The 288,358-nt window shown below is 37.6% G+C and overlaps 3 protein-coding genes across 5 annotated transcripts; 2 read left to right on the forward strand and 1 right to left on the reverse strand.

Annotated features, from left to right (window-relative positions):
* The first annotated feature begins 8,459 nt into the window (after positions 1-8,459).
* On the forward strand, positions 8,460-185,874 carry ADAMTSL3 (ADAMTS like 3). Of its 2 annotated transcripts, XM_030456757.1 has the most exons (31): positions 8,554-8,636; positions 9,952-10,043; positions 36,752-36,871; positions 87,580-87,707; positions 90,093-90,138; positions 96,626-96,862; positions 112,018-112,144; positions 120,138-120,212; positions 125,081-125,238; positions 126,216-126,327; positions 128,960-129,098; positions 130,657-130,707; positions 134,788-134,992; positions 135,846-135,993; positions 137,369-137,453; positions 143,624-143,910; positions 150,831-150,960; positions 152,045-152,237; positions 152,934-153,113; positions 153,895-154,048; positions 158,476-159,556; positions 161,640-161,767; positions 162,057-162,185; positions 172,470-172,652; positions 174,796-174,915; positions 175,659-175,871; positions 178,268-178,451; positions 180,995-181,199; positions 182,074-182,183; positions 183,183-183,397; positions 183,928-185,874. In XM_030456757.1, the coding sequence occupies exons 2-31, from the start codon at positions 9,969-9,971 to the stop codon at positions 184,032-184,034; spliced, it is 5,325 nt and encodes a 1,774-aa protein (XP_030312617.1). In that variant the 5' UTR covers positions 8,554-8,636; positions 9,952-9,968; the 3' UTR covers positions 184,035-185,874. The 2 variants fall into 2 exon arrangements, with proteins under 2 accessions (XP_030312616.1, XP_030312617.1); XM_030456756.1 differs by having other exon boundaries at positions 8,460-8,636; positions 183,183-185,874.
* A 3,047-nt stretch (positions 185,875-188,921) lies between these two features.
* On the reverse strand, positions 188,922-197,457 carry SAXO2 (stabilizer of axonemal microtubules 2). Its single transcript, XM_008491987.2, has 4 exons — positions 197,280-197,457; positions 192,939-193,118; positions 191,524-191,726; positions 188,922-189,904 (listed from the first exon to the last, which is right to left on the reverse strand). The coding sequence occupies exons 1-4, from the start codon at positions 197,318-197,320 to the stop codon at positions 188,922-188,924; spliced, it is 1,407 nt and encodes a 468-aa protein (XP_008490209.2). The 5' UTR covers positions 197,321-197,457.
* On the forward strand, positions 197,425-256,655 carry EFL1 (elongation factor like GTPase 1). 2 transcript variants are annotated; one of them, XM_030457325.1, is made up of 20 exons: positions 197,425-197,502; positions 198,108-198,208; positions 198,848-198,915; positions 199,093-199,177; positions 200,470-200,603; positions 201,240-201,377; positions 202,217-202,431; positions 205,743-205,866; positions 206,572-206,648; positions 206,775-206,911; positions 207,700-207,822; positions 208,182-208,281; positions 214,781-214,932; positions 215,541-215,719; positions 216,418-216,553; positions 236,327-236,458; positions 238,721-238,868; positions 241,926-242,926; positions 245,831-246,015; positions 256,104-256,655. In XM_030457325.1, exons 2-20 carry the CDS (start codon positions 198,118-198,120, stop codon positions 256,290-256,292), a joined length of 3,414 nt encoding a protein of 1,137 aa, XP_030313185.1. In that variant the 5' UTR covers positions 197,425-197,502; positions 198,108-198,117; the 3' UTR covers positions 256,293-256,655. The 2 variants fall into 2 exon arrangements, with proteins under 2 accessions (XP_030313185.1, XP_030313186.1); XM_030457326.1 differs by lacking the exon at positions 197,425-197,502 and adding an exon at positions 197,806-197,946.
* The last annotated feature ends 31,703 nt before the right edge of the window (positions 256,656-288,358 follow it).

Consider the following 288,358-nt stretch of genomic DNA (forward strand, 5'->3'; position numbering starts at 1 on the left):
TCAAGCTTCAGTTTATAGGTAGGCAGGCATTTAACAGGAGAAAAACATCACTGGGCCCAAGATTGTAGCTGGAGATACAGAATTAGGTTATGGGCGTGCCTGGATACAAAGTTACAACGTAGATGAGAATGTAGAAGGTTGTATACTCAAGTTTGTTTATTTTTTTCTAAAGGTTCTTATGCATTTGTATAAAAAACAAAAGACAATTTCAAAACATTTACACTGCATGCAGCATGGTAATGGCATGTGGCCAGACTGAGTGACTCTGGTTCTAGCTCTAGCAACAACAGCAGGAAATTCTTTTCTCCAGAGCAGTTCCAGGTTTTTATTTTGATAAAATGTGTACTTACTTGTTCTTAGTTGCCAATAGAAAGCTCAATTAGGAAAAAGAAAAAAGCGTTATTTAAATCTGAATTATGTACCTGTAAGACCAAGATGTGTGTGTGTGTGTGTGTGTGTGTGTGTGTGAGGGTTTTCTTCATCCTTGAAACTTCAGTCCTCCTCCACGAGCACTGTGATTGTCATTGTCATGTTTGATGGTTGGATGTTACTGGCCAGCTGTTCAAACACAATTGCATGGTTTTGGAATAGATCTAGAACAAAGCACGAAATCTGCTATTCTAAGAATATTTTCCTTGCCTGCCAAGACTTAGTAATAGTGCAAACAAAACCAGCAGAAAGAAATAGCTCAAAAATAGTCAAATAGTCTGAGCTAGTTTTATCTTCTGTATTCTTTGCTTATTCTCCCCATGCAAGAACAGAAAGTGGCAAATTAAGAAGAGTGCAATGGGAATGTGTCACTGATTCTTTTCTTTCTGAATTTTTTTCTGACTTTTTCTTTGAGACTGTAGTCTGTACTGCTTAGGCTACAACTGTAGCAAGGTACAGAGATAAGACTGTACCATCTTTTCCTACCATTTCAAATATAGAGATATCAGGAACATTTCAGGAAGAAGAGTGATGGAGGATATCAGGAGAACTAGTTCTTTTGGCTAGAAAGTGTAGATATGGGAGATTTGGGCTATATTAGCAGATTCCACAAAGCTGGAATTAAAAAACCCTGAAACTTCTAGGGTATTTTTCAAATTTTTTAATCAGGCCTTGATCTTAAGCTAGTGAAATTAAGTGAAAAAAATACACTGATACAATAATACTGTGAAACCCAGGAGAAAGTCAGCTGAACTCTTTGCTGTCCTCTTCCTCAGGTACCTGCTAATTGATGCTAACCATCTGTGATCAATTAGTATTGGTTCCAAAATGTTGTCAGGGCTCTGAGTGAACAGATAGTCCTTAAGGACTTTGATCAGCCTCAGCTGGTGCTTCTGCTCACACACATGGGTGCAGGAACCCCATTTAAGCTCTGGCCTGGCCTTCAGTCTCTCCTTGGTGTTTGTTACAGTTGTGCCTAACTATAAGCTTTGTGGGATAATAGACTAATTTTGGGGCTTGACTTTTTGCTTGTCTGGTTCTGTAAGTTTACCTGGGCTGTCTGTGTATTCTGGCTGCCATCTCTGTCTTGCCTAGAAATGGGACACAGCCCTGGGTGGTGTGATTGGTGTGGCTGCTGCCCTGCCAGCCTGGGTTCCTGACTCAGCTCTCTGTCCATTAAGAAGCAGATGGACCTTGCCACTTCTTGGATGACCCATGGCTCAGTACTTAGGTAAGGCCAAGTTTCTTGATAGTAGTAATTTTTACACTTTTTTTGTGACCTAATATGGAATGTTTGGTTTTATATTACTTTTCAAGTATTAAATGCACATTTATGTGAGGCTACACTTAGTAAGTGAACAGGCTTGATTAATGTGAGAATATTGTATTGGCAAATAGAGGTATAGATGCAGAGCCAGCATGGACAACAGAACAACTTTTGTAGTGTTTCAGTGTTTGTATCTGATAGCCATCCTGCCCTCTAATTTTTGAGGATTTCCTCCTAAAATATCCATTGGGAACAAAACAAGGCACAGCCTTCAGCCTTTTTAACAAATAATAACGTGCACAAAATAATAATGCTCTTTTAAATAGTATTATTTGGATGCATTAAAAAATATCAATAAATACTTTGCTAAGCAGCCTATCTACAGATGTTAGCAACTTCCACATGTCCAGAGCTAATGAGGACAGATTGAGTTCTACTAATCTGATGATGGTTGCCACAGAACTAGAGTAGGTATGGAGGCTCCATAAGAAAATCAGAGCTTGCCCACTAGGAAGGTTAAAAGACAGATTCTCTTTCCATATCATCAGATGTCGTCCACGTAGATGGTTAAGTCCTTTGAAGAATGTGTAACTGCACAAGTGGTCTTACTGGTTAGTACTTCAGCATACACCCCTACTTAGCTAATTAAATTAAGCAGGAGAAGCCCATTAGCTTACATCTTGCCTGCGTTGGAACAACAGCCTTCTATAAGTTTGGAATCAGTAAAAAAATGAAATTACTTGTGGCATTACCAGATATAAATGTAAACAATGGATTTTATCTGATAAAACATGAACTACAGAAAACATACCTGTTAGGAATATTTTGTAGGTGACACTAATAAGATTCTGTGTTAGGCTGTCCTTGTTTCCATGAACGGAAATAGGGAAATAGTTTCCTATTGTAGCTTTTTCTGTATTTGTATTGACAGGCAGACTGTATGTGACAAAATGGAAATTTTGTTACTCTTACTGCACAAGTTTCAATACACAGTGTCATTTTTTTGAAGTTATTTCCTGGTGACCTCACTTTTATTTTGGGAATTCAATTTTTTAATCTTTTACAACTGTTAACCCACTCTTACTCTTTCCTCTGGTTGATGTATCACTCTTTACTCCCTGCCTATGTTCTCCTGTTTCCATACTGGTATACATCTTTAGGGACTCCTGTAGTGATAGGTACAAGTCATCTTGTGAAATCAAGTCACCTTCTTCACTCTTCTTGCTTTTTCCCAGTCACCCAATACAGTGAAGACAGTAATTGTCTTGCTGACCTTTGTCTGGTGTTCATGACTTGCAATATAACAGATTTTCCCAGAGACCCTTTTTATTCACCAAATGTTGACTCTTTCACATAGCACTCAATAGCATTTTATTTTTAACAATCACAGAAGCAAGGGCCACCACAGACTGAGGAAAACAGATTGTTGTCACTGTTGTATGGAAAAAAATAGCAGACAAGTTCAAGAATTCAAATTTGGTGCATCCACAGTACTCAGTGGGGTTGCCTTAACTTGCAAACTAGGAAAATAATCTGCTGAAGGACACAGTTAGGTGTAAATAAACTGAGGCTATGTTACTTCTGTAATGAATTTTTCATTTTGCATTATCTGCATTCAATATCCATCTGTACAAGTTCATATTTTCTAATTATGCCCCCAATACACACCTAAATCCTTTTGAAAAGATATGTTGCAAACCCACAAAATGATGACATAACTGCATTATAAATTAATCTCAGAATGTCTGCTCTAACACTTTTATCTAAGGCTGTGAACACTTAACTCCAACAGGAAGTATGTGGCATCCCAGTTAGGATGTGTTTGTTCTGAAAAGTCAAGAAACTCTTTGCATCTGCTACTACGGTATGGGGTCATAAATATGTAAATGAGACAGAGGTTGTTTTGCTTGAGAGTAAAAAGAAATTTGAGGGACAAGAAAGACCAAATATTTCTTCAAATACTAGAAATAGTGACCATTTCTATATACTTAGTTGGTTAATGCCAGATTCATTTACATACAATTGGAGAAGACAGTAATTTTCTTCTGTAACGTTTAGATCTGCACTTGAGTAGTTTTCCTTCCTTAAAACTACAGATTTGTTTTCTATTTACTTTGTTGATGGAGCTGTTTCCAAAACCCATGACAAAGGTAACATGGAAAGCAATGGGTTCCATAACACCAAGAAATCAGATCCAGTGCTGTATCTGAACTTTATACCTTTGTATTAATAGAAGCTTTACTCTTCATAAGGTATAACAGATTTGTGAAGTGGGACAGTGCATGATTGCTCTCTACCCCAGAGAGCTTGTTATTTCAGGGTAAACAAGCACCCTGTACAAATACAATGCAGGGCCAGAGAACTGATTACACTGGGTCAGGGTTCTCATGACTCTGGTTACAGGAAATTTAACGTTTTTCTTTCATTAGTCAATCAGGTGCAGCTCTATTACTGATAACTTTGAGGCCTCAACCCAAAATTTTGTTTCTGCATGGGGCCTCAGCAGGATACTTCCAGTTTTGGTATTCGTTAGACGTAATCTTGATTTATGAGCCAAATGTTGTTCTGCACAGTTTCAATGGATTTTAAATTCGTGGTTTAGCCAAACATCTTTTTTCCTGAATAGTACAGACTTTTGTTATGATGATAGAATGGCCTTCATGATAATCAGATTTGCTTAGCTGAACTTGTTTTGAGAGAATATTTATATATAAGTGCAGCCTAAAGAGTTATGTATACCTGCATTTTAGGACCAAGAGAAATATGATTTTACTCTTTTAGACGTGAAGAGATTATATTAATGTTCACTGAGGGACGGAAATCTGGTGGTTTTCATGTGATAGAACAGAGCTTTTTGTTTACCAGTCCAGAGATTTAATTTTTTTTAATTTTGCCCTTAGCTTTATCTTGTGGAATGTTTTTTTCTCTTCCTTTTCTGTCTGCACTGTTGAGTGTAAGTCGACATTTTCTTTTGTTACATTGGAATGTAAATCAATGACAAAATATTTCATGGTTGTGTTTGGTAGTGAAGACACATGATCTTAAGTCAGTATAAAAAAAAACTGGTAAGACCATCATATTTCCCACCAGCTTCCTCATGAAAGCCCATGCCAGCTGTACAGATGGACAAGATCATGATTATGTGTGCAATGAAATAATAAGTGCAAATGTCCATATTTCACAATTTTATGAAGAGTAAGGGCTTTATAGATGTCATATTTAATGTCATTTAAATGATGCATATTTTAGAGAGCAGCAAAAGGAAAGCATGTCTGTAATAAAACAGCATTATTAAGAACAAGATACAAATACAGGAATTAAGCACGTGAACTTGGATTGTTAAGAGCATCCTTATGGTTTCCTATTCAAAAATCTTACCCAAGTCTGTCAAGTTAACGTGGCATGAGTGGCAATTAGGACTGTGTGCTAAAATTGCTAACAAGGTAATACCTAAAGGACTTGACACTAGACTAGAGGTTGTGCAACCATAGTGCAATAGGCAAAGAAGAAGACTTGAAGACTTTTTAGTCCATACAGTAAAAAACAGAAGGGGCAGAAGGCCAGTTAAATGTTGCCTTAGAGAATGGCTATTTCTTTTAATCCTTTAAACCTCAATTAGTTCTTGCAGAATTGCTGACAAACTTGTCCAGTGATGACAGGCATCCAAAAACTGTAAGTTTGTGGCCTTTAACTTTAGGGTGACTCTTGGAGGACTCTGCTATGGAGCTGCAGGTGCTGTGAATTTTGAAGTGTTTTTTTCTCAAACAGATATTGCTTGGCCACCTGAGATTCATGCAGTCTAAGTAAAATTCCCAAAGCTTCCATCTTCATCAAAAGTCTAGGGAGAAAAGAGTGAAGGGGTGGGGGTGTGGAGTGGAGCTAAAGTGAACAAATTAAATAATTTATAATTATTTTAATTTAAATAAAATGATTTAAACACTGATTTAAATAGTTCAGTTTTCAATGGGAATGAGCTTCCCACAGGAAAATGCCCTGTTAAAAGCTGTTCAAAGCCCTGTAGAGTTGTCATGAGTAGACTGAGGCTATTTTATACTCCAAATATTGTTTTTTTGTGGGTGCTCATCTTCCTCACTAAACCGGATTATTTCAATGTAGTAAAAGCAAAAGCAGACTGTAGATGGTAAAATGGATTAAGCAAACTACAATTTCACAGAATCACAGAATCACGGAATTAACCGGGTTGGAAGGGACCTCAGAGATCATCTAGTCCAACCCTTGACCCACCGGAGCAGTTGCTAGACCATGGCACTGAGTGCCACATCCAGTCTTTTTTTAAATGTCTCCAGGGACGGAGAATCTACCACCTCTCCGGGCAGTCCATTCCATAGCCTGATCACCCTCTCCGTGAAGAAATTCTTTCTAATATCTAACCTAAACCTCCCCTGGCACAACTTAAGACTGTGTCCTCTTGTCTTGTTGAAGGTCGTCTGTGAAAAGAGTCCAGTTCCCACCTCGCTACAGCCTCCTTTCAGGTAGTTGTAGACAGCAATGAGGTCTCCCCTGAGCCTCCTCTTCTCCAGGCTGAACAGCCCCAGCTCTCTCAGCCTCTCCTCATAGGGCCTGTGCTCGAGTCCCTTCACCAGCCTGGTTGCCCTCCTTTGGACCTGTTCCAGGACCTCTACATCCTTCTTAAACTGAGGGGCCCAGAACTGGACACAAGTGAAAACTGCTATTTCACTAGGTGTAGGTACCACTGGGTACTTGCATGATTTATTTTAGTACTGCTTTCTGAAATGCTCTGGTGACTAATATTTGCCAGAGCTTCTCTCTTTTCTTACATGCTGTATAAATTCAGACATAGAACCTATAACCTGGGTCTGAGATCACACAAAGAATGAAGTGTGTAAAAGAGCAGCCTCAACTCAATTGCTGAATCTGACATGAGCTAACCTAGGCTCCTTCCTATTACACAACTTTTCTATGCTGATTTATTGCAGGAGACAAGAAAATGTTTCTGAGACTTCTGTATATGATGTTTGATTATCCTTTATGGTTAGGGATGTGCACAGCCAACTGAACTGAAGTAAATGACCAGGAGCAGCGTTGCAAGGAGATATCCAAGTAAGCTGGGATATGAAAGTAGATGAGTAGCCCTGAAAAAGGAAAAAACGAAGAAATGCATAATAGCATTTAAATTTGGAATATGCTACAGGAATGTCAGGACCAAACCTTTCAATGTAATCCATTACTAATACCAGTTTTAGGAACACAGCTAGAGATATTTTGTTGAAATATGCCCATCTGACAACCAAATTAATATCCCAATCTGGAGCTTTTGCTTCAGAGACTCAGGGGACTGCCTCACTATTAAGGGGTAAATAATTTTAGTAGAAGTGATACTCTACACGAGCTTGATGTAAATTGTGTACATTCCTAATTAGAAGTGCTAAGGACCAGCTTTGCTGTCTAGTTACCATCTTTTGGTTTTGTTCTTGTAGTTTTACCAGCCATAGTTTTGGGATAGGAAACCTGATTTTCTGCATCAGTTGATTTGATGGATAAATTCTAGCTTTAAAGTTGCTTGTGATAAGGTCTGAAATGTCTGCTTACTGCTCCGGTATATCTATTTTGAAGATAACAAATTGCAGGGCTATCACTGAAGTCATGCTTAAAGGACAATGTGGTTGGTTTAAGTACCTGTAGCTACTGAAATAAACAGAAAGCAAAGCTTCTCAGAAAGCTGATAAACTTTGAGCTAATCACGTAATACGTAGGCTGGAAAGAACAGATTGCCTCGGGTGCCGGGATGGAGCTGCAGAGAGCAATCCGAGCCTTACAGCGGCGTGGAGGGGGCAGCCCGGGCATCGCAGCTATTGGGGCGCAATCCGTGAAGTCCCCGGGACCCTTCGTGCCGGGTCTCTCCGGGCCGTGCAGAGCCCGTGGCCGCCTGCACCGTCACTGGTTTCAGCAGAGGGCACTCTGCTCCTAACCATGGAGGAGGCGCTTCCCCGTGCTGGTGAGAAACAGAAACAGATTGGAAAACTTTCCAGCGCAACATATTTGAACAAACTCTTCATCGGTTATGTTTAGTTCACTGGATCATATTTTTAACTTCAGTGGCAGGGATAATAGGCCTTTTTCTGCTTGTTGCCCTTAGAGGACTCGACGAAAGCTTGGGACACCAGAGGAAGCCGCGGCTCAAAGGTAGAGGATTTTAGTGTTGCTCTTCAGCAGCCCAAAGCTCAGAGGGAAAACGAGAGCAAAGCTGTCGTATGAGACATACTTGTCAGATTTACAGTAGGAAACCTAAAAATATCGTAGAGGGCAGCATGATTAAAGACCTTCGCGGTGCGTGAGCAGATTTGCAGCTGTATTGTGAGAGTTACTTGGAGATGAGACACAGGATGGTTGTGGTTTGGAAGCTGCTTCGCATCAGATTTGGGAGCTGACTTCACGGTAGCCTTTACCCCTCGGGGGAAGACGAACCACTTGGTCCCGGGCTGCGGGGGTCTCGGCCGCCGGCATCGGAGCGCCGCCAGTGCCTCCGCAGCCGGGGAGACGCGGAGGGGGGCTTGGCCCCCTTGGCCGCCCGCCCGGTTGCGCTGACCGGGAAGGCAGCGGCTGCGCGGGGGGTGCCGAGCCGCCGCGGCGGAGCGGTCGCCGGGCCGGGCCGCAGGTGGAGGCGCCCGGGCGCCTTTGGCCGGGACCGGGCTGCGGCGGGCGGGCGGGGGCGGCCCGCTGCCAGCTGCCTGTAGGACCTTGGCTAACGTGCGGCGGTGGGCTGGAGCCTGGCCTGAGGGAGGGGCTGCCGCTGGTGATGCAGGATGCTGTATCCCCGGTGCCGTGACAGGCAAGGCTCGCCCCTGCCCTGCAAGCGGGAAGGAGGCGCCGGCAGAGTCGGACCCGCTCCCCGCCTCCCTACCGGCCCCAGCCCCGCTGAGCTCTCCCCGCCGAGCCGGGAGCTGGGACACCGCACCAGGTGGGTGAGCTCGGAGAGAGGAGCCAGCGGCAGCCATCCCGACCCGATTCCCCAAGCGGATTCCCGGGAGGGAGGAGGCGGCGGCGGCCGGGCCCCGCAGGCGGCTCCAGCGGACCGGCCGCATAGGTGCAAAATAAACGCAGGCGGCCACGGGGCTGGTTGAGGGTCGTCTGGGAACACAGCGCGGAGAGGGTGGGTTGCTGAACACTTGGGCAGCCCGGGCACCGACACCTGTGAAGTACCGGGGTCCGGTGTGTTTGGCCAGCTGGGGCTCTCGGCAATGCCTGGCAAAGAGGAGGGAGGGAAGTTTTCCTTCTGTTATTGCCCTAGTTAATTGAAACTTTTAAATGACAAAAGGATTCAGGAGCGGCAAAGCTTTTGGGAGGGAGGGGAGCTTTTTAATTTTTGAGGAGGGAGGGTATAAATCACTTATTTCTGTAAGGAACCTTAATTATGTTTAGTTGACAGGTGCAAGAATTGTTTGAATATATCGTTTTCCTTTGGGATATCTGACCTTTTAGGAAGGAGTACTTTTTTGGAAGGAGATCTGCATTCACTGTGGGGCTTTGCAAAATAGTGGGGTGGTGGCTGGGAGAAAGGAAGAGTAGGGAGGGCTGTTTGTGTGCATGTGTACTGGGGTTGCATGGAACCTGTGCTATTTTGAGATAACTAGTAATGAATAGTCTGAGGAAAAAAGATACATTGACACTGGGAATTAACAATGATATTTTTTCTTGTTGGCAATTCAAAATTAAAAGTTTTAGTAAAAGTGACTGGCATTTTTGTGTTGGGACTGTGATGGTGACTAAATCGATGAGTTTAATATTTTGTTCTCTGCCTTGATGAATTTAGCCTCTGCACTGTTAGGGTCAGAGCTTTCAAAGGTAGTGCAAATGAATTTTGAAGTCCTAGGGCTGGGCTCTCGGCTTTGGGTGGGTGAAAATGCTATAACAGTGCACCAGAAATCCTATGCTCCTTGGATTTTACCTTCTGGAGATCAAGATGGGATGGGTTCCCAATCTGATAAAGTGACCTACATTCAGGAGATGATAAAACTTTCCCACTATCGTCACCTTCCCAAATCCTTCAATTTCTCCCCCTTTCTGTTCCCTAATTAGAACTACCTCACCCTGCAGGCTGTGCTCATGGCATGCACTGCACGTCTGCTCCCTCTGGCCAGCGCAAAGCTCCGGTGTTTGCATTGCATTGCTTCCAAAGCCTGGTTCCATGCCTTTGACCAGTTTGCTTTAGTCGTCGAAATTTTGGCAAAACCCACCTGATTTTGTTTGTAACATGAAACAATTTCTCTCAGCAGAGCCTCAAGGCACAAGGATGGCCAGCCCTAGAGCCACAGGGCTCTCCTGGGAGATCACTTGGCTTGCTATTGCTATCTATGCCCATCTACAGGTAGGTGATAAACTTGTAGCTGTTGTCATGCCAGGTCCTTCATTAGATGATCTTGCTACACACTTTGCATTACTGTGTTTTAAACAGAAAACTGAAGAAACTGCATTGTAAGTGAAAGGTTTCCAATGAGAAGGCTTTCCTTTCACTGAACAGAATTTGAAAGACATCCATGGGGGAAATTAATACTCTCTCTGTTTCTGGTAACACTGTACCTGACATTACCACATAACCAAAGGGAGATCTTTCCAGAGGTGGGATGCCATGGATCTTTCTAGGCAGTACAGCTGCTCTTTGTCCCCAGGTGTTTTAGCACCTGATAATAGTTAAGATACTGTAAGTGACAAGGATTATATAAATACCTGGCTAGAAACATCTAAAGTGTTCAAAGTCAGTGTTCGAGGGGCAAAGTGGTCCAAAAAGGTCTTTTACTCAAGTGTTCAGTGAACACAGGAACCATGGAGGAAAACCATAGCTGCCAACTGATGTATTGCCTGACACATGAGCCTAATCAGTTCCAAGAAGTGAGTATTTCAAGAAATATGGTGTGCTGGCATGAAGCAGAGATGTTGTTTTAGTATGTCATTCTCTACAATGATGGTTCCCACAGCAAAAAAATATATCAAGGATGATTCTTCATTCCTAATTATACCTAAATACAGAAATCCTTAGAAAAAGACTGCTAAATAAACCAGAGAATATTTTTTTAATAAATATTTTTTTAAAGTATTGTAGTAGTTTTTGACAAAAAAGTAAAATCTGGATTTTAAGTAAAAACAGGGTTGTATATTGTTTGTCCTATTGCAATGCTGAGAAAATGTGGTTTCAAAGTGGAGCCTGGTTTACTGGGCATTAAACATACATTGTGAGTAAGTTTTGAAGTGAAGGAAAATAGAGCAGACAAAAGTAAATTCCAAAGGAGTAGGAAGAACTGAGGAGACTGTACTAGACAGCTGAGTAAGCTACGAATGATTTAGGGTAGACTTGTAGGTTTCGGGAGTAGGGCTCCAACCTATCCTCAGTAGCACTGATGGGCACACTGTTTGCTATGAGCCACTTTGAAGCTACCTGTTCATGAGCACCTCCTGTATCTGAATTATGGTTGTCATGAAAATACACTGGTTACTTGAATAAAGAACTTGCTATAAGAGAAAAAAATATTAAATTTCTTATTGATTGTGCAGTAAACTGAGGTAGATTCAGCTCATGTCCAAGCAGATAGGGCAGCAGTGGGATCTTCTTTTTGCTTGCATGTTTCTTACGTAAGAACAAAACCATTATTGATTTGCTCTGCCTGCTCAGCTTGTGTTTTTGTGGCAATTGAGTGATGGTGTAGTGATCATCCCTATAAAACAAGAGGAATATGTGAAGTTCACTTAATAGTTTTATTCAAGATGAGAACAGAGTTTCAGAGAAGGGAAATGTCAGGTTTTTCTATTTGTGCCTTTTTATCATGAAGAGACGCTTTTTCTTTTTTTTCTTTTTCTTTTTTTTTTAAAGTTTCTTGTATTTTTTTTCTTTCATATTTTTCTTATTGTAGAACTGGAACCAGTGGCAAAGTTTCCTCTTCTGCAGAAATGGTTTGGCATAGTTTCACTTGTCACTTTATAATAAAAACAACCCAAACACATTGTAGTAATCAATAGGCAATTGTGAGCAGCTTTGTGAACATTTCAATCCAGGTCAAATTTTTTGGTCTTGTTTGTTCTTTGAAATTCTCTGATCTATTTGGTGTATTTGAGTCATTAGCAGTTAACCCCAATCTTGTAGGAGGCCCTTCTGCTCCTAAGTTTTAGGTATTTTATCACAATTTTAGTCACATTAAAGGTATTTTATATTCTTTAACATAACATTTTTGGTATCCAGTAACCATTAATTCTTTAATTGGTTGCTTGGGGCCATGCTATATAGACCACACACAGTCATTCTACCCTACTATTGTACCATAGCTTCCACTTTTGTTGGTTTTGGCTATTAAGGTACTTATGTCTGGAGCTAATCAATTAGAAACAATTGGATGCTGGGCAAGGTCACAAGTCTATGTCATGGCACTTAGGTGCAATTGATTAATTTCATCCTGCTTGAGGCAGGTACAGCATAAAATAATGACCATTTGAAAAGAATGTGGTGGAAATGTGGTATGAATGTAAGGCAAAGAAAACTTTCACATGAGAAGTTGTGAAAAAGAGGTAGCTGTTACTGAGAAGAAATGGAAGTTAACTTTGGTTAAAGGAGTTTTTCTAAGTCTGTATAGCAGGGTAACAGGCACAGCATGATGTTTAGCTGGGCTCCAAAATGAACTCTGCCCTTCCAGATACACAGCATCTCAGGCTTGACAGAACTACTTTGTCAAAGGCAGATTAATTGCTGTACTGGTCTGTGAGTATAGGACAACCCAGTGAATAGTTTACCACTGAGTATTGTTGAGCTGTGTGCTCATGAAAACACATCTGTGACCAAGATGAGTGGCAGAAACTTGACTCAAGATGGGACTGCTTACAGGTTGGCTGTGGCTGTGTTCTTTTGCATACATAGAGCCTACTTTCTCTGAAATGTGCCAATATCAAATGTATGGAACTGCAGTAGTCTAAACCCAATGGTAATCCAAGTGAATGATACCTGTCTGTTTTTCATAAAAACAAACAAGAAAACCCAACAACCCACCACCAAGTGGTAGAAGCAATGTGGATTAATTAATTATTTCTAAATACTTAAATGATTAAGTAACTATCCAAAGAAGTTACTGTAGTCCGTGGATTGTATTTGTGAAAATTAATTAGATTCATGGCCTTAAATGTAACTACTCATGTGTATTTATTGCTAAATATGGTGTAAAAGGCTCTGCATTTCTCTCACAATGTAGCAGATGAGTTATCAGTACCAGTGACTTTAGGAGATGGTTAAGCTAATGAACAAAATATAAGTTCAAGTCCAGTTTTGTTGTTTGAAGTTATCTCTTGAGCACACAAAGGTCCCTACTGCTAATGGCAAAGACAGGATGTTCAGCCTGGTAACCCACTCTCTCTTAAATTTGTGATAACATTTTATAGCATCATTCAGCTAGGTGGTGTTATATTTGTTATGGAATGCATGCAAGACTCTATATCTGTATATTCTTACTAACAGATTAATGGCAGCAGATGGCTAACAGATTCATATAGACAAATCCATATCATCAGGAATTTTACACATGGATGCATTTTAGATTTATTCTCTGGTATGTTGATTTCACATCAAGAATACACTGATATTTTCTTAGGTTCCTACAGTCCTAGTTAAACCCTCTACAAGTCAGTCCATTCCACCTCCAAAGACCATGGGGTTGCTAATGTCTGAAGAGGGAATAAGAGCAAACACACCATGTCTGGATATTAAAGAAGCTCTGGGTTTCTGTGGGAGGGAAAGCTTCATAGGTCACATATTCATTGAATAAACTATTGGTTGCTCCCCTGATTTATGGTCCTACAATCCCTGCCTGCATTATGTTTTTTTCTAACTATCTGTGATATTTTGGATGTAAAGTATATACATGCTGAAAACATTATCTTATTCAAAATGATTCTGCCATAACAAATCTTCCAAAAACTACCAACACAGTAAATGTCTTCAAGGTTGAGCTCAGCAAGGCCAAAAATCTGATGTCCATTACACGACATACTGGACTTGGAGACCATCTTTGTGGAAAACCTTTGGAATATTGTTTTACAGTCACTGAATGTATTGCATACTGCTGTTCAGAAAATGGATTCCGACCTACATGCCGCACAATAGTAGGGGTTCTTAAATCTCCAGTAACTTTAATCAAAAATATCAGGATGAGATTTGCAAGTTCAGAGTTAAATCTGAAGCAGCTTCAGATTTTTTGTAGGCAGGTTGTAATTCTGCACCCATCTGGAGTTCTGCCATCAGCCTCAATAGGTCTGTGGTTTTATTCTTAGTTTGAAGGTTGAAATGCCTCAGCTGCAGACAAATAACATTTTTGAGTCTCTGTAGAAGTGTTCTGACTTTAAATATTCATTGTTATCGACAAGGTTGTAACTCAGTGACAGCATTACCAGAAAAGTTGTGTAAGTTTCTAAACTTGCTTTGAATTTATGACTAATAATGATTGCTCAGCCAGTGCTCATAGGATCTGAACTGCTGTTACCCCCAATTTACAATCCAAGAGAGGTGAATTGCCAGAAAATTGTGATGAATCTGTCTTGTGACTTGAGACACAAACCATGTATGAATACTTATTTTAAAAAATGTACTCATAAAAATTTAAGTCGGCTATAAGAGATGACCAAGAGTACAGATGATATCAGTGAAAGTATCCTTTTGCTATTTATTTGTTTCTTTTAATTTTCTCAATATTTTTATTGTAGTTATTATGACTGATGCTTGCAGTGATACAAATTAGGAAAGGCAGCTCAAGCATGGTCCAAACCCATACATTATGATGTGGAAAAGGTGGTGTAGCCTCCACATCCAGCCAGATTTAGAATTCTGTATCTGCATTTTCAGACATGAGTATGAGTTATCACTGTGATGTAATTTGCATTGTTTACACTAAAAATTGGACAGAGATTCTCAAGTCAGTTGTGCACAATGCTATGGATTGCTCATTCCTAAATCAGATGGCCAAGGATTGAATGCTTAGAGATGCCTCACATGTAGGAAAAATCTTTCACAACAGCTGATGTTATCTACCTTGACATAGTAGTGAGGAAATGAAGGAATAGCTCTAGGATAATCTGAACAGATATTTGAATGCTTGGTCACTGATAATTACTGATTCAGGTCTGCTTGGTGCAGCTGGATCCTTCATACTCCTTCCCAAACTGGGGCAGAAATGGCACTGAGGTGGCAGTTTCACTCTGTGCACCCAGTTCCATCCCAGCCTTTGCATCATGAGAAATGTACATGGTTGATTGTACTGATATCAAAGCCCTTTACCATTCATTTAAAAATCATGATTTTGCCACCCAAAATAATGAGTTTTGCTTCAAAATAACATAGTTTAAGATCTGACTCTTTATTTGCTTGTACTTCGAGTACCTGTAGGATTCACATATTGATGTATTTATCTGTAATTTTTAGACCTGAAGCTTTTGAAATAGTTCTCCATGCTCACCTGAATATAGGATCTGGGGATTAAGCACCAAATGTAACATAGCTTGTATGAAAGTAGTAAAATATATTCATTTCAGTGATAGGGGAAGCAGATTTATAATTGCACCTCTCTACTCTTTTGTGCTGTATGGCTATGAAAGAAATTTTTGGACAGGAGTTATATCAAACTTCGCACTTTACTGTGAAGTCAGTGCATTGTTAAGACTTTATTTTGTTGATAATTACTCCATACAGTCCAACACAAACAATTCCAGTGTAATTCTTATTAAGAAAAATCTGTGTGAAACATGGACTTTATGCATGGTGAAAGAGTGGGTTTGTTTTCTGAAGTACAGTTTGCTGGGGAGCTCAGCATTCCAGAAGAGACACTGGATACAGCCATGGCAGCTCTGGAGTGACAACTAAGACCCACGTAGGAATTATGTAGCACTGCAGTTCTGATATGGCCTCTAACACACTTTGTCACTGATGGATAAAAAATTCCTTTAGGCTTTGAAAGTATGTGTATAATTTTCTTTCCCATAAGAGGAGATATTGATATTAGCTGAAGTATGTACACTGTCAAGTGCTCTTGAACTTAAGGGTCATATTTTCAAAATGGCCTCACTCCAGCTTCTAGGAGGAAGTACAGCTCTCACTTTCTGATGACTGTCAGCCAGACAAAGATGCTAAACTTAATGCAGATATAGCAGCATTTTCAGAAAGGTCTGTGTGATGTGGAGCCTTTGTTTTGATGATTCTTCAGTAAGACTTATGTCTCAAGTCAAACACAAATGCTGTTAAGTACTTTATAGGTAGGTGGCTAGCTAGATTGTTTTTAAACAAGTAAAATAAGTTTCAATTAATCCAGTGGGAGCTACATCCAGAATTCTGGATCAGAATATATGTTTCATCAAATTAAAGCTGATTAAACCGAAACTTTCACCTGTAAAAGGCTTGAAAGAATAGGTTTCTGATGTGTAAATTTTAGTACCTGGGTGTGTAGATGAGAAGTGGAAGTACAAGCATCATGTCTTCATAAAGGGAGGGCAGTTCTTGAAAACTTGGCCTAATATATCCCTTCCAGACAGCATATTACATAAATTGTTGAGGAACAATATTTTTTCTGTTTCTAATTTTGCATTTATTAGATTTAACATCATTATGGAGAGAAAATGAAAACAGTATTCTCAGTCTGTTTTGAGAAATGTGGTTTCCAAGAATTGTCAGTTTGTCATGCTTCTGGATCCACTAGAAACACAGTGAATGCAAGTCAGCTCGATTAAATTGTGAGACAATATTAAAAATGCATTTAGGATTGCAATTACTAGATAGTTGTTGTATGGTAACTGCTATTTGTGTCATGGTGGGAGGTCCTAACTGGCTAATGATGCTGTTTTGTAGCATTAAATAAGCAGAGTGTTTGTTTATATGGGGAAACATTTATTTATGTAATGTTTTTTTTCTATCACCAGGTGCTTTGCCAAAAATTAATGCTGCTTAAAATTTATAGGAATCTCTTTTGTGCAGGCAAGCAGAACAGGGTATGGTTTATAGTGTGTATATTTGAAAAGATGAGTTTCACTCTATAGTAAATGCAGACATAGAGAGTTTTAGCTGCCTGATCTATTGCCTTTTGGAATCACAAAAGTAAGATGACATGGACACACCTGCACAGCTACAGAATGTGAAGAGATTGTCTTCTCTCAAGCTCTGTTTGGCATTAAATGTTTCCTGGCCTGCACCTTGCAGAAGCTCTGAGAAGGTTGCAGGAACTGGCTGTATTCCCAGCTGGCTGATTCAGCAAGAAATTAACTAGATCCAAAAAAAAAAAAAAAAAATCCCTCCCTTTTGGTGCAATATCCCTGCTTGTGGCTGCTCCAGGACATCTACTGGGATGGAGAAATGTGAAAGGACATTCCAAGTCCTGGTTATGGTATGTTCAGACTTGACTTTTCTCATAGGGTTTTTCTTGCTTTCCCAGCTTCTGCAGCCTCTGGTTGGATGCAGCAGTGATGTGGAAGCAGAAGGCTAAACAAGCTCAGTGCTCTCTGTGGATGTATAACAAATGAAATATGCTAAAGTATGGTTTGGCTTCCTCTCTTGAGAGTCTGCTTTTATTAGATGTTTTCAAGGTCTCATTACTCATTTGCTGTTTTGTTTTCTTGAGTCTCCAAATAGTTTTAAACTGTTCCCTCGTTGACTAACATGGATGTTGACTGAAAAAACCAATAGTTTAGTAGTGTCTTGAGTATTGCCTGCTTGGTAGATGACATTCTAGTTGGAAACTGCCAGGTACATCTGAAATACTACTGATTCTTCCACCTGATCACATCAACACTTATGTTAGAAAGTGGAAGAGGAAATACATGTCTCACTGGAGAAATGTCATGTATGTTACATGCTATGTAGGTGTTATCTTAATGCCAGGAGCTGATAAGACTGCTTGAAGAGGCTCTGTGACCTGATTCCATAACTTTATATTAATATAAGATGGTTTCTCGACTAACAATTACACTTTTCCTGCATACTGGTGATTCTCTAAGGAGTTTTTTTGCGAAACAGCCAGTTCAGAGCTTGGAAGCAGTTAGCAGTGCAAATTGAATGGTAGAAAATGTTATGAAGGGAAGGTTTGAACAAAGCAAAGGGCATCATCCTTAATCACACTTGAGTGCTCTATACAGTTCTGGTCCCTTTACGAAAGGTGTGGAGAAGGTAGACAGCATCAGCTGTTAACATTTTTCTTTCCAGCATAAGAACTGAGTACCATTAATTTATAGTATTAAGCAATGAAAAGTGTTTGTCCTCCATGTAATGATCTTTAGCACTCCTTGTCATAGGTTTGGGGTTTTTTGAGTAGAAGGTTACACAGGCTTCAGGAGGCACAGAATGAGTACTGGAAAGATCCACTAAGTACTGCAATATAGACAATATATGTTTGGCATGGATCTGCACCAGTGTCTGAGCTTCTTAAGTAATTTTGATTTTCTTAGGGGGGCTGTGCTTGAGTATCCTTTAAGCAGAAGTTAGAACTAATGCCTTGACCCACTGTAACTTGTGACTTATCTCTTTAAAAGTCTCCAGGTGTATCTGGAGGTATATCCTGGATGCAGAGGAACTTGCTCAAAACCTATGTAGGTGTCTACATTGAGTTTCTTCATGTCTGCCTGGAGTATTTATTTTTATGACATTGTTATTGATTTTGTTCTCTACAAACATTTTTGGTTTTGGTGCATTTTCAAATTTTAAGGCTTTGGAATTATTTTTAAAGTGTGCAATGGAAATGGGGTCATCTTGCTTAATTGCCGGAGTAGTTTCTTGTTTTTAAACAAACACTGGTATTTCCTTGAGCAAGATAAAATAGAGAAATGGCTTCTGATATTTTACTAAATAAGGCTTGGCTTAAATTCCACTTTTATTATATGGTCAGTTCTTCTGTAAGACACAAATATTTCAGACATTTTCCCTGCATGAATGATCACTTGCCTTCACCCCAGTGTAAAGCTGTGCACCCAAATTCTTTTCCCATTTCCCACCTCTTTTAGATAAATCTGGAACACAATAGGTTGATTAAAACTATAAGAAAACCTCCAGAATGCCATCTTAATATATGGGTTTTTACTATGCAGCTGTTTATCTTCTACTAAGAGGAAACTACAAATGTATTTTTAATGCCAGGGGCTGGGCTTAAAATGCCATTACTTATCCAGTGGGAATAGATCTGAAAATTAGTAAGCAATTAGATCAGTACGCAAATACATTTTCCTTAATGTTGCAAGTCTTGTGGGCCTTTCAAATATCCTGTTAGCATTACCTGTTCTTAGCTTGCAACCTTTTAAATCTTTACCTAGTCTTAAATAGCAGTGTTACTTTGAAAGGGAAAATTTTCTGTATATTTTTAATATTTAGTTAAGCTGCATTTTAATCTTTTTTTAAAAAAAACTTTCTTGGTTTCTCCAAGGGCAACAGAGAAGTACTGGGAACACTAAGCTTTTCTTGGAGAAAATTTCTTCCTCTAGATAACCATCTTGAGAAGGGCCTTAGCTGGGATAACAGAATATGTGGGTCTTGTTCTGAGCTTTTGAACTTGCTTAAATTATGTCCATAGCAAACACCAATGATGTGTTTGTTTATAATTGCTTATTTTTCTTGCTCAATTAGACTTCTGTAAGTCATCTGTCATATGCCATACAGAAACTACTGTTTAGAAATGGGAAAAATACAGGACTGTTGACTTTATTTTATTTAAAAATGTTAAGACCAAAATTTGAGAAAACTGAAGAAGACCCTTGTCCTCTTTACCTGTATCACAGGTCTGCCAAAGTTCAGATTGAATCAGTGGTGGTATGAGAGCTCAGCCTAAGCACAATGAAAACTCAGTCCTGCAAGGGATCCAGGCTGAGGAAGCCCCTGGACTTGATTAGGTTACTGTGGCACAAGTGAAACCTTATTTTGTAAAATTCAGGCTCCCTACTTCCCAGGTACAACGTTCTGCACTTGCCAGTGCCAGCGAAGTCTGCAGGAACTATGCCTGAGACATCAGTGGGAGTTTTTCCTGTGTAAGACCTGCCCATAAGAAGCAAACAGGCTGAATTTCATTAGTGCTAACTAGCTGGTTATTATATTTCCTGTTGTGTGGTGTGAATCACTTAATTTCTTCTTCATGTAACTGCTAGGGACAGATGGCATTTAAATCTGTGTCTGCAGCTGTTAGTTTTCTTGAAAATTGGCTGCATTTATCCAACTGGAAAAAAAAAAAAGCAAAGATAATTGGAAAAATAGTTTGCCTGTTGTTTATAAACCTTGCAAAATTTCAAGTGATTTCCATTTTCTATGTAACTTTTTATTGTGTGTCATTGAAGACCATTTTATCAGGTGTTCCTGACCATCCATGTTGGCAGAAATTTCTCTGAACTACTGCAAAGGGAATCATCAAACCCAGTCCTTAAAGCATGTTTGCTATTTGAAAGAAAGAACTGAAGCAGAACATGGAAATTAAGTTTTTTAAAATTTGATGTGATTTTTTTTTTTTTTTTTGCCCATTTACTATATTCAGAAGATTCCTTTGAACCTTTTGAAGGATTGCATTCTCCATGGCACGGTGCAGTTCTGCTAATGAAAACAGAGGGACAGACAAGCACACCATAAACAAGAGAGGGTTGATTTCTCCATGTAGCATTTTGTCTGTGCATATGAAAATTGACATCATGGTGTTGGAATGTTGACCGTGCTTTGCATTTTGCTAGCTGCTTTTACTGGAAAGCATGTGTTTCAAAGGGAGTTTTCAATTTTTATAAGTCTTTGCCTCCATAATAGTCCAGTCTTATTCTGAATACAGACTTCAGCTATGAATAAAATTTAACTGGTGAAGTAAGAGATTCCTCTGGCACAAAATCTGAATGAATTAGGCAAATGCTAACTGAAAATGTACATTTCTGGATCAGAATAGTCAATCCAGCCTTATGTTCCACTGTTATCACTCAACATTGTCTTACTCAGTTCAAGAATACCTTACTCTGAGAGTTCTGAGGATCTCCTGTCAAGAAAAGCTGCATTAAGCATGGAGAAAGCATAGCTGGCTGCACAAAACCAGTCTTCTGGTTTCAAACTTTTCACTTATGTGGTTTCTTAGCTCCAGATGGACTTGTGAAAGAAAGGAGCTGAGAAGTGAAGAAAACAGATGAGCAGCAATGAAAAAGTGGCAGTAGCTCTTCATCTTAAGAGTAATCATCCAGATAAAACTGGCAACATTAATTTAGATTATCTTTGAGTAATGAGCTTGTCTCTCTCTTCAGTTTTCATAATCCAACTTGTTTTCCCAGAGTTTGTGTTGCATGCTCTGTAGAAAGTTGGCAACCCAAGTTTCCCATGTCATCAACTCTGTCCAGTCTCCTGAGAGAAGAGTTTCTTGGTACAACATCCTTGCACCTGATAGTTCTTCCCCAGCTCTTCTCAAAATCAAACCACAGTCAACCCCTTCATGAAATATTCTATGGTACTTAAGCTGTTTAAGAATTTTTATAATATTTTTTTATTCTCTGAGTGATATGGGACAGATCCTGTTCCATTAACCTGTCCTTGTGATGAAGGACCCAAATTCTTGGTGATATTGTCAGTGTCTAAGATTGATGGGTTTGAAAGAGCTAAACATTTATGGTACCCTGAGTAATTACATCTTCATCTTCAAATTAAATCAAAGCTAGATGATACCTAGTACCTGGCAAAGTGCTTATTCATCTGCAAGGATGGACTAGCACTTTATTTTTTTTTGTAAAGAACATTTAATACCCCTAAAAATATACAAGTAGTCCCACCTTTTAGGTAGTCATGTGCAATGCTGAAAGCCTTAGCTCACTGCTAGGTTTAGGCTTTATTCCTATATGTATGCTATAGGGAAATATGCGCATATATATGTGTAACTGTACTAACAAAGTCTCAGAAATGAGAATGTCTGTAGTTGAGTTACTCTGAATCTGAGTTAGCTGAAGGCTGCTGAGGCATTCTGCTCTGCTCAGTATGAAGTGATTTACCCTTGTCTTTAGTTGAGAAAGACACAAACAGATCTTGCACAGCCAAATGAGAATGTGGATCAAGAAATACAGGGAGTGATATTTCATGTGATGCAGCTTGCTAGGTTGAATACTTTTGTGAACTGGGGCTTGCAGTGGCCTGATTGTCTTGTAAAATGGGTACCAGCTTTCCTGATCTATTTATTATGTTGGAATTGGCTCTCTAAATAAAGTAGCTTGGCAGAGCTGCATAATTAACACTAGATATAGGTCAGGCACAGAGTGCTTGAAATAAAATTTATATTGGTGGGGTTCTGACTCTAATGGATTTTGCTTTCAGAAACTGTTATTACTCTTTGTGGAGGCATTTGCATTGATACTTTTCAAATTCTGTTCAGTTTTAAAAATGCTGGTGTAGCTCATCCATCCCTCTGTTTGGAGGGCTGCCCTATGAGCCCATGCTGTTTATATGTGCTCTTGGTACCAGATGGTCTCAGCTGCAGTACTTCTCTCTGTGGATTTGCCTGAGGTTTGGTGTGGTACTCAGTTCCTCCCCAAGGTGCTGGGGTTGGGAAGGCCTCTCGATAGCATCAGTCCATTCAGGGCTTCTACAGAGGGCAGAAAAGAGCCCACATTTTTTTAGAGATATGTAAACTGCCTCAGAGGGCTCTCACCCATCTGTCACTTTCCTATGTCTTGTAAATGAAAAACCCATAAAACTCTCAACTGATTGAAAAAAAGTCAGTTTTCCTTAGTATTCCATCAGAGCATTTTGATGTGAACTGCTAACTTTACATCTGAAATGTTAGGTTATTAATTGTCAGGATAGTTATCTATGACTTTTACTGTTTATTTCTAGAATCCTATTTCAAGCACAGCAAGATTTGTGCAAGCTTTATTGTTAGGGGTGAAATTTAAGCTTTATTAGGATTAAGTGTTTAATAGTATAATTTGCTGCACATGTTGCAAATACAAATTGCTATGAATAGATCCTCTGTAAAAAAAAAAAAAGGCATTTGATATGTTATGTATGGATTTAAATCCAATATGTTGGTTTCTCTAACTAAAGGAAATTATAAGAAGAGATTTAGAGAGAAGGGTTTATTCTATTAACTTCAATTTCTTTAAAACACTTCTTAAATGAAGCTGAATTTGGTTTTTGTATTTGGACTTTGTTTAAAAGGTACTGTACATAACTTCCTTTGTTCCTTGAATATTATCCTGGAAATAGTACAAACTGGCTGTTTTTCATATACATGAGAGGAGAAAAATATTATTAGTAGTAAGTGGAATATTTATTTAAGTGGGGTGCCCTGTTTTTCTATTTGTCCACTCACAGTAGACTTGAGGATTTAAGTGCAAGGTTTCCTGTTATATTACTGGAATTTTTAAATGTAATTTTTGTACCTTGCAAAGAGCAGGGAGAAAGGCTCTCCCTTTCCTACATGTCCTCAGCCCCCAGCCTCCCAGGAAGCAGTAGTACAGACCACATTGATTTAGATTAGGTATCAGGTTTTTGCTAAATTCTGAAGAAGCAAGAACAGGAGGGCAGCACAGGATTCTGTTTTCCCAGTCTGCATGAGGCATTTGACTAATCCATGAAATGGTGGTGATTGGTTTGGAGTCTAAAGGCTTTTAGACAATTTGGAATGATTGTGTTTGCAAATGAGAATAGTTTTGGTTTGAGATTCAGAGACCATATTAAATATTCTTGGCATAGACATTCTGGCTTGGAGATTTTATTGTTGTCCTGTACTTCCTTTTAAATTGTGTGGTTGGTTCTTTGTTCTTTGAGGATTTTATTTAAGTAGATAATCAGTGTGGTTTTTTAATTATTTTTGAGAACTGGTTGTATTTTTAATAGAACAATTTGCAGTCAGCCCCTTCCTCTGTTATTAAAGCAGGAGCAACACAAAATGGGGGAAATTGCTGCATACATCAACTTAACTCTGAGAAGGGAAAAGCACACAGGGGGGAGACAAATCTCACATTCAGTCATTTTTGAATTTTGTTTTTGCAAGAGGGCAACAAATTTCAGGCCTTGCATGGACGCGTAGGATTCCCTCCAACATTTCTACCAGGAACTATAAAAAGCTTTTATAAAGGCACAGAATAATTACAGCCTGAGTCAGGCCAGTAAGTTGGCTTTTTTCACTGTAATCAGAATAAAAGAACATCTCCCTTGGCAAAAAGGACTGGGCTCTGAAGTAGAGATGTTCTGGACTGATAATCCCAAGTATAGCCAAACTTGCAGAGTTAATACAGGTTAAGATTTATATTCGGGTCTTGTTATTGAAAATGGATGCTGTTTAGGCTTCATATTCTAACATTTTACTCTGTACAGAGTGCAGAGGAAGTCAGGCCTGTAAAAGTTGCAAATGAAAATAGGATTACTGCTGCAGTTAGCCTCAGCATGGCTGAGGGAGTGAAATTATCTTGTTTAAAATTTGTATACCAGTGGAGAATGAGAAGATATAATTATGCTGGACAAAAATACATCAACTGAATCCTTAAGAGCACAGTATTTCCCTAGATTGTGTAGGTTCTGCTGCAGTAGTTTGTAGTGTCATTGTTGTCTTCAGTCTGAGGAGTCACAGCTTTCTAGGGCAGCAGGAATGGTCTGCAATTAAAAGGGTAGATGAATTTATTTCCCTGCCTTTGCAAGGTCCATTGTTCTTGGATTCCATCTGTATTTTGAAAAGTCTTAGAATGCTAAAGACAAACATATGAGAACCTGGAACCATGCTAAAGCTTTAGATACTGAAATGTTAGGATTGGCCTCCTAGCTCACATCAGCTTGTACTGGCAAACTAAGAGCTGACTGTGGATAAGAAAATTCAGGGGAGGTTATTGCCACAGATCCATCCAAAACTGCTCGGGAATAGTTGAAAAATATTCTGTCTGAATAGTGCCCTTCTGTAAATCTTTAAAATTAAGCTATGCTGTCAAGAATTCTTTTTAACCTTATGTGCAAATGGTAGCAGTAAAAGAGAAGCTGTTAAATATCCAGAAATAGGTGATTTTGCACTGCTGTTATGATGGTATTGGGAGCTCTCTATTTCCCTTGCCTTGCTGTTTTTAAAAGTAGCCTCTTGTTCTACAAGAGGCATGACAGCTTTTCAAAAGAGAAGGTCAAGTGGACAAACCAAGATTATGTGTACTCTTTTAGAATTCAGTATATAAAAGCTGCATGTGAAAAGCTGTTCCTTAGTAGCTGTCCTGCTTCTGAGAAAAACAGGGGTGCTTTCCACTTCGCTAAACTGGAGTGTGGGGTTGGCTGAATGACTCGCCCTCTAAAATCTGTCCGTGTCACTTAGAGCTAATTACTCATTTTGCATGCAAAAAAAAGGCTTTAAGAGATTTGATTGTATCAGCAGCAACAATAAGAGGCAGTCCCTCCATGACCTCTCCAGTATTGGTCAAGGTAGGAGAGCTTTTCAGTAGATTGACTACAGCCTCTACTTAGTGGTTGTGACTAATTTTCAGCTTCTGGCAGAGTCTGAACTGCCAGTAACTGGGTACATGTTGAAAAGTTACCACCCCCTACAGTTAGATTCTTTAAACTGCCAGAAAAGAGAAGGAACTAGACAGTACATCTTGCTAGCCATCTGCTACGCCACCATAACTCCAAACCAGTATGCTGAAGGAGTACAATTATTCTGTTAAATTTCCCGTAGAAAGATACTCAGTACTGGAAAGTGCTGCGTGACTTACGACATGTCTCAGTTCATCTGTCCCAGGAGCCATCCGTTGTATGTACACATCTGCTTCTGTACACCCACACAGGATGGGAAGATATTCCTCCACAGGAAGGTCTTCCGTTCCCTCAGTATGCAGGTGGTATGTTTTGGCAAATCACATATTGTGGATGTGGTAGCCAAGTTCCCAGATTAATGAACACGTAGTAAAGCAATTCACTCAACTTCAGCTGTCTGAATGAGAATACAAGATGGGTGACTAGGGATATAATCACATGGCCTATCTTTCAATGTTTCTTCTGTGATATGTCTTTAAAACACTTTTAAACACTGCTACTGGTTGCATTTGAAATCTAAACAGCTAGAGGGTTAAATATGGTATGTGAGTGAGATCAGTCACAATGAAGACACTTGGTGCAAATTGCCGCTTTGGCAGTTTAAGAGGGTTTCATACTTTTAAAAATTCCAAAACACTAGGCAATGTCTTGCCTCTGAATGACAGTTTTCTTCTGTATTTCCCATCCTTCACCCTTTTTCTGTTGTCCTGTTCACTGAATATCTTTCTGTAATCACCTAGATAATTTTAAAGCTGCTTAATGAAATTTCTCTGCTGGTCATGTTGTAGTTGTAGTTGTAGTTGTAGTGCTGAAACCATCATGTCTCGAGCAGGCATCCTGTTCCCAATTAGCAGTTTCTATTTTCATTTCATGCCTGACTTGCTCAGCTGTGTCTTTTAACATTTCAGTAATTCCAGTTCATTCGGAGGATTTATTCCATTCTTTCCAGCAGCAGATCTTGTGTTTATCTTTTCTCACCTCACTAAGAGCCCTTTCCCCTTCACCATATCAGTCCTCCAGCATTACTGTACACATCATGTAGAAGAACAAAAATGAGTCATTAAACTAATGGCCATTATTCTTAACAGTTGTCAGTGAACAGATGCTTGCAGTGCCTGTCACGTGAGCTTTTAATTGCTCTGCTTTTTTTTTTTTTACAACTAAAGCACAGTTATCAAAGGAGTGGCTTACTGGTAAGTGTACATGTGAAATATTGGCAGTTAATGCTAGTAGATGGATTGTGGCCAGGAAATGGACAGTCTCTAGACTAATGTTGTGTCCTCTTTCATATTTAGTCTTTTCTAATGTGGAGACTTCAGTGGTTTTTTTCAGGGTGTTTCTGTTGCATTATTTGGACTGAAGGGATAGTTAAGCTGACATTTATATGTCTAAATTAAATATGTAACAGTGTGGATGTGTGCTTGGAGAAGTGAGTTTCAGTGTTTGAACAGTGAGCATTGGTCTGGGAAGTCTTGTCAGCAGCAGATCAGGTGGAAATGACCAAGATAGTAGAAGTCAATGGTAATAATCTCAAAGTGGTAGGATGACAACAACAGAGATGCTAATAACATAAAGGTAGTATCTTAGGAAAAAATGGCTTGCTAGGAAGTAGCATGCTTTACCTGATGGTTGGCATAGAAGTATTCTTGACATCAGGAGAGCATGAAGAGCTTAAAAACTTCTGAGTACTTGCAAAAATGCATTTGAGACTTTGAGGCTGGGTTCTGTGAACAGTTTCTTTCAGGAATTTCTCTTTAAAATTGTGCTGAAACAGGTGTGCACATGTGGAGGGCACTTGGCTGAAAGGCATTCACCTCATGTGCCTTATTAATAGCCTTAAACCAACATTCCTACAGCAGAGCCATGACCATTTAACTGCTTCCTTGTTGTGAAAATGTGCCTGAGAGTCAGTATGCTAGACTGCTCAGTCCATAAACCCTGCAAAGAGACTTCCTGCAACAGAGAAAGAAGAGTAGATGAACTGGGTTAATATCACTAAAATTATCAGAAGTGGTGGAAAACTAAGAGTGGAAAAAATATTTTCCTCACCATGTGTTGGAGGCATTCACATGCTGAAGTGTTGTAAATCATGGTAGCCTGAGAGTCAACATCTGGCTCTGGCATTCTCTACAGTCAAATTTATTTCAGGTGAGAAGGGATTCATCAGCTAGAGGTAGCACAGAGAACCATTTTGATTATTTACACTCTTATTCAGGGTGGTCTGTAGCAATAACACCCCTGCCCTCCCTGCCCCTCTCCGAAGATGTGTTGAGAAGATTGTAGCAGATGCTCTCCAGGCTCTGCTGGAATAGGTGGATGAGGAGCAGTGTTAGCCCAAGCTCTCCTCTTCCATGGGACAATAGTATCAGAAGTTTTTTTGTTGTTTGTTGATGCTGCTCGTCTACTGCACACCAACTTTCCCATCGTGTCTGAGGAAAAAAAGAAAATAATTTCTGATAAGGAACGCTAATATAACACAAAAAAACCCTACAGGCCCACCCAAAAGCCTAGATCAGAAGCCAGGCAAGTTCAGACCAAATATATGTAGAATTTTAGCAATCAAGATAATTAAATGGGGATATAATCTACATACTAGGTATGTTTTCTTTTCCTTGATACACTCTAAAGTGAATCGTTTAAAAAAATGTGCTTCCTATTTTAAAAAGAATTGATGAAATTAAGGCAGCAATTACCTCACCCATTTCTGAGACCTGTGTAGTGTGGGTCGTATCGGTGCCACCGGAACGTGCAGGAGAAGTTCTGGCGCCACTGAGGTCACTTCTCCATTGACTGCAGCAATTTCACTCCCTTAATCTGTACCTTCCCAAAGCCTTTACACAGCCTTATCTACATATATGCTTTGTGGAATTCACTGAAGTGGGTCAGCAAACACGGCGGATCAATAGATTGTTCTTGTGTCTTGGTGTTATTTTAGGCTTAGTTATTTTAGTATAGCTGGGTGACCTTTGTGTGTGACATAAGTGTATTATTTGTTAGAGGGATATTTATAGATCTGACAGGAGACTGATTTGATTCTTCTTGGAAGAGTAATATTGCAACCTTATTCTTTAGATTACTGGATTATATCTGTTTATATGGTGTTCGCAGGATTCTCTGAGGGTCTCATTTAGTGAGACATTGTGTGAAGGAAGATGTTGACTGTCAGAAACTTTCTAGCTTTCTAATCTATCAAAATTGTTCAATTACATGCTCTTTTTGTTCTCCTGCTTGACTTTTGGGCTGTTTACTCTTCAAAATAATTTCACTGAAGGTTCATTTTCTTATTGAGAAATTATTCCAGTTCATGGTGGCTGAGAGTTTGCCTGTTTCCAGGTCTGTCCGTGCTATGAGAATTTGTAGTCATTTACAGTAGCAGAGGAATTCCATACATTTCCTCTACCTCTTCAGTCATGATAAATACCATAATGTTGCTGATGACAACATTGCATAAACACTGAGCAATGAAGAAAATTACTAGTGCTAGGGTAGGCTTTTTCTGGGGCTGAATACTTGCCCATTTACCCCTGCAGCCTGAATAAGATGTGATGAGACTGAGGGCAATGAAAGGGATGGCAATGCCCAGCAGTATGTGATTAAAGAGTCACTGTTCAGCTTTCCCCCATAACTTCTCTGTTTATAATCATACCTGTGAACATCTTTAATATCAAGATCTTCAGTATTCAGCTCTGAAGCACGTAAGAGTTGACAATTTTTTTTCTTTCCCCTAAGTGCCATGGTTTTAATACCATTCCATTGCCCCACACATTTCCTTTCTTTGTTTTTTCATTCTGCAAAAGGAATTCTCTTAAAAATCTGGATCTGCCACTACTTTTAGCAGGTGTTTGGTGTTAAAGTGCCGAAGTTTTTTCCCTTATGCAGCTTATGGATGAGAATTTCACTGCCCTTAGGCACAATTTCATCTGAAGTATATGAAAAGCATGTTACCATGTCAGTTCAAATTATATCACTATTTAAGAAAAAAACTCAAAAGGAAATGAAATGCAAATAATCACACTAACATAACATTAATAACATTAAGGTTGTAATTTCAATTAAAAAGAATTGGGAAAATCTGAGTCAGGAGTCCCATGTCATTCTTAGCCAGACTCCCCTGAGAGCAGCCATTGTAAAATGAGCATAATGACAATATCAAGTCATATGAGATCTCTTGATGATTAGTATATATATAGTATATAAGAAAGAAGTGTATTTTCTAATTCTGTATAAATACTGTATAGGAACTAAGTATTGTGTAAAGTCTTGTATCTTATTTTCTCTTATCATTAGCTTAGTTGTCTGATAATGGCTAGCAATGGTTTTGTGTTTGTTTTTTTTTTTTTTTTTGCAATACCTAACAATGTGTTAGGTCCCATTTTGTTCACGTATAAATATGTGAATTGGAGTTGTCTTCTTTGGTGTGTTTAAAATGTCATGTAGAAACTTGGGTCATCTAGCTGAGGATATTGTTCATTAAATCCTGAAGTCACATCAGAGGGGGCATATCACTGTGGCCAAATGAATAAAAAGGGTGTTTTGCAAGTGCTGTGCAGAATGGCTTACAAAATGGTGCCATCAGGTTTCCACTGCCCCAAAATCCTAGCTTTATATTAGTTTTTAGGAGACTGCCTGTTTAGATGCAACTCTTGGTTACCTGAGAGCATTGGCACTTTTTTGTGTCCTTTCTTTAACATTATTAAAGCAGTTATCCAGTCTGGTTAGTGGGGTCGTGGATGAGAAGGAAATAATTGATTAAAAGAGGATGAGGTTGCCTTTGCAAACCTATTGGGTTTTATCTGCCTCACTAGTAGAGGATTAGACACCTGCAGCCCATTCCTTGCTGCAGGCTCTCATTCATCTTACGTGGCCTACAATAATAAACTTTTTTGTTTTGTTATTATTGAATAATCCTGAGGTCTGTAGTAATGCCTGACCTTCCACAGCTGCTAACATCTTCCTTACTTCTCTATGATAGAGACTCTTGGTGCTTAAGGAAAGAATCACATTATGTCCTTTCTCATTTAATTTTTTCTTTCTTTTGCTTCTTAAGCAATGTGAATCTTCATGCAGTGCATGTATTAAGTCGTTGGCCTTCATAATTCCACTGCATCTGACAGGAATTCTACATATCCTTGAACTGTGCTACTCATCTTTTGTAAATGAATTGTCTTTTTCTCAAAGATTACTTCCAGTCTCCTCCAGTATTTTACAGTTGTATCCATAGATAAGTGAAAAAAGATTGTCTATTTTTTTCTTGCAAATGAGTCTGTCTAGTTGTTGGTAGCTTCTCACCTAAGGGGAGGGGGGGAGTTTCATCACATGGTATTCATGATAAAGGACACTTTAACAAAGCTTTACAAAAATATTGCAGATTATCCTGGTTCCTTGTCTAAGGATGCTGACTGTACTTTGTTAGCATATTTTTTTCTATGGAGATCATAACGATTTGGGCTTAAATCAGACAGGTCTGAAATCTGTGTTTAACTACTTAGCTAATAACTTTGAATGTGCTAGTTTAGAAGTTGGGCTTGAGTATATTAAGGGCCTTTTTTAACCTAAATGATTCTATGGTCCTAATGGAGAGAGTGCACCATGGAAAAAAAAAATCCTTGAGTCACACTTGAGTTCTTTCTCTGGAAGAAATTTTGGCTTAGTCTTTCAGATTATCTTGTCATCTCACTTGTAAGCTTCCTGATGAAATCAGACAGTCATGTTCAGTGTTTCAAGATTTTTTAATGAAGAAATGCTTGACTTTAATCAGTGGAGCCCAGTTTTCTTTTTTCTTTTTTTTTTTTTTTTTTTTTTTAGAAGAAATTACATTTATAGTTTACTTCTGGTTTAAAAAGTTGGCCTCTTAGCTTAATATTAATAATTAAACAATTGGCTTGGTTTCTAGAAATGCTGAGCTGCTGGCAGCTTCTGTGGAAACTCAGTTCACTTGCGAGTTCTTTAAATGCTTCAGAGTGTCTAGCAGTAGGAAGATATTTTTGTAAATTTTGGCCATGACAAAGGCTAATCTGGGTCTTACTAGATATTTATTCATAAAGATTGCTTGCACTGGCGTTATCTGAAGTTCTGCACTGTTAATGTGACTTTGTTTATCTGCTAACATGCTTCTTCATGTTGTAATGAGACTGGAGTGCCATGCTCTAGCTAACATTGTTGTACTGGAGTCCTTGAAAACCCATCAAGCTGAACTGCTACTTAGCTGGTATATTACTTCCCTGGGGCATAAATCATATGCTGCAGCAGCTTAGTAGACAGATATTTAACTTGAATTCAATTGGAAGGCACACATTTTGGTATATGTTTGGACTTGCCATACATATTAATCTGAAAAACATGTTTTTACAAATCATTAAGAGTGCAGATAGTTTTTCTCACTTGATCTACCCTTACCATCTTTTTCCCTAAAACAGGGATTTTTGAAAACCTACCCTCTCAGAACCCTGCCTAATTTTCCCCTTCCAACAAGAATGAATACAAGAGCCACAAAATCATTGGAAGCAAATGGCACTCCCTGTGCTGGTCTTTTTTCCTAGAATTACCTTGGGGAGGATAATGCAGTTGTGCATAATTATAAAGCTCTTGGTAATTGTACCTTATTATTCTTTTTAAAAATCGGGTATTAAGGCAGTTTCAGGTAATGTGGTCATCTTTGGTATTTAAAATAGGTAAAACAGAAGTCTTCATTTTCCTTGTTGCACAAAACAGTTTTTTCTCATTATATTTATAATGTTAGCAAGCATGTGGGCTTACTTAGGGAATAATTGACTTAGGTCTAGGTAATGCTGATTTACTTTAAGAAATATAAGGCTACAGTTTTCATTTTTCTCTTAATGTGGTTCTGGATGCCAAGAAACTCTAAAATTAAAAATTCCTCTGTACCTGAATTTAGTGCTTTATTTTAATTATCTTCAAGTCATTTCTTCGAGACATTCCTTTTTTTTTTTTTTTTTTTTTTTAAATCTCTCATCTTCTTGACCTTCACAGCTCAGACTTAGCAGAAAGCTCATTTTCTAAAGCTGCTGCTGTTTATATATAAATATGGAACAATTATGTTCCAGTCTCCTGATGGTCAAGATTAAATAGAATAGTGACATGTTATTCTGAGGTTTAATTGAACTGTTTCATAGTCTTTATATCAAATGACCACTAAGAACTATAACTAAACTACATTTCTTGACTTACCTGAAACTACTGCCCTTAGATGAAACTCTTAATCTTAAACCTTGGAAGAAATGACCAGTGATTAGTTATTTTTAGTCAAAGGGAAACTACATTTTAGTTAGATTTGATAACTGCAAGTGACTAGGGTGGCAATGCTTAATATGAACCCTAGGTATCAAGGAAAAAGAGCAGTCTAAGTGGCTTGTGTTGCATACCAGTTTCAGAGTGTACTTACAGGATTTGTTTTGGGTCAAGCTGAACCAGATGTGGACCAGCAGCAGACCTACAGTGCTCCAGTCTCTAAGAGATACCCAGTCCATGGGGCTGACAAGAACTGGTTAAATAAGAAGCCCCTCTCCTTCAAATATACCTTTGGTCCTGCACACCACTTGTATCTGCAAATTTAATCTGCCTCAGACATGCTTCTCTCTGATGTCAATACTGGCTGCCAAGCACTCAGTAATCATTCCTCTTACAGTAATAAAATAAATTATTAAATCCCCAAATCCAGCAGCTTCAGCTCAGACAGGTGCTTCTAGTCAGGGTAGTATAGGGCAGAGTGACATTAAACAGCATTAAAAATGATAAAATTCAGTTCTCATTGGGGTAGATGTAAAAACCAGAGGCTTGGATATGAACTAATAATTTTGTTTTCTGCAATTGCAAATGGAAGAGGAATTTAATTTTTAAGCACTCAGATGAGGAGTGATGGGTATGATGAAGCAATCCCAACCTGATCTCAAAGCTCAGAGGATAAGCGTTTGAATAAGAACAGTGGCATTTTACACTTTCCAGAACGTGGGTATGTTATCTGCTTACCATGATACCTTTTCTTGATCACAAAGGTAGAATGATGTACTGGAGACCTTCGTTTTTTAGTTTATGCCTAATAAGTTACATGGTCAGATTAACTGATACCGAGAGATTTTCAAACTCTTTCTTTTCAGCTTTTCAATTTTTTTGTCAGTACAGTGGCACACAATTCTTTGGTACCTGATATATTAATTTCAATGCATTTTATGCAGTTATTGCTATTGTATCTGGTTTGTCTACTTTGTCACCTTGTACTGTCTTCATATTCTTAAGAATATAAGAAAGGCTGATGTAAAATGTCCTTTCTAAATCTTAAGTGTACATCTAATTTGACATCTTTAACTTAAAGATATTAATATTAAACCGGCCATTAAACAAGACTTAAAAGACTAACATGAAGTGTAATTGTGTTCTTAAACTTGCATTTGCAGTCTTTAGTTTAAAGCATTAATTTGTTAGATAAGCTACGTCCTTCAGAGGTGATCCCAAATATACCATAAACCCACAGACTGCTGAAATTTGAATTATGTTTAAGCAAAAGTGCCCACAGAAATATAAAAACCTCACAAGGACGTCGGTAGCTTCCTCAGTGGGGAATAAAGTGGACTGAGCAGAAACAGTACTTTTTGTGTTCAGTGCTAGATGGGAATGAAAGTGCATTGGACTCATGCAGTTTATTTAAGGGACTTATTTCCTAGAGGTAAAAAAAGGTTTTTCTGCTACTCTGCGGTGATTCAAGGGCATTCTTAGAGCATTTGCAGCTCTGAATTATTTTTTAAATTAACTTCTTGATTTGAGTTGTTTATAAGCTCTATTTCCTTGGCTTCCATATTGGTTTGCCATCACAACTCATAATGTGTTCTTAGATTTTTATTTATATGTTTTATATGCATTCTTCCTTACTTTAGTTACACTGGGTAGGTAGCTGTACCTTTTGCTGTGGTTAGCAGATCAGTTTCCACTGTAACCTCCTGTGTAACCTTATAAAACATTCATCTTTTATATTGAATTTTTCCATGCTTGGAAGCCAGACTTTGCTTGCCTTAATCTAGCAAGCATTCTTCTGCTTCTCCAGTAGCAAGCTGCTCATTAGCTTTTAATATGAAAATTGAATGTGTGTGAGAAGCCCTTTGTTTCTCACATCACATTTATTAAACTGTTATTTCAGCTTCAAATGTTGGCATCTTTTATATTCAGAGCATAATACTGATGAATGTCCAAAGACTTTAAATTTTAACTCTTGGTCTTATAAAGATGAGAAACACAAGCGAGTTAATCACTACATATCTTAATGATAAATTTGTTTATAGGAAATTAAGCAACATGTGACATATATATTTATGTAAGAAGTGCAGTGGAGTAATCTGGATTCTCTTTTGTCCATCAATGAGGCAACTTTTTCAGAAATTTTATTATAAATTACTAGCACGTAACATTATTCTTTTCTGAAGTATTTTACAAATATAAACTAAACCTTACAGCACATCATTAATACAGATCTGTTGGTGTTGTAGTTGTCAGTCACCTGGGGAAACTGAGGTGGACATGTTAAGTACTTTAACCCAGGCCACTGGAGGTTTAGAACACATCTCTCTTACATGTTAGTGCTGTGTTGAAATCATGGGATTACATCATTGCCATATTCCCTCACATAGGATCTATTGATAGCCCATTGAAATTATAGGGGGAAAAATGCCAGATTATGTCAGCCAGTTTCATGTCTGGGTTATGCTTAACATGTCAAGGCTTGCATCATCTGCAGCCAGCTTGGATTCAGCATGAAGCATAACTGTGGACCTCTCTCAGTTGCTTTATGGGGAAACTATTGTTATCAAATGTAGATTTATTCTCCATATTTTATGATTCTGCTGAAATAAATTCACTTGGCTAAAACGTGCAAGTGAGAGCACTGCTATAATAGGCTTAAAGAGATGCCATGATAACATGATGTAAACATGATTTAGTCTTATAGCAGGCCTGATGAATACATCCTCTTTAAAATCGTGCTCAGTCTTGCATGCTGAAATACAACCTTTTACCCTAGTCTAGGCACGCCCTTTGCAAGCTATTTCTAGTTTGTATCAAGATTGCTTGATTTTAAACAAGTATTTAAATTTAATACTGTCAATAGTGACAGGGTTTACAGCTGCAGCTGACAACTTCTTTGCAGGACAGAGTAAGCAAATCAATGTAAGGTTCTCCAGACCCATACTGCAAATGACATATCTGCTTTTTATGAGATAAGTTGCAAGGTTCAGAAAGTGAACTCCCTGCAAGAGAGAAACTGCAGAAGGTCTTGCCTTCCTTTCCCACAATAAAGTGATTAAATGATGTGGATTATTTTGAAATCTCAATTTATCTGGCACTGAGATTACACACCTACATTTGGTACAGTTCTTGCCAAGTCTGGAAACATGTTGATGGCAACGGCTAGCTTTTATGTAAAATGACTATGAATATGTCAAAATATAACAAAAAGTTCAATTAAACCCTATTTACTAAGCTGACTCATTGGGAAATGTCCAACAGTAACCTGTATGTTTTAGGCCCTGTTTTTTCCCTGTAAGATTTCAACCTCCTGGAAGGAAATTTTCATCTTCTTTCCCCTTCCACTTTCCCCATACTACATCTGGACTCAATATTCTGCATTCAGAAAGTGATTGTTTATTTTCTGTAGTATGCAAAGCACTTTGCCTCTTGGATAGAGACAATACAGTAGGAATAAGGACACAAGTGTCTGTGCAGTACATTTGCTGTGTCTCTGGAATGCTTTAGACCTACAATGCAATGACAGGGTGTTCACGCAGTGTGTGGGTGAACACATTAAAGGTGTGTTACAGTTATTGAACATCCATAGATCAGTTAAGCAAAAGCCATTTGTTTAATAAGGGCCCAGGTGCCAGACAGCCCAGTTGGAGGTACTGACTGATGAGGATTATCTGTAGCTTGAATTGGCCCCTTCTTCCTCTCCAAGTCAGTTCTCAAATGCTCTTCACCAATTTTGAACAATGTAAGGAATTTACATGGACCACTGCATGGTGTATGCTCCAGTCTATCCCTGATCCCTTTCATTTTCTTAATATTTTCCTGCTTTGAGGAGGCTGGACTAGATGGGCTTTCAAGATGTCTTTGAAGCAGGATTATTCTATGTTTCTATATTTTTGGTATCTTTCTGTAAGAATAGATAAACTATATTCAATCAAAGGTTGATTATCTGCAGCAGCCAGTAGCTGTCCAGGGAAGTGTATAAGAAAAACGAAAGTACAGCTTGATGTTGCTGTTCCAGTGAGGTTTTTGGAGTGTATTTCAGCAGTGGTGGTTGATAAGGCAGAAATGGCATCTTTATGTCTAATGGATGATTCTGCTATTGAGGCATTTTGTTCGGTTTTAGACTCCACAAGCATTTGGCATATCCTTGTCACAGACCTCTGCAGCGAAGTATCCACCCAGAAATTCTGAGCCTGAAAACACATTACTTCCCTTCCCCCCCCCAGAAATTCATGTCTGGTCTTTGTAATTATATGCCTAGAGTTTTTTAAAATTTGACTTGTGTTTGTAGTAGCTGTAATGTGACCTCTCTGAATCTCTTACAGACAAGAGCAGAGCAGTCCCAAGGTGCATACTTCTTGCCTGAGTTTGCACTTTCTCCACAGGGGAGTTTTCTTGAGGACACCACGGGGGAACAATTCCTCACTTACCGATATGATGACCAGGTCAGTACCCTATGTGAAAATGATACAGACTGTCACGTTTATGAAGCTCTGAGGTGTACATTGCTGTGAAACAAATGAGGAAACAAAGAGAGCATTGTGTTTTGAAGACATATCAAATTTAAAACAAAGTGAATGATAATATGCTAAACAAAATGAAAATTCAGACAGTTGTAGAAACAGTAGCTCAAAACCACTTGCAGAAAACAGTAACAGGATGTAGTGGAGACTGAAACAAAGTTTCATTAATAGTGAAATTAATGAAATTAATGTTTTGTGAGGTTTCAGAAGGTAATGTTGAGTGAATTATAAACAAATGAGAAGTATAATAATGGATGAAGCAGAATGTTTAGAAAGCAACAAATTATGTATTGTAGTCAAAGATCTTTAATGCTTTCTCCAGATCCACAGAAATATTGTTAGACATGGAACATAGATATGAATTTAAAGAAAGCAACATGAAAGAAGTGCTGTTAATCTTGGCAAAAGCTCTAAAGTAAGCCTAGGAAATGTGTGGCATGCTGTGGGAATTGACTCATAACACAATGTGTTCCAGAAGTCAATTAAACTTTGCATCAAAACTGTCTAAATTACATTCATAGACACTTACAGTACATTTCTTATTGTAAGTGGAGGGAATTTCTTAGGAAACACTCCCTGTAAAAATACAAGAAGAGCCAAACTTGCCCTGCAGTCATAAGGTATGTTTTTGTCAAGTGATTGGCAGTTTATTTTGAAAGATAGTCTCTTTGTAGGAGTTACTTTGAGAAAAAAAAGTTTGCTCATCACTACTCTAAAGAGAAAAGAGAATGAGATGAGTTTATTAAAGCTTTAGACTGAATATCTCTTCAGGAGGACAAAAAGAAGCAGAAAATATATAGTAGAAAATATGTTAAAGTATTGTAAATTACTTTAGTTTTGAGTATGTTTACAATAAGTAATATGTTTGCTACCCTAGAGGATCTTGATTATTGATAGAGAAGGTATTTAGATAAGATATCCCCTGGACCAATTATATGAGAAAGCAATAACTTACAGGACAGTAAAATGCAACTGCTACTCAGGCTGCATGGAATGCCTGTAGCTGAAAACCTCTATAAAGGTTATACATTTTGATCAAAAGAGCTTGCATTAAATGAAGAACCTTTTAGAGAAGATAAATCAAATATAGCAGAGGGATAGTCTGAGTCTTTAAATAGACGGAACTACGTGGGTAGCACATCTGCTTAAAAGCCAAGATGAACTCCCTCAGAATACCCCTGAACTACCATCACACTTTGTACAGAAGCTAGTTCCAAGCATAATTCCATGTGATGGAAGGTTTTCCATTAATTCCATTGGGATCTGAGTTGGATTGGGGATATGATCAGCTTCCTTTCTTTCACAAATGTGCTCTGGCTTTCAATGCTGCTCTTCCCAGACACTTAATAAGCAGTGTGAAATTAGTTTGAATTCTTGAAAGTGAAAATTGTGCTAAAACACCAGGACATTGAAAACCAACTATATTTGAAGGAGTTTATTTAAAAAGGAATTTCAGTCCTTAAAAGTGTTATTTACTTAAAAATATTAATACATTGAATTCAGATGGGAACTGATCTAGATCCTTAGTTTACTTTCTTGGGAACTGACCAAGAATCCTTTAGGAAATAGATTATTCTCTTTAGCTTTCTAGGTCTTTAATAGATTGTAATAATGTGCAGTTAAAATTTACTTACTTGTTTTGCTAAAATTTTCATACGAATCTCACATTTATCATGTTGTCAAACTGAACTAGGAAGCCTGGATTTTTCTTGTTCTGTGTTTCATTCTGCTCTTTCATATGACATTTACTGTGTAAACAGAGGAAAGTCTTAAACCAGAGGATGAACATCCTTCATCAGATAATTTCCTGAATTTTTGTAAGCTTGTATGGATGGGCTTGATGTGTCGTAGATGTGATAAAGATATGCAGGAGAGGACATTACACACTGAGAGGACATTATTAATTACCCAGTGTGTCCAAGGTGGATACTGAATCACTACAGGAAGTTTACCACATAATTAAAAAAAAAAAAAAATACAAACAACAACAAAACACAGTAGGATCTTCTCACACACCTTAATTAAATTTCAGCAATTCACTTTCTATACTGCCCTGCCCTGAGGGAGTGCTGGTCTGTGGGAAATCCTTCATTTCCTGAACACCAATATCATCCTGTGGCCATCCCTACAGACTACTAGTGTTCCTGTACATCCTCAGTTACACTAATTCAGTTGAAAACTGGAAAAATGAAATAACCTGATGCATTTCACCCCAACAAAATAAGAGATCTGTCTTACCTGAACTGTTGTGAAGATCATACCTCTGTTTTTATGGAAGAGAGCAGAATATATAGAATGAATAAGAGGCTCCTAAGGCAGTGGGTCAGGAGGGTGGGTCACAACCTCTGTTCTTTTGTCTAGCCAACAAGATATTTCCACTTTGCAGGGAAAGTGACCCTTCTCTATCTTCTGAAGTGTTCCCTTCCCCCTTGCACTATTCCTCATATCCAGGCAAATAAAATTTCCAGTTTGTTGGGATAAATCAGTATTATTCTTAATGCAGCATCATCGGCAGCATCATGATCCAGGATTAGTTTTCTTACATCCTCCAAACACAGGAATGTTTCGAAGGGGTTTTCTTTGGCTGTTGTGTGTGATATTTTTCAAGGACAGAGCCAGTTTAATCAGGATCATTCATTCCTTTGTTAGTGAGTAATCTCAGTAAAACAGAACTAGCTGTTACTTAAATATTCAAAAGTATTTGCTATCTGAAGAGACGAGCTTACAGTTTGAAATGGAAGATGAGTAAATATTAATGGGAACACACTGTACTTTGTTTTAGCCTAGCAAAATTACATATGGATTCATGCTGTACATGCAAGATAGTACATTTTGTTCTGGTTTAATCTGGCACGACTGCTCTCATTTTTGTACAGGATTGCACTAAGCCCTTTGCATATTCAGTTGCTATGTGTGTACTTACGAATTACATGCAGATGAAATTCTTTGGCTAGACATTTTCAAAGATCTGTCAATATATCTTTTCACCCCTTCTATGACTACAGAAGAAAATACCTTATGGGACCTGATGAGATACTACCACCTTTATTTCTTTAACAGGATAATACTTTAAAGTTTTGAAACTTAGTGCTTTGTTTTCAGTAAAAAATGAAAAAGTGGTTCAGAGCAAGTACTTCTGGGGACTCCTAAAGAATAGAAACATAGAAGTATTTATATTGAGCATTTTCTTATAGTTACTGCATTGTTCACCAAGCTATTTCTTGCAACAGTGAACTGTATACTGAATTTTAAAAATTCTATTGAGTCAATGTTATTTAAATCTAGCCCAGTACCAGATTTTGATGCGTAGCCAAAGGCTTCATTTGCCATTTGAAATTTGAGGCAGGAAACAGTATGCCCCTCTCCTATCATTCTTGCTTGAGTTGTAAAAGAAATATATAAGTAATGTCCTTCCCCCCAGCTTTGAGATATGAGTTGAACTTTGCTGTAAGGAAAAGTTTCCTAGTTTTATTTCTGATTTATTTTGGCTTTTCACCTTTTAATCTAGTAAAAGGAATTTTTTTCTTTTCCAGAATACTAGTAGTACTGGAAAGCTTTCTTGCAGAAATAAAATGTTCCTGTTTTCTGACACTTAAGGTACTGGTTCCAAGTATTAAAACCATTCCATATGACAGACCACCAACAAGGACAGCAGTGAAAGCTTGGTTGGGCTGAATGTTTGAAGTACCTTTCTACTTTGATTGGCTGGCTGAAAGAGAGAGCTCTTGGGGAGGGGAAGAGAAACAAAAAATAAGAGGTTATCTTATTTGAAGTGAAAGAATGTTTGCTTGAGCAGCTAGCTTTCCAACTGACTTTGCTTCTTCTAAGTTTTATGATCTTTACCAAATGCGAACAAGGATGCTCTGATTCCAGAATTAGATATGTACCACTAAGTATCCAATCTTGGCAAGAAAGTGTAGTGTTTCTGAACAAATACTTTGTTTTTAAAATGGACTCAGGGAGAGTGGTAAATATTATCTTGAAATGACCTGCCAAGCAATTAAAATAATGAAAATCAGCACCTTTAGACTTGAGTGGTTAGATGCATGAGGTGAGGTACCAACTAGTGAGTCTGTTTTCAACTAGATATGGAAGTTGTAAATCCCCAGGCTGAGGCTGGTGCAGTTCTTTGATACAACGAGTCTGGTTTTGGGTTTGCTAGAAAAATCTTCTATAAACTGAATGCCAGAAGTGGGAGAGTAAATATTCTGATATATCCTTCATCCTCCACAGAGAGAAATACCTTGGCTTGGGTTTTGGGGGTTGTTTTGGTTTTTTGTGGGGTTTTGTTTTTTTTTTTTGGTTGGTTGGTTTTGTTTGTTTTTTGCTGGGCTTTTTTGTTGGTTTGGTGTGGGTTTTTTTGTTTGTTTGTTTGTTTTTCTGGAGGGCGTATAAGATGATTGCCACCCTCCCTGTCTGCCTGTGGAATGGGATGTAAGACCTTGCCTGATCTTGGGTATCAGCTGCTTGCCAGCTTCTTTCCCCAGTCTGAGCGTTTTTATTCCATTGCCAGCTGGTTTGCATGTAAATCACCAGTGAAAAGCACCTAGAAACTTTTGGTCTTGGAGATGAAGCATGTAAGGGACAAACTTACTTCAAATTAACACAGCAGTGAAAATAAGCTCTAATCCTGAGAGGGGAATGAGATTTGTAGTTAGTGTCATGCCTGCTACCTGAGTACATAAAACTCTAGCACAGTCCTTTTGAGAAGGGGCCAGAAAAATGCATTACACCATGACATGACATTTTTGTTGGTACCTTGAAGACCTATTCAGAACTATTAAAAACAATTAACACCTTGAATCTCAACATCCAGCTCTTCATTTAAAGATGCTTCTTGGGATGAAACAAGGTGCTCGCAAGGGGGCATAAACTTTTCCAGGTAATTTTCTACAATACAAGCCTTGCACCTAGAGACACCACTGGTGGTTTCATTTCTCTATTCTGAGTGAGCTGATGGACTTTGTTTTGTCTAAGGACAATACTTTGCTACCTGAAATTCAGTATTATGTTAGAAATATCCCTCTTCAGCTAAAAGACTGACCTTGCAGTCTGTATTACACCAGTGTTCTGATACTGGAATAGTAAAAATTCTTGACTTGAATCCTGCCATTAGTTAAATTCTCTTCGCTGTGACATCTTGTGTGAGTAAAAAACTAAGGTTAGGTTTGTGGCACTTTGTACTAAACCTACAGGTGTTAATAAGGAGTTGTAAATCATGTTCAAAGAGTTGAGTGTCATGCTTTTGTGACAATAAAATGCATCATTTGGTGCTTTTGTGGAAATCCAACTGTAGATAGTGTTAGGTCCTTACTATTTTCAGATCTTTCACTTTTTTTTTTCTTTTTTTTTATATCTATAGTATTTGTTCACAGGGTTTTTAAAGCATTTTTAAAAGAAGTATTACTTGAGTAACAAAATTAGCTCCATAATCAAGTGAAATGTGTTTCTGATTTAGAGTGGCAGAGAGGGAAAGGAGAGAGGGATTGAAAGCAAATGAAAACCACTTGACAATTTTGGGCAAAACTGCTCTTACAGAGTGGTGCTGTGTAAGTCAGTAGGCATGATCCTATTAAAACAATACTTTTGTTTGGGCTTAATTGCTTACTGGAAGTGTGTGACTAGCATACGGATAAGCAATTATGTAATTACTGACATATTCTGTGTGTAATAGATGACTTAGTGAACGGAAAACTGTGTTAACATACTTTTGTTTATTGTCAGACTGAATGGGGAACTGGCACTTTGTAAAGCACCAACTAATATTTCAAGCTCAGGGTGCTGTTCAGAGAAAATAGTGAAAGTGTTGTGTCCAGTACCTTTTTTGTGTGTGTGTACTAAGAACCACAGACTTTCTTGTTTTGTTTGTATTACTGTGTTAGTACCAACTGTGCTGAAGGTCTCGTGGTGTAAATTGAACTTCTAGAAGCCAGTAGGTCTTCACCTTGTGTGGGATGAGTGCCTTCAAAAGAAATCCATAATAATACAATTTCTGCAGAAAACACATTTTATATCATTTCAAGTCGGATCAAATACCTGCTATGAGGCTGTAATTGTATCCCACTAAATTCTGTGGTAAAACTCATTGGCCTGGATCCCTCTGTGGCTGTGATAATACTGGCCTCAGCAGCTGGCAGAGGATTCCCAAGTACCAGAAGCAGCCCCTCATTTGCAAGTTCTTCCCCTAAAATGACTTATCAAGGAAGAAAGGAGAGTGATTGTCAGCTTTCAGGTATTTCTATTATTCTTGTTCTACTGTGTGCTGGACAAGTAGTGAGGCTGCTCTAAAGGATGATAGAAGGGATGCCTAAAGCTTTGCTATGTAACCCTGCTTGGAGCTGTGTTAAGAGCAGCTTGGATGCAGTGACTGAGACCCCTGACTTGGGTAGAAAGAAGATACAGATTGGAGAAAATACTTATTTGTACAGACTGAATGAGAAATAACAAGGAGTATCTTTGCTATTAATTGAAAATAGAACTGTGTTAAAACACATTCCTTTCCAACATACTTATTTTCTTCCTTTATCTTGGACATATCTTTGGGGACACAATTACATGCTTATTCAGTTTGAGTTTGATATATATATATAAAAAAAAAAACCAAACAAACTTGAGTATTAGGTGCTTTGTTTTTGTAGTGTCATGCACATTTTTTCATAAAGGACTGAATTTTTTTAACTCATGTTCAGTGTTTCTTGTTCAGAGGTTTTCAGTTTAGAGTTTTCCCAAATAAATTTTTCAGTTCTTAGCAATACTTCTCTGGTTGTCTTTTTTTTCTCCTTTAAACCAGAATCAGACAGAAGGATGTGTACTTAGGCAAATACTCTACCGTAAAGTCTTAACTACATTGAAGTAGTAACAAGACACCTGATGAAATGAAATAACAATATACAGACAAGACATTAATTTGACATTCTTTACTGGAGAACAATGATTAAATAGTGAGAGATGGATACAGTGTAATGTCAATTTACCACTGACCTCCTCATGCCCCTCAGTGCATCCGCAGCAGTTGGCACATGTCCTTATCCAAGAATTTTGACATTGATAAAGGCTTAGCTTCAGGCTTCTAAATTAAGACTGAAAGGTCTGGAGGTAGCAGAAATGGTCCCATGTTTACACAGCTCTGACGCAGCACTGCTGTCATCTGTCAATAAGAGTTCATTGAGATATAGTAGAGATGTGCTTCTAAATAAAAAAGGCATATTTCAAGTACTGCAGGAAACACAGTGCTTGGAACTTGGAAAGCCATTCTTCAGATAGTACATGGAAGAGAGGAATTTTTAGGCTGATAAATCTTAGTGGTGAATTAATCAATCCGTTTGCACAATGCAAATACAATTTAAAACTACTTTGTCTCACTGGTCTCAATCAAGACCAGAACAGTTTTTCTGTGATATTGGAAAACTTACTGAACTTAAGCTATTCAGAACTTCTAAGCTTTGCCCAGATGGCAAGATAAAATTGTGTATTACTGAATTATTAATGAAGGATGAATGGGATGATCTGGATGTTTTTCTTTTGTTGTTTTACAAGGACAATTAAATTGAATTTGTACTGCAGAGCATTTGGATAACATCCTTCATATTCTTGACAGTCATCTTTTCTGGGCTGTCCAGCATGGAAAACTACTTTATAGTACAGGTTAAATGTCACAATGACCTTGTTAATGCAAATATGCTTAGGTCTAAATTTTTCCCAGTTTGTATGCCACTAATATGAAGGATGCAGTGAAAATCATTCTTTAAATATCTGCATATCTTGGCTTTGTTTCTAGAAATAATTAGAGTGGTCCTTGATATCATTAGCACTTGCGTAATGAACCAGTCTTGGGACAACTAAAGAACAATCTCTATACCACTTCAAATAGTTATTTCACTTCACACTATTTCAACATAACTGTCAGCATAGCCAGTAAACCTAATTTATTTCTACTGACTATTAGACTTCAAAAGCTCTTTGCTCACAGGGAAGAAAATGACGTACATTAATTACCAATTCTGGCAGTAACAGCAAAAATCGTAAATGTAGGTTATTGAAATGATCACTGCTGACAACTCTATTTATTATTTTCAGGGCTTAGAAAGTGTTGCAGGTTGTGATGCTGTAAGAGCTGAAACCTTTTAAGGCTCCTGATGTGAAACAAACTGGACCAGGCTTCACAACCCACATTAATAATGTGCTGTTAATTTAATGACAAAATAAGATGACTTTCTCTTCTATTTCCCAGCCTTTAGCAATTGTCTTTTCTGAGATCTAGTTTAACAAAATTGTTTTAATATTATGTTGTCAAGTGATCTGACTGCAACATGGCCAGGAAGGATGTGAGCTCTGACAGGTTGCTATATTTTTATGCTGTTCTATAAACAACTGTCTCAGTTTGCAAAGAAGACTTATGCCCTTTTTGCTTGTTTTTCTTAAGAGAATGATAAGGTGTAATGATTAATGAATAGGAAGGTCAAACATCTCTTAACAGAGAAAAATGCAGTTACTGTTTCTGTTACAGAAAGCAGAACTCATTTGCAGGGTAGTTCTTAGGATGGGCAAGAATGATTGAGTTTCAGTATCATAACAAGGATAGGTGGAACACATGAGAAATAACATCTTCAGAATTCGTTTGGCTTTACAAAAAAGCTGCATGCATGTAACCCCTGGTTAAGCATCCTGGTGCAGTCTGTTTCAAGTGTCAGGCTGCCTGTGCAGCAGTTCCCACCAGCTCAGCCCAGCCAGGTTGTCTTACCAGTACTTGACTGAAGGGTACAGAGGATGACCACGATTTTTATTAAGAGAACTGTGAGACTGTTTTGTAACTAAAATGAATTTTTAAAAATAGATAAGGAATTTGGTTTTCATTCTTTTGTGTTCTGAATTTCTGTGATTTATTTATTTCAATTTTCTTCTCTGTTTTATGTATGGAAGTTACTTGAATTTGTTATTCCTTTTATTCCTAAAAAAATACTCCTTGTTTCCTAATCTCTTGAAACCATTGACCTTGGGAAATCACTGAAGCTTTGGGTGAAGCTTCCAATATGCAGGATGTCCTGCATGTCAATAGATCTTTTTCTGGGACTGGAAATATTTAAAGAAATAATGCTTGCATATGAATTAAGGCAATGGCTGAAGGTGCTTGATGCTTTGGTTGAGTGTTTAGTGTGGTTTTTGGTAAAGAATAACCTTCTACTTGAAGGTAAACATTCAATACTGTAAAGTACTTGACACAAATTGTAGGTTCTGTGTTTTGTGGAATGATTGGCAAACCAAACATTCCTTTTCATTCTGCTTTTTCTTACACCCCCCCCCCCCCCCCCCCACTTTCCTGTTGGCAACAGTTAAGCTGATTCTGGGTCTAGAAGCAGTGCCAGACTTCTGAGGGTTGGAAACAATCTGGGCTTTTTTCAGTTCTCTGAGACTCTTAAACTTGACCTCTTGCCACTTGAGCCTGTGTAATCTAGCTTTACAAAAATATCTTATTGCTAGCAAAATATGGAGGGTTTTTTATGTGTTATCATGCCATAAGATAAAGTATTTTAGTGCTTTGGTATAAGCTTTTCTTCTGTTAACAACTTTATGTTGCACAGTAGGAAAAGGGCTTTCAAAACTCACCAAATCTTTACTAATTAGCAGATTCATAAAGCTGACTAGAGAAAACTTAGTAATACTCTGCTGACGTCTGATATTGGATATTTTTTTAAGCTTTTAAAATAACCTTTGGGGGATGGTGGCACTTGTAAATACAAGGTGATATATTCTCCTTTACCCAATTATTTAGAGTTTGGTCTAAAAATCATAGTAATTTCAACAGGAACTTGATTAGCCCTGCATTTTTTTAATGCAAAAGAAGATTTGTCATTTATTTCAGACAGCCTGGATTTAGATACCCTGTAAGAAATGTGGCAGTGTGTTAGGCTAAGGCATTACTGGAAATGGGGTGGATGCTACAAAGCACAAGCATTGCTGCAGCCTCAGTATTCTGTAGAGTGATAATGTTGTTTTCAAATTTGGTGTCAAAACAATGTGCAAAGAGTTGCTCTATAGTGAACTTTGTTAGTTTGAACCCACTTCTGGTAGATTTGGAGAGAATTGCCTATGAGAAGCAAACACCATGAGCAGTGAAACGAATTCTGTTTTGAAAATATTTTATCCGTTCTATTAATCTGATAAAGTGGCAACATGTGGTTTACTACTCTGCTGTTGTTCCCAGTCTAAAAATATGCACGTTTTCTTAAATGTACAGCATATAGGACAATGATTTTTCCATGTCTAAATATAATGTTTTTATACAGTATCATCTGATGAAAGAAGCTGGACTCTTTCAGCTCATATAGTGCCTCATAACACTGACGCACCATATCACAGAAAAATACCTTTTTTATTCATACCTTTCGGTAAAAAAAGGACTTGAAATAAAATATCAGTTTCAATGAGTGAATTATACTTACAAGTAATGCAGCATATTGACTTGGGTTTTTTTGATGTTACTAATGAATAGGTGATGTCAAATATGTTAAAATATCAGACTGTAAACTCTGAAGTCTTACCACCTTTGAGTGCTGGCTGCAGTGGTAACTACTTGGAGTAGGATAATGCACTCTAATATAGGATTCAAAATTATATCCCACTTATCTTATGTATGTCCTAGAGCTACATTTTTAACTTGCCGTGCTCTTTTTATTCCATTTGAAAAGGATTTTCTTCTTTTTGCGTATATTTTTATACTTTGCAATGAACTTGCCAGTTAAAGTTTGTTCTGTTCCTTCAATATTGAGGCTATAGGGCAGTCTGTTTTTCTCATATTTTCAGCTTTGCATTCTAATGAATTTGAGGCAAAGAAAATGAGGTTGAAAATATGTCTTATAAATAGTCCTTTTTCTACGTAGTTGTGCAACTTCCTTCTAACGAATACTTTTAAAAATTCATTTTATAAAGCATGTCTTTAGAGTGTCAAAAGAGATTATGATCCAACTAAAATATAATTGTAAATGAAATGTTCTCCAGTACTTTGCTATATTAAGAGACCAAGGTCTTGCATACTAAAGCGAGGTTTTGCTGGCAGCACCATGAAGTCTTTCAGAGAATTGGTTCTACATATGTTTGTTAATATTTTGGTGAGTGTAGACAAAAATTTGGAATGCTGTATAGAGCTGATAGGATATAGATGACCTCTCAGATCTTACAGTCTAGGGTCCAAGCACTTATGCACATGCATAACTTAATTCTTGTGAGGACTCCCATCTACATCAGTGAACTACTCGCTTAAGTAAAGATGCACATGTTCAAGAGTGTTGGCAGGATCAGGGCCTCATTTCCAGCTCTGTTCTTTGGAATCCCATGCTTAAACTCCTGCAAGACCCCAAATAGAGAGCACCTCTTGGGAAGATCTGAACATCTCCTGTTCATATTGCAGTGAGTGGAAGTTGAAGTCTTTTGTGTAATATGATGGGGCCAAAAGGTTTTTCTTTTTCATAGCTCAGATATATACTGATTTACTAACTCCCATTACTCCAGCTATGTCAAAAAGCCTACCATGAATTGCAATCAACCTAGTTTACATTTTAAGCATTACTTTTTCTTAAATGAGGGACTTGAATCCATTTTTGCAGATTGACGACATCAGAAGGTTTTCCAACTTAATGAAAAAATCCAAATGACAGTGTAATATTTTCAAAGAACAAACTGGTGGAGGCTGGCCTGTTGTCAGAAAAATAGTGTACGAATTAACTTTGCTACATTTATGATTTAATTTAAATTAACTTATGGTTTGTTGACAACATTCATATTTCATAGAAAAGGTGTAGGGTGCAACTTTTCTGTATTTCCTACCATGAAGAAAAAAGCCCATTAACTCTGACATCTGTTTTTAGCACTTTCCTTCATATTTTTGGATGAATGCCTGGCAAAAGCTGGAAAGTGACTAAGAGATCAACCAAAGATGGCCTAAGGGCCTGTTCCCAGCTGGTACGACATCTGGAATGTTACATATAGTGGATAAATTCAGAGTTGTAGTTTCATAAGATTGGTATTCAAGCATTCGGCCTACAGCAAAGGAAAGGACAGTGAAGCTGACAGTGTGCATGGTGCATAATATGTCAAGGTGTCTGAAATATAATTTGCTGGGTTTTCACTTTCATTTTGGCAGGTCCCTTATGCTTATATATAAACTTTAGTCTAGTATTGTTTTGAGCCCTTACAAAATAAAGAGTGACGTCATATTGGTATTATATCCAGAATCTTATCGTTTCACTAAGCTTAGAGTATGTCTGGGTTTTTCTTTTTTCTTAGGAAAAAAAGTGCTAAAGACAGATTTTTATGAGCTGACTAGAAATAACTTAAGCTGCTACTTTTGTGAATTTTAAGTGTATGCACTCTTTTACAGTGATGATTTTACTGAAACAAACTATGCAGGAATCTGGATTTTATGCTGTATAGAACCATACTTCTAAAATTTATGCCTCAGAAGACCTATTTTGTTTCTTTTTTCTATTTAGGATTTAATTAATCCTCTGACTGTCCTAGCTTCTAATTTAATTATAGGTGTTTCTAGACAAGCCAAACTGAGTTTCAAGCAGGGATTGGTGGAGAGCCACCTGCTTACAACAGCTCTGAACATGGTAATATTACGCCAGAAAAATGAACTGAAGGTGATTTCTGTTTGCAGTCCCACAAGTTCACTAATCAGAGAGCATGCCTGCAAGTCCCTCTACCCTTGCACTGTCTTTTTTCATCTCAGTATAAGGTGAGGATTACATATGTTCTGCATGCAGCCCAGAAAAGCATTTAATCTGTATAACTTGTCCTGCTGTGTGTAAATCAGTCTGTGACTAGGGCCAAGCCACGGGCATGGTTGCAGATGGGAGTTTGCTGAAGTTTATCTGTGTGGGGCTGAGCTGCTCTGCACATGATCCCTTTCTTTTTTGCATCACTATGGTCTCTCTTCAGTCTGCATCTTTCCTGTAGGATGCTGGAGCAGGGGAAATCTGTGAAATTGCCCTGATAGTATGGAAGTACAGGATTGTGGCAAGGGACTGTAAAGTGGAGTAGGGTAGAGTGTTTGAAAAGTATCAGGGCTGTAATTGATAGAGGTGTAATTTAAGGTCTTACTCCTCTGTTTTTTTTTTTTAAAAAGTGTTTTTCTGATAATTCCTCACCACATTGTGGTTATTTCCATATTATTTATTACTATGCTAGATCTTATAGGTGAAGACAAGGTACTTGAGTATGATTTGGCAGCAGACCAAGAAAGTCTAGGAGGAGATGGACCTTGAGTAGGAGGAGAGATGAGTTTAGCAGCTGCAGTTCAGTAGTGATTTAGATTTGGAAGTGGGAAGGCTGGATGTGAAGCAACTGCAGCTGACAAGGAGATGGCTGATTTGTTTGCAGGGTAGTGCCACTAATTGATGCTCAGGTGGTGGGGATGTCAGCAGCTTGGGCATGTGCATCAGTATGTGTGCATCTTCAGAGACTGAGATTACCCAAAACAAGAACAGTATTTGCTATTCACTCTACAATAATACTAACAAGATAGCAATATTTAGTCATATAATGACATGTAGGAAAATGGAAAAAAGGGATGCTTACCTTGCAAATCTTATGCCTCTCTCCTTCCTATTCTTTCTTGTGCTCAGCCTTTCTTGGTTTGTTTTACTGAGTTTGGGGATACCCACCAAAATCCCTGTTGATATCTATTACATTATTCTAGTATGCAAAATAATGGTAAAAAAATCTAATTCTAGGTGATGCTTACAAAGTGACAAGCTTTAAAAGAACGGGTATTATTGTGAGAGCAATTTAGCACCTCCTGACACAGAATGTGAAGTTTTGGTATGAGTTCACTTCTATAGTATCTCTCCCTAAAATATTTTCTATCTAGCAGTGTTCTGAAAATATTCAGAGTCTTGATTGATTGTTAGCCCAAATGCTCACATTTAGCATTTCTGTCTATAGATTGGTTATAGAATATTTGCATTTGACTCAAAATTCTTCAGACTGAATAGCATGAATATTACCTTGCCTTTGCACTTGTTACCATTGTCTGGTTTGACCTTGCCCTTCCCTGGTTGTTCTGTCTTTCTGTCCAGTAGTGTGTCCCATGCTTTCACAGGCAAGTGGCAGCTGGTTTTCTACTTTTACTTTTTCCAGACTATAAATAATGCATATCTAGAACAACAAAGTGGCCACCTAAACCAAACATGATGTTAAGGCGTTAACATGATGTCAGCAGCACAGTCATGTGTGGGTTTTACAGTAACATATTGCCCAGTCTCACACTCTTATCTCCAAACGTAAAACTGGTATAATCTGATAAAAATAAGAAAACAAAAAATACAGTGGATTGGAAATGGGAGGAGGGGCTCTAAATGACAACTTTAAATCTCAGACTTCTGATGGTTTTTATGACCCTGTGATCTGCACAGTGAGAGATTATGTGAATTAAGTTAAAGCATAGATATCAGTTTAAATAAAAAATGTAGATTTAGTTGGAGGAGTAGTTTCAGACTGAAAATGAAGGATGTGCTTGTTTCTTGATTGGAGTAATGTTAAAGGAGCTGTACAATTTCTAGAAGGAGTTTATAGTTATTGTCAAGGCTATCTTTAAACACCATGCTGTATAAGATATTATAATGTGTTATACTTTGGGTATGAAATATTAGTTCCAGGAACAGAAGGTTTTACTCTTTGGTACAAAAAACCCTATGTATCATCTTTGGTAAATGTGTTACATGATAAAATATAGACATAATATTTCCAGATCTAAATAGTTTGTCCCTACAATGTCAGAAAACATTTATCTACCTCCCTTTGTGTTCATTGCACACACCTACCTGGACCCTTACTGTGAATGAAAATGCTATCTTGTTTATTAAGGTATTGTGTCTATTTTTAAATGAAATGGCACTACTAGTCATCATGTAAACCACTCTGTAAATGGAATTTGACCAGGGGATGATATGTACTCTTTTCTTCAGGAGTTGACTATTACTTAATATTCAGGAAGGTAGCAAAGCTCATAGAGCTTCAATGCAGTCACATTGAGGGATGTGATAAGAATTTGGTATAGAGTTTTGAAAGAACAGCCTGTGAAATCATAGTTTGATAGCAGGAATTTTTAACAAGTCTATGAAAACAAGGGTGGTACCAAGTGACTAGGGAATAGCTAATGTACTAAAAGGAATTAAGAGAGAGCCAGGAAGCTCTGAGTGTCTCTGCCTGATCTTAAGGGTATAAAGCTTTGGAATGCTTTTTGAGGAAGGAATAATTAATAACATAAAAGTAAATGGAAAGCTAAAGAAATCAGGTTTATCTGGAAGATGAAACCTATTCTAACTCATTTTATACCTTTCTTTGATCAGATTTTTTTTCCTTAAATGAGCAGAATACAGAGACCTCATTTATTTGGACTTTGGTAAAGTCATTTGATAAAATGCCATACTGGAGATTTTGCTTAGAAGACATATGGTCTGGGGTGTGAAGTGGGAAATGAATAAGGAATGGGAGAGGACAAAGATAACTGTGAGAAAAAGGGAATAATGGCCTAGGGAAAGGCTGCATGTGGAGTTTCTCTGGGACTAACGAGAGCTTCTTAACATTTTAATAATAGACCAGACTAAAAAAAAAGATTAAGATTGGGCTTCTTATACTTTATGAGAACATAAAGTTGGGAGGAACTGTCAACATGTGTATGAGAACAATACAATAATAACTGGATGACCTTGAAGATTGGAGTAATAAAACAGAGCACACTGTCATGCACATAGGGACCACCAGCAAAAATGTCATTATGGAGCTCATAACAGGCAAGAGGGCAATGGAGAGCTCAGTTCTAATTTACCAGTGCAACTGAGGACTAATATGTAAAATAACAGAGAAAAAACAGATCCAGAGAAAGTTTATTGGGATGATTAGTGAATGGACAGCTTATTTTCTAACAGGTTTCCTTTATATTGGCTGAAGAAATGTCTTGATTTCATGTGATTGCTGCCCATCACTAAGTGAAGCTTGAGAGGATAAGTAGTAGTATTTAAAGACACTGTGGGCACACCACTAAGAGTCTTGGCCTTCACTTTATCTTACTATGGAAATTAGAGGGGGGTTTCTAGCTCTGTTGTGGGCTCGTTCTGAATTAGCCACCCAACATGAGTACTGGGAAAGGGAACAAACTGATGGTTTATGATGATACACAACTGTTTATAGAAATACGATGCTGCTGCTGTCTGTATTTGAAGCCTCAGGAGCTTCATTCCAGAAATGCATTTTTGGGAGTATCAGTTCTGGGGAAAAACATATCATTCTGGTCACTCACACATACTTGCATTGTTTAACACAGTGGCAAGCAGGAGTGGTATCAATGTTCAGCTACTTTGTGCATGTTATTTTCTGTGCTTTCATAAACAATTAATAACAAATATATGAAATCAGTATATTCAGGAACATTCCTAGCCAGTATTACTTGCTGAAGTATTTGTGCATTGCTTCAGATTTTTTTTTCCTTGTTCCAATAATTTTTCATAGCAATGTTTATAGTTATTAACCTCTTTGTTTAAAATAAAATTCCTTCCATTAGCCCAACATTTCATGGGGGGCATGCAGAGATGAAAAAAAATTCCACCCCTTTCTTTGCCAATGAGCATTAATGTATATGTATTCAGATAATATTCAAGTTGGTTTGGCAATAGCACTGTAACTTTATAGGTTTATATGCTTACACTAGGATGGTTCCTGCTGTTTTAAGTATTGTCTAGGGGATATAATTTCTTAAATGAGAATTGCTTGAAACCATTCAACTTTTTGTGTGACAAGTCAAGGTATCAATTACCTTCTCTATGGCTCTATATGGAATAGGAAACGTTAATGAAACTCAACTTCTGAACCTCCGGATTGGTAAATTCTTGGCCACTATACTGAAAAATCATTGTTGCTCATGAAGTAAAAGTTCTGCTTTGGTCTTTCAAGGTCACAGATGAGATGCAAAAATAGGTAAGTAATAAAAAGGGAAGGTATTTGAGAATATGTATAATGTGTTAAATTTTGATTTACCATATTATGGCAGATCTGCCTCTTCTCTCCTTTTGTCCCTCTCTCTTTCTTTTGTCTAGCCTTGTTTTCTGCTTAAAACTATTGAAAGAAAAAGCATTGGGATTTCTCTGTGGGAATTCTACTGACTTCAATGAATCTTATTTAAATCATGAAACAGTTTTTCTTTACATAAAGACATGGTACTTTATAGTTCACATGTTGCAGGCTCTTACACCGAGACATTAATGTGTGTAGTGATTACAGGATTGTGCCCTTAGGATTCCAGATAATCAGGAGTTGAGTGTAGATCCATTTTTACTTAATTCTGCCTCTGAGACTAGAGTCATGCTAGGAGAAGAATGGGGAAATTAGGCTCTATTTTACATGTTACACTTTTTGAGGGATCTGGCTGATACCATGAAAGGTCTGCATCAGTTTTAAGTTATGTACTTTAAATCTTCTGTCCTCATGTATTTTATGTTTGAATTGCATGTTTCCCTTAAGCCTGAAGTCTTATCCAGAGAGTCTCCAGGACTGCTTTTTTGTCTTTCTAATGTGCAGTTAAGCACCAGCCCTTGGGTGGGAGGGTGACAGCTAATAGCTGGGAGGAATTAAAGCTTAAGTGTCATCTGTACATGGCTTGTTGTGGACAGTGATTAAAACCTCTCAAATACTTTTGAGACAAACTCACTGGTACATGGACAATGATTTTATTTCATACCAAAAGCATTTTTGCACTTATTTTTGAGGTTTTCTAAGGTGGGAAGGGGTACTTTGTAACACTGAGCAGAGAGATAGTGTTAAGCATTCATGTAGAATTACCAGACAGGTATGTCCTGTGTCTGAGTCATTACTTCTACTTTACCCAGCAGTATTTTGGCATAAAACCATAAATAAGATAAAAGGTAACACAGAAGCATAGAAGCAGAAGCCTGTTTATCTTGAAGATACTGCCAGTCATCTGCCCACATATAACTCTGACAAGTTATAGGGAGTGATTTGGTATTCCATATTTCTGCCAAGAGAATCATATGAAAATAAACCATTTTAATACTCTTAATGCTTTAATATATCCTTATGGTTTAAAAAGTAACATTTATAATTTTTTACTGGAAATAATTATCATTTAACTGACTCAAATGTCCTGACACGTGCAACATTTACCTTTCCAGATGAAAAAGGGATGCTCCACTTGACACAAGCTGCAGAGCTCCTCTGTACAGCCTTAGAAATCTTTACTTTGCAGATAAGGTCATTTGAGGCTATTCTGTGTTAGCTCACATTTGAGCAGAAATCACTATTAATGCTGAACTGAGGTAGGAGTCTGCCACTCAAAAAATGGATGACTTGAAAACTGGCCAGCTATTATGGCTGCTTTTTATCTGTGCCCTGAAAAAGGAGAATTTTTGTGACATCCCATGCATTTCAGATAATGTCCAGCACTCTCATAGATGGTGCCTCTGAGCAGACTGGGCAGTCAACTGTGTGTTCCTTTGCATTTGAGGCTGGGTTATTTTTGATTTTCAGTGTCTTACTGCTTAGCTTTTTTTTTTTTTCCCCAGTATGGTCTCTTACTAAGGCTTGGTGAAGAAGGTGTGTATGTGCTAGTGTGTCAGTTGTCACCTAATTAATTTTTTGCTAATTTCATCCAAATTTGACAGGGGTGTGACAGACCCACAAGCGTTAAGGTACCGTATGGTTTGCACAAATAGGCACTGATATGGGATGGAGAAGGGCTGCAAAAGCTCTGTACTTCCATGAAAGGCTGCAGCATGAGCTGAGCCTGTATTAGCCATCAGAGAAACTATGAGGGATCTCAGCCTTGTTATACAAATCCACGGGGAACCTGTCTTGTTTCAGAGAGCAGTGTGAAGTATTTATGAAAGTGTGCTGGCTTATTTGTGGCAGTATAATGGCTAAATGCTAATACTCCCCTGAAGCTGGTTGTGAAAGCAGCACCATGCAGACCATGAATCACAGTATTTCTCTTGTTTCTTTACATGTGAAAATGTATATAGCTGGGGTCAATGCAAAGTTCACTGGCAAAGTTAGATCTGCATAGGTGTGAGGAATTTGCCCCATCATTGCCAGAAAACTGCATGAGAATAAAACACAAGTACACTCTCTCGCCTATGCAGCTTACCTCACAGCATCAAAAGCCAAGATTTTGGTATACATTAAGAAAGCCAAATACATATATTATCAATCTGTAGCTCTTACATATTGGCATGTGTGTATATTCTTTATATACTCATTATACACCTTCCAGGAAACACTGCATTTTTGTGATTAAAGCAATGAAATAGACATCAATTTTGGATCTATTCTCACATTTCTGATTTTGTCTGAGGTTTCCTTCAAATCTGTCATGCTCAGGTGTTGAATGGGAGACTCTGCCACTGGCAGTTCTTGTGCTCCCCTGCAGCTGGAGCTTGCTCTCTGCTACTGCAGGGTTGTGGCCTTCCATCGGAGACTCCAGACACAGCTGCTTTGGCAGATTCTCACATTTGCATTTGGCACTGGGATCCCTGAGCAGGGGGAAGGCTGAAGAATGCATTCTGCTGCTTTTAGTTTATTTCTGAGCAAGGAGCTGCTAAAAGACATTTCACTCTCTAGCCCAGTCCTGTCACCTTGGCATATCACTGGGGGCAAAACAAATTTTTCTCGTGTTGTTTGAAGTGCCAGAATTTCTCCTCGTGTGCAGCATGACCCATCTCGTTCACTGATGTAGCTTTAAGAGTTGTATCTTATGTCATGTGAAAAGTGCTAAGCTTTCCAAATTTAAACCCAGACAACTGTAAGCTCCACTTTGTATGCTTTAGCTTTGTAGGACTTCAGGGTCAGGGAGGAGGATTTGTTAACCCATATCTCCTCTGGGTAAATAGATAGAGGTTTTGTAAAGGGCTTGAGAGACCCTGGGTTGGGTGGTGCTTGCAAAATGAATAAATCTCTGACATTATTAGAAACATTTAAACCTGCCTCTGAACACTACCCTATAGAGAGTTCTAGAGATATATGTCCCACATAACAAAAATATGGACTCTGGAAGGGGCTTCTCTGCATTATTATTACATTATTTAAAGATTTTCTATGGGGAAAATCTTTAAGATTTGTCATGAGAATACAAGTTTCAATGTATATTGCTGATTATAAAAATGCAAGTGCTGTGGTTTCTAAATGGCAGAGTGCTGAATGTGGAATATCTTTAGTTTTCGATACTGCTATTTAAAAATATTAATACATATTTTGGTTGGAATTTTTGAACTTTTATCAGATTGGTACTGGATGTTAGAAACAGATGTGGCATTTAACACAACCCCTCCAGTCAAGTTATTTTCTGAGTACTGAAGAATACAGGTATCCTTGAGGGAAAATCAGTATTTTGAGTACTAAGATAATTTCAGACTTGTGTTAGGAGTCCTCAATGGAGGACTGGAGAGCAGTGCATATTTGTATATGTACATCCAGGGATTTGCAGCCATTTCAATTCTGAATGTTTCTACAGATAATTGTTTTGGGGTTTGTATTTTTTTTTTAATTTATACATTGCATCTAGAAGTGCAATCCATTGACTAATCTGTAGGTGGCTTTTTGGAGCCAAGTTCCTTTCTTGCAAGGTTGCTGAAAAACCTAAATTGGATTGTCTTTGCTTGCTACTATGTTTTCATAGTAGCATGCTTTTATTGTGGGATTGTTTGGCAAGCCTTTGGGCTTGTTTTTAGTGCAGTGTTACAAAAGGAGTGTATATAATTACTCAGGATTTAAGTTAAAAAAATATTTCTGTTATCTCTTTTTTGAAAAAGCTATCACTCTGTGAGAGTCTGGTTTCATTTGAAAATGAGAATTAATTGACTTCAAGGCAGCACTTAATGTATTTTTTCAAAACCACTCACTTAGGGGATTCAATTTGATTTATAGAAGAGTTCACTCTTATCATACAAACTTTAATAATTAGCTTTTGTTCATGGTGAACTGAAGGGAGCAAAGTCAGTTTTCACTGAGACAACACTGCTGAAATAACAGAATGAACAAGCTATGACTGGAAAGAGCCTTAAATCTAAATGTTGTGATTGTGCCAGGCTTAATGTTTGAATTTATGAAAGAATTTAGATAAGCTACGTGATGCAATGCTTTCAGAATTTTAAAGAAAATAATTTTCTTCTTTGAAGCAATGTAATCTGAATAATTGGTTTGACTGTGTGAACAAGAACATGCGAAGTTGCTGTATGGGAGATCAGTAGAACCCAGTGTGGCAATATTCAACGTGCAGCCTGGGAAATCCTCGGTATCCATAGGCTCAGTTAGGGAAGTTTACAGCCTTTGGAGATTTTGTTTGTTGTGCATATCTGAATGTCCATTGTTGTATTCAGTTTCCACTTGACCAGGATTGCAATAGTTTTCCTCCATAGACTTTCCCTCTCTAACTAAAAGCCACCCCAGGATTGGCTTCAGAGGAAGGGATCTTGAAGAATGAATAGAAACACAACTTCATGCGAACTCTGCCTACCAGGTCAGCTCCACTGCAGGACACTGTGGATGAAAGGTTGCCCATGCTGCCAGTTTGCTTCCTGGCATTTAATATTGTTGTAAGGTAGATATTCACAGCACAGGTTTGGGGGGGGGATGGCTGCAATAGGTGTTGGCTGTACTCCAGCAGTTGAGAAGCAGCTGCAGCCTTGCTCTGGGCTGTGCTTCATTTTGTGTGTTAAAGACCTGGAGGTTTCAGTGGAGACTTCCTGGCTGTTTTTTTGCCTCAAAGGGTGGCTTGAAGTTTATGCATAATGTGTTAAGGGAACTTAAGTAGTTTTCACTTAGTGATGGTATCAGTTTGAGTAGATGTATATAACTTGCACGTGTATATACAGAGTATACAGGAGGCATAGAGCTGATAAAGGCATCAAAACCACACAAATAAGATCTAAGTTACTATTTTTCAGACTTGAAAGAAGAAGATGATGCTGAAGAACTTGATGCTGAGATCTCTAGTAACAGCCTTTAGAAAAACTGCCTATGGCTGATTGTAAATTGACTTCAAATAGCTCTTATGACACACTCATAATAAATATTGTTGTGGTTCTAAAGTTTATTTATTATAATATTTATTATAAATTTATGCTTATTTACAAATTATTGTTGTGGCCTTGTTTTTCCAGAGACAGCAACATATTTCTGCAAATTTGTGGTGTAAACATAATTCCCCTGTATAACACAGGATGTATAGCACTGCAGAACAGGGACTCTGCTTTCTGAATAATTCACATTGTATGCAGTTACCCCCAGTTGCTTTGCACGGAGCTTGAGTTCTTTCTCCTTGCAAATGGAATGCTTTTATCTATTTTTCTATTTAAGTAGGTGCTGAAATAAGATTAACACAAGCAGGGTGGAAATGTACTGTAATGGCACCTCTTCCTCTAGGACAGGAATAGTGCTACAGCAAAATGAGTGGCTAGCTAAAACTGGGCTTCTCAGATTATAGGACAGATGTGGCTGCTTTTGATAGAGCAAAATATCCATTTAAATCAGTGGATTGAAGGATGCAGATCTGTATTTTCTGGAACAGCAGGGTGGACAAGGTTCTTTGCAGTACAGTTCAAGAAAGGCAAAGCTGTGTTTCTCTTTTTAAGTTAATTGAGTCCTGAGTTTGGTGAATGGTGATACAAATGCACAGATAAAGTACATTGCAGAGAAATGAATAAAGATGTGCTCTTTAAAAGGATTTGTGATACCTCTCAAATGAACAATAGAACAGACACAAAAAGAAATCCAAATTATATATTACACCTAATTGATGAAAAATGGTGGGGTTTTTCAGCATATGGTTATAGGGATTAGAGTCTTTTATTCCAGAGTCATTAGTTCCAAAGGGGATAGACCATAATAACAACCTGAAAAAACTGGAAGAGAACGAATATCACCTTAGGTGCAAAAATGCTCAATACTATGTGCTTTGCTAGCTCCCTACAAACTGTACAATAAGCTAAAATAGATACACATATATACATATTCCATTTGAAATTTGGATTTGTCAAGTTTCTATATGGTTCTCTGTTTTGTTTTGTTTTGTTTTTCCTTGTATACAGTGCAAGGTGAGGTAACATATTTGACTCCATTTTGTGGCATTAAACTTTCCCTTTGGTGAAGAGTTTATAGTTAGTCTGTTTCTTGGACTCACAGACATTTAAAAATATAGTAAGCCAGTTTGGTTTACATCCCAGGGCACATAGATAAAGAGGCACACCCATATTCTAACAGATATCTCTAACATTCCCACTCTGGCTGCTGATTCCCACTGGGCATCAGTATAATAAACCAGCACAACCATAATGTGTGCATGTAACACATCAGGTGATTCTGTGCACAGTGAGGAAAACTCTTGCCTATCTTTACTGTATGGAGAAAGGGCACTTTACTGGCATTTTATCCTGGCTTATGGGAGTACCTCTGTTAGGGGGCTTGGCACTAGGCAGGGCTGAATGCCTTCTCCAAATTCAAAGATGAAATGTGCTCATGTTTCACTCCTGATTTATTTTTATATATGACATTATGTGGCTTGACATGAGAAAACAAAGTGGGAACCATCACTGACAATTTGGGTTTTTTTTAAACCTCAGCTGTGGCACAATAACTAACTTGATAAAAAAAAGAAAACTAAATTAAATATAAACCACCCTGAAATGCCTTTTCTGTCATATGAGCAGTGCTCTAATAGGATTTTTAAAAAGTAATTTACCATATACTAATTGTCATTATTCCCACACTACATTTTTCTCTAAGATTGCAAAGCATTGGCATTCTTCATCCCTTCATGGCACAAACAATTCTAGCACTGACTTGGCACTCTTTTGCTGCTTTGGCTGGCTTTGAGGCTGCTGGCTTTTAAATTGGCTGCAAAATAGCCTGTGGGACAAATGTATAATGGGTTATATGTTGGCACGTGGTTCTGGATAGCGTTTTTCCTTTGACTCATCTCTGATTGCAGGGAATTTGCTATTGGCTGTAGCATGTTTGAGAACATGGCTGTATGGGAGAGCCTTGTGAGCTGTCTGCAAAGTCCCTTTTATGGTAGAAGCAAATTGTTTCACATATAACGTAAAAATATGCAGCATGCCTATTTGTTTCCTTGCTCCTTGGATTTTCTTTCTGAATTTAATATTATAAAAATCTTTTTTTTTAGTGTTCCAAGTCCAAGTTGTGCTTGTACTATGCTTAGGTATTATGCTGCAGAAATTAGAGTTGAATCAAACTGAATGTCCTCGTAATAGTCTTTTGTGGCAGAAATGACATCATTCTCTGTGTTTCTTGAGGAACCTAGTAAGAGGTGAAGCAAGGAAATAGAAGGAAACAAACCAGATCCAGATGACTGATATTTTAGTGCCTTTCTTTGTAGTACATTTAGGGTTCTGTTTAGGCAGAGACCTTTGAAAGACAGAAAGTTGGTCAGTTTTGGTGATAGGATGGTGACATAACAAGGGAGATGGTTGCTGGTGGAGTTTTAGAGCAGCTTCACATTTCTTTATTGAATGTCTCAGAATGTAAGTGCTGCTCCCTGAAGTGGGGATGGCTTTGTAAACTTCTCCTAGACCAACATTTCTACCCTTGAGCCAACTGCATGAGCACAAGGCATACATCATGCTCCAGCTGCTTACTTGCCAGATCCATGCAAAGCTTACTGCAAAGACCAAGTGTAGCAATACTTACCACATAGCTGCAACACTATTTATTTCTGTGCTGGATGTGTGCAGTTTTTAGCTCTAAGATGTAGGGCTGCAATCGGGGAACACTGCACCTTGGCTTGGAGGTCAGCATTCACATTATGTATTTTCTAAGAGAAAACTCCAAAATTTTAGCCAGAATAGGGAAAAGTAATTAAAGGAGAGATGCAAGGAGGGGCATAACATCAGTCTGTACAGTCAGCAGTTGTAATATCATTTCAGTTGTAGTTTTCCTCCTGTGCATTTTCACTCTTCTGCCTTCATTTTGTGTCTGAACATCTGAAAAAACTGTCTGAGAAGCAGAGCCTCTGTACACCTATTGACATACTGACAGGGAAAAAAATATTGTTCTCTTTCTGTGAAGGGTCAACTTCAGTCAATTTTTAAAAAACATTTTAAAATTTGTTAAATGGTGGAAAAGAGAGCATTTTAGTTGTACTCAGTAACTTACCAGCTTATCCAAATAGACACCTCCTTTTCCCATTTGAGATTTTTATTACTGAAACTGGTTTTACCAAAGATGCTGATCCAGGGGCTTGTGTGCTTTTTCTCTTGCTGTCTTCTATTATATTTTAAAAGGCTTTACACAGTTTTAGGTGTGGATTTGTAGCAATTTAATATTTAAGGAGGTTTTTTATCAATATATTGTCAGTTTTTTAAACTTTTAAAGCTTTTTAAAAAGCAAATATGTATCTTAGATGGAATTAAAACCTATCAAAATAAAACCTTTCAGACTTTAATATATTATTAATTCTATTTCAAATTAATAATACTATGTATTATTATAGGTTATTTGGAATAGCCTGGTTGGTATTCTAGAGCAGAAGTGGTTGAATTGATGATATATTACAGCATGCACAGGCAACCACATAATGGCTGAGGAGGAACTGTGAGGTCTGCTGTATCCAAAACAATTTAGGCTCTTTGGACAGAGAGGCTATATTGAACAATAATGATTCCAAAGAAGTGGTTACTGCAAAATGAAAATATAGCTGTTTGACATTATTTGGGTAAATAAATACATATGGCCTCAAAACTGACATGGACTGCAGAGTTACTATAGCGTGAAAGTTGTAGCATGCACCCGTGTGGGAACCCTGCTGTGTGTTACCCATCTTACTGTATCCATTTTCTCTCCAGTGCAAGGGGAGCCAGGAAAACTTTCATTAAAGAAATGATCCAACCAATTTAAGCTGGTGGAGGAAGGAACTACTGTGAAGTAATAATTTGGCTCTGGTCAGTAGTTTTTGGTACAGTAGTACCTCCTAGAATGACCATCTCCAGGTTGTGCAGAACACGGGATAACTACTTTGTATTAATCAAGTGGCAATGTCAAAAGAATCCATGTGTCTAATAAATGCTTATTATTTTATCTCCCCAAGTGCCTTCCAACATATGAACTGTTCCTGGGGCTGTCGTGCTGCCCTTTAGAGCAATGGCTGTTTAATGACTTGAGCAGAAATCATCCTGCCAACTTGGTGCCAGAGGAGACCGTGTTCATCCCTGTCTTCACCTCTCTGATATAGTGGATGAATATTTCATGTCAACCAGGGATGTTTAAGATTTGAATAAGATACAGGAAATTCTTGAAATCTAAATGCAGGAACCAATCATTTGTTTGAGTCTAGGGAACAGATTTCAGGTTTTTCTTTTAAAAGTAATGTATCTGAAAACATGCTGTAGTTACTGTCATGTTTAGTAAATTATGGTATTTTTAGAAGACTACAGAATACTGAGGATAAACTTGGGGTGCAGGGAGCAGCCTTGGTTCATGTAATTTTTGTTCCCCTTCGTTGCTTCTTAATAGTAGCTGCTTCTGGCTCTGTCCTCAGGCCTTGGTGCCAGCTGCAATAGCTGTGCATCTCCTCTCTCCAGCAAGAACACCTCCCATAATCCACTGGAAGCTCCTGGAAGAGCAGTAATAGTTCCCTCACAGCAGTGCTTAGGAAACCCTTATTCCTACTGGTGGCTCCCATGTTGTTTTTACTGTAGAACTCAGCCTATATTTCTGCTTGTCCTTTCATCTGCACTGTTTTCATCTTCTGTTGGTGAAATGGTCTATAGCTGAAACTGTATTTCTGTCTGGAATGCTGTTTAATTAGAATGACTGATTTTCTGTGTATGTAAAGTTATTTTTCTTTAATAAATCTTTTCTCCATGTCTATATTCTATGACAAATCTAATTAGGAATGACAAACATGTAATTTGATAGGTTAGAGGGAAAAATTTTGTAGTACTTCTTGTACTGCTTTTCATACCCAAATTGTGGACACTGTGGGTTCTTTGTTTTCTCTGTCACCTTGAAGTCCAGCTTACCAAATTTAGCTCTGCATTCTTGTGTTTTTTGTAATTTGTGCTGTTGGCCATCTCGGGGTTTTTATTGCAATTACATTTTAATCACACTGATTCTTTTTAGTAAGTTACCCTCCTTTTAAAAGTTCATTTTAATTAACTTCAGTAATAAAGAAGTTATGAAAACTGTAACTGAGAAATGTAGAGTGAATTTTCACCAAAATGTGCATGTAAAAGAAGAGTGAAAACTTTATTTTTCTTTATTTCTCTTGCCATTTAATTAAGAGTTAAGAATCAGAAATGCAAGATGAGGGAAAAGTAAGTAAGCTGCTTAAGAGTTAAAATGAAGTATTTTCTACTCTCTTCATGGTTTGGTGGTGGGGTGGAAGTGGTTTTTTTGTTTGGTTGGTTTCGGGTACTTTTTTGGTTTGCTTTTTTTTTGGTTTTTTGTTTTTTGGGGTTTTTTTTTGGTTGTTTTTTTGTCCTGGCTAGTTGGGTTTGTGGTTTTTTGTGGTTTTTTGCGGGCTTTTTTGTCGCTGTTTTTTGGTTTTTTTGCAAGTTCTGTAACTTTACCCAGCAGGATTTTTATTCTTGTCTGTCTGAAATGATGCATCAAACCTGCTTCTGAAGAGTAGGGACAGCTGTTTCTGATTCTTCCTTTTAAAGAGCAAATCCTACTGTCATAGGACTCGGTTATAAGACTTGTAGAGACTTTCTGCTATAAGTTTGAGCTTTTAGTAATCTAAACCCAGTGACACTATTATTTTCCTGGGCCCTTCCTTCATGACTCCTGTAAGCTTTACAGCTCACTGCCTTGCTGTGATGTACTCTGGCCCAGATGCTTCCCTCTCTTCAGTAGACACTAAAGTGCTGTTCTTATTTGCTTTTTTTTTTTTAACATCTGCATTCTCCATCTCCTCACTACAATGGAAGATAATTCAGCTTTTTATATACCACAGATTTTCTTCTCTGTTCCTACGTATCAGATACAGTGAATGATGAGAACGACATCGGAGTTGTGGCTACTGCCTCTGTTTCTAGCAGAAAGATTCAGTGTGCTGGTGGATGAGCTGGAAGAGTCCAGTGTTGTAGAACAGATGCTCTCTCTGCTCTGAAAATACTCAAAGCCAAAAGAGTTCCTGTGTCCTTGTGCCAAAACTGGTATTCTTCTCTTCCCCTGACTTTCTTCAAGCCTTTCTTCTCTCTGCCAAGAGCACCTTTCTACCTTCAGCTGGAAGCACAGTTCATATGGGTACCTCCAAGACACCTTTCATGGTTTTTTCCTCCAAGTTGGATCTCAAAATCTTATGCAGGTAGTAAATCAATGCAGCTACCCCAGGAAATTTCTCTGGGGAGAAGACAAGGGAAGGAATCAACATGGTTTATAAACTTTCAGCATACATAGTAAGAACTTTTTCCCTTAACTCAGTGATTTACTTCTATTCATTGTTACTAAGTTAATACAGAGAAACATTGTTTTTGGTGCCAAAAATCATCAGGAACATTACCCAGAGCAATTTTTAAGGGCACAGCTTTTAAACAAGCTTCTGGAAGAAGCATTATTTGACAGCACACAAGTGAAATAGCCCAGTTTGTTTTTTTAATCTTGTATCTCCACTTCTGGTGTTCTGTCTTGTGGATGATTTGCATTCAGCTGAGGCTTTGGCTGATGGGTTACCATAAATGGCTCAAAACTAGATTGAGTCCACTTATATACAGCAAATTTTGTACATAATTAGAATAAAGCCAGGCAGCTTTCTGAAATACCACTTTTCACCTGATTAAACTTGGAGTCATTATTCTGATATAAAACAGTTGGCTTTTTAAAAAGACAAGTTTGTGTTTTTTTCCTCTCTGTGAAAGCTAGGAGGAGGAAAGATAGAAGTTTTTAGAAACAGACATCCCTTGAATAAGAATATTTTATTTAGAATTTAGGTAAGCTAATATGTTAAAATTACTATTTTTATATGTATGCTTTAAAAATATGCTTAGAAGAGAAGCAATAATCTTTGTGAAACCAAGAAGAAAGGTTGCATCTTATTCTGTCCTTATTTTGTTAATTATGGGGATACTTTGCAGGCAAATTGTTCATACAGTTTTTCATTCAAAATTGAATACCATTCTTTTCCAGATTATCCTCTGAACAAAAAAGTTTGGTAGCAACTTTGGTTGCTGAACTTGGAAGCTGAGCTGACGTTTTGGAAAAAAAGGAATTTGTTAGAAGAGGAAATAATTGGCATTTGATATATAAAACCAGCAAAGTTAGATATAAAACAGCATCTGGTAGTTTCCTGGCCTTTGCAAGATAGTATTTGTTTCACCTTATTTCTGACCCTGTGAGAATTTGGGGAATATTGGAAAACACATGAGGTGACTATAAGGACTTGTCTACAGTTGGGAGGAATATTGAATTTTAATTGTAACTTCTACCAGAGACAGAAGCACAAATATTTGTAATCCTGTGTAACTCTAGGATCCCAGTGAGGTATCCATCTTGCTATCAAACACTTTGCCACACACTGTGTTATTTCTATATTCTCTCTTCATGAGACTAAGACACTAAAATTCTAAATTAAAGAAAACAAGAAATGCAGCCAAATGTTTTCTGGTTAATTTGAAATGCAACCACCTATTTCTTGTACTGCAGTTTGCAGTCAGGCTTCATGTAGTCCACTCTGCCATGGAACTCCTTTGGTATTTCCCCATATAAATGTTTTAATTGTACAAGTGGAATCAGACTGGTTTTACTGTTTCTGAATGTGTTGAATTTCATTATAGCAATCTAATTTTGTACCCATTTTACCAAATATAAATTCTTCCATGGAATTCATAGAAAGCAATAATGGACACTGGAGCAGATCCTCTTTCTGTTATGTAAATGGAAAGAAGGTGATTTTTTTTTTAAAATTTAATCATGAGAGACCCTATCCATAGTGGTTGTATCTGACATTTGCCAGTAGCCCAGCCTCCTGAAGAACTGCACAGTCTTCCCAATCAATGGCTGTGTGGCAGCCTTCTGTTTCTGTCAGTTTTAGAATAATTCAGATACCAAAGAGTAAGGAAACAAAGGCAAGACCAAAAGTATATGACCAAAGTATATCTGAGAGGAAAAATCATCCAGTAATGCTTAATTTTGAGGGCTTATTTAGATTACTTTCCTTCTTACTAGGCCTGCTCTGAACTGCATTCACCCTGTTCTTGACCTTGTGTTAATTTCTTGATCAGAGAGTAAGATAATCTATTTTGAACATATGAAGAGTAATAGTAATAAAGCAAGTTTGTCAAATGAAAAGAATAGGCAGCAAAATAACTGAGTGATGTAGTCTGTGATCTGTAGCTCACAGCACAATCACAGGAAGGATTAATAGAAGCTTTTTTGCACTGAGCCTTTTTCATATAAAGTGTCACTAGGGTATTACAGCCCCTACCTCACACAGAGAAAATAATTGTTGTTTTCTCCATCTGGCAAGGCAGTTGTGGTGCTTCATTCTTTACCAGTTTGCCCAGAACGTGCTGTTTGCCAAAGGCCTCCAGATGGGTTGAGCCTTATGGTCTAAGAGGCTGCAAATCTTTCTCACCTAATTATTATTGCAGCCTAAGATGTGGATGATAGAGAGCAGACTTAGCTATTCTTTGAGTATGTCATTTGAGAAGTCTCCTTTTTTTGGGCTAGAATATGGATCTTCTCTGACCCAACAGTAGGAGTTAGTAAAGACTGAAAAATAAATAACCAGGACTTCTCTATGTAATAGGCTTTCTACTCTCTACTTATTTTCCTATTATTCTGGTGAGGCCTCATAAAAGTTGTTCATAACTGCTTGTGTGCCTGCTCTCATTTATGGATAAACTGATTTTGTACCAGTATATACAGTCTGAGAAGCTTGTGTTTGCAGCCCAACAGGTCTGCTCCAGGGTTCTGAGCTTGCTTGTGGTGAACCCAGGGTAGCAGTCCATGGTTGGAGTGCTGAAAAATGAGTATCAGAATAATTCATTTTCAGAAAACACAGATTAATCTAAAGTTAGCAAGTTCATGGAATGAAATCTAGGTAGTAGATAAACTGGTAGAAATTTCCAAGCTATGTGGGAGGTTGCTGTACATATAGGAGTATAAATTTTTTTTCCACAAAAGCACATAAAAAGGTTCAAAACGGTTTAAAGAAAATAAGAAACATCTGTCTTCCTCTTCACCCTGTTTTGTGTAGGCTATTAGGTACTTCCCTGCTTTAACATATTGCCATATTTTAATCTTCTTTGTATGTTTAGGGTTAATATGGGGAAGCACTGCCCAACTGCAAGCCATTCTTACCTTTTGATTTTGTGTGTGTCTGTGTGGTAGCAGCCTTTGGAGAAACAAAAGAAGATAGGAAGATTGCTCTTTAAAGTTTATTTTAAAGAGGCTCTTGATTGCCAACTAGGTTATTTATTTCATAAAATGTTTCTTCAGATTTCATCTTCTCCAGCTATATATATGTTTATCAACCGTTTCACCTGGAGTTAAACTTTTTCCTTCAGCTGATGGTCAGCTTCTTGCAGAAGGCAGAGGATGTTGCTGGAACATGTCTGAAGGCAAAAGAGAAAAGCAATGAGGCTGATGTACTTGGGCAGCTCTCCAAAGGAAGTATTACACACTTTGCTTTAAGGCCCCAATGTGTGAGACCTGGTGATTTGACTTGCTATTTGAAGTGGTAAAACTCAAAGAATATTTTAAAATAGAAGAGGGTTTGCATTGTGTAATAGGGACACTCCATAGTAGGTGTGAAGAGTACAGTGTAGTGATATTATTTGGTGTCTGTGTAGCATTTTTTTCTCAAAGGTTGTCAGAGTATCTCCAGCTGTCTCTTTACTTAGGCAAATGTTGCATTCACACATAACTTTTGAAAAACAAACCTGCTTTATGTGCTGTGAGGATCAATGGCACATAATCTCACTGGCTGGAAACCGAGTCAGAAAAAGTTGTTTATTCAAATGCTTGCAGGTGCTCCTCATCAGACAGAAGTAGGTGTCTAGATCCCTGTTGTTCTGGCTGTTAGTCCAGGCTGGATGCCTGTTACCACCCATAGGAAGCCTCTCTTCACCAGAATATTTGAGCTTTACTATGCTTCGGTGCCCTCTACTGATCCATTAAAATAATGCTGCCTCCTTGCTGTTGTGGGAGCATGGTTAATTTTGTTCTGCTTTGTTCTATGGATGAATTTGCCCAGCAGCTCCTCTGCTAAGCAGTTGCTAGGGATGATAATTGGGCTAATGGGCATATGCTGTACTGAAAATTAAATTATCTGAAGAAATATTTTTTTTTTCCCCTCTTAAAGTCTGATGTGATTCAGACTGAGATGGTGGGATTTTCTGTTTTTATTACTACGTGCTTGAAGTTCTGAATATGCAACATGTAGGATTTTATATTCAGAAGTACAGAGCCATTCCAGCTCCCACTGAAATCAGGAGTCATGAATTTTGATATGGGAGCTTCTTTGAGTCAGCTAAGAATTAAATTGTAAATTCTCATACTTTTCCTCTGGTTTTGGTGGGGTTTGGGTTTTTTTGATGTCTCCTACTTTCCTTTAGAATGTTTTGCTTTTTATATATTTCTATACTGATAGATTCACACTCTGATTACTCCCATTCTCTAGAAAAAAGCCTTGGAGTCTGTAGGTCATTGACCAACACTTTTGCTATACTGGAAGCTTGTTGTTATTATAGGGTTCAAGCTGTGATAGTCTTTGTGCAATGGAGTGTAGGAAACTTTACATGTTCTTACCCTCAGAGAAGTAATTTGACAGCTATTAATCTCCTTTCAGAGTTGAAGTCTTAGAAAATCTGATGTCATGGAAACCATTGTCCTATAATGACAGAAAGGTTGGTCCTGTGTGGCACCTCTTTTGCATAACTAGATGCAAACTAGACAATCTATTATTTCATTTTTTTTAAATGTGTATGCATCACTATTAGATCCCCTGGTAGTAATCCACATAGGTTGCTACTTAATTTTGAATTATACACTAATCCACCAGTTACTTGGAATTTCAGCCTATTTCCAGCCTGTAATACTGACTTTTCTTACCATTGTTAGGGACTGAATGGTTTTGAGAAGTGATGGTGCACTGCAGTGTGAGATCTTTTCTGTATATTTTCAAAATGTGTACAGTATATTCTGATATAATCTATAAATATATTTTATATTATAATCCATCTTTGCTGCAGATCTTCATATGGAATGAGATTCTTAGATGCAGTTTTTATTTGCTCAGTTCTTTCTCGCTCTCAGGAATACTCATAGTAAAATGTTACATTAGACTTGATTTTTCCTATTCATTTTTTTACCAAAGCTGAAAGAGTATTATGAAATTCTGTTGTCACCTTTTATATAACCAATTTACCTTTGTATCAGATCATGCAGTTACTCTCTGCATGCAAAAAAGTGTGCCCGATGTCTCATTGGACTTTGCCCAATTCCAGCTGGGTTCCACTTGTTCCCTTCTTCAGTGAATAGATAAAAATGGGCTCCAGTAGTGGTGTTTGCTCTTGGGAAGGTGTTTAGCATGACCTAATTCTGTGTTTGTGAAGCTCTGTAGATAAGAGCTTCTTGGCCATTAGGCTGTTTTTCTTAGTACTTTTTGGACCTTCAGCTTTTCAACAGTTTATAAAAATATCACCAGCAGAATTGTGGAGGATATTTCAAAAGTTTCCCCATCTTATAAGTGCAGCTGTTACTGTTTTCTTATTCTTACTCACTACTCGATGCTCACCTTACCTGTTTTTATTTATTAACCAGAAATTATCCCCAATTTCTGATTCATTTTTGTTGATTCCTTGGCAAGGGTCCCTTGAAATCTGCCACTTATTTATATTGCTTTAGTATATGTTTTATTGAATTTATAAATCTTGATTTTATAATTGTCTGCACCTGATCAGGTGCCTTCCAAACACTGAATGCTTTAATCTTCTCAGCCACACTTGTTCTCACAGTGTGGCATCAGATTTATTTGACAAGAGCATCTATTGGTTGGTGTACATAGAAAAGTTTTCCTTGGTTCTCTGCTTACTCTTTTCTGTTTGTGAAAAGCCCATGATTTCCTTTATCTGTATGGAACCATTACCTTGGCATAAAAAGGGAATGTAATTTATAATTCAGTTTTTAAGATAGGCTGTCAGCAAATCTTGTCCTGACTGCTCTTGAGAGTATCATGTACAAAAAATAATTGTTCCTAGATTTGTGATTGATGTAGCAGAACTGATAAAAGTTACATTGTTTAAAAGTGTTTATAAATCACCCTGTCCATATGTTCATTTCCTGTAATCTGTCATTATGGTTTCAAACATAATTGTGAGAGACACAAAACTGGCTTCAGAACACTCTGGAATGAGTTTTGCTTCCATTTGGTATATGTTGAAAGGTGGCTGAAAGCAAAAATTATAATCCTTGAATACCATGACTGTTACAACAGGATAGCTTTGCTTTGTGGTTTTGAATTACTGAAGGGCGTAGTCTGTCTTCTGCAGTTTTTGGGTTTTTTTTTTCCCCTAACATTGCTGGGATATATGCAAAGTAACTGGGCCAGTTATAGGGATTACTTGGCAAAGGGAATCATGCGTTTTATTTCAAATACAATGCTTGTTCCCACTTGGGAGGTTAACATTATGGCAGGCTGGGTTACTCTCAGTGCTCAACTGGGCTTTCGGCTCTGCCTGATACAGATGGGCTACCAGACCACTGTGTGGTGTGATCATGGACACAGAGCTCTCTGTTCTCTTCTTGAAGATGCTTTTCAATTTCTCAGCTAGGCCTAGAAAAAACATTGCTCCCCCCTCATTCAATTATTGCAACAAGAGTGAAATCCAAAACATTCTCTTGCATGTTTCTGCATTACAGGGGATGGAAAAATACTTTTGGAAATGCAATGTAAGTTTTAGTGCTTTTAATTCTTTGTCAAAATCAGCACGATGGAGGTGGAGGTTTCCTCTCTGCTACAAAGCTCCCTGCTCTAGCAGCTCACTAAACCAGGACAATAGTTACAGCACAAACATATTCTGCTAGACTCTGTCACTCAGGGTACCCAAGCACTGGTGATGGTGAGGTTACAAGCCTTCAAACTGTGCAGGCTTTCTGCCAATTTTAAAGATTATTCCTTTAAAGAAGAAAGATAAAACACCCAGGAATGTTTTCTGAAACGGCCACACATTCTTCTAGAGGGAAGAATTAACTCTATCTAAGCATCCTAGTTAATTTTCTTTACTCTTAAGTCTTGTTAAGGAAGCTGCCCTATGCCCAGCTCCATCAAACCATATGAGCCTCCTCTTCTGCATAGTGGGCAAAGACAACATTTTAATTCAGTGTGGTAAAAACAGGGAAGTAACTTCTGACCTTTCTGGCTTTTTTGATTTAGCACTTTTCTGTTCTCTGGGTAAATGATCAGCTCCCTCACTTTGTATGAAGAGATAGTGTGAAATCTCACTGACATCTGTCAGTTAAGTAAAATGTCTCATTATTGCAAACTTGTTTTGAGAGGCAGATTTGAATTAGTTCCTAACTGTAAATGCAAATATTTTATTCAATAGGCAGAGGCAAAGTATCTGTACTGGAAGATTTTCTTTTAGTCAAGGAGTACTATACAGCTTTCTTTCTGAACTAGTTTTGGCATATGATAAAAAATTTTAGCTGTGGACTTGAAAAGTATCCCTTATGTCCAACTCAGGATGTGCTTACTTTTTCTCCTCTAGAAACTTAAGAAAGAACATTACTCAGATGTTGCTCTGTAAAGCATTAAGAGTAAATTGTGTTGCTGCTGTTATAATAGGGTTGATGGGCAGGCTAGATGTCCATCCTCCTTTTTAAATCAGCAAATCAGTTCTTTATTCCTGTTTCCCAGGAGAGAATATATGAGCTGCTGTGGTTATCATGTTCATGCCATTTGATCAAAATACAGTCAGCGTGATGGTAAATTTCAAGGCTCTTTTATTTGCCAATCCCTTCATTAGACTTCCACAGTTAAAAATTTAGATGAGGTTTATTTTAACAACATGATCAGTTTTACAATTAACTTATGAGATTTTTTTCAATGGAAAATTTGGTCATGTCTCAACAGTTATCTTCCAGCAAGGCTCTACTTTGCCTCAGTGCATCTCTTAGATTTGTATTCATGTTGTGTTTGGGCAGACACACTTGAGATCTTTTAATTGCTAGATGGAATTTACAAATCGGAAATGCAAACACAAGCACACAGCTTTTTTATCCCATGTAAGTCACCTTTCAAAACTTGTCAAGGAATCATATTTTTTAAGTCTTACTTCTATAGACATAAGTAATGCAATAGCTGTGTCAGTCTTTGAGATTATGAACACGCTTACGATGAGAATATTCTTGGCGTAAGTCAGGAGTATTATATAATAAGGAAACAATGTCTTTTTATACTTTTCTTCCAAAACATTCCCTGGTGAGAACTAGACTAAAAACCCCCCATAGGATTGCCTATGAATAGATTTCCTTGCAACTTGATAACTTTAGCCAAATTACACAAAGTAGATTTAAAATCCTTGTCGTGTTTTCATAGTTATATTTTTAAAACCCTTTATTGGCATCTAATATGAATTGTGATTGTATAGCTAAGTCTCAGACCAATCATGTATGGATGTATAAAACCATCCCTCTAGCAGTGTGGATGTCTAAGAGGAAGGAGACAGGGTGATCAAAAGCAATAAACTACTTGAATGAAACAAAATAAAAGCAGCAAGACTAATCCTGCTTCACCTGGTGCCCCAGGGCACAAAAAAAAAAGGCAGCAGGGAAGGCTGTAGAAAGTCTTTGGCTCAGAAATGGTATAGATCTCTGACTGCAAACAGCACAAATACAAAGCCTAGCAGGAAAATTTCTGTTGCAAGCAAGGTCAGAGACCTGCTGCAAGAAGAGGTGTCAGAAGGGAAGGGAATGGCCCCTACAGCAAATTCAGATTTAGAGAATACCTTTTACTTCCCCTGTGACTTGTGGAGCTCTCAAGTGCAGCACAGAATACAGCTCACCACATCCTGCATAGCCATGTACAAATGTGAGAACAGAGGTGGAGCAAAAGAGGAAAGGTGAATTTGGATCCAGCAGCTGTTGTCTGTGTTAATGCTACTTCTTAGTGTTTTATAAGTAGTTTCTAAAGCAAACTGTTTAATCCATGGTGACCCAGCAGGAAATATGTAAAGATAGAAAATATGTAAGATAGGTTGTATTTGTAGTGTGAATAAAGATTTGGCAGTGTAAATTAATGATCCAAACTGGGCAGGAACAGTTCATCAGAAAGCTCAAAAGCCCCAAAGGAGAGGTAGTTTTTGGGTATGCAATGTATTTGTTTCCAGACAGACCACCTAGGAATAGGTATATGTAGCTAATCACCAGAACTATGGAATTGTCTTTACATTATTCAGACTGCTTTTGTGTTAAATAAGAAACACAAAGTTGATTTGTGATAAAGGGGTAGAACAAAAATGGTAACTGGATGATTCAAAGAATGCTGTGTAAAGAGGGAAATATATTTTGAAATAGTGTATTTTGGAAGAGAGCTCCTTCTGGCAGGCATAAACCAGGACTCACATCTGGGAAAGAACAGATAGCTGAGATGGATCTTGTCTCCAAGCAAAATATGAATGGGTGCAAAGCTTATGGATTAAAGCAGTGGTAGACCTTTCCTTCCTTACTTTTGTTTTTAGAATCCTGATTGCTTATTCAGAGCAGCTAAATCTTTGTCCCCCTTTTCTGCTCCCTCAGTGTCTGATATAGATCAAACAGAAAATGGCTCTGGAAGAAACCCTTCTTCCAAGGCAGGATCAATTTCAAGTCAACATTTCCTAATAGATATTTATCTATCTTGTTCTGAAATGCATTTGGTGACTAAGATTGCACAACCTTCTTAAAACTCTCATTTACTTATTGTTGTAGTTATTTTCTTGTGTTTTTCTTTATTCTGGGGCTGCTGCTGTGGCTTTGGGCACACAAAGGGGAAAAGGGAAGATCACAAGCCAAATATATACTTTTACCATTGGCTATTTGTCCTCTCTACAGAGACTGAGAAAGTTCTTTATTTTTGAACCAATGAGATGCTACACAGATAATTTTATAATGCTGAATGGTGTGTATGGAAAAACCATGGAAGTTAGATGCAGTGCAGCAGGGAAGAAAAAAATTGGGTGCTGATTTCCCTTTGTGCTCAGTAACATAAATATGTTAAACTGATTATATTTTATTGTTTTAATTGACCAAGCAAGTCTTGCTCTTGGTGAGCAAGATCTCTTAAGGGAAAACAAACTTCCTTTTTTGTGAGGGTATATTTTCCTGAAGATAAGTAATGTAGTAAAATGTGAAACATTCAAAAGTGTTTGGAATCTGACTGGGTGAACTGGTGCTATAAAATCTGTTAGCTGTGTATGATGGACTGCACATCTCATTGGTCCCTCAGGTCTCTGGAAAGCTTTACTTAATATAGCTTTTTGGATTTTGGAGGAAAAACATGTGCAAACAAGCAGGAAGTTGTTTCTGATTTTCAAAATAAATGTGTATACAGAATACATGTAAAGACATGAAAGATACATCTATCATGCCAAAAAAACCCCAGCTTCTCTAGGCTAAAGATATTGAAAAATACTTTTTGGTTAAATTTATGTGAGGAGAATTTTTAGAAGTTTCTTATTTTCTCAAGACTTATTTTAATATCAGTGCAAATATTTTCATATTTAACCTGGAAAGTGAGATAAAATGATAAAAGGACTTTTGGCATCTAAAATGTGACTGACAACTCTTTGCAACAAGAGTAAAGTATCGTAATTCATCTAACAAATGCAGCTTATTTTTTGGGCTGGTGGAATTCATAGTATCTGAGAAACAACTTGGCTTCAATGGATAACCCAGAACTGATGTTGTTTTCTTTCTCTTATAACAAAAAAAAAAAAGAAAGAAAGAAAAAAAGTGTTCTTAAGAGGATTTTTTTTGGTGGATATTTAAAGAAGTGTAATTCTAGACTCCAACCAAATACCTACTTTATAGCCAGAACACTCATAAATGGAGACTGGTAGAAGAAATAAATTTGAGAAAAGTATATAGGAGATTTTTCCCCTCTTTGATCTTTATCTGCCCATATGCATAAGAAATCACATCCATGTCTCTAGTTTGGCTGTACATAAAATGGAATTCAGGTGGTTCTTGTAGGTCCTATACAAAGTCCAACAAAGTCAGTGAGATACTTTCCATTTATTTCAATGGCTTTTAAAGCAAGCTTTATTTGAAAACTGTCTGGGTGTAATATTTTGGTTATCTTTCATTTTACCAGAGTATAATGCAGAATTAAAACCAAAACCAGGTTTTTCTGGTTGATGTATTTACACAATTTTTCCCTAAGTCCAAATGCTAATATACTTTTTAATAAAAATGAAAAGAAAAAAGCAAACAAAAAGCCAAAACCCAAAAAGAACCAAAAAAGCCAACCCAACCAAAAATTGCTTCCTTCTCTAAATCCTTCAAATACAAGCAACCAGAGATTTGTATAAATAGATATTCTTACCTTTGCTACAAAAAAATCATGCGGAAGTCCTATCTTGGAATAAGCTATTCATTAGTTGGCTTGGCAGAGGGAACACAATCCAAATGGAGGATCTGCCAAGAGTATTTTTAGTGGTTTTATATGCTACCCATTCAAATCTTGGAAAATTTCTTTAGAAAATTGGACAAACTGACCACTTACTTTTATGGGCTTTCGCAAGATCTGAAAGTGAAAAACAACTATTGTATTTAGCATCTGTTAATGGAGGTTTCAGGCTACAGAACTTGAGAAAGTACTGCTGGGAAGCTAATACAATAACCATAAAATATTGGACTGATAGTAGGAAACACTGGCACTGAACAGATATGGAAAGAGTCATGCTCATATTCCATATCCTGGGCTGTTACCCTGTGCCGCGTGCTAAAGATGCTGTGCTTCAACAACCACAGTAGCAGAGATCTGGAATGAAGTCAGAGTCAAACTCAAGATAGATGAAATTGTCTTTTTCTACTATTGATTGGATAATTCTGCCTTTGGAGAATTAAAAACCAGAAACTTGGACACGGAAGAAAAAGCAAGTGGTGCTAACATTTTTCCAAATGGCAAAATATATGTCCACATCCCACATATGTAATTAAGCTCTTCCTTTATTTGAAGTCAGTGGAATTTTTTTCTTTTGCTTCTTTGGGAATAGGATCTAGACTTGTGCTGCTATTGCAACTGTTCCCTTGACAAGCTTTTTCTCCCCAAGGTGGAAGCTAGAAAATCTATAAAAGGGAAGCTATTCACCAGATATGAAATGAGTTTCAGTGGATTATATTTTATTTGACTTAAAGTGGAAAGGAATGACAAGAAAATATTATATTTTTAAATCTCATATAAATTGCCTTTCTGGGAGACTGTCCTCTCCACATGAAGCTTAATTTTGAAGATTTTCTTATTTCCTCTCAGCAATGCTGTCTTTTTTTTTTTTTTTTTTTTTTTTTTAGCTGTATGAAGGTGATATCCAAAATCTGCCTTCAAAAGATGCTTTGACTTGCAACTTCTGTATATTTAGATCTTCTGCAAGATGTGATATAGGCAGGACATTTTAATATTTATTTTAATTGTCTAAAAAGAACTTCTGAAAAGAACTGGAGTGTGTTTTGGTGTATGTGAAAGAACACAGTGGGAGGAAGTTGGAGAGAACAGAATTAGTAAACATTTTGTACTGTGAATAACCAGCAATCTAACAAAACCAAACAGAAAACTCTTGACAGAGCAGTAGCAAGGAGATTAAGGATACATTTCACCAGTGCAGGTACCCACCACAGAAGGTTCACAACATCTCCAAGTCAGGCTGCCTTTCTGTAAAGTGAACCCTTCACAACAATGCATTAAATTTTCTTCAAGTGCAGGAAATCAGCTGGAGCCAGTGAAGCTGAGCTGAGCAAACTTAAATATTAAATTTGTCTCTAAGTTAAGCATGAGTAATAAAAAGAAACACTAAAATTATATTTTGATTTTGGATCAGTTATACCATTGCTTAATATCACCCAAAGATCAGCTCACAGTTAAATGGGCAAGAACTGTTTTCTCTGAGAAGAAAATTAATCTTAAATTTGATTTATGCCACACTAAAGAGGCACCATGATTTTTAGATTTACTTTGGGCAGAAATAGTTTCAGTCAGACTGCTTCTCAGTTATGGGCTTAATAAGTCTTAAATTTAAATGGCTCTATACAGTGTGATATCTGCTTTAAAAATCAAGGGTGAGAAATACATCAACATAAAATAATGTCTATCAATTATAAATTTATGAACCTAATTCTGTATTTATATAAAGGAAAATTAGGATTCTTATAATTGCTCTCAGCTAACAATGTGGCTTTAATATTTTTCCTTCTGACATTCGTTAAGTTGCCAGGTGTATCTGCTTGTGTTCTGTGATCTGCTTTGCATTACTTTTATAGAAATATTACCATTAGAAGTGCTACGTATGGTGTTAAATAGCAGGGTGAGTCAGGAGACATGAGTCAAATCTCCAGCTCACAAAGAAGAAGTTTGGATGCCTCACCTGAGTGATATGGTATAAATACCTCTAACTGAATTATCAAACTTTCTGGCAATGCTGAGTTTGAGCCAGGCCAGAGTGCAATATCCCAATATCCAGAGTTATGAATACTGCAGGTTATGGGTAGACAAAAAATGCCCAGGAAAGACTTTTCTATACTGACTGCTTTTGCTACAGTTTATACTTGTCAGTATTTCACTTATAAACTCCTTTAATTCATAGGTTTGGCAGCTAGCCATAAAATTTTACTTCTAGCTTGAAGTTGGCAGACAGTGTCTCAAGTCAGAAAAAATGCTTTAAACAAATTTTTTAAATATATGAAATGTACTGGGGGTCTTCTAAAAATTAGAGGTGCAGCAATTTATTTAGTTATTTATTTTAGAATGCCAGGCTTCAGTGTGTTATTGTAAATCTTCTGAACAAATTATTAAAAAAGGACGAAAAGATTGTTGTAATCAATTAAAAACAGAAAACCTGAATCTTCTTCCAAAAGCACGTGCATAGATGTACTTCACCTAAATGTCAAGGACTTCAATATTAATTACAAAAGTAATTTTAAATGCCCATACTCCCCCTTCATTCACTTTTCCATAACCTGTATTAAAGACTTGTATACAAGCATCTTGGCAAATCCACCCTTTAACAAATCCGTTGTAACGCAGTTGCTGGTAAGGTTGGGGGAACAAGCAGACACCATTATCTCAACCTGTCCCAGAGAACAGGATCCGGGCATACTTGGGCTGTATGTGCACAGAACGTAAGCAGAACCTTTCCTGCACTTCGTGGTTTGCAGTGTTAATTTGGGCAAAAACCACCAGGAGCACCACAAAACAGCAGGACTGAAATTTGGTGGTGATTTTGGTGACTGTTCCTGGCTTTGTGTCAGGGTCTGTCCTTCTCACTGTTCTTACTGCTTACCAGTAGACTGGAAAAGAAGTCCCACCCTGTGCTCTTCCCTGTTATTTTTCTCCTACTTGTAAAGTGCAAGTTAACCACTTTGTTGGTTAATTTTAACCTAGAGCTTCATATCATGTCATAGATCTCTTACCCTGGAATGACTTCCTCAGCTACTGTCAGGTGGGCTTCCAGCAAATGAAAAGATTAAAAAGGAAATGAAGAGGCCCTAAGCTGGCACATGTTTGTTATTAAGAGGAGATGAGTGTGAGATGGGTAACTGACCCTTAGCTAGCAGAGAAATGGTAGAATTTTTTGTTTTGTATTATTTTTTATATGGAAAGTATGATTCAAAAACATTTTAAAAATGTGTAATTACTGAAATATGATTGCAATTTCATATCCACAGGAATATGGAAAAACCCAAATAAACTGAAAAATGAGAGAGGAAAAATCTGAGATTTTGCACACTTGACAGTGGAACCAAAGTGTCACTGTGTGATCTCTGGAAGCTTCTAGAAAGCTTCTACTTTGTTACTAGTTGCTCTTTTTCCACTGGACATGCTGAAATGATGCAGTTTTCAACTTTTGAGGCCAGTTTTAAAATTGCATGGCAAGTTACTTAAAGCCATCTCTATCTGGATATTTGCAAATACATTTAATAAGGTAATTTGAAAAAAATAATGCCAGATACATTTCCCAGAAATCGGAATCTATTTTTCTATTATGCACCTGAGGAATTCTGCACATTGGACTCTGGCTGACCCATCACACTGTTTATGCTGGATGGGGAACATGTGGTATGCAGTGTGAAGGTGGAAAAACCCAGTGTATCCAGGTGCAAATGTTGAATGAGCATTCAGTAAAGCTTGCAGGAATTCTTAATGCTCTTATGGCCTCCTGGAAGTATATGGAATGTTTTTAATGCAGATTTTTAGAAAGGGCCAGAGCTAATTAATATATCAAAATGTCCTGAAGATTGTGTTTCCCCCTGCATATTTTGTACATATTGGAGGTACAAAATATGTAAACAATATTTGAAAGGATATATGAAAGGATGATATTTATATTTGCAAAATAGGAGGCTGAAGCACTCTATAAGGGGCACTGTAATCAGACTTTAGACTTTTGAGATGTAATTCTTGGCTGTGTACCCAGCTGGATCCTCCTTTTTTCTGAGGCCAGATTGTCACTGTAAAGTGGACATAATGCATGATCTTAAAAGCTGCAATCAAAAAGTATTAAGACTATTCTAACTGGCACGTGTGAATATGAAAATGTTCTTACTATGTTTGTGACAAAATTTCTTTGCACAGTCAAGTACAAGGACTGTGTATTTAATAATAGCATATGGTGGAGAACATTATCTAATTGGTTTTAATTTAAAAGTTATTTTTATGTTTACCAGGATATAACTTATAAGTTCTTCGTTGGCAATGTTAACATGATTGATATTTTAGAACAGAAACATCACGTTACTGATAAAGTTTTAAAAGCATCCCATTCCTTCCTTTTTGTTGATTTTAAAGTTTTGCCTTTGTCTTTTCAAGCACTGGCAAGTGTTTGCCTCAGGCTGGCTATTGAGAAATTGGGCAAAGAATGCTACAATTGATATTGCTTGCTTGAGTATCTTCCCTTTCAGAACCTGTGTGTGTTTCCCAAGGTCAATGGCTTTTCAGTTGCTTGCCAGCTACATGTGCAAATTTTTAAGAGTAGTTTCCATTTCAGATGGGGCAGATTCAGAGGGTAGGCTTTGAGAATTCAAATTTATATATTTCCAGCTATTGTATTTACATCCCTTTTTAAATGACAATGAAATGCCAAAAACTCAGGAAGAATTTTTTTCAAATTCTTGATCCTGATGACCATGAGAGAAGCGTGGACTTCCTGCCTGGCTGTTTGGATTTCACCAAAGTTGATTATTAGCCTTCCTCCCTGTTCTCAGGGATAATATTTGCAATTGAAGATGAGGCAGAGAGAGGGCAGAGAGCTCTGTTTTGGCCTGTATGAATGAAAAACAGGGCAACTAAGGCTGGATTGTCAGGTGCCTCGTCAGTGATTTGTATTTGTGGAATGTGCTTACCAGGGTTTTAAAAAACATTTCTCTCTTGGCTTGACATTTATCTGTAAAAATAATAATTTATGAAATATCACCCAAGAAAAGAAAGCAGATCATTGCCATGCAGAGGAGAGGACAGAGGCAACTGCTTCTCAAGTAAAAGTTAGGTAGGAAAAATGTACCCTCGGGTTTCAGTGTAGGTCACCTGTCAGCAGTGAGTAAAAGTAGAATGTGTGATTTAGGTTTTGGGGTTATTTTGTTTTGTTTTGTTTTGGTTTGTTTGTTTGTTTGTTTTTTTAAATCATCTGAACAGTGTATTTGACTCAGAAACTGAAAAACTGCAACTTAATTATACCTTAACTACTTCACTGCTGATTCTTTTAGCAGCAACAAGTATGTGCTGCCCTTAGATGCAGCCGTAACTACAGGAGCTGGGTATAGTAGTGCCTTCTGCTGAGTTATTGGGATGGGAACCATAATTCCTTCTCCCAGCCTACAAATTCAATGTTCCCTCTGTTACTGCTCACAAAGAAGGAAGGAGGTGAAACAGACTCCTTTCAGTGCCAAAAGCCTCAGTGAGGTGCCAAACAGCCAAGCAACATTTCATCCCTTCCTGGATGCCAGAAGCCTCAACTATCCCTGCTCCACCTGCCAAAACCTCCAACTTTGTCCTGACAACTCCTGCAGTGCAACCCTGTGTTGTCAATATGAAGTTTTGCAACACACTGGCAATGGAAAATCTGGATGCAGTATAATACTGAAAAACATGCTGGGATTTGCCTTCTAAATTGTATAAAAATGAATTGTGCTGTAAATATTTCCTGTGTGTGACTCTTTTGCATATTTTAGTTTCCAAAACTTGAGCTCATATTGATTGAAAGCTGCTGTAGAATGAAAATATATTGTAGAATTCAACACTGAAAGCACTAAACTTCCAGATGTATTCTTTCACATAGATGAATAAGTCCATCATTTGCCTTTTGGCTCATTTCTGGCTGGTGATTCTCCTGGTCTGTCACTGAGATTTACCAGCTTGTGTTTCTGAAGTGCTCTTTTTGTTACCAAACACAGAGTCTATTTTGCAGTCAGTTGCTAGTGTGTGGACACCCTGACACAGTGGAAAGCCCAAGAGCAAAGAATGGTTAATGGGACTGAAGTAATGTTAGTAATTTTAGAACTAATTACTTCTAAGCATCTGCTTAAAGTAGCTAGATTTACTCCCAGGTGTTTTTTATAAAATAATGGAGCATTGTTTTTTCTTCAGGATTTCATAATTCCAGCTATGTCCTTTTTAACATAAAGAATAATATACAATTTACTTTGGTACCTATAAGTAAAAGATTTCTTAAACCTAATGATGTAAAATGCTATATTAGGTAATATATAATGCATCCAGCAACAGTAGAAACACATCAGGAAATGTCTTGCAACCTGTCGTAATGAAACACGTGGAAGTTTTTCTGCTAAAATCGGGTAATACAAAATCTCATTAATTCTTATTTGTCTGGAAATCAGTTTTAACTGTTCTTCTATTTTGTTGCTGCCACAACTCAAATAGCTTTTCATATCATGCAGTCGGCATTCTACACCTTACTGAGGTCGAAAAAAAGAGAGGCTTAGGTCATTTTTGTATGCGATTTTAGCAGGCAAAAAGATTTCTAGTATAGTTTGTTGCAAAGCCACAGACATTAAGAGGCAGAGGTAAAGTGAGGGATTCAGTTCTGAAGCTGAGCACCATATCCAGTGATCCTCTACAGGTAAGGACTTGTTCTTTCAGCTATGTGCTCTGCCCACAGTCAACAGTGCAACCTGATACTGTTTCCACCAATTGTAGTGTCTGGAAAGAAGAATCTGGGAAACACATCACAGAGCTACTTGGGCAGGATATTTTCCCCTTAGTGCCATAATTCCTTGCACTACCTCTGTTTGGAACCATTGTTGGTATGGCACAGTGCAGTGCTGCACATCAGGGTTAGAGAACAGCAACCTGACCTAGTGCTTTGGAAGACTCTGAAAGTCAAGATAGTGTTAATAGTATTTATGGGTTGTGAGAGTGGGAAGAAGCAATAAAAAGGAAATGCTTAATCTCTGTTCAAAACACCATCAAGGATGAAATTCACTCCTGGGAGAGGGGCCAGTACTGAGCTTTGGGTATTGCTTAATTTAGGCCTTCGGTGGGACTAAAGTGGTGTTTCTACCCTTCAATAGATTCTTTCACTTGAAGAATCAAATTTTTGTATGGAGAAATTCAGTTATAAGCAATGTGCTATTAAATAGCAAAATGATGTAGCTGTGCCAATGGAACTCCTTGTGGGGATTCTCTTTTGGAGTTTGGCATGCCTTGTCGGATTAATGCAAACCACTTTAATAAGAAGCCATGAGAAAACCCAAAAAGCACTCACCCAGAAAGCTGCAGTGCTGTTGGCATAATAGCACATACATTGGTAAATCTTCCTTGCCTTACCTGTTATCACAGAGGCTTTTTTTTTTTTTTTTTTTCTTAGCCACATAACTTTAATCTGTTTGAGTGCAATTTATATATCTGACCAGCCTTGGGCATGGTCTGTGTTGGAAGGTGCTGCCCAAAGTTTTCACTGAATCTCTTCTAGAACCTGACAGAACTGGGCATTTGGCTCTGGGGAAGTGCTTAGGGGAACATCACAGGGAAGAATTTGGGATGGTTTGTGTTGTGACACCTAAGTTGGAAAGGAACTGTCTCTTGGGGGCTCTTGCTGATGAATCTGAGTGTTAGGTCTCTTGTTTCTTTCATTACACAGTCTGTTACAATAATTCTCATGAGTCAAATGCTGTGTACTTGGCTTGTGTTTATATTTAAAGCAGAAGTGTATGTTAAAACCTCTGGAAAACAAACATTTAAGGTATCAGAGTATTTCTACTGAGAAGCTGAATCTTTGCTAAACATTTACATATCCAAGCCTTATGTAATGATGTCTGAATAATAATAAAACTGCATAAACTGACCTTCATTCTCTGGCACCACATCTCCTTTGAAGTCTGCATGACCAGATTCAAGACAATTATGTCATCTTTCATAACAGCCAAACAAAAGTTTGGCCAAATAATAATTTTTCTTTGTATAACAGCACTGTGTTTGATTTTTGTAATGTGTGTCAATGTAGCTGTTGTTATTTACTGGGTGTTACAAGTAACAGTAAAAATCCCCTTTTTTGAGATTAATGATCAAACCTACTAACATATGGATTTCATTTATTTTGCCCCAGTGCCCACTGCTGCTATACACAGTTACTCCAAGTAGTACTTTGTAAGGCAAATATGGCCTGAAAACACACACGCACAAATAATTTGCTGAAACATGGTACTGCAGTGTCTGCCCAACTGTGGCAGAAGTGAAACAGAGTTACATGTATAAGAAGAACAAGTGTCCCTAACAATCTTCCTTGTGCCCAAATCTACCAGTTCCACACTTAACAGTAAAGTTCTCCCTTTACAAGACTGCCTCTACCAGTTAAGGGTCATCACCACAGACTCAGATTGCACATTACTGGGCCTCAGACCTTGAGGAAACCTTGGCATACTGTCACCCCCATTTTTGAGACTGATTTTGTCACCAAATGATTCAAAACTTGTCTGTCCCCTTATTCAAGTGACCCTTGGCCAGACCTGTGTGCAGTGTCATGGCTTACTCTATTCTTACTTTAAAATTTAATTATAGGTTGGATACGTAGATTGGGATGAAATGTTCGATAATTCCTTTATCATATGAAGTAAATTAATTTTGGTAGAGTGCATTGCATAGGATCTTTGAATACTCTGCCTGCATCTCACCTGGTGTTCACATGTGATGCTTTTGGGATGGGTACAGCTCCTGCTGGGATAGCTGAGTCCAGTGGAATTGTCACTCCTTTTACTATCTATTTCTACATAAAGAGCAGGAAACACTTCTAATATGGTGGAGCAAAGCTTCACTACTAGTTTATGTTAGAATTATGACTGGAGACAATACAGCCAAGAAAAACTGAAGAAAAAAACCATAAGTGCAATCCTGAGGTCCAGTAATGCCCTTTTGTGCCCAACTGCAGTTTCCTCTTGATTTAATTCCTAAATTAGCCTGCAAGGTTTTGTTGATTTAAATCATAATGTTGATATTTTCCTTATTTAATTTGGTACCGTGGTGTAGGCAAATGTAATATGTAGAGTGTATTAAATCAGACAGCTAGTAAATCAGTATTAGTTTGCTAGTAAATTACTAAACCAGTGCAAGCTGCTTTTAACTCTTTCCCATGGGACAAATAGTTTCAACTAACTGGAGTTTAAATCAACACCATGGGCACTGAATTACTCAGTGATTCAGAAAAAGGCTTTGTTGGCATAAACTTCTGCTTTGATCATCCTAGTATGTACAGCTTTTTAATTAGATACAGTTCAGAACAATGGCTTTTATCAAAGCAGTTTGGTAAGTGAACAACTGGGCATTGTTTAGAGCTTTGGATGACATTCTGTCTGTAATATAATGTGGCTGTTTTCATACAACGATGAAGTTAAGGTTATTTTAGGCATTGTCACTTCTTTGTCAGAGGAAACTATTCTAAAAGACAGAGTGGCATGTATAACTTTTTAATATCATAAATTTAGTAATTTTCCAGCATTGAAAAACAATGATTTGCCTTGGGATTACAAAGGAAAAACTTTAATTTTGCACTCATAAATTTGAAAGTGACTTTTGTTCATCTTGTATTATTTTCTTGTGCCGAGTGATTTGTTGGGAAGTGCTGAGCTCTTTTTGCTCAAGACTGAAGGCAGTTGGTTCCATTTTAAGTGTCAGACATTTCACAGTTGGCTTCTGATGTAAAGTAAACCCAACGCCAGCTTGGAAATTCCTCAGGGATCTTGGCAGAGCTGGGCTCTATCGTTTTTGCAACATTAGATTGTCCTGAGTAAACTTCTGAAGCTTTACAGTAAGTATTTGTAAACTTAGAGGAGCAAGAAAGTTAAGGAACCACTGATGTGTTTAGAACAACTTCTGCAGTTTACTGTTCAAATGGAGATAGCTTATCCTCTAATTAACAAGTTTTTTTGCGCAAGTTCAATTTTTTTTGAGGAAAGGATGGAAATCCTTGCAAAGCATTGACATTTGTTTGCTACTTAACTATGGGGAGTAGTGCTGTTAAATAAACCTGACTTCTCTTGTTGATACCTTTAAAATGTGTTTGAGTAGTCCTTAATTCTACTTAGGAGTAGCTAATTTTGACTATTAACCACTTGGGTTTCTAAAATGATACTAGTTCAATAATTATGCTTGAAACTCCAGTGTGAATGGACCCAAAGTGTTGGGTCCAAACAGGTCATTCACAGAAGCAGCCCAGTTCTCTCAAATTTCTGTGACAATTGATTTTATTTTAGTTTTTTTTGTTTTTTGTGGTGTTTTTTTTTTTTTTTTACTGTATTTAGGAGCAAATCCCCTTGCCTACACAGCATGGTATTACGTTATTTTCTTTGTCTGGTGCTATTTTGCAAACAGATCCGTTGTACTGCTTGCCATTTTCTCTTCAAGCTTACTAGGCTTTTATTTAAGCCAACTGTCTTCCTGGCTGAAGATGAGCTGATCTCTTTCAAATTAATTGCACTTTTTGTAATGAAGCTGTATTTTTGGTTTGCTTCCCTGACTGCAATTCTGGGCACGCATTTCAAAAAAAGATTTGGAGTGCTTAATTTCTGTACTGCTGCTGAGTACAGACATGCTTGAGGAGCTAAAAAGAGATTTTTGTCCTATCATTAGTCCTGGGTATGAAAACTCTTTGGTCAGGATTTCCAAAAGCCTCTCAACTACTTGATACAAGTTGTGCAGTTTCTACACAGTGTGTTGGACATACGTGTGTTAGGAATGGCAGCATATTTGGGCATAGTAGTCTGTTGGTAGAAGGGAACACACCAAATACACTGCATCTTCAAAGCCTGCTTCCTTTGCCATGTAATTGTTAGAGATTAAAGTAGTAAATAACTTTGAGGTATGGTAACTAAGCAGTGAAGTGATATACACAGTGCTATTAATGCCAGGCATTAAAACAGGAACCAAGTCAATTAATGAGTGTTGGTTTTTTTCTCCTCTCCATTTTCTTCAGACCTCCAGAATTACCCGTTCTGATGAAGATAAGGAAGGCTCTTGGGATGCCTGGGGAGCCTGGAGTGATTGCTCACGGACCTGTGGGGGGGGAGCCTCTTACTCTCTGAGGAGGTGTTTAAATGGCAGGTAAGCCACATGCTTGTGGGCATTTATTTTACAGCCCTCTTCTCTGATGGTGTCTGTGGAGAAGCATTGTTGCTTCTGCTCCTGGAACCAAGGGCTGTGTTTACAGATCAAGTGTTATGAAATCCTGCTTTTAAAATATTTTTGTAATATATTAGTTAAATATCTGAGTCTTCAACTCTGGTAGAATTTTAGTGTTCTTTAATATTTGTTTGGAATAATAAGGATTCACTTGATACAGCCAAAAGACGGAGATAAGTCCCTGTGACTGTAATATAAAGCAAATGGTGAGCTACCTGCACACAAATTACCCTGCATTGAACATTACTTTAAACAGTGTTGAAGGTGCAGGCTCCTCCATGTCTTCTCTGTAGTGGGATGGGATTTACTCGACATACAGATATATCAAATGCTGCTTTCTGTTAGCAAACTTTTCCTCTGCCAGTTCTTTCTGTGCAGTGGTCCTGCTGGCCATATGTTTCTATGGATAAGCCTCAGTGTGACTTAAAGAAAACAGTGTATGTGGTGAAAACAATTTACCTCAGTAGTAAAGCTGGACTAATGTAGGACATGTTGCTACAGTCCTAAATGTATGAGTAATGCCAAAGGCTTGTACTCAGTCAAGAAGAGATCCCAAGCAGCCTAGAAGTATCTGTGCTGGTCCCCATAATTGCTTGCTTTACTTGAATTATTTGTAAACGTTTTTAAAACTCCTGATTATGTTTAAATTTCTATTTTGTTGGTATTTTTAAAGTTAAATGGGGTAGCACCCAGGAAGTAAATTTTAGCCTTAAAAATGTCTTGGAGAATTATATGGTCATTAAGTGCAAACTGTATGAAATACATAGGTAAAGATGATTGATTAAAACACTGCCTGGTTATTCTAGTGCAAAAGGCACAATGATCTTTGAGAAAAGTAATGTTTCCATCAAGAAGCTGTGATATTATACCAGTGTGTTAGGGCCTGTGAAACAAGCTCAATAAACTGTAGCAATATAAATTCCACCGTGGTTTTATTAATATCTTTAATGTGTTTCCCTGTGAAAAACATGTGTTTTCCATACCTTGACAAATGTGTAATTTAAAAGGGGTTTTTCTGTGTTTTATTATTGTTGTAATGTCTAGGAAATACGCAATTGTTACATACAAATGTGAAAACTTTATCATAAACATCTTTAACTCAGAGGTTGTGATGCAATAACTCTTGCAAAAGGTTGGAAATTTGAGACATGTAATATCTTGAGCCTGGAGAGTTGTACCTTCAGTTGAGCTGGTTGAACTCTTGCTCTAGGCATCCATTGCTTTTTCCTTTTCAAATTACATTTTTCAATCCCTCACACATAGTAAAGGGTTTTTAATATTTGCAATCCATTTTCATGCAAAACATAGAAAATTTAGTCCCAGCTATAAATTACCAGCTATATGTTTGTGTGTTCTTTAATATAAGGCAGGTCTTTTTGGTATAAAGGGAATATTGTAAAACAGTTCTTAATCCAGATTTTAGAGACACTACTAGTTCAAATTTCTTGTCAAATCATTTAAAATGTGTTTTAATTTCTTTCAAGGGTTTGATTTTGGCATTTTCAAGAAGCAGAGTATCTTCCTCTGTGCAAAAGTGCTGTTCAGTTTTTGAGAAGTTAGCAAGCTGTGTCCCTAAAAAAAGTGTGAACCCACACATCCCCATATTTATGAGACCATAATAAATAATCATGACTTTATTATATGTCTCTTATTTCAGCTACTAACAAGAGGCTTTATTGAGGATCTGAATTACCTGGATTTCAGGATTCACTTGCATTGGGCACCTTAGAAATGCATGCAGTGTTTGAGTATCATGTTTCATTTGTAATATTTCATATTTCATGTGGCTTTGGGTCAGTAAAATTACATGCTGTTCTTCAAAAGTTTTGCACTGGTTTTTGGGAGAAAGGGAAGGTTAGAGACTTTTTTTTTTTCTTTCCTAAACAGAATAGGAGAAAGTAAAATTAATGTTCATTAGTCCTATGCTTGATTAAAGGATTGCTTAGATATCCTGATTCCCTTTTCCACTGGTTACATCCTGTGGATTAGGAGTAGCTATGCTGAAGTTGGCATAGATGAGGCTTAGGAATGTCTTATGAAATCTTTTTCACAAGATAAATCTGTTTTTCATAAGGTTTGCAGTAAATTAGAATTAGAGGGGAAACCACACCTTCATTTCTGAAGAGAGACAGAAGTGTAACCTGTTGAGTCCCCAGATCCCTTCTGTATTAAAATCTTGTATTTTAAGTCCAAATTACGATAGGGCAGTAGCAATAAAGATCTTATTTTGAGGAGAGTAAGTGGCTGTAAAGCAGGTAGGGGTTGTGTTTGCTGTTATTCAGTGTAACCATTTTTATTCTTTTTCAGGAACTGTGAAGGTCGGAATATTCGATACAAAACCTGCAGTAGTAATGTGAGTCTGGCCTTTAAATCATTTTTTACTTATTCAAACAATGTGTTAAAGCTTAAGAAATCTGTTTCTTGTTTAAAAACTTCTGGTGCGTAATTTTCTTTCCATCATTATTACAATCTTTTAAGGTTTCAGTCTGTGTGACACCAGCAGGTCTCAAATTTAGGTTTCCCAAATGGACATTTTCTTTTGAAATTATAGTGCCAATTGTGATTCAGAGCATTTTATATCATTTATTGGGAAACTTACACATTTTGGAGGATTAAGAAATTGGTTCTCATCTTAAACTTGAGAGTGCTTTCCCTGGTGGTGCTGTCTTTCAGATGAAGAATTAAACTGAGCACTTCATCATTTGTGGTCTTACTGATGCAGTGGCACTGTTCACCTTAGCAAAAAGGGTAGAACAGACTCTGGCTCTTTCAAACCTTAAACTGGGTAATTACTCCGTATGTTCCCTCAGCTTGCCCAAGCCTATATGTTTATATGTCTATATGCAAAAGCATTTTTACTTGGGTACAGTGGTACAATTTCTGTGACTGGTTGTAAAGCTGGAGTTTTGACTATATGGTCACTGTTACTGTGATGCAATAACATTTTATTTTTACAGACACATTTTATGAAAACCACTCACATGAAGCATACTTCATGACTTGTGCTCAACTGATTTGTAGTGATGCTTTGTACTGTTTAAACAGCTGCTGCCTTTCACCCCAGATGTTGTAGTCTGTTCAAGAGCTGCAGCTCATGCAGGACCTGGCAATGCTGTTGATCAAATGAGCATGTGTGCAAACACAATAATTCAGCACGGTTTATGGTCAGCAGTCACCCCCTTGCACTGGCTCCTTTACAATACAATGTGACATTCATATAATCCTATTCCAGAAGAGAAGGTAGATAAGCAAGTAAAGAGAAAGCATCACCTTAGTAGGTGAGGCCTGAGGTTCCCTTGGGCAAGAGCAGGTGAAACTATTGTCACTGCCAGCCTTGTGATTCCTGCCTGCAGCTGTGCAGCATGATGTTTCCCCTAAGAAGCTCTGACACTGGAAGTTGCCTGGTAAGGCTGTTGAATCCCATAACTTCTGGGAGAAAAGGACTGGCCATTCCCACTCTTCAGTCTGCCACACCTTCAATGTCTTCTCTGCCAGTTGGCTTCTGCCCTCCTGAAGAACAAGGCTTGCTAGCACCTTGAATTGCTCTAACACTCCACTCCTTAGTGTGGGATACTTTTTCCACTGTGGTTGCTCACAGCCTAAATTCCTGCTGGCAGAAACGAGTGGAAGTGATTAAAGAATCAGGCCCAGTGCATGCAAAAAACAGATTTAGGAGACAAACCCTGTCACTTGCCCTTTCAGAAGGCCCAACAGTTTGGTGTACGATGTCCTTAGCTCTTAAATAAAAACGCCATATGCATGAGCATGGAGAAAATGAAGATGATTACCACATCCTCCCAGGGAGTTTTTCTGAAGTCACTGGGGCCTGTTTTTCAACTTTAGGAGTTATTTTGAGGTGATAAGTGTCAAGCGCCTTGTGTATGAGTCTGTTTGAATTTATGATGATTCAAATGTTAATTTCCAGACAGGAAGCTGCCTTTACAGTTCTGCTTTCGGGGCATGTCTGAAAAGGATCAGGTTTCCATTTTAGTTCAGATACAGCCAGAATCTCTCAGGAATGGTTTTTCCTAGATTGTGGAACAGATAATGGAGACCTCCTGAGAAAAATACATTTCATGATATTTCCATTGTTAATACAGTTGATCTTTAAATTTGGCTTCGCCGAATTCAGTCCCATTACTAGACCTGACTTAACCTTAAAATAGGAACTTGCACCTAATGTAAATCTGGGACTTCTATCCCAGGCTTTTTCAAATTATATAATTTCCTCCAAAACATTATTTCTAATGAATGCTTCTCACTTCAGGAGTAAAATTTTGGTTTGAAAATTCAGAGTTTAAACTAGCTTCTTTCCATATTAGTAGGCATTATTGTTAACCACATGAGACATTCAGTTATATATACACTGTGTAAAGTTGTCTGCAAATGTAATTTTGCTACATGATACATTACACCACTAACATCTATATTGAGGAGTACAAATGAAGCACAACTTAATATGTGTGTCATTCTAATGAAAAGAACAAGAATCATTTTACCAGAAAATTGTTTTCATCTGGATTTGTAATAGAATATTAGTAAGTTCATTGAACTCCAGCATAGTTGCAGAATAATATTAGTGATATTTCAATCAAAAAAATCAATGAAAGCTCTTAGCAGCAAAATAATTGCTGACATTAAGGCATATGTATAGACTGCTTATCTTCCTATCATAACTGAGAGGCCAAGTGCCTGGTGTTCTAAAACTGTGTGTATGCTTTCAGCTTTTCTTATAGAAACTTTTGAGAAATAAACTGTATAAACAACTCATTATATGCTGTTCAATGAGATTTTCAGTCTTTCTTAGCTTCCCCCCTCCCTTTTTTTTCCCCGTTTTTGTATATACTGTTACATTCTAATGCTATGATGTATACTATATGGAAGTGTTTAAGATAATCCTTTAGGGTCCTATTCATAGAACAAGTTATTTGGGTCATTTCCCCATAAATTTCACATTCTTATGTGCCAAAAAGTCACTTATACACTTGCCAGAGTGACTCCTCTACAGTAAGGAAAAAACCCACTATTTCGTAATAGTTCTGTCCATGCTTAATTCCATTATAAACTTTTATTATAAGCAGATAATGCTTACACTTGTTCAACATATTCATCAGTTTATTGTCCCAGCATCCACTTCTTAACTAGCTCATTTATCCCATTCAGAAATTTTTGGCTGAACTGCATCTGCTTTAGTTATTTGATATTTCACCTTGAGTTGCATAGTTTCTCTCTAATCTATTAATTTGTTTATTTTATATTTCTAATGTTCATGCACCGTATGGCTCTTGTGGCTAAGGTTTTCAGCTCAGGTATCTTGATTTTACTAAGAAGAGGCCTGAAAATTACATAGGAAAAACATAGAACCTGAAGCTGATTTCAAAAAAAAGAAAACAAAACAATGACTTCATCTGTTTTGGCCACGTTTCAACAAAATGAGATTCAAAGAATAAAACTAGACAAAGGACTAGACTTTTCTTTGGTGTCATCATTTTTACTGGGAATTTTCTTGCCTTCTCTTTTGTGCTTTTTTCAGAGGAGTAATTTTTGGCAGGATTCACCAAGTCTGATGCAACCTTCATATTTTGTACATGAACTTAGCCTGCAAAGATACAGATTTCCCAGGTTAGCTTTGCTGTCAAAGGTTGAGTGCTCACTGCCAAAACTAAAATGATACATTTTGTAAGAAGCCAGCCCTTGAATGCAGTAGTTTTTAATCATCTGTAACAAGCGTATTTGGAATATATATGTATTTTTAAGCTGCATGGTAGTCATGTCTGAAGCTGCTTCTTCAGATCTGTCTAATAATATGTTTCTAAGTCATGTCATAAATACACTTTATTGCACTACAAGATCTGGATATGATTATTTTGCCAATTTTTTCATGTATTAGACCTCATACATGTGTCTTCAGCTCCTTATGTAGTGTATGAACCTACAAACACTGCAGTTCTGGTTCAGTGGATCAAATGTATGACAAAAGCTATTGCTGACATGAGGAAATCTGATGAGTCCTGAAAGCATTAATAAAAATTTTTAACAAATAAAAAAAATGTGGAATATTGAGAGGGAATGACAATGAATTGATGTCTGAAATAGGTTAAAACAAAAAAAGCATGCAAGTGGGACAAGGGTTGGGGCCCTTGTATCATTGCCAGTGTGTCCTTGCCTGTTTCCCATTCTCCACCTTTGCCAACTTCTATCTTGCCCCACCTCCCCTTTTCCTTTCTATTTTTTTAAATCCCTTTCACCTTTCTGACCCCCTCTAATAGAATTAACCTGAAGTTTACAAGTCCTCTTGCTGTCTTGGTTACACTTCTGTGCTTAGCTGTCTTTCTGTTTAGATTATAAACTCCTTTCTTTACATAAATATGTATTGATCCCAGGAAAACAAGTGTCTGAACTTGATTGCCATCCAAATTCTGATATAATGCAAATGATAATATTTCAGCCCTTTGATATCTCCTTGTGATGCTCTTTTTGTGCTACTGCTTTTGAAGAGAACTCAAACAGAAAGCAGGTGGAACTGGGATATGAATTGAGCTGCTAGAAACACTTTATCTTCTTTGAAGATGCCAAAACAGAATAGGGAGATGAGAATTGACTTGATCTCAAGCAGACAGGAAGGGAGTTAAAGGAAGGAGCTGCATTGTGTTAAATCAATGAGAAACATACAGTAACCCCAGATTGACATCCTGACATTGTGGTGTTTGTGTCTTGGCATTGCATCAACACCAAGTGATAATGAATTGTAACAACAGCCTGTCAAAACTTAGCCCAGGGCCATTTTCTGCCTATTTTGCAGAGAGCTCTTTAATTCTTTGTGATGAAAATGTGGCTCTGCATGGCTGAATAACACTACTCCCAAACACTGCTGCTGAGTTTACCTGAATCTTCCTTCCAATTTTATCCTTAGCAACTCCTCTGCTTGCAGTGGTGGAAGGCTGGAACCATATGGTATCCATATGAACTCTGAAGTCCACTCTGCTTTTTAGCCTTGCTGTAGTGGAAAACAAGAGGTGACAGTTAAGTCACAGGCAAATTCTACTCTCATTTGCACAAGAGCAAAGTAGGTGAATTTCCTCTGAGTGACACTGCAGTAAATAAAAGTGGTTTCTAAAACTATATGCTTGATGTTTTAAGAAGGTCTTACTTGGGGGATTTTGCAGAGGTAAAACTGTCAAAAAAGCTGTCAAAGAATGACAGCAACTATAATATCTCCTTTTCTTCTTCCTTTTTTTTTTTTTTTTAATGGCTCAAAATAGTGATCCCAGATTACAAAGAATATAAAATGCATTAGCATTAATCTAAATTATTCTCATTGTAAAGGTGTAGTACTGGATAGAGTTGAAAAGTATTGCTGGGAATGCTCAGTGTCTTGCTTAGTGCACAGCAGCAAAAGCCCCATATGTTGACTAGTAAAGAGCACACTGATTTTAGAAGGTATTTTATGGAGACTAAAAATAAACCAGAGACATTTCTGGGTTGCTATGAAAAAAATCTAAGACATCAACAAAGTATTAAGCTAACTCAGTGCCAGCTAATCCAAATTCATATGAACAAAAGGGTGTCAGAACATTGTTGAGGGAATTAGACTAGAAATCAAACCTTTCACATGTACATTTTAGTCTCTAGTATTGTGGGATTAACTATTTTCTAAGTTTTTTTCAGGGAAGCTTCAAGTCTGACAAGGTTGAAGCTGTATTCAGGATTATTATTGTCAACTAATTATTACTAGGTTTCATGATTTTAACTGATGCATCACAATCTTTCAGTCTTATATCAAGTAAATAAAAAAAGATTATTTTTAAATCAGCTCCAAATCTGGCTTATATGTGCAGTTGTAATTCTTGGAAGAACATCCTTTCAGTCTGGCATTTGGATTGCTTAACACTGGACACAATTTCAAATGATGTCTTTAGTTAAAAATTGACACACTCCTTTGTCAGTACTTTACTAAAGGTATTTTTTAGTAAATCAGTATTCATCTCCATTCCTGTCACCACAGTGTAATATTAACATCATTGTTGGGGTACAATGTGTTTATGTAGAAAAAGTATTTTAGAATATTTCAAACTGTTCTCATATTGGGTTTTCAGATCTATCTAGTGTGGCTCTGTGTGGTAGAAGGTATGGAACTGGCTCATTAGAACTGGAAATAGATAATCAATAGTTAAAATTTTGAAGTGTATTTTATTTCAACAAAGTCTTATTGCTTCTATGAGATGCAGTTGTTTTGTAATTAGACTAAAGGACTAGCACTGAAAGTTTTCATGTCTTGTCCTAATGCTCTTGTCCCCTTTCTGAGCAATGCTGAACAATCATTAAGACAGATTTTTATTTTTTTTAAGTACAAGTAGCAAAAATAAATTTTTTATTACTGTGACTTATGAATTGATGAATGAGTCCAGAGCCCTCAGAAATCCTTAAGTGGAAAAAGCTATTGAAAAGAGAGATTAAATGTCAGACATCTCATTATAGTCACTTAAAATATATAGATTCCGTTAGAAGTTAATTCTTAGTACAAAACCAGACTTTAAATGTACTACGTAGGATCATAAAAAGCAGCATTTTTAATTCTCTTCTCGTATCAGTTATGTTGCTATTACTGGAATATGAGTGATATTCTGTCACCAGCACGGCAAGCAATGCATTAAGCAACATAAATGGTTTTAATATACACAGTAAAACTGCAATATGGCATATTTGCCATAGCACGTCAGTTCTTGAACCAAACCTTCCTGAATAGATTCTGTGTAATTCATCAGATAACTTTGTTGCAATTGTAAATATTCCCTTCTTAAAAAAAAAAATCCTTTTTTTTTTGTTTGTTTGTTTTTTAGGACTGCCCTTCAGATGTTGGTGACTTTAGGGCACAGCAGTGTTCAGCCTACAATGATGTCAAATACCAGGGACATTTTTATGAGTGGATCCCTGTGTATAATGATCCCACTGCTCCCTGTGCCCTCAAATGTCAAGCCCTGGGAAAGAACTTGGTTGTGGAACTTGCTCCAAAAGTGCTAGATGGTACCCGTTGTAACACTGAATCCTTGGATATGTGCATCAGTGGAATATGCCAGGTATGTTCATGGTGTTAATCTATGACTTTTGTTGTGAGATACTTGGCACATTAAGTGAGCATTTTTTAATTTTTCATATTCATGTATCAGTTTAGATGTATCTGCAAATACTGCCAAATGGGTTGTAGGTAACTTCCTTTTCTCTTGCACACAAAAGGTCTTGAATGCCTTAGCCATTGGTATTTTTATTATGTAAGTAGAAGATGAATAATACTCTACTGTTTATACATGTAAAAAATTACTCTCCTTACACTTGTTGTAGCTGTCTAACCTTTAGTATTACTGTCATGGTGTAATGAAATTACATAGCCTTGCATTTAATTTTACTCATTCTTTGAGTCTCATATCTCATTAACTCTTTTGAGAAAATCTCTTGTTGTATGGAATCCAGCCCAAAATGTCCCGTGTGAGTGGATCTCTCTCTCATTGTATGGGTGAGTGAGTGTATGCTGTGATTGGATTGTTTCACTGTGAATCTACATTTCATAGAACAGTTTGAGTTGGTTAAAGATCATTCTGTTCCAAACCCCATTTCTAGAAATATTTGTTATTATATATTATTTATTAGAGGTATGATATTGACTTTACACTGTTGGTGTAAAAACTGAGAGTTATAATAATTGATGCTTGCCAGCTTTGCCCATGTCTCACTAGCAAAGAAATACTGCAATCTGAAGTTTTATGCACAGGACAATTTTACATAGAGTGGGTATGTTATTGCAATTAGTTTTATTTCTCTGCAAGTAACTGTTGTTCTCCTAAATGCCTAAAATATATGTGACTTAAAAATGGAGGATATAGCCCAGTGGGCAAGATAACTCCAGTGCAGGAGAAAATGACACACTTGGCAGAAAAGTGCTGCATGGATTACAGCAACCTTAATATATGATCTCCACTTTGCTGTAGGCTTTATGTGACCTCAATGTATACTGTAGTTCCAATACCAGTCATGCCAACACACAATGCATCTGCTGCCTCTGAAATAGAAGAATTCCTTACTTTTCCTCTTCCAGAGACTGCATTTGTGAATAGGGCTTCACAGTGGTATTCAACAGTGTTCATTACCCTGCACATTTAAAACAGGATATAGCTCTCTGAACTCTGGAAGCACTTGCCAAACAATGCATTTCTTTCACAATAATCTTAGTGATGTCTCCTTTTATAATACAGGCTTCCAACCTGGAGGATGTCAAAGCCTTCTCTAGGTGGTAGGTCCACAGCAGCCTTTGCTGTTCCTCTCCATTGCAGCACAGAATTGTCACAGTGAACACAAAGGAGCTCTGGGTTTTTCAGGGGCTTCTGAGGCTCCTGTTCAAAGTGCTGTGTTTCCCACAGTTTCAAAGTTTCCTGTGCTTCCCACAGTGAGCTCAGACATCTACCATCTTTCATACATAGCATAAAATTCACTTTGTCTAGAGAGGATTCAATTTTGTGAATAGTAGTTAAAGTTAAAAGAGCTACCTTCAATGTTTCCTGTTGGTATTTTGCAGTATTCATATATATATCTGAGAGGAAATGGAAATTCAAAGAATACATTATTAAAATAAACTAGGTAGTGGCAGAAGAAATTAATCATTCCAGAAGCAGGCACTGGAGCCCTTTTACACTGTTAATGTGAATGGATTGCTTTTCTACATCTTCAGGGGGAAAAAAAAACCAAACACCAGCAAGTTTAGGATGTGTCCTGTGCTTTAGCTTATGCAATGTAATTAATTTATAACTTAAACTCATAAGCTGTTAGGTGCTTTCACTTTATTTCCATTAAGTCACTGGCTACTGCTGAGGTATTTTTGCACAAATGGAAAATGTCTCCTTTTTAAAGTCTATATTTGATGATTTAGAGTTGGATAGTTTTATTGAGGTTAAAATGAGTCTCTGCTCATTTGAAAAAGCTTTTTCTTTTTGTGAACTGTTCTGAGGGCAGTGGGAAGGTTAGGTACTTGTTGAGAGGAACTGCAGGTGGTGAGGGACTTACTCAGACACCCCCACCCAGCTTTGTTGCTACTCCTGTTCAAGCAGGAAAATAAAACAAATTGACATCTAATCTTTCCTGGAAAAATATGGTTATTTAGTCAACTGCTGTTAAGAACGAGACAGCAAAGTTGTGATTCTCTGCAATTGTTGCTATAAGATCAGTCTGTTGGGTTCTGACATATATTTGGCACAGCCTACAAAAATCTTGGCAAGTGTTTGTACAGTTAACTCATCTAAACAAACATGTCATTCTGCTGATGTGGATATCTTCACTTTTATGCCTGCAAGCAAAAAAAAGTTACCCTAAGAAGACTGGCTTGCCTGTGTCCCTTTCCAACTGGTACTGGTTTTGCTCATTTATTGTCCCAAAGTTGGCAGGTTTTGTAAGATCTCAGATTCCTCTCGTCCCCCAACATGATTTCACTTCATTCTGTTTTCTTCTTATTGGTAAGGTAGGGCTGCATCACTAATTCTGCCTTGGATTCTTGTTCAGTTTCTCCCCTTGGCAGCACATAGATTAACAAAGGCAGAGAGTTCCTGTTGTCCAGCTTCAGTTCTCATTCTTTGCACTTCCTATAACATGCAGAATACAACTAAGTAATGCTCTGTCAAAGGAAACTGTGATATGACAAAACTGCTCTCTGGGTAAAAGACTTGAGTGTCGCAGTGGGTGTTTGATGCAAACAGATGCGAGACGGAGACTTGTTTGATGCAAACAAATGTCCAACTTTATTGAATCAGAAGGCAATATTTATACACTAATCTAAGAGCTAGTGCCACGTATACATATTGCTGATTGGTGATTTCTACATCTCGTTACACACGTTTTAACTTGATTGGCTACAAAACCTTTAGCAACAATTAACTAACAAAGCTTATCTTTCACACATTCGAGATTCTTCGTGGATGTTGCTATCGTGCCGAGTCCCTTAATCTAATCGTCTTGCTTACTCCCTAACCTTCGAGTGTTCTAACGTGCTGTTCCTTGTGGTTACACAATATGCTTTAAGCAGCACTGTCCTTGCACATAGCCCAGGGCTTATGGTCGAATTGTTCCATCAACAATTGCTCGGTACTAACAGTTCGAGATTGTACTGCCTCAATTCCCCCTTCTGACTGAACAAGATAAACTCTTTTCATGGCACGATTGAGCATCCGTTGAAAACATTGGAAGATACAAGGTAGCAATGTTAGCAAAAGCAAGAAAGCAAATAAAGCATAACAAACAGTCTTAACTAAACTTCTTAACCATCCTGTTAAACCCCATACTGAAAAAAGTTTATCAAACCAGTCCCAATTATCTTGTGATTGCAAATGTGTGATCCCTTCTTTAAGTGATTGTATTGCAGCATGTATAGATTGCGAGTGCTCAGAAAGATTCATACAACACATTCCATTAAAATCTTCACAAATAAAAAGAGCAGTACAACAGAATAGCACAATCAACAATCAACATATAGACGAGGGATCCCTTAGTCGACATATAAACGATCACATGAATTACAACATTAACAAATGCCTGTTATCAATGCAACACGAAAAGTACATTTCACACTGCAGTGGAAGGACTTAAATAACTTTTTAGTATGAGGAAGTTCAGATGTCCACTGGCGCATAGAACCAAGGGGGTAGAGGAGGCTTATCCGACAAAAATTGGTCGGGGGGGGGGGGCGAGAAGTGGCTGCGGAGGTAGGAGTGGGAGTGCTCTCCATACCAGGAGCAACTCTTGCTCTCCACAGCAACTTCCAGCCTCCAAAAAGGAATACTCATTCTCATAACTGTGTTTTTTGTCTTACTTCTCACCAATATATAAGAAAAACTAACAACCACCACTAGAAGATTAAAAAATGAAATGATATTGCTACTAAAATCTGGTAAAGTCACCCTGAAACAAAATGAAATGGTACAATTTCCTAAACCAAAACTGCAAGTATAATTACCAACCAAGTTTTTTATCTCTGTATGAAACACCAGTGTACCATGCACCACAATATGCATCAATATTGAGAACTATATTGCAATTATTGAGAAGGAATTAACAGAGTATTAATGAGCATTTTTGTGTCGTATGGCATCAACAATTGAGCAGTAAAAAGATACTGCAAAGGAGATGACTCAAACCGATTTCAAACCGTACTGCGCAATGACAACTTTGGCTTCTTTTACCATTTTCCAATCTAATGCAACCCATTGACCTCCTCCTCCTGGTCCCACAATCACTGGAAAACCATTGGACTCATATTGGGAACCATTTCTCCTTCAACTATAGCATTTTGAATAATTCCCTTCCATCTAGTTACTGGATACACATTACCACCTCCCCCACTACCCTCCCCTCCCCATGCTGGATCTGGAAGAGGTGGAGCAGTGGGTGTTAAAGGGTTAAGGGAAATAGGAGCAGGAATAGGGAACGGATCAGGGGGTAAAAATGGATTAGTGCTCCCTTGTTCGGGATGTTCCCTGGAGCAAAAACTAGAGTTTTTTCAGGGGTATACTCATCCTTGGTTTCCAGTTCTGTCAGCTTCTTCAGCAGTTTCCTTAGTTGCTTGTCTCCGAGTCCCAGTTCCTTCCTTGGCTGTTGCTCTATAGCAGGCACTGATGGTGTTGACAGGTGAAGCAGAGGATTAATTGATGGCAACTGTGGTTAAGAAGATAAATCAGGCTTTCGAGGTGGAAAGGTGGCAGAGCAGTCGGGAGCCGCGGCAGGCAGGCACAAGATCGGGAGTCTGCATTCCAAGATTCCTCGCCTGTGTTCTCCGGCTTCTCTCCCTCTGTGAACTCCGATGATTCTGGTGGTGTTTTCGGTTGCTTTTGGTTTTGCTTCTCAGTCCCATTTTAGTTTTCATCCAGCCCCCAGGGTCAAAGGGTTCTGGGTCCAAATCCACATTCACCATAGCAGCAGTGGTTGGCAGCAGGGGGGCAGAAGGGGGGGCAGATGAAGTAGTAGACTCTTTTCCTTTTAAAGTTTCAAAAAGTGTTCGCCAAGGTGCTAAGGGTTTGGTGGTTTCATTATTGCCCCGTGTAGTGGCATCCCATAATTTAACTCCGACCTCGTCCCAAAATGTAGGGTCATAAATAGAGACTGAATTGATGTCAGAAAAATGCTCACGTGTCCATTTTAAAAGCAGTTTTAGATCATGGCCAGGTATAACTTTTTTATCCTTATTAAGTAAAGTCTTTAAAGTATAATAAACGTCTCGTTCTTCTTTTAAACCCATAACAAAAAGTTTCTCCAAGCTCACCTGCCAATCGCGAGGAGGTGATGAAGGTGCGCACCACAATTATCGGCTTCCTTTCAGCCTTTTTCTTCACTCTCGAGTTCTTGGAGACCTGCGACCGGATAATCTTCAATCTTCTTTTTTCTTTAATAATCTTTAGCAATTTTTAAATTTTTATTTACAGTCTTTAGCCCGATCACGTCGGGGTCACCATTTGTCGCAGTGGGTGTTTGATGCAAACAGATGCGAGACGGAGACTTGTTTGATGCAAACAAATGTCCAACTTTATTGAATCAGAAGGCAATATTTATACACTAATCTAAGAGCTAGTGCCACGTATACATATTGCTGATTGGTGATTTCTACATCTCGTTACACACGTTTTAACTTGATTGGCTACAAAACCTTTAGCAACAATTAACTAACAAAGCTTATCTTTCACACATTCGAGATTCTTCGTGGATGTTGCTATCGTGCCGAGTCCCTTAATCTAATCGTCTTGCTTACTCCCTAACCTTCGAGTGTTCTAACGTGCTGTTCCTTGTGGTTACACAATATGCTTTAAGCAGCACTGTCCTTGCACATAGCCCAGGGCTTATGGTCGAATTGTTCCATCAACAATTGCTCGGTACTAACAGTTCGAGATTGTACTGCCTCACTTGAGACTTCAAGGGAACTAAAATCTAAAGGTGATGGAGCAGGGAAAATTTTATTGGGACAGTTAATAAAATATTTTGGGGTTGCTTCTGTCTTAACTCAGCAGAACTGTTCGATCATGTTAGAGTCTCCTACCACTGTGCATCTGTTACCAGAGCAAATATTTGGGGCTGTTGTGTTAGATAGGAACAGGTCAAAACTTCACTGCCAGGAGGATTTTCACATGTAACATCTGATATTTTTTCTAGTCTCTGTACAATTCCCAACATGTTGTGTTTGTTTTTTGTTTTCTTTTGTTTTGTTTTTCTTTGCAATACATTCCTACTGTGCCCATCTGGATGTAGGTGGAAACATTTTAAAACATCTGCATGTCAGACGTGTGGGCAACATGAACCCAGTTACTCCATCTGCTTTGAGGCCCTGCCTCTCTCTGGTTTTTGCTTTTAATTGATGCAGACATATTTTTTTTTTTATGCCAGAATGCAGAATGGTGTGTTAGTTGTGTCAGTACCTGAAGTGGTTATGGTGATAATTTTCTTAATATGGAGTAACCTATTTGGACAATAAATACGCCCATTACCAAAAAAAATCTGAACTCTTAAAGAGCAGCCTGAGTAGGTCTGTCCCAAGCTGTCACAATTAGGTCAAAGATGATGTAAATCCTGTGTTGAACTTTCCATTTAGTGTTAGCAAGTTGTTTGAGTTCCAAAAAAGGCAGACACTACACTACTTTGTAGCATATGGCATAAATTTAGCTGACATCAGAACAGATCCCATATGTCAAGTGCAGTGCCATCAACTTCGGCCATGCTAGTTCTCTTCTGTCACGTCATGATATGGTAAGTAGGTGTATCTCTCATCACCAGAGCACTCTTGTGTTTGATGTAAAGGTCTGTTGGAGCTTTTATTGAAAACAGTTTCTGTAAGCTTTTGGAAGACTTTGTTTTATGAGCTTTGCTTGTGCTTATAATCATAGCAGAATATTAATTTCTTCTGAATCTTGACTCATTTTATTCTGAGAGTTCATTACTCTCTTAATATTTTTTGTATACTTTTCCTCTGAGTTCCTGTAGACACATCTTTTTGTCTGTAAATTTTAAAGAACTGCCCAAGATGTACAGGTGGTCTGGTGATCAGTTACTTAGAAATAAATGTTTCCTTTCCATCCAGTATTGTTGCAGACATAAGGCTTTTTTCTCACTCATGCATGTTAGAAAGGTTAATTCATGAGTACCAGTTAAAAAACCCTTTTTCTTTTTCCAAAATGACTTTTTACACTATTTCTTAATATTCCAGAACAATAACAGAAATTTCCATATTGCCTTTTTCTTCTTTTTAACCTCCAAACCTCAAGTAACTTATTAATGAAGAACTGATTTTGAGTTAGCTTTGTTTTAAGTGAGTCTTCATACTGAACCTGCCATTCTTTTTGGAATACCATTAAACAGGCAATGAACAGAGCAAAGTATGTTTTGGGGAATGGAGGATCCTCAGGGTAAAACCCCATATTCTATCTCTGTATTACTTCAGGCACCTGGGTCAGCAAGCTGGATCTTATCCAGAGTGACTAAGGGAGTTACTTATGTAGATCCAACAAAACTTTCTGGCTCTGAGCTACATATCAAAATCTTCATAGTACTATATATACATGTGACATATGTCATAAAAATGAGGAAAGCAGCAAGCTCCAGCTGCAGTTCAGCTGGGAAATGTTGGTTGCTCTCCAAATGTCCCACTGAAGGATGGGGCTGTGCTGCGTACAGGTTACCACATCCTACATAAGCCCCCTGCACCACCCCCCACAGCCTTAGAGGGTTGGAAACCAGCAGAAACCAGTATACACACTCTAAGGGATGCACTTGAACCATGAAGGGATGAACTTATAATGTCACAGTCCACCTTGGTGTAGTGGTTCAATTTCAATGACATTGGCAACTCAGATGTGCTTCTCCTACTGTTTCTTACGGAGAAATATTCCCCACAGGGATTTTTTACATAGTAAGTTTATCCTTTCATGTCAGAGAAGTGGTGGTTTTTTTTCTGATCTCCAGTTTCTTATCAGTATTTCTTTTTTTCCTAAGTGAGTTTCTCTGAAAAGTTTTGATTTGTTTTAGTGAACTTTGTGGAAATGCCATTTTATTTCCCAGTCTAGCAATATTCTAAATTTACATGAGCAGTGACAGTAGAAAAACTGGCCATTTGTTTGTTGTCTCAGTAAGCAGACTTGGCTGGATCCAGTCATAAAAGCAGCAAAACAATCTGTTTCCATATCTTTATTTCTTTTTTGAAAGCGTTTTCACAAACAAGCCAGGTGGGAGCTTGTGTCCTGTCCTCTGAGCGTGCATATTTTCTAAAATTGAGCCCGTGTGGGAAAGGTTACTTGCTCCCCTACTGGGTGGTCCTATAATCTTTTAGCTGCTCTAACATGTGACAGATCCTGTAGTAAGAGTTAAATGTTTTGGAAACACTCCATTTTATTTGATGGAAGTGGATTTACAGAAATGTGGAACACTCGGAGCCTCTTGCCTTCAGATATAAAAAGTTTGCAGAAATATGTGGAAAGTCTTTTTAGGAGCCTTTCAGTATGCGATGAATTTTATGCACTGTATTTTTTATCTTCTGTGGGGTTTTTTTATTGCTTTACATTCTTTTCCTCTGTGTGGATGGCTTGGGAATTTGAACATCATGGGGTGTCTTGTGCCCATCGTTCTGACTTATTTTATGCCACTGTGAGGTTTGCATTTTGACACGCTTTGCCTTTTCTTCCTGCTTTCTTATCTCTGAACAACAGAAAATCCTGAGGCAAAGGAAATGTTCCTACTCCCACTGTCACTAACACCCATTCAGCTTGGCAGCTGGGATTGCTGCTTCACTTGCTGTGAAGGCATGGGCTGGGACATTGCTGATCAGAGTACATACTGAAGGTCCCCAGAGGGGCTGTATTCTGTTCATTAATACATGCTGCAGCCCATGTCAGCTTCTCTGGGCTGATACTGCTCTGCACTGACTCGATTGCAGGGATGTGAGAACCTGTCCCACTATTTGTCCTTTGTTAAACTGAGCTTAGACACAGCTGAAGAGTTATGAGACAGGACCCTTTGAGGACAAAATCATGTCTTAGACCAAGTTAAATCTTCAGTGAGGATAAACCAGAGTTTGAAAGTGGTGCTTTAAAGTTAATATTCTGCACTACTTTTAAAAGTAATAAAAAAAAATAATAAAGGAAGCTGCTTTCTTAATTGAGGGGATGGTCTGGGATCTCTCCCTCTGCTTGTCAGAACCAATTACTTGTAGATGATGAGCATGGGAAAGAGCCAGTGGGAGTTTTTCCTTTATATTCTCTCTAGAGACAGATTTTATCTTTGTAGAAATAAAGTGCAAACTGAAATTATCACAAAGCAAAGGATGTGAGCAGAGTGCAAAGTGAATGAATAGATGGGCTTTGAATGACAGCAGGGCAAAGATATATAGAAAATATTGACTAAGAGCAAGATTATCACGATAGGTTTTATACTCATCTTTTTACTACCATAAATTCCCATAGCCCTATTTAAAATTAGTTACTTGTTGGGTGGATGCAGACATCCCTAACATCTGCCTGTACTGTGATTCTCTGCTAAGTAGAACAGGAGAAAATGCAACAGCTGATGGTGATGCAAGAAGATCTGAGTACTGTGATAGCACATATGACTGTGCAGTAAATACAGCCTTAATTTCTCTGAATTTATTTTTGTGGTGCATCTGTGTTTATAGAAATAGAAATACTTTTTCTCTGACAAAGACCTTAGTATTTTAATTTTTCTTGTTCACGGTGATTTTAATAAACAACAACAGAGATTTATCTTTTTGAGCATGTAATGTTTTTTCACTCTTTTCTTCTACTAATGAAATAAAACATGTGTCCTTTCTTAGTCAAGTCACAAGACTTGGTGAAGATATTACTGCCAGAAATAATTCTGAGGTTATCTTGTATTTTCTGCAGTGCTGATAACCTTTAAAATTATGTAGATGTTTTTGTTCCTTTTTTATCTTAGTTCTGATCTCTTGTAAGGCTGAAAGAAGTTGGTTATAATAATCCAAGTCCTACAATCATGGTAGCAGAGCAGTCACATCCCTTCATTGGGTCTGTTTGTTGTAATAATCTTTAATTGTGTGCTTTTCACATCTTGACCAATTTCATATGCTGTGAAAATCCAATTGCCCCTTATCCACAAAGTTTGTGCAAACTTTCAGCAGATTGGCAGTGGCAAAATGAATAAAAGATTTGCTTACTGAGATGCTGCTATTTAAAAGGGACATTAAAGACCCCCTGGTTCCTACTCCCCTGCATGGACAGGGACACCTCTCATTAGAGCAAGTGCCTCAAAGGTCCCTCCAGCCTTGAACAATTCCTGGGATGGAGCATCCACACCTTCCCTTGGCAACCTGTGCCACTGTCTCACCACCTTCACAGTGAATAAGCTATTCCTGTTTTCTAACCTAAATCTTGTCCTATCACTAAATTCCCTTGTAAGAAGCCACTCCCTAGCTTCCCCCTAGGCCCCCTTCAGGTACTGGAAGGCTGCTGTAAGGTCACCCTGGAGCCTTCTCTTTTCCTATTGATGTATGTAATTTCAGGCAAAAACCTGAAATAGAAATAATAGTGACACAGCACATAAATTGTGCTTGTTATGCAGAGATCTCTGATTTTACTGTTTTTTCACATAAATGTTCTTTTTATAGAGCAGAGGTATATCTTCAAGTTATGTATTTGAAGTTGATATCTCAAGTTGTTACTGTCCCAGAAACATTTTATTTATAACTGACATACAACATTTTTATTATTGACAACTCACCTCTGTGGAATGTGTCCTATAAAAAATGATGTTGTGCCTGATTTGAAAGAGTCCCTGCAGCTAGGAGTGGTCAGCTGAGGGAGTAACAGGGAGTTCTAAAGAAATGGTCTAACAAATAAAAATGAAATTTCAAATCCTGGTTGAGCACTGGGTCTGCATTGGCAATTTTAGTCCATGCTTTTAGTTATCTTTATTAAGACAAAACTCTGAAGGAGTTTGGGGATTTGCCTGGTTTTTCACTAAAGGGCTTTTTTTGCCATACTCCAGTCTGGTCTGTTTTCTCATCATAGTTAATTATAAACATCTTCAGAAAGGAAGTTCTGTCTATTTAACAGATTATTCTTTGATCTTCCCAAATAAAAATTAACATTTTATATTAATTTATTTGTTTAATTCCTCAGCTGAATACCCTACTAAGTGAATAACAGCTCAAGAAACAGCTGTGGGAACTTCTGAGTGATTTTTGGATTCACATTTGCAAAAATATTTGTAATGTTCCAGAGTCACCTCTAACATAGCAGCAATTTCATTTTTCTCTTTCATCTGTATTATTCTACTTTATACCCTGAACTTTTGCTCCTCCTTTGCCTTTCTAAACTTAAATGGACTATTCTAATCATGGTACAAAATGTTTAACGCCCTTCTTTATTGTCTGTCATAATAATGTTGCATATTAACATTTAGTTTAGAAGTTTGTTGAAGCAGATGATCATTTCTTTTCACTGCTTAATTAGATGCTTTCTGTCCCAGCTGCTTGCAACAAAGCAGTATTATTCTTCTCTATAGGTTTTTTTCCCTTTGGAATAACACAGCTAAATAACATATTCAGGTTCTCTCCTAAAGGAAACAATCATCCATAACACACCTGTTTTTGAAAACAATCCTGTCATATCCAAATTCATAGTTACCCCATCATGGCCAGTTTATAAAATACACAAAGTACCCATTTTCTCAATACCCTTTTTATATTAAATTTCCACTAACTGTTCATTTTGTTATATTTTGACCAGTATTCTTTCTGCTGTCTGAGGAGCTACAACCTTGTAATTACAGTACTTGTATCTTTTTTTTTTTTTTTTGGATGATACTATTGCTGACTGCAGGTTTCTTAACTTGAGAGGGTCCCAATCCTTCCATTACACATCTTGTATTATTGCTTGTTTATGTAGCCTATGCAAAAATCTTCTTATATAATTATTTCTGACTACACCCTAAAAGCCTGCACATGTTTTCCCAATCTGCCTGTAATATTTATAGCTGATTCCTTTGCTCTGTTAGCAGTGAGAACTGTGGGGTAAATTAACCCTACAAAATGCCTTAGTTGTGTAAATAATACTGACCTCTTTGGCTTGCTGAGATGGTGTGTGAGCTAAGGAAGGCTGTTGCCACCTATCATTTTCTTGTTCTTGTCATAGATTTGCTTTCAAATACCCATGTATTCTCTTCAAAATGTTTCATCAACACTGTGTTTTTCTAATAGTCATTGGCTAAATATGAACAAATTCATATAATCATTGCTTAATATGCATATTTGTAACAGCTGATGATATAAACATAATCTCAGAAGTTCACCAAGGGTGAATGCATCTAGCTGAACATACCACCTCTCCTGGAAGTGGGGGCTTTTCCCACATCCAACACCCTTGTAACTAGCACTGTCCTTTTTATTTCTGTGTAGCTGTGTATTATTAACATATAAGCAATAATACTATATGAAACAGCCCTCTAAAGTAGGCTGCTGGGTTGATTATATTTTTTCTTACATTCCATGTAGGACACAATAGTGCCTTATGTTTGCACAGTTGTATAATTTTTGTTATATGCAACAAGGTTTTGTTTTCATAGTGACGGTGTGTAATAACTCAGTATTTATGTTTATTATTATCATGTTGGGCTTTAATGGGCTGATCTTAAGAGTACTCTGCTTGCTCGACACCCTCCTCCCACCAAAGGCTCACAGGATCTGTAGCCTACAAATATACATCAGCTTAAACTAATAAAAAAAGGTATTTCTCACACAGACTATCACCGTGTGCAGCATAATTTTCCTTGGAGAATTAATTGGTGAATGCATAAACATATTCTTAATATTTGGGAAAATGAGATTACACAGTTAAATGGAAATGTGTTTGTGAGATCTGGAGGGAGATAAAATTTGCAGTAGTTCTCACACTTTACCCCTATCTACCAGTATTATCTGTATGAGAAGAAATGCAGGAAAAGCAGTTGGGAGTAATAAATCCTGAAAGTCTTCCTAAGAGGAATACAGACTCTCTCAACTACTGTACCTCATTGCATCATCTGAATGCTTCAGGACTCTGGGTAAATTTATTTTTGCAGCATCCCTGTGAGGTGAAGAATTGCAGCTACAGCCTTTTCACAGTTTGTAATTGAAAAGCAAAGGAAATTTTCAAAGGTTAAGAAGCATGTGGTGGAGCTGAGAATTGGAAAAAGAGTTGTCGAGTCTAAAGCCAATGTGTCAAGCACCAAATTATTTTATCACTTGGGATTTTTAGCTGCTTTCTGATTCACACTGTGGCCCAGTCAGCTTCTGTTGCTGAAATGGTGGTATTTTCATTCATTTCTCCATGTTTATTGGTGACAATATGGTAAGATAAGCTTATTTGGAGGAAATTGGCTATGGTCTTCCTTTTCTTATTTTCTGGGTGTGTTGGTGATAAACCCTGAGCTGAAGAGAAAAAAATCCTTCAAGCAAAAGCATTTTAATCTTTAATTCAATCCTAAATTATAGTGCTGGAATTGTTTATAAGTGTATAGTTTCTATGTAATATTAGTTGTTCCATTTTTACAACTAAGTTTCTGTTAATGCTACACATGAAATAATTACAGTGAGCTGCTCATTTGTTTTTAAAATTAATTCTTTGCTGGTCTACATGAAGATCTCCTTCAGCTGCAGGAACAGAAAAAGTTTCCTGCTGATGATGTAGTTTTCTACAGTAAATACAAACTCTTTTATAAAGAGATAGCACCCATGCACCGCGTTCCTCAACCAAAGCATCATAAACTGTCCTCCAGAATGCCCTACTAAGAGACTGAAATTTGTAAGGAATTAGGAAAACAAGGGATAAGGATAGGAGTGGGAGCTGAGGCTGCTTTTTTCTGTAGATGAATGAAACTTAGAGGCTTCATTTCTCTGTTTGGCAGCTGATGCTCATGATTTGTGTGGTATATGTGTGTGTTTTAACTCAGAGAATGGAAGACTCAACCCTGCCTCTTACGTGTGGACTCAATCCTCACCTCTCCAAGGGGATTGTGTGTCAGCTTTGGCATAGGCCAGATGCAGTGGATCTTGGCAGCTTAGACTGCCCCTTCCAAGCATTTTTATATAGGAAGAGGAGTGTGCTGGCCAGTTTCAGAATTCTAGCACTGCTTTTAACCATGAATTTTCAGAGTGCCTTCTATCCAGTTGTCAGTTTGGAGTTTGGTTAAATATCCATGATAAATTAAGTGCATTTCTCAGGGCTGTGTGGCTATGAGAGGCATGTAGGGTGACTTAAGAACACCTGAAGATGCATATTAGCTTTTTAACACATTGCTCAGCATTTGGTACTCCCTGCAAATTTATTCTACAAAATGGTGAAGGGTAAGACAGGTGAGACCAAATATTTATCTCCGTTTTGACAGGAAGGTGCTTTCAGTCAATGCTGCCTGTTCTTTGTCTTCCCATTCTTACTCCCATGCTTCTTGTAGGTTGGATGATATGAAGAAAAAGGAAAGTGCCAAAAAGTATCACCATTATAGTTTGGATAGTTTTCAGTTGACATTTTTTCAAAACCTTTGATTTTGATTTTCTGGCAGTGTTTAAATTTTGGTGCTTTTATACTAACCACTGGAAAGTTTTATAGATTGAGCCTCATACTCAGATACAAAAACTCAAAAGGTGAGAGCTGAATCATCCAAATTTTAAAAAATCTGGTTAGCAAATGTGTGCTTGACACTGATGTGAAGAGCAAATAGGAAATCTACACAAATGCCAGTTAAATTTTGAATGGCCAAGACATTAGGTTATGGGTTCTGACACAGCTGCTTGTCTGTGAAGCTGAAGGCACTTAAATATTTAAGCGCTCTTTAAGTTTTTAACTTCAGTCATTTCATTGCATTAATCCTTTCCCAGACATAATTAAACAGGTGATGAAAAACAAATTGTAAATAACACAGTTGTCCTGTGTGTTGGCAAGAATAACACTCAATGGAATTCATTCACATAAGTAGTGGGAAACAGATTCATGTATTTCCTATGCTAGAAAACCTTAATATATCAGTTATGGGTCATCAATAAAATCATGGAAATGACAGTGTGCTTTTAAAATCCTAAATAACAAGATACGCTTTGAAAGAATGAGGCCAGCTCATAAAATCAAAAGGATAACATAATAAATAAAATTCCAGAAACCTGAGCATGTCTGCTACAGCTTTGCCCTCCTTCTGACTGTGGTGTTGATGTTGGCAGGCAGTAGGCTGTGATCGACAACTTGGGAGCAATGCCAAGGAAGACAACTGTGGAATCTGTGCAGGAGATGGTTCAACATGCAGGCTTGTGAGGGGACAAGCTAAGGCACATGTCTCACCAGAAAAAAGTAGGTTGCCAATTGATCCTATGATAATTTACCCTTGACTTTGTTTTCTGCTTGTATATTAATGTACATATTGCAGAGTATTGACCTTTTCACTATATACTTGTTTGCAGCTTTTCCAAAGCTACTTATTCTGAAGTCTGTGCTAGATTAGTCTATTGAAATTCCATGAGGGATACCACACATTAGAGTATAGCTAGGAAAGAATTTGAGATATGCATTTTTTTTTAATAGAGCCTACTCAATTCATTCTATCAGGAATAACTATCAAAATGCACATCTTATTTTAGAGGGTATCCTTGTGTTGCAATATATGTAATGCTGCAGCAATGGTTTTTAATCATGGAAACATCACATAGATGTTTTAATGTAAATGGTGGCCTGTGATTAGAAATGCCTGGTTTTCAACTTAACTTTGCTATTTTTTATGTGTCTAAAGATATATGAACTTTAGAAACAAGTTAACTACTTGTAGGGTACAAATAGCACAAGGTGAAAGGGAATAATACTTCTCCTTTTGTGTTTGGCTCAGATTTTGCCATTCTTTCTCAGAATAATTAACATTTTACTGTAACTCTTTCGGTCTCCCTTATAAGGGAGAGAGAGGAGTATCAGAATTAGACCCTTTACTGGAGTCCTAATAATCTGGCTAGTTTAAAATCCAGGCAAGGCTTTGTCACACTGAGATTTGTCTCTGCCACTTGTGCTTCCCAACCTCACAGATGATGCTCCCTGTAATCTCCCAGCATAAATCCTGTGTGTTTCTCATGTGAGAATCTCATATGTGAGAGAGCTGCCTCAGAAGTATTTTATCTGTTTCTGAAATCTCAGTGTGGATTTTTCATGTGTATTTGTCGGATGGCGATGGAGCCTTTGGGGTTCATGATCTGGTGTGCTTAAAGTCACTATTAAAGTTCAAATGCGGGCAGGTATATTTTTTAAATGGATGAAGCACCTGCCTTTGACAGCTGCATTTATTTTAGTACTATTGTAGTTCAGCCTGCAAAGATTTTGCTTGTGTCCTGATTTTGCAAAAGCTGTTGAGTACTGAGTCAATTAATTCTTACTGGAGTACATGTAAATATTTCCATATTTATTTTAACATCACTGCAATATGCTTCATTATGGATGTAACTGAAAATGCAATCTATATAATCTTAATGCTTGTTACTTTGCAGCATGATTATTTGCATTGATCTACAGGGCTTCATGTTAGGTTATCTTACACTGTGCAGGTGTGTAATTTCTGTAATTCAATACATAAGTATTGAATTAGGAAGGGAAACCTAAATTAAATAGTGAATATTTTCCAAATCTTTTAAAGTCACAGAATAATCTTTTTTGCACAAGTCAGTGAGCCTTTTTCTATGTATCAGATGGGCTATCAGTGTCAGCCTTTGCCTTGCCTTTACTAGAGGCCTTTTTTGGTGGATGGGAGAAGGTAGTTCAGTAATTTATAAGGTGTTTATTCTGAAGCACTAAGCAAATTTCTTGCATGTTTACAAAGAGCTGAAAGAGTTATAATGAAGGTTCTCTTTTTATTCCCTTTGTCATATCACATATTCAGAGCTTCTGGTCAGCACAGTGCAAGCAGTTGTGAAGCAGTAAGGACTGGATATTTTTCAAGTATTACCATGTTGTGTTAGATACATAGTGATATATATACACAAAATATCTCTTCCCCTCTCTGTGGAGGTCAGCCAGGACACACACAAAAAAAGGAATTTCATCATCTATTTCAGTTTTACAGCAACAAAAGTTCTCTTGAAAAATTATGTCTCCTGGGGACTCAGTCTAAGGCAATCCAAAGTGTACTTGTTGGATTGGCAAACACAGATGGATAGTTTGTGATAAGTGAAAGAAGAAAAGGTCATGGTTTTTTGCTGTTTACTGTGCATGTAAGTAAAGACAAAGTGGTTAAAAGGATATGGTTATGAAACTATCATTTTGTGACAGAAAATATTTATTTCACTTATGGTATTCTGGCATAGGTAAGAGCTAACTACAGCTGACAACACCTGGTGGAAGGTCTCCCATTGCCTTGATCTGGTTATGAAGAGCACCCGTGGTTCACTGCTTTGTCATAGTTCAGTGGCTCTTGAGAGATGAAGACAGACTATTCCAGGGAAAGGTGCCAGTTTATGTCAGGATTTGGGTTTATCTTGCTTTGCAGTAAACTAGATTATATGAATGAATTAACATACTCATAAGCAAAACATGCTACTAAAGGCAAAAATTTTGATGATTTTCTTCATATTGAAATAGTGCCAAAATGCTTTTTGGGTCAAGCAGTTTAACATTATGGAAGCAGTGCCATATAATCAGCCTCTGTATGAATGAAATGTGGAAATAAAGTCATGGGTTTTTGTGCTAAGGTATCAGTGAAGGGAGACACAGTATCTTCAAATAGTCATCTGGAATCTTTCAGAACTGGTGTTGAGAAGGAAAATACTGACACGTGATAGACATGTATTTAAGAGGGAGCTTGTAAGGTTGTGAGCAGGATGTAAATTTTATTCTGAAATGAGGCAAATTAAAGAATTGGAAGGAAATCAAGAGCCAACAATTTTATTATGAAAAAAAAGAGACATAAAGGGAAATAAAAGTGCCTACTTATCTTTGTCCTTATTTTTAAAAAGAAATCTAGTCATTGACAGCAAATGATTTCTCATAAAGGACTCACTTTGTTTTATTATCTTTTTTTATATGTTTTTACATAAAATTAATGCCTGCCTTTGATCTGAAAGCTAAACAGCACTGAAAGAAAGCTTACTGTTTTGCAAATATGAAATGAACTGTCATTTCAAAAGTTCTTTATTTTTTCCACTAACACTTAATTGCCATTGAAAGACAAAGTAAGTTAGACTTCTGCTAGCAAGCCAGATCCTAACTTTCTGGTAAAATGATTAAAGGTTTGACTAATGATATTCAAACAAAAACTGTAATAGGTTGTAAAATGTACCATCCCTTTGGGAAATGAGATATCATGGGCCTGATGTTTCCAATAGTATATGCATGGAACTCCCATTAACTGTGCTGCACTTTGTGCACATGGAAAAATTGTAGGATTGGGCCCTGATGTCTGCTTTCTGCACCATTATTGGCAAGAAATGGTAGGAAAGTGTTCTGGTTCTGATACCAAGGAAGAAGAAAAGATGCTGGTTCTGAAATTAACAGAGTGAAGGTGAAGGCACAGACTTCTCCTAGTCTGCTCTTATTTGATTCTCAAGGTGTTTGGTAACTTCAAACAAAAGTTTTTCAATTCTAATAGCTTTGTAATTGAATTTATTCTCACCATGTATTTTATTTCCTATGGTACTTGTGTAATTTACCATTGGTCACTTATTGTCACTTCTGTATGTTATCATCCCCAAGCACACTAAACCAACCCCCTAATTTCACTTGTCTAAAGAGATGCCTTCTGCAAGGCTCTCTGTTCAGTATCATCAGCTGGCTCAGTTTTGTGACAGCTTGTTAACTCACATCTTTCTCCATTTTTTAAATCAATGGAGCTAGAAACCCCCATTGTCAAAATCTCCTGGTACTTCACTTTATCTGAATGAGGTTTTGCCAAAATTCAAACTTTCCATGCCAGGTGCTGAATATTTTGAAGAAAATTCAGCCAAAACAACTCTACATATTCCAAGGACACAGCAGAGGAAAACGTTGTCTCCCACTGTCAAAACATACCTGAAACCTTTTCTCTAATATTATCTTGACAGCCCCCATTGTTGGACTTGATCTTGGATCAGGGATTTGAAATTTGGCAGGCAATGGTTTTCTGGACATGAACAAGTCTTTTGCAGCATCTGTGAACATCAGTGCATATTTTACTACAGCCCTTCAAAACCCTTCTCCTTCAGGCCATGGAGAGGCTTTGGGGTTTTCAACAGAAAAGGACTTGCAGCAGCTACTGAGTATGCAGTCCATGGGATCAGACTAGAGCAAAGCACCTGTAATGCACATAATGTGGATGCTGGGTCTTCAGCACCAGTTATTTCAGTTTATAGATCTGTTTAGTTTGATTCGATTATTTGGGCCTGTTATAGGTAGATTGGAAGCTTCCTCTCTTACTTTCCTGATCTATCTTGTCTTGGAGAAATTCCCACATAAGAACACGAGCCATTTCATTAATTATTTTGCACTGCATTTCTCTGAGATCAGAAAGATCTTGCTTGCTGTGTGTCTTTGTACATCTCCACTGCATACACATTTTAGAAGAAATCCAGAAGTGGAAAGAAGCAAGTATAAAACTAAAATTAATTGAGGCTGTAGTGTTTGTGTCAAAAGCAGGTTGCCACACCATGGGAATACTTATTTGACAATGCCAAGAAGTGGCACTCTCAGATGAAGAGGCAGCCTTGAGTTGTCAGACCAGCAGATAGAGGTGCAGAGGAGTTGTAGAGAGTGAGACTGGAGATGGAAGGGCTCAAGGAAAAAGATGTGCCCAAAATGACTTTGCACTGTGCCTTTTAGAGTCAGTAGCACCTATCTAGCTCAGCTGTCTCTTAAAGAGTATTTGGCTTTGCACAGATTGCTATCATTAGGTAGGCCAAAACATACTTCAGCACAATTGTCTTCTAGAATTATGCCTAATGTTTGAGTGGCTGAGAAGAAGCCATTGCACAAAGACTTGAAGCATTTTGAGCTTTTTAATTCCCTTGGGATGGTAGTTGTTCCTGGACTGCTGTTCTTTGTACTTTGAGGGCTCAGACTTTCGATCAGAACTGGAGGACCAGTAGATAACTACTGAGCAAATACATGGAAAGAAACAGTTTTTATTGGCGTGACATAAACCCTCTCCCCTGCTGTAAAAGGAGAGAGGGAAAAGTCCCAACTGGCCCATTTGTGAAACAGTAAATGGGTCCACCATGGCCCACATGGAAAAATAAATAAAACCTGCTGAATTGGATTGAACTCAGGAATGTGGCTTCTTTATTTTGATCCTGGGGATTAGCTCCCAGTCTTACCATAGCAGGGAGTCTGATCTTGCTCTCACTGAAATCCAAAATCTAAATCCACATTAGCACTGTGTAGAAACAGCATCAAACCTTCCCATGTAAAGGGAAAGCAATCTGGGAGCTTAATCAGCAAGCCCTGTGTGTAGTGTGTGCACACAGTTGGTGAGGGAGTCCCTGGGTTAGAGCAGAAAGCCCATTGCAAGCAGGTGCTGGAGGCAGATGGTCCACGTGGCCTTGAGATCCCTGCAGTGAGAAGCAGTGTTAGAATAAGAGAATATATCTGTTTCTCAGTTTTTAGAGGTGAGTTTTAAGACTCTCAAATCAGATTTTCTGCATGGTCCAGGTGATTTTGGGATTCTTTTCAGCATTTGATATGACTCAGAATTTAATTTTCAAAGATATAGAATTAGTATAAGATGGGAGAAAGATAATTGGAAATTCTAAGTATAGATTTTGGGGTAGCAAATTCCCCCTTTGTTTTCATAAGACTGTTTTGGTTTTAACAGTGTAGATCCTACTGATTTAATGGGAACTGTGCAGCATAACAATTTTTAAATGGGTTTACAGGGCTTTGAGTTGCTTTATGAATATGAATTTTATGCTTCCACTGAGAATGGCGATGTTAGGAATATATGGGTTTGGAGCCAGGCTTGGACAGTTGTAACTACTGTTTTGTAGGAAGTTAAAGCTGTCCTCAGGAGAAGGTGGAGTATCTTAGGTCAGCTTTGTACCATGTTTTTCCAGTTCTCCATCTCAATTCAGAATTCCAAAATCTACACTTTTATTTTTTCCTATAATTTACACCATCTCATTGAAAGACTGCCCTTGGTCATAATTATCTCAGCTTACAGGGCTCTCTTGCTGTCAGACTTCCTGATAGGTCTGTGAGGCTGCTGAGGTTGAACATTGCTGTGGTGATGAGTTTGCTTATGTCCTCTAGTGCAAATAAAATACTTTCTAGCAATATTGTCTGCTGCAGAGAAACACCAAATTTAGCACCCCCATGAGACTTTTGGACCATATCAGGGAGTGTGTCGGTGAGGGTGGAATGTCTGTAATACTGTTAAAGGAATGTGAAGCATCCTGAAAAGGGATCAGCAAGGCCTGCTGAGGGGAGAACTCACAGTAAGGAGGTGGAGGAAGCTCATGAGAACAACCACGTTTGTTCTCAAGAGGAGCAGCAGCCCTACACATCTCTGAACATCTGCAGATCTGAGCCTCAGCCGTTCAGCACTCAGTGCCCTTGGTTCCACTTCAAAACAGCAGTTCCATGCATTTTCAGTATTGGTCACAGTCAGACTCTTATTTGAGGTTTTGTGCTGGAACTGCTGGTTGGTTGTCAAAACAGGATACAATTCCTGACCAAGTAGGGACAGATGGGCCCCTCAAACCTGCTTTCTCTCAAGTACTGTGAAGCACATACAGATTCAGTAGTTATTTCCTTACTTTAAAGATATACACATCCACTGCCTTCTGGCTATCTTTAGCAATTTGCCTGATGAAAAACCAAGATGCAAAAAGATATTAAGTGGTTCAGTAGTTAATGTTTTTTCCAGGGCTTCTTAACTGTATTATTGTTCTTACTGTAGAATTTTGCACTCTGGTGGAATACCCAAGTATGAAATTAATAAAGATCATATTTTATTACATCCAAAATAAATTGTTATATTTAAATGACCTTCCTAGAAATTGGCGATATAAAAACTGTAACATAAGAAAGTGTTTATTTCAGAAAAAAATAATTGCAGTATTTGCTTGAAGTATCCTGAGCTTTTGGCCGGATTTCATACTTATGCTAAGGAGATGTAAACCAGAAGCTGATAATTTAGCGTCTACTATAAAAGGGTCTGCTTTAAAGTGGAAAGAAACATTCTTCAACTATTTTTTAGTTAAAACAAAACTCAAATATCCTTCCTCTAAATGTTGTATGTGTAATTCTGGAGCCAATTTATCACTGACATTCAATCACATTGCTTTTTAAACTTGTAAAATTCCCTCTACAGCAACCCCTGGATATATGTTAATGCCATCACTGAGCAGAGCACCCTCTGTGGGGTGTCCCTGGAGTGGGTCCATGGTTGCAGGTCTTGCCACAAAGGTTTGCAGTTGAGTTGTGATAGAAATGGGAGACAGCACATTGGTACTTTGCTTGGCCACTTCCTTTTCTGGATATCCCTATCATGCTCTGTGCATACTCTTTTCTTGCTGGCAGGAAGGACTCCAGTCTCTTGATTTGACTGCTAACTCAGTTTGCTTGGGCAAATCACAGATTTCCTACATTTGAGATGGAAAGTAAGAACTTTTTGCTTTTGTAAAGTGCACTGAAGCAAGTGTGTTGTACATTTATATCCAAAGAGGCCATTCAGGCTGCCAAAAGCTGTTTTGTATTGACATGTCCTATTTGGCCTGGTTTGGTTTATAGTTAATTTTAAATTGAAACTCTTACTGGAAGGAATGATCTTATACGGTAAGTTAGATGCAGGCACTGTGTTATAGCACATATATTATAGCTAATATATGTATGCTCTTAACTGGTCTGTAATTGGTTAAAGGTTAGTGTTAAGTAGATGATTTATTTCCTGTAAGTCCTGCCACTTATTAAAGTTCTGACCTGGAGCAGGAAATGAGGTGTGGGCAAAATGAGACTGAGCAGCTGCAGATTTTTGCAAGGGGGAAGTACTACTTAGCAGATTCCTTATGTCAATTTAGTGATTAGGAAATAAAACTAGGACAAGAGAGTGTAAATATGCTCCTAATACAGTACTGACATTTCAGTTGTTTTTGTTAATAGCAAATAATTTTCCTGTAGCAAGAAAGATTTACAAGTCCATTTGTAGTTCTAATAGTTGCATAGCATAGCAGGCAGACTGAGTATGCTGTACTTAATAAAATAAAGTATGAATATTTTAATAGAAAAAATTGTGAAACCTGTTGAATATTTTCTTAGACACGTTTGACAGTTTTCAGTCTAGTTCTGTGATGTGCAAATTCCCTTATGCAAGATAACTTCTAAAACAGTTCTTTAATTTTCCTAGGGGAAGAAACTGTGATTGCTGTTCCACATGGGAGTCGCAGTGTGAGAATTACCCTAAAAGGACCAGCACACCTTGGTATGGCTGAGCTGTTTTATGTATTTATTCATAGGCAGAAGATAAAAACAGAGCCTTGAATCTGAACTTACACAAACTTTAGAAAGCTGGGTAAGATCATGACCTTGATTCCTCTTCCCATCTTTAATATCCAGCCTGGAGATAGTGCTATGGAAAACTAGAAGTCCACTTAGTAGAAAGAAATAGTATAATATACTGGTGGTTTCTAAATTTATTTAAACCAAGTAATTCTTATAAAAGATGTCTCAAATATGGTACACACTTAAATTACATGTAAAGAATTGCATCAGAACTGCTTTCAAAGAGTTATGTGTGGGATTGATAGCACAAGATTTCTGTTAAAGAAGCTGAGATAGTGTAAATAGTCCAGCTGAATTCACACTTGGCCAGTGAGAAGTGTTCAGGGAGAAGCAATGTAGGTAAAAATGAAAATAAAATACATAAAATAATCTAGACAAGTCCTGTTTCCTTGTAATAATTTTGGTCTTATGTACCATCTATAAGGAACAGCTTGCTGTTGTTAGATGTTTGTTTCCTGGTATTTTCTATAATGCTGATGGCAGCATCTATGGTAATTTCTTTACGATTAGTCTACTTTACAGAAAGAAGTAGTTGTCTCAATGATTAGTAAGACTGACATACCAAACAATGAAATAAACCATTCCTTTAACATTTTGAGTGAGTATTTATTTGTGAAAGTGGAAGAGACAATCTGAATGAGAAAGAAAAAGGACTCAGATTCGCAAACACAAGACAGAAATGCATTTTATTTGAAAATTACACATCTGTTTTCTTTGAAGAATATATTGCAATTTCTTTCAAAGCAAAAACTGAATAAGAATTCCACTGTAGAGCAGCTCCATAGAGACAATAACTTACAGATATAACACTGATATCAACAATATACTAAGCTTCAAATAAAAAATATTCATGGAAAATTGTTATAAGGCTTGTGTGAAGCAGTGATCCTGACCAGTTCAGGTCTTTCTTAAGTGGTTCTGCAGAAGGAAGTTTTTCTTTCAGCTTTGTATGAGGAAAAAATACTGGGTTCAGTGGCTCCTGGGGGATTTCTGGAAAGCTCCTGAGGAATGCAGCAGCAACTTGGTAACTAAGTAATACATGGTCCTGGCTTCCTGCCCTGGGTGGTTCCATAAAGAAGCTGTGGCTTGGCATTACCTTTGTTAGCTAGGTCTCTAGCTGGGCAAGAAATGAAAAATGTTGCTTTAACCACTTCCCCCAGCACATCTGTTTGCAAATCTGTGAGGTTTGAGACATTTGTTACCTAACATTAAAATGACAGGGATGAAAAACAAGTAAGAACTAGTATGGGGATGGAGGGTGGAAATTGTTTCTAGCTTTGTAGCCAGGTCTTGAAGAACCAGCAATCGAGGGGATGTGCTCTGGGACAATATTTTGTCTTTCTTTTGCACTGTGTGTATGGTGGGTGTATGTCACTTAACAGAAAATATCAAGTGATATTCGGTCTGCAGCTTCATTGACTACTTGGTGGATATGCTGGTATAATTAAAGGCAGAACTGAAAAAATAATCACCTATAATCAGAGACTCCATTTGTCAGATGTGTTCTTTCTGTCTTGGAAGAAGTTCAGTTTAACAGCTTGAGCAAGGAACTGTTTCTTGTGGCATTTTATACTCTCTCCTGTTGCCAGTCTATATTTGCACTTCATGTAAAGTCAGCAGCAAAAACAAATGCTTAAAGAACACTATGGAGTGTTTGGCATTTTCCCCTTTATCTTCTGTTCTGTTGTGCTTCACCCTGGACTTTATGATCTGCTCTTGTTCCAGGGAAACACAGCTGCTGGATTAATAAAAAATGGAAATGTGGTTGCAGATGTAGAGCATAACAGATTTGAGACAAACGGATTTGTTCTGAACATTGTTTTACAATCACCAGCTTATTGTTTTAGGAAAGGCTGCATTTCTTTGTAGTTGGTAAGAAATAAGAATGTTTGCGGGTAGGGACACTTTAAGACAAGCAACAGATTGATCAGAGAGGTGTTACTCCGGGTTCTTTGCAAATTTGTCCTTCTACTTTTGTCAGCTTGGGTTTTCTGAATGATTTGGTGGAAAAATAACCTAATGATCTGGACAAAGAGGGTTAAGAATAAAGTGTTTCATTGTGTTTTGTTTCTATTTGGACTGTATTAGAGCTTTTTTAACAGTTGTTTTAAGAGCATCAAAAGAAATACTGAAAGTTCCCTGAAATTAATCCTTCAGCAGAAGAAACAGGAAAACCAGAAGCTAATATTTTTACAAGTGGCTAATGCTAGATAACCGAGTTCATGAACTTAGGGAGGTTAAACTTAACTAACAGGAACTGAAACTCTTCCCTTTTTGTCAATTTCTTCCCCACATGCAGTGATTTGCATTCCTTGGCAGGGTTTAGCTGTACATCCACACACAGCTTTGTCTTTTGACAGGTAGAGGAAGACAATGTTGCTTGCCTTTTGAAAAGAATGTGTCTTTTATTTTGGGCCCCTATTATCTACAAATTAATCTCATGGAAGAGTTTCTGAGTAGCAATATGATTTCCTCCTTTTTGCACTGGGGGCAGAAGCTATTTTTCTGGGAATTTCCCACCTGCATCTCTACAGTGAGGTATCTGCAGTGGGTTCCCTGAGCCAAGCTGTCCTACTCCTGCTTGCCACTAAGAGTGTGGGAGGCTTTTGAGGTGGGTCTTTCCTCCAGAGCTGGGCAGGCATTTCCATTGGGAAAACATTCTTTTCATCAAGGTAAGGGAAGTAACATCAAGACAGACACTTATAGGTCTTTGGTACCAGTGGTTATCTTGGTAGGCACAGAAAGAGGTGAGTACTCAAGAGAACTACCTGTTCATATGACTGCACATCTGGAATCCTAGAGACACCCCTCAAGAAAATATTTCCCCAACTTAGGATGGGAAAGCTTACTCCTGAAGCCCAACTTGACACCGCTCCAGGATTGCAGGACCCTGCAGAACAAAAATATTTGGTGATTTCTAAACCTTGCCTGTAAGCCAGCTGGTGAAGCCTTTGTTTCCAGTTACTGCTCTGAAATCAATAAAGAGTTTTGGGTTGGGTTTTTTTGTTTGTTTGTTGGTTGGTTTGTTTTTGTTTTGTTCTGTTTTGTTTTTGAGAAACAGCTCCCTAATAAGAATTATTATGTCACATGTGTTATATATACTGATGCTTGGTTTCCCTGCTTAGAAGGCTGTGATGAGAAGCATTATATACTACAGAGCAGGAATATATTGCATGAGAGGTTATCAGTGGTGCTGTGGAATAGCTCTTCCTCTCCCTGAGTGACACACTCCTGGGACAATCTGAGCAGCTGCTCTAAGCTTCTCTGAAATGACCTCTAGAGATACAGATGCAAAATAGACACATGCTTTGGATTCAAATTTAGTTTAGCTCTAAAACAAATCTATGTCACTTCTCAGTATGTTGTTACATTGTTGATTGCTGAACAATATTACTGGCTTGTGCTTAGAAAACTATAAATATTTTTTTACTAATGTAGTTAGGATAAAGGCTGTGAATTAATACAACTCAGGTTACCAAATTAAAATATTTAGCATATTTTTGCACAAGCCAGAGGTCTTGCTTTGCAACCTTAGGTGCTAGCTTCAAGGATCCTCCTGAGGATCCTACTGGCTTTATCTGGAGCTGAAAGTACTTGAAATTTGCTGAGTTGACTCTTATTCAACAACTTAGTCAACAAAGATAAGGTTGGTACCTTTCCAAGGAAGTTAATTTCTTCTAGAATTTCTGCACTTTCTTTGTTGGGGATGATACAGAATATATGTGTCTTAGAAGATTTTAAGAAACAAAGCAATAATGGTGAACTGCAGCCTTCAGAATATGTTTTCAGTGCAGGTAAAACCAGATGCACTTAAGCAAAATTATCCAGCCTGAATTAGGTAACTCTGTTTGAAGTCCAAAAAAGGCAAGGTAGTTGGAGAAAGAGGGTATTTATAGTTCATCAAAAAGGTCCTTTAAGCTAGCTTTGAGCTCATCTGAGATTGATGCCCTCCTCATGCAGTTCTCTGGTAGATTGTAACCAGGCCAGTGTGTTCCACTTCATGCACTTGCTGTGCCTCTAGACTGTATTATGCACAGCCCAGCATTTTACTTTCATTATGAGTCTCTTCCTTTAGCTTTGTCCACTTACAGTTCAGTTTGCTGGAGGTGACTCAGTCCTAAAGTGCTTCATCTGTCTTCTGGAGATTGTGGGCTGTTAGTTTAATCTATTTTCAAGGAGTACAGAACAGCTCAAAAAGGGTTTTCATCACCATCTGTTCTGAGGAAGACACATCCCCTCAGCAGTGCTGCAGCTCCCCACCTCCTGGTTATACTTTTTGCTCAGAGGGGAAATATTCCAAGTGGAGTTAATGACCTCTGGAATGGGTAGTGTGACATATGTGTTAAGGTGAGTGTTTGGTGAGTTTGACACCCTTCAGGCTTCTCTAGAGAGGGATTGCCGAAATAGCAAGGCTTCTGAGTCGCAGAGGTGTGGGGGTTGTTATTGGGTCTATCGATTCTATCTGTTCGGAGTTTCTTTCAGCTTATCCTGCTGAATCTATTGCTTTATAAGTGTATAAAACACTTGGTGTAGGAAAAACTGCCTCCTAAGTGCTTTTGGTATGAGAGAATAGTGTGTTCAGGCAGATATTCTTGTATTGACATGTCATGCAATTATATATCAGCCTATAATCTGAAGCAGCTAGTGTTCTCACAGGTATTCTGTGTGGGTTTTAATGCATGTATATGGCTGTTACTTGCAAGGAAATATTGTAAGTATTAATTCCTGACTTCCTTGAAAATAAAAAATATCCTGTTTAAGTTTACTATTTACATATTTCTTCTTTAGTTATAGAGTCAAAGACACTACATGGTGACAAGGGAGAGCACAGCTTCAATGCTTCAGGAACATTTGTCATAGAAAATACAACTGTTGAATTTCAGAAGAACACAGACAGGGAAATCATGAAGATTCAGGGTCCCCTTGGAGCAGATTTCATTATCAAGGTGGGATGTGCATATGCATAAATATGCAAAGATATTGCATATAAGGTACATGGAGCAGGGGTGTTGGCTGTCCATAAGCTTGTAGCAATACAACAGAATCTTTTAGCCAGCATCTAAGGAACCCTTATTGCAGTCCAGAAATAATTTGTACTAAGTATATAAAAAAAACGACTGTGCTACAAGGTTAATGTCTTTACTGTGCTGGAAAGTACCAAAGCATCTTCAATGGTAAAAATATCCAGGACTTGTGTTTGAAATACCACTGAAAGAAAAGTGTGATCCTGTGGGGTGGATTGGTGTTAATCCAATTGCAGACTGCCACCTACTGAATCTGAGCACTGCTGCCAGGAGCACTCTGGAATCTCCTTTAGACATTCTTAATCCAGCTATTGGCCATTTCTAATCCTTTTAAGTTTGTCTTCTCCCCAGACCACACTCTAATGCCTTGTGTAATACATACAGATATTTGCATGTAGAAGCATGTCAATATATGACTGCCAGATGAAGACAGTAACAGTTTTCCACTGGAAATGACAGGTGTTTCAGTGCTATCACACCACTTGGCTTTAAATGTCATGTTGTGAAATAAGACTTCCAATAGTTTTTATTTTGTGTCTCCAATATCACATCTGCCCTTAGACTTGCCTGACTGTGACCCAGTGTGCTTAGACCACTTATAGAAAATATAAAAGATTTTTCTAACAAAGAGATAAGACAGAAACCAGTCAGTAGCTTTGCCAGTCAGGGATAGATAATTAAATAGTCACATTATTACCTTGAATAATTTGAAAATCAAAGTAACATTTGTATCTGTAACTACTGGAAACTTAAACCCTCTGGAAAGCCTAGAGTAACAATTAAACTTATGCCTGATATCGTGTTACTCTCTGCACTGCTATTCTATATGAATTATGTTTTGAAATGACATGAACAGTGGAGTACAGTATGCACATGTCTTGTAACGGAAATTTCTTCAGACCAGGTACTCTGGATCAAAAGAAAGTGTGGTTCAGTTCTTTTTCTATCAGCCCATCAGTCACCAGTGGAGACAAACAGAGTTCTTCCCCTGTACAGTCACGTGTGGAGGAGGTAAGTAATGGCAATTCCTTAGGAGTGTTTACAGCTGAAGATTAAAAGTACCTGATGTTCTGCAAAGTACCTTTGTTCTACATTTTTATTGATTAAATATTTGTGTTTCTTTGCATACTGGTGGTTCTTCAGAGAAATAAATGACAGAGTAGCAAGTTGGCTAGTTTAGATAGCATGAGCATAGGTGGTTGATTTTTTTTATATCTTATATTACTGGAAGTCATGTTCTTCAATAAGGACTATTTGAGTAAGAGCTTAGACTAAGAAATAAAGATATGACATTCAAAGCAGAAAGTGACAACTCATAACTTATGTTTTGGGGAAGAAAAGAAATACAATCAGGTTTAAAAATAAGGAAAATCAAGAGATGAAAGAATTTGTAGTAGACATGAAGAGAGAGTTTTAGAACACTTAGTTTAGAAATTAGTTACAGAGAAGGAAGAAGTAAATAGAATTGATAGAGCAGCTACTGTCAATACCCGTGGCTGTCTGATCTTGGGCATTTAGTTCTGATGTTAGAGCAGTGGGTAGTGTGCTGTACCTTCTGCTCCTGGTTTAAGCACTACATCTTTTCCAGCAGTTAGACAAAGCTCAGCTCTGCTACTGCTCATCCAGCCCAACCCACTGCTTGTCATGTCTGATTCTGCAAAGAATGTGACCTCATGGCAGAAGAAGTGTTTGACATTGTAGACAGCTATTTCAGTTCAGCTCCCATTACTCAGGTTACCTGAAAAAAAGACTGGGATACTACTGATACAGGTGTAGTGATTTTCTTGGAGAGTAATGAGATGATTTAAATAATTACTTGGGACATGAGTAAAAAAGAGTGAAAGATGTTTAAAGCACAAGAAGAGCCTGACCATCCATTTTGGCACTTGTACTTCCACCTCACTTTAATCTGAAATGCAGACCATATAAGTATATAAGTAGTAATCCCTCAGGAAACCACTGTATTTTATAAGATACTTGGCCTCAGGAAGTGTGATTCTTCCTGGAATTGTGAGTGATAATACTTATACTCTGATGAGTCCATTGCACTGTATATATGATTTTTTTCCCCCTAACCTGCCTGAAAAGCGAGAAAATCTAAACCTTTTGTTTTTGGGTTTTTTTGTTTTGTTTTGTTTTGTGAGGACTGCATGTAAACACTGGATAATTCAAGAGAATTTTTCACTCTTGAAATTATTGTCTCAAATCCAAACTTATTCAGAGTGGTGTTATGGTTTTAAAATTATACCTAAATGTCAATTTCTTTGAAATTAGCCAGATTTTTCAATGCCCTACTTTCTAGCTGCATTGCCTCTAATATGAAACTTTGTGAGCAGAGCTTGGCACTCTTGGAAGTCCTGAGTAACTGGAGAAGCACAGAGACAAACTACTTGCTTACACATGGAACTTGTAGCACTGAGAATGACAAATTACTGAGGCATCCAGGGAAGTTGTATTGCAGCTGCCTGGCTTTAACCTGTTATCTTAAAGTAGATTTAGTATGCAGATTGTCTGTTTGGCATCTTCTACTAGCAGTAAAAGTTCCTCACAACAGGGACTTGGAACCAGAGTACCACCATTCCTCACTTGGATGCTGCTTCTGCATTTAATCCTGTAATCCCTATGTGTGGGAAGAGGGATTGTGATGAGCATCCCATAAAGCACAGTCAAGCTTGAATGAGAAAGAATGTTTAAAATTTGTGTTTATCTGGTTTGCAAGTTTGTTAGTACTCTCAGAACTTACAAAAACTGGAACATACATGCTTTATGCACTCAAATTTAGTTCTTCTCTATGGTAATCACTCTCATGCATGATGACACTTTGAATCAGCCAAGAGACACACAGATGAAGCCATTGGTATATGATACTTTGCATTTTCAGTAGACACGGACTTGTGCTCTTAGTTTATTGACTCTATTTGGATTTTAATTCTTGTGGTTTGAAGTTTTTTTACTTTTCACATACCAGAACATCCTCCTCCTCTCCTCAGTTTAAACCCAAGTCTGTTCTTTTGAATGAGTCTTTTTTTTCTTAGCCAAAAAAGCAACCTAGTGGTTTATAAAACTCAGATTCCTTCTTATAACCAGTTACTTCAAGTTTTCCTTTGTTGGCTCTTCAACTGGAAATGTTCTTGAAACTATTTCTTGGTTTTCTATAGTTTAACTTAGCAATGTTTTTAGATGCTTTTTTTTTGATTCCTCTGGCTTTCTGGTTTAAGTATTTATGGGTTTTTTAGTATGCATTATTTTATAATATAGCTTTCTAACATATATGATAACTCCTGCTTGGGAGAGGGCAGTTATAAATTGTGAAACATATAGTAGAACCTAGGTGAACTGCTCCAGTACCTAAATACCTGCCTCACATAAAAAGATGTCTGCTTTTAGTCTTAGAATATTATTAGAATAATGCACCAGAGTTTCATCTTGTTAGGACAGGTTAACATAATTGTAGTGCTGAATTGCCTTCCCTGGACATCTGGCCCATGTACACTGGTCCTGTGCAGTGCTCCCTTGTTTAAAAGCAAATTAATAAGATTAACAAAGGAAACTAATCCAATGTGCAGCACTTTACTGGGGAAGAGGGGGTAAGGCTGCTTTAATTTGGCTCCATTACCAAAATTTAACTTTGTTTCTACATTAGGTTATCAGCTGAACTCAGCTGAGTGTGTGGATATTCGGCTGAAGCGTGTTGTTCCTGACCACTATTGTCATTACTATCCAGAAAATAAGAAACCAAAGCCCAAGCTAAAAGAATGCAACATGGATCCCTGCCCTTCTAGGTTTGTAAAACAAATTTAAGTGCATGGTGTAGTCAGCTATTAAGCAACATACAGTCCTATTTATTTAATTTCAGGGCTTTTCATCCGTAATTCTACTTCATCTTGGTTGGTTATTGCATGCATTAAAAGGTGATGTCTGGCACCATGGCCATAGATCTGTGGCACTTCTTCAGAGCTGCAGAATAGGAGACTTTGCTTTATACAGATATTGTACATGTCAATTTTTCTGTTCAAGGACTACTTTTACTTTATGCTTTCTGCTGAGTGGAACTGCACTAGTACAAGGATTTAGTGAATTTGTGTGATGAGGACAGATTATTTGGAGGCTTTTGAACTTTTTGACACTGCCACTCAGGCCCAATCAGGATTTCTTGACAGACAGACAGTAGCTCCAGTTCTCAGTCAGTGTACAAGTTTTGCATATGGTTTAACTTAGTTTATTCATTTGTCTACATAAAAGTTTCATTCCTCATTTGTACTGAGGAGTCGACCACTAATTATTAAGGTTTGGGTTTTTTGGTTTTGTTTGTTTTGTGTTTTTTTTTCACTAAAATTTTTTAAAAAATATAATTCGAAGTAAATACACTTGTGGTACAAATACCACATAGTATTATTGCCAAATTTTAAAGGCTATAGTATACAAAAATTGTATTGAATTGCACCACAGTATTCCAAGCTAATTTTTGGATTGTCTGGTGAGGTTTCCTGGCTGTGCTAAAGAATCTTAAAATAACATCAGAGTATCAAGTCCCAGAACCTCACATTAATATGCCAGCTGGACAATCTAGAGTTATATGCAAGAAGAAAAGGAAACACTCTCAATGGATTTCATTTCCTACAGCTAAACTGTCCATTTCCTTTGGTTCCTGTAGAACATAATTGTTGATTGTCACCTCTAACAGTCATAGATGTGCAGACTTTCAAGTTTTTTTCCTGGAGAGTTATCACTGGTAATGTTCAGACTTCAGTAATGTTGCAAAGCTGGAATGGTAAAATGAGGGAGAGAAAGGGTGTAATGATCTCTTTCCTTGCAAATTTAGCTTATACAGAAAGAAAAAGGGAAATACTACTGGATTTTTTCTAGTGCTGGAAGTAAAGTTTTATACCTGCCTTATGCTGTGCAGTTCAAGTGAGCACCTCTAGAACGGCCCCAAGGACTTAGATAGGGTGGACCTTGGGATGCATTTATTTCACTGCCACTCACATTCCTTAGCCATCTTTGTTCCACATATAAGTATGTAACTATTTTCTTGTTAATAAAATAGCACAGACCTAAAGGATCACTGGTAATAAATTTCTCTGCTGAAAGCTTTCTCATTTTATTTTTTTAATTTTTTTTATGGTATGAAGTGGAAAAAGTATGGTGAATAGGTCTCTGTACAGAAAAAGAAAAATTATTCAAGTTATGGTTTGTCATAAGGGTTAAGTGTATTGAATGTAAGATTCCCCTTTTTCATGTTGGGAATTGCTTACTTGAAGCATGATCACATAAAAATATGTACTTGATGTACAGTCTCTGGTATGAGAAATAATTATGCAATATTTATTTTGTTGACAGTGATGGATTTAAAGAAATCATGCCCTATGATCACTTCCAGCCACTTCCTCGGTATGTATAATCAGGATACCATGTGTCTGCATTAGCACAATTTTCACTGTATATATTTTGAGTACTAAGATCATAGAACATCAGATTTTTGCCTCTACAGGTGAACAAGTTTATAACAGTCTTACACACATTTTTGAAGCTTGTGATTTATTCCAGTGGGCTCTGCATGAATAACTAAACAGTAAGATCTTAATGTGCTCTTCTTGAAAGTATCAATGCAGAAGACTTCAGAATTAGGAGTTGTCCCCCTAAACCTTCTCCTTCTGTAGTGCTGGGAAGAACATCTCCTTCAAAGTGCATGTATTAATTCTTCTTTTAACAGGATTTTATTTGAAGGAGGTAGAAAATTAATGTATTCTTTTATAGAATAGGTCTCCCTATGTCACAGGACTCTAGAAATATTTTCCCCTGAGTGGTGTCATTCTTCTGCTCTCATTTAGCCCTAAACCCTATCAATATCAGGGCAGATAGGACACTTTAAAGACACTGAGTTTTCTGAATATCTATTGCCTAAAATGAAGTCATTAAGGCACAGTTAGCTGTAACTTTTAACTTTTTTTTTTTTTTTTTTTTTTTACTTTTGTTTGTTTGAATCCATAGCAAGAATGTAAAACTTCTTTTGAAGGCTTAGATGTTTTGTAAAGATTATTAAGAGAAAAAGGCATTGAGCCATATTTACTGTTGATTTAAAGAATTATAGCTGATGGGGTTAGATGCATATTTATCTGTGTTGAACCTCTGCTTTATTATGTCATGAAATGAATAATGTGTATTTTTCTAAAGTAAAGGTATGAAGCAATAAGAATGAAATCATGGACTCGCATGGCTCAGTGGAGCTACTGATTACAGCTGATAAAAACATCAGAGTTTATTTCTGTAGCAACTTACACTTGTTGAGGACCTGCTGTCCAGTGATGTGCTTTGGCTTTCATGCATAGATTGGTATTTTTTCCTCTAAAGCTTTCTCCTGTGAAGTTCCATAATTATATTCTGAATCTGTCCTCTTTCATTTCTTCTGCCAATTCTTTCTACTTCAGATCTCCTCTGGAACTCAGCACAATTTATTAAGAGTATTTCATTGTCTGCACCACTAAGGGCTTGGAGACCAATTGGAAGAGAAATTTAATCCCCCTTTTTGTGCTTTACTGTGCTCTGAATGTTTACATGACACTGTGGTGAGATTATGTCTGTGATAAAGTTGTGGGCAGGTTCTCTTATTTCAAACACTGAGAGTTACAAGCAAAGGTCCACCTCATTTCAGCATCTCTGTGTGTCCTGTCAGAAGGCATCATTGTCTTCCTGGGTGATGCTCAGGACCAAGAATGGACAAGCAGGACTCAAAGATGGTGCCATTAGGAAAGAGAGAGATGAAACTGGCTGTGATCCATTAGGAGGGGGCATTAAGAAACCCAGTGAGGATGCTGCTGGAATTTCTGAAAGAAAACAGCAGCTGAAACAGCAAGTTTGTACACTTGTATCATGAGGTGAATCTGGTCCAGTGTGGACTCAAGTCTTGCTTGTGTAGCAGGATTTATCTTCCCTGTGCTGTTGCCTTTCAATAACTGCAACACATTCCTCTGTGCCAGCTCTGCTGGGGCTTCTTCTGCCTTTTCTTTTTACTTTTTCTATTCTTACCTGTTTCTTACAAGCTAACCCAAGACTGATCTGGCAAAGCAGGCAGACAACCAAAAGCACTGTAGCTATATTCTTGAGCAAAGCTGTGCAGACTCCTTCACCTTGAGCAGCAGTCATACATCACACCTCCTGCATAGCTCAAGGGCCATGTGGAGGCTGCTCTGCAGCCCTGTGACATTTACCACCCCTTTCCCATCCACGTGAGGAAGTTGTGGGAAAGTCACGGTGTATGCTGCAAGATCTTGAAAGAGTTCTCCTGTGGCTGGAGTTGTAATTGCCCCACTGAAATATTTTTACAGATGGAGAATTCTTTTGAAATAAATAGAAAAATTTCCCAGGATAAAAATTTTCTTTTAAAGCTTTTGGAATGCCTCCATTTATTTCAGTTTTGTTGGACTGTTGAGGATCCCTTGACAGCTGTGGGTTCTGGAAAGTATCTCCTTGACTCCTTGCCCAAGACCCCCTCTTTCCTCCAGTAGCCATGGACCTCATTCCATCTTGAAAATGCTTATGGGAGTGTGGAATCTGGAGTGTATTCTAAACTGATGAGATAAAGAAAAACAACTATAAAACTTCATGCTATAAACACTTTTGAGGATAGTATTACATCTAGCACATAGAGCCCTGTGTATATATAAACCCAGGAGCTGCTAATTCATTGAACAGTTAATTGCTCTTTAGTTCCTGACTTTTTCTAAAGAAAATGAGGTAGTGTTGATTGTTCATTTAAGTCAAAGAAAAATGTAACTGTTACTCTTCAAATGTTTTTTGACCTTGTGATATGATATCAGTATCTGTGCAAACAGATTTATTCTGAGTGTTTTGGGGTATGTACTCTGTGATTAATGTTCCATGGCTTGCTTTATGTTTCATACTCATTCTTCTGTTGAGCTTAAGCATGATTAATGTTTTTGTAAGCAGTTTAATGAATTGCTTAAAATAGGAAGTGTCCTCGTTTTACCTGGTGCATCACAGAGCAAGTGGGTAGTAATTACTTCAATTTACCTTTGACTTGGAGGCCTTTGCTACATCTACACAGAGATTATGACTTCTTTATGAAAACTAAGTTACTCCTTATGAATTGTTTTTTGGTGGCATATTGTAGTCCTTGCTTAGCCCATTGTTTATAATGGATATGATTTTTTTCATGGTCCTTTCTGAGCCCCTGAAGTTGTAATAGGTGTAAGTTATAAACTAACAAGACATTGATGTGATGCAGGACTTAGCTGATTATTTCCTTGGACTTAGCTTTGATTTGGTTGGGGGATGGAAAGAAACCAAGAGATAGGAGGTGAGGGGTGAGGAAAAAATTCATGGGGGTCAGTGGAACCTACAGACAAATGCTATTATTAGCATTATAGCTTATTATCTCTAAAAATGTCAGGACTAGGACATTATTTGAGTTAGGTTTTTGTTGAGAAGTGATTGCTTAAGTGTACATTCATGGTAAGACCAAGAGATAAATGAAAGACATTTTGTAGCCCGAAAACCTCCATGTAACTCTCCCTTCAGATGGTACAGCAATTTCAATCTTTAGTTAGGTCTAAGATTGTTGATGGATGTCCATTCCCACCTAGCAAGCTGTTTATCATCCCTCTGTTGGAGGTGTGAGCATTCCTTTAGCTGTGCATCACCCTGTGTCAGGAGGAATCAGCTTGGTTAGTTGAAGCAGCTGGAATGGATGAGCAAGCTGCCTTTTGCTTGAAGAAAGCTGGAAAGTGTGAATACAGTCATTCCACTGCATTTTAATGAGGCTGGAAAACTCTTGCTGAACTGCAGTGATGACCAGCCAAATGGTACCTGTCACAATTTTAATTTGTTCACAGTCATTATGGATGAAGACAGTTTGAAATGAAATGGCTGGGTTTACCCCAAGCAATTATTAGAATTCCTGTAAAATTTTTTTCCAAAAAATCTTACTGGTTTGTTTTTTTTTTTTTTAATGAGTAGTCTGATGATGTGGGGAGTGATGAGCAACTGTGGGTAGTAACACCCAGTCAGCACAGCCAGATTTGTCTTTGGAGTCCTTACAATCTCAAGTACATATGTTTTCTTGTGTCTGACAATGATAATAAAGAATATCTGTGACCATGTAAATGAAAAATGTTCTATTTAGATGATTTAGACAATTTGCAAGTAAAATCACTGTATGTTTAGGGTCTTTGAATCATGTATGGGAGTAATATTTCCAGTTATTTGGGCAAATATGCCTAAATTTATAGTTGTGGGCTTTTTCTCATTTTGCACTTGAATTTAAACCTGGAATAATGGAAGGTACCTTGGTAATTCAATGGATTTATATTCAGTGTGTGGTAAGAATCCAGCAACCAAACTGTCAGCGGGTTTTAATGGCATCAAGGTTGGATTCAGTATTTTGCACATTTACTAGAAGATAGTGGAATAAAAGAGTAACCTTATTTTTATTATATGTGAATTCGTTTTCAGGTGGGAGCATAACCCTTGGACTGCATGTTCAGTTTCCTGTGGAGGTGGTATCCAGAGGAGAAGTTTTGTGTGTGTAGAGGAGACCATTCATGGCGAGATACTGCAGGTGGAAGAATGGAAATGCATGTATGCTCCTAAGCCCAAAGTCATTCAAACCTGCAATCTATTTGACTGTCCTAAATGGGTGGCAATGGAATGGTCTCAAGTAAGTTGGACAGTAATTTGGACCTTTATTTTTGTTTTCTAATGAAACCCTCTACTTTTGTGTTACCAAGTAGTTTTGATCATAGGGCAATTAGAACAATACGGCCCTGAATGCACAGTTCATAGTACTTAGTAGGAGAAGCTTGCACTAATTTGGCCTGATAATAAAAATTTTAACTTGTCTGTATAGAGAAAAATTCATATAGAATTATTTCTGCCTGTTGAATTCCTGCTTTACACTGAGGAGAAATTAGAGCTCTGAGGTCAGGGTCTTTTGCAAACAGATCATTTGTCTCTCAGTTCTTGATAAATGTAGCATCTGACTGTACATAGTAGCTAAAGGCTTTTCTGTCTAGGGGATGACATGTCTGAAGGGGTGATTTTCCAGCATTCTTCCCTTTCATTATGGTAACAAGAATATAAAGCCAACTTATCTTGGCTGTAGTTATCTGATACAGATAACTCAACACTTCTGTAACTCCTTAGTTCATCCAAATGACATCACTGTCATGCAGTGAACTGTTCTTGCAGCATGTCTGACCCAGCTTTCACTGAACATGACCACTTTGAGAGAGTATATTCTCAGTCCATGGCCCCTGCTGTTTCAGACTGTTGCCAATCAGATAAGCTTCACAGAATCCTTAGAAGTCTCCTGCGTTCCCAAAACTCAGACATTTTTTCCAGCATCCACCTTTTCTTTATTCACCTAGCAGTGCAGGGACAAATTCATATCAGTCTGATACCTGACTAACCATGGAAAACTTGAGTGAAAGCACTGTCAGTACTTGCAGCTTGTTTTTTATTAGTATTTGTAAATCTACTGAAAGATAACCAGTGTGAGATGTCTCCTGCAGTGCACAGTGACCTGTGGCCGGGGCCTGCGGTACCGAGTAGTGCTGTGTATTGACCACAGCGGGCAGCACGTTGGTGGCTGTAATCCACAACTTAAACTACACATAAAAGAAGAGTGCATTGTGCCAATACCGTGTTACAAGCCAAAAGGTAACTGGAATTTTGTCTGGGTCTGTTACTGTTTCACATTTTTGTGAAGAGAATTAAAAGCCCCTGGTAACCTTTTTCAGAAATGCCAGAAGCTGGAATTTACTAGGGCTTATTTCAGTTTTGGCAGAAACAACCATTTTAATTATTGGTGCTAGGAAAAGTGCCCTGCTGGTATTTTTTGCTGATGATGTGGCCAGACTATCATGAAGTGAACATGCTAACTAAATCTATATAGCCTTGTCAAACTGGGAACAGGAGAATTAATGAGTTCAACATGGGAAGGAATTCTTCGATAATACTTGAAATGGGAATGGCACTCCATACCTATCAACTGGCATCTTGTTTGTTTACATATCATTAAACTTGTCAGCATCCTTAGTGGGGCTCATCAGTTCATTAAGGTATAATAAAAGTGGTTTCCTTCTCTTTTCTCCATTTCTGCATGTCTAAAACTTTTATAATAAAGATGACAATTGACAAATACTCTCAAAAGACAAAAGAGTTGTTAAGGCATAAAACAGTAGATGGGAGGATGAAAAGAAAAAAATAATAAAGGGGTTACCTAGTGTATATTGACCTTTTCTCATCTGTCCCTCTGGGCGCAGAATATTTTAGTGGGTGCTGCTCCTCTTCTCTCAGTTTTTATTTGAAGGCTGTGTTTCAGACTTTCACAACCCACCATGAACATTTGCACAGAAAAAGTGAAAACTGTCTGCAGACAACCCTATGTTTCTCTTCAGGGTATTTTCAGACTCCAGGGAATAATTAAAGGAGAAAACCTTTCAGGGTTAAACTATGAAGTAGAAACTAACACTGCAATGTTAAGAAACACTTTCTGCATTTTTAAAGATCCTCAGCAAGCTTATAGTAATCTGACAAAAAGCATCACAGAAGTGTAGAATGTATAGGCAGATAAAAGAAGCTGGTAGTGTTCTTTAAATTACTTCTTGATTTTGGGAAAGCTCAGGAGGGAAAAAAAATCTGAAAATTTTCTAATGAAGCCAGTCTATCTGGAAAGCAATGTACATTTGCTATTCTCTGCTTCTTTTTCTACTATGAACTTAAATACACTGAGATATACTACAATCTACCATAAGTTGCCTGCATTTGAGGAAGTTGTAAAAAGAAGTAAAAGATTAAATAGTGATGTAAAGTGGATTGCTGATACCATCTCAGTAAAAGTGTTAGAATGGAGCTCAAAGGGTATCAAAATCGCACTTAAACAGCATGAAGGAATTTTCTACTAAATTATGGCTTTTTATCCATTATATCTTTATTCAAAACATGAGCGTGGAGTGCTAGGGGGAGTAATGCTAACATCTATATATTGCTTTCATTTTGTAGGAGTAACCGATTTATTTATTTCTTTGACCAGAAAAAAATCCTGTGGAAGCAAAATTGCCATGGTTTAAGCAGGCACATGAAATGGAAGAGACCACCACAGCCTCAGAAGAACCAACGTGAGTACATTTTATAGTGAACAAACATTTCTAGCATATTTTGTAGATCATCTGGAGTGAATGTTGTTGTGCAGTTTGCTTTGGCCCTCCTTGGGAGATGACTCGTGTTGTGAGCTGATCCTAATTTTACATCTCAATATCCGTGCTTCTGGAGCTCCTGTTCTGGATGGATGACACAGAGTCTGACTCTGTCATAGAATCCCAACAACATTCAAGCAATAGAAAAGCATCTTAATATAGCCTAATTAAGCTCTAGTTAACACATGTGGAAGCATTTCAACAGATGTAAATTAAATAAATTCAATTTTACCCCAGTCATTTCTACTACCTCAAGAATGTAGTAGTTTTATTAAAAATTAAGAGGTAGTTTGTAGGGTTGCCAGGATTTCCGTGGGGGGTGGGACAAATGCATATAGAAAGTGAGAAAAACCTGATGATTTCTGAGCTTAGCTGAATCTATGGGGGTAGATTGTGATATTTTACATGTGTGTGTGTGAAATAACATCTGGGTTTTTTGAGTTCCCTTAAAAGCTGATGGGGGTAAGCCTCACAACATTGAAGTCCTGGAGATGAAAGTGTAGCTGAAATCCAGCTGTGCTTATTCTTGTCCCTTGTATATTAGGGCACCCACACAATTGCTTACATCCTCTGTATATGTTCTATGCATGCTGCTAGCATATTCAATGTATAGTGTATAACTTTATAAAAAGTAGCAGCTTCATATAAGGTCTTCATCAGACATTTTGGACAGTATTTTATTGTGCTTTGACAAATTCTGCACCCATTTGTAGTAATGTTAGTAATGTTGGTTTAAAATAATTTAGATTACTGAAGTTAGTTTGGATTTACGTTGGTCTGAGAGTGGACTGTGCCCCATAATTTCTTATTTTTCTTCCTCCATCTATCTATTCTTGATTTTTGGCACACATACACCAACAGGTGTGATCATGAGTAATAAAATCTTTACACCTGCACTGACTCACAGAAGAAACCTCTTGCCAAACAGGTGTTTGCATAGTTATAGTAACTGTACTTCAAACTTTTCACTGCTCTTGCCTCTCTAGTCAAGTGTCAACCTACTGTGAGTGGTTATTTCACTCTCCAAATTGGTGGCCCTAAATTCATGCAGGGTATAGTAGCAAAGATACAAAAATAAAGTGTGATTGTTGAAGAGAGTGATGCAGTCAAATATGCCTTTTGAATGTTAGTGTACCGGGATGAAGGAATATGAATCCACCTCTAAAGAAGATTTGCCATGAAGCTATGAAGAAAATCATCTCCAGCATTACAAAGTCATGCTGAGCAACTGTCAGCTAATGTATTCTGTAGGTTTTTAGGATCCCTAAGCAGCAGTCCGACAGAGCAGCCAGGCAGGACTGGCAGTGACACAGCATGCTAGCTCAGAGTATATTTAGAATACAATAGGGCTGAGCTGGAAACTTTGTACTGGATTCCCTTGTATCTTGTGCTCACAAAGAAAGCTGTTATTCCTCTCTTCCAAGAGATGATGTATTCCTCTGCAGCCTGACAGTGTGAATGCAGCCATGTGTTTCAGTTCTTAGTGATGTTCTGTCACAGCTGTGTGATTTTGCTGTTTCCTGGATTTCTTTTCTTCTTCACTGTGTCTGGAGACCTAGATTTTCTTCATCTTTCATTCATAGTCCTCACCCTGTCCTAGGAATCTTTCCTTCATATTTTCCCAAAATATCTTCACCCAAGTTTGAAAGGTTTCTCTGGCCACTTCTTGCTGATGGATGGCTCTTTGCTGTCCTTCTCTTTCCCGAGGTGTTGCTGAGTTGCTGCACTAGTCTGGATATTCTGTGCTCTCCTGGGACCCAGCTCTAATGCTGCAGCCAGATTCCTCATTAGTTTCTTTTTACCTGTTGCCACCTTTTCTTATTTAATTTGCCTAAGGAAGCTGGCAGGTAAGGAGAAATGAGAAATAATTGATTCCTGAATTCATCCCTATTTGCCAATTGTCTGTTGGTCATCTGGACAGTGATTTGAAGCCAGAGCAATTTCTCAAAAGATTCCTTAGATCTCGTGCCGTAGCTGCTCTGGTCTTTTCCAGATGGAGAGAGGTTTTTGGGTCAGGGATTAGGACTTAAAAAGAAACTGTAACAATAGGTTGTTACTTCTCCCAGAGAAAAATCTAATAAGATTTCCCTCTGGTTTGGATCTTTATATCTGTATTTTCTGTAATTTTCACATGGCACAGTGAAAGCTCAAAGCCCACCTCTGCCTAGCAGGAGGCTTATGATTTCCTTGATAAAATGCCATCACTTTTAATTTCAATTATTCTCTTGTCAACCAAACTTAAACCACAATATGAAGTCTCGACCTCTAGTCCATCCTTTTATTACAACTCTCTTTCTATTATTTTGTGTGATATTTTAGTTGATAATGAATAGGAGAATAAATGCAACTTCATTTTAGAAGCCACAAATGATGGATATGCCAAGAGTAGCTTGTGGAAGATAAATACTTCTGCTGCTGTGGTCTACCACGGGTGGTGTCCTGAATTTACATAGAGGGGGAATGTTCAAAAGCTTCTTTTTTTATTATTATTATTAGCAAAATAAAAAACGAGTGCCCTTAAACTGAGGCCAAGAAAAATGTAGGTCTGACCCTTTTAGTTTTTAGTTGTGGAATGTGATGACAGTTGATACCAATCATTATTTTAAATGTTCTTCCCTTGAGCCTTCTTAGTTACAGCGGGGTATGCAGAGAAGCTCTTGCAAGGGTTTTGCATCCTTTTTCTTAAATTTAAAGTTAAAGAAACAGACATCTCATCTGACTTTCCCTGTCATGGCTAAGTACAAAACTAAAATGCTTTCAAATCTAATATATTTTTTTTTAAAAAAATGAGCTAACAAGTAATCACTAGATCTGTGGAGTTCTACTTGCTGAATGTGAAGTGCAGGCTGTCTCATAAGGTCTGTGCTCACTTTATTTGAGTAATTTCCACAGAAATGTCCACATTGTTCCTTTTGTGATAGAGAATAAAACATTTTTCACAGCTGTGTCTCTGGCAATGGGCTGGTGATTTTGTCAAACACATTACACTTGAGGATGATAAAACCTGGTACTGCAGTTTTGCTTAGGACAGGCAAGGCTGGTGCTTCAGGGAGGGGGAGAGTATCAGCATTGTGGAAGTTCTGCCCCAGTAAGCAGCCAGTATTTCATCATCTAAGCAAACTTTTATCCAGGCCCATTGGCACAGAAGGGTTGGACTAGAAATATCACAAGAACAGCCTTTTTTTTTTTTTTTTTTTTTTTTACTCTGAGTGCATGCCCATCACAGACAGAGTGAATTTTCTTCAGGGAAGTATTGTGTCCAAACCATTGCCATCTATGTGCTGTGACTGCTCTGAAAAAAAAATATATTATTTCTGAGGTTGGTGGAGTTTGCCCTAATGATCTGTCACAGGCTTTGGTTCTGCATATGCTAAATAAAAATTAAAAAAACCACCTGCCTGAATTTAAGATTCATATACAATCTCAACCTCTGAAGCTCTCTCAATGTTCAGTCAGTTCCTTCCTTGAATTTTGTTTTCTGGTGAAACTAAAGTGTGACTGTATCATGGTCATCCTTTGGTAAGTTGTATAATTTAGGATTTTAATAGCTAAATGATCACAATTAGTTTAGCAAATGCCAAGGTAGAATAAAAAGCATTTTGTGGGCTTTTTTTTTTTTTTTTTATATTGCACTTCACTGAAAAATACCAGACAGTAATATTCAACAGGAAAACCTCAATTATAATATAGGTTTTCTATAAGTCAAAGAAAAAATGCTTTGAATTCTCTCTGTTTCTTTATAAATCAATTGGTTGCTGAGTGAAAGGGTTGCTGTGGTTCAAAATTTGCTTTCATTTATGCAGAATTTCAAAAGAATACATCATACATTATCTTTGGAATGTTTTAATGCACTCAACTAACAGTACACAGAACACTAATTGCTGGTAAGCTATTGTCATGCTTTTACCAAGAAAAGTTATTTGCTTCCAGGCTGTAAACTCTTAGGTGTAGTAAGAACATCAGTGATGCCTTTTCAAGTATAAATGTCCATCAGTTTTATTTTTCCAGTTAGATACATAACTACAGATGGACTTAAACTTTTTTTGTTGTTTTTTAAAAAGAGTAGAAGAAAGTTATTATTTTTTTTAAGCCTATGCTGGAAGTCCTTGGTCCAGTAAAGCACTTAAGCACAAGTTTAACTGAACATAATATGGTCCTGTTGACTTCAAAGGACTGCTAATATGCTCAAAGTTAGGCACATGCTTAAGTGTTTTTTTGGATGAGGCTAATTTAGCTGTGGCCACCTTAATTAGCTTGCATAGCTGTCTTTGAAAAGACTGAGATCTGGTGTTTTAGGGTTTATTTTTTTTTATCTGTTGGGGTAAGAGAAAGCCTTCCTTTGCAGCTTTTCTCACAGATGTTCAGCTAGAATTTGTTATCAAAATCATCTGGACACTGACCCCTACCAGCTGTGCCACTGGACCCCATGGGCTTTTAGGTTGTACTAGTGAGGCATTGAATCAGATTTCATCACTGTAGGACACAGTCATCCACCCTTTTGATAATACTCTTAATAAAATCAGCCTGGTAATCTGCAAAGATAGTCAGACTTGTGAACTGATGAACACTTGCAATTTTCCTGCTTTCAGGGGTAGCTGGAGATACAGCACTTTACTGAAGTCTGTCAGTGACCAGTGAGCTCTGTCTAACATTTAGAGGCTTTGTTCAAGGAAACTTCAAAGTGATGGGCTTTTGGCATCTTTATTGTCATAGCAGAATTATAAAGGTATTTCATCAAAATCTCTTTAAAGAATAACCAGTTACCTTGTAAATATCACTGGAAACTGGAACATACTTTTCCATTGGAAAGAGTCTGTCTTGGGGCCTAATTCACAGTTTCAGTGGCTACCCCAAGGACTAAGAAGAGTATCCTTGGGTTACTCACTCATTTGTTCTCCTTTCTTCTATTTGATTCTTTTTCTATATACATTGGCAAGAAGTTGTTGGCCCAAGACAGTAAACTGTCCACAGAATCAACAACACTGTGTTGACATTTTTCTATGCTTACTGTGTATGCAGAGTGTAAATACTGATTTTTGCCTTATACAAATGTCCTTACATTTATAAGGGTGACTTTCCTGCAGAAAAGAGAAAATTCATAATCAAAGATAAGGAGAAAATCTTTGAATGCTAATTTGGGGTTTTTTCTTCCAAATGTTTTTATCATTAGTTTAATATATCTTCCTATATATCCAGTTTGTGTTTTGACCATCAGCTGCATTTGGACATATGGAGCAACGTTTTGAAAATGTCCTATTAAACTTGTATTTCTTAGAAATTGTACCCCAGAGCCTCTTAGGATTACTTTACTAATGACATTCAGCCCCTTGGGTCTTGTGTCATTTTGAAAATTTCTATCAGATATTAATGTGACCCTCAGAGACAGAGAGTATTATAGACTAAAACCTCATTTTATTCAATAAACTCATGATCTGTAAAATAAGATTTTACAGTGGTTCATCAGGAGCATAAATGTTTTCTAATAAAAATGATGGATTGTAGACTGAGACAGTGAGACCTCTTTACTGAAGATGAGAGGCTTCTTACAAGATTAAATCTGAACAGCAGCCTGCGGGGGTTTGTACAGGAGATACTAGGTTTGAAAAGTGCTTTTCTTGTGCTTGGTTGCTGATAATATGATACAAGGTGATGGCCTTTCTCATGTTTAAACCAACTGTAAATACACTTCTGGTATATATGTAAGTTTGTGTACCTGGGGAACAATTTTGTATTGTGTAGATATGTCTCCTTGGAGTTTCTTTTTTTTTCCACTGAAGACATTAGATAAAAAATTTGAGTGATGTCTTTCATCCCACCAAAAAAACATTTTTCCCTATTCATATGATACTTTCTCCTCTTTTATTACTTTTTTTCCTTGTGAATTTTGAGAAATGGATGGGGACGGGAAGCAAATGAAAGACTTCAGACACTTGAATACTTGTTCTGTTTAAGCATCAAATAGTATTATGTATTGTCTGCTTTGTATATAAACATACATGTATGTGTTTTAGCTAGCTTTATACTCTGCACACACTGACACCATTAGATGGAATAAAATTACAGCATTTCTACTGCACTGTGGTTATTTGCAGGTTTATTCCTGAGCCCTGGTCTCCATGCAGTGCCACGTGTGGCCATGGCACCCAGGTGCGAGATGTGAAGTGCCGAATTCTTCTTGCGTTTACTCAGACTGAAGTTGAGCTGCCTGAGGAGGAATGTGAAGATGAGAAGCCACCAACAGAACGAGTCTGTCACCAGGCATCCTGTGACAGTGATCCTGTCTCCTACACACCAGAATTTTTACATGCTGAAGACAGCAGTATGATTTATGACTGGGAATACATTGGGTTTACTCCTTGTTCAGCCACATGTCTTGGAGGTACCATTTACTTCTTTGTCCTGAGTTGTACAAGTTTGGCATTGTTTAACATTGTTGGCCCTCTTTTTAGTGTAATCTTAATTAACTGTTTTGATCTGTAGGAAAACATACGGCTTGAAATTTCAACTTATTTCTAGGTTATCCATAGAATGTTTCAATATACTTTGTTTCCTTTATATACTGTGTTCAGACAAGAACTTTAATTGTTTAAATAAGGTACATTAAGTTGTTTATAAAGCAACTTGCTTTAGTCTTATGGCTGCAAGAGTCAGAGCTGCCAAGCAGTTGGTGATACCAACATGTTTGATACAGCAGTGATGGGCATGTTTAGATGACCTTTCTTTTCCCAGGAACTGAAAGTGTATAGTTTCAGAGTTAAAATTCCCATGTAAATTATACTTTACATTCCAAAATGCTGCCATTTTCAGCAGTGCAGGAGGGATACAAAGTTGTTACGAGGTAGACTTGCTTTCATCCTCACTGGCATGAAGATCAAACAGGAGTTTGTTTAGGTCTTGGTACAGTATATCACTCTATAGGAACTCTGTGCCATACATCTGTCTGCAAGTAGTTAGGCACATTCCTTTTTGGGTGTAATCGAATCTCCCTGTCGTCCTAAGTACATGTTACTAGACAGGGTTGCTAGTGTTGCTACTATGTACTGTACTTTGGGACTGAACACAAATGAGTTATGAAGTGTTAAGTGGAGGCAGTGGAATTGTGAACACACCTATATATGACAGGACCGATGACATCAGTGGGAAGTGAAGACAGTTGTACCCATAGAAGAAATAAAAAATGTAGAAAAGGGGAGAACAGAAACAATTGGAAGCAGAGAGTCAGTCTAGAGCTCAGAGAAAACAGCCTCCTTTGTACTATTCACCAGTTCAAACCTTGAAGATAGGAGTTGGGAGGGATGCCCTAGAATGCTATCAACAGGATGGTAAGTGACTGATCAGTGTCTTCTTTACCATTTATGCTGCTGTTTACTGATGGGGTTGATCCATAGGAATCAGCACTTCTGATCATGAAAGCTGATGCATCCCATTCCTCCCATTCTTCACACGAATGCCCATTTTCAGTGGGCATTTTGCCGGGTGAGGTAGAAGGAGCAATAGCCCAAGTATGTATCTATGTGTAACAGTGTGATGGTAGTGACAGCTGTTGTGACTGCATCTCTCTTTCTTCATTTTAATGAGGGAATTATTTTTAGGAATAAGAAAATGGTACTCTAAAGCAGAAACAAGGCTTTCATTGCTATTAAATGTCTTCTCTTTTTCATATCCCAGCTGATTCTTGTAATAGATGTTCCATTGCCATTTTAAACCCACTTCACTGCTTTTTAGCCAATATCTTTGTCAGAGGCTTTCCAGAACTCCAAAGTTTTTGAATTTTGAGCTCATCAGAGATATCTATACTGAAATAAAATCTGGGCTTTGCCTGCTCTTGTACGTGTCTGTGTAGTCTGCACCTTCTCATGTGCATTTGTCCATGCAAAAATGTTCACATGAAAGCTGCACTTGGTGTACAAGCTGACAGCAGTTGAAGGAGCCTGTACTGAAAACTGGAGTTTCATTTGCAGGCACAAAAAACTTCATATTGACTGATGAGCAGGACCCCATATTTGGGTTAATTTGTTCCTGAGGGAGCTTAGTGAGAATTCTGCTTCTGAGTTTTGGCTCTTCCATATTTTTTTGAGGTTGCCTTATGGAGAATTGTGTAATAGGTGTTCATAGGGATCTAACCACTGGTTGGATACACAATAGAAATGATCATTTTAAGAAATTTGAAGGAAAACACCTTGTTAAGACTTCTGTGGTTTTAGTGGTACTGTGTCTAGTCATTTTTCTTATGTGATGCTCCTGGGAAATGTAGGAAGTTATTAAGATATTTTATCATTGAGCAGCTTCAGAAGTCTCTGGATTGTCATGCTAATTAAGTAGCAGTAATTTTTTCCTTCTATCAGTTCTGGTCTTCTTGCTGCCTTGGCAAGGGCTTTCAAACAGCCCAAAAATTACCTACTGATAAATAGTTTTAAGGGAACCAGACATCATCTCTGCTTCCAGTTTATTGCAATGTACTAACTAATGATCTCACTGTCTACTGTTTTTCCATTGTGTAGTTCAAAGGAGCTGATCCATTTCTGCTAAGGTTTATGTTCAAATTTCATTTCAATTAGATGATCTGTTTTGTTACAAGAAATAAATGTTGTCTGAGTTTGTAATATCCCAGTATAATGTAGATTATATTAGGTGCTTTTTCTCTAGCATGTATGTACCTAGCAGTGGTTATTAAAATAAATTCCTGGGGATTTCAGTATCCTCGGAACTTTCTTAGTGCTCAACTTTGAATTAGGAAAAAGTCTGCAGGGCCTAAGTAGGCTGGAAGTTTTATAGCCACAGTTTAAGCAAGGACTAAATCTCTGTTTCAATTCTTGTCACTTGCACCTTTATTTTAAATCCTCAGACAGCCTAAAATTTTAATTCAGACTCTCCTCTGGTCCCTGTCCAAAGTAGATGTGAAAATACAGATGGAAACATTGCTTTTGAGTTACAGAGACAGGGCAATCTGCAAGGCATTATCAAACATCATCAGTACTTTGCAGTTCATCCTGCTCAGCAGGTTCTAGAGCATTAGTAAGGCGAATCTTTGGTCATTTTCTGTGTGTTCTGCACCAGGTCAGTGGGGCTTGAGATGCAGCTTGTTGAGTGCCATAAAACTTTTTGCTGTGGGGCATTGCTAAACTGTGTTATGCCTCTTAGTCTAATCAATACTTCTTTCATCAGTCTTTCCATGGGTGTGAATGTTGTCCACACCAGTTCATAATGAGGCAGATGTCACTTTTAACAGCCATAGGAAACTCTGTAACCCTCCCAAAAGCTAAAGTTCTATTCTGTCTTCTCTGTCTGAAGAAATCCCAAACTGAAAATAAGCCAACTTTGTGCTCAGGGATCTCAAGATTTTCCTCATTTTCCTAGAATATTTGGTTTTTTTCTTTTTTCAATCTGGAGACCTGTGGCCTTAATGCAAAAGCCCCCAGTGTAAGTATAAGTTCAATTTTCATAAGCTTGTCAGTGAGAAGTAATAGTTGTTATCAGAACAAAGAGTATGCCTGAGGAGAAGAAATGTTTTCCTTGTATTACGTAGTATTTCTTTAATATTGTCAATCATTTAACTGCTCTATAATATTTTAAAAGGATGTTTTCCATTAAAAAAAAAAAAAAAAACTTAAAATTTTCTGGGTCCCTGTTTAAAAATACCTTGACTTGCAAAAAGCACATTTTGGTAGTTCAATGTAATGATTACTTTTAATTTTTCTTATTCTTTAAAATTATGATTTGGGCCTCCTAAGGTTATTAAATTGACTTTAAAATAATGAGATTAAACAATACACACTTCCTGTTGTTTCCCCAATAGCCCGTGGCTTTGGAAGATTTAGGATGCAGTCAAGTGGTGTTTTCATTCTTTTGCCTGGGCCATAATGCTAAAAGTTTGCCATCTTATTTGTAAGAAACTCAGGAGTCTTAGAAAATTACTGGATTCTAGCCAAAGTTAAGGGCCCTTAGGAAACAACGACCTTACTGAGACTCTTGTGTAAAATTGAGAGCATTTGCAATAGTGCCATATTAGTGGAGGAAATTTAATAACTGGTTACTCTTGCAACTACTTTCATTAACTGCACTCCCTGACTTTACATTTTTACAGAAAAAGTATAAATAACAATGCCAGTTTCAATGGATTTACAGGGAGGCTCAAGCATATGCAGGACTTGACATTTCTTCTGAGTTATTTTTAGCTGATAGTATGTATTTTAAGCAGTCATCAGTCTGACAGAAGTAAATGACAGTCCTTTCTCTTCCAGGTACAGAGACCCAGATCCAGTCTCTTACCTTTTGCACAGCAACTTTCCACCTCCATTTTCTTTGAACTCTAAAAAAAAGCAGAAAAAAAAAAGTCTGGTCTTTTTTCAGGCATTCTGATCTTTTAACTCAGCTTCATGCACTGTGTATTTCGCTGCACAGGAAAAGTTGTAAAAGAATATAAACGTATGTGGTTTGAATCCTGGGTTAAAATAGAAAATATTCAATTTCACTGAATAGTGGGATAATTACTACAATAGTGCATCAGATTACTGTAAAAATACTTAATGCTCCCTGCTGCATACATAATGTTTTAGTTAAATTATCTACTATGTTTATATTATAAGCCAAGAAAGTCATACATATAAAACTTTGCTTGTTTGAATAATAGATTTTTTCCATTTTCCTATCGACACAGAATAAGGAATTTATCAGTGATTGAAGTTTCCAACTAATGGAAAATTATAGTTTGGGGTGAGAAAGCTGATTAATTGTCAAGACATTTTGACAGTTAACCTCAAGCAAATTCTGCACTATTAAGTGTAGTTAGTTGCTGAATGAAGCTCTCAAACTGGGAACCAAGGAATGGGAAGGGAGTTCATGGTTTGCTTTCAACAGCTCTTCAGTTTCTGTGTTGTTCTTAAGGCATCAAAACAGGGTGCCATTTTTCTTTCAATGAGGCCCCAGTGGGGAAGAACTGCTACTGCATTTGGTGCCTTGTAGTTAAGTCAAATAAAAGGCTCCACATATTGACATTTTCTTCAGGTGACAGTTAAAGTTAGGTAGGTCCTGCTGCAAGGCTGAAGTGGTTTAATCAACTCCAGGTGGGAAGTTGCAGGCAGAAGCCATCACCTGGCATAACATGCCTTTTATTCATTTGCCTGGCCACTTTAGTTTTTACAACACTAAGATAAAAAGTTCCCATGGGATTATTGCCCGTTTAGATGAAAGGAACTTTATTTCATTCCTCTCCTTTGTGTGAGATATTAGCAAGATACTATTTATTGCAGCCCATTCCAGTGCAGCATCACCTCTGAGCCTGGTTTTCCCACAGGAACACAGTGAGGGCTGCAAAACTGAAGGGTGGTAGCATAGGGTAGATTTGAAATAGAGATTATATGGGTGCTTGATTCCTTGTCTGGTTATGTCATTCTGCTTCTGCCAGAATACAATTTCTTAAACTTGTCCTGCATGAGGGGACAGGGAAGCTGCTCCTGTTAAACACATGGTGACCAATTAAACAGGAAATGTTTGATTCCTTTGGTTGTAAGTCTGCACTGAAATAGTAGAGCTCTAGAAAAAGATGTTTGTTTACTCTTTTGCTATCTTTGGGCATTTTCATGTCTGCATTAAAGTCATGGTCTTTGTTATTAAAGCCTTGCTAGAAGAATACTTTTTACTCAGTGTATGTTCTATGTTAATGTAATTATCAGTACTTTGATATAAGAGAACTAAATAGGTTGTCAGTCATATTTAAGGTCAGGTCTTCATTTCTATAAAAATTCATCACTTTGTAGATGTAGTCAAAACATTTATATAACAAGGTCTTTCTAAACTGAAAACGACTCCCAGAGGGGATCTAGGGGTCTGAAAGAAATTGGAACCTACATTACTGTGAAAGTCACTGCTGATCTGCTCCTGCTGAGGTGTCTGAAATAGTTTGCCTGGCTCAAGTGCTGCAAAAAGGGATGGTGACCTGGGCTGGCTGATATGCTGGTCTACATCAGAATTGTTTATAGATGGAAGGAAAAGCTTTGGTTTATGAAAAGAATGACAGTGCTCATTAATGTGTTGTAAAAGAGGGAAATGTGGGCTATTGGTATGGAGACAAAACCTTCAGTGTAGGATATTTCATTGAGCCCACTGAAATGAGAATGGCTAATGAGCAACTGGACAAGAAACCACTTACATGCACAGCTGAATCAAAGAGCAATAGCTGAAGAAGCCTTTGTGTAGTAATAGTGGTGATCTTTTGAGGTAATGTCAGAGGAGACACCATGAAGTGGTGGTAAAGGTTTCTGCTTAAAAATGCAACTCACTTTGAAACCTTGGAACTTAGGTGTAAGAGAAGAAACATAACCTGCTGCTGAAAACAAGTTTGTACCCTTAAAAATTCAGTGGAGATAAGTGAAGAATAGGAAGGAAATGGATTATTATTATTATTTTCAATGTTCTACAGGATTATGATCATTAGTATTGCTTAAAAAGAGCATCCCAGATCCCCAGGAACCCCCAGGTACATCACAAACCATCTGTTTTTTTATGTGCATTTAAGTATGAGCTTTGAAATTGAGCAAGGCTTTCAGAAGAAAAAATATAATATATAAAATCACATAATTATATACGTCTAAAATAAAAGTAGTTGGCAAAATGTGTATTCACCAAGCTGACTTGTTCTAAAGCATACTTATGTTTCATTTGGACTCATAGAAATTCTAATATTAGTAATCTTTAATCCTTAAGTAATAACATATAGGTAGGAAGAGCTGCAGATCGGAAACTGTCAACATTGTCATGAGTGAGGAAAACACTGGGCTGTGTCAGATTTGCTGCCTTCAGCAAAAATATTGCACCTCAGTCCAGATGAGGAAGGTTTTATGTTGAGTCAGTCATTCTCCTAACTGTAGTTTTGCAAATGTTCTGAAATACTTGTTATATTCTTTTTGGAGTTCTGTAGGTCCTTAGAATTGAGGTAAGTGAGAAGGAATCACTTTTACCCTGATTTTGGCAGTAATAACAATAACTGGCTTGGGACCATTACAGAACTAGGCAAATGTAGCATCTGAGAGTGGACAAACAGAAGTCTATTTTCTATTGGTTTTCAAAGACATAGAATGTCAAGTAAAACCTTTTAAATATCACAAGATACTATTCATAAATACCTTTTTGAGCACTACATATATAAACTATATCTATGTTCCTTTAGATTTGAGATGTTACTTTTGAGCCTGAGGTCTCATTCAGTGTTTGAAGCTTTTTTACTGACTATTATTCCAGAAGAAGCTTTACAGAAATCTCTTGATCTTCTGTGTTTCATGAGTGTTTCCCTTTCTAATTCAGGAACACAAGAAGCCATTGCCATGTGTTTGCATGTCGAGACAAAACAAGCTGTCAATGAAACCCTGTGTGACAGTTCCAAGAGACCACCACCAATGACTCGTACTTGCAACATGAAGCTTTGCCCTCCGAGGTACACTGTAATAATGAAATCATCCTGTGGCAAAGAAGTGGTTAACATCACTTAAATAAACATTGGCTTTCTCAGGAAAGGTTCAGATTGCAGGACTGTGGTCTTGCCTGGGGATGAAATTTCACTACTCCTGTCTTTAACAAGGTTTTGGGCTTGGGTTGGTGGTTTTTTGAGGGTTTTTTTGTTTTGTTTTGCTTTGTTGGTCTTGTTCACTCCTTTTCCACTCTTCCCATCTCACTAAAAAAATAAGGAACGTTTTCTAAAATAAATCTCTTCTGTGCAGATATTTGCCTGAGTTGGAAAAACAGCCTTAACTCTTCTACTGGTAAAAGGAAATTTAAAGGAAATTTCAGAAAGACACAGAGGATATTTACTTTCTATCCTTACTGAATGAAAAAAAATGAAATTATGATTTACAGTTATTTTAATTGCATGTTTCTTTAGTAGCTCCACATAGTTCTTATGGCTTCTTGTGTTTGTTTGGAGATCCTTGGAAAAGAACAAACCCAGTCCTAATCCAAGAAGGCCAAGCTAACTTGGTCACTTGAAAGGTCCATGTGTAAAATTTTCACATGCTCTGCCATTTACCCATCTCTGACATCCCTGATCCTTTGCATGTTTTTTCTATGTGTTTGTAGAAACCTCCTCTTGCAAGATGTAGGGAAGTAGTTAACAGGAACAGGATGTTTTATAGAAAGCATGTACACATTTAAAGGAAGTTGTGTAAATGTAAGAAAGGTATATTTACATATTTCTTAAGATAAACATCAGCTGGTTGCCAATAGGATGTTGCTTTTTTTATGAGGAACATTCAGAAAGGAAATGCTGGAGTTGAGTCTGTCTAGAAATGTCTCTCTTACTTTATTACTAATAACTTCTGCATTTCCTCATTACCTGTCAGCTTACAAATCTAGTTTATAATTTTGCATTACAGCCAAAAAAAAGGGGATGGTTTTAGCCAGCACTTAATAACTGTGTCTTCAGTTTCTCTTTGCTAGGGTCTGTCTGGGTGCTGTTGCTCCTTCCCCAGTCTGAGGTGAGTTGCTAAAACCTGGGTTTTTTGGCTGTGTTTTTGGAAGAACAGGTGGCAAAGTGGACCCTGGAGACGCTGCTCAGCGACCTGTGGGGTTGGGATACAGACCAGAGATGTGCACTGCCAGCAGTCTGGAGGAGCTGCTGTTGCTGCTGAAGACTGCAAGGACAAAAAGCCTCATTCTTTACAAGCTTGTAACCAGATTGATTGTCCCCCTGTCTGGCATGTTGAGGAGTGGCAACAGGTATGTCTGGGTTGCAGAAATTCTTTAAATATGTTCCTCTGGTGAGGCACTTGAGATTCTCTGGCTGGAATAACGTGGAAGGTAGCTCCTAAACTTTGGTGTGTGTTTCAGCTGATTTCATTACAACAAACTATTCCAGGGTGAAAAAACCCTACTTTTCACTACTATGCCAATGGATAGATGAGGTGGAAAGTTGTTTTTTAAGATTTCAGGAAGCTGGATACCAGGTACTCCAGACTTCACCTCTCTTTCTACGCTCTGCAAATGCAATAACCTTCTGGAGACATTGCTGCTTTTTTTGGTTTGCTTTTTCTTTTTTTTTTTTTTTTTTTTTTTCAAGGATAAGTTTTCCTAAACTCCCACCAGGTATATTAGCAGGCAGATACATGTGTAAGATGCATGTTTTTCTTAAAGTTTTCTGCTATTTAATTGCATTCAGGTTGTGGGTTTTTTTGGGTTTTGTTTTGTTTTCAACTTAATAGTTAGGTTCTCATAAAATCTAATACATTGGCTTAACATTTTAGCAGAAGAATTTTCTAAGTGCTGCTACCTTTTAATTAAAAGTAAATCTGATTTTTCAAGCAAGCATAATTAGGTAGAGGGGGAGCTTCCAGTGTTTGTGTAAAACATATGTAATGGGTGAGCACAGCTGTAAATGCAGGTGTCCAACATGCTACATTCTCTTCTTCTCATTAGTGCTCACGTACTTGTGGAGGAGGAATTCAGACCCGCAAAGTGCACTGTAAGCAGCTGCTGACAGATGGAAGTTTCCTGAAACACTCTGATGACACCTGCCAGGAACCTAAATTGCCAACTAGTAAAGCATGTGCAAAAGTTGATTGTCCTCCTCAGCTGGTCATAGGAGAATGGTCCAAGGTGAGCAGCTCCAAGCAAGGGTGAACCAAAACTTGCAGCTGTAACGTGAGCTCTGAAGATTTCTGCTTGGGTGAATGAGATGTTTGGAGCAATAAATTGACAGGGTAGCTGGCTGTTTCTCAAGGCATGTACCTGGACTAGAGTGAACATAGTTACTGTTCATTCCTGCCTGCAACCACCCTGATCTCATCTCCCTTCCTGAGCTGTATTTGAGTTGCTGAAGGACTGTCTGTAATGCATTGCATGTATTCTACTAGACATGTTCAGCTATCAAATATTTCATAGTATGGCTTCCACAAAATAAGTCTTTTCATTACTCTTGAATATGTCCTCTGTTACCCCTATTTGATGCAAACTTGTTACCTCTCACTTTCAAAAAAAAAAAAAAAAAAAGAATAAGGAAACTAAAATTGAAGTTAGTGCAACTCAAACTAGGAAAGAGGGTTGAGACACTTGACAAGGGCTTTTTAGAAATGGCTGAATTGTTTCTCTTTGATACGAGGTTGTTCTGCTCTGCCTGTGGTTAAAGATGAAGAAATACTGTTGTGTTCTTTTAATTGTTCCTGAGCTGCTTGCTGGAACAAATTATCTGTCTTATATTCTTGTTGCCAGGAAAAGTGGAGAGAGTTTAATGTTTGGATAACACAAAGATTTGCATGAAGCAGAGACTATGCACACTCTCTCAGAAGGACAAAAAAAACCCCAAAACTAAACTAGCTTAAAATTAGCATGTGTGGTGTGGGACAGCAAGTTTAGCTTGACTGCATCCTTCCTTTCACAGTGCTCAGTAAGCTGTGGTGTTGGAATCCAGAGGAGGAAACTTGCCTGCCAAACCCTAACAGCAAAGGGCCAATATGTCACATTAAATGGATCAATGTGTAGTGGTCTGTCTCCTTCACTGCTTGTAAGGTCTTGTCACATGAATGCCTGCAACAGTAAGTATGTTGCTTTATGTAGTTTCTTGATGATTTGGGATGATCTATTGATAAAGGAAAATCTGTATAAAAGTTGATTCACTTATCTCCCTCTACTTTCACATTAGTAATCTGGCATAAACTGTATCATAATCGCTTGACCAATAATAACAGGGTCAGTTTTAATTTTTTTCTTGCAGTGAGGAATAAAGGTTATTGTCTAATGAAGTAGTTTTTCAATACACTTTAGTGATAAATCTAACCCTCATACATACATAAATTTGATCTGTTTTTTCCTTTATCTTTTATACTATCCCAACTGGAAACAAAACAAAACCAATAGAACAATCCAAAACAACCAAATATGCATTTATTATAAAATACAAAGGACATTAGAGAAGATAAGAATCCAGTTCTGGCTTATCTTTTTTTTACTGTATGTTTGTATTACACTAAACATCTTGCTTAGCATGCTGGAATTGAAAACCAGAAGCTCTCTGCCAGTGTTAACTTCAGGTATACTTTCCACCTTTCCTTGTAGAAATGAGAATCCCAGTCTCATGAGCTTTGCAGGAAGTGATGACAGTACAGACACCCTTTAAAAAATCCAGTATTTTCTTGATGTCTATGTAAAAATCTGTTGTTAAAAGCTGTCCATAAGACATATAATAATAATAATTTGGGCACAATTATGATGGTAGTAACCCTGATTGTGTATGTACACCACTGATGGAAATACTGTTCTGATCTAGAGTCTATTCAATTATATACAGTAATTTAGAGCAGGCAATTCTAGATGCAGGTTCCTTAAGTCTGAACCTGTGCTCCCCTCTCTTTATAAAGGAGTGTATTAGTTTGTAGGTTTGTGGAGTAGGGCAGTGAAAAGAGAGTTTTTGGCTTTAGGGTGGGGTAAAACCAAAAGCCTTCATGAATGGCCTGGTTTTGATCACAGGGGTAGATGTGTTTTGACACAATTAATAGTGCTGTCAAGAAGTAGCTACTTTATACATTTTCAACCTTTGCTTTAAAAATTATTCACAAAACAAAATAAGAAATAGAATAATTACTGATTCATACATAATATGAAACTTCTTTTCCTGGCCTGCATTTCAAATTAACATGCCAAAATCCTGAGGTTCAAAACTCAAATAAAGCCCTGTGGACTTTCAGGAATGTCCTTGGCATAAGGTTTAATAAAATATTTTGAGCCACATATCTATCTGAATTTAATTAATTGTGGATAGTTGAATGGCAGTGTAGCTGGTTTGCAAATTGCTTAGCAGAGACTGATACTGAAGTTACATTGTCAGCTTCTACCACAGTGCCAAGAAAGCAGGACAGTGACCTGCAGAGGCAGTGTGATTGTACTGAGGGGGTGCAGGTTGAAGTCCTAAGAAAATCTCTGCTCTCTCTTCATCTCCACAGCTGTTTGAAAAAAAGGAGAGCCCTTGCAGCTCAGGTCTGCCTGGCAATTTCCTGGCTAGGCAATGGGAGGGCAAGTGAAGGTCTGAGACATCTCTGTACCCAAAGCTGCAGTTGGGTTTTGCAGCAGGAGCCAGGGCAGCTTTGGACTCACAGGAACATGCAGAGTTCATCTCCTCTTCAGGCAGCCATAGGTTCAGACTGCCTGGAAGGAGGAGACCATAGAAGACAAGAACATAGCCTGGCCCTCAGTCAGGGAGATGGCCAGCTACAGAGAGTGAAGGGGACTCAACAGGAGTAGGCTGGTGTGTGGCATGTGAGCTCTGAGGGGCTCTTTTCTTGAGTAGCAGAATTTCTGCATGTGCCTCTCCCAGCTTATGCTTCTGGGGTTCAGATGAGCTCCTTCTTTTTTTGCTGTCTCATGACAGTGCTGGGGGTTTTATGCTTAATCGTTTATTGTGGGACTAGTAATTGTAGCCATTTTCTACTTAACAGGCCCTAGTAAGTCAAGTATTTCTGACCATGTGCTCTGAGAATAGGAAATAACACCAGTGTAGCCCTGAGGTCATCAGGACCTGCCACCCAGCTGTAGCTGTGGGGACCATTAGAGGTCATAGGGATGGATTTGTACCAGGTGATAATGTCCAGCAGCCCCAGTACAATCTAATCATTAAGATAGACTTACCTTGTAGTCTGTTACCTCAAGATTGGATGGTACTAAGGATCTAGAAAAAGCACACTTATGTAACCTCATATATTTATATGACCTTATATATTTATATGACCTCCCATCCACAGCTCTGAACTTTGTTTCACTCCTAGCCTTGCTCACCAGTCACCAGTAAAAATATACACACCCTTTAGTGTTGAACTGCTAATGAGAGTTAGTGGTCTGTCTTTTTTTAAGAAACGAAATGGATGAGACTTGTTAACATATTTATAAGTATGCCCTGGGTTTAATTCCATGTTGGAATAACTAGTGTAAACAAAACACAGCCTGAAGTATTTTAATTTGTGTGTTTAAAGTTACACTTACTGTGTCTGTAAGTTGGATTTTGGAAATGGAAGATTTTATACTGGAACACTTCCCTAAAAATAAATATTTGGGGCCCAGTAACTTATTGAAAACAGGACGCTACTTTAATAATTTTAGTAAACTGAGTGCCTAAAGCAATTTATTTGTTGTACCATGTGAAATAGTTGAGGGAACCGTGTATCTGGATAACGAATACCCATTTAATAGCTGTGTAATTATGAAACCATGATATCCCCACAGGTCTGAACTCATTACCCAAAACATTGAAAATAACCATTTTGGTTTATAAGTATAAGAATGCACTCTAGGGTGTAGTTCATACAGTGTACACACTTAGCGAATGCTTGAAACATTTAGCTTTCCACTTATTTCTTCACAGCATATTTGAAGCATGTGTGTATGCAGCTTTTCAAATATCATGTGTGTGCCATCAATGTAGTTGTCATTTTATTTATGCACCTACCAAGTGGCATAGTAATAATGATTTCAGGTTCAGCCATCCTCAGAATCATTTTGATTTGTGTGTCCATTTCCTGGCTCATCAAGTCATTTTGCAGGCCCTTGAGTTTTTTCTCTGTCACATACCAGAAAGCTGGGTCACCAAGCACAACTGAATTGTTTTCTAGCACCAATGCACAGTGTTTCATAGAATCATAGAATTGGCTGGGTTGGAAGGGACCTCAGAGATCATCGAGTCCAACCCTTTTACCACCGTTGCGGTTGCTAGACCATGGCACTGAGTGCCACATCCAGTCTCTTTTTAAATATCTCCAGGGATGGAGAATCCACTACTTCCCTGGGCAGCCCATTCCAATGCCGGATCACTCCTGAGTTTCCTGAGTCTTCCCAGCTGGCCAATTACATCTTGCGTGAAACAAACTCAGGGAGTGCCTGCCCTTGCTCCTCACCTCCTACAGTGCTTTGCTTCTCACCTGTCAAGTGTTTTCTTAGTCAGATAAGTTCTGCTGATCAAAATGGGGCACAGTAGCTGCCAGAAGTCTGTCAGCATAGCAGCATCCAAAACACTGCAGCCACTCTCATGTTGTCCTCAGTTGTTCCAGCCACTGCTTGAAAACCCTGCCTGTGGTGATCATGCTTCAGGCAGCTCACTGGAAACCATTCAGCATCCAAGAACCTGCAGTACAACTCACGAGAAGCTTTGTAAGACCCAATGACTCCATACCCAGTCTGCATGAAGCTCTATGCAATTATTGTCTGGTTTTGCAAATTCATCTGCTTACTGTATTCAATTTCTCAAAATTTTGATGTATTTTTCCTCCCTTTCCTCCCAACTTTCTTGGCACAATACTGTGAGTAGCTCATCTTTTGACCCAGAGAAATTGCCCTCAGCCAGTGATTCCAGGGTGCCTTTGCTTCTCACATGTGCTGTGTCTTCACTGACTCTCTCTTTCACCTCCTATTGATTTGGCTTGACTCAATCAGACAACCAGCATGGCCAGCCAAGAATTTAAGTAATAGTCAAGGGGAGACTTACTTTTTGGATAGGTTTTGTTCTATTTAGGTCATTCTGCACTCGACAGTGCTCAAATGTAGAGAAAGTGATGTGCTTGAGTTTTTTTATTCACTTTTTCCATTCCCATCATGCCTAGACCTACAGAGGAAGCAACAGGAAAGATAAGCATAAAAGGATTTTAGATACATACATAGTAAAACTGAATTCATTATATGGTGCATCTTTATATACATGTAGGCATGTGTGCACTATCTTCTTCACATAGGTCTATGTTGCCTGTATCATTTTAGTGTTAGGGACTTGAGGAAGAGGCAATGGCATTCTTGGCTAGAGCAGGGGAATGTTATGGTTTCATGTCCATATTTTTGCATGCGTGTGACTGAGATAAAAGCTCAGCATGTTGCAATCTGACTTGAACAAAGTCAGGAAAAACCCTGTAAAGTATCGTGAAAAGCAGATTTTTGTAAGCATGAGTGCAAATGATCAGATACTTTTCAACACTTTGTTTTCTTTCAGAGCTTAAACCAAAGCTGCCAGAAAAGTATTCTGCTCTGGGACCTCAGATTGTCAGTGTTCACCGAGTCTATATCCAAACACGACAAGAGAAACGCATTAATTTTACCATAGGAAGCCGAGCCTACTTACTTCCAAAAACATCTGTTGTAATTAAGTGCCCTGTACGAAGGTTCCAGAAATCCCTTATCCAGTGGGAGAAAGATGGACAACACTTAGAAAACTCCAAAAGACTTGGCATCACTAAGTCAGGCTCACTAAAAATACACAGTCTCGAAGCAAGTGATATTGGTGTGTACAGATGTATTGCAGGCTCTGTGCGAGAAACCTTTGTGCTCAAACTGATTGGTACTGACAACAGATTGATAGAGCCACCAAGTCTTAGAAAACATGCCAGTGAGACCAGTAATGCAGATCACAATGAGGCCAACAGCTTTGGGGCCAAATGGCATAAAATGAGCAAAATGTGGCAAATGTGGAGTAAGAAAAATGAGCTCTACCTGGGTGACAGGCAGATAAACGATCAACCACTTCGGCGAAATCTTGAAACTTTGGGGAGTAATTCAGCAGAAGACTTCAACTCTCGTGAATTCAAGAATAAACGACTGGAAGCAGCAGTTCTCCAAGGTGCCTACAGCATGGACACTGTGCAGTTTGAGGAACTGATAAGGAACATGAGTCAGCTCATTGAAACTGGAGAAGTAGATGACGACTTGGCATCCCAGGTCATTTATCAATTAATTGCTGAGTTATCTAGGCCTCCACAACCAACTACTGAGAAATGGAAGGGGGCCCAGGATGAGAAACTTGCCTCAAAACTCACAGGCAAGTCACCTAATGAATCTGAACGTTCCAGCACAAAAACTGGTGATAAGGTAGTCTTCAACCAGAAGGTTCCAGTTATTATGAGGCAAAATGAAAGTCCTCGAGTTTCCTTCAACAAAACATTAACAGTTCGGATCGGAAATACAGTTTATCTGACCAGGAATACTCGTGCTGTCAATCTGCTGTGTGAAACAGCAGGTGTTGGCGAAGTGAAATATACCTGGACAAAAGATGGAGAGACATTAAAAGCCTCTGAGAAGTAAGTAAATTTTTTCTCCTTTATTTTTCAGCGAATGATTATGTTCTTATCAAGAGTAAAAACCCACCCTGCTGTGCAATATTCTAAGATGCTGTTGTAAAAATGAGACAAGCATGAGCAATATTCCTTGTGTCTTTAAGTAATTTTTTTTTTGAAGCATTTGTCACATTTTTTGGCTTTACTAACATCCAAGTGTACGTCCATTTCCATGGCATTACATGAGAGGAATGACTTTTTTTTACTAGGTGAAGTGTTTTTGTCCTAACATTATATTTTGTGATCTGCCTTAACTATTTCAGGTGCATCAGAAAATGAACAGATTTGTATTCAAAGTAAGAGGCCTATTGGGTTTGCTCACATACCAAATGCAGTGGGAACACATTGAAAGCTTCTGCCATGGCATAGGTGAAAAGAAGTCTTAGTTCTTACTCATTTTAAGGAGGGAAAAATACAAGTGGTACTTTCACCATCTTTCAACACAATAAATTTTTAGGTATAACTGTAGCTGCATAATTTCAGTTAAAAACAAAAAAAAAGAATGACTTGTCATGGAACTTTTTTCAATACTTTAGAATTTGCAGATTTATTCTGTTGAGGACAGTGGAATACAAAATAATAACTAACTTGTATTACCAACATTTGACAACTGTAGCTGAAGAATAAACACAGCAAGTGAGTGTTATTTTCCAATATTTGCTCAAGAATGAGCAAATAGTTTTACTTCATTGCTGATAAATCAGAAATTCACCTGATAATATTAACACTAACTTTCTGTGTGAAGCTTTTGGAAATGTAGCTAGCTCTTGAGTAATGAAAAAAACAATTCTGAAATGATAAAGGTGCTATTGGATATTTCTCAACATACTTAACTGATTATCAGCACAGCCAAGAAAAATATACTTCTGCAGGGCAATCAATTAAAGACACCATAACTAACCCTTTTTTTAAGGTGCAAATGTTTTTGGAACCATGTAGCTTCCACCAATTATGTTTATTTTGTGAAATATATGTAATTTGCCATTAATTCTTTGCAAGTGATACTTTTATTTTTTGATGTGTTAGTTTATTCATAAGTACCTGTTTGGTTCCCAATGTCTGTTTTCATAAATTGCCTTCATTTTACCCTAGACTGATAGTCTTGCACTGAAGAGATACACTGGCAAAGTTGGTTTCTTTCCTATTTTTTTCACAGTAAGGTTACTTATACACAAATCCATATATATGTAAGTGTACTCAAAAGCAAGTGACATTAATATTAATGCATCTGAAAAAGAATGTGAGAAGGTAAATGGGCTGCTTATTTCTTGGATATGTAAAAGAAGGTGATACCTGAGCCATTTATGAGGTGGCTTGTTATGTTGAGGCAAAAATGGTTTTAATATGTTTGTGTGTATCTCTTACTTCTTCAAATATATTCAGTGTGGGAGAATGCCAGAGCTACAGATTTTTTGGATGTGATGAATATATGATTTAGCTCATCAGAAAGGTTGTGAGGGGAAAGAAATCCAGGCTGCTGGCTGCTGTTTTCAGCTTTTTCCCCAGCTTGTGATGCTCCTTCTCATAACTTTCCCCTAAGATAGCAGGTGAGGTATTCAAGACACCTGTGGGGATTTTATGGAAGACTTTAGTTTTAATGTTGGTAATATTTTAAAGCAAAGCAATAACAACAACAAAAAACCCAAAAATCAAACCAGCAAACGATCTACAATAATTTGGAAGCCAGATTAAACCATGCATTTGTGAATTCCTTAATCCTGCTGAAAACCAAGCTCACTCTGGAGAGACAGATTTCTTGCCAAACCTAATACTTTTAATTGTGGTAGTCTGATTTATTCATGCTGTTGTTCCCAAGGGAATCTGGTTTGGAGTAGTAAATTCTTTGTCCTCCAAAGGGCTGTATCACTTAGCTTTAGCCTTTTGTCACCAAACAGATTGCAGGACTATTTCTGCATGCACTAGTCTAGAATGATAAACACCTAAAGAGGTGGTGTGTGTGCTGCTGTATCTGTAATGCTTGCAAGAAGATGGCAGCTGGGTTTGTCCCTGGGATAGTAACTCTTGTCTCTCCTTGGCTGTTCTGCAGGGTGACCTTGGACACCATTGGAAAAGTGCAGATTCAGAATCCTACTCAAAAGGAACTTGGTACATACGGATGCCTGGTTGTTAATGACTTTGGGTTTGATATGGAAACATCATTGCTTTTGCGTGCAGGTAAGAGTGCAGCATCCACAGAATCAGGCATGTATTTGATTTCTTTATATATAAACACCCATCTCTGCTACAATGTGAAATAATTTCTTTTGTTGGCAATCCATGAAACTCTGCCTGATTTAGAACGTAGCAGTAAGATGGTCTTGTTGCCTTAAAACTGCAATAGGTGGAAACTGGGTCTGCTTGTATCTATCTCACCAGTATTTCCTGGCTGCTGCTTTGCAAATTGAATTCTGTTAAAAACATCATGATTTTAAATACAGGCTCTGTTTTCCCTTTCACTTCAAAGAGATTCCTGTCATCTTGTCCTCTGTGTTAAATGTTACAAATCTGGAAGCCAGCAGTCTCTCGGCAGTTGTTGGAGGTACAATTGTGGCACGAACTGGAGCAAATATTACTGTTGAATGTCCAGTGAAAGGTAAGCATGAACTCCACTGAAGTTCCTTGTCATGCTGGAATCAGAAGTTTACCTCACATCTTGAAAGAAATTAACAATGAGGGCAGAAAATCTTTGATCATTAGTCATTTTTTATTAGGCATGCCACCCACACGAGTCCTATTTCTTTCTGTCTGCCACTTTAACTTATATACATATGTGTGTTTAAACAGACTTTCCATTTAACAGTGTCTTTATTTTCATGGAATGGTCTGAGGCTTCACTGTAGAGCTTAAAGCCCACCAGAGTGAACGACTATCTTTCTGTAATAGCAAGTATGGCCAGCTGACTTGCTCATCAGAGAACTTTCCTTATCCCTGCTTGAGATGCACAGATGTCTAGACTATCATTAAAACTCAAAATGAAATATCCAGCCATAGCTTAATAGAACTTTAAACCTGACAGTCAAGTAAACTTACCTTTTAGAGCCATCAGTCTGCAGCTGCAGTGAGGAAACAAAGACAAGTGCTGAGCCATGAGAACATTTAGACATTTTCTAGCTCAACATCTGTGGAGCAGCATTAATGTTAATCAGAAGCTACATGCTTTAAGCAGTTAACTGCCTAATTTTATTTGCTAGTAATTTGTTGGAAAGGTATATAGTTTCTTTTAAATCTCATTATTAGTAACTTTTAAGTTTAAACTGCAAAATTTAACTTGCAGCAGCAATATTCTGTAAAATACTTAATAAGTTCAGCCTTTTGTGCCCCTTGAAGGTGATGTATAAAATGCTAATAACAATGAACAATACAATGAGTACAAAGGGAGACTTCAGTGAAGTCAGTGTGCTGCTCACATTTGTATTGCTGGGGGAGTGCATATCAGAGACCATGCTTATCCTGAACCAGAGTGGTGATAGAAATATGTATGTATAAACACAAACAGTTCTGCACACAATAGTGGCGCCAGGCTGACGTATATTAGGACATGTAGCTCAGCTATTCACTGTTGTAGCAAGACTAATTCTTTGATGAAGTAATATTTTCCAACTATAGTTTGGCAGCTCCATGTACAACTGTCCTACATCTCAAATTCAACAGAGAGTTAATGTCACACTGTTAATATTAATGTTGTTAGGATGGGTAAGCAGTTAGCAATTTAAATATAAATTAATATTTTCACATGGGATTGTAGATTTCCAAAGCTTTAGAACTGTGTATTTTTATGAGCCAAACTTTAGTTATGCTAATACACCAGTGTTGACTTAACGAATGATTTATCTAATTACTTTATTTCCTGCCATTGCCAAGGAAGTGTTACTGTTTGTGAACAAAATAGAGCTTGCATGTCTTAAAATGCCACTAAGATGAGAAGCAGAAAAACTTATGAAATGATGTCAGTGGCATTTTTCTGATCGCCTTTCCTTAATGAAAGTAGTAAACCACTAGCTTTACAAGACTGAACTTAGTAGTTCTTTATAGTAATTTTGGCTAAAATTTGGAACTCAACAATATGTCCATTTACAGCATAGTAAGATGAGAACTTTATTGTCAGTGCTAATAAAACTTCATGTAAATTATCAGACAAGCAAGGCTTTGAATCAGAAGAAATACTAATATTTCTGTGCACTCTAAAACTTCTGTTCCTACAAACTGTCTTGAGGGTGAGTCCTTTCCTCCTCATCAGGCACGTCAAGCAGATACATCTGATCCTATTGGATTCTTACCAGCTCATGAAATATTTCTTCTTAAGAAGAGCCATCTAATGAAAAAGGTGTCTGTGTGTGTGAAGAATATTACTGGCATGCCAGTAGCAGAATTCTTAAATTATTTTTACATTTCTCGGCTATAATAATTTGAGAGATTTATTTCTATGGAACAAATAACTGATAATACTTTTTTTATAGTTGTTCAAAACCATGGTTCTCTCTGTGAATAAGTCTGCATATTCAGACCAAGGTCTGTTCAGGAATTTACTTTCTGAAACATGTGCAAATCATGCACATAAGCAAAGTGGAAAATCAGTGGTTCATTTAGGAGACAGTATCACAGAATCATCTGGGTTGGAAAGGACCTCTAAGATCATCAAGTCCAACCTTTAATCCACTACTGCTCTGGTTCCCAGACCATGGCACTGAGTGCCACATCAGTTTCATCTCCAGGGATGGAGAATCCACCACCTCCCTGGGCAGCCCATTCCAATGCCTGATCACCCTCTCTGTAAAGAATTTTTTCCTAATATCTCACCTAAACCTTTCCTTGCAGAGCTTAAGCCCATGCCCTCTTGTCTTACTGGAATCTACTTGGGAGAAGAGTCCAACCCCCCCCCAGCTCCAACCTCCTCTCAGGGAGCTGTAGAGAGTGATGAGGTCTCCCCTGAGCCTCCTCTTCTCCAGACTGAACACCCCCAGCTCCCTCAGCCCTTCCTCACAGGACTTGTGCTGGATCCCTTCACAGCCTCCTTGCCCTTCTCTGGGCTTGCTCCAGCACCTCAATTTCCTTCCTGAACTGAGGGGCCCAGAACTGGACACAGGACTCAAGCTGTGGCCTCACCAGGGCTGAGTACAGGGGCAGAATCACTTCCCTGGACCTGTTGGCCACGCTGTTCATGATACAGGCCAGGATGCCATTGGTCTTCTTGGCCACCTGGGCACACTGCTGGCTCATGTTCAGCTTCCTGTCAATCCAGACTCCCAGGTCTCTTTCTGCCTGGCTGCTCTCAGCCACTCTGTGCCCAGCCTGGAGCTCCCCATGGGGTTGTTGTGGCCAAAGTGCAGGACCCGGCACTTGGCCGTGTTGAACCTCATCCCACTGGAATCAGCCCAACTGTCCAGTCTGTGCAGGTCCCTCTGCAGAGCCCTCCTGCCTTCCAGCTGATCCACACTCCCCCCCAGCTTAGTGTTGTCTGTGAATTTGCTGATGGTGGACTCAATCCCCTCATCTAAATCGTCAATGAGGATGTTAAACACAACCAGGCCCAATACTGATCCTGGGGGACACCAAGGCCACCAATTGGATCAGCCCCATTCAGCACCACTCTCTGGTGGCCTCCAGCAGTTCCTAACCCAGCACACAGTGCTCCTGTCTGAGCTCTGGGCTGACAGCTTTTCCAGCAGAATGCTATGGGAGATGATGTCAAAGGCTTTGCTGAAGTCCAGGGAGACTCCAGCCACACTGATGCCATAAAGAGATTCAGCTGGAAGTGGGAGCAGCCTACCCGAAAACCTGACAGGGACAGTTGAGAAAGACAGAGAAGAGGTGATTCTGCACAGAGAGCTTTTCCAGCTTCCTCTGCTGGCTGGCTAATGGCTGCACAATGCACTCTTTAATTACTCAAGGCTTGAAGAGAACTGAGTATATTCCACTTGAGGGTTTTGGGGTTCATCAGGCCACGTCGCACAGGACAGCTCTTGTTGGATGGTTTTATTGGAAAGGATGTGGAGTTTGGTATTACATACAGTGTTAGCTAGCTGACTAGTTTTTTTTCTTTTTTCACCATTAGTGACTTGGTTCTTTTTGTCCTTTTCAAAGTCTTTCTTGAAGACTCCAAAAATCATATAAAGATTAGAAGAAACTCTAAAATGCTAAAGAGCAGTGAATCCTAACACATAGCACATCAAAGAATAAGTTAAGAATAGTTAGCTAAACTGCTGAAGCTACCAGTATCATTTTCTTGTCTCTTATTAATGGAAAGATAGTTTTGTTATAAATTAAATGTAATTAACTCACTTTTTATAGCTCCCACACGAGCACATGCTAGGAGATATTCATAGCATTCTGGATAGGTTCTTATTCCATTATTACAGCCAAGAGCTTTTCAATCAACACATATGTTATAAATATCAATACTGGGGGCTCTAAATTGCTCTTATAACATTTATTGTATTTGCAGAAAATATCTTCTTGTTATTATTACTAAAATAAACTAAAACTGTCAGGCTCCATTTATTCTGAAACCTTCAAAGTTGAAGTAAAATACGGGGGGGGTGGGAAAGAATTTTTTAGGTCTAAAATGTGCATTGTCTGCCACCTCCTGGTGGGAGAGTAGAAGGAAAATATACTGAGCTGTGGTTGTATGATATACAGTACATTGCATCTCTGAAATACCTTGGCTCAGAGGCTTTTAAAAGTTGAAAATTCACCTTCACTCAAATTCTGCATTCCTGTAAGTATATTTTGATTCTCTAAGAGTATAGTATTGATGAAAAATTGTGAGAAATACACAGAACCTGTGGAATCAGTGTCATCTTTTTGCATACACACATCACAAAGGTGGCCCAGCTACTTGCTGTCAGTATTGGAACTTGAAACAGGTCCAGATAAATCAAGAATTCAATTTTCCATCTGTTCCTTCATTTACCCACACTATTCCAAATGTAACTTTGATGCTGTTCTTTGTCTTCTCTGCTTAACCCCTCAGAAGACATCTCATGGACAAAAAATAGCAGTTTAATACATAGAATTCTGGATCTTAATTTATTCCTGTTTTTCTAAAATATATTAGTAGTGGATTTCAAAGATTTAAAGATGTACCTACAGTTTTAATGATGAAGGAATTATGGCATTTATAATTACAATATTAAAAGACAAATATTTTGATATTATGCTTTTTTTTTTTTTTTACTGTGAATCCATCTCTGCTAGAGTATTTCTTTGAATCAGGCATAAGCAGGAAGGAATGAAAGATCTACTTCAAAAGCTTAATTGTGCTTTACTTTCTGTCTTGCCAGCAGTCTGAGAACTTGAAAACTAAATCCCTTTGGATATAACTAAGCGGAAGGGTTATGTGCCTGGGAACTATACCTATTACTTTCCAGATACTAATAAGCAATAAGTCCCAGGATCCAGGCAAGATTCACAGAGTAGTCCAAAGCAGCCCTCATCTAAAGGCACATCGGGTATTTTTGGGGGCCTTGGTATCAGCTATTTATCTTCACAAATACATTCCTGATGCCCTCCACTACTTGCTAATGTAGTCTACAGAATCCATAGGGAAAAAACCATAAATTGGAATGTTTTACAGGATTGCCTTTTTTGGTGTGCATTCCTTCCTTTCTCTCCCAGCTTCCCTTATTGGGACAGGGCTTTCTTTCAGATTCCTAATTCAGGAAGGTTTAAGATGGATTGTGTTAGAAGAAGGTAAAATTTCAAAAATCTATTAGAGTTTTTGGAATGCTCAATAACCATGTGGGTATTCTCTTGATGTCTCTTACTTCAGTTTGCAAAAACCTGTCAGTAAGTTACCTAGGCAAAGTTTAACACATTCTCATAGTAAAAAAGAAGAGATTATTTTGTTGGTTAGTACCTGATTAAGTGATTGGAAGGAATGATCGGTCAAATTTTACAGTGGGAAGAGGTTACCAGTAGGTTGCCCCAAGACTGCTTTTGGGTTTGTGATGTTCAATGTTTTTGCCATAGTTCTGAAAAAGAATTTGAACTTTTAGCTCCGTAAAGCTGTGAAGGGTCAAGAAAAGAATAGAAAAAAATTAATTGCCCATTGCTTAAAGCTGTGGTGAATCCTCTTTGCAACTTCCTAATCTTATTTCAAAAAGGGCATCATAGTGCTAGAAAAGGTAGAGAGAAGAGTAATACTGGAGAAAAAAAGTGTGATGATGTAAGTGCAATCTCTGGTTCTGGAAGGTAGGAAGAAATATTAATATTAAGATGTACTAATGCCATGGCTTTAGTAGCCCAACATTGGGCACAAAGTACTGAGTTAGGTGGACTTCAAATCTGGCTTAGAATAGCAAGTCCTGTGGTTTTCTTAAACTTCTGATAAAATGATATTTTACAAATCCCTAGATATGTATCTATTTTCAGAACATAAATGTCTGGGTCCTTGGTGATTTTGCATGGCTGTTCAGTAAAATGAAACTATAGTTACTAACTAGTTAAGCACAGCAGTCCCTGGTAACCTAGCCCTAATGGCACACCAATCAAGTCTTTCTTGAGGGGTAACTGCAGGCTTCAGTCTAGTAGTCATTTTTGAATCCATACATAACTCAGAGCCTCTTCTTTAGTTGCCTAAGTAGTGTTGCCTTATTCTAAATGCCTGATTTTGAAAAAAAATTAGTCAAAAACTCCTGTAGCTGGAAAAAAGTTCTAGTTCTCTTTCAGCTGCCAGCCAGAGAACTAAACAGGACCCAAGAGCCCTGCAGCAAGGGTGGGATTGGAAGGGGCCTTGCTTCAGGAACCCCTCTAAGAAGGTCACCAGATGTCAGTAAATATATCTAAATCCTGCCAGATGTTGCTGCCACCTAGGAAGAGAGGTTATTGCATGTCTGGTAGGAAGGGGCAGAGGTAACAGCTTTGAAAGGTTGTGGGAGAAGGGAGCAGTAACTAGAAGGGAAGGTTGGGGGATCATACCAAGTGCCAAAATATCTCACGCTGGCTCTCTGTCCCAGGTGGTTATTCCCAGTGAAGCTGGCAAGATTCATACAGGTATTTTCAGTAGCAGCATGGCTGAGGCTTTTTTAGAGTTTCCTGGAAGCTGACTGCTCAGGCATGATTTGCATGAATATAAAGGCAGTTTGTGAAATCTGCTGGAGAAAATACAAAGATCAATCAAAGAAATTTCATTCTAAGTTATGATGAATCTACTGTAGGGGCTAGTGAATGTAGAATAAATAAACAGATTATATTCACAGTATATAGTCCTGACCCAGAATCATTTCCTCTGAAAGATGACATGTGATTTTAGCTTCTAAAGTTAGTTAAGCTTTTAGCAATGTGCAGCAAAATGTGATTTGTGCCAGCTAAGTTCTGCCTTGCTCTTGAATGGGAAATGCAGAATACTTTATGAGATTCTACGTAGCTTGGGGAAAAATTTCTGAAGACATACCCAATGTTTTAGAGCAACTAGTTAGTAGGCCAAGATTTTTATGGTGTGTAATATTTCATAGGGCTTTCAAGGTTGGAGGAAATTTGTTTTTGAACACTGAATATTTTAAGGGCACCCTATAGTGTGGATTCCTTTTTTTCTTTTTTTCTTTTTTTTTTTAAACACGTGCTTTACAGTCCCATCCGGAGCTGGAAATCTTTTTCTATAACATTTGCTGTCCCAGAGCCACTCATGGTGGAAAATGATTTTTTTTCATGGAACATTGACTATTTTAGAGCTACTCCAGTGCTAGTGGAAAATAACCTGTGTTTGAGGTCAGAAAAATAGATTAAATTTTAAAGCTTTAGAGCCATTTAGGTCTATAGTAGGATTTAGATGTCTTGCAACAGTAAGAGCCTGATTTTAAAGTTTCTACGACTAAGAAGGTCTGAGCTCAGGAATGCACCCCCTTTGTTGATGAGGGACAATTACAGCCTTTCTTAATTTCAAGCATCTGTTTGTTTGCATTCCCTAATAGAGATGGATTTAATCCTATGCTTAAGTGCTTTCCTGACTTGGAGCCCTAGGATATGATTGTTTGATTCTGCCACTAACTGATGTCAGTGATGGAGCTCCCATTTGAATAGCTGGGATCTAAATTGTGCTTGGGGACTGTGAACTTTTGGCACTTTGGGTGAGTTGATACCTTTGGGCTCATCCTCAGCTGCATCTGCCTGGAGGTGGGGTATGAAGGAAACAAAGGTGGCTACAGGCCATCTCTGACCACTTCCCCTTTTTGCACTGGCTGGGGTTCAAACCAGAAATTATGCAGCTTGAAAGCAGTATTTTCTTGGATGTAGATAGGAAATCACTTCCTTCTGGGATTTCAAACTGGATAGAATGATTTTTTTTTTCTTAAACTTACACCTGAAGGTATCTAGGTAACATTAACTCTATTTTTAAATGACATGAAATGCATAATAGTGTTGGGTTTTTTCATGATGTATCTGATAATCCATGATCGTTTTTCATGGATTATTTTCTCCCCACTCTTGTCTGTAAGTGGCAGAACCCCTAAGGTGGCTTGGATGGATCCATTGTGCCTTTAGGTTGGGCTGGTTGCTGAACTGTCATGCAGAACTCTGGCCACACTTCTGCTGAACTTTTGTATTCAAATTATTAACTTGAGAAATGGTGGGATTTCTTTGTGTGTGTGGTATTATTTGCTTGTTTCCCCTAAAGAGAAATGTATACAGCTCTTTGGAGACAGAAAGAGGAATCGTTTGCTATAACTTATAAGTGAGTTTAAGGTGTATGACAGATACCCAATTTTGAACTTAAATCAGAGGCAAATCTATTCTGCAGATTTCTTCTGTGCAGTGAACACCAGTCCAGGTGTGTCTCTACTTTTCTCTGAATGAGACATGGATAGAAGAGTGGAGACATAGCTGTTTTTCCTGGATGAACTCTAGGATACAAACTAAGTTTGGAAAAAAGAAAGATTTTACTTAAGTTAAATCCCAGAGATGAGGTATATCTTTCAATACTGTGATGAGAGCAGAGAGAGAACTATCATGAGGTGATACTGGGCTGAAGTTTGATATAGGCTGAGGTTAAAAGCTTAAATGTGAACCTTTCCAATTATTTTTGTGCTTTGTGGAATCTGACTTTAAATCTTTTTATTTCAGTCCCACCTCAACCATGCTGCTTCTGGCTTATTCTTGGAGCTGACTGGTCTGCAGCATTTTGGTGCAAGTTAGGGTAGTCTGGCTGCAAACTTTGAGGCCTTAGATTAAAACTTCTCAGCATCCTCACACCCCCTCCTAAACCCATCTGTATAGCAGGTATATACACTGGCCATGGAAAGTACATTGTAAAGGAAAAATATGTCTGAAAATGATACACTTCAGCCAAAAAACTGGGGTAAAATGGAAAAAAGACCCTTAAAACAGAACCTCATTGCAATTCCAAAAGGATTTTTTTTAAAGTGGCATAAAGCTTCTGGAAACTTGAAAAACAGACTGGGTTTTTTTTTTTATTCTTGTGCATTCTGCAGATCTCTACTTTGTTTTCTGCAGTTTTATTCAATAAAACACAATCTCATGAGTTTAGAAGCCCTGAACAGTTGGTAAATTGTCTAAAATAAAATCTTTGTTTATGCAGAAGAGTTTTTCTCTCCACTATCTTTCTAGACAAAATGGTGGTGGCAACTTTTTTCTTCAGTGAAATAGCTGGTTCCAAAAAAATATCTCTGGTTCCTATTACAGTAAAGGAAAAACTTGAGGTGTGCAATGGAAGTGCTAAGCCAGTGATTGAAATGTTAAAGTTGCTCCTAAAGGCTACTCCACATCATGAAGACATCATCTGTAAAATAATACTGTACAATGATCTGTGAAGAGAGGAGACTGAATTAGCATTCAGTATGGCTGAAACTTCCCAGTGTCCCAGGTTCAGGTCAGCTTCTACAGCAGAACCTGTTTTGATTCTCTTTTGGGAGCACTGATCAATGCATTTAGAAAAAAATTAGTTCAGATGTGACTTGTGCCTTTGAGCACCTCAGTCACTGGGACAGGTGAGATGTTAGACTTACCCAGGGATTTATCTGGGATTTTGGAGCCTTGAATGAGCACTTCTGCTGCAGCAGCTCAGCCAGAGCACAAGCAATGAAGTGTCTGATTTGCCATCTTACAAAATAGCCTTTTAAAGGCAGGTGTTGCAGGGAAATGAAACAACAGTACAAGTCCTCCCCCAAAGATGCTACAGTGCCAGTGGAAAAAATATTCTAATAAAAAATAAATGTCCAAAGTAATTCAGTGATGAAAATTTAGAATGACAAGTTATCTGCAAATGCTGAGTTTTGCTGAGTTCTTCACAGCAAGAATGATGGTGGATCTCTGGCTTTCTATAATGTGGTAAAGGAGGCTGCTCAACAACTGAGCCCTCATTTGGTTGTTAATAACTCTTCTGTTCTTCACACTGCATTGTTAGAAGTTGCATATATGACATCTGCTACTGAGAGTTTTCAGGAGCTTTTTTGACAGAAATTTGGCACATGTATTTTCTAATCTAATTGATAAACGTATCCTTTTTCTCTTCAAGAAAAATATTTTGGCTCCATTTTTCTTTCTTTAATTAGAAGTTGAATATTCTTTCACAGAAAATGTGCTATGCAGATCTTTGTTGAACCTGGTTGAGTTTGTGGTCTCACATCTTTCAGCAGCAAGCCACTTGAGCATGTTGCTTTCGTAGGACTGGTAGCAGTTTTTAAAGCTGTTTTGTGAGCTTGCCTTACAGTGTTTAATCTTTAATCCCAGTAGGATGCTGAATTATTAATAAGGCTCACAACTGAGAAGTTTTGTGAGTGCCAAAGGTGGTTGTTTTGCAGCAATGTTGCAGCTTTGGTTTATGTGCCCTGTGCAATGACAAAGGAACTTTGTATTCTTGGATATTATGCTAACAGTTATAAAAGCTATGGTCTTTCTCTCAAAATATGTTTTAATTTTAAAGGTGTTCCCCAACCAAGCGTAGCATGGTTTAAGAAGGAAGACTTTCTACAAATCAGTTCTTCCTTGATTTTGAATGGCTCTTTACTTTTGAGGAATGTTTCCTCTGAAGATGCAGGAACATACACTTGCAGAGCAACTAATGCTCTTGGGAAGGCTGAAGCTGCATCTGCTCTCCATGTAACTGGTAAGTGCTAAATGAGAATTCCTGACTGATAACAGTGAGTCACTTCAGTTATGAAGTTAAACCCATGAAATATTTGGGGGGATATTTAACACTTTATTATGAAGTCGGAATTTTTGATTGCATCTGGCTCCCTGGGATCTGTTCTCTATTTTAGGTTTCCTGTAATAGTGGATGTAAGTACAGATGGTTTAACTTGTGAATTCTTCAAAAGTTGTTCCATCTTCTTGCTTCCAGGCAACAAATATCAGACTTTAAACCAGAAGACACATTAGAAAACTAAATCCACTGTCATGTTATATTGTTCACAGTCCTTTTATCTAGGGAAACAGGGCTGGCTTGAGTTATTCAGAAAATCTGTGGGAAAGTGCAGTGAAATGAAAGTGAAGGCTGGTTTGGGGGTTTGCTTGTGTATTTTTATATTTGGATGGGGGGAGTTGTGTTTGTTTGGGGGTCTTGTGTGTGTGTGTTTTTGTTGGCTTTTTTTTTGGCTTGTTTTGGTTCAGTTTTTTATTAATTTTAGAGGCCAATAAAACGTAGGGTCCAGGAAAACAAAATATTCTTAATTAGAACTGCTGACTCTCAGAATAGAAAACGTAAAGAAAAACTCCATTTAAATGACTGTATTGTAAGTAGATTAATAGAGTAATACTTCATCATACAATCATGCCTTGTAAATAGCTCCAATAAATGGATCATTCAGACCTAGAGATTCACTTTCTTACCATTTTTCTCTACAAAGTACAATAAGTTAGACACAGCCAGTCCTGCTACAAAGCTTTCTTTCTTAGGCAGCCCCACATGTGTAATGCAGATTATAGATGTGTGGATCTGTTAGCACAGGAAGAGGTACCAAAGACATCCTAAGAGTCTCTGTGTGAGGATAAGTGTAGACTGAACCTCCCCTCTTGGTTTCAGATTTCCTGGACTACATCAAAACTTCAGAAATTCCAGAGAACAATGTTATAATGATGTGACAGGGAAAATTGCTCAGAAGACTCTGAGCTTTATTTCTGTTCCTGTTTACATGATATTTAAAAAATCTGGAGTGGATAGAAGAGGGAAAAATTCTGCTTTTTTTTTTTTGTTCTTGTGCAAAGCTGCAACTAAATTGGAGAGCTTCTGGTGTCAGGACTTGCAGGATGTACTGACTCTGTTGTCTAAAGTAACAGCATGTCAGTCTTTTGGGCTTTGCTGCAGCAATTACTTCAGGACCTGGGGCAGTCAAGCAGTCAAAGAAACTGTGCAGCTTTTTTTATAAAATGTCCTAAGGACTGAGAAGGCAACAAGTCTTTTGCCTGTCCTTGGCACTATGGGTCTGGCCTCCCTGTGGTTCTGTGGAGACTTTTTTGTCCCAGTGTTTACACAAACATTTGAGCAGGAGGCATTGCACACTGAGGAAGAATGGTGAACCAGTGTGAAAATGACACATGGAAGTTAGATGAAGGATTTAAACCATTCTGGAAGGAGAATCACAAATATGATGCACATTCATTAAAACAGCAATGTTGAACAAGTGGCAAGAAGTGTGTGTTACTGACACATTTCTCACATTTTTTATCAGTTTTTCTGTGTGGCATACAATAAAAGGATGAGAGAAGGAGGAGCTGCTATGTTGATAGATGTCTGATTCTGCATACATTATGCTATCTCTGGGCATGAGATTTTAAGAGATTAGGGGTTTTTTGGTTGTAGCACTTTGTCGTAATTCTCCCTAGTGGAACAGAGGAATTGGCCTGATTTAATTCAGAGAATTATTTATCTTAAAATTTCTGTATGTGAATGTCTGGTAATGGAATAATCAATAAAATTGACATGAGAAACAGGAAATACATTATGCATTTCCTTTTATACAGCTTTTTTATGCTGTTACAGACCTACTTTTCTCATAAATAAAATTCAATAAATTTGCCTCACTTAGAAACTTGCATAAACAATATACATCATTTCTGCATTTCCCTCTTTTGTATCTGAAGTATAGTTGTTAGATAAACAATTTAACTGCATAAATGAGGTTGATAATAACAAATTCAAAACCCCTATTATCCTTTTGCTTCCAAACTAACATATTGGATATTTTAGTATAATTATTTAAGTATCTTGATTTAATTCTTACTAAGAAGAGATCTTATGCATTGTGTTACAGAACAAAGATATATAGAAAATAACACTCTATTATCAAAGGGAAGCAGAAGAAAACGTGTCCTGATGGCATCTGGAATTGGTACAAATATCAGTGTGGTACCTGGAGATCCACTAAGACTAGGTATGTTTTCTTCTTTTCTTTTTCATCTAAATTATTTTATTTATTAATGGAATTTAAAAGGAGAGGACCCCATGGAGTAAGTGACTGTAATTCCTAAGAGCCAGGTTTAGTGCCTTTCTGGATTTTGTAACCTTAGCTCAGCTTTCTGCTGTCTGGGAGGAAGCCTCAGAGTAAGAGAAACCATTATTTTTTGATTCAGCTTTTCAAAAACCGTTTTGGAATGGTGACCCTATAGGCCTCATCTAGGTTCCTCACCATGAGACTCAAGTTGTGTAATTTAAACTTCACTTCAAAACCATGGGAGGGGAGTTAGTGGTGCTGTGTAACTGTTTGGGTTTTATTTATTTATCTGTCTAAACGAATAGCTCTGTATTCTGCATACATCCCAGCTTGTGCCTGTGGGGTGAAAATGCAGCAATTTCATTTAATGTATTTATGACTCCTTTCCAAAACAGACAAACCCTTTCAGTAAAAGCAAATTTCCATATTGCAGTCTAGGATTAAGTCCTTATTCCATTTAAATAATTATTATCCCCCCTCACTGGCTATATTCACATAGAAGTTAATCTCATAAAAACTTACTGAAAGGGAAAATATAAATAACTCTGGTAAGTACAACCTGCAAGAGACAATCAGGATTCAGTGAATACACATGCATATATAGAATCACACAGCCAGACCTACTTATTCACAAACATTTCAATGTGTTTAGAGAAACCTGCTAAAATCCTGTTGATTTTTAGGTTGCCCTGTGTTGCTCAGCCACAAAAATCCAGTTCACTGGCTTTTCAGAGAAACTCCAATAGAGGAAGTTAAGACTTTGGAATTCCGAGCCCTGGTTGGGGGTCGTATCCTAGAGGTGAACACCAACTCTGGTCAATTTGCTGGACACTTCCAATGTTGGACTTCAACCAGTGCAAAACCAATGTCAGTTTGGGTAAATGTCAAGAAGGAAGGTTTGTTGAAAATTATATGACAAATTCTTAAATTCTTAAAATATTTTCTTCCACTCTGTAAAGACTTTTCTGAAGCCTAACCTGCTTTATACATAAAGTAATTCATAAATATATCTTTAACTTCATGTGTGTGAACAGTCCCATTTAAGACATTAGACAATGTCCATACTCAGAGCTGGACATGGGAATTAATGTGTATCCAAATACCATGGTGGGGTTCTCATTTCTCACTCTGTAGCTGAGAGAACGTTGCCTGATTCCATCATCTTGCCTCCTAAACAATTCTAAATCAATCAGATTTTTTTTAACTTTTGCTTTGAAAAATCATACAAACTGCTTCCACGATTCCACCAAATTTAAATAAAACTGACTTTGAGGTTGTCTTCTGAAATGTTTTAATTATATCAAAAATCATTTAAATATATTAATTATATTACAGTGTCATTGCAATATTATAGTAGCCATCTTATTGTAGTCACCCTTATTCATATCAATTTCCTAGGGCATACTCAGTTTCAGTGCTAAGTTTTGAAGAATGTTTTGTAATGTCCACCAATATAATGTGCTTGAAAAAAACTACATTTCTATCAGAAAGTTATAAATTGTGCAACTGAGGATTACAAGTGAATTTTTCAAGGGTCACCATCAGGACAATAGGCTGTATCTTCAAACATTTAATGAAGTTTTTAAATATTCAAAGTCCTCTAGAAATTAATTATATTATAATTAGGCCTTTAAGAAGAGAACTAAAAGACACTAATAAGAGTCTGGCAGCAAACACCAAGCTCCATTTGGCAGTTAAAAAAAAAAAAAAAAATCTTTAACCAGTCAGTACCCAGGGAATGCAGATCAGTTTTTAAAATAAGTATCTGTTGAAATGGAAAGTTTTTATATGGGATTTATCTATTACCCTATCAATATGATGTGGCTCAGTGTTCATGTGCAAAGGACTCCAGCTGCAGATCAGATGCTGAAACCTCCTGTGCTTGGTGTGAGTGTGTTCCCAGTGACTGCCCATGGACTATGGGTGAGAATGGTGCTGCTGTGCATGAGGCTGAGGAGTCAGTTCCATTTACAATGTAAATAATAAAAATGTTTATTGAATCTGTAAATCAGAAGGAAGTAAAAATGTTAATGAACTGAAGCAGAAAATATTGTAGTAGAGTTAATAAAAGATACATCTGGGCCTTGGGCCTGGTATAGATCTCATTAAAGTTAGAATCTGCCCAAGGATTGAATTATCCACCTGTACCCTTCAGCTGGGCTGCCTCTTTTTGCCCAATACTCTTTCCAGTCAGGCTGGTCAGCATTTGGGGGATATTCCCCTTTCTAGTTGTGAGATTTAACTCTGATTATTGCTAATGTAAATGTTCCACCACTGAAATACCCAGTCCTCTGTAAGGACTGCAAAATCCCCTTTGGTGGTTCTTGCACAGTAGGCATATTGAGGGCACTTCTGAGCAGTATCATCCTAGTTAAACAAACAATACAGTCTCTCCATCATAGTTACAGTCAGTAAATTTAACTATTTCTCCTTTGAAAAAGGCCATTTTTTGTTATTTTAAGAAACCCAGAAGTAATAAGGAAACATTGAAAAACAATAAGTTAAAGAATTCATTATGTGCTGGAATAGTGAGCCTGTGGACACAGCTGGTAGCTATCAATTATTCTTGGTTATTACAGAAAAATCTGACTACTTCTGTGATCACAAAGATCTGTCAACATTGAATAGTACTTCATCTTTTACCAAGTGTCAAAAAAAATTTTGGGGGAAAGGGGAAAGTGTGGAATTGTGACTAAATATAAAGGTCATAATTTTTAGAGGTGATTTTTTAAAATATAAAACGCTCTTTAAAACAAATTCCTTTTCATCTTGCCAGATGCCTTGGTGAGAAATTATTTATGCATTAAATACTTTTCTATAGTTTAGTACAGGGTTCTCTTAAATCCTGAAATTATGTGAAGTGCCTGGAGCTGGAGTAAGATGAATTTTCTTCAGAATAAACTTACTGTAGAGCAGCAGGAAACCTAGAGAGCCTGATTTACAGTTTCCTCTCTTTAATGCTCCTTGTATAAAAATATTGTGAAAGTTTTAAAAGAAGTTCATCAGTTCCTACTGAGAGACAGGTCTGCCCTTCATGTGCACATGTGCTGATCCCATTTGCTTTCTAGAGAACTTCATGCTCACATGTAAGTGCTGAACTTGAGGGGAAGCTAAAGAGGACTAAATTCTACTCTGGTTTATTGGTCCCTTTTCACAGTGCTGAAATATTTGCTTTTCTATAGAGAATGCAGTATCTAGCAAGCTTACAGAAAGTGCTGCCACATCAATTAAAGTGTGACACAGTTATAACATATAGTGCCTCTCTCATACAACCTTTAATTCTCTTTCTTAGATTATAAATGGGAATATGCTGAGTGGAATATCTGCTCTGCTAGCTGTGGGCATTCAGGAACCCACTCCAGAAGGCTCCAGTGCATGAATTCAGAGAAGAAGAAAGTAAATGAATCATTATGCAGAGAGCTGCAAAAGCCAGTGATCATTTCCCAGTCGTGCAACAGGGTTGACTGCCCAGCCAGGTAAACTTCCTACTCTATTTCCACTTGCTCTTTGTGTATTAAAATGCACTCAAAACTTCCTGGAGTGGTTTCTGTGTTTATGCTCTGAGTCTGAAACTGGGTTTTATTTCATCATGAATCCTAAACTATAAGAGATGTGAAAATGAATCACTAGACAGTGGGAAAATTAATTCAGTTTGATTAAACATAATAAATGAGAGCCTGTGCAAGTGTCTGCTGCTGCTGCAAATCTTGCCACTACCACACTAACACCTTGAAAACTAAACTGGAGGTCTGTCTGAGACACTGGGATGAGAATTTTGTGGAATCTGTGCCAACACCCTGGGAGAAAACTCATTAAGTTTAGAGCAGCCAGGATACTCATGACTGAAACCTATGTTCACCTCCTCTCTTTCTGTGCCAGCACAGCTGAGTAGGATGTTTGCTGGGGAATGCCTCATTTGTCTCTAATGCCCCTCACCACAGTGTCATGCTCCCCGCATGTGCTGCCCTGCCAATTTTCTGGCTGGATCAGCTGGAGTGCCTTGTGATCTTGGGGCAGAAAATACTTATATCACAAGCAAGTAAACCACATCATCTGATGCCAAAAGCCAAAACCTGACCTCTAGACTCCTAGAGCTGCTCTGAACATTCCAGCTCAACGAGGCGTTGCTCTCGGTTTTTAGCAGGAAATCCCACAGGAATCCCAAAACAAGTGCTTTCCATTGCTTGAAAGGATTGGCCATCACTATTAGCAGTGTAAAAATCCATGAGGGATGAGAAGTCATGCACACGTTTTGGAATTGTCTGATACTGGAAAACATTTGGAGAGAAGTGTTAAGACCTTAGCTGACATTGTTGGAGTGCATCTTGCCAGTATGTTCTTAACTCTTGTTCAAAATACAAAATACATAGCAACAGATAAATATCAGGAGAAACTTATTTATATTTCATTATTAGCAGCCAAAAAAACCAGGTCATTTTAAATTGAGTCTGAACTTCAGCCAGCCTGCAACAAGCAAACATTTTGCCAGTGGAAAAATACTGAAATAGAATAGTTTGAAACATAAAGCCTCTCTTGCAGGCTTTCCTCTTAAAATCAAGCCATTCAGAGCAGATGACAGAGTTAGAAGGATACTAGAGGGCCCAGGGGATGACTTGAGGTCATGCTTTTTCAGTGGACTCCAAATCATGACTTAACAATCTGATTGTCACTAGACCCAGAGTATTCACAAGAAAACCCAATCAGTTTTGCCATACAGCTAAACAGGCTGAGACAAAAATTTGTCTTATTTAAATGCTTAAACTTATCTTGCTTACAATTTGGATTTGTGTAGAAATGGAAGGGGATTTGTGCGTACACTAACATGATTAACTCTACCTTGAATTAAACATGTATGCCAACATAAAAATGGTTTTTCTTTTTTTCCACACATCCTATCAAGGAAGAGCATCCAAAATTCCTGGAAATTAGCCCTGTGTCTGATTCCCAGTGCCTGCACCCTCTTTCCCTTCCCTTTTTTTTTGTTTTTTTTTCTGACCTGGGAGAGAATTGCAAAATGTTCAGACTTGCCTTTCCATTACCTCACTTCCCAATTTCTGCATAATGTTATCAAGGCAACTCTTTAGATAGTATCAATACAATTATAAAGGCTTTAAATGTGCAGTCAGTGTCACAGGCCATTATTATTAAAAGTGGTTTTGAGTGTGTTTAGTCACTTCTCTCCAGCACAGTATAGAAGTACTGTAAAGTATAGAAGTTAAGCAAATATAAGAGTTTAAGCATGTACTTGTGCTTTATGTGTTTGTCAAATTTAGGCTTTGCTAACTTGCTGGGCATGCACTGCACCAAATGTTTGCAAAAGTGCTTCAGCTTTAAAAAGGATACAAACACAAAGGGTCCAGACTGTAAAAGATTAATCTTCCTTGAATGGGCATAAAGTATTTGACTATAAGAAAATTAAATAATTGCTAAAGAGAATAGAATATTTTTTCTGTTACCACAGTTGTGCTAACAGCAAGTCTTGCTCTGTATTTCTAGTCTAGATTTATGAGATCAAGTCAGATAAATTGTATTGCCACCTGCTGCTTTCCTATTACTGTTCCTAGATGCCAAAACAGAATGGGTCTTTGCAGCTTCTGATTACAACAGCACATTCTCTTTGAGCTGTTATGTAGCAAGATCTTGATGTAATATATTTAAATGCGTTATGACACCTGTTGCCTTAGTAGTAACTAAGTCAGTACAATTAATTTTATAAATTATGGAACAGTATGGTGTCTATAGGGTTTACCTAGTACAACCCTTTTGATAACTGTTTTGGATAACCCTTTGGATAACAAGCAGTGCAACTTCTGTTTTCATTTATTGAGCCACAGTTATTTTAGAAGCCATCAGTTAACCAAATCTCTAAGATCTTTCTTCACAACTGAAAAAGATGATTCTACCTTTTCTCACATCTAAAACTTGCAATGACAGATTCTTTTGATTTTTATTTGTAAACAGATAGCTACAAATTCCTAGTAAGCCTGCAAGGCTTTCATAGCTGCTGTACATTTTGTAGGTGGGTAACTACTCCCTGGTCAGAGTGCTCTGCATCTTGTGGCAATGGATTTCGCTATCGACAAGTAAGTTGTCAGCAAGTGAAAGGCAATGGCAGTGTCCTGACCCTGCCTCCAGAGGCTTGTGCACCCCCTGATGGTCATGTGGGAAGGAAACCCTGCCTGGGTCAGTCGTGTACAGTGAGAACAATACAGACAAAAGGACAGGTAAGTTACAGAGTTTGTCTGGAAATTCCTTATATTATAGAAGAGTATTGATGTTGTCATAGCATTGGCTGAACATCTGTTCCCTTGCACAAAGGAAGAGCTATGTGGCACTGGTTGCAATTATCTTTCAGACCAATCAATTGCAAATCTGTTGTAGGCTGTATTGTGTTTCATGCTGTGATGTCTGAACTGCTCCATGAGTCAAAGATGGGATCTGAATGAAACCTGACTATTAGTTTCATTGTATTTTGTAAGCTAATCTATTGCTATGTATTCCATTTTTTAAGCTGGTACATTGCTCTTGTCAGTGCTTTATAAGAACTCAGTTTGAGTAGCTGTACTTGGGAATCTCCAAAGAAAGATACAGGAATGTGCTTCAAGTGCAGTTGCCACGATATTTAATACAGAGCTCTGCTTTCTTAGGGGTTTTTTTATTTCTTCACCTGTGTGGTAATCTTATGTTCATTTTGATATGATTTTTATAATTATTAACACAATATTTACAATTCAATGAGCAAAGTAACAAATTAAGAGAGTTATTGTTGCCACATTTCTGATACAGGCTATTAGAAAGGCAAGTTTGTGATTGTCAGGGCTAAAGAAAGAATTTTGTATCAGTACAGATATGAAATGATGAGAGCAAAGACAATGGATTTAGCTTAATGAATAGGTAGGAAAGTCAGGATCTTGGCAAAATTACACACAGAAAATCCAAAATACCTTGTCTGAAGACGGGTGTGGTAGGGTTGAAGAGGAAAAATACAAATCAGGAATTACTGCTGGATTGCATTACTGGGTAACTGCCTAGAAGCGTGATTCTGTTTTTATTAATTTTCTTTTTCTTTCCCCCCCACCCCTTTCTCTCCCTTTTTAGTGTTCTGGTCGCTGTGTAGCCCGCCCTGTCGGTTTGCAGCATCGTCACTTTTTATGCCAACTTCGTAATGGATCTTTGGTGCCAAACTCTTCTTGTGATGAAAGACAGAGGTATACAGTTTGAAAGCAGCACAAGTTAGATTCTTCAGATGATTAAATTAAAGACACAGGATTTTCAATGAAGTATAAATATGCAAATGCTTTTGTTTTTAACACAAAGAAAGGAGGTAGTGTCCTCCACTGTCCTTGTGTCAAAGCTAGAAATAGCTTTGAGAGGATGAGAGAATATTTCCAAAAAGAAAACAGGAATTGGAGTCATTTGCCATAACTTTTTTTATTACTACTGAACTGGGTCTCTCTGTTGTTACCATATTTCTAGATTACTGAACCAGCTCTTCATATTTCTTGCTACAGAAGCACTTATGAATTATGAGCACTTTAAAGCATTTTTTACTGCATGCACAATGAAATTTTGATCTACTGAAGTGTATGGTGAAACTACCATTTACTAGTAAGAGTCAGGATATCACTTTGGCAGCTTCAAATGTTTGAGGAGCTACAGTGTCAGTATAGAAATATTACTTGTGTTCAGGAGAAAAGTTATGTGCAAAATAATTGCAGTATCCACCATGCAACACTTTAGAATTGGTTGTTTTCCTAAAGCAAAACTTTCTTTCTATTCCAGTTAAGGAACTGGCTTAGAGAAACAGGGCCTTGTCATTTTTTTTCCTCATGAGGGAGGCATTATAAATGGACACAGGAAATTCAACTTAAATGTAAAAAAAAAAAACAACCAACCAAAAAAAAAAACCAAAAAAACCCAAAAAATCCCAAAATCTCAAACCAAACAAAAAAACCATGTTTTTTTTTTTTTTACTCTAAAACACTGGAGTGGGTTAACTAGAAAGGTTGTGGAATCTCCATCTCTGGGGATATTGAAACAAAAAGAGAGACTGTCTTGAGCAACCTGCTCTAGTTTACTGTGCTGTGAGCTAGGGGGAATGGACTAAGCAGTCTCCAGAAGTCCCTTCCAACATTGGTTCTATCATTCTGTGAATTAGGGCTTAGCACAAAGGTAAACATTTATCTGCCATTTATTTTCATCCACAGATCTCCAGTCAGAAGAAACTGCTCTTCAGAGGTGTGTGATGTTTACTGGTGGACAGGCCCTTGGAGGCCTTGCAGTGTGGACTGTGGGAGTGGATTTCAGTCAAGACGAGTGTACTGTGTACACAGAAAAAATAAAAAACCTGTGGCTGATCAGTACTGTGGACGGAGAAAGAGACCAGTGACCTGGCAGCACTGCAATGTCACGTCCTGTGGCAGTATGTAAATGTTTATTTATATATGAGCATAGTAATAGCTTGTAGCAGTTATCTTAGAAAGTGACTCACAGTTGTACACTAATGATTCTGCAAGCATTTGACTGTACATCAAAGGCAAAACTGTCCTCTCCGAGGAGCACTTCATAATCCTGGGGTTATTTTTCTCTGTGAGTAGGCCAGTTGGATATTAAAGCCTCAAAAGCACTTTTAGAAACAAGATATTTAGGAAGTTCTTTTATGCAAACTTCCTTACATGACTGTGCCTGTTGTGACTCATTAGTCTTTGAGCAAGTTGTTAATTCCTGAAAGATGGGGTAGTTTTCTGAAACAGGCAATGGGTAACTGAATGCAGTGAGCTCACACCTCTTACTTGTGACCTAATTTAGCTTTGACTCCACCGTTGCCAGAAATACAATGTAAAATAATTACAAAGCTACCAGGAATCCATCTGTTGTTTACAACTACAATGAGTTCTACTATTTATCTTTTGTCCCTGATAAAGCCTTTTACTTTTTAAATATATTTTTCAGAAGGTGAATGCAAAGATAAAACTCAGTATTGTACGTTTATAAAGCAACTAAACTTATGGTTGATATTCATCTACAAACAAAGATGTCAATCATGTCAAGAAATGTAACTCCTCTATGGAAAGTTCATGATGCTGCAGTGAGGAGATGAGACAAGAGGTTCATTAAACCTGCCTGCTCAAAGTATATCTTGTAAATTAGACATTAGTCATAACAGTTAAATGGAAACATAGGGCTAAGAAAAAACAGTACTGCAGATTGATATTCTGGGTGGGGTATTTTTTTCTGAGAACTTTTATTATCCACTCTTTTCAGTAGAACTTTTAATGTTTTAAATATTTTTGTGTCTGGATTAGGGCGATGATATCATGGATATCATCAGTCAAATTTTACACCACATTATAATTTTATCAAAGGAAAAAGCACCATCTAAAAGTACTAAGTAGTGCTTACTATCCTATACTATGAGAAAAACAAAGTCAAAAAATACTTTGAAGAATTTTGGAATGCAGCAACTATTGACCCCTAGGTTTTGTTTTCATTATCAAATTTAACACAATTTTCAAAGTTACAGAAGCTGTGGCTGGTAGCTGTAAAATTTTTGGCAGTTCCTTCATTTTCATAAACAGCTTGAGCTTAAGTGTTGATCTCACAGGATCTTTTTTACTGATATTAGCTGCCACGTGGATACGCAGAAGTACTTTTCATTTTTTGTGCTTGTATTTATTTGGAGTAAAAGATGTTAGTAAAATTTTCAAAACAGCAATATATCTGTTTTGAATAAATGAGGTGTCATTTTCCATAATTTCTATTCTTTTTCTCCCATCACTGAAGTACAATTGAAGTTCTGGCATGATCAGGCTTTTCTACTGACTTTAAATTTAAACACAGAGCTTTCTTTTCAGAGCTGTGAGTGAAACATTTGTGAGCACTGTTCCCTTGCACATCAAGTCAACTGGGGAGCCAACAGCTGGCCAAACACTGCTGTCCCATTTTATGTCTTGAGTAAATATTTTTTTCCCCCATTAATGCAGAAAAATGTCCAAGGAAGAATTATTAATTATGAAGATAGACCAAAAAAAAAATATATTTTGAGCAGTCCATCAAGATAACTTTTCATCATGACCTTTTGAGTCCTTTGGAAGTTGATAATCAATTCTGATTATGATATTCCCAGGTAAATTATTTTCCATGTTGCAGATTATGCCTCATCAAGGCTGGAAGCAGAGAAAACCCCATAGGAGGCAACAGGCAGATCTTATTTTATTTTTCTTTTATAGTTTCCACACTACTGCACATATTGGAGACCTGAATGCTTGCATTGACTTGGATCTTGTGTAACATTACTGACTGCATTACATGCTAATTAGTGGGCATGCTGTAAGAATGAGTTTAGAAACAGCATTCCTGCACAATGGGTTTGCATCACTGAAAATTAGATTAGCACTACTGTATAGAAAATGTTTAATGTGGACTGTTGTGTCCGAGGCTGACTGCAAGGAGAGGAGATTCCTGATCAGTACCTTTTTAATCAGCAATGGGTCTTGATTGTTTAAGCAATTTTTTTTAAATTAAAAGGAAACATTTGTAAGATACTTTTGTAGATATTTATTGTCTGATTTAAAAGTGCAATATTTTGTTTTGTACAGTGTTTAATAAAGATTTTTGGACATATATTTTTTCTTATTACCAAAATTTCTTATTCATGTTTTTTCTTGATATTTAAAACTTTCTAATGTTAACACATAGCATTTTTTGTGGTTATAATTTTGTCTTTGGTTAAGTATGCATGTTATTCAGAAGCAGTGCTGTAAATGTTTGTTATTGCAATCAGCATGGCATTCCTCTGTGGATTGTTTTCTCCAGTAACTTAAGATGTCTAATATTTAGCCCTCTTGAACGTAGTTTTGATATTTCTGAAATAAACTCTAGTTTGATTATTCAACACTGTGATTACCCAGGGATTGTTTATTACTGAGATTTTCATGGTAGCTAAGCTTTGATTCCAGGTCTTCTATCAGCCCAATGTGGTGTCTAGAATACTGGGATTTTTCTCCAAAGTTAAGACCAGTTATTGGTTTTGACAGCTTGTCAGGCAGATTCTCAGCTTCTTTACAGTCTGCTTACAGTCTGTGCTATTTTGGCACAACCTAGATGTAACCAGATTGAAAATGTGGGGAAGGGAATTCACCCAAACCCTAACAGGTCAGCTCTGACTCACTGAAATCTAGAATCAGTATTCTGCAAAAAGGTGGAATAAAGTTATGTTTCTTTGCCAGCACCTACTGGTGCACCTACTGCACCCAGTAAATTTCATTTAGACCCAACAGAACAGCTCTGTGTTTTATATTTAGTGAATGATGACAATAGCTACATGAAAATTGTTTCAGAATATCCAGTATCCAAATCGTCTTTAAAGTGAAGAGGCTCATAAATAATATGAAGAAAAGCTGCAAAAATGGTATTGCATAGGAAATAAACATCTAGCAATGAAATAGTGGTGTTTCAGAGCTATCCTAGATGGTAACATTGGCAAAGGTGTATGGCTCTATTTAATTCTCCTTTTGTGTCACCAATGAACTTTTTCTGTGTAGGCTTTAAAAAAAAAACCAAAATACATCAGTTCTGTGGAGTGTGCTGTACAGCATAGTGCACTAAAGCACTTGCAGAATAGCAGCTGTATTGATGAGTAATGTACTCTGCTTCTACATCTTGGTTTAGGGTAGGATATCATAAAATTATTTTCAACAGCTGTTGAGAAATTGTAGTTTTCCAGCCTGGTATAAATTTTGTCTGCTTTTAAATAATATGGTGCTTATGTAGAAGTTGACCTCAAGTACTGAATGCTGTGTGAAAGGTTTATAATATCATTTGATTCTTTTCCAGGATGCACAATCAGTGGGGTGTGGCTCCTTCAACTGTGATGCAATAAAGGCTTCTCTCATTCACTGTTAAACTTAGGGGAAAAAACATTAGGGACAAAAAGAATAGGGACAAAAAGAATAGGGACAAAAGGGAATACATCCCCTCCACCCCACATGTAACTTCATGGATTTAGATTGCATTTCTCAATGAGTCTTCTTCCTCCTTAGAAAAGAGAGCTGGGGGATATTAGGAGCTTCTAGAAACTTCTCCTGAGGTATCAGATTATGAATAGGGTATGGTACTGGGGAGGTGTTCAGCTGTGGCCGGACAGAATGACCCAAGTTTCATAAAGAAAAGGATGTTTCTAGTTTGTTTTTATTCTCTGGTATAGAAAGATGACACCAAATTGGACTTTTTCCTGTCCTGTTTTTAGGATGTTACACCTTTTGTCCTTGTTCATGCCCAACCCAAAACATGCTACTTAATCAGCTGGGGATGTGAACAATCTTCAGAGAAAAAAGTTTAATTGAATTGTTTCATTAAAAGATTAAATCATATTACAAAAACACAGTACAAAGACAAAAATTACCTAAAAGTAACCGATGCTCTAATAATATCTGGAGTGCTCCCAAGTAATGCTTTTATGCACAGTTAACATACTCAGTTCAGCTTTCTTCTTGCAAATGATCCATTCCTTGTCCAACATGTTTCCACCATGATCTTAGTCCTTTTATTGGTGATTTGGTTTCTGAAGTGGAAGCACACAACTCTTCAGACCCCAAACGACTGTGTACAAGACATGCAATACTGAAAAAAAAATCATACTGTGGTACTGCATTAGAACACGATAATACTGTCAATCATAGATCTGATTATTGGGACTTGCATAAATCATGAACATAATAGGGCTGAAATCAATCTAGGTTTCTAAAGATCAGGTAAGGATACACAAAGAAAGTACTAAATATCTCATACAGAAGTATAATCATTAGATGTACAATTTCTTTGAAAATTTTGTTTTTTGTGTATTTGTAACAATTCTTTGAAGATCAGACAGACCAAAGCCAGGCTGTCTAATGGTTTCTGCATCTTGGCTGGTATTTATTTTCCACCTTCATACCTTTCCTCTGTGGTAAACTTGGGCAGTAAAAACAGGCTGCTTAGCTCTAAATATTAGACAGCAGGATGAAAAACTGTAATGGATGGATGTGAGGTTTTTGAGCCTGATTCTCTTTGCTGCCTCACCATCTACCTTAGAAACTTGAAAACCAATGATCTGTGAAATCTCATTCGTGAAATTTGATTGATTTGGTGAAATTTGATGCTTGGGATGAGGACACAAATTTATTGTGTCCAAAGCTTTGCACCAGGTAGTTTTCCTTTGGAAGTAAAGCTGAAAAGGCACCATCAGGGAACTCAGGAAACAGAGTCTAATGACCTGATTTTTATGTCTGAAGGATCTGATGTATGTATACAGGAAAAAAAAAGGTTATTTCTTGGTAATTGATGTCAGCAATTACAGTGTGACCTTTATGCTTTCCTCAGAACTCAGTGAAGGAAAAGTGGTGGTGACTAAAACTGAACCAAGTTCTTAGAAATGACCAGGTGTCATGGCATGGTAGCTTATGATTTGTGCAGCAAACTGTAAAGAAAAAAAAATCAGATTACTCAGTACTGATGAGATGAAAAACTGGACTGATGAGCTAATTATATAGATTAACATAGTATTATTTGCTTAGGAGGAAAAAGAAGTTATCAGAAGATATTTGCTATTTCACAAATACATTCATTTGATTTGCAGAAAATTTGACAGAATTAAATTTACAATATTTATGCTGGAGATGGAGCATAATGAAATCTGGGAAATAGAATGAAATCAAGGGAACTAGAATATATAATTCAAAAAAGCATAGATGTCAGGTAAGAAAGATGCATTATTCCTACAAAAATTGGCAAATTTTTAATCAGTCTTTTAGTAAACTGCTGGTTTTCTTCAAGTGATTACTTTAAATGCTTTTAAAAATCAGAATTTGCAGTATTTAATTTGCTATCAGTGTTATTTAAAGAAAATTAAATTAACAAGTAGGATTCCAATTATTTCACTAGGGTGCATGAAATACATCATTTAAGTGTTATGAAACAAGAGCTATTTCCTTTCCAAGAGGATTACTGCTTGACTCAGAAAATTCTGGAGTAAGCTGGCGGAAGAATTTGTGACCCTGAGAATCAGTGTTTACATAGATGTAACCTGGAGGGGAAGGGAAACAGGCTGGGCAGATCTCCAGTTGCTTCCGAGTATATTCCCTGCGATACACGGTTTCATCTTGAAAAGGAGCTGAAGTAGGAACTATAGCATGTACAGGTTTGAAACCTTGAGCTGGGATGACCTGATATGGTATGTAATGAGATCTGAATGTAGTTAAATCATAAAATTTTCCCGTGGGCTTTGGAATTTCTTGTTCTCTTTTAGTAATCTCCTGTCGACAGCTGTTCCAGGCTTTAAAGTCTTCCTTTGTGGTAGTGTTCCCTTGAAAAGGGGCACTGGGGGTTCTTCTATTAGAAACTGGTCTTATGGGGACAGCAGGAGAAACTTCATGCTTAACAAAATCAAGATGGCTTGTGGAGTTAAAATCCATGTTGCCTGGAGGTGGGATGTACTCTTTTGTTTTGCGGACCTCAGGCAAGGAAACCAACCATGGCTGAAAACGATCCTGGAATTCTGTGATTCCATTAAAGCGAGCATTGGATCCAACTTTGGCATTTTCAGGCTTGCAGCTTTTTGCAAGTTGCCCAGGTAGCCCTTTAAAATCATTCCTGTGGGTTGTGAGGTCTTCAAAAGGTTGGTTGCTTGGCTTGTACTCTTCTTTTGGTCTTATGAATTTGGGTGCCAGCTGATGAGCAATGTAAGCAGTGCGATGGCTTGTGGTGCTATTGAAAGGCACATCTGAAAGCCTGGCTACACAGGGAGGTTTAAAACTTTGCCTGGGATTCAGTTCCCTAGGAACAAAGTCATCTTGAAATGTAGTAGAATTTCCAAACTTCACAGTAGGTGGATGGTAGATCTGCTCCACCTTGCCAGGCTCCCGTCTTTGAACCTCCCATGATCTGTAGTCATCTTTAAGGCAAAAACAAAATTTCACCATACTGGTGTTACCACTTAAGACCATTGGCTTCAAACTAAGCCAAAGTCTTCTGGTAATAAATCTTGCAAAATAAAGAAAAGGTATGTAAGTGAGAATGAGAGTGCTGTCTGCATGTTTGTGTTATGGCAAAACTGCTCTATTATTGGTGTGATAAAAACAGACAAAAAGTTGGTAGATGATGCCCTAGCTTGGTTCTTTCCTCATGGAAAATGTTGCATGTACATACTTAGTCTGTGTTTTGTACAGAAATTAGCCATATACAGGTTTAATGTAGAATATCTTACATTTTAATTAGAACTTTATGCAAATATACAAGACTGAAAGGAACCTTATAGGTCAATAGGTCATGATTACTGATTGGAAGAATTGTTTCATCATTTCCATATGAACATTACATCATCTTAAAGCTTGTTAGCACATTTCTTTGCTTCTGGGTTTTTTTACTAACAGACTTACACTATATTTACAAAACTTACTGTCCAGTCTACACTTTTCCACGGGCAGTTGGAATCAATTTGTTGTCTTGCAATCACTGATCTTCAGCTTCAGTCTTTTCATTCCTTGATCCTTACTCCCTGTAGAACTGCTAACATACCTTTTAAATGAATGCTTGCTGCCTTAGTTGTATGCTGGTTAAATTATTCATTGTTTGCTAGCTTACTACTTACTAGGCTAAATGTGAAAAGTTTTATTTCCTTATAAATTATTTACAACTAATAAATATGAATATAAGGTATTTATAAAAATGCTTTTCTATCTAGCACAGGCCTAAACTTAAGCTAGAGAAGTATAACTGGCTTTTTGAAGAGCCTTTTTTCCCCAATTTTATGCTTCCAACTCTTCTTGTCACTGCACTCTGCTCATTTTGCACCAAGCATTCCAACTTCCTGCCTTAACAGCCATGTCTGATTTGCATTATGTCAACTAACTTTTCAGTAACAGTGGCCCTCATAATCAGGAACATGTTAATTTTCATCCAGGAAGCCAAGTAGATTGTATCTCATCAGTTCTTTTTACTTACTGGGGCTGCAATGCAGTAGTACATGTAACAAATTTAGTAACACATTCTATAGATAAATTTTTTTACTTGTATAAAGTATATCAAGATCACTTACCAGAAAGATTTAAAAGGAGATTTAGTGCCTTTGTGCTGCTCACTTTAATTTAATAATTTGTGTCAAAACAGATCATTACCAGGATGATATGCAAACTATGTAATGTACAAGAAAAATCTCAAATCAACTTTTGACCTACCCTGTGGAAAAACATGTTTTACACAGGCTAAAAGAATCTGAAAGATGTATTGGCACCTTAACTGCAACCAGCTTTTGCCTGAGATAGCCTAACCAATTTTATGTTAGAATTTCTCTTCTTCTAGCCAAGAAAACAGTAAAGAAGGCTTTTTGTTTAGAACCAATAAATGTCACTTCTAAAAAACTGGAGTGTGGAACATTTTAAGACATTGTCACCTGCTTTCTATTATATCTTACTCTGAGGCCCCAACTGAGAAATCCAGGTTCTAATATAGATAAATCAGAATACTTCCTTCTTCTTGGGTATTTCTCTTTACAAAGGCAGCATACATTATTACCTTGATAGGTTGGTATGGTATCCAATTTTCCTCCTGTAGTGTGCTTTCTTTCTAGAGGTCTTACTAATGTCACTGGTTGTATTTTATGAGCATTATAATCTTTCTGGTATGTGGTTCCCAGTTCTATCTTTCCCACCTTTGGTTTATATTCTTCTTGTACCCGAAAAGGTCGCTTCACAATATCATATGGTAAATAATCAGATCTGAATTGGGAAAAAAAGAAATGCTGGTTAAAAAAAGCTGCTTCTTTCTGATGGAGTGAGTTATGTAATTTTTTAATTATATGGAAAAACAATGATTTATAAAGTTTACCCTGAAAAATCAATCTGATGCCAAACATTAGAGGGATAGGAAGGAGGAAAGGAAACCATAATACATAAGGCTAAGATGCCTGATGCATGATACAGCCTTCACTCAAAGGGAGGTGGTGAAGTCACTTTTTCAACTCTGAGTCTCATTCCCAGTTTAAAAAATATTCTTTAAATTGTCTGAAAGCAGACAAGAAAAAGTTGCTGTAATTTTACAAAGAAGTCAGCCAGAAAGCAGAAGCAGAGCAAAGATCAAACTGTTACAAGTGGCAGCATGTATTAGTTGCATGAGGAGAACAGAATATAATTGGAAACAGCATTTCAGTGTTTCTTATAAGTGCACATTATATTACAGGGTGTATACTACATATGTAGGCATTCAAAAAGTATCCACAATGCACAGACAATCTTGCATAAGGGCATTTGGCCTTGCTGTGCATGTCCTGTTTGCTTTTCTATAAAAAAAAAATAAATTACAAAGTTTAACATCTTAAAAGAAAAACAGTAATGGAAAAAAAGTACAGGTTTATGCCCCTGTTGCATTTTTTCATAATGCCTGAGTGATGTCCTTTTTTAACTCTTTGAAAGATGGTTTTTAATTTTTTAAGCTCAACATCAGAGGCTGTGCTCTGACAGGACTGAACAACTTTACAGTTGCCTTTCTTCAGACTCCTAATACTTTAGTGCAGCCTGAATAACAAGAGCAATAATAATAAAATCCCTGTACATTTTCCTTCAGGTTTAATTTTCCTATTATCTAAGACTCCACATATGTATTACAGAAGGTGGTCCAACTGGCCAGTTTTTTCAGGCTCAATGAGACCTAGATTTTTAAAACAGGCTGAAAAGAAGGACAAAATTTTTAGATTACAGGTTTAAAAATGCTGTAAAGAATGGATATCTTTTGTATTCATGCTTTGATATTTTTTTACCTTTTTGTGATATTTCTACACTCAAAAAGCAAACTTTTAAACATGCTAGAAATGGAAAGGATGCAATGATAGAATTTTGATAATGATTGCAGTACCATGTTCAGTCCCCCTTTAAATGAGAAAGTATAAGGAACTTTATAGACAATTGTAAAACGCATTGCTTCAAAATGTTTACTTAAATGTTGTAATTCCTTCCATTTTCCCACGATGCACTTGGTACTCTTGTTTCGGCTTCAGGCTCCGGGGAGGAGAGATGTTGCTATACTTGGGATATTTTTCCACATACTCTGTTGTGAGGAATGCCTGGTGTCCATTATCATAAATCCGTGTGGGTTTATGAGGGCAGCGATGGCGCCTGGGTAAAAGACATCAGATGAGATCGTTTTCAATAGCTGCATGTCAGGAGAAAACTCATAGCCTGGCTGCTGGGGTGAATTACAAATGGGAAAGATTGATCAATGTCAATCAGGCTGGTGCTGAAAATCTTTTCTGAGTGATAAAAACACAAAATATTGTGCTGATGGCATAGTAGGAATTAATAAAGACAGTAAATGGTATCATCAGTCCTAAGCACTAAGGTGGAATACAAAGGATGGATAGAATTGATCTAATCCTCTGAAAAGATGCTAGCACCAACATTCACTTTTCTCCCTTTTTCAAAAACCTTTAATAATATTACTAGTATCATTTGTGGAAATAACTAACTATGCTTCATTTCTCCTCTTGTATTGTCTTCTTTCCTGTTTTCCCTAATTGCTTGTCTTTTTATTTCTCTGTATCTACTCACTTATTTTCACCAACTCTTGATTAGGTTTTGTGATATCATCTGCACTTCTAGTGTGCTGCAGACTGCTTCAGAATTTTTGACCTTTTTTGTTTTTTTCCCCAAGAACTGAGTTTTTTTAGAAGCAATGATGTCTTTTTCTCAATAGGTTTTATTTCAATTGTACCTGCTTCTATTTGATGCCTATTTCAATGACACAGTTATAGTAAAAGGCTTTAACTGTCTTAATTTATTACTTATACCTTATGGTTTTTAGTTAATTAGGTATGACATTATAAAGTGCATGTTATTTTCTATATTGCTCTGAAAATCTTGTTATATTCACTCTATTTTGCATAATACACTTACATCTCTCTGATAGTTTGTTTCAAGCATGGTTAAAAAATTTATTTTGGCTGACATATGATTATTTCCTAATCTCTCTTTTAAGGTGCTATAGAATGAAGGTTATCCCTCCTACTTGTAGCTAACAACTTGCAATACTGGTTTAGATATAAGCAAAGGGAAATAACAAAATATAAAGCAAAATTTAAAAAAAAAATCAACCTTGTAAAATTATCTTCATGAAAACTAAAACTAAAGAACAAGAAGGCTAAAAGTGTACATCTCCAACTGAGTACAAATCAAGTTTCAGGAAACCAGATACTCAAGGAATTTACCTAGCACGGAATAACAAGCAGGGAAAAAACAAAACAAAACAAAACAAAAAACCCAAACAAACAAAACAAAACCCCAAACAAAACCTCAAAACAACAAACCACCAAAGTAAGTAATCTGGAACCATAAAACTGGTATTAGTTTTGGCTATCTGACCTTGCCATGCCTGTAGCTCAAGTGATGAGAAAGAGGTAGCACTAAGGAGGCTTAGATCCTTTCAAAGCTTCATGTCCTTACTCCTCTTTCAAGTAAATGTGGAACCAAGTAACAAATGAGACCTATTAAGAACCTAGCAGTTAAAAACTGAGTAAGAAGAGGGAAAGAACAGCAAAAGCAGGAAAATAAGGAAGTGAGCACGTGCTATTTCTCAGCATGGTGCTTGCCAGCCACTACATTATTCAAGAAATTCAGTTACCAATTCAGTTACCACCTTAGTAATTTTTTTTCAGTAAGTACAAACAGCATATGAGCTGTCATTTAACATCTCAAAGCAACAGCTAAGCAAAAGCTAAAACCATTGACCATGTTTTGAAAGTTATTTGAAATATACAGTATCAAATGATAATCATCAAGAATTTTAGGAGAACAATTCAAAAGAGTTCATTCATATTTAATATTCATCGACATAAATTTCAAATTGGTGATCTCCAGTTTCACATAAGCTGATCCAGAAAAAACAATCACCAGCAAGCAAAACACCTCTCTGTAAAAATTTTAATATATTTTATTTCTTAGAACAGCTAGGAAAGAATGTTTCCTTCTGTTTTATTATTTATAACTAAACAGTAATTATATCTCCACAGACTTTTCTAAAAATAACTAAATGATAACTTCTAAAAAATATTAGGTCTTTTTTTTTTCATTTGAAATCTGGTCTAAGATGTGTACACAGTACAGACTCCAGGTAACACTGCCAAGCAACCCAACAGAAACAGGATAGCTACACAATGTCCTGCCTAAATCAATAAAAGCTTAAGGTTTTATTGACTGTAAAAACTTGGGTGCTGCTTATTCTAAATGGCAAGTTTTTCACATGTTTTATATTCAATCATTCATATTCTTAAACTAGGTTTTTGAATTGAGATATTTTCTGTTGAACTGAAGCTCTCCTTGTGCTGTCAGATTGTGTTATCTCAACAGCTTTATACTTGAGCCTGAGCCAGATTTATTATCTCACCATGGAAATGTTTTCCAGCTCTTTGTTACACTAAGACTTCTGAAACAAAATTTGTGGGGCAAACTACACCCACAGCCCTGGCCAAAAAGAACATGAGAAGCTTTACACACTGCCTGTCTCTCCTCTGTGTAGAGATTAAAAAACCAAAGAGGCTGATGAGAGAGAGATTTTTCATACAGAAACACATAAGAAGTGTGTTTGCTATAAAAAACTCAAAATGAAACTTGTAGATTATGGTGCCCTTTGCACCCACAGGGTTGGCCCTGTACTTCCAATAGTGATCACACTTTTGTGATCTCACAATGATTCTCTGAGGATGTTTTTAGAATTTTTATTCTTTTAAAGACTGAATCTTTGAACCCTTGGATGCTTATTTTTCTTGTTTGGTTTTTTTTGTTTGTTTGGGGGTTTTGTTTGATTGTTTGTTGGGTTGGGGTTGTTTTGGTTTGTTGGTTTGTTTTTCTAAGTAGGCAGACAAGAAATTGAAAACATTAACAATACAAACTCCAAACCTTATAGATACATGTCTGAATTTTGTAAAGCTTGAATCCCTAAAGGTTTTGGGAAACCTGACTTGTGGATTCTTTTTTTACCTATGGCATTGATAATATTTCTTATAGACTTGTAATAATAATTTTAAACAAAGGAATTTCTTGCTCTAACCTCTTATACCAAACCCCCCCGGCCACAGAGGCCACACTGCAATGTTGAATTGTGTCTCTATATGGGATGACTGAATGTAAAGAAATAGTGGGGTTTCCCTTCAGAGTGGAGACTTTTAGTGAGTGTGCTATTAGAAAGGTGGAGAGATGTAACCTTGGAGTCTGGATTGACAGGAAGCTGAACATGAGCCAGCAGTGTGCCCAGGTAGCCAAGAAGGCCAATGGCATCCTGGCCTGTATCAGGAACAGCGTGGCCAGCAGGTCCAGGGAAGTGATTCTGCCCCTGTACTCAGCACTGATGAGGCCACAGCTTGAGTCCTGTGTCCAGTTCTGGGCCCCTCAGTTCAGGAAGGATATCGAGGTCCTGGAGCAGGTCCAAAGGAGGGCAACCAGGCTGGTGAAGGGACTCGAGCACAGACCCTATGAGGAGAGGCTGAGGGAGCTGGGGCTGTTCAGCCTGGAAAAGAGGAGGCTCTGAGGAGACCTCATCACTCTCTACATCTCCCTGAAAGGAGGTTGGAGCCAAGTGGGGGTTGGTCTCTTTTCCCAGGCAACCCTCAGCAAGACAAGAGGACACAGTCTTAAGTTGTGCCAGGGGAGGTTTAGGTTAGATATTAGAAAGAATTTCTTTACCGAAAGGGTGGTCAGGCATTGGAATGGGCTGCCCAGTGGCTGGGAACTGCAGTGGGAGTGAATCAAGGGTTAGACTTGATGATCTCTGAGGTCCCTTCCAACCCAGTCGATTCTGTGATTCTATGATTCTATTTTAAAGGCTGTAGCTCTTGCAGAGGTGTCTATCAAAGCTGATTTAGCCAGAGGTTTTCCGAAGGTTCCTTTGGTGCTGTCCCTCCCCCCGCACACCAGCGCTGCCTCTGCTGCGTGGGGAACCCTGAGGCTCTGTGGCTTTAAAATTCTTTCCCCGCTCTTTTCAATGTTAGTGCATTTAAAACCCGCTTTTTACCCAACGTGATTTAAACTTAAATGTATTTTATGGGACGATCCATTTTAGGGAAAAAAAAAAAAAAAAAAAAAAAGAAAAAGGGGAAATGTTACCCAATATCTGCCTCCGCACTGCTACAAGCAGCCAGGACCAGACCCCCGCATCCAGGGATGGATGAGGAAGGGGACAAGGGGGGTGGGGGTCACAGCAGGCCAGAGTGCTGAGGGACACACACACTCTCCCGGAAGTCTCCCCTCGTTCCCCGAAAGTCGGTGGCGACCCGTGGGGCTGCTTACCCGCAGGTACAGATCTGGCAGAGGCAGCGATGCGGTTTCATGCTGCTCCTCTCCGCCGGGCCAGCTGAGGGACTCTCCTCGTCGCCTGGCAACGGCGGCGCCTCCGCGGGGAGCGGTCCTCGCCGGCTTCCGTCTGGCGTCACGCACCGCGGGGCGGGGAGGAGAGGACGCGGCCTTCCGGGTGCGGGCGGTGCGGGGCCGGCGTGAGCGCAGCTGAGGAGAGGTGAGCCGGACCCCGAACCCCTAAACCCCCTGCCTCGAGGGGTCCTTTGCAGGACGGGCGGAAGCGCTGCGGGGGGGCTGCGGCCACCCCCGCCTGTCAGGGTCCCCGAGGGTCCCCGCGGGCGGGCTGTGCCTTGAGGTTTGCGGGTCCCGGCGGTGCAGGGGAAGGGGGAGCGGGGGGACGGGGCGGGAGGAGAAGCCCCCCCAGGTTTGCGCGGCCTGAGTGTCAATCCCGAGGCTGTGCCGCTGCGGGGCACCCGGGACGGTTCTGCCTCCATGCGTAACGAAAACCGAACCGAACCTCGAGGTTCCTGTCAGAAACAGGTACGGGGGTTGCGTGTCTGGTAAGGTTCTGGGGTACGAAGCATGAAATAAATGGTGTCGGAGGAAGGTGACGCGCCCCACGTGTCCAGAGGTTTTCCTGATGAGTAACTCTGAGCACGATGTAAAGAATTAACAAAAAAACAAAAAAACCAAAAAAACCCCACCAAAACAAAAAAAGACTCCAACCAAAAACCCCCAAAATAATAACAAAAAAACCCAAAGGAAAAGAAAAGCTGTTTCTTGAGTTGCCTCCTAAATAAAACCCCTTTCCTCTGCTCCCAGTTAGGTAACCATGGTCCTCACGAGTGTGGAAAAGATGGTCAGCCTGCAGAAGAAGACTTCTGGGATCAGGAATATCTGTATATTAGCCCATGTGGATCATGGTAAGACAGGGGCTGGAGACTGGTGGAAACCTTGTGAGGGACCTGGTGTGGGTGTGAGGGGAGGTACTGTGGTCACTGTTTTAAAGCAGTAGGTTTTCACAGATGTAGTTCTAAACTGTGTTAATCCTAATTCTGAGAAGGAAATTTGCTTTGTGAAAATTTCATTTGTCCTGGTGCAGCTTATCTTTTAGAATTTAAGAGAACATTTCACTGTAATTGGGAGTGGTTGAAATTGAACATTTTGTGCCTCTGTGATGCTCAGCGTTACCATGAATTAAGTATATGTGCATGTGTGAGGCTGTTGTGTTTCAGTGTTTACTTAATGGAAGAAGTTGCTTGTCCTGGTGGAAATAATAAATGCTCATGTTAGGATACAAATCTTTGGTCTAATTGCATAATGTGTATAGATTATGATGATGTCACCTATTTTTCTGGTCATGACAGATAAGGTTGCATCCACTCTGCAAAAATAAACTTGTGTGCATGTAACAAATGAAGTTGGATAGTTTTTTTTAAAGTTAGTTTGTATTTTTTTTTCATTTTAAAGCCTTTTGTTAATGCTGATATCATAGAATCATTGCTGCAAATTTTTCTATTGCCTATAATAATTAAAACAAAGCAATTTATATTTCTTTTCAGGCAAGACTACTCTAGCTGACTGTCTGATATCTAGCAATGGAATAATCTCGAGCCGCTTGGCAGGAAAGGTAAAGTTATGTTCCTGTTTGTCACAAAATTCTGCTGTGTATGTGCTAGGATTGTGAATCAGTGATGAGCACAGAAATGCCACTCCTAATTTTTCTAAGCCTTGTTTTCTCTCAGGTTGGCAACTTGTGACAGTGCAGATTCTACAGATTTATCTCCTCTTTTGTTCTTACACTCAGCTGAGGTACCTGGACAGCAGGGAGGATGAACAGGTCCGAGGAATAACGATGAAATCGAGTGCAATTTCATTGCACTTCATGAAAGGTAAGTTGTTGATGTAGGCAAAGTATAAACTTTGATAGATACTATGGTTAATTTTCCCTCTCTCTTAATTGTTGCTGTTGAGATATTTTTGTATGAAACTGTTGCTTTTGTGTTTCTCAGTGTTAGGCCATGGTTCTGCGAAGTCTTAGGCATGCATTTAGCTGTTAACCAAGATAATCAAGTTGCATCTCTGGGTTAGGAAGACCATCCTTAATTGTATCTCTGAGTGGATAGTTTCTTGCATTTTTTAATTTGAGATCTGAATCTTTATATTGTGCACTTAAGTCTTGAAGTAATGTCACTTGAATGCAAGACCTTATCTCAGTAAATTGTTCAGAGAGTTTTTTAACAGTGTATTTACAGTGTCATCTTTGTTAAGACTCCCATATTTCTCACTAGCCTTATCCTCAGTAAAGTGAATTAGAAACATGATACATTAGCAACAGGCTTGTGCAGAAAAAAATAATAACTTACAAAAAAAATTGCATGAACATAAAAGCCACCCTTGGTCATTCTCTTTCATCTACAGCTGATTGTAGAAATAGTTAAAATCAATGATCTTCCAGCTAAGTGTTGTAAATTGTGGCTGTTTTGTTGTTGACTCTGACGTGACCTTACTTTTAATGCTCAGAATATTTTATGTCTGTAGTTTTTCTGTTGTATTGAAGTTTAGACTCTAGTACAATTTCTTAAGCAGTTGTTTGCTCTTATTTTGATTGTGACAGGTGATAAATGCAGTGAGTTCATCAAAAGTTGAACTAGAATCTCCACTAAGCCAATTTTGGGGGATGTAAGGTAGAAAATATGGAAAAGTTTCACTATATTGAAAATATTTCAGTAATACAGAGTCAAAAGCATGGTTTAAAAAAGTAATAAAGCTGAAAAAAGGCATTTTATCAGAATGTAGGGTTGATTTTTATTACCTTGTTATGGTTTATCTTTGAAACGTAGACTGTGATGCAGGTGAGTTGTGTGTTAGCTAGTGATTTCTTTGTAATGCTACTAAAAGCTTGTTCAGGGTTTGGGTTTTTCTTTTTGTTTGTTTGGTGTATTTATGTTTTAATTTTCCAATGGTAGCTTTGTCTTGAGAGATTTTCATTACAAGTGAAATGTAAATGAAGTGGGCACAAGCCATGCAAAGTTGTTCTGATGAGAGTCCCTGTCCTGTTGTTGTTTTTCTTCGGTGTATTGGTTACTGCTTGATCCTAAGAATAATAGCTTCAGCAGTATGGTGGCTGAAAGAAATATTTTTTAAAACTGTTCTAAAATATCAATTTATTGTTTGACCCTAGGTGATCAGGAGTATCTGATTAATTTAATAGACTCCCCAGGGCATGTGGATTTTTCTTCAGAAGTATCTACTGCTGTCAGACTCTGTGATGGCTGCATCATAGTGGTGGATGCTGTTGAAGGAGTCTGTCCACAGGTGAAACAAAGTATATTAAATATAGAAAGGGGGTAATGGAATCTTACTTTAAAGTGGGTAGAGGAGTCTTAAGTGCATTGTGTAAAAATAAAAGATGAGCTAGATTTAGAAGTTTTCAAAGCTTTTAATAAATTACAATATACTTGAGATGCAAAAGAGGAGAGTTCATTTCCTGGTTGTGCTGAAAACTTGAGCAAGGCTGGAGAGTGGGGGTAGTGGTGGAGGGTTGAAACAGCATGTGATTTTTCTGGTAATGGAATTATTTGTATAGAGAATAAATAAATGTTTAAGGAAAACAATTTAATATATTTACATGTGCTTTGAAGCTATTGAAAGTGAAATAATATGCAAAATAGCATTCAGATTGCTTTTTTTCATGGCTTACTTTTATAAAGAGGTTTTTTTTGTTTGCTGTGGGCACTTTTGTCATGAAATTCTGCCATTCTGCAGAATTCTGTAATAACTAACACTGTGTAGTGTGGGGATCAGATTTCTGGTTTGAATGTTAACTTTTCCCTTATTATTTGTTTCATTAAATTTTAGAACTATATTGACCTTTACTTTGATATCCCATCTCTTTTGTGGTTTTGAGCTTTCTGTAATGGATTTTTAGAAGAACTCTTTCCTTCTTAACAGACTCAAGCAGTTCTACGGCAGGCGTGGCTGGAAAACATACGCCCAGTCCTGGTGATCAATAAAATCGATCGCTTGATTGTGGAGCTCAAACTCACCCCTCAGGAAGCATATTTGCACCTGAAGAATATCTTAGAACAGGTATTCCCATTACAGTGTCATGTTTGCACAGCAGAGTTGGTTGAGTTTTTGTTCCTCCTTTTCTTCATTCTTGAATTGAGATGGGAATATTCACTGTCTCAGAGCTGGAATAAGCTGAGTGCAGCAGAATCGGTCTTTTCTGACTTGTAACATCTAGTCTAATTTTTAACAGTGAGAAAGATTTTATTTTGTTGGTTTTGAGATTCATTCAGAATGCCTGCAATAGAGAAAAAAGGTACCGAGTGGTTTCTAGCAAGTCTTCAGAAGGGTCATCATTTTTAGAAAAGATATGCTGAGTGTTTTGTTCTTCCTATTAATTTGCTTTTGCTTCTTTGGAGATAGACAAATATTATCTTTAGACCACTCATGGTATTGAAGGTTTTATGTAGGGATAAAGTTAATTTCTCTTTTAAACTGTAAGTTAGGTTGCCTTCAAATCTTTTTTTCTGCTCAGCTTACTTGTAAGCACTTGTCTACCTGGTTTCCCTTTGCACTTGTTTATTGTTTGTTGGCAGTAACAAGTTCCTCTTCTACTGCTCCTTCTGAGAGACATTTGATAGTCTGTATCTGATTCAATCCTGATGTGGCAGACTTTGACTTGTAAAGAACACAATGCTGTATTTGAAATGTTAGTCTCATCAAACTCCTGCTGTCTTCAAATAAGCGTGAATAGATGCATGAGGTCTGTGTTTTAAATTGCAAAATGAAACATAAGCATGCTGTCTTATTAAAAAAAACATGTTTTCTATATTTTGTTGGGTGGAGGAAATTGCATTCTAATTGCAAGGGTTGTGAAAGAGTGACTGAATCTTGGGTTATTTTTACATCTCTTTCTGTAGATCAATGCAGTCACTGGAGCACTCTTTACCTCTAAAGTCTTGGAAGAGAGAGCTGAGAAAGAAACAGAAAGTGAACGTGTTTCAGACATTTCTCCAGGAGATCAAATTTATGACTGGAGTACTGGATTGGAAGATACTGATGATTCACATCTTTATTTTTCACCAGACCATGGAAATGTGGTGTTTGCAAGTGCAATTGATGGCTGGGGTTTTGGGTATGTCTGGGATTTAGTTAATGTCTTTTTAAAAAATTGATTACTTATTGATTAATTATTTTCAGTTTCTTCTCATTTGTAAAAGATGTTTTTGTGTGTATGTGTGATATGCAACTGTACATAATCAGTTCTAATATATTAACACTGGACAGCTGAAAAACATTACCAGCTTTGTTGTGTATGTGATGGGAATCCTTGTTTTACTTACACAACAGCTGCTACTGAGCCCACTGTCATGTCCAGCCCAGCCTGGTAAGCTCAGTATTATATTAATTGCTGACATTGGAAAGGCTGTAATGGAACAGGTCAAAAACAGCAGCTGCTTCACAAGTAGATTGGGTCTTCCAGTTCCGGGGACAGTGACATTCCTAACAAGCATGGGGCAGGCAGCTGACATCAGGGCAGTAGTTTCATGTTTCCAGTTTAGCCCAATACAATTCTGGGTCACAGCATTACTGTCATCTGGGTTTTTTTGCACCAGACTTGTCCTTGAAATCTCATGTTTCTTCTGAAGTGTTTATGTTCTTCAGTTTTAATCTATTTTATTTTTTTTTGTTCTTCATTCAGGTGGATTTCCTAGCCCTTTTTACTGAATGTCATTATATTTCTGTTTCAGCAGTTGCTAAAAAGCATTGCAGAGATGTTAAAATAGATGTAAGAATTTAGGGCTAGAACAATTTCATAGGATTTTCTGGATTGCTGTATTTCAGTTTATGATGAGTTTTGGTTTTCAGTCCTGTTCTTACACATTAGTTTCCAAGGGCAGGGTAGTTAATGATTACACATGTTCTGGTCGCCTACCACAAGGTGGAGTCGTTGTCTTCATCATGGAAATGTCATTAAAATGAAACAGTAACACAGTGCCTATCTTTAAGATAGTAAAATCTTTAAAAAAACAAAACAAAAAAAACCAAAACCAAGATAAAAAACCCATTTCTACTGCAGTGACAAGAAATTTTTGTGTTAGCCTCCAAACTATGCATGGAACCTTATGCAAGAGCTTAACTTAGACTTAAAAATTCTGAAGGTAACCTTGTTTATCTGCCATGAATAATAATAACTTACAAAATAAAAAATTAGAGTGTAAGAAGTATTACAGTAAATTGAAAGCCAATCTTAAAATTCAGACACATTCAGAAATGTTCCTTAGTCTAAAAGAGGACTTTTCATAGAAGATGTGTGTGGGGGAGATCATTTCTGAAGGGTAGGCAGAGTTTTGAGTTACCTTTGATCCATGCATTAACAAACATCTGAAGTCCTATTCCCATGAGGTGTCCACACTCACTCTTCTGTTTTATGGTATGCAGGGAAACAATTTTGATTTCTGTAGACTTTAGCTTTCCTGACTTGCAGCTTCTCAATGAAATTCCATAGGGAAAATAGATTATGACACTAAAATACTCTGTTGCACAGAGTATTTGGAATGTAGCTGTTACAAATTGTTGAAGTTCAAAGTCAACAGTATGAACATTTTCTTCAGCAGATATTGAAAAAAGGTTTTAGAGATATCTGCAATTTTTGTCCTGTGTGGAAAAAGATAGGTCAGTTTGCACCTTCCTTTTGTTTTGGATACTGACAAAGTCTGTGGAAGGGATCAGGTGTAAATAAAACCAAAAAGCTAAGTTTTTGTTTTGGGAAGCTGAAAAGTCTGCTGCCAGAGAATGCTAAATATTGAGAAAAATGTTTCCTAAACAAAATCTTAAAGTCAAGTACTTTGATGCTTAATAAGTAAGTATAATGGTTACTTTTGTAAAAGTGATACTTCAGATAGTTATTTTCACTCATGATTTCTTTTCCTCTGATAATGTCTCTGCAGATAGAACTAAATTTCATACAAATGTGATAGAAAACTGATTTTCTTCCCCAGCTCAAAAGTTGAGAAAAAATACTTAATTTATTGACATAGGAATTTAGTCTGTGATATACTTCCAGTTTATGGATCTCATTTGTATTAATATAGGTTTATGCACCAAGAGGTGGGAAAGAAAACCTTTCTAAAACAGTGCTTAGGGGCTGAGTCCTTAATGTCTTGTTTTTGTAGAGAAATCAAATGGAGATTGTTGACTTTTGGATACTGCTTTGTTTCTTATGATGAGCTGATGGTTTTGACAAATCATATAATGGGAGGGGGAAAAAAGAACATTTTCCTTAATTGGTTTTAAGAGGTACTTCTGTACTACAAGCAGTAATGTGTGGTGAAATAGAGATAAGTGAAGCATCTTCTTAACTGGGGCAAGTCTTGCTGCTGTTGAATGGTTGTGGATTTTATTCTTAAAGGAAACTATGACTTTTCATGGCAGAAAAAATTAAGCCATTAGACAGTGCCAGCCTCATCCAGCACAGTTAGTGTATATGCTTTTCTTATAATCCTCAAGAGTGCCATAAATACATATACAGGAGCTGCTGGTACAAGAAACTTGAAGATTCTCCCCCATTGTGGGATAATTTCTGGAAAAAAGTCTCCTTTTGGTGTTAGTTCAGAACTCACAGCTTATGACTTGCTGACATGGTCAGTTCTTTTATTAGGTGTGTAGAAAAATGAGAATTCTGGATTTCAAAGAGCAGATAATCAGATATCATAGTTTTGTAAATAGGATTTTTTGAATTGTAAGTGTATTTTTTTTTCTGCATGCACAAAGAGCAAATATGTGGAAAGTTTTTCTATTACTGCTCACTGAATATTTTCAGCAAGAAAACCATAGAACATTCAGGACTCCCTCATTAAGTCATAAGTAACCTGATTTCATTAACTCATGGGGACCACTGAACAATACAACTGGCTTTATAATACAATTTGGCGTAACATTTCTTATACTGTTTTTTGAGTTTTATTAATTATTAAAATAATGATTCAAGTAGTGTCCTAATAAATTAATTTAAACTCTAATTACCACCAACTGATGATTCAAGTGTGACTTGATTTTTAACTTGTGCTCTTCTGATCACAGACCATAGTTAAATGTGTCATGGGATCTCTTTCATGGAATACATTTGGGAATCATGACATAAATATTTAGGACATTTGTGTTATGGTTTTAAGTTTTGATTGTGGAAGTAGTCAACAAATACTTCAAATAAACAAGTTCAGCCTTGAAGCTTACTTGAAATAAAACAAAAATGTACTGCTCACAGTTTTGAGTTGTTATGACTTCATATTTTTGCAGGTGTGTTAAACAGTGTGAGCTAATGTGAAAGCAATCAAGCAGATAAGAGTAAAACAAGGCTTTGAGATTTGTGTGTTGCTTAGGCTGATAAGCACATGTAAATGGCATTGCATTTTTATCAAGATGCTGCATTTTGTTTCCTTTCAGCATTGAGCATTTTGCCAAACTGTACAGCCAAAAGATTGGAATCAAGCCTGCAGTACTAATGAAGACTTTATGGGGAGACTATTATCTAAGTACAAAAACAAAGAAGATAATGAAAGGTGATCAGGTAGGGAGGTTATGGTAAATATTAGATAGGTTTTATTTTGTAATCTTTTTATTCTATTCCTCACAAAGGGACGTTCCAGGTTCAAGGCTGAGCCATAGCACAAAACAGATATAATGAGGGGAAGACTGACAGTGTAGAAACCAGAGTAGTGAGTGGGTCTGTGTCTTACGTGAAGAATCCTTCAACAGTGAAGGATTCAGGATATTCACACTTAGCTTAGGATTTAGAATTTAGAAAATCATTTTTTACCTTTGAACCCATTGCGTGCTATACAGAAACCTGAAACTACAGCCTTGAAACTACAATTCTTTTGCATTAAGCTTTTCCACCACTAAATGTTAAGAGAGAAGAGGAAGTTTCCCTACTTTAATTTAATGATGATTTTTTTGTGTTTGTAGTAAGTGACAATAACTGTAAAAATGTTGATAACCAGGCTCAAGGTAGAGATGGCCTGTATTTATCAGGCTCTTTTTCTGTGTTGAAACACTTGTTCTTCAGGTTTAAATTTCATGTTTATTTTGTCTTACACTATTCTTAAAAGACAGACTGCTGAAGTAGTTATCTTGTGTAGTAACAGATAATTCTGGATTTTAAATAAATGTTTTACATGCTTATTATGAAAATGGTCAGTTGAAAGTGCAGTCTTAAGCCTATTGTAAAAGTGAGGAATTGCTAGTAATTAGCTGTATGTTTATGTTCTACCAGTCAAAAGGAAAGAAACCTTTGTTTGTGCAGTTGGTGCTGGACAACATATGGAGTCTGTATGAAGCTGTTATGAAAAGGTGAGAAGATCTATTATGGCATCTCTTTCCAGGTGCTTTGGTGATTTTTCAAGTACTTGCACAAGAAATGTAGATGCTCACTATATATTGCTGTTGTGTTTTTTCATCTACTTCTTTTTCTTACAGAGACAAAGAAAAAATTGAGAAGATTGTCACCTCTTTGGGATTGAAGATTGGTGCCCGGGAATCACGGCATTCAGACCCTAAAGTTCATCTTAATGCCATTTGTAGCCAGTGGCTGCCAATATCTGATGCAGTCCTCTGTATCCATGAGGAATATACTACTTTTTGTTCCATAGGCACTTCTCAGGCTTCAAAGACAGCTCATGTATTTCAAAGTGTGATTTGGTATAATTTGTTCCCTTTTTTCAAATCTGTGCCCATGCTAGTGGGACCTATTTTCTCACTTGTCCTATTAATTTACATATTTACAATTGATCTTACATTTCTGCCAACTTTGGGCTTTTGCCTGCATCCTTGTGTTAGGCAAACAAGTTATAAAACTGGAGCTAGTTTAGCAATTCACTTTCAGTATGTAGTTTAATACTAAAATTTTAGTGGTTTTCCCAAAGGATAAGTCAGTCCCCTTTTTATAATAGTGTCCTAGCTATTCCGTCCATGAACTTCTGTATGAGGTGTTATATTTTAGGTATGTGCATTCTTAATCCAAGATCAGCCTTCGCTCTTCATCTGCTGTGTAGATGGTCTTGTCATTGGTTATTATAGTATATGTTGCATTCCAACAGATACACACAGATTATCAATGTATAAATACCAATTATTTCTCTAAAACTTACCCCATTTCTTAGTTTCCCAGTTGCACCAGGAGGAGCCACTCCTACTTAACTATCCACCTTGGCCTGGGATAAATGCAGGCACCATTGCTGACTTGAGAGCACAGCTGTATGCAACAGAGCTGGATTTTAGGGATCTGTTGTTGCTGGCAGTGCATGAGACTGATTTAAAGAATCAAACATTGAAAGCATTTATCTTCCTTTTATTTGCATTCAGTAAGGAAAGACAAATATATGTCCTTAGCCATTTATTTTAGCTATGGTGTGTAATAAACTTCCCAGTCCTCTTGACATCACTGCTGAGAGAGTGGAAAAGCTGATGTGTGTGGGAGCTAGAACATTTGATTCTTTGCCACCAGAAACTCAGGAACTGAAAAGAGGTGAGTAGGTGTTCTCCCATTAACAAGAAGCTTGTTTCTCTCTCTGTGGTTTTGTTTGTCTTTGGATTATGAAATGTGAAGTAATCTGTACTTAAATTCATTGTTATTTTACTTGCAGTAGCTTTGTTGATGTTTGTCAGTAACATGTTGTAGTATTACATTTTATATTTATCCCATATTTGTGGTTTTTAGACAGACCAACCTACAAGTGATGTAACATGTAAGGTGCTGGCACTGGGGATTTTGGAAGGAAGTGAGCTTAGTATTTGTTTTCAGTTCTAAAATTCATGGAAACCCATAATTCTGTCCGTACTGTTGGGGAGAAAAAATTCAAATAACTTCCTTTTATGTTTGTTCAGCTTTTATGAAATGCAGTAGTGAAGGAACAGCCCCTGTTATTGTCTTTGTTTCCAAAATGTTTGCTGTTGATGCAAAAGCATTGCCACACAATAGACCAAGGTAAGAAAAGGTAACATTTGACTTTCTGCTCTACATTCGATACTTTTAGGAATAAAAGTCATGTTGCAAGCATGAGTAGATTGTTTTCAACCTGAGAAAATAATTCACTAATTAGAGATTTTCTGAACAAATTCAGGAGATTATTTGTTTAATCATATTAATTTTAGACTAAAATGCTTTTTACCAATATCTTAGGTTTTCCTAGCACTTCCTCGATTTACTTCGGTTTTTGTCTTACTGCTGTGATCTACAAATATTCCACCAAAAATCTTTCTTGAAGTAAATTTGAATTCAGGGAAAAGATGCATTTCATTGATGGATTGACCAGACACTAGATGGTGCAGTTTTACTTTGAGCTCTGGTCTGAAATGTCCCTAAAGGAAGAGTTCTTGCTCAAGGGCTGGTGCAGCACAGCAGTGCCATTCCTGCTTTCTTCTCTTCCCTTGATGTATACTTTTAGTTATCAGAGAGGACTGTAGCCAGGCCATCATTTTCTGATCTGTTCATGCACTTGTTGGAAGAATTGTGATTTTTTGACATGGTGAGGATGTAGCATAGAGACATAGGTGGCTTTTACATACACCAGACACAGAGAGTCATGAATATATTTGCAAGATTTCAGTCAAAAAATTAAAAAAGAAAAATCTAGCCTACTGCAAATCCTGTTTTGTGACTACAACATGGATTTGCAAGCAAAAGACTGTTTCTGAGAGATGCTGACATTCCCAAGACTAATGGATAGCTCTTAACTATTTTCATTCCATTTGCTTATGAGCACTCTGCTTCATGGTGGGCTTTTTTTTTTCTCCTTAGTCATCCCCCTTAAGGGTGAGCTGTTTCACATAGCATCTGTTAAACTTCTGTTCTTCTAAAAGACAGAAAAAGAGCCCCAAAGATAAAAAGGATATTTTGAGGAAAATTGCCATGTATTATAGTTCATGATGTCTGTTTGACCAGATCAATTTATTGATTTTTGGAAATGATGCATTCAGTACAGAAGCTTGTACATTGTGAATTGTTGGTTTTATTTTCTCCTTAGCTAATAAAATGTGTTATCCTCAAATTTGTTTTCAGAATGCAAATAAGATTTCATTTTTGCACTCTGATACTTATTGGGTAACAAATCTGTAACTTTGTCACTTTTGTTTGAAAGAAGACATTTACTGAGTTGCATGGAGGATTACAGTTGAATAATAATCCAAATAATTCAAAACCAGTCCAAAAATCCATACAAAATTTAGGCAAATTAAACTCTCCAAGATAATATTGTAGGAGAGGGAGGACTGCCCTGGAATTATTTTTGAGAGACATGAGACATATTAGTGATGACTGTAGACAGTGTGTCCTTTCTCCCTGTTTATTCAGTAAATTGAAACCGTGTAATTTTGCTGACCAGGTATTATTCCCAAAGGTTTGAAGTGACAGTTGGATTCCAATTTTTGAAAAAAAAAGTAATATGGAAATCATGTATTTCTCAAAATTTAAATTGTAAAGGTTCTTAAAGAAATAAGTTGATTTTAAAAAGGAAGGAAAGCTATCTCTGTGAAATAAAACATATTTTAAAAGCACAGCATTTTGATAATGTGCTTCCTAAACGTATTTTTTAACTATATTGGCCATTTAGTGCTATTTACAGTTACATGGTGAAGACTGCTTAACAGAACTGAGTGAAGGCTGTGGTGCAGTGTGTGAGATCTTACACTTTTCTACTTCCAGCTACATCTGTCTTTTTCCTCTTGTAAGATAGTGTTGGGCAGTGTTACCTTTTTGTCAGTTTCTTAGAAGCAGCAAATTGGGTTTGCAGTTCCTATAGCTTGTTACACTTTTTCCATCTACTTGTTGTACTTCATAAGCAGAGGTTGGGAAATGCAAAAAGCTCTTCTGAGTCCAGGGTGTACAGCAAATGATAATGAAGGTTGGATTTTTAATTAAAACAACCTCCTTTGAGACTGCTGTTGGCAACTAGTAGCTTCTAGAAGGTGACTTTAAAAATTAATAGATCTATACTAAAACTGCAGGTTTTTTGGCTTTACTGTTTAAATAATGAAGTTTGTCACCTGTGAGAACTTTAGAGTTACATGGGAAAATAATTTGTGGTCATCAGTTTTCAGGCTGTATTTATCTTTCTTCAGAAAACAAAAAGACTTTTATCTGGTACCAGCATGTCCCTTAGTTTTTATCATGTTTTCTAAAGAAATTAGTGTAATGCAATTTTGTTTTGTCTTCTCGTTTCTCGTGTCTGGCCTGCTGTAATTATTTGCTAGTTCAAACAAAATCAGAGGAGGAGATGTAAAATATAACAGGGTCCTGCAAATTTAAAAATAATTGGTGGTTGGGCAAAGAAGACAAATAAATTAGGACCCCTGCTAAGAGTGTGTAGTGGGATCTCTTTCACTTTAGATATTAAAATATTTAAAACCAGTAAGAAACAGGGCTTTACTGGCTTATTTTGGAGCTACTTGCTCTATGTAATGGCCCTGTGGTTTTTTGATATGCATGTGGTTATTTATTCTTAAGTATTGCTGTGTGCAGAAATATGTATTCCCTGGGAGATCAGTGTATGAAATTTTATGTAAATTCTGATTGGAGTAGCATTCAGTTGTTTGTTTTATTTATGCACATTTCTTTCTAGTGCACCTTCATTAGTGCTTCCTGTCAAAATAGAAAAGGTAGCAAATCATCTTAGTAGGTGTATGTTAGTTCCATAGATACTAAGCAGTTTAATCCCCAAATTCAGGAATTTCAGAAGGTTTAGGAAGAGTGCTGGGTGTACTCCATGCTGAATTTTAGCAAGCAAGCTGTATTCAAGGGAGCTCTCCTTAGGGATGCTGTAGTCAGAATTCTTTAAGTGCCAGATGGTGAGCAGAAGAGCATCCAGTGATCTAGCTAGAACTTAATTCTGAAGAGCAGAGTCATGAAGAGTAATCCAGAAGATTCTTTATGAAGTACTTTGATTTAAAGATAATAATAGAAATTACCCCCTTAGTTTCATGAAGTCACGCACATGTCCATGAGCTCGTGGAACTTAAACCCAAAAAGAACTATATGGAGAAAAGCTATTATATATTACTACAAAAACATTGTTCATGGCATGGGAGATGCATCACAGAAACATGTGGGTGGTAGTATCAACCTTTGGAAATCATCTGATGTTCTGGCTGTGAAGTTTTCTTTTTAAAGCTGTCTGAAAGTTAAAAGGTTAAAAAAAAAAGTGTAACACTTCCTTTGATAATCAGAGGCCAATTTGTATTTGGGTTTTTTATTTGATTATTCACTATGAATTTTTGAGTGATGAAGTCTCTGATAGGGTAGAAGGGTAGAAAAGCTGTTGGATTCAAAAGAAGTTCAGTGTATTTGTTTTGAACTTAGTTGAGTTATGCTGGGAGAATGTAGGAATAAAGTTGACAGTAGCTTGCTTACTTTAGCTGAAATCTGATGCATTTAGTCAACAATCTACTGAACGTTAACAGCGTGTATATTAGATTCTTTTCCACTTTATTATTTCCATAGCATTTGTTTACCACATGGTTGTGGTTAAGATGAGTTAGTACTAATGTAGTGACCTGTCTGTATCAGCTTTATTACTTGTGCCTGGTTTGTGTGTAGTTCTCTGGATGCTGTAACATCTCTCTGGATGTAGGGAATATTTCTTTTAGTTTCTGCTTCAGAATTTTAATTTTTTATGTGTGACTTGCATGGTCCCCTTTTTTCTGCCCTTCTTTTGAGGCTGTGGATCCTTATGGACAGAAAAAGTGGACGGAAGAAATATGGCAGGGAAAAGCAAGAGAGAATCTCTCTTCTGGTTTGGGTGGCTTTTGTTCAAAATTGATTTCCCTTCTAATTGCTTTTGCCAACTGGAGAAACTGAATGAATCAGAGTATAATTTAAAACTGGTTTTGTTTCAGATTCAGTGCCTTACATGCATTAATCTTGTTCTGTGTTCTGCTTGAGTGTGTTACAATTCTATATGGATTTATTTGACAACATTATCTTTTTGTGATTGCTAATGATGCTACTGGGAGTGACTAATTTCCTAGAAATTGATGGAGACAGAACCCAGGGTGGAAGTCTAGGTTGTACCTCCTAACTGAAGTCCCACCCACACTCAGTCTGCTCCTTATCAAATTGGGAATATAATTACCTGTGTGTGGGGGCTGCAACTGACACTAGTGGACCAGATTCAGGCTTGCAAGGTATCTTCAGCCTTTATGATAAGGGCTATCTGACACCTACATTTGCTGATACTTAAATAAAAGAGTAAAATAAGAGTAAAAAAGCAAACTTTTTTCTTTTACTCTCAGGATTATTTAGAAAAATATTTTTTGACAATAAAATATCTTGGAATGCATACATACATGCTCATGTGTATACTGTGCCATCATATATAGACTGCATTTATGCCACCCTTGGCTCATCTGTGCTTTCCCTATCAATCTCTCTCCTCTGGGAATTTTTCAGACATTCCAAATCCTTAAATAACTTTGAACAGCTGCCTTCAGGGGAAAAAGAAAATCATAAAAAAGTTTTCTTCTCCACCATCTGCTTTGTATTTTGTATTGTCAAGCCTCACTGTCTTTTGCAGTAAAATAAACAAAGCAAAGAGAAATACCACATTGTCCCAAATTTCATAGATATATATTCTTAATTCCATCACAATAATTGTGTAAGAGATGATTTTTAGAATAAAAAAAAAGTTTCTGGGACATTTGTAGTGGCAATTTTCTCTTATTTTGCCTTTTCTATGGCATGCAGTGTGTCTGTCCCAGGTTGTGAATTCTGAAATTTTGTGCTTCAGATTCTGACAATTTTTCCCAGGAGTGTCTCTTAAGTAATTTTTAGAGGGATTTGTAACTTACTGTATAGCTTTCTTACTGACATGAGTTGAATGTTTGCAGTTTAGGTTAACATAATAAACATGTTCAAAGTGACTTCCCCAAGTTCTAAAAAGAATTCTGGTCAAAATGAAGGGTTTCATCAACCATTTTTAAATTGAGTGTCCAGAGGATGTAGATGTCATGTATACAGACAGCATCCATACTGAGACACTGAACAAAATTAAATAGCAATTAATTGGTGTCAGCCACGAGGCTTTCTGCACCTAATTCATTCAGGGGGGCAGAATAAGCATCCAGTAAGTGTCTCTACTGGCTACACATAAAAACTTAGTCCCTTAAGTGATGGATTGTTTGCCTATTTGTGATTGTGGTCTAGTTGATACAAGGTTGCGATTAAATTATATATATATTTTTTTTTTTTTTTTTTTGAGGTCATGTTTAAATGCTTGTTCTGTAAAGACATATTACAGCTATAGTGCTTGCCATGCTTTTTTTTCCTCATTAATTACTAATACTTCTATTCAGGAAATTTCGACCTGTTTTTATAGTTGTGGAAATTAAAGACTGGAAGTGACTTGTCTGAGGCTTCTCAACAAACTAAAACTGTTAATGAGGGAATGTTTGGCTTTAGTGCTCTGTTTTGCAAACTGTGCTTAGTACAATTGACTGAAAGTGTCCTAAACTGTCTTAAAATTAAGAACCATTTTTCTTGCCTCTGTCATATGACCAAATGCAGGAGTAAGGACACATCATGCAGATGGGTTTTGCTGTGAGGTTATGTTCAGCTTCTTGATTTGAAGCCAAGATCTAAGACTTTGTGATTAATAATTCCTCCTTATAAGCAGGTGATAAAGATCTGTAGTGATTATAAGCAAGATCACAGGTCCAGCTATTTGTATGGGAAATTAGTAGAAACAGGAGACATTGAAAAGAGAAGATGATTAGTATCTGAAATAAATTTCATAGTTTGGACTTTATTACATTAGAAGATAACCTCATCTCACAGATTTTTGTTAAGGGCCAGATTTAAAAATCAAATGGACTATTTCAGGCACTGCTGTTACATTTCATGTATGTGTAATTGACTTTGCTGTTTAAAATGCTTGAAAGGAGATGCCTTTAAATACCAAGTTTGTTTATATTGCCTTATAGAAAAATGAGAATATAACATTTAGTTTTTCATTCTTTATTGCTTTAAATCTTACATTAAAGCACTTAAACTGCTTGAGTTTACCAGTCAGTAGATAGAAATTCCATCAGAATATTAGAATTATTTTTCGTTGCTTTTGTCTCAGTTTTAATTTTGTCCTTTATGATGCTACACAGTACACTTTATGCTTAGTCTTAACTGCTCATCTAGCTCAGGATAACATCCTGGACATGGTGTAACAAGCAATTTTGAGAACTGGCTTGGATCTTTACCAAAAAAGTGAGAATTAAGACACTTATTTTAACAAAATAAACCAAAGTTTAACAGAGTGGCCTCTTCCAAGACAGGATAGAGAGTTTGCTAATTTTAGCTGGCTTAAAATATGTGGTATCATATTGACAAAAGACATTCTGCATAACTTTTTGCTTATGCCAAAGAAAGTATTCTAATTATTGTGATTTAATTTACTTAATATAAATCACATTTCCAAATCTTGTTTCACAATAAAACATAGGCCTTTAACTCAAGAAGAAATAGCTCATCGACGTGAACTTGCAAAACGGAGACATGCAGAAAAATTGGCAGCAAATCAAGGAAAGGAGGTGTCAGAAGAGCCTCTAAGTGAAAATGCATCTGAAGCACCTGGGAACACAGGTGATACAAAAGGTCTGTAATTCTCTGCTCTCTGTTTTCCTCACAGGGCATTTAGTAGTAGTGTCTTGGTGTTGTCAAGGGGCTGGGTACCTTACGAAGAATCATCTACAGTCCAAATAGTCAAAAGATGGAACTGAAACTAAGATCAAACTAAGAAAGTGTTTGATCTCAGTATGTTGAGACAGAAGATGCTTGGAGGGGATACTTCGCTGCAAAATCAAATAATCAAATAATTTTCACTCTGAGTAGTAAAGTGCAGTGATGAACTTTTTCCCTTATGTATGGGGTAGAAAGGTTGAGCTTTGTTAAGCTCACTGCTGGAACCTTCTGGTGGACTTGTTAGTAGAATATTTTTGCCAGTATAAACTTTATTTCCCCTAGGTTTTTATGAGAATAACTGTTTCATTAAAAAAAAAAAAATCCCTTTATTTAATTATAAATTGGTGTAAAAGCAGTGTATGAGCAACAGGACTGAATTATGAGTTACAATGAGGCATTCTTTACATCTTCTAATGTGTCACCAGGTGTGATTGCATATTATGTAACTGATAATTTTCTTTCTTCAGATGATGAGAGAGAAACTGCTTTTCTACTTCATATATTTTTCTAACTTTGATTAGGTGAAGAGCAACAGCTCACTGGTCAAGTAGAGGGCACGACCTCTAAGGCAATGAAACAGGAAGCAGACAACAAGGAGTCTTTCATTGCTTTTGCTAGAGTGTTCAGTGGAGTGGTGCAAAGAGGGCAAAAGATCTTTGTTTTAGGACCAAAATATGATCCTGCTGAGGCTTTGCAGAAGGTAAGAGGTGTCAGTGAAATGTTACCATAACCTGGCATTTTCTGAAACACTGGTGACCTGACTTTTTGGGAATGCTCACTGAAAGAAAGAGAAAAGTAAAAAAATTCAAAAACTATTCAAAAACAAAATTACTTTAGGTAATTGTGGTAATAGCTGATTTTGTCAGTAAACTCATTTTAAGCCTTAGCATTTCCAAAGCAGTTCAAGTACAGAGTTGCATTAGTTAACAATAAATCCAGTTTGTGCATACAAAGAAAACTTGCAAAGTGAAAAACAGTGCTTTTGCAAAACAGGAGAGCACATGATAGTGATGAAAGTGCATAATAATAATAATGAAAAAAATGTTGTTGATGTTTTGAGACTGTGTTCATAGAAGTGCATTACTTATGACTTGACTTTGAAACATTTTATCAGTGACAATGAAAAGTGAGCTAGGAACACTACACACTTAAAGTTACAAAATAAGGAAATATTTTTGGTTTTTTGGTAACATTTGCTCGTTTGCCACAGGACTGGATTTTTCAGAGGGGAGAAAAATACCTACCTTTTTAATATCTACCTGTTTAATATCTACCTTTTGAAATGAAAATGCTTTAGCATGTATTTCTTAGCTTTGGAATGCAAGGAGGTTGCAAGGGAGAAGTTTGTACTAGTACTAAGTGGTAAGTAGCCAACACCATTTGTTTTACTCTGTGTAGCTGTCATCCCACAGTTCTGCTACAGATGCTCTGCCATCAGTACCTCATATGGCTTGCTGCACATTGGAGAATCTCTACTTGCTTATGGGAAGAGAACTTGAAGATCTTGAAGAAGTGCCTGCAGGAAATATTCTGGGTAAGATGTAGCCAGTGTTTGTAATCCTAGAGCTTGAATCCTTTGTTCACTCAAAATACACTGAAATTGGTTTTGATGTGATTAATAGTAAGAAAACTTCAATAAATCTCTAAATGTTTATAGGTATGGTGTGTGTGGAAAAAATGAAGGCACTATAATTAAACTGTGGTTTCTGTGAACTTTGAACTATGAGCAGGGAGAAGATGCATGAGTAGGAGAAAACTAGGGGTTACAGTAACCTTATTTACTGTCATCCTCAGGTTGGAGAATTGCCAGGTACATGTCACTGCCAGGAATTGCCAAAGGCAGGAAGAATGTCTCATATTTTATAAATTGCAAAGGTTATTTATAATATTTTCATAATAGTGGAAATTCTGTATTATGACTTCTCTAGTAATACAGATAATTGGAGTTTTATTTATGGGTCTACTTGGACTATGGTACCAAAAATACTTTTTCTATGGCTGTGGCAAATTTTGAACTTTCTTCATAAACAACATTCTGAGTTGAGAAGTCTTCCTAATCATTGAGTTACACTCTCTTGTGCCAGATTCTGAGCTGCTTTGCTGTAGAATGTGGTGCTGCTTTTGTCCTTCATTTGTCTTTTTTTAATACCAAAGCTTGTGCTTTGAATTCAGAAAGTGTAAACTTTAGAAGTGCTTTGTTTTCATTTGTGAATGAAAAGGTATGAATTACAGCAAAACAGAAGCTATTTTTTAAAACATTTTTATTGTTAATGAAAAGTGTGGAAACAGTATTTATGGTGTAATTTCATGCAGGATAAAATGATGCTGTTTTAGGAAAGAAAATAAATTGAAATAGTGGTAGAAGTTTAACAATGGAGATTACTACAGGCAAGTTAAGTTATTTTGGTTATGTTTCTATGTTAAGACTATTTCATCTAAATCAAGACTCTCTCTGTCACACTGCTGTTTTGTAGCATTCAAAATTCAGCAGTATTCTGGTGCATGCAGGAGGAAGTGAGGATGGTTGATCTGCTTGCTCTTATGAAATAATCTCCCTTTTTTTTAATGGCTTTTTAGATACACGTGTAGATATTTATTTATTTGTTTATGTAAAACAGGAAAAGGAAGTAACAAGTACAGGAAAAGCATCATTTTGTAACACTCATTCTGATGTTTTTGTAGTTGAAGATAAGAATTTAGTGGGTGATCCTCAAAGTGAAAAAGGAAAAATTAGAAGGCAATAAATAAGGAAAAAGTAATTTAGGCTCATACATAAAGACTGAGTAAGTGCATGCCCTCCAGATGCACATAACAGCTCCCACTCCCCCACCCCCTTTTTGGTATTTTTCTTGTTGCTTTCCTGTAATTGAAGGCAAATGACTCTCTTCTATAAGAAAAAAAAGGAGATTTTAGTAACTAAAACAGTGGTTGGAGGCAGTGTAAAGATGTATTTAAAATAGGCAAAAAGAGGTAGTTTGTTTTTGTGATGATCTCATGCACAGATTTTAAGGGTCTAAGATTCCTTTGCTGTTCATTGATTCTTATTTTAAAGTAATTTAAGCAAACACTAATGTAAAAAACTTGTTTCTGAACACACTAGTTTAGGCTCTTGTGTAAGTACAAGCATGTATGTTTAGGTACTTGTATAAATGAATAATGTTGTGGGCTTTTTCTAAACTTGGCTCAATGACATGTTATTCTGAATAAGTGAGGGATTATGAAGTGCTACATTTTTGTTACTTGGAATAAAACTGATCTCAAGGCATGTTGTGCATGTGCTCTTATACTTGTGCACACATGAGTTCAGAATAACATGCATCTTAAAACTGACATCTATTCTGCTTTTTATTCACAAACCACAACAATAGACTTGGTTTGCTAGAGTATAAACCCCAGATTTTTTGCAGTGCTGCCTATATGACTTTTAAAGTGCTTTTTGTGTTTTGTTGATTACTGTTAAAAGCAAAGCTTTTCCCTTACCATTAGATCTGTAGTGCTTTAATGCAATTCCCAGAGGGGGCTAGAAGATTTCCTGGATGTTTTAAATGTTGCATTTAATAGCTATGTGAATATCAAGTATTCTACCAAATAAGAGCATTTTTTTCTTTACCTTCCCAAATGCCATATTTAAAAGCAGGAATATATAAGTCACTCCTCTTGCCAGCTCATTACAGACTGACTTCCTGAGTGTCAGGCTGCTGTGTACCTTGGTTTTTCCATCTCTAGATGTTTTTTCATGTTTTAATTATTTACAAAGCACTTACAGGATTCTTGACATGTAAACAATATGGGACAGGAAATACTCACCAGCTTTTTTGTACCTTTCTGAAGATAGGTGCCATGCAGCTGTAGTTAGCTTGAGGAGCTGGTATCAAGTAGTGCAGCTAACCTCATTACAAGGTGTCTAACAAGCACTTTATTCCTTTAGAACCTCATCGAACAATTTAGGAGCTTTTAATAAGCAGCCTCTGTTAAGTGCAGAGAGCAGCTGCAAGCAGTGATGCCATTTCAAAGGCCCAGAATGGCTTTCTAGGACTGATGCCAACTAGCAAGCATTACCACCTTCTGTGAGAGCCCCAGGAACAGTCCTGCTGTTGCACCAGCCTTTTATTTCTGTGCATACATTTGGTGGGCTAATTTCACTCTCTGAATCAGTAATGTGATTATTTAAAAAAAAAATTTAAAAATTAAATAGCCAGCTTGAAGTGATTCCAGCTGCATGGCCTGTCTCATCTCTGCATGCTCTGAGCAGTGGACACAGGAGGGCAGTCTTTCTCAAGAATACTTCCTGAAATTAGCCAAAATAGTGATGAAACAAAGAAAACTCAACCCTTTGTCTTCAGTCTTCCAATGCTGACAATTTTTACTGTCAGCTGCTAATAACCCAGATAAAAAAACCTTAGGTAGTTCATGGTAATCCATCACTATTCAGGAAGGGTATATAATCGAATGGATTTTGTCACTGAATGACATTTTCTTGCTGTAAACAGTTGAGGTTACCTGACATCATTACATATATATTGATTTCCTATCCAGTGAATGTTTTATGAATGGCTAAATTGTTGAAAAAAATTAAAAATGTTTAAATTGCTTCTTTGAGCTAAAGACATAATTAATTTATTGTTTGGCATCTTTCAGTTTTGGAAAATGAAGTCATTTTCTTAACTCTATTGTTGCTGTAGTGGACTTGATCCCTTTGCAGTTATTGCTCTTTGCTGTATGATTCCCACAAAGAGGTTGAGTGATTTGTGTTGCTTAACCCACAGTGTAATGTAACTCGTGCACATCCAAAGAGCTACTGTCAAATGAAATAGAAGTGTATTTTGCTGATCATCTGAGAAGTTGCCTTTGTATTACAATTTTCAGTTTGATTTTTGACTCCTTTTCAGGGGACTTGACTTGCCAAATTTTATTGAAAAAAAAGAAAAAAAAAGGTTTCATTATCTTATTTTCAAATCAATATCAGCAAATCACTGGAGAGAAAAATACATGGTGTGTCTTAGGTCAGAGGTATAGCACTGATATGTCTTTATTGGCCCAGCTAAGATTTTTTTGGAAAAATACTTTGACTGTTTAATAGTTTCTTTATAAAGCCTTTTAAGATTGAATGGTTTTTAATTTATTTTGAAGAATTTAAATTGCTTTTTGAGTAGTTGTATTGTTTCTGTTTTTTTCTGGCTGTAGCTTCTTAAGACTATAAAAGGAAATAAAAAATTTTCTTCTTTCTGAAGAAAACCACTTCTAAATTCTCGAGTGCTTGGGAATGTTCTCTGCTGTAATTTTCTGGAGTTTATTATGAAATCTTAAAAATGTGTTTAGTCTTGCCACTGGAATATAAGGGTTTTTTTATCATTTAAAAATTGAACTCTATGAGGGTATTTAAACTAGAACATTCACCTACCAAGAAATGCCTCCAAGTTTGCCTTTGACCACCTTTGGATTATGTAAAAAATTTCAATTGATTAAGCTTTGACGAAAGGAGAGAAGCATTCTGTATCCCTTCTAAATCAATTTATAGCTATTAAAATCTGTAAAATCTGAGCTTTTGCTTAAATGAAAACTACTTTTCTCAATAATCTTCCAAATGTGAGGCCAAGTGCTCCTGATTCTTTGGTGTTTTTATGCAGACAGATACTTGCTGATGCTTGAGGTTTCCCAAATAGTACCAGAAGGAAAACTGCCTGGACTTGTCAGTGTTCATTGTTGCTGCTTACACGTAGCCTGTGGGCAGCACTGGGACTCAAGAATCAAGACAATTTCATACCAGTGCTGCTTGAAGAAACTCACAGCACAGCAGCAGGCAAATGCTCTTCAACTTCTTAATGGAAATAAGCATGGAAGAGGGTTTGAGGTGCAGGCAGTCATCTCTGTTTATCTTCCTTGTGTTCCCTTCAGAAATACTTGATTTTTGGTCTGGGGACTCCTTAGTAGATACTCATTATTATATGAAGATAAACTGAGCAGAATTAGGGCCAGGAGAAGGCTGACTCCTTTTCCTCTTGTAGGGCTAGAGGATTGGCTTCTGTAGTCATTGCCTCTGGGCAGATGACTCAAGACTTTCACTAGCAAACCATTTATGGCTTTAGGTCCCAGATTCTAGCTGGCTTATCACCAGAATTTCCAAATCTTCTGAGTAATTGGTTGGGTGTGACATTTTAAGTCTCTTTAAAATGAGAGGTTAGGGATTTTCCCCAGTATTTCACAGTTGCTTCCTTTAGTCAGCATAAATGTATTATTTTTAGTCTCTCTCTATGAAACTGAATATGTCCATGTATAAATATAGAGAGAACAATTATCTACAGAAATAGCCATATTTATTACTTGGCTAATGAACCTCTTTAATCTTTTTAATACTGTTAGAGAACAAGAGTGTTAAAGTCATTAGTAGCACCAATGTAAAATGGAAATAGAAGTCTCAAGGTGTAGTTTTGAGATGATTGGCTGAGCTCACATCCTAATGTGGGATTTGGGATTTTTTCCAGCATAGTGAGATACATCACTGATGACTTTGGGAAGTTACCTCACATTTTCTTTGGAAGAGCTGAAAACTCTAACCTTCCTCAATCTGCTTGTAAAAATAACTTGGAACATACTTTTGTGTTTAGTGGTTTGTATTTTTTTAAACTGGACTTCTCTTTCAATATTGTTTAGTAGGTGGCAGTTTACAGTATAATGATGTGCCCTCTCCTTTCTTACCATGTGGTTCCAACAGGAACAATCTAACTTGATTAGATAAAAATCTCAAAAGAGACTTTAGCATTCATTACTAAATAAGGATTTGTGATGGAGGAGCCAAACTCGCTTTGGTTTTGTACTCAAAGTTGTCAGAACTCCATTTCTAGGAATATCCTACCTGCTCATGCTCCTAGGAAATATACTCACTGTATGAAGAAGTGGGAACCATCAGTTCTGGGGTGAGATTGGAAACTGGGGCACCAGAGTAAATGGCTGAGATTGATCAAGCATGCCTAATGTGAGGAGTTAGTGTTTAATGTTCAGTTTTCAACAAAGATGTAAATTAGTTGATGTAGCAAGGTTCTGCATTCAGGCTGTTTAATTGAACCTTTTATAACTCTACAAAATGGTTTTGAATGAAACACACTGGAGAATTCCCTTTGCAGAATTAGTTTCATGTAGAACTCAAATTTTCAGAAAGCTGTTTTAAAAGAACTTTTCCTCTCTTTAATGTGGCATTGGGTCCTCTAGAATTCAAACTGAGAACATGCAGTGTTATTTCAGGAAGATACAAAGCAACCACTGTAAGCACAAATGAGTTTGAAAGTACATGCCTTATTATATATAAATTCATGTATAGCAAGTCAGACTTAAAAAAAGGCATCATAAATCAAATCTGTTTAGGAATGTGTGCAATTGCCAGTAGTGTTTTGTTGTTAAAGGATTTTAAGCTTTGCAGTGTTACTTAGAGAAAACAATCTCATGCTCCTGTGCTGGTGTACTTGAGTCAGATAGTGGCATTTTTGAAAAGAAGTGTGTTCTTTGTATCAGCTGGCTATTCCTTTAGCTGATCTGGTCAGATAATGTTCACTTCCTGTCAGATGAATTTAGCTTTTCAGCCTCATTGTAAAGGCAGTTAATTAGTGTCCTTAAAAGTTGCTGTAAAATACAGATACATGTCATAGCATGCTTCATAACTGAAGAAAAAAATGTAACTGGAATGCTATCCTGGGGATCCCTTAGTCTGGACTTTTACTTCAGTGTGGAATTGTAAAGCCATTGAAGAGTATAAAACTTATATTAAATCATTAAATTATCCATTCAGTTAACATTTGTTTTCTGTATCTGAGAGATGTGTGTGCATCTCCATTCCTACCATAGCTTCTCTATTGCCCTCATACACAGGACTTAATACTTTTAAAGCCTCAATCAGAACAATGTGCTTCTCATAACATATCCTTAAATAATGCAAACTACCTGCCCAGATAATCATATTATTGATACAAATATTTCAATTTTGGATGTTTATCTGTTCTGAAACATGCCACGTGTAACTTGAAGGGGGGAGAAGAAACTTGAATCAAGAAATCAGTTTGTCTGAAAATCTCATCCTCTCTGTGGCCTCTTGAAGGCAGTGAATGAGTGGTGGACAAAAGTAGGTTTTGTAACCAGGTTGGTTGGTTCAGTCAGGTTGTCATTATTTTTGCACAGCTCTTCTGAGTAATTTCTCCTAACTTTTTCAGCTTCAGTACATCAGAAGTTCTTCGTGGTGTATTTGGTTTTTAGTAACAGAAAATTTATAATTCTCTTAAATATGTAATGTTCTCTGTTTCTTTGTCTATAATCTCTTTTTCAGGGTCATGCAAAATTTAAACTTCTTTACATGGCTTCAGTTCATGAATAAGACTTTTTCTCATCTTTATACTTTAAACAAATATGCTGTGAACCAAACAGTCCTAAAGAAAAAATTGGTTGCTTTCTTTTTTTACCACTGAGCTTCCATTTCTCATGACATATGCACAACTGTCTGAATAGGATTATATTGTAAATTGAATATCAAAACAGCTTAATATTCAAAGTACCTGAATTATGATGATTATTCCTTGACAACTTAGGGTAGTTAGAGGGTTGTAATTTAATTCTTGTTGTGTTTCTGTACTAGAAATTAAAATAGGAACCCAGGTAACTCATTTTATCATTTGAACTGTTTTCTTATTCCCATTTAATGTGAAGCCAGAGGGCATTGTTTTTTATACAACACAAAAATGTGTAGCTGTTTCAGTTTGTGGTAAAGTTCTCACATGGATTCACATCACTGTCAGTGTAGTGAAAACTTCATGGGATTATAGTTTTTAATGTGAATTTGTTCATGCAGAAAATCTACAAATGTTTTGAATCTTAATTAAATTAATTTTGTGGAGTATTCTGAAAGCTAAAAATCAGCAGTCGGTGTGGTACCTGCTTATTAGCTCAACTTGGAAATAATGTACTGGTAAAAGCCAAATCCACTGTAATGAAAATGCCTTTTTTTTTCTTCTTCTTTTTAATTACCTTGTGGGTTTGGGGGGGGGGGGGGCTTGTGGGCTTTTTTTGTTTGGGGTTTTTTGTTGGTTTTTTTTTTTTATTGGTTTGGTTTTTTGTTTTGATACTTTCTTTGTTCTGAGAAAATCTGTTTTAGCTGAAAAAAGACATGAGAAAATTCTCTCTAAATTTCCTTTAACTTTCATGGTTAAATTAATTGCCTTCTGCACAGAATAATAGGCAGGCTGTAGAAATAAGGCAGGCCAACCCTCAGCTGTTTCTGGAGTGTTAACATGGCTTTGAAATCTGCCCTTTTTCCCCTAAGCTCCTCACCCCAAATACTGGTGTTAACCTCCTGTTTTCGTGTTATCCCATGTCAATAAATTAAGACTATTATGAGAGTATTTTAGTTAACCACAACTTAAGAAAATTCAAAAGTTCTTCCAACTGGCATTGTTAATGCAATATAAACCACTAATCCGTGAGGGCAATTTATTTGATTGTTTTTTAAATTCCTGCTGGAGCATTTCATGATCTCAGCCAAGCCTCCTGTGTAACATTTGTGGAACAGGGAGAGGAGCCTGATGCACACTTTTGCACCCATGTGTGAACAAGTGGTTGTCTCACTGTGTGACAGACCTAATGCCTAGCATGTACAGTATTCTTGCAATAAATATCATTTGTGGTTGTGAAATGCCTCTACTTGTACATGTGAAGAGCCAGGAAAGCCTTTTGTTACTTTGTATAGTTCTTTTCTGCTTCCATTGTCAGTTGTTACTAAAGGTTCTTCAAGTACAGAAAAAGCAAAGAGAGGGTTGCAGCGAGGGCACAAGACTCTGAGTGAGGAAGAGCAGCTTGAGATTAACTCTGCACACAACCCCACTGAACATCAGCTGAGTTGCAGAGAATTGAAATTTTGTGTAAGAAATGGGAAGGCTACAAAGTGGAGAGCTTATTAATAAAGGCTGTGTTTTAGTTAGTTATTTTCTAAATGTTTTTCCCAAGATTTTGAGGATGTTGTTGCATGCTTCACATTAAATTGCAAAAGTGGTTTGAGGGTTGTTTGGCCTGTATCAGGCTGTGAGTCATGAAGTTGGCTTTGTCTGGCTTGTGAACTGTGGGGGGGAGTTAAGGCAGGGCTATATTTAGGAGCATCAACTGATGTCAAACTGTGGAGCACTGCTAAACAACAGTGTTAAAGGGGCAGCGCTGGATAGTTTAGGCTCAAAGTTCAGGTTGTTTGTGGTGGCTTATAATTTAGGAAATAATTGGAAAAGCTGATATTTACTAGAAATACTTTCCTGCAGAAGTTGCAAGCCAAGCAATCTGAGTTTCAACTCCATTTATACATGGTAATTCCTATTCCAATTTAATTATCAAAACTTTATGAATTGAAAGTAGCAAGCATGGGTAGAATTTCTAATTTCACCTTAGAGGTTTCAGGATCTTAATTTTTAAATATTTGTTACTTATAAAGAATTGTACCATTCTAGATATAGGTAGATAAGGTTCATGTTTGAGGAACTGTTATCACTGAGTTTTTTTGTCTTAAGATGCAGAACAACTTCTGACTTCACTTGATGGCATTTTGAAATCTTGTCATTGATGTGGGGAATGAAATTTAGGTACCTTTTTGCATCTAATTAACAATACAAAGAAATATGGTTCTTATCTAACCTTTCTTGTTCCCTTCTACCTAATTATCTCTAGTGAGGTCTATTATGTATTTGGGCAAAATTCAAGCTGGGGATTTTAAAAAATGAGAGGTTCCATTTTCCAGCATTCTTCTACTGTCATAACTGTCATGGACTCTCACAAGTGTTTTTGTGGGGTTTTACATTCAATAACATTCTTTGTGCAGGCATGTTATGGTAGATAATTCACCTGGTTTAATAGCAAGCCTTGTATATTGCCATCTTTGTTTCTAGGTCTGTTTGTGTCAAAACATGAGAATGCAATAGGAAAATGGTAATGAATTTAAGGACTCCACCTGAGACATGGGTGAAAGTTTTTCCTTGCAGAATGGAGAGGTTTCTGTCATTTAAATGAAATTGAAGTGGGTAGGTTTTTCAAAGATATTTGGTGTTGGTTTAAGCACACTGTTGTGCACTTGAATATAAACAGACATGAGCCAAGACAATGTGCTGGCTAGGAGTTGAAAAAGTCACACTCAAAATGTATAAATTATACAGTTGTTTAAGTTAATGTACGGGGGATAATTCAGTTTAACTGTTACTGTCATTTTAAAATTCATTGGCTGAAGTATTGTCATTGCCAACTTTGATAGAAGTCTGTTGCAGTGACTGATTGGATTTCTAAAATATACTATTAAGCAACAAATATTGATTAAAATACTTGCTATTTTCCAAGTGTGATACATTAAGATTTATACAAGTCATACTTTATGCAGTATTAAAGTATTGGGTTTACCAGTGTTAATTGCATGACTGCAAACTCATCAATCTAAATGAGAATACAAACCTGCTGGCAGTTCTTGTAGTTCCATCAGTTACTGTACTTGGACATCAGCAAAGATGCTCAAACTGTTTCCCTCCTTTTGATCTGCTGGAGCTGTTGAAGACAGCGAAGTTGAAAGCTCATATGATGAATTCTAAGGACAGTCTGCAGAGTTCAGTGATGCAAAGAGCTGTGTGTTCAGAAGCTTTCAAAACAGGACCTAAAATGTATGGCATCCTGAGGGTTACATTTTTCAGAACTTTTCCACAAAAGATTGTTTTGTGACATGTTCAAAGAGCAAGTTCTCTGAGCAATGTTACTAAAAAAATTTGGATTCCTGTGGACTGGTGTCCTTAAAATCCTCAGCTTCCCCCTAAGCTGTGCCTATCCTGCAGTTTTGCATGTCCCAGTTGGCCAGCCAGGATGTGCATGCTGGTCACCAGGCAGATGCTTCCAAGTGGGATTCATAATGATCGTGTTTTGCCTGCCCTTTTTTCAGTGAGCTCACCAATTTTGGTTTCCCTTCAGGATTTAGCCATTGATTTTATATAACTTGTGGAAACTTAATTACATCTGAACCCTCTCCTCTCTCTGCCTGGTAAACTTAGTGGAAGTTGACAATGTGTTTAGGAGTTGTTAATGGGAGACTGTGTGATTACAGAAGTTGGGTTTACTTTGGAAATGAGACTCAAAACATACTTCATTTTTAACAGATTCTTTTGTGTACATAATCCCATCAGGAAGTGTGACATACTGTGTTGGGAGCATTGTTTCTTAACCAGCAGAAGCCCTTTAAGTTTTTTGAAGAAATACTTTAAATTTCTAGTAGAAAACGTTCATCTACTCAGAACTCTTTCAAAGCATTTAAATCTGGTACCTAGCAGTAGCAAATGGCCACGTTTCTTTAGTTCAGAAAAGCAGCTGACATTGTGTATTAAGGTTTTGCTTTGTCTTGAAGCAGCAGCCCAGTTACTGCTTGTGGATGATTCATGATTCTGCTGCATCTGTGGAATCTGCTGTTTAGTCAGCAAAATGTTAGCCAGACTGATCTGGTTTCTGAGGGAGTAGCAGTGGGGCATGGAGACAATTAAACTTGTTTTTGAGACCATGAGGTGTTAGCTTCACTTTCTCTATGGACTGGTGGGGAAAAAAGGTCCTCTCATTTTTGTAAGATAATGATTGTTAAACCTATATTTCTGGTTGGTTTTGTCATGCCATGGAGGTTGCACTGTGCCTAGTTGGTTGATTTGCTTTTTCTTGGACAATATATCAGAAGTGGTGTCTCTTAGAAATGTGTTATTGCTTTCTTGGTGGAGGGAGTGAAAATTGGGTGAGAAGGAAAATTGCCCTTTTCTTAGGTTAGTTTTACTCTGTTTAAAGAGGCTCCCCCAGAGCCTGACAATTGCTAGTGCTGCTGCTGGGAAGCCAGAACTGGGGGCAAGCTTGCTCTTTTGGGTGGCTTCTAGACCATCCTAGCTGGATGGTGCTCTTAGGCTGCCTATTGATGTGGTGTCTCTTTTTCTTTTATCCTCTAATGCGAACAAAGCACTCAGTGACTGGTGTTACTTCTCTTGAAAAGGGAATTAAATACTAAGGGTTTTCCAGATACAGAGTTGTTAAAACTTCAAGTCTCCTTTATTTTTTCATTTGAATACCTTTTCTCTCTAGTTTGGAATTTATGTTGCTATTAAATTGTAGTGTATGATAAATAACTCATTATCAGTAGCTTCCTAGACTGCTGATATAACAAGTATATTTAAGGCACTCCCTGTGTCTTTTCATGCCATTTGTTTATACACCCATTATGTCAAATAATCCTTATCCCAGGAACTGGAAAGGTGCTTTCTTTTGTTAGTCATTCTTCTAACTAGTTATTCCAAAAATATTATTGCATGTAACCATAGACAAGCTCTTTAAAAGTTTTCTTTAGCCTGAAGTCAAATTTTGTTAGTCTTTATTTTTCATGAAAATACCGTATTTAAAATACACATCAACTTTTGCATAATACAGACTGAAATGATCCATTATTCATGGTACTTGGGAACACTTCAAGCCATATTTCCCAAGGCAACAAAATAAGCAAGCAGAAATGGGAAGATGTAATGGGGGTGTGGGGCTGCCTTGAATGGAGAGCATTAGGCATTGGGTCAGATCTTGGAAAATTGATTTTTAATTAGTTACTTGCCTGTCTTATAAGTTAACAGGATAAATGGTCAGTGGCTCAGGATTTTGTACATATTTGGTAACTGTTATGCTGCTACCTGTGATGTCTGAAATACCCATGGAACTGATGAGTGTCTTTGCAGTTACCCGATGTACTGAATGATAAAGGCCTCATGTTCTTGTTTTAACTAACAAAATGTAAATCAAGTACATTTGGATTCTACACTTAAATTCTAAAATTAGAACAAGGATGGACAAAATTTAATGAGCTTTTAAACTACCATTGTCTTTTGCAATTAGCACTTCTGGTAGTAGATTTTAAATTCCCCATGTACCTAGGAAATGCAGAACTTGTAGCAATATGTTCATGTAGCTTTTTCTAGGCAAACACGACAAAAACTCCAAGACTTTTTCAGATTAAAATGAATTCCTTGCAAGATCAGTGCCTGAAGGCCTCATTAATTTTAACACCACTTATAATTGATTCTGGGACTTAACAGATGTTATTTATATTTTATAATCTTCAATTTAAGAAAAGGGTGTATACATGAAGTCTGCCCATTTTCAGCACATATTACTAAAACTTAATACCTAAAATGACATTTTAATCATCAGTTCTCTGTTAAACTGCCTAATTTGCTAGTGTCATTTATTAAGAAATTATTTGATGTTATTGACCTGTTAGCTGGAATTACTTATTTTGCTTTGTTATGAGAAGTAATTGGTCAAGAAATTAGAAGAATTTAGTTTGCTATTGTGCTCAGAGTTGTAGCTTTTGCAGGTTTCATTAGGTATTATATTAAGCCTAACTAAATGATTCTGTGAAGCACTTTGATGTTTTCTTGGGTTTGGTTGCCATTTTTTTCATGTCAACATTATAGCTGAAATCTTGCAGAGTTTCATTGCCCCCAAAATATGAGTTCTCTTTAGAGAGGATTACTGAGCAATTTTTTCCCCTTGTATAGGATGTTCCATATGAATTCACCTAATGTTTTCCAGTACAGTACTTGGTTTCATGGACTTATTTACAAAAGCACATTTACTGCTGCTAATAAACCCCCCCCAACAAATCAACATTTCAAAGAACTTTCAGATTATCAAAGTATGCTGAAACAACTGCTTCTAAAAAATTCCATTTATTTAGGACAACAACCATGCTGAACTTCCTCTGAAGTTGGGGTAGTCATTTGCAAAAAAAAAAAGAATCAAGTTCAGATGTGTTGCTGTCAGGTCAAATTAAAATCACTTATTCGGAGTAATTATAAACCTGAAATATGGTTTATGTTTCTGAAACCATTTGTGAGTTTTGTATGGTACTAAATGCTTTCCATTTGCAGTAATGCAAGTATTGATTTGATGTGTAGGGCTAAATTAAGTGAGTTCCAGTGCCCATGTGTCCCATTGTACAAAGATCTTTCCATGTATTTACAGTTGTTTTATAACACTGCTTTCAAGTAATGTCAAGCTGAGCTCATGTATGAGAAGGAATTACAATATGTGGGCTCAAGCAAGGTGTGGTACCTCTATACTGCTGGTCAGACTACTAACATTTTTATAAAAACACAAAAGGTGCCATGTAGTGCTTTTATCAGGAGCATTTTACAATTAAAAAGTAAAAACTCAATTAAACTGTAATAAAAATTTATTTTTTGGGGTTTTTTTGGTGGAGCTACAATTGTGTTGATTTCATAATACTTAAAGAGGAATGGGGACACATTACAAATCTAAGCATGAACTTCCTAAGTTTCTTGGCTAAAATTAAGTTTAACCATAACTATTTACAAATCAGGATAATTTTTCTAGTTTTGAGCTCCAAAAATTAGTATGGCATGACAAATGCAATAATTTTGTAACATAAAAAAAATACCATTATCTGAAATACTTTTATCTTCTGTATTTATTTGTCTCGTTAAACTACTTAAGGGAATCAATATTTCATTTTGACTACACCTATTTGTAAACCCAGAAGTCAGATTTGGAATGTTAACTTATTTTGGTTTAATTATGTTTATTATAAAGTAAATTTGTCTTTTAGCAAGCAAATTCCTCACTCAGCTTTGGTGTCTGCTTTCTCACAAAGACTGGGTGCAGCTAGGTCTTTATAGTTTTAAAGGTGTTACTGTTTAATGTGAAGGGTTTTTTTATAATTTCTTTGAAATTGTTTCTAGTCTGAGAAAATTATAGGAAGGTTGTCAACTCAGACAACAATTAGGAAATGTAAGGAAGTACTTAATCAAATATCAGGTGGTTTTTTTTCCAGTGAATCTCTGCAGAAGATAAATGATGCTTGTTTACTCATTATATTTGTCTGCAGTCCTCTTTGAAGCAATAGTTGTGCAATCAGAGATTTTAGTGGAACATGCTATTAGATCACATTATTCCTTTCCCTGCATTTCTTCTAAAAGCCAAGAGGTTTGTTCTTTAACTATTAGTCTTTTCCTTCAGACACCTCAATGAGGTGCTCTAGAACTTTTTTATCTTTTGCTACGTGATGATTCAGCCATGAAGTATGGAGGTGCCTGTGTCAAAAGCTGCTTATTGCATTTAATGTCCCTGTCCCATGGTTGTGCCCCTTGGGGAGAGGGAATTTTGTTATAACAGTATTAATAATATGGTTGAGTACATTCTCACCTAAAAAGAAAATTATGCTCAACTTGCCCTCAGACTGCTGTGAACCTAAAATTAGAGTTCTACAACAAAAGAATTACTTTTTACACCTTTGTATTGAGGAACTGAATACATGTTTCTGCATGTTAATCTCTAGCACATATTAGGTAGAGCTTGTTTCTTTAAAACCCATTAAGAAACTGGGACAGAGGCTTCTACAGTCTACTGAGTACTGGTGATACAGAGAGATTTAGCTCAAAAAACCCAAACAACAACAGCAAAAAACCAGCAAAAAAAGCCAAACCAACCAACCAAACAAAAAAAGCCTGCAAAAAACACATTGGGAAAGAGGAGCATAAATAAAAAAGAAAACGTTGAATTAACTTTTTCTGTAAAATTAGTGGAAAGTCCTGAGGACAGCTTAAATCATGCAGATACTTCACAGTATTCTGCTTTCTGTACAAGTAATTTCACTTTCCATAGAAGCAAATAAGAACAAGTGATGGGGAAGTGCACTATTAGAGAGGAGGCTCACCAGCTATCAGTGCTAACATGTGGTCTATATTATGGAAAAAAAGTTGATGAAATCTCAGCTAGAATGTTGTCTGTGTCTTGATTTACATTCCCTTCTTTTCCAGAAACAGTTTCTAATATACAAAGGTCAAGTTTTGCCCTCAGATGTCTCTGTGCAGTCCCCATGAGACTCAAGAGAAACATGCTTACAATCTGAGGTGATAAATGTATAATAGAAGGTATTCTTAAGCCATAGTAGCTGCTTGTCCAGAGTCCCCACAGTTACCAGAATGTAATCCCAGTATTTTAGAAAACATGTTAAGATTTCTCAAATGTAAAAGGCATGGTATTGCAATCAAGTTTATGCCTACCAAAAGCCAATTTCCCCTTGGAAAATCCCTTCAGTTTTTTTTTTTATTATTTATTTATTTTATTTTTATTTTATTTGTTTCATTTTGGTTGGTTGGTTTTTTGTTTTGTTTGTTTGTTTTTAATTAGGGATAGTAATAGATAAGGGCTGATGGCTGCAGTATACATGGAAACAGTGAACCAATACTAGTCATGCTAATAGGTAACTGTGCTACTGGTATAATGTTATCTGGGTTTATCCCAGATATTAGGAAAAGGATAGATTTAAAGGAGATTGATGTGGAGGTATTTTCATTAATTTTTTCTAATTTTCATGTAAATTGGCAAATACATTTTGCCTTTGTGTTTATTTGGCTTGCATACCGTTTACTTTAAAGAGAATCATCTGGGAGCCAATCATATTTTTAAGGTGGGTTTGTGAGTTTATTTTCTTGGACATGTTTTTTAAGGCTACTTAAAAAATATTTATTTCAAAATGTCTCTCCCTAAGGAGAATAAAGCATTATTTATGTTATTGCCCAAAGATAATTAAAGAGGTCTTACTCTGTATGCTCCCTTTGAAACAACAGGCACACTCTCGTTTTAACATTTCAAATTGTGTAGTTTACAAAAGTTTGCATCATGCTTCTTTTTACATGAATTACCACTGAATTTTCATGGCCTTTCTTCCATAGTGCATAGAGCATTTAAACTACTATTCTTTGCATATTATAAAGTATTCATCTTTCTAAGTAAAGGCATTAAGAAATTATTCATTTCAGTGGAGACAGAATCTTACTGGGAGGAACCATGTTTCAGCTTTTTTGCTTTACTTCATTCCTATGATGTTAGTCCAGACCTTGACACGTTTCCAATCCAGCTAAGAATTCTTCAGGGGTGATATCACCAGGGAGAGAAGTTGAAGATCCACTGACCTGATGTGCTAAGGCTAATAACAATGTGGCAGGAGTTAAAATTTAAACAGCTTTCTTTGTTTGATTTTCACACCGCAAACTAAATTATTTCCTTATCTGATTGAAAAAGTTATGTATAGTGGTGCTGCCTGCTTCATTTTTTGCATCTCAGAAGAACATTAAATGCTAAATCTTTCCACATCAAAGGAAACTAATTACATATATCTTGAAATTGATCTATTATGTGTTCAGATCTTTATAGCTGAATTCAGATGGAAGAGTGTACTTTATCTTTAAAAGCTGCAAAATTAGTATCTAAGGTGTAGTGGTTACTAGGAAGACAGAGAAGTGAAAAGTAAATGGAGACCTGTCTTAAATCTCTTACTCCTTTTGAAAATTTCATTCACAATGTTCTTATCTAATTTTACCAATTGGGTTCTACCACGTGGTACAAACACTGGTGATAAAAGTAAGGATATACTTGATTTACTAATCTTATCCTCTAGGGCAAGTAATAGAAAGGACTGAATGAAAGAAGGACCTTTGTAAAGGTTTACAGACTCTCCTGTAGAGTCAGAATTCAGCATTTTGTTTTGCACAGAAATTAGGTTTCTAAAAAATAGCACTTTCCTGATGAGGGTAATACATTTAAAAATACCTGTAGACATTTTTAACTTCAGCTCCTCTGAAAAATGTGCAATAAACTGCCAACTGGTGTGAATGTTTGTGTGGCAGACTGCATCCTTATTAGGCTTGGGTGTTCTTTTAGGAATGGCTGTTCAAAAATACTTGCAATACTTCTAAGCATTCCGATTTTTAAGCTAACTTAAATCAAAGCAACAGTTGTTTGTCTCACCTTCCATGCCTAAGCACTTTTCTCTTAACTTTGGTTCCTTTTTCAAAATTATTGTATGGCAAAAAGGAACGTGAAGTGAAATATGTATGGCATGAAGATGTCTGTTTTAAAAGGCTGAACAGACCAAAAATAATCTAAAAATTGGAGGTATATTTGTAAGCTTAATTTTGGAATGGCTTTTTGAAGTTTATTCAAGTAATTAACATATTAATATACACATATATTAGATAGAACATACATAGGGATTGGTGATGAAAGTAGTATGTTTAAATTTTAGTGGGATGAGCAATAAATAAGTTTAAGATTGAAGTATTAGCATAATTAGTAGAATTCTTCCATTGATATGACATATGGCACATTGGAATTAGTTATGATAGATCTGGCTACTATTATTCAAGTTTACATTACCTGCTACTTTCTTGTAATCATATTACACAAAAAAGTGTCCAACTTTTAATCTTTATGGTGTTTTTTTCCCCAACATTCGTTATTAAGAATTTGTAAATGAAATAGATTAATCAGAGCTGGACACTTCTTTGTGCTGGCTCATACAGTGAAGTAAGTAAAATGCTCATGTTGTAAGCCTAACAGATTTTCACAAGTACTAACACATTTTATTTTTTTAATGTGTTGTTGCCAGACACTAGTATAATTCATGTACTTTTACCTTAAAATGTAAAGCCAAAAGTAGAGGGCTTTAAGGAGTTCTTTTGCTAGTAAGAGCACAGTAACTCGTGTCATGAAAAGAGTGAGTCCATCTGAAATAAGGTTGGGTAACTTGATTCTCTGGTTCACATTACACTGTGAAAAGAAGCTGTTCACCTCCCACTCTAAATCATTTTCCTTTTACCAGCTGGAGAAGATCAGAATAAAATGGACCCATCCCTTTTCTCAGTCCCTGGTGGTGATGATGATCCAGCATTTGCTTTTCATTCGAACCACATGTTGAATAACTGAAAAAAGGAAATACACTCTGGTCATAGGTCAGGTGCAACACAGAGTTTATACAGATCTATTTTCCTTGTGGCATCTGTTATCCTGCATTTAAAGCTGTTGAATGTTGCTCTGCTTCCAGTTATTTTGAGGCAAGTTTTCTTAAATAGTGACATTTAGGGTTTTAGCATATGCTACTGGCCAGACATTCTGCCTTCAGAGCTGTAGAAACAGCCTGGGTCTGCAGATAACTCCAGCAGATTGGATATTCAGAATATAAACTCCCTCATGATCTCATAGGGTGGAAGCTGACCCTCTTTGTTTCTGACCTCAAATAAAAATGACTTAGCCAAAAAATTACCTGGAAAAGTATTTCTGTGATAATGGGGAGCTGGGCTTAGGCTTTTATGTGCTTACTACTTGGATGTGTAGAAGGGAAAGAGGAGGAAGGAGGACATATATTCAGCAATCTACAAATGCAAATTTAATTTTTAAGCAAGTATAGATTATGACCTAAACGTTTGAGTTTTCTTGTAATAAGTTACGTGTACATTTGATTTATACTCCATTAGAAATACTGTAATGCTCGTTGGTTATGATTGAGGGAGAATCAGGAAAAGTGACTGCATATATCAGTATCAGCTTTGTTTGTTGTCTTTATTACTCAACCACTTACAGTAGTGTTTTTATAGCTCTGACTAAGTTATGAATAATGTCCTGTTGGTTAGGAATTTGAAGGCAATAATTTCAAATTGTCTTAAATGTGCCAGCCAACCAAGATTACAGGAGCTATTTTGCATATTTATAGCTATTTGGGTTTTTTTCTATACCTTATCACTATAGTTTAAGCTCATTTTTCTCCAGCTTGCCAGTATTATAAAATACATTAAAATTAATAGCTTACTATGTGATAAATGAAATTTTATGAGATCCAAGCTGCAGAAAAGGGGAGTTCCAAATGGGTGTGGGGGGACAGGGGAAAAAAAAAAAGCATTCTTCACAGTAAGAGTAGTTAAGTACTGGAGGAGCTTGCCAGCAGAGGTTGTGGAGTCTCCATCTCTGAAGATTTTTAAAACTTGACTGGACAAGGCCCTGAGCAACATCATGTAACTTCAAAGTTAGCCCTGCTTTGAGCTGGGGGTTGAACCTGATGACCTTTGGAGAGCTTTTGCAATCTAAATTTTTCTGAAGTTAAACCACCACAAAAATAAGTCTGAGCTGTACATAGGATTGGACATATTAGAAGGGAAAAAAGGCTTCATGTCCTTTCTGTTCTACAGAGTTATAAACATGCCTTTTGAAAATGCAGATGGAATGGAATGGGAGCTATGAGTCTGAGTATCAAGTGTCACACAGGAGACTTGAGTACCCAGAAAATGCAGAAGTATTTTAATAGATACTTTATATGTAAAAGAAGGAAATTTTTTAATCAGATTTTTGTAATTAGAATAATTTAGCTTAATGACCATGTCTTTAATTTCATTTAATATGACAATGGGTGTTATTTTATTGTTCTGCTTCTTTTCCCAATTTCTGTTAGGAATAGGAGGACTGCAAGATTTTGTGCTGAAGTCTGCAACACTTTCAACATCTCCAGCTTGTCCACCATTTACACCCCTCAACTTTGAAGCCACACCGATTGTGCGGGTTGCTGTTGAACCCAAACACCCCAGTAAGTTGAAAGGAGAATGGGAACAGTAATGCACATAGGGTTGCATAGAAATCCTTAGGGATTTGGCTAGTTTGTGATGTATGCACTGAGTCAGAGGCTGCCCCAGTATAAAACAAATGCATATCTTGCCTTGAGGACTGTACTTTTTTGTCCTTATCACTTCTGGCTGGCTGGCTCCTACCTCAGTAGGTAAGGAGATACAGAAGACCTTGTTGTACTCTCTGTTATCAGGTGTAAGAGAATATGTAATGTTAAAGATTCAGTGTTCTTTACTTTGGAGTTAAGTATAATTTTGGGGTTTTCACTTCTGCTAACATTATTTTAGGCTGCATCATTAAACTCGTGTTACAGATTTGCAGTACTGCTTCTAATTGATTATTCCCTCCCCCCTTCAACTAGAAACTGGGATAACTCTGGCAACGTTTGAATTTCAGTCCAATTTCCATTTGTTGTTGTAGTATTAGTAGAACCAAACTAGCTGGCTTTCTGTTCCCATACAAAATGCTCTAATATTAAGATTAAATGGTTTTAGAAAGTGATTGGGCAGCTTGGCAGGTATTTGTCCCGCACATCTGAATAGCAGGTAATCATTGATTGTACATCCTGCATTGTTAAAGCAGTTTTGAAAGTATTGGAAATTACTAGTTCTACTAAATGTAGTATTAAGATTAAAATGGAGTATTAAGATTAAAATTAGAATTTTTTTTTTCCTTGAAGATCTGAAGCCATAGCATTCTTACACCATTGCTTTATTTCTCCTCCTGTTGTCTATGGTTTGAACCAAATCTGTTAGAGGGACAGTAGCTGCAAAAGTTTTCCTGCACGTCTGCTACTCTTGCAATAACAGGAAGAGAAGCAAAATTTGACCACTGCAGGCTCAGCTTGCAAGCAATCAGTTGGCCAGTGAGCTGTGTGGAGTCTTGAGGTGGCTCTAGCAAATTGTCTCATGTGACTGCCCTGAATTTCCACAGCAGACTTCCTCAAAGCTGAATTTGCCTTTCTAGAAAAAATAGTTCAAATAAATACAAATTACTTCCCTGAGGATGCAGAAAACAAGGTTGAAAGTATTTGTTCAACTGCGTTGGCATGTAAACTAACACTGTGTTTTCCACTTTTTCTGGGATTTTTTTGTGTCTGTTTTCAAGGATACTTTTCTATTACACTGGTATGATAATGTATTTCTTTTAATAGTCTCCAAGGGAATGGAAAAGTTTAATGTCTCTCTTCCTTTTGAATATGAAGATGCATTCCTAGAAACCTGTCAGTCTTCTTCACCTCATATGTGAAACAAGAAAAAGGAATCATAAGATTTTTTAATTGTGTTAATGCTGACATGAGGTTTTTATGCATACCTGCAAAATTTGAGTCTGCTCTGGTTGTTCATTCTCCATTAACTTTAAGGCAACTCTTTATAAACACTTCAGTTTTAGGGACAGCTGCGTTTGGTTTCACTGAAAAGCTCTCACATTCCCAATTTTTCCTCTTTTCAGGTTGTAATATCCTTAAAGCTTTTCAGTGGCTTCCAGCTAATTTAAATCCTTCCTGTCCTGCATTCACTCTTAGGCCTTCTTAAGGAATCCATATCAAGAAATTTTTGGGTTTATTTTAGTAAAGTTAATATATTATTCTTTGGAGCATTTTAAGCATTACCAATTTACAGGTTGCTCTACCTAGCCATGAAAGATTGCAAAGAAATACAGTTATTTCTGAAACATTAAAAGAGTTGTAATAAAAGATGTTTTATCTCTTGATAATTTGTGAAAATGAGGAGTGAAATCCTGAAATTTTTAATAATGTCATTGATAACACTTTTTAAAATTGGTTGTGAGCTGTTTGAGACCTGTATTTATAGTTAATATATGTAGGGAGCAAGATAACAGTTCATAGCCAGCTTGTTATACTAAACCTGTTGTAAAACTATGTTAGAAAAATATGTGCAATCCATTCAATTGTGTACTTTGGTTATGATTCATTTAATATGAATTGTATAATCATTAAAAAAAAGTATGGGGACAAATTATGAGTATAGCTTATGTCTTCAGTTGCTGTTCTTTAAACCATACCACTCTTTGTGACACATAAGCAGAAATGCTCAAAGACACCTCAGAACTTAGTAGAAAGTTTTAGAAGAGTATTCTTAAAATTTGTATTTGTGTTTAGACTTCCATAGAAATGACTGCTACTGTTTCTCACTTTAAGTGTATCCTACTGCAAGTATTGCTTCTTCACCAGTACTTTGCTAATGCTGCCTTGTTTTACTAGGTGATATGCCTCAGCTGGTCAGAGGAATGAAACTTTTAAACCAAGCTGATCCCTGTGTTGAGGTTTTAATCCAGGAGACAGGAGAGCACGTGCTAGTGACAGCAGGAGAAGTTCATCTTCAGCGTTGCTTGGATGACCTCAAAGAAAGGTTAGAGGGGAAAGGAGGAAGAAATATTTTTTGTTCAGTAGATGTCTGTTGAATTTCTTTGTCAGGTGCATATCTTTGATGTATATTGTGGTAAAATAGAAGCTTCATCCATCAACAGTTTTTACCACTGGCTCATAAATATATCTTTTTTGTAGCTATAAAATTACCCTCAGTTGGGCAGAGGCCACTAGCTTGTCACTTTTATACATCTTGTACACCTTTTGGGCACTTTCTAGAAATGATAAATTGCAATAGGTTCAGGAGTCCAGTTAAGAACTTAGTGTAGCATTTGTACATGAAAAGGGTGGTAGCTGTGTGGGTTTTCGTGTTTGTTTTTTGTGTTTTGTTGTTTTGGTTTTTTAGTATAGTATAAGTGCATGAGAAGACTGCAAAAAAAGGGGCAGTATAGTTTTGGGTCTATGGAAATAAAGTTTACAATTATATTTGCTTCTCCTCTGTAATTTTTATTACAAAACTTAGGAAATTTTTGTTTGTCCTTTTGTTGTCATTTAATGAACCTGCTCAGAACTCATAGGTGCTTAAGGATACAGAACTCTGAATTAGAGCCTCTTGGATAAATGTGATAAATTTTTCTTCCTTTTTCTTTGCCATCCCTCCCACAATTTGGTATGCTTAAAATGTTTCAGCTGGCTTCAGAGCATTGCTATGTTTGCTTTTCTCTAAGTACCTACAATTTCAGGTGGTGGCAGCTGTGGGTTTGTTACAGGCAGCTTTCAGCTGTAGGTACTACTAACTAGAAATCTCTTTATGCAGAGTAGTGGTTATTCTAAAACTGATTTCAGCAAAATATTTCAGCTTGAGAATGAGAGAAGCTTAAGCTTGGTTGTTTCTAATTGCAATGTAGTAGCCTCCCAAATGTCTGTGCAGTTGTGTAAGTCAGTCTTGTGTACTGGAATTTATTTTCATTAATTTTGGTTTTGAATGTAAACTATAGCAGCATGAAAATTTAACTGCACCTCCTTTAGAGGGATCAGTGACTTGTCCTTATCCAACAACTAACTTTCTATTTGTATGGTAAAATAGTTTTATATAAACATTAATTAGCAGGAATGTTGTATAAATAAAGGCAAATAACATCTGGGCCTTAGAAACAGGCCATTAATAATTATGGGCATATTTTATCCATGTGTTTTAAAAAGAGCCTAATTCAGCTGGTAGTACTAAACATGATTTTTAATTTTTTATTTTATTGCCGTTCCTATCTCTTCAGCTGAGTCAAATCTTGAATACATTTAAACAAGATGCTGACTGTATACACTTAATAAACATCTAGTTCACAGTTCTAAAAAGCCCTGAGTTTTGCTATGGTGTCCTTGGCAATTTTCAGCTGTGATTACAGTGAACAGATAAGATACCATACAGAATATTTTGAAATCATGAAATTGTACTTGAAAATAAAAGGTGATCCTTTATGAAATATATAGTGATCTTTATGAAATACATGAAAGAGCTAACAAATCTTCCTGAGTGGTAAAATAACACATTAGCATACACAAAATGTGAAGCTTTTGCTTCTAAAGCTTCTAGTAATTAATTTTCCTGATCTTTTGAAACACTCTTTAAAGTGTATTGAACCTTTTCCTGTAGAGTCCTCGCTTCTAGACAAATAATAAATACAAACTAATCTGAAAAAATTGATTTTGGTTAACAGCAGTGCTGTGAACAATGTCAGTTCTGTAATGATCACACTTCGTTGCTATTATAAATGTCATTACTACACTATTGATGGAACTCCTGTCATTCTTTCTTGTTTTTTTCTACGTATTTTGATTTTCATCACAGTTTTCTTCACTGTGTAGGTAATTTCCCAACAGTGTAAAAGCAAAAAGAAAGCTATTTTTTTGGCCCAAAATAATTCCTTTAAAAATTGCTAGAAGTTTTGCAAAGCAAACTATGAATTAGTTGTAGTTAAATAGGATGAATTGCATCAGTAAGATTTTTTCATTTCTTTTAGTTTGGGAAAAGACCAGAATCTTTACATATCATCTCATACCTTATTTTACATTGTGCTTTAAGGCAAAGACTGAAGTTGCCTTTTTTTAATTAGTACAAAAATAAGATTCCTCCATAGCATTAAGAATTTGTTTGTTTTCTTCTTTTAGGAGATTCCATTATCTTTGATCATCTTCCAACGTAAACTCTTATAGCAAACTGAAAAGCATTTACTGACCTGAAATAAGAGGACTTTCTGGTCTAGAATTGATGGTTGAATTTTTTGTCTTCATTTAGCAGTGAATTTATTTTTGTTATCTCCCATAGTTTCATTTGCTTATGTTTTCTATAAAGCTGTATCCCAAAAAAGCAACTTTACCACTTAATTGTCATTTACAATATAAAGCTACTTGAGATGTAAGCTACTTGAGATGTATGAGGAAGAGGGATTGTGTTACAGTTTACAGCAAAGCTGCTACTGATGCAGGTCTACACATGAAGTAATTATTTGACATAATTCTCTGATGAATGTGTCCTTATCTGGTGCTACTCAGGAGAAGCTATGGAAATTTGTTTCCTACTTCATTCCAGTGTAGGCATTCATTGGCTTCTACCTTCAGAGCAGTGCCTTGTATATTTACAGTTATTACAAGATCACAATTATGAAGGATGCTGTGGGTTTGCAAGGAGAGCAGTGGTTTAGGACTCCTCTGGGTAATGCAGTATGGACTCACTGGGGGATTTATTTCTCCTACACTCAGGCCCCTTCTGCATCCGTGCTGCTCGTTTCGTGTACGTGGGCATCATGGTGTTAATTTGGCTTTGAGGGAAGAGAACAACAGAATGTAGTTTCCAAGTTGTGGGTGAACCATGATTTATGCAGAGGCAGAGTCCTACTTTTTCTTGTTTTCTTCAGTTCCTTTCCAAATATTTCTGAAAACATAGGAGGCAATGCTTCGTTTTTGAAGTACATAATGCTTTCAAGAATTAGAGTTAGAACATCTGTCCCACATTAAAACCATTGCTCTACCTTCCCCCATCTCCTGCACCAAGTTGAAAAGTATTTTGTAAATTTTCAACTAATTTTTAAACTTTATTTTATAGGTTTGCAAAGGTACAGATCAGTGTGTCAGCACCTATTATACCATTCCGAGAGACAATAACAAGACCTCCAAAAGTTGATATGGTGAATGAAGAAATAGGAAAACAGCAGAAAGTTGCTGTCATACACCAGACAAAAGAGGACCAAAATAAAATTCCTGAAGGAATTCAGGTCGATTCAGATGGGCTTGTTACAATATCTACTCCAAATAAGCAAGCTACTCTCAGTGTAAAAGCCATGCCACTTCCTGAGGAGGTAACTAGACTTCTTGAAGAAAATAGTGATTTAATTAGAACTATGGAGCAACTCAACACGTCTCTGAATGAAGATAAGAAAACCCATGAGGTAAATCAGAAGACTCTTGAAAGGATCAAGGAATTCAAACAAAAGTTGGAGCAAAATCTGCAGGGAAGGAAGTGGAGAAATGCTGTTGATCATATCTGGTCATTTGGACCACGGAAGTGTGGGCCTAATATTTTGTTACATAATTTTGAGGGCTACAAGAGGTCTGTGTGGCAGTGCCTTGGAAATGCTGTGAAAGAAGTAACTAAATACAGAGATTTTGACAACAGCATAGTTAGTGGATTTCAGCTGGCTACACTTTCAGGTCCTATGTGTGAAGAACCTCTCATGGGTGTTTGTTTTACAGTAGAAAAATGGGAAATGAATAAATTTGGGGAGATGCTGTCAGCTAATAGTCAAGATTCAGGGGAAAGTGATGCCATAGATCGTAAACAAAATGAAGATACTATTGCAACAAGCAGATGCACTGATGAAGTTTGCAGTTCTGAACATCAGGACAGCAATCAAAGTCTTCCAAAATCACCTGAGAAATCTAGTAAACACAAGGGAGAAGTCCTGCTTGCAGATTGTTATGGTCCCTTCTCTGGACAGCTGATTGCCACCATGAAGGAAGCTTGTCGTTACGCTTTGCAAGCAAAACCTCAGAGGCTGATGGCTGCAATGTACACCTGTGAAATTATGGCTACTGCAGAAGTTTTAGGTAAGGCAGACAAATTAAATGTTTGTCAAGAAATTGCTTCTCAAGTCTAAGGTGAGGTTTTGTAAATTAGAATCAGAAAATATAACTCAAAAAAAAGTTTCGTCAGATGTTTTTAATAATTTTTTAGTAGATGTGTCCAATGACTGTCTAATGCCCACAGTTTTTAGGCTGTTCTCAATAAAAATTTAGCATGCCACTTGGTTATCTGTAACATAAGCATAAATAGCAATGCTGTGCTTTTTTGGAAGTGCAAGATATAAAAATGTTGCTTTTTGATGAAATTCTTGTGTATCGAATTCAGTAAAGAGGTGTACCAATATTGTGCCTCATACCTAAGCATTAGTTCCATGAAGAGATGAAGAAACCCTAACTATTTATAAAATGATTGCAAAATCTCAGTTAATGCCATTTTAAGATGTTTTAAGTTAATATAATAATCAATATAGAAGTAAAATAAGGAAAAAGAATCTTAAATTTTTGCAGTCTACTTGGTAAATAAAATTTTTCGTAGCATCTGTATCTTTCTGCAAATACAAGGTATGCCAAATTTTTGTCACTTTTATTGCCTTACCTCTTACACCTAATTAAACTTGTTTTTATGAGCTCCTTACAGCACATCTTAATTTGCCCTAACATTTGATCTTGGAGTTTTCCATGGGAGTTGCTTGTGTGCTGAATCCGATCGAATGTACCAAGATTTTCTGTAACATTCACTTGCGTTCCATTTAGGATATCAACAAATTTATTTTGACAATACTGTTCAAGGCAGAAATTATCCATATATGTTTAATTATGTATATATGCTTAATCTATTCAAATAATTTATGCGGATGTAAAATCAGTATTTCTTCAGAATGCTGAGATCTGACCATAGTGGTAAAATTGAAGACCTACTTGGTGATGGCATTAACTGAGGCAATACTCCAGACTGCTTGGATAAAATACATATAAACAGAAAACATTAAGTAAGCTGTTAATTGTCTGTTGGCTTATATCTTGTGAAAACAATAATCTTCAGTGCATTATGGCCATAAAGGACATGCAGCTAAAGTGCTTTGTGATAAATGCTACCTTACTGATCTGATTAATACGTGTGAAGAATTTTTGAAGCCCTACTTAAAACACTTAGTAAAATAAACATTTTCAGTTAAAACAATAATCTATGACGAAGTTTTGAAATTAATTGGTTTAACAGATAGCTTTAACATATACTGTGTATTACATACACAGTGCATGTACAGTGACCATGATGCTTTTTTGCAGTTTGTGCATTTAATCTTGCATTTTAAAGCAGTTACTGAATGTGTGAGCTGTGCTGAGACATGACCCTTTCGTATCTGAGCATTTTCTGGACTCACTGAAAGTTCCATAGACTTGAAATTGCTTAGTTATGTTAACAAAGGGAATACGTGCATGGCAAACTAAGTGACCAATCATCAGAATGCCTTAATCTTTTTTGTCATTTTAAATACAGAATCTGAAGTATTTCCACAATTTTCTTGTGAGCAATAAGAAGTTTATAGTGCATAGTAAAGTCAATGTTAAATCAGAGGAACAGTGAGGAGGTCCTGGTAAGGGCAAGAGCAGATAAAATTATTGGTAGAAAGAAGAGTTCAACCCATGTTTTTTTATTAGAGAACTATAAACTGAAATGGCTGATGCTGAATGGATGCTTCATTGCCTGCATCTGACAGACAGATTTAACTATACTAGCTGTGTACTTGTGCTGAATTTCCTGAGCAAGGTCCAGATTGTGTATTTAAAAAAATAAAGGCAAACAAAGCCACTCCAATATTTCCTCTGGCATTGCACAGAAGGCATAGATTATATATGCAAATCAATGTACTTGGCTATAGTCTTTAATGGTATCTTTGTCCAGTCAGAATAGGTGGCATGTATTATGTAGTAGTGTGTGCTTCTAATTATTTCCGATAAGAATCAGTTTTGCCCAGAGGTCAAAAGGTAGCAATATGCATTGGTGTTTTTTTCAGTGCAAGGATATATTTGAACCTCTTAGAAAATGACATGAACTTATCTGCTGCAGAGTACTTTTAAAATTGATTGGTGCATCTAAAACTTAAAACTATTCACTTGTCTAAGTTAAGGCATCCCTAAAACATTTTTTCAGTGCATAGGTTTTCTTGTGTTTTTATTATCTTGATCAACAGAAATTAATTGGCTAGTTTTTGTCTGTCGAATACTTAGCCAGTAAGTTTGCAAAAACATTTTTAAAAAATTAACCTAATGCCTACTCTGAAGTTGAAAGTGGGCATTTTTCACAGCTACTTTCATAATATATACACTGTATTTCAATTGATTGAATATTAGTTTGAGAAAGAAAAAATAAAATTATCCCTCACTAATATAGGCCTAAATTAATTACAAAGCTAAATGAACACATTGAACATAATAAATATGTAATATTTCAGATAAGCTCATTCTCTGTGATTAGAACTGTACTGCAGTTTCTGGAACAAGTGCCATTAAGGGATAAGGTGATCCAAACAAACTTCTAAAAGTAGCTGAGATATTCTTCCTGAAACACACTAATATTTCCTAGTGATGTTTGTTATTTGATCGTAAGAAATAAGGCAAGTTAGGCACATAGACTGGTAAAATGCCTTTTAAAAATAGCAATATGATAGTATAAAATGCACGTAGTGTAAGTTTTATATAAATCCATACAGTAGGAATAATTTATTTAAAGTCATTTGGATCTGCACTGTGTTCTGGCTGCATACGTTGTTTGAATTTAGTGGATCCACTTAACTTATCTGCTCACAAGGGAGAATTGTAGTCGAAGAAATTATGTGTTTTACTTAATGTTTCCTAGATGTTTATTTATCTCTCTGCATGACACAATATAAATACATTGGTAAGCTTATCAAAATGATGTCTTTGCAGGTCGTGTGTATGCTGTCCTGTCCAAAAGAGAAGGCAGAGTGTTGCACGAGGAGATGAAAGAGGGGACAGACGTATTTATAATTAAAGCAGTCCTGCCAGTGGCAGAAAGCTTTGGCTTTGCTGATGAAATCAGGAAGAGAACTAGTGGCCTGGCCAGTCCACAGCTGGTGTTCAGCCACTGGGAGGTAAAAATATCTATTCACTCCATTTGTTTTGGTGATTTATTTTCTGTATGTGTGGCAGACTGGAATAAGAAGCACAAAAGGTTAAGTTTTGGTCAAGACATTTAATTCCTCTTTTAAACGGGAAGGGGGGAAAAAAAGTAGCTTTATGCTTATTTGCTTTTATGGATATGTTGTTCAGAAACAGTCATATTTTGTTCAGATGGGATGCTTTTTTATTTCAATAGAAAATAAGTCCTTCACAAATGGAACTGATTCTTCAAAGATATGTTGTCCTGAAATTTATGTGGATTTTTAATTAGTTCTTTGGTAAAGTTGTTTGGGAGAGGGAAAATAAAAAAAGTGAACAAAAACCCCAAGGTACAACTGGTATAAAATATAACAAGAAATCTAATGCACATGAAATTTAACCTCTTATGACTTAGCAGATACCTAGGGGTTTTTTTGTCCTTATGTATTCCAAGTCATAGAATGATAGAATCATCATGATTGGAAAGAACCATCAAGATCATCAAGTCCCACATCAACACTTTTTCATACATAAAGGCAAAGGCAATGGATTTGATTCTTTCAGAATTGTCTCATGATAGTAAGTGGCAGTGTCCTCAAAATCAATCCTTTTTGCCATCTTTGTCACTTAAAGAAATGAAAAAGTGAAATATGCAAGTGGCAAACCTGATGAGTGTTGCCAGCTGAGAACACACTGTATTTTGTTCCTGCCACGTGAATAGTGTGTCTTGTAGAAGAAATACAAAAAGCTGTAAGTCAAAGTTCCTTGTGCAAGACAAACAAACCTTCATTGTAGGGTTCCCTGGAAGACTCCACTGAAGGAGCTAAAAATGAGTTTGAGGACAAGAATCGAGCTTTTCACATTAAATTTTTAAAATAACTTAAGTCTGGGTTTTTCTGCTTGTTTTGTTTGTTTGGTTTGGGGTTTTTTTTGTCAGATGTTCCTTTATTTGGTGTTAGGACCATATAAACTTCCTTAAGTGGATTAGAAAGTCTTTTTGTTTGTTTGTTTTTGTTTAACCTTTTCATTTATTTTGTGACCTCAAATGTCAAGTGTCTGAGTAAAAGCAATTACATGTTTTTGAGGTCAGTAGTACCTCCTGCAGTTGCCAGCTATGGTCCCTTTGCCACTCTTTCTATGTGAAGTACATGCCTGTTTTTCACATGGTGTGGATTCATCCTCATTTCAGTTGTCTTAATTAGGTAGTAACTCTTCAATACTTCATGTACAGTATTTCTCTGTTAGTAATTATTGTAATAGCTTCCAGAGTTCTTAATGGATACTAATGGAAAAGGAGGGTCTCTGCAAACCATGTGCTGTCAAAAGAGTTGAGAATCCTTGAAACAGTACACTTGGACAAGTATCTTACATCCTCCTTGGCATTAATACCTTGCTGGTGTTAAAAAAATGCAGTGGGACAGCGATTTAACTCTGCTCCCTCAATATAGATACTGATTCATTTCATCTTCTTGCAACTACATCTGACTTGATGAAAACTGTGGAAGGGGAAAACAGAGCTACACTGAATTAAAAAAAAAAAACCAAACAAAAAGGAAAATTCCTCATTAACGGTGTGTGCACACAAAGTAGATAAAGCAGTAAGTATTTGAGTATAGGGAGGTAGGGGTAAGCCAGTACCAGCTTAGGTACCTCAAACCAAGGAGTGTTGGCACTGTTGTATAGAGTTTTGTCAGGTTTAGATGTTTGCATCTGAAGGGCAGCTGGTGAGGCTTTGTGGCTTAGCTGGTCTTTTGTCTCAACAGCCTCTAATATCAGTGCCCTAAAGGAATATCAGTCAGAAGGATGTTAATTCCAGCGAGCCATTGTTTTGTCCCTCTTTCATTAGGATTTGTAGCTACTGTGCTAAGCAAAAGCATAAACCCCTTGCCTCTCTGACCTTCACATCTATCCCCAAACCTTGCTGTGTATTTTCACTGTCAGATATTATGAATTTCACATAAGAAAATACTCATGTGTAATTACAGATATGCATAGGAGAGGGAGATTTGAACAGCTGGCAGCGTTTTCTAAAATTGATCCTTGTTAGAGATTATAATTACAGCTCCTATGTTGAAATTGTGGGCGGTAGTAGGAAAAATGATTGTGTAAGCCTGTCACCTTTCCACCTGGCAAATCCGTTGGTGGAGAGGGTTGGGGTTTTTTTGTCACATTGAAAGTGCTCACGTACTTTTTTGACCAAATAAGCCTTTTACAAAGCTTTTAGCAGCATTGGCTCAGTGCAGAGATACCAGAGGGAGAGCATTCTACTCTCACATCATCAGCAGAATAGCTAAATAAATACACATTTCAGAAACTACAGTTGTGCTATGACAGAGAATCCAGAAAAAATGGCTTTGTGACTCAGATCACATGAAAAATATGTAGAGCTTTTCCCTGGGTTTTTCGTCTGTATTCTGCTCAAAACAAAACAGAACAAAACCCCCACATAAATAAATAAATAACCTCTTATGAGTTTTCATCAAGCATCAGGCTTGACTTTAACAGTGCTATGCCAGTGGGGAGTTTTGGTGATATCTGTGCATACATAATAAACACCACCATTTTGTTTAAATCCCTGTTGTCTAATGTGTTATTGTCAAAATATTATGTGAATTTTATGTCATGAACTTTGTGTAATCATATGCTCTATGTAAACTCATACTATTTTTTCCTTAGTACTAAAGATGGAAAAGGACTTTGGTAGTGGTAGCTACTTCATTTTATTTTGCATTTCCTAAGTTACTGAGTGTATGGTTAGTGCTTTAATTGTGTGCTCTCTGAGCCTTTCCATGACATTCTGAATTAATTCTGAGTTAGTGGTGTTTTGTCAGTGTGCTTGGCTAATTAGCTGAGTACCTGGCATGTGTATTTCTCTATACAAATTCTTTTTAATGGGCTATTGCCATTTTACAGATACAGAAATAGATGCTTTTTGTAGGCACTTTCTTTAAACTTCTAAACACTTCATCTCATGGAAGTCACGTTTTTAAAGTATGTTTTGGGAATTTATATTTTAATTCATTTTTTTATTATCCCCATATGTCATTAATATGATTTGTAGACTGTAAACACAGGAAGGTCAATGGTAGAGCCTGTGTTTATATGGAGCCATTTTAATCTCTGTGGAAATGAAATTGCCATTTTTTCCTCCAGTTAATGATACATTTTGTATTCAGATTACTCCCATCCCAAGAAACAGATCAATACATGTATTGGGGACCATCTTGTCAGACACTCCTTTTTTATTAATTTCTTCTGTCATGCTTATACAATTTATTCCTGCCTTTAGAAGATGGCACATAACCATTAGCAGGACAGTTTGGTCCCAGTTTAAACAAATTGTTTTACAAGACAGTCAAATATTTTCCTTTATGATATCCCTAGGCAGATGTTAAGTGTATTGGATTTACTTGGCCATATTTTTATAGATTTTAAGATAAACTTTCTTCTGAATTCTTAGTTTAAAAAATATGTAACTTTGGGATAAATATGAATTCCTTCTGTGTTTTTTTTTAATTCTTGAATTAATAATACACCCTCAGTAAGTATGTTTTTGCCTGAGCCTGTTTCCTTTGTTCTCTCTTGGTTCTTTGCAGTTACATCTTGTACTCAGTCATGTCATTTTATCTTAATCATAAGTTTCTTTGAACATGAACTATTTGTAATTGTACAATGCTTAGAATAATGGAGCTCTAATCCCACTTGGAAATCTTTGTTACAGTAAAAAATAATGCATGTGGCTCTGTACAGTTGCTGACTGAATTCCCAGCAAGTGCAGAAATTGTCTATTAAATTGTGTTATGATTGGATATTAGACAGGCTTACTCTTGGGGGGGTATGGGTGAACTGTAAACACCTGTGTAATCTGAATTGGTTTTCAGTATCCCTTCTAAGTAGAATGGTGTCTAAAATGGGCTTTAGGGCTCTGGAGAAAGGCAAGAGAAGGACTGCATGGAAGAACTGATAAGAGTATGAGGCATTCTGAATCTGGAAGTTTTATATTCTGAATTTTAATTAATTTCTTGCAAATTATGAGTAATTTTAAAATTCTGAAGATGAATGATATGGGAGTTATTGGAGGAGATTGTTAGGCCTGTATTGAACAGGAAACAGACTGAATGAATGAGAGAGTTTTTTAAGAATCAGTAAATCCCTACAATGTTTGAACTCTTAACTTCACATATATCATTATGCTACTGAGAGTTTAGGCACATAAATGAATTAACTTGGAACCTTTCAAATATGAAAAGCTCATTGTATTGGCCAGGACATCTGAAGCAACATAAATTAGTACATAAAAGCAGTAGTAGCATTAATTTTCCCTCTCAATATGTGTTTCTTAAGTTATAAGGGGGAAAAAAGCAACAGTAGAAACACACATCTCCTTTTTTCTTACCAATTTCTGAATTCCTGTTTGTAGCTGCTGACCTAAGCCAAGGCTAAAGGTCAGCTGTCACTGAGACACAAACAAGGATGATGCTCTTGAGCCAAACTTGCATGAGTTTGTTTTATAATTAAATATGTAAATATTAGTTTTTACAGTGTGCATTGGAAGAGGAGTTCTCATATCTGACTTGAGGCATTTTAATGCCTTGCCCATCCCTTTTATATCCTGTGAAAGGGATTTCTGAATTTTGAAATACTTTTTGATGCCCTTTTTGCTTTGTAGGGAATCTACAGGCCTAATACATCTCTGGATTAAACATCTGAAGTTTTACTGCAAGTTATTCAGTATCCCCCTAAATCTGCTGTCTCTGTAAGACAATGAAAAGTTATGAATCTGATACTTTTTTTTTTTTCCTTTCAGTATTTGAAGCTTTTGTGAGATGTCTGTGATATGAAATAAGTGAACTTTTCTGTCATATTGATAACTTAGTATTTTTCTAAGTTGAGCTTTTGGAAAACCTTATGATTCACAATCAAGAGCTGTTGAAAGAAACTGCTTTTAGGGAATACAGAGAGAAATTAAACTGGGAGATTTTTTTCAAGTTAAACTGCTGTTTGCTTTCTGCCTTTCTGTATATACAGTAATCTTGAGTGGATCTGTTGTGTTTACTTGTTTTATCCATAAGTTGATCTGTTGTAATGTGAAGTGGCAGCATCCTGTGAAGCCAAGATTTGACTACCAGGTGGTCAAACAATTGGTAAAAAGGGAAGCTGAAAATTGGTTGGGTTTTTTGGGTTTTTTTTCTTATTTTCTTATTTTCTTCCAGGATGTGATGTAGATACAATATGAAAGTTTGTGTTTGAACAAAATACTGTGAGTTGTTTTTATTTTGGGAACATTTATGTGTAGGTGCTTCTGTAAAATTCTTCAGCATACTGTAGATACTTCTCCTCCCACCCTCTGCTGTTTAATACTCATCCTCAGCATGATTTTTCCTGGAAGTGTTTCAGGTGCTCATCAGTTTCCAATGTGCCTCAGTACTCCTAGGCAGGAAAGGAGGTGGTATCTGCTTTCTACTGTGGTGGAATGGGTGCAGTAAAAAGGAGAAGCAGAATCTGCAGATGGAATATTCTCTTTCTGGGTAGGAAGCATTTGAGACATGTGATGGCTTAGAAAGGAATTAGATACCTGTTACAAAAGTTTTTACTGAATAAAACCAATAAGAGCCCATATCTGGTTAAGTAACAACGAAGAAAAAGGATCAATTTTCCTTGAGATTTTAAATTTTGCTTTTTTTCAAGTACAGGCTGTGATCCTGGATGCTTTGAAAACAGAATGGCAAACTAGTAATAAGTTTCACTCTATTCCTCAGTTTTATATTGCTGAGCAAAAGTAATTTCTACACTGTAGTGCAGAAATCACTTAGGAAATGGTATTCAGACTGCCCTACTTTGTAGGTTGTGGCAACTCCTAGTCACCTGCTAGCATCACTGTTTTACCTGGGGTTGATGGAAAGCCACTGTTTATGTGTTGATAGCTTTTGTAGTTGCCAAATGTCATCTTGCAACTCCACCCTAGGATCTATCTTATCTTTCACAGGGAGGTAAAGAGTGACTTGGAAAACTGCCAGTTTGTACACAGAGGCACAAGCACGTTCTGTGTGTTAGGCAGCTGTGTGCTACCACTCTGCCAGTCCTGCTTTGCTGCCTCTGGAGGTGCTTGGGTTACATACAGGAGTTAGCAAGATTCTTGGGTACCTCTGCTACTCAAGGAAAGGGTTTACTTACTGAGCTAATGGGTGATTCTGGATCTGAGGTCACAGGAGTGCAGCCAAGAAATTATCCTCCATTCAGTTTTCAGAGTGTTATCTCCTCCTTGCCCCTGCTCCACACCATTGTATGAGGCACTTCAGCGCCCACTCTGACCTTGGTCTTACTGGGTCCCCTGCCTGGTGTTCTCTGTTCTGGCAGCACCCTGCCAGGATCCAAATGGCATTGCACCATTTGCTCAGCACAGAAGCATTACCCAGCTTATTACTGAAAACCCAGCAGATCTGAGCTTTCAAGGTCACATATCACAAAAACCTCTGCCAAGTTCCCTCATTTTACCTGAAAGGCTGAGGTAATTTCCATTTGACAAGGCTGCCTCAGACATCTAAGACGTGCAGATCAGCTGCACTCTTTTAGTTCCATAGTTTATGTCATTACTAAGTGATGGACACCATTTCAAGTGTGATTGTTCTTGGAGTATCTTTCTAGCATCCATTTTTCTAAGGTGTTAAAGGTCCTGTTATATTGAAGCCTGCATCATATTTGAAATTCTGCATAATAGTTCTTTGGAGTTTGTTGGGGTTTTATTGGGTTTTATTTAGTTTTGTAAAAATCAGCTTCTGGCACAGTATTTTACCTGTTTGATGTTCAGGGCTGCTTGATGCAGTGCCCTGCATCACTTGGTATTCATCAGTTCTTGGAATTTCTTACTAAGCAGTTCACAAAAGCCATAATTTTGCTTGCTGGTTTTAAAATCTTCATTAGGCAGTGTAAGACAGCTCTTTCTATTCATGGTCCAACCAAGGCATTTTGCATAGTGATGATATTTGGCTCAAAAGAAATTTTCTGTCCTCAACAGGCAGTAAGGATGAGTAGGGGAAATGCTGCTAGGAGTGTGGCTGTGTTCCCAGATCTGCCTGACCTCTTGGATGAACTAGGCAGATCCCTTCTGTTTGCTTTTGATGTTTCTCTCAACCTTGTTTTGCATAATTAGGCTGCCTTAGGCAGAGACTGTTTCATACCATGGTTTTGTGAAATTCACTACACAATGGGACCCAGATAGCTATTGGAGCCATCTGGGTGTCAGCAAAATACAAATAATAAATCATCCTCAAATTAAGGCTTAAAATTCCAAGTTTTCTTGAATTGGAAGTGATCTGCTCTAACTCAAATCTTACTGAAAAGTTTGATTAGCTTACATAATCTTTGCAGAATTTACTACATGCTGTATTGTCTTCCATTGTTAAGATAATATGCTCGTAATATTTGTATTTTTCTGGATTAATTATTACAGGTATTCAGATCATGTCTCTGATAAAGCTACAGACATTTATTGATTGAATAATTAATGTGTAGGTTGCTAGGCTAAGAGAAAATGACAGCTGTTTTGCTTATGCTACTCTGCATTTTATGTAATAAGGCTCATTGCTTGGGTGTGTTGGTTTAAATAGTTGTGATATTTAATGAAACATCTTGCTTTAGAATGGTTTTATTTTCTCATTAATACCCTTGCACATACAGTATTTGGTGTATTCCATTCAGTTCCTTTGAAATACCTTATCCCAGCTGACTTCACTAGAAACAGGGTTTTAGTTTTACCTACAGTGGTCTCAGTCCTGCAGTGAGCTATGGAACACACTGTTCAGCATGGATGTGGCTGGTGTGTTTGTTTTGTTTGTTTTTAGTATAATGGGATTCTTGTGATACATTTTTTATATAAATAAATTATATCACCCAGGACTTTTATAAAGTTGATCAATTAAGGTATTGTTAAGCAATGCTATTAAGAAACATTTCCATCACTGAAAATTTTAAAATTTTAAAATACACTTTACCATAATGCTAACAATATCATCACATCATTGGTTTTACTGTGTCTTTCTCTCAATGTTGGGTCTTCCTGACATCTTTTGTTGGTTATATTTGGGGTATAGACAGTTTGCCTGTGACAATTTGCTTGTTGGCCCTGCTCAGTGTTTCCCAGATACAACTGGCACAGGACAAGAATGAGAGAAAGGCAGAGTAAGGACCTTTGATGGAAGGTTAATTGCATTGCTTGACTCACCCTAAGGATATTTCAGCTGTGAAAAGGAAGATGATTTAAATTTCCAGTTTTTACTCAGAAGTGTAAATTTTTGGAAAAGCACTCTTAAGATGCTATCACATTTCTGTTTTAAAAATGAGTCTTAGGCTGTGTATTTTATTTTTGTACTGAAAAACAGTGTTGGGAAACATTTAAATAATTTCAAATTAAAAGTGACCTGAACATGGAATAAGTAACGTTTTGGGTATCTTTTCTCTTTTTGATCCAGTGGATCTTCCAGAATTCCACAATTAGAACTCTCTAGTACATAGCTACATGACAATCCAGAAGTATTGGTCCTTTTAGAATCTATTTAATCATTTAGGACTCTATCCAAACAAAAAGTGAGTTTCTTTCACAAATTCCAGACACATACATGAGGTTTCCATGTATACCAACAATAGCTCAGGGGCTAAAGGCTTCTCAGCTCTGAGTCCAAGAAACCCAGACTCACCATTCTGATGCTACCGTTGCAAGCACATTGATGACAATGCCACTGTGACTTGCTCTAGAAACTGTATTATTAACCTCGATTATTTTGGTTGAGAACAGTGGGTGGCTTTGCTGGGTACTGAGGTGGCTTTGAAGCCTAATTTGTATCTCTTTACAGTGCTGCTCTGCATGATGTAGTGGTACAAAGTACTCAGGATTCTGTAGCCCCATGTTGCTATGAGTTTGCAGGTTTAACCTTGCTGGTTACTAAATAATATATACATTTGAGCCCTTTGTTGTGTCAGCTTTGCTGTGAGCTAGAGATACCTGTAGAATCCTAAAGAATTATCAGTGAAAGAAGGATACAGTGCAAAACTTAACATTAGTAGAGCAAGTCTTTCATTATTATTGAAATAGTCAGTCTGTCAAACCTGGAGATTTTCTTAGGCATCCATCACTAAAGTTTCTGAATATTTACAGGTAGATTAGATCAGTAAATTCAGTTTTTTATACTTTTGTACTCCTACTGTATTCATTCTTCAAGAACCACTCTCTTACTGTTTTTCTCTGGGCATAACAAACAAACAGAAAAAAACCAACAACCAAAAACCCCAACTTCATCAAAGGGGATAGTAACAGCCTTCTAAGTTTTCATAGCATGTATATAGTACATGTAATATCCCTCTACAGTACAGTCTGGAGCAAATCTGTTGAGCATGAATCCCCTTTTCTTATCTATGTGTTCTTGGACTTCAGAATTTTTGTTTGCTCAGCTCTTCAGGCAGATCATGAAAGGGGAAGTCCCTGGTGTTTTCCCATCATTAAGAGCTTTAGTATGAACACCACTACAGCTTCATCAAGTCAACATGCAATTTTTGCCCAAAAAGTTTGCATGTAGTCTTTACTGCCCCTTTTCTTTAATTCTAGTGTATAAAATAACAGTAAAACTTTCTAGCTCTCCAAGAAGGAGATCATTTTTTTTTTTTTATTGAACCCAGCTGTCAAGGAATCACCTTCAAGTTTCTAGGCATTGGCCATAAGACCCTGTGCAGGACATCAGAAATGTATATGGCTTAGGCAGATTCCTCTGTGGGTAGACAGTCCTTCTATGTAGAAAATAAATGAAGAAGTATTCTGAACATTATTTGGCTTTCTTTGCTGGCTGGCAATTACTTTTGCTTTAAAAAAAAATTACATGCAGATAAATGAAACTGAGTTTGTGGGCTTCTTATGACAAATGCTACAGAGTGTATCTTAAATAGATTTCTGCTTAAATATCTAATTGTAGGCTTTCCAGAAAACTCTGCCTGCTGTACTTTCATATTGCTCACTTCAGAAATTGATTACCTGTAATAACAAACCTTTGCCCTGCTTTACTTTTTTGTCTTTTTCTTTTTTTCTTTTTTATAGATCATTTCAAGTGACCCATTCTGGGTACCAACCACTGAGGAAGAATATTTGCACTTTGGGGAAAAGGCAGACTCGGAGAACCAGGCCCGCAAGTACATGAATGCAGTCAGAAAGAGAAAGGGACTTTATGTAGAAGAAAAAATTGTGGAGCATGCTGAAAAGCAGAGAACTCTCAGTAGAAATAAGTAGCTGCTTCCTTTCTCTCCTGCCCCAGCTAATGGAGGTGGATTATTTTCTATGCAGCAGATTCAAAATGTAATCTGGACTTTGACACCACTTTTCTTACATGTAATGTCTGTGGCTTTTGTTTCAATAAACTTAAGCCTTTCCAGCTTTTATACAGAGGAAATATTTTATTTATCTAAATAAAATACAGGCGTATTCATTGCAATTGGTCTCAATTTTTAAAACTTGCTTCAACTGTCCCATTGAACTTTCTGCCACAGGACTAGGAACTCCTAAAGTAAGTTGTTGCTTTCTGATTTGTCAGATGTAATTATAGTTAGAGTAAGTTAGCTAATTTTTTTGCAAATAAACTGTGCACTGAATTTAGCTCCTTAATGTTTTTGACTGTTTTTAAAATTTATTTTAATTTCTGTAATATATTTTTTATGCAACACTACTTTCCACAATTACCTATAAGCAAATGTAAGCCTGTTAGAACTTCATTTATTTTATTCTGTTCTTCATGTAAGCAGTCCTGTAAATCATTAATGTATCTTTTTTAATTCAGCAGGAAAAAAATAGCACATGAGGAAGACTAAGCACTGCAAATCAAGCAAGATTTTTCTTTTTTCCCTCCTTAATACATATCTGATTAAAAAGTTTCTATGCTTGTCCTAAGCTGGAAGCTGCCATCTCTTAGCTAGGCACACAGCTGCCTCTGGCAATCCTGTGTGAGTGTTGAAAAGAGTCTTGCAGAAATTTCTACCAAATCAGCCTGTTATCTTGAATGCAGTGAAGGGAAACACTTGCAAAAATATAAAAAATGTCTTGCTGTTTGCAGATGCCTAGGATGTAGAAGGCTCCAAAATTATTCAGACCAAGACTAACAGGAAAAAAGTTCTCACAGGGCGTGACTTTGTGTTACGAATGGAAACCTGGATAGAAGGAAACATGGTGCATGAATTATCTTCTCATTTGGTTGCTTAGATTTGTAAAAGGAAAGGACAAGAATTCTAGAAGTTTGAGACTGAATAGGTAGATGTCCTTAAAAAATTTCTGATACTGAGTTAAATGACTGGGAAATAAGTCCTTAAATACAGTGCCAAAGGACTTCCTGCTACTTCTTCTCTTTGCTAATTGCAGAGTTCTCTTTGAAATAACCATGCAAATGAGTTGTTTTTTTCTTTCCAGAATTAACCATTTCTTTAATTAGTGGTTGCCATGTTCTCCTTTAGCACCTACTTGGTCTTTACCAATAAATGTTCTGCAAGTATCAGTTAATTCTGCATGCAGAAGTTACTGTATCAGTTTTGCTTCTTTTGGGAAAGAAAATTGTTACTTGTCTCACAAGTAGAATGATTTGAATGGTTAAGTTTTATTTTAAATAGCCACTTTTCCAGCTTATTTGCTTTCATTATGGAAATGCTTCCTTTTAAGATTGTATTTATGAATTATTCAAGCAAATGAAATATTTGCCTTCCTTAGAAGGTTGTTCTATAAATTGATGCAAGGAGTATCTGCACAGCAGCCCTATTAGAGCTCCAACAAACTTCCTCTCACAGTTTGGACCCTGCCAGCTGGTGTAGCCATGGAAGGCAGTGGTAACTTCCTGCAACCTGCACAGAGTAGTCAAGACATAAATGTTTAAAGCAATCATGGCTAATATAGCTGCCCTGCTAGCTGCATCCAAGATGGAGTTAGGGGTGTCTGTCCTGCAGTCACAGAGGTGCTTGAAGAGGTGATGTGGATGTGGACAGGTTGTTTGTTGTTGTGACTGCATAAATGTTACCTGTAATTTACTATACTTGAGTAAGCAGAAAGAGCATTAATATAGACGTAAAATGATTTAATAGCTTCCATAATTTTTATGGTATATTTTGAGACTGCATCTCAAACAGCATAAAGATGATAATAAATTCAGGATGTTTCAGTACTGTTATTTATAGAGTGAAAACTCTATTACCTAGCAGAAGAAAAAACCTGCAAGTTCTACCAGTAATATTTGAGTTCAGTTTTCCTTAGTAACAGCTTCTCTTGAGAAGAGAATCTAATTGATTACGTGCTGTGAATCTCTTAACATTTTTCTCTAGTTTATTCAAAATTAACTTGATGTGGCTGTTTCTTTCCAGCTTTGTTACACATATATTACAATATGACCTAATTTTGAAATATCTCTGCAAAGTGGAATAACTAACTTGCTGATGGAGCAAGTCATGGAAAGATTTAATTGACAGCTAGCCTTTATTATAATTACATTTCCCATTACCAGGTTTGTTTCTAAATATAATGCATATTTCTAATAAGTATAAATAGCTTTTGAAATATTTGATATGTGTAAGTGTTCAGTACCCTTTTAACTTCCTGAAAACTATGCCCTCAATTGACATGATTTGGCTTTAGTAGAATCAAGGCTTCTGACAAGGGATAATATATAAAAGTGGGTCAGCTGCTATATGTTAATATTTATTAGAGAATTGAAACTATTCAGTAGGCAAACCATATGATAATCCAAATGATTATACTTTGTAGAAAAAAAAGAAAACAGCAAACCAAAAATGGGAGATAGATTTCCCCAGTGAAGAATAAAGAGCAAGCTGTGGCCAGCAAGCCCCTATCTCTTGTTTCTGAACATGCTTTTGTCATCTTGTTCTAAAAATCTTTCATTTTGTCAAGTCCTAGTAATATTTAGTGAATCACCATTTTTCTGCCACATATTTTTTCTTGTCTTCAGCAAACTTACACTTCAAAGTAGGAGTCCAAATTAAAATCAAAGCATAAATGGAATTTGTGTTTTATTTTCTTCCCTACTCTTCTTTTCCCACAGCTGATAAGGGCAGAGGCACCAGAGAGGCACAGTATTTCTGTACCAAAACACATAATGCCCAAATCAGGCTTGAATGCACTATCTTGACTGCCTGTTAATCTTGGGAACTAAGTCTTCTGGTTTGGGACACTAATATTTAGAAGCTTACTCTGTGGGAGATAGTGTGTGAGTCCTTCATGAAGGCAGCTGCTGTGCTAACAGGAAGAGAGAAACGGGCAGCGTTTGAACTCTGAGCTTTCTGATGGAAGAACATTCCATGGAAGAGTGGATTTGGCTGTAAGTGATTTTGGAAATCTTTATTAGATTGAACAGTTATTCTGATAGGATTGAGGTCTTGGCAAAATTAGTAGACTCCAAATGGCCACTGTTTTCAGTCGAAACTTCTCTTCAACAATCTGGGGTTGGTTAAGCAATTGCAATTGTAAATGTCCTTTACATCCCTTACAGTACATGGTAGAACCCTGTCTTTTCTTTGTGTGGTATCAGGTTGTAAATGTATTGAGAATGCCATTAAAAAAAAAACAAAACTATAGGAAGGTTGTAAGCAGCATGGGTAAAATACTTTGCAGTCTTCTTGAGTAGACCTTCCAATAGCATAAGAGGGGAGAGGTTGGTCCAGTCAGGCTTTACAATAGGTGACAAATAAGCAAAATGATTCCTGTCATAAAAAGCTGTGGGCAGGAAAATTCTTTAATGCTACTTGAGGAATCTTTAGTTGATCTTTCACATACATTAAAAGGGAACCTTAAAGTATTAAGTTGGCCAGGCATATTGCCATGCCTGAGAAAAATTACAATTTCTGTGCATGCAAGGTTGTGCCTAACAGAATGAAAGAACTTCAGCTTTTGCTAAGTGCTTGATTGCTCTTTGTGTCCACAGACTGGTGGGGGGAACAAATATCTCCAGTATAAATGAGAAACTGGACATCAGTTTCCTTCTCTTACTTTACAGGGGAGGTAAATAAACACTGTACTTGGCAGTTCTGGGACTAAAACAGCACTCTTGATTAGAGAGTTGTTCCTCAAATATGAATGTCTGAAACTTCATTTATAAACCTAGTGCTAGACAAGTACCATTTACAGGTGAGACAACTTGAATTAGAAGCTTGAAGATCTGCTTAAAGCCTCCCACGGTGTGACTTGGCAGCAAAACTCAAACTAAGAATTCAGGTGACTTTTCTCCTGGCCCTGAGCCATATCAACCTCAGGTCTTCAGGAAGCCCGAAGGTCTTGCTCCTCCTAGTTGGTTTTCTCCTTTCTAACTTCAGTTTGGTTCAAAATGCTGTTTAGACTTTTCTGTGCTTCTCCCTAATTTCCTTTGGAAGCAGAAATAAAAGAACTTTTGAAGGGGAGGATGTGAATGAGCTGGATTATTTTGTCAGCACCATTTTTTTTAATGCTTGGTTTTAATTCTCACATAGCTTCTGATTCATTTTGATTCTTCTTCATACCAGACTGCCTGTGAAAACTCAAGAGCTGAGACTTGGCAAGAGTGGATAGCTATATGTTGCATTACGTACTTGATCAGGACAATAAAGAAAATAGTGATAAGATCTTTTTAGAACCTGTTGTAAACCTTACACACTGTCCTTTAGTATTCATAAAAGATTTTGAAATCCTTCTTTAGAGTCCCAGTCCTTTGTTGCATCTGAAGGCAGTGTCATTTTTGGCTACACTTACTGCCTGAGTACTCTGAGGTTTTACTCCTTCTTCGCTCAAAGGGGAGAATGTGAAGTCAAGGTCAGTTATGTAGGAGTAGGGACTGAGAGGACAGAAAACAGCCTCAAGAATTTTCTCAGTAGGCATCATACAATCAATCAGCAGTGATTTCTGGTTGCCACTAATACATGTGTTTGTTAGTCCTTTTTTAATTTTTCTAATGCTCCTTTAACTATAACAATCAACCTAATTCAAAAAGCTGATTTATTTGCTCAGTGATACAAACATACACAGAGCCCAGTGGTGCTTAGATCCAGTAACAGGCTGTGGAGCATAGCTGCAGCTAATTGTTTTCTGGTTTTCATCTCTTATCATGCTAGGTCAAGAGAATGGCTTTTTAGAAGAGAAAGCTGGCATTGCTTCACAGAGTGACTGACAGAAGGAGCTGTGCAAGTGGCAGCTGAAGCTGCACTTCCCCTGGAGACCAGGCACAGAATGTTCATGACAAGTGCTGCTATCACTGCTCTGGGGACTGAAAGCTGATCCTATTTATGAATCCATGTCTTCTTGTAACGTTGCTGTTATGCAGTCTGAACAGCTTAGGAAGGTTATTTAAAATTAACCTTCCTGTGTTAAAACAATGTCTGGCCTGTTCCTGTCACATCCAACACTGTAAGCATCAAGGCCAGTGAGTAATTCAGCTGCAGCTGGTGTGAAAGGCTGGAGAAGAAATATAAAAATGCTGTGGAAAAAAAAATAGCATCCCACCTGTAAGAGTGCCTTTATAGTAACTGTTTTAATTAGACAATGAGATTGCTTTGTTGCACTAGAAGTGTTCAAGAATAGATAGTGTTCAAGTGTGCTGCATGGCAGATCTGCTGCCTTGGCAGGCAGGATGTAATTACCAGTCAGAACATGCCTCTGTACAGCTTTGCCTCTGCCAAGCAAAGCATGAAGAAACAAGCCTCTGGAGCTTGTTTGTCTGTCTCCCACACTGTGCTGTAGATTTCATAGAAACCCCTTGGCTGTGGCAGGTTTATCATTTCAGGGAGTATGGTGGGAGGGAGCTGTGCATTCCCAGCAGCAGCAGTTCCCTGGGTACCAGTTTGCTGAGTGTATGGAAAAGCAGCACTAAATGACCTTTCTAATCCCCTTCTGCATCCAAGGGTAGTTTGAAGGGATGTTCTTCAGAGATGTACAGGCTGCATGAAGGTGGAAATCCAGGGCCATGAAATTAGAGCTTATTCTCCTGTCATGTAAGGGAATGCTATAAGGGGAACTCCTTAATTAATTTTTTTGTTACTTTCTTGTAGTTCTGTCTCAGTTGAGCACCCCAAAGCACACAAAAAAGTCTCTGCCGAAGGGTTTGGGCTATAGAGGAGTGCAGTAACTGCCCTGCTTTCTGATAGCTGTTACTTGTGCTTATCAACATCATTACTTCCAAGTCAAAGAGAAGATGCTAAAACTGTAACTGACAAAGGAAAATGCCTAGCTGTGTAGAGAAGAGTTTTGGTAGCTGACAAGCTGAGCTCTGCGTTTGCTCTAGAGCTTGCAGGTAACACTTTTCTCTGGCCATGTTATTTCCTCATAGCTAAATAAAAAAAAAAACCATAAAAATTGCAGACTACATCTTCTAAACATTCCTGAAAGGTGAAGTAACTTTAAAGTTCCTTTGCTTTTGTTGTATAAACAGATTTACTATTGATATTATGATTTTGGACTTGAGCAATATGACTGGGACATGATGTGTGAGGCATCCACAGGCAAAGAGAAGTTCCCCACTCCATACTGCAAATGGCCAGGGGAAAAGGAGACCAAAAGAGTTAAAGTTGGCTTTTAGCTTTAATCTCAGTTGGAAGGGACAAAGGAGCAGTTCAGTGAAGAAAGTCACTGAGCAGATGAAAGAATCCCTGAGCAATGTGGAAATGACAGAGACTTTGTCAGGCACTGGCAGGGCTGCCACGTGAGTGGCCATGGCATTTGCTTTGGGCTGGCAAATTGACTCCCTTGTGTTGCCTCCCTGGAGGATATGCACTTCTTTTCCAGCTATTTACATGGAAGTGTGCTATGTAATACAGCTTAGCCTTCAGTTTTTATTATATATAGATGGAAATTTAGGAATAGAATGTGTTTTGGGGTAATTCATTGTGGTTTATGTGACTTCAGTTGAGTCCTATTTGATGTGTGCCATACAAGGATCTGGGTTTTGTGCTACTTTTGTTGTTCTTGAATTACAAAGTGACAGGTATCTGTGGTAATGCTAGTTGAGAATTTTTTTCTTCATAGGTTTATTACTGGAGAGCAGAAATATGTTTGCAGACTTGTGAGCACTCCTATAAATAGCAAGCTACTGTGCATAAGGAGGCTGTTGCTGTTGCCAACTCCCATGCTTTTCTGACAAATCTTGTGATATTTTGTTTGTCCTAAAAACCTCAGGTCTTGTATTTCATCAGAATCTCTGTTTTCGTTAAAGAAAAACAAAAAAGTTTCCAACTTGATGTTGGCATCAAATTAGAGAAAAACATGAAAATGTTTGCAGCTTCACCATGATGGCAGATAAAGCCAAATGCACACAAGAACCCCCAAATATAGTATTTTACTTTAAAAACAACAAACAAAAAATCCCAAACCACCAAGTAAATGAAAGACCTGTGGTTTTGAAGGACAGACTCTTAATGTCTGTGTTGTGGTCTTTTACTGTAACTGTAAAAGTGACTTTTGTAATACTTTTTATAAAAAGTGGTGGTGGTTTTGTTATTTTTTTTTCATTGCAGATAAGCTTCTTGCAAAATCCTTATTTGAAAAGAAAATATTTTGAATCCTTTGGAAACCTTGGTCATTTTATAAAACAAAGAGCTGCTAATCATCCCTGAACCAGATGCCTTTTTCTCTAGATTCAATACTTGATCTGAATATGCATGATCCAAAGCAAAAGGGCTGGAGGCTGATGGTAAATCTGCTAAAATCCTGAGCTGTTGTAGGGGGCAGTGGTAAACTTGATTCTTCCCTTCTTGCAGGAGGTACAAGTTACACTTGCCTTTTATCAGGGTAAATGTTTAAAGTATAGTTTGTTCTAGTGTCATTTTTAGACCTTGGATTTTATTTCATAAATATTTTCACAAAACACAACCCTCCTTTAGCCCTTAGTTTGTCTCAGAGCAAACAAACGTGTGTATACTGTTCTTTTACTACAAGTCTCAAGTCACCACTTCTGGGGCTTGAAGTGCTTAGGAGAAATCTTTGGAGGACTGGGCAAGTGATACCAAATGACTACAAACTGAACTAGACCTTTCCTTCTCACCAGCTCTTAGGAACTGGCCTTTCTTCTTCACTCAGTGAAGGAGATATGTTAAGTCTTGCACAACACCATTATCCAGCACTTCAAAATAAAAGAAAAAAGAAAAACAAAAGGGAAAAAAATGACCAGTTGTTTTGTTTGATGTTTCAGATGTAAAAATCAACTTGAGGATGTTTCAGATCAGCTTTAATCATCTTGAATCAGTAACAAAAGGGCAAAAAGTCACAGCGTAAGCTTTTCACTCTGCTTCTCTTGACAATAAATGCAGTTGTAGATGAAGCAATAATCAGGGGCAGACAAAGATGATTACTGGATAAATGGGCAAACTTCTCTTTTGAAAGTTGTGTGACCAGAGGTAATATTGTAGAAGACAAAATAAGAATTTGTTAGTTCAAAGGGCTGTTTGCTAGAACAAATATTATTGTGAGATGGTTGATAAGGAGTTGTTACAGAGGATTTTGCAGAAATAATGATTTCCTCATACTTAGAGTCTGATATTCTACAACTTCTGTTAATTTCCAAATGAAATTGTATTTTCCATGACTTTGAGCTACATTGGTTTCATGTTACCCTCTAAAAACTTTTTTTAGAATTATAGCAAACTAAGAAGAGTTTGTTTCTTTTGCATCTCTCACTCTTTGGGTTTAAACAAATCTTTGGAATCATAGGTATACTTTCAGTGTTTCAAGGCAAAGATGGGAACTTTTCTTATTGTACCATTTTCCTTTTCTGATGCTGCTATATCAACCCTTTTGGTGGTTTTATTAATCACTGGCCTATAATGATACTCTCAAAGAGTGTGCTGCTTTTCTTTTGAGATACAGGGGAGACTATCCCAGGAATTCAACATGTTACCAAAACACACGTTTGTGTTTTGCTTTTCCTGCAGCCCTGCTAAATGTCTTTTTGAGAACTACATCATTTATTGTACTATTTACTGTACTATGTTTCTAAAAACTTAACTGCAAACATAACCACTTAACTGTGGGAAGGAAAATTAATGATGTATGGTATGTGTAGAAGAGGAGGAACTGGTGGCAACAACTTGGGGTTTCTTTCCTATGCTGATTGCTTGGGAATGTGTTATAATATCTAATCAGAAGTCATTAATGGTTTGTACAGTATGAGTTCATTGCAGCCTTCCCTTCTTACACCCTGTTGGGTCTCTTAGGGCAGATGGTTCTTTAATGGACCAGGTTCCCAAGATCAACTGATAGACCTGCCTCCTTCACCTTCACCCACACAGAGGGTCTGCAAAGTAAGCAAACTTACAACTACCTCATGACAGAAATCTGAAACTGAGTTTCCATTCTTAGCACTTCCTGTGGAAGAAACAGACCTGGGTTTTGTTTGCTTCTTTTTTTTTAAATATTATCCTAGCCTTCTCAAAGGAATACCCAGAGGCAACATATTTCTCAGAGGGGTCTCTTTCCTCATGATGGTTGATCTTCTAGCATACCAATATTAGTCTGTAATGGAACACCTCAGGTTTAGAAAGTCTGTAGGCTGTGCAGGGATGTTGTGATAGTGTCAGGTGGGAATAGCTGTGAAGCATGTCTACCACCTGGAGGAACAGTCAGTGTTAAATCAGAATGTGCTGCAAAGTGTTTGTCAGGCAAAAGTACTTGAGTTCTGGTAGAGGGCAAATGGAAGGAATATGAGGGCTGCTGCTAAGAGAATAGCAGGGTTCAGAGGTGAGTCTCGTTTTATTGATGCATATAGGAAAAGTAATAAGTTAATAATTCCTTTTCTTAAGAAGGATGTCTTGAATGCTGAGAAAATCCTTCTCCACAGCTGTAAGATGCTTTTAAATAACCCAGCGGAAGCAATGATCTATATACATGTAAATGTGTTTTGATGTCCTCCTAGAAGTTTAAACACCCACATCCAGGAAGCTCATGTGGGAGCACAATTGCAATTCTTCATTAAATGCACTATATAGGGCTTCTTGTTCACTTCAGAAGCACTGAACTTTGGCAATTTGTATTGCCAATTTATATTACAAATTAATTCATCATTTTAAAAATGACACAAAAACACTTTCTTAATTTTTGATGAGTTTCTCATTCCTGTTGCAGATGATTAACATCACTCCCTGTTCTGTAGAGACAGCTTTTCCTTTTACAGCACAGCAGCCTCTGCCTCCCATATCCATAGGAAAATGATGCAGGGGGTAATGGAGCTGGAAACAGTAGGATTCTGCAGAAATAAATTACTGAAGGAATAAAATGTGGATGTTTTCTCCGATAGTATAAACTTGTGTAATCATCTTGTCTTGGTAGCTAACATTAATAAGACAGTGTTGTAGCTTTTTTAAATAAAAGAAGTTTGACTGATGTATTTGGGTTGAGAACCTATGGGGGATTTTATTTATACAGGTTGGATCTCACCCAGCTGTAGAATTTTAGTGCAAGGAAAAGCTGTAGATTAAACCTTACATGAAAGTTCAAAAGCAAACTGCCCTTTTTTTTAAATGAGCCCCATTATTTAGTTCCATGTAAGTATCAGTGCTTCTGTTTGAAGTGGAACCAGATCTTCTATTGAAGCTTACATGTGCTTATAGTATTTTCTTTGTTACATTTTAGCAAAAATAAATGGGATTGGGACCCTTGCAGTGTGGCTTTTTCATGAGTGAGGCTGAGAGCAAAATCGCCAGCTCTCTCCTGTGTTAATTGGAGAAAGTGCTGCCCCTGTAGCTTTTACCTAATGTTCAATCCAGGCTTTACATGTTAGGTCTGTTTGATTATTGCCCCTTGGAGCAGATAAGTGTATGGAATGATCTCACTCCATTGTTCAGATAATTTGTCTTTAGGGATTCTGCCCTTCTTCACATTTCAATGACATCATTCTTGCTACAGACTGTAAATCACTGATGTTGATTCCTGGCCTTGCTAATAAAACCTGCAGAAATACAGTATGAAATAACAAGATGCTTGTATTAATGTTGTGAGATGTGCTCAAAATTGTGTAATTTTCATTGTTTGATTGTTTTAGCTGCTCTAAATTACTTTTTAAGTAGTAAATTTGGATACTTATAGCCTTATTTAATGTTCCTAGCATGTTCATTATATGCTAATCTGTACAGTATGCACGCCTAGCTGAGCTGTAACTTGTGTTATCTTTTAATTCTGTGATCTAAAGAGCTTTATTAATTAGCCTGAAACACAAAGCAAAGAGCAGATAGCTCTTCTCCATGATAACCAACTTTGAAATTGCAGAAACATTGCAAAGAAATGGAAACAGATCAGTTTGCCTACAGCAAATGGTGTTCACTTAGTGAGAAAAGGCCAATTTCTCATGAACCAGAAAACCAATTTTCTCATTTAACACGTTTTCAGTGGTCTTTGCAAATGCTTCTTTCAGAATATCTCTGAATGTTGCCTATCAGTTTCTCTAGTAAATACCTTCGTGTTGTCATCCAGGGGACTGCAAGGGGTGATGAGCTGCAATTTTTTCGAGTCTGAAGAACCCAATATTCTTCATACTTGGTTGAACCGAAGAAAAGCTTTCCTTAATTGGTCCTTCCATGTCTTGGCTTATGTGCATTTTACCTTTGGGGTGATTTGGGTCTTCTGTGTTACTGGTATTTTCTAATGACTAAGTAATATCTCACATAATGACATGAAAATCAAACCAGTGTTTTCAGATCACTTTGTGTCTGAGAGCAATTTGTGTAAGTGACTTTCACTCTTTCTGCATATTCAGACAGTTTCCTGTTATGTTTGTTTGGCTTTTCACATGCAAGAGGAAGCAAAAACACTTCCTAAGAAGATAGGATTGCAAGATACACATTGGAAAGCTTGGTAACTAGTTGGAAGACAGTAGAAATTATTTTAACCATTTTTGTTTGGTTTTTTTTTTCAAGCTGGCACATGTCTTTTTTGGCTTATTAATGTGGTATGTGTCATATCCTAAACTAAATGGAAAATGGACAAAAGCTGAACCTACTTGGTCGTAGGTGCCAATGTGTACAGTGATGTGCAAACACAATTTCTGTGGAGCTCCTGTCTCTGGAATATGTTTGCACAGGAAAAACATAATTTCACAAGCCTTGCACTTGTGAAAGTTTTTAATGTTTTTAAAGTGTTGATAACAGCCTGTCTTTTCCTAAAAAGGCTGTAAAGAAAAAAACAGTGTGTTTTTTTTCCTCTCATAAGTCCTCATTCTGAATTTCATCTCACCTCATAGATGTATTTAAAATGATCTGTGCAATTCATGTTTGCTTTTCTTTGTGTACAGAATTACATGCTGTAGACAGCATCTTCTGAGTCTTTTAGAGCTCCTGATCATAAGGCAAATGGGAGAGAAATATTTTGAAGAAAGAGCCAGGCAGTAGTCTGTGCTGTGCTCTTTGTGTATTTTCCAGCTGGTTTTGCTTCTAATCTTCAGCATTTCTCATGGGACACTGATGCAAATCTGTGTTCACTTTTTTTTTCTCTTTGTACATAATGCACAGGACCCAAAGTAAAGCAGTAATTTGCAATATTAGGAATTGTGTCTCAGTGTCCCCTGACAGTGTGACCATTTAAATATGAATGAAAGTGGGCCAGAACCCCCTTGAAGCTTTGAGTTGTTGCACAGACTGCCTGTTCTTTCTGTTGTAAGTACTGTACTTTTATTTTTTCCTGTGCCAAACAACAGCTACCATATGGGCTAAGCTTTAGCCAGTCAACTACAAAATGACAAACACTCTTTTGACTGTAAATTGAATGGAAAAGGATGTCAGTTATCACTTTCCTCCTGTGGCCACACCACAAGAGCACCTGCAGTAAAAAACCTGGCATTCATGCTCTGAAAGGCACCACATGCTTCTATTGTTATCCAAACAGTGTCTAACCTTGGCTTTGCTTGCCCCACTCCTATCACACTCAGAAGACTGCAAAGATAAGAGCCTGACTTCTGAATAGGAGGTCACTTGAAGGCACATCCCTGCACTTATCCACTCTGCTTTGTTTCCACTAAAAGAAGTAAAAATCTGTGTAGGAAGGTGTCTGGCTGTGGTCTCCTTCAAAGAGGACTCTTTTTGACTTAGGCCCATATTTACTGTGTTTATTTTGAAATTTGTTATGAAATTGTAACTGCTTCCTCTGAAGGCTTCACACTGTGACTGGTTCATTTCTCTTACAGGATTATCTGGTTTCCAGCCTGAACACCAGAACAAAACCAGTTCTGTTTCTCACCTCTGCAGAGATTTTGACCATTCCTGTATCCCCAGGGCAGATCTGATCTAGGAACTGCACAAACACGTGCAAAGAGGATTTGAGCAGGGAGGAAGTGATGATGTCTGGAAGCAGTGGACTGGGCAGTCCATTAGAGGAGACAGCTGTCAGGCCAAGAGAGGGTCCTTGTGTCCTGATATGCAATTTGTCATATGAGCTGGGGAGCAGGATGGGGGAGCACCCACAGCTGCTGCTTTCCAGGGCCCACCAGCCCTTGTATTCTAGGAAGCTTGGTAAAACACTCCATCATCTGCTGTGTCCATTAACTCTTCCTTTCCTAGATAATATATATATATATGTTGTTATTGAACAAGCCAGAATGTTTATTCAGTCATTGATTCCAAATTCTTGGGAAGAATGGACAGTTTAATAATTAGGGGATCTTCTTTTGTCCTCTGAAGCCTAAATCTTCTGGCTAGGTAAATAATGGTGTTTTCATTGAGTCACCCAGTGGATTGCTGGGTGCATTACACATCAGCCTTGTGGCTTTTGTTCAAAGGCTTGTTAAAGTTCAGTGCCTACAAACATAAACTCCACTCAGGGATCATTAGAGGGTAGTCAGTAGGTCAAGACTCTGTGTACTGAGAAAAAGTGTGACAGCACTAAGGAATTTATGGGGTGACCAACTAACATTCAGAGTGGTAATTTACAATTTCTGCTTTTTACGTAAAATTGTAGCAATTGGAAGCCTTGAGCATTCTGCCAATGTTAAAACCCAAAATACTTAAACATAACCAAGTACTTTTAACATTATCCCAACTGTGCAATTCTAGTAATTATCTGGCAACATTTATCATCAAAAAGGCTGTGTATTTCTATATACCATACTGTGTAGTTGTCCTTATCCCAGAACTGAGTGGATTATAGCAACTCCTGCTGTTTCAGTGATTTTAAAACAAGATGTTGATGTTCAAAAGTTGGTTTTGGAAAATGCTTTGTACGTTTACAGAGGTCTAAAACCTTTTCTTCTGAGGTGGTAGATGATCCCTTACATAATGAACACTGTCAGACACTTCATCCTTGGTTCCTTGCCCAGCTCTGAGTCTCATTTTAGAATTCATGAATATTGTGACTACTTTGACTGACATGCCTGAGAAGTACTTCCACATGTTATTAAGCTCACAGTCAGAAAATTAAATATCTTTTATATTGGATTTTCTTTTATATCCATTTGTTCCCTTGTTTCCTTCTATCTGAGGAACACTGAAAATAAATGGCCCGAGTTTCCATTACTTGCACCATTTATATATTTAGCCTTTATTCTTTGATTTTAGACATTTTGTAGATAAATACATTATTTGTTAGTTTTAATTAAAATCTGTAGGGTTCTTTATTATTTGTGCTGTTTAAACTAGGTTTGGAGAGATACTGTGGCATAGCTGGCAACTGGAAATCTTGTAAATGCTTCACATCTGAGGTTGCAGATGTGGTAAGCTTGGTTTTCACATCTTTCATAGACTGTTATATTGCTCTTGCTAGACATCCCAAAATCATTCAGAAGGGACATTTCTCCAGAGAGGCCAGGGAGGACCTGATGGACCATGGAAGGTCTTAGGTGCCAATCTTACTGGGAGGAAAAGAGCACAGAATTCCTCAATAAACAAAAATCATGTGTGTAGGAAGGAAAGCATGTGTAAATGTGAACATGTTAGCTCTGAGTGTACCTACAAAGAAGTTTTCCTGTTAAAAGATTCTCAGACCTTAGAAAGTCTCTGAATCAGGCAGGTGGCTTCAGAAATTTGTTTTTCTGCTGGAGCTGGAGGTTGGAATTGTAATAAATATTTCCTAAATAGGCTTTATAGAAAAATATTAGGAGAGACAAATCCTATTCCTACCCAGTGTCTTTTGATAAGGTCTCTGTGAACTCCCATGAAGATATTCTCATTCTGAGGTTACTGTTGCTTAGAAGTATTTTGAAGTTATTCAAATTTATCTTCTTTTATCTGTCATGTGTTGCCATCACTTACCTTAAGTCAAGCAGCTACTTTTATATCCTGTTTTTCTGTCTCTTGGTAGCTCTGTGCCTGGTGTGGGACATCTTACTGCAGTCATTCTGCTTTGGATGTGTCAGTTGTGTAAACAGAGAGCAGGGATAGGTGGTGCTTCCTTTGGACTGTGGGAAACTGGTCCTGGAAGCATAAGAAATGTTGGGCTGAAGTAACTTTCATCCATTAGAAGAATAAAAATCTGAAAATAATAAAGGTCTAAATTACATCTACAAATAAGGTGACTTCTTATTTCAAAATCTGAAATATGGATCCTGGCTTCTTCCCTCCCCTGAATTCCAGAAAATATGATTTATCTTTGCTTATGGATGGGTTTGAGTTTTTTTAAAGCAAACATTTCTAAATGGTTTCTTTGATATGCTGAAAGCAAATAAATACATTCAAGCAGACTGAGAATTCAATGCCAGGGAAGTGCTAGAGAAAATCTAGATAAATTCTTGTCCTGATTCAATGAGCCCTTTGAGTGACAGGTTCAGCATAGTTTCCTCATTTGCTTAATGACACCTAGAGCCATCACAAAGTCCTTTAAGCTTTTGTCAGGGCTGGTCTGTGGAGCAGAGTTACACAAACAGAGTAATACCATGGCAGGAGCTGAAAGTCAATGATATTGATACAGGCTCTGCTGCCTTGGGAGGAGGGGAAAAAATAAACCTCTAGCAAGTACACCCACACTGCCAGTTCCTGAAGCCTTTGCTTTTATTTCTGCTTGCTCTCGGAGAGCCTTTCATGCCTTTCAGCCAGCAACCCCTGAACTCTTTTCCTCTCTGGTCTCTCCAAAACACCCCCAGATACCTCAGGGAATTACAGAGAATAAGTGAGTAGCCCACAAGGGCCCCTCACCCAGCAAACCCTCCAGCATCTTCTGGCATTTCAACCAGATGTTACTCACCTGCCTCACCCAGTTCACAATAAGTATTCCTCCAATTTACTTTCTTTTTTTAAAGGTGTAAAGCACAGAAACAAAAGAAATATTGAATGGTTAATGAAATTATTTGTATTTAGTGTCTGCTTGGTACTGTGCAACACAGGAGCTTTCCCAACTTAATGCTCTAAATATGCTCATGTAGTTTCTGTTACAGAGACCTGGCCTTGAAACAAAAGAGGTTGTTGAAAAAGAAGGTGTCATGGGAGGCTCTGAGTTTCCTAATGGGATGTCAGTAGCCTACCAGTGACACCATTGTTTTCTGAAGTCTCCTCCCTTTGTGTTTTTATTTCTCCTGACAGCTGAGAAGCAATGAGTTTCCAAGGGCTCAAGGTTTTTCCAGCAGCACCCAGAAGTCTGGCATCCTACCCTGACCTTGTAAGTCTGCAAAACTGGACTGGAAATAAATGGAAACAGATTCTCTCTTGGGAGTCCAGCTCCCTCCTACTCCAGGTTGGGCCAGAAACACTGTGAGAACAGAACAGGTTTCCTAGCAGTATCCTGGCAACTTCTTACCCATTCCTGGCCAAAATCAGAAAGTGTTTAGAAGACAAAAAAAAAAAAAAAAAAAAAAAAAAAAGAGAGAGAGAGAGAAAATTCTATAGGAAGTGGGAGGAGAGGAGAGCACTGGATATTTTTAAAATGCCAATCTTATTTTTGAGAAGAGAATTTTGAGTCAGTTATTTTGTCTGTCTGGTTCATCTACCCCTCTCCTAATCCCTGTGTTTACTGCAGAGCTTTGTGGTTTCCTTCCTCCGGTCTCCTTGGTTATCTGGGTTGGCAGAGAGCCTGGGTTCAGCTTCCCTTCCCCCTTGCACACCTTTGTGTCCCCAGCCATTGGATCCTGCAAAGACAAGTCTTAATTTTTCACACACTTTTTTTGTATGTGTGATTTGCAGCTACTCAGGGGTGCCCTTTGCAGGGTGTTGGGCTCAATCCTCACTGCTTTGCCTTCAGCTTGGCCTGTGGTTTTTTGGTTTTTTGGTTGGTTTTTTTGTGTGGTTTTTTTTTGTTTGTTTGTTTGTTTTTTGTTTTGTTTTTTTTTTTCCCTGGCTGCCCTGAAGTGCTGCTCCACACAGAGCACTTCCTTGCCTTCACCATCCTTTCCTGTGCCATGTTCAGTTTTTCTTAGAGGTAGCTAAGAAAAGTAACACCTCTGGTTTTTGGCTGATCTCCTACTGCCTTCAGACACAACCTGAAGGTCTGGACCTACCTTCTCTTATCACAGCAGAGCCAGCTAGAGTAATATCTCCCTTGCATCCAGCCTTTTAGTCCCCTTGGTTCCTCATCAGGAACTTGCTTTTCAATCAGCTGCACAAGCCACCTGCTTCCAACTTTTCCCTGGTTCTCTTTCTTCCCTCAAGTTATCCAGACAGCTAATCCTTCTCCAAGTTCAGCTCCTTCATTTTTATGGTTCCCAGTAGCTACTTATTCCCATTCTCTCTTGTTTCAAGATGCCTGGCATCAAAGCCTCAGGTGTTTCAATACTCAGATGTTTCAGGATTTTTATTTGCCTGGTAGATAGGTAATGATTTTATAAGAATTTACAGAAGCATCCTGTAACATGATCATGGCTTGGGACTTTCCCAGTTCCTCAACTTGATCACTGCTGTGACAACTCCCAGGTAGTGACACTTTATTTTAAACCACAATGAAAGACATTTAGCAGCTCAGGGAAAGGTGATGTGATAAGCTGAACCTGACCTGTCTCAGACTGCCTGATGTGACAATCCTAGAGAGGAAACTTTTTTCCTAGTTAAGGAATTTTAGAAACTCATTGGTCTGATTTCAATTAGGAGAGACCATTTGTTAAGATTCCTTCAGATGCAACTGGCACAAGATCAGGATGGCCACAGGCAAAGACAGCATGTGAACACCAGAGCTCACCCCTTTTCCAATACTACCAAGCATACTTTGAGGCAGTTCTCAAGAGCTTGCTCAGTATTTGCTAAGAGTAAAATATTTGATGTTGAAAATGGTGAGGTCAGCAATCTCAAGCAGTTTTGAAAATCTTTTTCCCAGTGTCTTATAACCACACAGACTGCAGCTACATGTGAGTCCTTGCCTGTGCCACACAGCTACAGAGCTGTCCCTTTATGTCACTTCCATGTTAAGACGAAACAGCCTGAAGCAGGAGAGGTCAGTCTACATGGTGATGATTTCAGAAGTCATTTTCAAAATGAGGAGCTCTTGCTTTGAAAGGCAGTTGCATGCTTTACCTAGCTTGTAACCAAGTAGCTTTGTCTACATTTCCTTGTTCCTCAAAATGTCTGTTCTATGCACTGGAGCTGCCCTTTGCTCTTCAGATTTCTTTACTGTAATGATAGAATCTCCTTTAAGCCATCATTAGTAACTGTGTTGGATTTTTATTTTCTTTTTGAGAATGTTTTCACTATGTTCTGCCATCTCTCAGATTTTATTCCAAACCAGTTTTAAGGATTGCAGCCCCTGCAGGAGTCCTTACAAACCATATGACTGGATCTCATGACAACAGCCTCTTCAGTGGTGTTGATTAATCTTTGTTTTCTTGAAGGTTAAGAAGTTTGCACAAATAAGAAAGCCCTCTCTATTACTCAATAACCAGCCCAACTTACATCCTAACACTACAGTGGAAAATTTGACTGTTGTGGCCCAAAAGAATCTAACCATGTTACCAAAGGCATTGTGCAAGACTAAAGACTAAATGAAGTTACATTTTCTTCAGACTGTTCAACTCTCTACATAATTTACTTAGTATTTTAATCATCTTTTTGAACAGTCGTTACTTTCTGAAAGGTCAGAAGTAGCCTAAAAATAGTTCCCATCATCTGATGGCTGCTTTGATGGATATGAGAATTGATTCCCAATAGGCAACATTTCACATCATAAAACTGTAGTTATCCTGGCAATAATTACCATCCTTGTGGACAGTCTGATGCAGAAATGCAAAGCTTGACTGTGTGCTCTTTGCTTTTAGGAAGTGCTATTTATATGGTAAGCTCTTTGGGGCAGGGACTGTCTCATATTATGAATGCTTCATGCAACTGAATCTTGAATTGGTTGAGGCCTGAAGGCACAAATCTAATTCCCAGAATAGTTTGATTGAATGGACAGGGAGACTGAAGCAACTTTCTCAGCCCTAGACATGACGTCAGAGCAAGACTGAGGTGGAAGTGAGAGAACTGGTACTGAGCAGGCTATCTGCTGTTTGGGTGGAAACAGGACTTCATTCTCTAGGTTTATCAATGGGTCACTGTTAATTAGTACTCCCAGTTCACTTAAACTTTAAGATCTTTTGGATCACAGGAATTGCTCTTAAAATCTTCAATTTGTCTATTTCCTTCTTTAAAATATCAGTGGGGGAAAAGTTGTACTTGCTTTGATTCTGCAGTGAATGTTGTGGTTGCTGCTGGTTGTTAGTAGTGAGGATACATGTAACTACAAGAGCCAGGCATTAAGTTCACCATAAGTTTAGGATTAAGATACAAAGTGAGCCAGATCTGTTCACAGGAAATGAAGAAGATTTTTCTATACTTGTTTTGACGAAACTAAAAAAATCCAATCTGTGTAACTCCTTCTTACTTGATCAGGTCATATGGGAGACATGAAGATAGACTTGGCAGGCCACCTTACAAACATTAACCTTTGGAGTCCAACACCCAGACATTAACCGGATCCAGGAATGGGATAAATACTTTTCTGCTTTAAAACTGAGGCATGGTTATTTCTGTTAGCCAGAATCTTACTGTTCACCCATTGCAAAGCTGAACAGAGCGTTAGTAATGAGAAGCTGAGATGGGCCACAAACTAGAAAGGTCTATTGGAATCCCACTACCACACCCCTCAATTTTCTGCACAACTGCACCTCTAAATCTTATTCTTTGCTAAGATATTTTTCTTTAGCTTTGCTAATGTTCTCGCAGGCTGGAAGTTGTAATAATGTTTCTGATTTTATTACCTAACCCCATTCTCCTAAAGCTGCCAGTGTTTTCCCTTCCTTTTCCTTTGCATGCAGCTTCAAGGATGGTGGGAGGAAGTCAGGAACCCCACCTAACAAGTTTTTAATCCAGAGCAGATGTGAAAATTCATGCCTGGCTCCAGAATCTAACCTGTTTTTGTTCAGAAACCTGGTCTGAGAATTAGGCTGCTACCACCCAGTGGGCAAGGCACCTTTCAGCAGGGAGGGAGAGAGGCAGGGACTGAGGATGCTGAAAGCCAAGTGCTCCTCCATCCCTTCTGCCCCTCCAGCACAGCTGAACTGGGACAGGCCACAGCTCTGCCTGGGCCACCATCTTTTTCCATCAAATCCAACAGTTTTAAAAAAATATGTCTATACATGTGCATGTGTGTGTCAAACTTTCTGGAGTCAGGCAGAATTTTCCTGTCTGCCCAGGATTTTTTATATTTTATATACTTATAAACATACATTTATATATAAAAATGGAGTCAGTCTCCTATCTGTTGTGACTCCTTTGTGTCTTCTGAGCAGAAGGAAAGGGATATGGTCTAGTGTCCTCCCAGGCAAAGCAAATACTAAGTGAAGATGTACAAAAATGAAGATTTAGGCACAAAATGTGTGCTTATGCAGTTTGGGTGGCTGCTGTTCAGTAATTAATGTGGAGTGGCTGGGGGAACCTAGCACTGGTTGTCACCTATCTCTGACAGACATGTCACCAGCCAGCAGGAGCAGCTATAGGAAAATAATTTGAGCATGTAAGGACAGATACTTGCCACTGAAAACGTGTCTCTAGTACAAAGTGTGAATCCTTGAAATAGAAATGAATAATCTTGTGGCTGGATTTGGAAAAAATAATGTGTGTGTATGGCAGGAGGCTGGGCTTGTGGGGTTTAACCTGGCTTCATCTCCTGCTCACCTATACATTCAGGTTTCCATACCTGCAGCAGCACTGTCAATGTCCCTTATTGCTCTCACAGGTGTTATTAGAAACACAGTACAGACATTTCCTGTACTCTGACTCTGTAAAATGGATCATGTTTCAAAATGCATTAGTACCTGCAGGTTACTGAGCCTCCTCACCCTTTTCCAGACAGGTTCTTTGAAACTCATGCTTTTTAGAACTTTTGAAGTATCTGCCTACACCTGTCTTCTGGCTCCACTTTGTTCCCTGGGGTGGATCTCGGTACTTGAACAAAGCTGAAATAGCAGTACAACGGGCATAAGATTGTGTTTAATGCTGTTTGCTTCCATGTTTGGATGTGACCACCTCTAGTCTGGATGAGACCACAGTGAGAACAGAGTGTAATAATGAAGCAGAATCACAGAAATACAGAAAAGATGCTATTATAGGTCATTTTGTGCAACATTTTTTCATCCAGGCAGGACTGAATATAACTCTAATTTCTATTCCTGCCAGGCTGTTTGACATTTCTGTCTTCTGCAGCAGTTAAAACTCCAGTTTTTACTCACATGCTGATGCAATAGTTTCTTCCCAGTTTTTAAAGGGAAAGGAAAAATTAGATAACAAGTCTTTGATAGGCATCAGAACAATCACTGCCTCTTGCAAGCAAACCTCACAGACACAAGTCACTGGATCAGTGCTCAGAGTTGAGTCTGTAGATGAGCAGCATTTAAAATTTATACAGCTTTTAATATGCCCTGGGCCAGTCAGTTTGCCCTTACATTGATGCTTGCACCTTCTCTGTGGTGTGCAGTGGTTAACCCCTGTGATGCACCCACACAGTGCTGCCTGGGCCCTGGCCAGCAACAGATCACTAAATGCCCAGACACTTCCCAAGGCAGGGAGTCAGTCCTACACTCAGCTCTTTCCTTTTGGATTTTTGTTATTGTTTTAAATGCCATTACTGAGGCATGAAGCTTTTTTTTTTTTTTTTTTTCCATGAGGTTTGTCATGGCCGAGGGCACAGCAAGATACATTTTTCCTCTGCTTTGGCACCATTTATGACTGGTACTTAGGCATCTCCCCTTCCCCCTGGGAACCATCCAACTGCAGGGAACTATTGGTTTCTCTGATTCTTTTTCATATGTACCAGCTGGTAGTATATGGGCATATTTATCTTCATTGGATGCCCCTTTCACCCTGCCCACCCTGTGGCTCCTGCTATGCTTAATTTTTCCTTGTTAAAAAGAGCCATTCCATATTCTTCGAGGGTCTGGCGTTGCTATTGTTGTTTGACAGTATAAATACTTAGAAGGGTCTGCAGAAAAGGCTGTCAGATGGGTTAAGCTAATGATCCCTAGCAATCTTGACTTGATTTGGCACTGGAAGCAATTTAAGAAGCTAACTGCTTATTAAAATGACCTTTACTGCATGTGTCTGTACTCAGTAATTGATACAGATTAGCCAAGAGTAAGTGTAGCTTTTGATAATGGACTAATCCTAGAAAGCTGAACCTTTTTTTTTCTTGGGAGCAGCTCAGAACAAGCCCGTGGTTGCTGCAGTTTTCTTGGCACTATGCAACATTCCCCTACTCCAGCTCCTTAATAGGTGAGCACACAGAAAAGCTCCTCTGACAGACAGGCACTGTGCAGTTCTAATGATACCTTTTAGCAGAAGATGCCCTTGAAGAAGAGACATAAAACAAACCGAACAGTTTAAAGGACAAAACTGATGTGATGCTTATAGTAAATGGGGGTGGGGGGGTTGTCTTATTTGTCCAAGGTACTTGCAGGAGCAGTTCTGTATGTAAGGCTCTTCTGTTTAGCAACGTTGATATTCTTGGGAATGCAGGCACGTACCAGTAGAGGGCACGCAGGCTTCATTAAACGGGGACATGAGCTAATTAATAAATCTCCGAAGTAGGTAGGAGCCTACCTGCATCCATATTGTTCCCAGACAAAGAGCTCATTCAGCTGTGCAGAACTTGCCCATTCCATGAGGTTTGTGTTATCTGCACCAGGCAGGAGGCGAGGGGACATAAAGCACATGTTTGGAGTTACACAATCCCTGGTCAAACTGTAATCATGTTTCATGTTCATGCTTAGTCAGACTGTGGCAGTGATTAGGGTTGACTAAACAGTTACTGTATCTCTCATTTTTTCCATTGTGTGACATCTGCTAGCTCTGTTCATCATTAAAGTCTCAATCTGGGCAAGTGACACGTGGTGTGGATCAGCCCCATAATGAAACAGAGGAAATCGGGGAGAGAGAGTCAGCAGGTTTTATAATATATTATCACGGGATTATTGGGAAATGTGAACTTAAAGGGAAGGCTATCTGCATTTGAGAAACTAAATCAAAGATAAACTGTACAGTAGACTCCTGTTTTATCCTGCCCGATGCACTTGCAGTACATTCATAATCTTCATAAAGGAGAAAATGAATTGGTGAAATAGGCTGTTTTATGATAATATCCCATATGTTATCAGATTCATGCAGGCAGAATCAGAGTAATGAAGAGAAATTGCATTTTGTGTAGGGCTTGCAGGCCTCGCTCAGGCAGATTAACAGTGGCAAGGGTAAGAGGCACAGAGTGCCTTGGCAGGCTGCCCAAGGACTAATCAATGCAGATGGAGTCAAAGGGACTGCAAGGCTGATTCCCAACAGTTTCATCTCAGAGCAGGAATGACTGTATCCATCAGTGCTCGTTGATAAGACACCCTTTAAGCTTGTGGTAAGCATGAACCCATTTGGGAAGGCAGGGGCTGAGCAATACTAAAAGCAATGACTCCACATGCAGTGCAGGGAGAGGTGGGTGTTTAATTTTAGCTGCTGACCTGATTTCATGCTGAATGACAAGTATCTATAGGAATCCTCAAGGGCCAATCAGTTGCTATGCTAGTGAAGCTTTTGGAGAAACACATTTCATTTTATTCAAGTGATGCCTTTAATGAAGCACAAGATTTTAGCTCTCAGAACTTCTGATTCCTTCAGGTTGGTTTCTGCTAGTACTAAGCTGAGCTTCTTCATGTTTCATGTTTCTGTTGCTGAAGGTGAAGTCTGGCTTGATTGTGTATTTCACATGGAACACTCTAATGTTCTGAAATACCCTGATTTTCTCCTGTGCTGTTCAAATTTTTCACCAACAAGAAAGCAGATTAGCTACAGAATCAAAGTGATTGCAGTTCTTTTGCCATTTGCTTGCACATCCTGAAGTGAGGTTTAGAAAATGTAGCAACTGGAGAGCCTCATCATTGTGGAACTCCTTTGTAGTGGGTTCTCGTTTGTGGCTTTGTGCTTGAGAAAAGTGTATTGTGGTGACTTTGCCTTTTCACAAGAAAGGTTGGCAAAGATCTCTCAATCCACAGATCAAGTCCCTTGTCATAGAAGACACTCATGAAAAAAATATATGAGAGTTGGGCCAACACATGGGGCAGATGCTTCACTTTCCTCTGGTGGTAGAATCCTGGCCACTACACACATTAGTCACTTGGAGGACCTCCCTTGGCCTGGTGTGTTTCTAATCAAAACTGAAGGTTGCTTTCAGCCAGGAGCTGAGCATCAAATTGTCCAGTTTTATTGAATGTTTCAATATGAAGTAGTAGAGCTTTTGCTACTGCTAATAACATTGTGGCACCAAGTTCAGCTGTTCCGTTCATGCTCTGTTCTGCTGCTGTTGTTTGCTTGCGTAGGGAGGGTTTAGATCCAGGTATGGTTCATGCCCGTCTTTCCATTGTTATATGATTGATTTGAAAGTTGATGTTTGAAGATGACTTTGCATTATTCCCCCTCTCCTGCTTTTGACTTTAGTGAAAAATGGATGGACCCAAATGCCAGGCTTTGTGGACAGGATTTGTTTGTTTTCTGTGACTAGTTGCTGACTGGGACCTCATCTGCACGTTTGTATTGGCTTTTTATTTTCAGTTGTCTCTGAATCTGTCCAGTGATTAGTTTGTTGACAGATGGCTTTTCCCTTGAATAAGATACAGTGACTAGATGTTCTGAATGTCCCAGAAGAGCTCTGGCATTTGTCCTCAGGACAATGAAAAACACCCTGGCATTTTCTGTCTTCTCTGAATCTGCCTTTCATTTGTGTATTGTATCGATTCCTCTAAGGATACGGAAAGAAAAATGTTAAAATGTGGTTACACCAGGAAAAGGCAACAGTTCCAAAAAGCCTTTTATTCAGCATACCTGCAGTTTCTGTGTATTGCAGTTCACACTTAGATGCTTTGGTAAGTGAATATATTTTTACCACAGTTGGAAGCTAACACTGCAAAAAGAGAAGGATTGCTTTGATTCCACTTGCTTTGTTTTGACCAAATTCCCATCCCTTGCACCCTTGCAAATGGTTTGGGGCTCTGAGGTTGCACAAACAATGCAGAAAGTACAGCAGAAAGACAACAGGGTTTTCACATGGGTATTGTGGGAGCTGTGGGACTTTTCCTCAGTGGTGCTGTGCAAGGAAAAAAGAACTTAATCTGACTGTCTCCAATTTGAATCTGCAGGGTTGGCATCTTAAAGGAGAAGAGGATCTCTCCCTGTGTTTGCTGCATTAACCAGTGGTGAGATGCAGTTACCAAAACTGGGCACCCTGTGATTCTGGGACTGGTTCCTTTTCCAAAGGTAAAAGAATCTCAGTTGTAAGACTTTATATAATCTCTAAACATGGCTCTCATGAAACAAAAACCTTCTAAGAGCATCCTTTCTTTAACAATCACAAACCAAAAAGCCTCATGCCAGTAATGCACTTACTAAGCCCCCTGTGCTACTGGAGCTGGGTGCTAGGGACAAGCTCACCCTTCTCCCAAGTGACACTGATGTGCACAAATCCACCCTCTGCCTCTTTTTTTTTTTTTACCCGCACCAAATTCTTCAGTTTTGCAGCATGTGAGTCAACTTGTAAAAATGACTCAGAAGTTCATTCCAGTCTTCTGAATTGGGAGCCCAATTAAAATACTACTTGTAATGCACATATTGAAGAGAACGCAAAGTGTCTGTTCCTGAGTGTCAGGCATTAGCATAGCATATCTGAAGCTTGTCTGATACTTGCCAGCAGGAAACCTGCTGTTTAATTGAGATGCAAGTAACAGAAAAAATATTTTGAAAATCGACTTAGGTAAAAAAATATATAATTAAACTATAAATTTGATTAATTATATCAAATTTTATTAGTTTAAAAATATTTATTTATATACACACAGTGCCATTGCTGGATAGAATTATTTATAAGACATTGAAAAGGTGGTTTTCCTGCAGGGCTACAATACCTGGCAATCAGTTCTACTGTTGCCTGTTTGACTTCTGATTAGACATTATCTTAGGTTTAACTCATGTGGGCAGATGCCCCCACAGAAGTGCAGGAGTAATTCGTCACAATATCGATCTTTGACCTCCAAGTGAGCTTTTACATCATAACCAGACTATCTTCTGACATTACCACCCACGTACCAACATCCTCTCTGGAAGGTGCTCTTATGGAAGAAATGGCAGTAGCTGTGCTGCAGCACCAGGATGGAGTTTGAGAGCACTGCAGATCAGGGAGTGACTCAGTCATGTCAGTCCCACATTTCCTGACACATTTCTTTTCACAGGTGAGGACTCAGCCATGCTGCAGGTCCTGTTGACACAGTCCTAGCAATGACTTGTATTTTGACTGGTGTAAATCAAATATTGTCCAAAATTAGGCATCATCCATGCCAGCACCACATCAGCAATGAGATTTTTGACAGCAGGCAAAGAAAGGTCTCCAGAGAGAGCATGCAGACTGAAAAACATGTCATCCAAGCTCAGAAAGATGTGTTTGTGGTATTCCTTTGTGGCCCTTCAACATTGCTTTCTGACATAGGCCTCACAGCACTTTTACCTCCAAGATGTTTCTATGGCACCACTGTGAACCTTAGGGCAAGAGGTGAGGGCTGCAGCAAAAGCAAGGAATCACTCAAGGAAAAGATGTTTCAGAGTGTGATGGCTCCCTAGTGTTACATCATCTCTCCAGCCATGGCCCTTCTTTTCACAGGCTTCTGTGTGGCTGGTGCAGAAGAGGGGTCATACCTAGGGGCAGAACTTGCCCACATTCTCCTCCCTGGTTCTATTCTCCCATTGTGATTTATGCCCAGTTTCTGTAGCAGTAGGTATAAAATGGCAAGGTCTGGAAGCCTGATGTGAGCGGCTTTCTACGGGGGAGAAAAACACCCCCAGTCTTATATTAAATGGATTCTCAGACAAAAGCAACAATCTTAGATGAGAAGTATGTAAAAGAACAGCTATTCTGGCTTAAGTTCTTATTGAAAAGAAGAAAATAAACTGGTCACGCATCATGGGAAGTACCTACACAGGAATATGTTTTTCTTCAAGTACAGATCTAGTAATTGTAATAGTGAAGCCAGATTTTTGTCCTAGCAAAGTTCATGCAAATCAAATGTGCACATGTTATTACTACTTATGAGTATGTAAATAATATATATGAGTAATTGCCAGTAGGTGGTGATGTGTGTTTTTCAGAAAGTTCGTAAGTTAATACTGCAAGATTTTCATGTCTAAGGTGATTTAGAAAGATTCTGTCATCTTTAATGATACCAGACTGTCGTTGCTTTGAATTCAGTCCCTGGTCTTACCAATTTAATGGTTCTGTTTCACAACCATCAGCCCATCTCAGAGAGGCATATTTTGATTTTCTTTTTCAAGTTTATGGACAAACCTAACTAGAAACATTTTGAAAAGTGCCAATTAGTGTGAGCCCTGAGAATTCAAATGCATCTATTCATTGGGATGATTGGGTTGCTCTCTGGTGTTTCATTTTAGGAGAAGAGCTTTTGATAAATAAATGCATTATTTTAATGATTTATAAACTTTGAATTGCTCTGCCACAGAAACTGTTTTGAGAATTTCTGAATGAGTTCACTGGAAATGGAGCAATACAGTTACTGGACGTGTAGTTCTTTTCAGTGTCTCATCATCCTTTGTAAAGAAAGGAAAGAAGTGACTATCTGGAAGAGACCAGGGGGGTTGGTGGAAACCATCACTTCCTTGGCCCTTGTCTTATTCTTTGCTGACAGTAACCAAAATGGGTGTTGTTCCCCTAGCTCATCATGCAGGAGATGTCCACGGTCCCCTCTGTGACAGCAGTTACTGCAGATCCTGTGAGTGTGTCCCTGGAGCATCCTTCATCAAGTAATGACCAAGCAGCTATTGCAGCCTGGCTGGTCTCTCTTACTGCCTTTCTTGTGCTTTTAGGAAGGGAATGAATTTTTGTTTGGTGGAAGAAGGGGATGCCAGTGGTGAAGATTCTTTCTGTGGTGTTGCCTGCCAGGAAGCAAGGCAGAGGTTGGGAAAGGCTCTATAAATATTTCTGCAGTAACTCAAAGGCAGTGAGCATTATGGTTGATTTGTTTTTCCTGGGGTTTATGAGACTGCTCTCCTCTGTGCAGGTGTCTGATTCATGTGGGCTTCCTTTTTCTTTCCTTTCCTACTTGTTTCCTGCCTCTGCAATTGTTGCTTGCACTTGTAGCACTTTTACTCAGCCCGGCAGTCCCACTGAATGCAATTGGTTATTTCTGCAAATGGTTTTCCTCGTGAATATGGTCTGCAGAGTGAGACCTTTTGCTTCTTCCTTCTGCTTCCAACCTGGCCCTCCCAAACTTCCTATTTCATTGTTTTTCCTTTCACTTATGTCTGCCTGCTGGTAGTGCAAGCTAGCAGAGAAGGAAGTGGGGGAGGGCTGTTTCTGCAGGGGTTTCAGTCCAAATAGCTGCACAGCTTATAATTTCTTGAGCAGATTAGGCTCTTCTTGGCCTGCACTCAGGCTGAAAGATTCACTATTGCCAGGTAAAGTTAATGTGTTTGTGCCACCAGTGTCTACAAGCTACAATGGCAAGAATTGCAGTGAAAGCAAGGAAAGGAGTAATAGGGCCTTCCCAGAAGCAGAATTAGTGTAGCCCATTGGAGCTGTACAGAGGGGCCCTGTGTCTGTGTCTGTGACTGAGTCAGAGTCAGGCTGAACTCAGGGAGCTGTGGTCCTCCTGCACATGGAAGGCTTAGCTGTATTAATGAGCCAAATTTGGGAGTGAATGAGTCGTGGTGTCACTACTGCTGCTCGATTGATATTTACTTGTTTACATGGTTGGTTGCTTAGTTGGTTAGTTGTTTATTTGGTCTCAAAAGTGGTACTTGTGGTCTCCATTAATGAAAAAAAAAAAAAAAAGCATCATGATATAAATTGGTGTTGGATGGGATCACATGGTGTTGCAGCTTGTATACAGTCCCATGCAGGCATGTCCAACTACTTTGAGATGGAGGTGAAATGTTGTTAATCTTTCCTATTTGCCTTCCTGTATTATCTATTGTTCTTAGCCTGTTTCCATGGGATAGAAGTTGACTGTGTTGAAGGTAGGGTGGAATATGATTTTGTGAAGAACATATTGGTGGCAGATAGTCTCGAGTTAGACATGCAAAGCTAGAATCCACTTGGAAAGTGCTGTCCTTAGTATTTCTGTTCTGCTTTCTGTGTATCAAATGGTAACTGCTAGAGACAAACTCAAGTAAATGATATCCATGCTACCCTGATGTGTGTCCTCCATTACATATAAATGTACCTGATAGAATATTGCTAACAGAAAACAGAGAGAGTGAGCAGTGGTTTCATGTTTGGAGTCTGAGTTTCATGAGAAATGTAGACTATTAAAGGGAGGAGTCTCAGGGACAGAACATGATTGCATCATGTGGAAGGCAAGAAAAAACAAACTCGGTAGTAGCATTGCAGGAGTCAGACCAGAGATGTTAATTTAGCAATTGAAATCAGCCATGCCAGAGTCTTTTTAATTATGTTTTATCTGTGTAGAAACAAGTGGTCCATGCTGGAGCAACAGCATCTCTGCTAGATGTTTCTGCTGCTGCTTCCTACACCGTGCACTGGTGACACCATGCTGTGTGGTAATAGGTCTCAAAACCTGTGAGTTTTCTATTCAGAATTAAGGAGAAGAGTGGGAGGTAGCTTTATCTAAGCACACCTACTATATAATCTGTGAATGAATAAAAGATCTGAGCTAGGTAGGACATTCCATTATTCCTGTAACAGGACCAACTCATCCACGTCACAGCACTCTAAAAAGGAGTTATTCCTTACCACACTACATATAATATAGGGTTGTGCTCAGAAATGGACTTCATCTTGTACACACAAATTCCCTTGAATATGGCTGAGCTGCCTTTGTCCAGATAGTCCCTGAGTGCTCAGGTTTTTCACCTGAATCCCAAAGTGCTTTTTCTCTGTATTCCATTCTCCATCTTGAGTTAACATGGTCTGAAATACAGAAACTAAGAACATAATAATTGTTGTTTCTGTCTTCCTTTCAACTTTTTCTTTCTGCTAAGAAGCATGAAAAGCATGAGGATGACACAGCTCAGTTCATGCTGCCACTCCTGGCTGCCAGGAGCTGTAGAAGCCAAGAATCAGATCTGGGGAGGTTTGTTCCTTGACATGTTCCTTGACATCAGAGCGTCCATGGGTAAAGTCCTGACTGGGAGCCTTTAACACTGGGAATGTGAAGGATGTAAATTACTCTCCAGCTCACTAGCTGGAAGTAAGAAAGATAGTTCTAAAACAACCCATTAGCTTTCACCCAACACCTTTCCTTCCTATGGTAGACAGTGCAAGTTAAAAGAACAATTCAGGGTTTGGGTTCTTTAAAGTAAAATTTTGACTGGGAGTTACTGAAAGGCAGTAAAAGTGGAATCATCTTGTACTCTTCTCAGAGTCTCTTCTCAGTGATTGCCATTTGAGGAACGGGGATGTTGAATTTGCCACGTTGCACAAAGTTATGGCAGCTGTTCCATATTGCTAGATTGGAAATTAAAATGGAGATCTATTCAAATTGTCTGACACTTCCAGCAAGCTTGAAAGCAATGCTTTAAAATATAACAGAACTCTAATTTGGGTCCTGAGAGATAGTCAGTAGCATTGAAAGCAAATGTCTTTTTCCAAATGATCCGTAACTACTTTGTGTCTTTTCCTTTTCCTTGCTAAATTCTGCTTTCCACGGCAGCCATGTGATCAGCTGAAGTCAACACACAGTTGCTGAGAATGTCAAAGACCATCCTAGGCAAGAACACTTCAGTGAGTTTAGTCTGTTATGACAATAAATATTTTCAGGAATGTTTAAGCTGTGCAAGCCTTAAAAAAAGAATGGCTCACATTTCTATTTTCTTTCTTCATAAATGCAGGGTGCCTGAATCTTCTTAAGGGTTTCTTAATCTAAAGATAAAACTGGATTTATCTCTAGAAGGTAAAGCAATCTCTTAGGTTAGGAATTTGTAGAGGTCAGCTTTTGCCTGTCAAAACAAAATCAAATCTGTTTTTTGATCCTAGTGCTGCTGCTTTAGTAACACTCATTTTATAAAGCTTGAAAAACTCATAACCTAGGAAATTATGTTCTTTTAAACACACATAATTCCAGACCTGTGCTTCAGAACTCAAAACAAATTTTAGCCTGTTTGATTTGTTGTTGCCATAAAATATTATTTAAAACTGCTAAGTTTTTTTGTCTTTGAATTCTGACTCCACAGAAAGAATGCACTGTTGACACCTTTTAACATTTTTAATTGTTGTCCTCAGTGTCCCAGTTCATCACTCATACTGAGCACTAATCACTAAGGTAAATGTAGCCTTGTGATCTGTTCAGGACATATTTGACAAGGCTTTATAAAGACACTCTTTTAAAACAAAACCAAAAACCAACCAACCAAAAAAACCCCAAAACAGAACAACAAAAACACCCAGACAAAGGTAGTCTGTTTTTTTTTATGGAAGAAATTCACCTGCCCAAAGCTGAAATAAATATGTGGCAGACTTTTCAGCTTACATAGTTTCAGCTCCACTGTATCTGTTCTGTTTTGCTTCTCACACATCCTGTAGTGCCAAAGATACTGTCTTCTGAAGTATACTTTTTCAGGGTGGCACTGGAAACTACGAAGGGCTCACTGGTCCCTGGAAAGAGCAATGTGCTATTGATTTATCCTCTAAATGAACCCTGGTAAAGAGCTGTATTTCCAAATTTCCAAATGAAAGAATCTGTATACAAATAATGGCAGGAGGAGTGCTCTCTGGGATGATATGACTACCCAAATAAGCAGTTCTTCAGTGCAGCATGTGGTTTTCTAATTTCCAGTAAAATGGAATGAGTCACACATGACAACACCATCGCCACTAACCAGTGTGGCATGGCATCTGAAAAAGATAGCACTGGAAGGGTGTGAACTGCAGAGCAGATGATGGGGCTCGAAACATCTTGTTTGCTTTGGCAGAGCAACCAGAATCTCTATGCTTTC

Source organism: Calypte anna, chromosome 10 (assembly GCF_003957555.1).
Source record: "Calypte anna isolate BGI_N300 chromosome 10, bCalAnn1_v1.p, whole genome shotgun sequence".
Classification (NCBI taxonomy): Eukaryota; Metazoa; Chordata; class Aves; order Apodiformes; family Trochilidae; genus Calypte; species Calypte anna.

What these genes read in the sequence shown, in the direction of transcription:
- SAXO2 (XM_008491987.2), bottom strand. Translation starts at nt 197,320, where the DNA reads ATGAAACCGCATCGCTGCCTCTGCCAGATCTGTACCTGCGG. An exon ending in TGCCAGATCTGTACCTGCGG is followed by an intron (nt 193,119 to 197,279) that starts GTAAGCAGCCCC and finishes TCTTTTACCCAG; the next exon opens with GCGCCATCGCTGCCCTCATA. An exon ending in GAAGGAATTACAACATTTAA is followed by an intron (nt 191,727 to 192,938) that starts GTAAACATTTTG and finishes TTCCCAATTCAG; the next exon opens with ATCTGATTATTTACCATATG.
- EFL1 (XM_030457325.1), top strand. Translation starts at nt 198,118, where the DNA reads ATGGTCCTCACGAGTGTGGAAAAGATGGTCAGCCTGCAGAAGAAGACT. An exon ending in AACTCAGGAACTGAAAAGAG is followed by an intron (nt 207,823 to 208,181) that starts GTGAGTAGGTGT and finishes ATGTTTGTTCAG; the next exon opens with CTTTTATGAAATGCAGTAGT. An exon ending in TGGTGTTCAGCCACTGGGAG is followed by an intron (nt 246,016 to 256,103) that starts GTAAAAATATCT and finishes TCTTTTTTATAG; the next exon opens with ATCATTTCAAGTGACCCATT.
- ADAMTSL3 (XM_030456757.1), top strand. Translation starts at nt 9,969, where the DNA reads ATGGCCAGCCCTAGAGCCACAGGGCTCTCCTGGGAGATCACTTGGCTT. An exon ending in ACAAAACCTGCAGTAGTAAT is followed by an intron (nt 90,139 to 96,625) that starts GTGAGTCTGGCC and finishes TTTGTTTTTTAG; the next exon opens with GACTGCCCTTCAGATGTTGG. An exon ending in ATGTTGAGGAGTGGCAACAG is followed by an intron (nt 152,238 to 152,933) that starts GTATGTCTGGGT and finishes TCTTCTCATTAG; the next exon opens with TGCTCACGTACTTGTGGAGG.